Source organism: Oncorhynchus mykiss, chromosome 15 (genome assembly GCF_013265735.2).
Source record: "Oncorhynchus mykiss isolate Arlee chromosome 15, USDA_OmykA_1.1, whole genome shotgun sequence".
Classification (NCBI taxonomy): Eukaryota; Metazoa; Chordata; class Actinopteri; order Salmoniformes; family Salmonidae; genus Oncorhynchus; species Oncorhynchus mykiss.
This window is the reverse complement of record NC_048579.1, coordinates 45612308-45839892: the sequence shown is the minus strand read 5'-3', so window position 1 is coordinate 45839892 and position 227585 is coordinate 45612308. Positions and strand designations below refer to the sequence as shown.

At 43.3% G+C, this 227585-nt stretch overlaps 4 protein-coding genes and 1 long non-coding RNA gene across 17 annotated transcripts; 2 read left to right on the top strand and 3 right to left on the bottom strand.

Annotated features, from left to right (window-relative positions):
- Positions 1 to 8803: 8803 nt before the first annotated feature.
- On the bottom strand, positions 8804 to 49254 carry LOC110490152 (ubiquitin carboxyl-terminal hydrolase 15). Of its 6 annotated transcripts, none has more exons than XM_021563356.2 (22): positions 49126 to 49254; positions 48117 to 48247; positions 47387 to 47517; positions 45036 to 45162; positions 43203 to 43348; positions 33163 to 33236; positions 30192 to 30281; positions 21712 to 21853; positions 21041 to 21214; positions 20195 to 20353; positions 19019 to 19243; positions 18436 to 18519; positions 16944 to 17038; positions 16147 to 16335; positions 15003 to 15118; positions 14389 to 14697; positions 14106 to 14176; positions 12911 to 13026; positions 12517 to 12666; positions 11966 to 12069; positions 11652 to 11740; positions 8804 to 11542 (listed from the first exon to the last, which is right to left on the bottom strand). In XM_021563356.2, the coding sequence occupies exons 1-22, from the start codon at positions 49212 to 49214 to the stop codon at positions 11309 to 11311; spliced, it is 3045 nt and encodes a 1014-aa protein (XP_021419031.2). In that variant the 5' UTR covers positions 49215 to 49254; the 3' UTR covers positions 8804 to 11308. The 6 variants fall into 6 exon arrangements, with proteins under 6 accessions (XP_021419031.2, XP_021419032.2, XP_021419033.2 ...); XM_021563357.2 differs by having other exon boundaries at positions 33163 to 33224; XM_021563358.2 differs by lacking the exon at positions 30192 to 30281.
- Positions 49255 to 49538: 284 nt separating this feature from the next.
- Positions 49539 to 77117, bottom strand: LOC110490150 (sodium- and chloride-dependent GABA transporter 2). The gene is made up of 15 exons (XM_021563354.2): positions 76425 to 77117; positions 75513 to 75713; positions 71670 to 71804; positions 71271 to 71411; positions 71012 to 71099; positions 70644 to 70776; positions 68687 to 68821; positions 66919 to 67022; positions 66652 to 66776; positions 66413 to 66525; positions 65276 to 65413; positions 62516 to 62618; positions 60715 to 60815; positions 60337 to 60507; positions 49539 to 50364 (listed from the first exon to the last, which is right to left on the bottom strand). The coding sequence occupies exons 1-15, from the start codon at positions 76429 to 76431 to the stop codon at positions 50197 to 50199; spliced, it is 1863 nt and encodes a 620-aa protein (XP_021419029.2). The 5' UTR covers positions 76432 to 77117; the 3' UTR covers positions 49539 to 50196.
- A 381-nt stretch (positions 77118 to 77498) lies between these two features.
- Positions 77499 to 121451, bottom strand: LOC110490148 (lysine-specific demethylase 5A). 7 transcript variants are annotated; one of them, XM_036944442.1, is made up of 30 exons: positions 119885 to 121451; positions 118602 to 118679; positions 117877 to 117999; positions 117456 to 117626; positions 115270 to 115446; positions 113118 to 113196; positions 106100 to 106194; positions 105726 to 105893; positions 104550 to 104669; positions 104141 to 104299; positions 103696 to 103877; positions 96915 to 97077; positions 94460 to 94579; positions 93273 to 93467; positions 92820 to 93001; positions 91721 to 91845; positions 91419 to 91569; positions 90994 to 91114; positions 90649 to 90825; positions 90338 to 90516; positions 89854 to 90010; positions 87634 to 87813; positions 85734 to 86300; positions 85353 to 85511; positions 83460 to 83588; positions 83026 to 83170; positions 82341 to 82561; positions 80475 to 80930; positions 78632 to 79046; positions 77499 to 78601 (listed from the first exon to the last, which is right to left on the bottom strand). In XM_036944442.1, the coding sequence occupies exons 1-29, from the start codon at positions 120029 to 120031 to the stop codon at positions 78669 to 78671; spliced, it is 5304 nt and encodes a 1767-aa protein (XP_036800337.1). In that variant the 5' UTR covers positions 120032 to 121451; the 3' UTR covers positions 77499 to 78601; positions 78632 to 78668. The 7 variants fall into 7 exon arrangements, with proteins under 7 accessions (XP_036800337.1, XP_021419023.2, XP_021419027.2 ...); XM_021563348.2 differs by having other exon boundaries at positions 77499 to 79046; XM_021563352.2 differs by having other exon boundaries at positions 77499 to 79046; positions 89872 to 90010.
- A 1299-nt stretch (positions 121452 to 122750) lies between these two features.
- Positions 122751 to 123902, top strand: LOC110490151. The gene is made up of 2 exons (XR_002468667.2): positions 122751 to 123037; positions 123678 to 123902. It is a non-coding gene; the product is annotated as an uncharacterized LOC110490151 (long non-coding RNA).
- Positions 123903 to 170752: 46850 nt separating this feature from the next.
- On the top strand, positions 170753 to 183038 carry LOC110490145 (transcription intermediary factor 1-alpha). 2 transcript variants are annotated; one of them, XM_021563344.2, is made up of 17 exons: positions 170753 to 171568; positions 171771 to 171889; positions 173930 to 174077; positions 174260 to 174392; positions 176119 to 176235; positions 176371 to 176485; positions 176630 to 176776; positions 176950 to 177064; positions 177187 to 177635; positions 177890 to 178015; positions 178154 to 178277; positions 178369 to 178426; positions 178499 to 178628; positions 178735 to 179318; positions 179523 to 179730; positions 179910 to 180065; positions 180492 to 183038. In XM_021563344.2, the coding sequence occupies exons 1-17, from the start codon at positions 171271 to 171273 to the stop codon at positions 181086 to 181088; spliced, it is 3624 nt and encodes a 1207-aa protein (XP_021419019.2). In that variant the 5' UTR covers positions 170753 to 171270; the 3' UTR covers positions 181089 to 183038. The 2 variants fall into 2 exon arrangements, with proteins under 2 accessions (XP_021419019.2, XP_021419020.2); XM_021563345.2 differs by having other exon boundaries at positions 170754 to 171559.
- Positions 183039 to 227585: the final 44547 nt, after the last annotated feature.

Sequence of the window (227585 nt, the reverse complement as noted above, 5' to 3'; positions counted from 1 at the left end):
AATCGTTGCTCAATTGGTATCAAGGAACCTAATATGTGCCAGGAAAACATTCCACACACCAGTACATCACCAGCCTGTACCGGTTGACACCAGGCAGGATAGGTCCATAGACCCATTCTGCTTACGCCAACTCCTGACTCAACAGGAACTGGGATTCCTCGGACCAGAGGATGTTTTTTCACTCCTCAATTGTCCTGTGTTGGTGATCGCGTGCCCAGGGGAGCCGCCGCTTCCTGTTTTTAGCTGATAGGAGTGGAACATGGTGTAGTCATCTTCTGTAATAGCCTATCCTTGACGAGGATTGACGAGTTGTGCTTTCCGAGATGCCGTTCTGCACACTACTGTTGGACTGCGCTGTTATTTGTCTGTTTGTGGCCATCATGATAGCTTGTACGATTCTTGCCATTCTCCTTTGACCTCTCTCATCAACAAGCTGTTTTTGCCCACAGGAATGCTGCTGACTGGATATTTTTTTGTTTGCTGCAACATTCTCGGTAAACCCTAGACACTCGTTTGTGAAAAGCTCAGTAGGGCGTCCGTTTCTGTGATACTGGATCCGGTGCGCCTGGCACAGATGATCATACCATGCTCAAAGTTGCATAGGTCACTTGTTTTAGTCATTCTAATGTTAAATTGAACAGAAACTGAATGGCTCAATGCCTGTCTGCCTACTTTATATAGCAAGCCATGTGACTCAGTGTCTGTAGGAGCATTTTTTGTGAAACCATGTGCCATTGCTTTGTGTATCAGCAAATTTACTTGAGATAATCTCACCGCAACACTGCGTCCATGTTGCTTGACATACAGTTGAAGTCAGAAGTTTACATACACTTAGGTTGGAGTCATTAAAACTTGTTTTTCAACCACTCCACAAATTTCTTGTTAACAAACTATAGTTTTTGCAAGTCGATTAGGACATCTACTTTGTGCATGACAAGTCATTTTTCCAACAATTGTTTACAGAGATTACTTCACTTATAATTCACTGTATCACAATTCCAGTGGGTCAGACGTTTACATACACTAAGTTGACTGTGCCTTTAACCAGCTTGGAAAATTCCAGAAAATTATTTAATGGCTTTAGAAGCTTCTGCTAGGCTAATTGACATCATTTGAGTCAATTGGAGGTGTACTTGTGGATGTATTTCAAGGCCTACCTTCAAACTCAGTGCCTCTTTGCTTGACATCATGGGAAAATCAAAAGAAATCAGCAAAGACCGGCAAACATTTTTTTAAAGACCTCCACAAGTCTGGTTCATCCTTGGGAGCAATTTCCAAACACCTGAAGGTACCACGTTCATCTGTACAAACAATAGTACGCAAGTATAAACACCATGGGACCACGCAGCCGTCATACCGCTCAGGAAGAAAACGCGCTCTGTCTCCTAGAGATGAACGTACTTTGGTGCGAAAAGTCAATCCCAGAACAGCAAAGGATCCTGTGAAGATGCTGGAGGAAACAGGTACAAAAGTATCTACATCCACAGTAAAACGAGTCCTATATTGATTGACATAACCTGAAAGGCCGCTCAGCAAGGAAGAAGCCACTGCTCCAAAACCGCCATAAAAAAACCTGACTACGGTTTGCAACTACACATAGGGACAAAGATCATACTTTTTGGAGAAATGTCCTCTGGTCTGATGAAACAAAAATAGAACTGTTGAGCATCGTCATGTTTGGAGGAAAATGGGGGAGGCAAAGCAAGCCAAAAGAACACCATCCCAACTGTGAAGCACAGGGGTGGCAGCATCATGTTGTGGGGGTGCTTTGCTGCATGAAGGACTGGTGAACTTCACAAAATAGATGGCATCAATAAATGGCAACATCTCCAAACATCAGTCAGGAAGTTAAAGCTTGGTTGCAAATTGGTCTTTCAAATGGACAATGATCCCAAGCATACTTGGAAGGCTACCTGAAGCATTTGACCCAGGTTAAACAATTGAAAGGCAATGCTACCAAATACTAATTGAGTGTATGTAAACTTCTGAACCACTGGGAATGTGATGAAAGATTTAAAAGCTGAAATAAAGCCTTCTCTCTACTATTATTCTGACATTTCACATTCTTAAAATGAAGTGGTGATCCTAACTAAGCTAAAACAGGGAATTTTTACTAGGATTAAAAATCAGGAATTGTGAAAAATTGAGTTTAATGTAATTGGCTACGGTGTAAATAAACTTCCGACTTCAACTGTAGGCTTTTTTCAAGAACTGTCAATAAAGGTGAGCTCCCCACCCACTCAGCCTATTAGCTCCCTGCCCACTCAGTGTGTCTTTTCAGGCTTCCTGGCTGTTTGACTTGAGAGAAAAAGGAGTTACTCAGATATTGAGCATTGTTATTGTAGAAGAAAAAACACACACACATTATATATATATATATATATATATACACAGTGGGGCAAAAAAAATATTTAGTCAGCCACCAATTGTGCAAGTTCTCCCACTTAAAAAGATGAGGCCTGTAATTTTCATCATAGGTACACTTCAACTATGACAGACAAAATGAGAAAAAAAATCCAGAAAATCACATTGTAGGATTTTTTAAATGAATTTATTTGCAAATTATGGTGGAAAATAAGTATTTGGTCAATAACAAAAGTTTCTCAATACTTTGTCATTGCCAACAAAGTTTATATAACAGAGGTCAAACATTTTCTGTAAGTCTTCATAAGGTTTTCACACACTGTTGCTGGTACTTTGGCCCATTCCTCCATGCAGATCTCCTCTAGAGCAGTGATGTTTTGGGGCTGTTGCTGGGCAACACAGACTTTCAACTCCCTCCAAAGATTTTCTATGGGGTTGAGATGTGGAGACTGGCTAGGCCACTCCAGGACCTTGAAATGCTTCTTACGAAGCCACTCCTTCGTTGCCCGGGCGGTGTGTTTGGGATCATTGTCATGCTGAAAGTCCCAGCCACGTTTCATATTCAATGCCCTTGCTGATGGAAGGAGGTTTTCACTCAATCTCACGATACAAGGCCCCATTCATTCTTTCCTTTACACAGATCAGTCGTCCTGGTCCCTTTGCAGAAAAACAGCCCCAAAGCATGATGTTTCCATCCCCATGCTTCACAGTAGGTATGGTGTTCTTTGGATGCAACTCAGCATTCTTTGTCCTCCAAACACGCTCTCTAGCAAACTTCAGACGGGCCTGGACATGTACTGGCTTAAGCAGGGGGTAACGTCTGGCACTACAGGCTTTGAGTCCCTGACGGCGTAGTGTGTTACTGATGGTAGGCTTTGTTACTTTGGTCCCAGCTCTCTGCAGGTCATTCACTAGGTCCCCCAGTGTGGTTCTGGGATTTTTGCGATCATTTTGACCCCATGGGGTGAGATCTTGCGTGGAGCCCCAGATCGAGGGAGATTATCAGTGTTCTTGTATGTCTTCCATTTCCTAATAATTGCTCCCACAGTTGATTTCTTCAAACCAAGCTGCTTACCTATTGCAGATTCAGTCTTCCCAGCCTGGTGCAGGTCTACAATTGTGTTTCTGGTGTCCTTTGACAGCTCTTTGGTCTTGGCCATAGTGGAGTTTGGAGTGTGACTGTTTGAGGTTGTGGACAGGTGTCTTTTATACTGATAACAAGTTCAAACAGGTGCCATTAATACAGGTAACGAGTGGAGGACAGAGGAGCCTCTTAAAGAAGAAGTTACAGGTCTGTGAGAGCCAGAAATCTTGCTTGTTTGTAGGTGACCAAATACTTATTTTCCACCATAATTTGCAAATGAATTAATAAAAAAATTATACAATGTGATTTTCTGGATTTTTTTTCTAATTTTGTCTGTCATAGTTGAAGTGTCCCTATGATGAAAATTACAGGCATCTCTCAACTTTTTAAGTGGGAGAACTTGCACAATTGGTGGCTGACTAAATACTTTTTTTGCCCCACTGTATATAAACAATTACAATAAAAAAAAACATGATTTAAAATCCTGAACAATCATTCTGATTCCCATGTAAAATATCCTTTTGAGTGACTAAAACATGATCCACAATATATTTTTCTTTTTGTATGTTTTTGGGGGGTATTTCTAGGAATGGGGGTTTCAAAGAAAGTGATCACACTTGGAAAGTGTGGAAATTGGATATGCAGTATTGTATTTATTATCCCAAAGTGTCCAGAAAGACTGACTAACGTACTGTAATATTACTTAAGTTGTAACCTATTTATGGATTGTTCATACTTAACTATGTGGTATGAATTTATAGTTAATGTGCTTAACTACTAGATGAACGGGAAGAAAGAATGAAGACTGTGCCACCCACACCTGTGCATGGAGGCCAACTCAAGTTTTTGGTAGTTTGTAAGTAAAAAATATAATAGCTGTACTGGAATTAATACATTGCTGAAGGCTATTTGGACTATTTGATATGAAGCATTTGTTTGTTATGAATTTGTACAATTTCTAGAGTAGAACAATAGAGTCAAACAGAGGGTATGAAACGAAAAGTGCATTTTGACATTATTACTTTGTATCAGATATATGAATCTGCTACCAGGCTAGGTTAAATATGTTTTTTTATCCAACTCCTCTGTCAGTCTTTGTATGCCATAAACTGTTGCTTACATGGTAGTGGAGTTGGTTATAAAGCACAAACTGGGCTGGTACCAGGCCATATTTGCCTCTCCTCTTGCTGTATATTTTAGTAGCCTACCAGTTGCTGTTGTTTTGTTCCAAATCATCTCTCAAACCCACACTCATCCATGTGACTGACAATGAAAGGGACTAGAATTGAGGCCATTTCCCTGGTGATGAGAAGATTGAAGAATGTCTTTGTGTATTTCTCGGAACAAATTAAGGAGAGTGGTGAAACGCTACACATTTTGATGACAATTTGACTAATCTCATTTATTTGAACCTCCTACAACTTTATCTTGTAAACTAGAGGTCATTTCAGTCAAATAATATTTGTAAATGTTTATGGTATGTATTTATGTGCAATGACGACTTTGGGGAAATGTTTTACCTTGTGTTTTTTTTTTTTCAGAGAATAAAAACAATGAATTAAATGTATGTGAACACTTGAACCCAAAATATGTGTCTTGTATCTTGCATTATTAGAGGACTTCTATTGGGACCTGAGACTTAACAGCCCTGGCCAGAAATCAATAGTTCCAGAAAGCATTAAGTTTCAGTCCAAATCAATCAAGTGGCATTAAAATGGCACTGAGGCACAAAAACAAATCAATCTGAAGTGGCATTAAAATGGCACTGAGGCACAAAAACAAATCAATGCCATTGCTCTTTGTATTCCCACTTCTTCTTGAGGAGAGTAAAATCAACATACCAAGTCAATATTGCTCTAACAGGTAATTGTCAGAGGGGTTTGGACATGGAGGGGGTTCAGTCCTGATGATGATTGAATGTTGTGTGGCTTGTGAAAGTATTCACTCCCCTTCACATTTTCCCTATTTCGTTGCCTTACAACCTGGAATTAAAATAGATTTTTAGGGGGTTTGTATCATTTGATTTACACAACATGAAGCTTTGAAGCTGCAAAATAATTTTCTCTTGTGAAACAAACAAGACAAAAAAAATAAAAACTATTCACCCCCCCAAAGTCAATACTTTGTAGAGCCACCTTTTACAGCAATTACAGCTGCAAGTCTCTTGGGGTATGTCTCTAAAAGCTTGGCACATCTAGCCACTGGGATTTTTGCCCATTCTACAAGGCAAAACTGCTCCAGCTCCTGTGAGTTTTGTTGGGCAGCCCTCTCTTGGCAGGTTTGTTGTGGTGCCATAATCTTTGCATTTTTTAAGAATGGATTTAATGGTGCTCCGTGGAATGTTCAAAGTTTTGGATACTTCTTTTATAACCCAACCCTGATCTGTACTTCTCCACAACTTTGTCCTTACCTGTTTGGAGAGCTCCTTGGTCTTCATGGTGCTGCTTGCTTAGTGGTGATGCAGACTCTGGGGCCTTTCAGAACAGGTGTATATATACTGAGATCATGTGACACTTTGAATCCCCTAAATAGGATCTGGTGCAAGCAATTACATTCAGAAGTCACATAATTAGTTAGATTTCAGACAGGTGGACTTTATTTAAGGGGGTGAATACATATACAACACACCACTTTTCACCACATTATTTTTAAAGAATTTTTTGAAAATGTTTTTATTTTGTGTATGCCCATTACATGAAATCAAATAAAAATCCATTTAAATTACAGGTTGAAATACAACAAAATAAGAAAAACACCAAGGAGGATGAATCATTTTGCAAGTGATTGCTGCAGCAAAATGGTGAAAATTATTTTATGTCGGGTATATCACCTAAAACAGAAAGTTTGTTTTCTTCGTTATATGTATTACTTTAAATGCATTTAGATGCATCCAATTTGTTTTTTTCAAGACAGACTGGAGACCCCTACTTACTCTAATTGGAATATGAAAACACTGTGCACCTTGAAGTGTGTGTGTGTCTTACCTGTCCCCCCCCCCATTTTTGCCTTATAAGCATCAGTCATTTGGCATGGTTACATATCATACTATTTTGAGTGTCCCAGATTTACATTTGCTATGTTATGCCTACTCGGAGACCATGCTATGCACTGGCAGGATTGACTCTGTAATCTGTTTAAAAAAAAAGTTATTTGATATGTAGTAGGGCTAGTAGTAGTATTATTGCTATTTCATTAACTAAGAGCCCCTGGGTGAATGAGAAACTGCAAGTTCATATTTTTACTTTATATAGAATGGAACAAAAAAAACAAGTGCTCAAGCTGGTGGTGATGATGACAACTACATGACCAGAGGTATGTGGACTCCTGCTCGTCAAACATCTCATTCCAAAATCATGGCCATTAATATGGAGTTGGTCTCCCCTCTGCTGCTATAACAGACTCCACTCTTCTGGGAAGGGCATTGTCATGCTGAAACAGGAAAGAGCCTTCACCAAACTGTTACCACAAAATTGGAAGCACAGAATTGTCTATAATGTCATTGTTGCTGTAGCGTTAAGATTTCCCTTCACTGGAACTAAGAGGCCTGGCCCGAACCATGAAAAACAGCCCCAACCAAACTTTACAATTGGCACTTTGCATTTGGGGCAGGTAGCATTCTCCTGGCATCCCCCATAGCCAGATTTGTCTGTCGGACTGCCAGATGGTCCATAGTCCAAAGGCGGAGCGCTTTACACTACTCCAGCCAACACTTGGCATTGCGCATGGTGATCTTAGGTTTGTGTGTGGCTGCTCGGCCATGGAAACCCATTTCACGAAGCTCCCGATGAGCAGTTCTTATGCTGACATTGCTTCCAGAGGCAGTTTGGAACTCGGTAATGAGTGTTGCAACCGAGGACAGACAATTTGAAGGGGTGTCCACATACACTATATATACAAAAGTAACTATCTATAGGCTAACACTTCTGTCATTAATATGCCCAAAAAATGACACACATAGGCCTAATTGAATGGTAATTAAATTACAACAGCACAAATCCAGTTACTCAGAATGCCAAAAAAGTAGTTTGGATCGGTCTATCCAAACATGTTTTTGCTCTAGAAAAATAATAATCCAGGTTTCTTGATGTGCATATCACCAGCGCCGGCAAGGCAGTAGTTTGCGCAGTTATCTCCACAGCAGGCCATGTCACAACCCGACCAACGACACAAACTACTACCTCAGCCGGAGCACAGCGGAAAGGAACGAACCAGCGGTGTCATCCGTGTGTCTGCCTCCTGTCCAAACGGTTCAGAATGACCATATTAATGAACTGTTCCATGATGGCGCGGTCATATACAGTATCTGTATCGTTAAACACTTCCCATGCATAAAACGCAATTGAAACCCCACCCAAGTCCCCGTCTCCTGATTTCACTGCCCTTCCCCTAAAATGATTTGGCTGGACATTGCATCATGTCTCGGCCAAGTTCTCGTTTTAGACCTAGGCTACACAGTGGTCTCGAATGAAAGCTGTGACATTTTACAGACCGTAGGAATTAATACAGGGAGAATATTGAATACCACTATAGCCTAATACTTTACGACAAAGCTTTATCACAATCCAATAATTACGAACAGTTAAATGGCATACACACAACCTTATAATTGTGATTGGTTGATCCAGCCCAGCAACGCAATATTGTGTTGTGCGCACACCGTATAGTAGCAGACAGCCATTTCCCCATGTCCTTTGTCAAGAAAAAAAATAAAGGCAGAACAATTATCTGTGCAGTCGAGCTTTAAAGAAAAATGAACACGCGCGCGCAGCTCGGTCTTGCGCAAGTTGCAGCTCGGTCTTGCGCAAGTTGCCGCATACTCTGTCAGTGTTCTCCAGCTCCTTTCCGCGATCCGTGTGGAAAGGGAATGAGTAGTATGCGATCAACTGTGGATACAATTCGCGGGAAACTTCAGACTGGGCGTAAAGAACAGCACCATTCGTATTGGGTAATAGGAAAGGTAGTATTTCAATTCATGCGCAAAATGTTGGCCATTGCGATTTTGGGTGAAATTCTAAAATGCACCAGACCAATTCTGAAGAAGTCTCTAATGGATAAGCAAGTCAGTCAGACAAAATGGTCATCTATGTTTGTGCTGAGCTTCAACACCTCAGAACCTCGGACAAAATATGTTTTAGTATAGTATGAATAGGCCATAATAGCCAGTCATGGTCCAGCTTCAACCACAAGAGGGCCTCTATTTCCAATTTCTTGGTTGAGCCAGGAATGCTCCTGTGTTATACATTTACCTCCCGAGGGCACGAACACCCAATCCGAGTCATTATCAATCAAGTTAAATATATAGCCTACACAACCTTAAGGTTGGAAATTCTGAATAGTTTACAGAGAAAAAAAGAGTTCTAGGCTTTACACAACTTTATTGAAGTTTGTGTGTAAATATACATGCACATTTCAAATGTAAACCCAAGTGAACTCAAGCGCAGCCAAACCTGGAAACCCCCATGTCATGCAAAGGATGCCTGAATATATTCACCTTTACAAAAAAAATCTGAACAATAGCACATCCTGTCAAAAAGATCCAATCCCCCAGAAGAGAAAAGCACAGGTAAGAATTCTGTCTCTCCCAAATGGCACCCTATTCCCTATATAGGGCACTACTTTTGACGAGAGCTCTATGCAGTATACGGCGCCATTTCAGACAAAACCCTGAATTTGTGGTCTATGAACCCAAATCCCCATTACATCTTCGATCTTGCCAAGGTCTTTAAATATATTTTTTATTATTTTTTAAATGCTTCCATATAAATAAATAAATGTTATCAAATGTGCACTCACAGAGTGAACTCTTATGTACAGTACTATATATGCTATATGCAATCACCACATCTCACCCACTCATGCTGATCAGTAATTCACCCATCCCTCCCACTCTCTAGAGAGAAAGACCCTACTCCACACACCAACCACAATGAAGCATTATTTTCCCTTGGAAGAGAGGACACATACAGCAGTACCCAGGTATTTCTATCAAAGGTAATGAACCCCCTACTAGTTCCCCCCTCACATTTAACCAAAGCAAGACAAGAAGAGGCACAAAAAAAAAAAAAACTGGCATTACAAGTGGATCAGTTCAAGTCAGTCATTCAGCATACATTCCGGCTCTCGTGTTTGATTTTTAAAAATATTTTTAATTGGTTGATTTCCGGTAGCAGCGGTCGCTATTCATGGATGTTTCTATTGGGGACAGCAAAGACAGGGTGTGAGGGTGTGTACATAAGTGTTCCTGTGAGTGTAGGAATTAGTTTCAGCTCGTATCGGTGTCCTGTTTAAGTGTAGGTGCGCGTGCGTTTGTGTTTCGGGGCCATGCACAGACAACGTGACGTAATAATGTGCTAAAGGCTACAATCTGAGATTAAGAGTTAAGGCTGAGGTGATCCAACCAAGAGACAGAAATCTAATGTATCACCAATATTCATCATCTCAAAAAGCCTCTAGAAGGAGCAGGTAGTGGAGGAGAGGCTCAATAAGCCGTGTAAAGCTAGTAACGCAACATAAAGCCTAAGAGGTGGGTCCGTCCCAGAAAAGCCCTTACCTCCTAAGCAAACACGTCTCCTAATCACTTACGAAGATCTGAAAGAATTGGATGTAAGCAATATGGTAGCCAACTTGTCATGTGACAGGTAAGGTGAATTTTTCGCCCCATTTCTCACCCCCATCTGATGATTTCAGATCTACAAAAGTGTCTAGGGGTTTAAGGGTTGTTTCTGGACCTTGACCTTGGCTTCATGCGGCTTGGAGGATACTTACTGTAGTGACCAGCAGAAGAAAAAAAAATAACAGAACTTAATCACAAGGCTCATATTGTGTACATTAGTTGTGTGTCTAAAATGGAAGTTCACCACATGACTAGTTTGGCTGTTTTACATTATGAAATGTATTTTGCTCTTCTTCTTCCTCCTCACATACACAAAGCAGAGTAGGAGGGCTGATCTAGGATCAGGTCCCCCCTGTCCATATAACCTTATTCATTATGATCATAAAGGTTGAAAATGATCCTAGATCAGCACTCTTAATCTACACAGAGCAGTCACTATGTGTGGATGCGTGTTCTGTTGACCACAGTGTTTAAAGGCAGCGTTCAAAGCGTTTTAACTGAGAAGACCTTGGCTCAGAGTAATTTGTAAAACAATTGCAGTATGTGGCACTAATATTCAATTCATTATAAAAAAAAGGGAGTGCAGGTGACTGTGCAACAAAATAAAAGTGTAAGGACGAATCCCCAAAAAGGCTTCAGCGCATCATGAAAACTTAATAATAATAATAATTCAGTGTTCATTCAAAAAAAATATTTACAAGGCCTAGCTTAAAAATAATGGTATGCCAATGCATTGCTCTCTCAGAAATATAAAAACATAACAAAATTAAAGCAGGTGGGTGGGAGAGAGGGAGTATCGGTTCGAAGCGCCAAAGCAGTGACACCACTGCACTGTGACATTCTGTGTTTGATACTATGATGTACTGAACTCTGGCCTTCCTAACACTTCTAATGGATCCATTCGATTTCAGTATGATGTCCTTGTTCAGAATCAGAACAGAGCTTGACATCTTTTTCCTCCAGAGTGAATGATTCATGTAGAATGGACATGGAGGAGAATCACTGCGACCCGAATAAGACCGGTCGGACGGACCACAGACAACTATAGGCCCTGATTTCTTTAGTAATGTTGCTTCGGTGTTCCAGCACTAACAAACTTCTCAGTGGTTAGTTTCCCCTGGTAGCCCACTCATTGTAGGCCTGGATGGTGTCAGAGATCAGCCTCAGGCCTGGCACACTGCTCTGTGTCTGTCGATATGGCTTAGGATGGATATTATTGTCTCTCGCTCTGTCTCCGTTTCTCCAGCTCATTTGGTTTTCATGGTGACATTGTCGTTGACATCCTCTTCGTCGCTCTGAACTGAAGCAGAGGCTCCCTGGGATGAGGCGACGCTCTTCCTCTCCTCCTTCCCTTCTCTGTTCTCCTCCACCTCCTCCTCTCTCTCCTCCTCCTCCTCCTCCTCCTCTCGGTCCAGATTAAAGTAGCCTGTTCCCTTCACTGTGTCCTGGCGCTGGTAGAACAGCACGTACGCTGCTTTGGACTGAACACACACACACATATATATATATATATATATATGAAGTGCACATTCAATTCACACTGGGCAGTGCTGTGTATCTGACAAGATGTTAGAAGACTATGGAACTCACCACTATCTGATCTTCGTTGGCTGGAGAGACACTGCTGTCGTCAAAGTTGTACCACTTGTCATCATCCTTGTTCTTCGCATAAGCAGTATCTAAGTGTCCCAAAGATAAGATGAGAAGATGAGCATTTGTCTGCTAAAAGCAAGCATGGAATTAAGACTGTTGATTCAACTTCCTTGTTTGAATCAACTCGGATAAGACCATGGCTAGCAATGTCTGAATTTACCATTTTGAATACACGTTACGTTCAAATTCACATTACGCTTCTAGTGTTTATGACTAAATTGTCAAATAAAAATACTTAAATTCAGACTTACAGTGTCCTCCTCCCATGCCTCCATAGTGATTGGAGACCGCAATGAGATCGTAGCGACAGGGACCAGCATTAGGGTCGATCAGGAACTCTGACATTTCCATGTCACTGGAGAAAGAATCACACAAAGAACCATTCATGAGGGGGAGAATTCCTTGTTTTCTCTTCAAGAGATATTTAACATTTGTATAAGTGATTTAGGCAATGAGGCCCTTTAACCTTTAACTAGTTCCCCAGAGTCAGATGAACTTGTGGATAGCATTTTTTATGTCTGTGTCCTGTATGAAGGAAGTTAGAGGTAGTTTTGTGAGCCAATGCTAACTAGGGTCAGCACAATGACGAAGTGTATGGGCATGCAGGTCAGCAACTTCCTTCAAACTGCTCGCAGAGACATAAAAATTGTATCCACAAGTTCATCGGACACTGGGGAAGTAGATCAAAATCCAGAAGCATCCCTATAAGCCACAGGGAAACAGCTGAATGTTTTTAATTTACACAATTATACTTGTTCATAAACTTTGACAGAAAAGTATGTCCGTCTGGTCAAAACCGTACCTGAGTGGGAAGTCGACTAGTGAATCCAGCTTGTCCCTCATATATCTGCTGTAGGAGAAGCGTTTCAGATGGACCACCAGGACTGGAGGCAGAGACCACAGGTCTAGCTTCTTAGTGGCCTGCTGGTGCTCCTTGCAGTTTGGACAGTACCTGGGATAGATTAATTAATTATTATATTTTATGTGACAATTTTTTTTAAAAGCATATACTTTCTTAGTACCTGAGACAGCCAGGATAAATTACGCATCAGCCCAAATTACAGAAGATTTTAGTTCTGGGTTAATGGAGATTAATATCATGTTAAAACATGTTAATATTTATTTTGAGAGAACTATTCTTTTAAAAGTTCATTATTTTTCTTTATTAGCCTTGACAATATGAAGTTAAGTCTCACCATGGGTCCTCGGCTCCGAGCTTCTCTTTGGTGGTGAACAGCTCGATGCAGTCTTTCAGTTTGAAGAAGGCTTTCTTCTGAGGCTTATACTCCATGCTCTCATGCTTCTCAAAGTCCTGTTCACAGACAGTGAGATTTGTTATTACTTATTTAGTACAGTATTATTACCATCCAAGGCTTAAAGAGAGACATTCATTCTACAACAGTGTTTTCCAAGCCTCTCCTCAAATACCTCCAGCCATTCTAACTATTTGATCTACAAACTAGCACACAAGGTTTGGGAAACACTGTTTCAGTTTGAATGCATAAGGACAGACACAGTCTGGCGTGAATTGATATACTGTACACCCCTCTGTATTTATTTAGACAGAGACGCAAACATTTGTAAATTTGGCTCTATACTCCAGCATTTTTGATTTTAGATCAAATGTTTCATATCAGGCGACCCGCCCCCCCGCTAACCTCTCACCATTACCAATAACAGGGGTGGTTAATATTTTGGGGGGATAATGATCTTTGTGGCTCTGTAACTTTCTTACGTATCAATATTCATGATTATCCATAATCATGGTACCATTCACATTCATGTCTTTTAAAAATAAAAATACAGCCCCCATCCCCGCAGGCCGTCATTGTAAATAAGAATTTGCTCTTAACTGACTTGCCTAGTTAAATCAAGGTTAAAATAAAATAAAAATGTAAATGTAGAAGTGTTCAGAAACATTTATTCTTATTTACAATAAGTGACTCCAAAATGATAATACATTATTCACCATTCAGCTCCTACTGGGCAAAACACAACCAAAACAAACTGCAAATGCATCCAACAAGTTTGAAGAGTCACAAGCTTGATGTAGTCTAGGAATATGGGACCAAATATTAAACTTCTGACCACTTTAATCCACTATAAGTTAATTTGTCCAAATACTTATGGGAAAAAAAAGTATTCCAATGGGGGGACTAGATACACAGTGACTTCATTTCTAAATGGTAAAACATATGTATGAATATACACTCAAATAAAAAAAGGTGACATTCTGTACTGTCACCCCTTGTATGAAACATTTTATCTCAAATAAGAAAATGCTGGAGTATAGGGCCATATTTTCACATTTTATCTTCACTGTCCAAATAAATACAGAGGGTAGTGTAAGTAAAATGGTTTCTAGTGTTAGAGGAGAGTAGAAAGCCTTACCTCCGTGATACCCTCATCAAAGTGTTTTTTCTTGACCTCTGGTTCCCAGTCCAAAGAGAGATAGGACTGGTCTGTTACAGAGAGAGAGCAATATACCCTTAAATACTCATTGTAAAGGTGAGAATATAACAGCACAAGAAAGGTGGATTGGGCATTAAGAACTAGTAGAGGCACTGCTTTGTGCTTACAATAAGTATAATGTTACTAGAATGTTACCATGTTATTATCTTTATTGGAGGGTTTCAACTTCATCTGTGTACTATATGTAAAATGCCCATCTTACCACTGAGTCTGAGGTGTCCCTCGTCGAACCGGATGTGCCGCGGTTCCTCCTTGATTAAGCTGAAGTCAGTCTTGCCCATGTTGTTAAACTGGAATGTAAACAATCTCTTCTTCTCCCCCATCGTCATAGACGTTTGGTTCTGGTGACCTTTGGTCCCCGAGTTCTCTCCCCCTGGACCAACCCCATTCTCCAGCTCGTTGTCCCCACCACCCACAGAGTCCTCTGATTGGCTGTTGTCATTCTCAGAGGGCAGCTCCTGGTCCTGACTGGATTCGTCGTCTCCATCCTGCTCATCAGTCTCCATCTCGCCTGGAATGGAGTGGATCAGCTGATCAGATTTTGGAATAGCTTTATCGACAGGGGTGACATTTTTTATTTAACCTTTATTTAATGCTGAGACCATAGTCTCTTTCGCAGGCGAGCCCTGCATGAACACATCAATAAAACAATTACACGATACATTTCTATTTACACATCTATTTACACATCAATTACAAAATACATCAAAGGGAAAGACAGAACACAAATCATATGAAACAAACACATTGTTCAGGAAAAGTCCCAGGTGAGTGCATGTGTAAGTGTGTCTGTTTGAGCGTGTGTATATTACGTACTGGGAGAGCCCTCCTCCAGGACCCCATTGGTAGCATTGCCATTGACAATATGTTGTTTAGAAGAAGGGGTTGTCTCCTCAGTGTCGTCCTCCTCAACGACAGAACGCACAAACCGACTGCACCATACAACACAAAACACTAATATAAATCAGTTCCCATTCAAAACATACAGACATAGTCCAACAACATCTAACAGCTCAACATCATTTATATGCTCCCCCCGAAGAAAGAAACATCCACCCTCAGTGCTGTTAGTACTCAGTTCATCAGTGCTCGGGACATTGTGTCAAAGCCTTGTTTACACTAGTAACTAAAAAGGTTCCTTAGAAACAATGAAAAGAGCAATCAAATGTATTAATATATTCATTTTTACATCAACATCTTGTCACAATTAGGCTAAGTACTTAACAAGAGCGCAGAGCACAAGGGTAGTTAATGGCAGTTTCTGAGATGGTTACCTACCCACCAGAGGCGTAGCAATAGCATGTTGTAAAGCTTGCTGTAGTGCATGTATGTGATTTGTGGAATAAATTGTATTTTTTTCCTCAATCAACACAATACACCCCATAATGACAAAGCAAAAACTTAAATATCACATTTACATAAGTATTCAGACCCTTTACTCAGTACTTTGTTTTAGCACCTGCATTTGGGGAGTTTCTCCCATTATTCTCTGCAGATCCTCTCAAGCTCTGTCAGTTTGGACGGGGAGCGTCAGGATCGAGGGAAAGATGATGAAAAGAGCAAAGTACTTGATGAAAGCCTACTCCAGAGCACTCAGTACCTCAGACTGGGGTGAAGGATCACCTTCCAACAGGACAATGACTAAGCACACAGCCAAGACAACGCAGTAGTGGTTTCGGGACAAGTCTCTGAATGTCTTTGAGTGGCCCAGCCAGAGACCGGACTTGAACCTGATCGAACATCTCTGGAGAGACCTGAAAATAGCCGCGTAGCGACGCTCCCTGTTTGAGAGGATTGGTAGAGAAGAATCGGAGAAACGCCCCAAATACAGGTGTGCCAAGCTTGTACCGTCATACCCAAGAAGACCAGAGGCTGTAATCGCTGCTAAAGGTGTTTCAACAAAGTACTGAGTAAAGGTCTGAATACTGTTGTAGAACACGTGTGTGTGCGTGTGACCCACCAGAGGTGTAGCAGCAGCATGTTGTAGAGCTTGTCCTCGCTGAGTGTTCTGGGGACAGTGATGAGGAAGGGCTGGCCAAACAGAGGAGTGGAGGTGTGGTTGTACCCTGACTGCTTGTACTTTTCTCTAAGGTGGACTGGGATCACCACATGGTCTGTGTCCTCCAGCCGGTTCACTGCCACCTCAAAGCTGTACAACAAGGAGAGTTATTTTTCCCCCCATTAATTGAATCTTTATTTACTATGGCAAGTCAGTTAAGAGCCACCCTCTGCGGGCTTGGAAATAACCAGATGCATCCGGTTTTCAGGGGAAATGGAAAGAGCCTGTGACGTGACTACCGTTTTTAAATGTTAACAAGGCGACACTCCATCTTAACTCCTCCTCCATATTGACTGGATTGGTTGAACGGTGCACAAGAGAACCTGTGCAGATTTTTTTCTTTCTCGTCTGGACAAGGAAAGAAACCCCGCTCAGATGCATGCTACGTTAAGTTAGTTACTAAGATCAAATGCACTGCCACCTCAAAACTACAGAACTATAGGGTAGGGTGAATGTGTTGCAGATGTTTGCATCTTTGGTAAGTTAAGGGTCGTATTCATTCGGGCATACCGTAGCAAAACGTTTTGCATGGGAAAACAGTGTTTCCTATTGGACAGGTTCAGGTAGTCCCTTCTGGTTTCAGTCCATGCCCTTCTGTTTGGTGCCTAATGAATATGACCCAGATCTAACACTTGAGGGAGAGTAGACAGTGCTTCATCCAGCTGCCTTCATCAGAAAAGTCTGTATCTGACACTCACACATAGATGTCGTCCCTCTCCATGATGCTGCTGAGGTTCTCATTGGTGGCAAAGATACGATGGAACCGGTGGTTGTAGATATCTGTTACAATCATCTGAATTTGGAAAGAAAATAAAAACATCTTAAGTACACATAGTGCATTCGGAAAGTATTCAGACCCCTTGACTTTTTCCACATTTTGTTACGTTACTTATTCTAAAATTGATTAAATAGCTTTTTTTGCTGATCAATCTACACACAATACCCAATAATGACAAAGCAAAAACAGATTTAGATTTTTTGCAAATGTATAAATAAACCATTTAAATATTACATTTACATACGTTTTCAGACCCTTTACTCAGTACTTTGTTGAAGCACCTTTGGCAGCGATTACAGCCTCGAGTGTTCTTGGGTATGATGCTACAAGCTTGGCACACTTGTTTTTGGGGAGTTTCTCCAATTCTTCTCTGCAGATCCTCTCAAGCTCTGTCAGGTCGGATGGGGAGCGTCGCTGCACAGCTATTTTCAGGTCTCTCCAGAGATGTTTGATCGGGTTCAAGTCTGGGCTCTCGCTGGGTCACTCAAGGACATTGAGACTTGTCCCGAAGCCACTCATGTGTTGTCTTGGGTGTGTGCTTAGGTCGTTGTCCTGTTGGAAGGTGAATCTTTGCCCCAGTCTGAGATCCTGAGCGCTCTGGAGCAGGTTTTCATCAAGGATCTCTCTGTACATAGCCTCATTCCTGACTAGTCTCCCAGTCCCTGCAGCTGAAAAACATCCCCACAGCATGATGCTGCCACCACCATGCTTCACCATAGGGATGGTGCCAGGTTTCCTCCAGACGTGACGCTTGGCATACAGGCTAAATAGTTCAATCTTGGTTTCATCAGACCAGAGAATCTTGTTTGTCATGGTCTGAAAGTCCTTTAGGCGCCTTTTGGCCAACTCCAGGCGGGCTGTCATGTACCTTTTACTTTTACCGACCTCATGGCTTGGTTTTGGCTCTGACATGCACTGTCAACTGTGGGGCCTTTCCAAATCATGTCCAATCAATTGCATTTACCACAGGTGGACTCCAATCAAGTTGTAGAAACATCATAAGGTTGATAAATTGAATCAGTTCAATTTCGAGTCTCATAGCAAAGGGTCTGAATTCTTATTCAAATAAGATGTCTGTTTTTTATTTGTAATAAATTTGCTGAAATTTCCCCAAAACTGTGTTCACTGTCATTATGGGGTATTGTGTGTAGATTGATGAGGAAAAAAATAATTTGATCAATTTTAGAATAAAGGCTGTAATGTAATTAAATCTGGAAAACGTGAAGGGGTCTGAATACTTCCCGAATGCACTGTACACCATTCCAGAGCGTACATTTTAATGTAGCCTATATTTAACCAGGTATAAAACCCCTTGAGGTTAAAAAAACAATTTTTTGAGGGAGAACTGATTTAGTTAAGAGCAGGCAGGACAGAAGTTTGTGTGTGTGTGTGTGTGTGTGTGTGTATCTTACCTTCTCAGCAGGGACACCAGATAGAGTGGAGAGCGAAGTACAGAGGTCTGATATGTAGCCCACCTTGGGCACAGTCAGTTTATACTGAAACACAGAGAAAGACAAATGGCCATTAAGCCGGGGTCCTAAGATTAACTCATAACTTAATCCGCAAGAGCAGAATTTCCCAAACCCCATGAAGAATGAATAGCTGCAGATTCATTAAATATACACCAAGCCTTCAAAATGTATTGATAAAAAGGACCTCCCTCCAGTTTCCATCTGTCCCTATTCAGAGCATAAGCTGATTACAAATACTCAAATCCACTTCAGAGGATATCCATTAAAAAGCAGAGAATATTGTGGGTGACCACAATATGTGAAGGATGACTAATTTCTAGGTAGGCGGTAACAGCTCTGTACCTGTGTGGGTTTGGTCAGGGGTTCCAGACTGACATTAGTCATTTTCACATGGTACAAAACAGAAGCAAGCAGGCCAAAACGGGGAGGTGCTATCCAATAAGAAACATTTGTTTTTGTTTTCAGTTGTAAAAGCTTTTGCTACAGTGTGCACTAATGAATACAACCCAGATACTGTAGTTACCTGTGTGGGTCTGGCCAGGGGGTCCAGCCTGACCAGGTAGACCTCCAGAGTGCGCTCCTTTTTCATGGGCAGCGGCAGCGTCAGGTAGCAGAAGGGGTCAAAGGTGACGGAGACCTTGGCGCAGACAGGGCACACCAGGGTGGACTTGAAGAGGCCGTGGAAGATGTCCACGATGATGGAGTCGTTCCTCTTGATGTGGTTTTCCCACGCCTCCTCGGCCACCACCTACAGACACACAGAGGGGAGGGAAGATAGAGAGGAACCATTTTTGACAAAGGGTGAAATAGCAACAATGGAGTGTCTGGAGGAGGTATAGTACTATGATAGCGTTTATTCCCACTACTGGATTTGCTTTTCTCCTCAGCCACGACATACCGTTACACAGAGGGGAAGGGAAAGACTCAAACTATTTAGATATGCGGTGAAGGGTCACATGGAGTGTGTGGTGGTACAACTATTCCCAAAACTCCTTGGCAAACACCTACAGTCGTCACACAGAGGGGAGGGATATGGCTGAGATACCATTTTGACATAAGCCAAGAGAACACTATGGCGTGGTACACTGTTTTTAATAATTGTTTTACTCTAGATACATGCCTACAGTCTTACAGAAGGGAAGAAAAGCAATGCCATCAGAAACATAGCCGAGACAGACTATAAACTATAATAATGGTTGTTACAGCCATGTCTCAAGGCTATGAGACACCATTTCAACAGACTAAAATGACACAGTGGAGTGACTGGAGGTGTGAACACTGTTTGTTCCCACTGCGACTGGTTCTCCTTCAGAAACACATTGGCTACAGAGTCGATAATGAGGTTATAAGACTTGGCGCAAGATCTGGCATATTTCCTGCCATTCAATTGGTCATTAAAATTAATGATATACCCATTGATTCTTGAATATAAATGCCTCATTGGGCTGAAACACCAAACTCAAGATTGTGGCTTTAAAGATAAAGATTTCCATTTAAACAATCAACGCACAAAAACAACTGAATGAGTGTTGAGTGCCAGACAGAGCAAGACTACCTGGGACCACAGAGAACAATTTGCCCAGCTGTGTACTGTAGCTATGATGCAATGTATTTGTTGTGCATGGTCCCTGACAAATTGTAAAGCGAATGAAACTAAACTAATAAAATAAAGAGTGACAGCAAGCTATCAGTAACAGACCTTGTCAGGCCTGCCCTCAGCATCTTTGAGCAGGATGTAGGGTTTCTTCCTGATGCGGTTCAGGTCCTCGTGTAGACCATCCAACAGGAAGGCCAGCAGCTCATGAGAGTCCTGCTGCTGGTAGCCTGAGAACTGGGGGGCGAAGCGACCCACCTGGGTCTGGAGGGAGGGGAGAACATAGACACACACACACACACAGGTTCAGCAACAGATCTATAGGAAATTCCAAATTGACACCTCACCCCTAGGGATCTTGTGTAGATTGAATTGGTGGAAGCAACCAAAATAGCACAGATTCCACCAACCTGTAGCCTGTCAGTTAGCAAAGTAGGAATATTGCCATATTTCTTATATGTGTGATCCTTTCTGATCTACTCTAGAGCAGTGGTGTAATCGATGGTGAACGCACATAAACACCGCTTACGCACCTTTTCTATTTTGCGTGAATGTTTACCCACCCATTGCGGAAAACCAGATTGAAAGTATAGAGAGCGTTACTTTATTCACCACGAACGGAAATCAGTGTTTACTCACCCATTCTTTCTACCACTTGTGGGTCTAAGGGTCAATTTGGGATTGTGCACATCATAGCTGCATTTCAATCCAGAATCAAGGCAGAAGTGAGGGAACAACTTTCAGACCATGTGAATTTCAGAAGTTGGTATGGGTACAGTACAGGGTTGGAGTCAATTCCATTTAAATTCCAGTCAATTCAGAATGTAAACCAAATTCCAATTACACATTTTCCCAATTAAAAAGCATTGAAGATAATTGGAATTTCAGTGTACCTTCTGAAATGCCTGGAATGGAAATGGACTCGACAACAACCCTGGTGCCGTAAATTACCTTGAAAGGCCGTGGTGTGACGTAGCTGTACTTCCCAGACCACGACTGCTTGGTGATCTCAGCGTAGGCCTTGGCGATCTCCCCTTTCATTCCCAGGGGGTTGTCCTCGTTCAACTCATCGTTGTACTTGTCTTTCAGGAAATACTCGGTGAGAGGAGGTACATTACTTAAACACTGCAGAAAAATATAAAGTATATAAAAAACAATTAAAGGTGGGAAAAGAAGCAGTAAAATATGCAAGAGACAGGGAATAATGAGAAAATCCAACAGTCAAAGGAATCACCTAAACCATCAGTATATTTCAATGCCAAAGGTCAATCAATACCCGCAGCTGTTCCTGCCATGATACAATTAAAAGCAATGCATACACACCAGAGTTCAGAGTTAACAGTTTTATGTATGTTTTTATTTAACTGTTATTTAACCAGTCAAGTCAGTAAAATAAAACTCATTCTTATTTACAATGTTGGCCAACCAAAAGGTAAAAGACCTCCTGCAGGGGCAGGGGCTGCGATAAAAGGGACCAAATACAGATCACGACAAGAGAGACACCACAACACTACATAAGACAACAACATAGTATGGCAGCAACACATGACAACACAACATGATAGCAGCACAACACATGGCACAAACATTATTGGGCAAGTTGAGGGGTTAGGGTATGGTACCTGCAGTGCAGAGTTCATGAAGCAGGTGTTTCCCAGGTTGGAAAGACCACACAGGCCAGCCCGCTCACTCTGCCTGCCCTCGGAGCACTCATAGCTGTTATAAGGGTGGTAGGACGGAAGGCTGTAGCTGGAGTTTTTCACACTGAAGAGGTTACATAACATCAGTCAGGCATATATAGAGAACATGGACTTAGCCTATTTCATATGGCTGGATAAAATTACTGGACGTTAACAAACAAATGCAGGCATAAAGTAGTGGTGTAATAATGTGCTGTTTGAAAGACGTACCGTTCAATTTATTTTTGTTAAGTAATTGCCTTAATCTTGTTTGGACCCCAGAAAGAGTAATGGGGATCGTTAATAAATAAAGGCTAGTGCCCACACACAAACCTTAAACATTTCAATTCAAATCCCCCAAACACAATTTCTTCCCATAAGGTCTTTCTAAATTCTCATTCAGTGTGGGGAGAAAGGTACAAAGTAAGAAAACACAGTTGTACAATAAAAAACAAAAAGCTGAAACCAACATAAAAAAAAAATGAAAACAGCTACAGTATATAGCACAGCTCCCAGTAGGGTCGGGTGATATAATAGCATTGTCTATCGACAATTATTGACAGCCAACAGATGGTGACAACTTTGTGATGTGATAGATGAAAATAAAAAATAAAACATGCAACATAAATTAAGACGACTGGGCAGGGCTGTCAACTGGGGAGCCAAGCCCAGCCAATCAGAATGAGTTCTTCCCCACAAAAATATCTTTATTACAGACAGAAATACACCCAAGAACTCCCCCACCCCTCCTCAGACGATCCTGCAGGTGAAGAAGCTGGATGTGGAGGTCCTGGTCTGGCGTCGTTACACATGGTCTGCTGTTGTGAGGCCGGTTGGATGTTATGCCAAATTCTCTAAAACGACGTTAGAGGTGGCTTATGGTATAGAAATGAACACTCAATTCTCTGGGAACAGTTCTGGTGGACATTCCTGCCGTTAGCATGCCAAACACACACTCCTTCAAAACTTTAGACATGTGGCATTGTGTTGAGACAACTGCATATTTTAAAGTGGCCTTTTTATGTCCCCAGCACAAGGTGCACCTGTGTAATGATCATGCCGTTTAATTAGCTTCTTGATACGCCACACCTGTCAGGTGGATGGATTATCTTGTCAAAGGAGAAATGCTCAATGAACAGGGATGTAGACAATTTGTGCACAAAATTCTAAAATAAGATTTATGTACGTATGAAAGATTTCGGGGACATTATTTCAGCTCACAAAACATGGGACAAACACTTTACATGTTTACATTTTTTGTTCAGTGTGTGAGATACTGTTAGTCTTGTGGTGTGTGTGAAGGGACACCTACTCATCATACATCTAATTACAAAATCTTGGGCATTAATCTGGAGTTGGTCCCCCCTTTGCTGCTATAACAGCCTCCACTCTTCTGGGAAGGCTTACCACTAGATGTTGAAACATTGCTGCGGGGACTTGCTTCCATTCAGCCCACAGAGCATTAGTGAGGTTGGGCAGTAATGTCTGGCGATTAGGCCTGGCTCGAAGTAGGCGTTCCAATTAATCCCAAAGGTGTTCGGTGGGATTGAGGACAGGGCTCTGTGCAGGCCAGTCAAGTTCTTCCACACCGATCTCAACAAACCATTTCTGTATGGACCTCGCTTTATGAACGGGGCATTGTCATGCTGACAGAAAAGGGCCTTCCCGAAAACTGTTGCCACAAAGTTGGAAGCACATCATCTAGTACATCATTGTATGCTGTAGCAATAAGATCTCCCTTAATTGGAACTAAGGGACCTAGCTTGAACCATGAAAAACAGCCCCAGACAATTTTCCCTCCTCCACCAAACTTTACAGTTTGCACTATGCAGGCCTGCCCAATGTATAGTGCATAAAGACAATGCTATCGCCAAACCCAGATTCGTCCGCCGGACTGCCAGATAGTTTACCGTGATTCATCACTCCAGAGAACGTGTTTCCACTGCTCCAGATTCCAATGGCGGAGAGCTTTACACCACTCCAGCCGACGCTTGGCATTGCGCATGGTGATCTTAGGCTTGTGTGCGGGCGGGGCTGCTCGGCCATTTCATGAAGCTCCCGACGAACAGTTATTGTGCTGACATTGCTTCCAGAGGCAGTTTAGAACTCAGTAGTGAGTGTTGCAGCCGAGGACAGACGATGGTTACGTTCTTCGGCGGTCCCGTTCTGAGAGGCTGAGACGCTTTTGCTCCTAGACGTTTCCACTTCACAATGTCAGCACTTACAGTTGACCAGGGCAGCTCTTGCAGGGTAGACATTAGACAAACTGACTTCTTGGAAAGGTGACATCCATGACAGTGCCACATTGCAAGTCAAGGAGCTCTTCAGTAAGGCAATTCTACTGCCAGTGTTTCTCTATGGAGATTGCATGGCTGTGTGGTCATACATACATGGGATGTTTTTGACATTTTAAGGATAGAAAATGTAGTATATCTGAATAGTACATGTACAGCAATAGTTAGAGTATGGGGATCAACTAGAATAAAGTACATACACTATAAACACAAAAGTATGTGGACAACCCTTCAAATGACTATTTCAGCCACACCCGTTGCTGACAGGTGTATACAATTGAGCACACCGCCATGCAATCTCCATAGACAAACATTGGCAGTAGAATGGCCTTACTGAAGAGCTCAGTGACTTTCAATGTAGCACCTTCATCATAATCACCAAACAGTGCCCAACCTCAGTAATGCTGGTGGCTGAATGGAAGCAAGTCCCTACGTTCCAACATCTAGTGGAACGCATTCCCAAAAGAGTGGAGGCTGTTATAGCAGCAAAGGGGGAACCAACCCCATTTTAATGCCCATGATTTTGCAATGAGACGTTCCACAAGGTGTCCACAAACCTTTGGTCATGTAGTGTACATATGAAGTAGGTAAAACAGTATGTAAACATTATTAAGTGACCAGTGTTCCACGACTATGTACAGCACATAGGACAGCAACCTCTAAGGTGCATGGTAGAGTACCCAGGTGGTAGCAGCACAGTTGAAAAATATATGGCAGGTAGAAATCAAAACTGGATGGGTAAGAGATAGATTGAAAGGTCGAGGGTAGCTGGAGGGTGGGACTATAAGGAAAAGAGGGATAACTGAAGTAAAATGTACAGTGGACATAAACATTATTCACTGCATTTGGTAAGTATTCAGGCCTTAATTTTATCCACATTGTTACAGCCTTATTCTAAAATTGATTAAAATAGTTTCCCCCCCATCATCATCAAAGCACAACACCCCATAATGACAAAGTTCACACCAAAAAAAAACATTTTTGCGAATGTATCAAAACAGGAAAAAACTGAAATATCACATTTACATAAGTATTCAGACCCTTTACTAAGTACTTTATTGTAGCACCTTTGGCAGCAATTACAGCCTCAAGTCTTCCTGGGTATTACGCTACAAGCTTGGCACACCTGTTTTTGGGGAATTTCTCCTATTCTTCTCTGCAGATCCTCTCTGTAGATCCTCTCAAGCGCATTCAGGTTGGATGGGGAGCGTAGCTACACAAATATTTTGTGTCCAAGTTCTGGCTGGGCCACTCAAGGACATTCAGAGACTTGTCCCAAAGCCACTCCTGCGTTGTCTTAGCTGTACAGGATCTCTGTACTTTGCTCTGTTACTTTTATAAATGTAACCTTCATTTAATTAGACAAGTCAGCTGAACAAATTCTTACTTACAGGTTTGGCCGGTGTGGGCCGTAATTGTAAGTTACGGCGTACACCGGCCAAACCTGGACGACGCTGGGCCAATTGTGAGCCGCCCTATGGCAATCACAGACGGTTGTGATACAGCCTGGATCTTTCCCTCGATCCCAATTGCTCAATTTGGCCGGGCAGCCAGCTCTAGGAAGAGTTCTGGTGGTTCCAAACCTCTTCCATTTAAGAATGATGGAAGCCACTGTGTGTTTTAGTACCCTTCCCCAGATCTGTAAATCGACACAATCCTGTCCCTGAGCTCTGCGGACAATTCCTTCGACCTCAGGGCTTGGTTTTTGCCCTGACATGCACAGTCAACTGTGGGACCTTATAGACAGGTGTGTGCCTTTCCAAATCATGTCCAATCAATTGAATTTACCAGGGTTGGACTCCAATCAAGTTGTAAAAACATCTCAAAGATGATCAATGGAAACAGGATGCACCTGAGCTCAATTAAGTCTCTTAGCAAAGAGTCTGAGTACTTATTTACATAAGGTATCTTTATTTTTTATACATTTGCCAACATTTGTAAAAACCTGTTTTCGCTTTGTCATTATGGGTTATTGTGTGAAGATTGAAGCGATTAAAAAATGTTTAAATACATTTTACAATAAAATGGTGAAAATCAAGGGCACCAATTACTTTCGGAATTAACTGTATGCATGTATGTATTGGAAGTAGAAGTCTAAGTATTTTCCATTAGTCTACTCCAATTAGGGGAGGAGTGGTATGGTTAGTGAACCATAAGAAAAATATATTTAAATAAAATATGGGGGATTGGGAATTAGGCAAACAATTACATTAATATTGCAGACTGACATCTATCAAAGCTGATCAACACTATCATCTGCATCTACATAATTACTAATATATTTATATGTATTTATTTATATACAGTAGACTGTAAAAAAATTATATTTATGCAAGTCAAGGAACTCAGATTTGATCCCATATACCTTGTCATTGTGATAATTATGAAACCATCGGCAAGCATCAGTTCCCAACCCTATCGAGGACAGCTTATTCAACAGACAAGGCAGCACAATACTTTAAGGCATTTGCAATATAATTTACAATAAGCATGGTAGCCGTAGTGGTGCTGCTTAGTTCTGAATCCGTATTGATTAACATTAAGTACACCATTTACAGATAGAAAATAATGTAGCTGTTTGTGGTCCAATGATTCTAGTTTTTTTCGCAAGACAGGGGATCCTGGAAATGGGTTGATAATTATCGAGATCACTACTATCCCCACCCTTACGGAGTGATAGCACCAAAGCTGCTTTCCACACTTGGAATATTTCCTGATACTAATGTTATATTTAAAAAAGTGTGTGTTACTGTGCCAGCAATGAGAAGCGCTGCATGCTGAAGCAAAGACGGGTCCAAAATGTCAGCCTCTAATGACTTCTTAGTGTCAATAGCTAATAAATGGGCAATAATTGCTGTTTCTCTGAGTTACCGAAAAGAAAAACCGAGACTAACATTTCCCAAGTCACGTGAGGTTGACTGATTATCCATCGAGGCAACTGGAGGCTGTACGTGGGGACAAACAGTCAACTGACTGGCCAAAACCAGTATGGTGACCATTTCTTTAAATAGGAAACCAGCAGAGATAAAATGCTGATTAAAAGCATCATAAATCTTAGCAGTTTCCTACATTACTGAAAAAGTTTAGGCAGGGAAGTAGCAGAATTACCTGGCTTCAGTGAACTAACTGTTTTCCGGAATTTAGCGTGTTCACTAACAGTCTGCCATAAGCGCTTAGGAAGTAGTTTGATTTGGCCTGTAACCTAGCTCACTACGATAAGAGAGCTTGTTCATCAGACAGTCACTGCTCCCCAAAGATTTGCCATTGCCTGAACTTAGCCTCTGCCCAGGCTTTCAACATCTTTCGTCAAAATCTTTCGTCCATAGTTTCATTCGATTTCGTGCCACCACCCAACTTCTGTTTTAGCGGATGTTTAAAAATGCTTATTTGTTTATTTTACTTTTGGGGGGTGTGGCTAATGCGGGCGATACATTCATATATCAATGTTTTATGGATAATCATGATAGGACAAAGGTTGTTGTCGCCCAACCCTAGCGCCCAATAATTACTCTAAACCTGAGGACACAGTCATCACATCTTAAAGACAACACACTTTGCAAATAGCCTCAACCCTAAAGCCTTGAGGTACAGCAAAAGGCCTTGCAACAGCAATAACAGTCAGACCTCTGGGAGTGGGGCGACGCTGCGTCCCATTGATCAAGGGGTGGTGTAGCAGCACCACCAGTAATACCACCACCGGCCCCAGCAGTAGAAGTGTTAGCATTAGCAGCCTGTTCACAGCTCAGCACTCTCTCCACCACGACCCTGCTCCTGTCTAAATCTGTCAAGGCGTTCGTCCTCAGCTCTGTCCTCAGCTCTGTCCTCAGCTCTGTCCTCAGCTCTGTCCTCAGCTCTGTCCTCAGCTCTGTCCTCAGCTCTGTCCTCAGCTCTGTCCTCAGGCACCACCAGCAGCACAGGAGCATCTCATCTCAAACGCTTTAACCATCCGACACCGGCCTCACAAAATCCATCTCCATAATGCGGCCCTAGTCCGGGGCTTAGTTCGATCCAGTCCTAATCCGATCCCAAAGTCCAGTTGTAGCTCAGCTCACTCCTTGCCCAGGCCTTGGTCTCAGAGCTAAATCCCAGTTCAGTTCAGACATGCAGCAGAGAGGCACAGTAAAGCGAGGCCCGTCCCGAGCACAACACAGTCAAACACAGCTAACGAAAAAAAAACTCCCTCCTCCTCCGTCAGTGTTCAAGTTTTGCAGTGCCTCTACTCACTCGCTCTCCGAGCCCTGCTATGTGACGGTGTCAATCCCTGCCCTGCCCTCTAGCATGCCCCTGCCCTGACGTGTGCTCTGCCTTGCTGCTACCAAAGGATAGCCTATTTATAGCAGCAGCTAGCTAAGCTACAACGATGGTCAAGAATCCGCTTCAGGAAGTAGAGGTACACAGATGGAGAGAGAGAGCGAGGGGGGGGCGAGAGTGGTAAAGGGAGAGGGGAGACAAGATAGAGGTGGAGTACAGAGTGGTACAGGAGAAGGAGAGATGTAGGGTGAAAGAGAGGAAGGGGTACAGGAGAGAGAAAGATGGGTAAAGGAAAGAAAGGGGATGTTCCTATCAAGATAGAGGGATGAGAGAGCTCAAGAAAAGGGAGGGTAAATAGCAGGGGGGGGGGGGGGGCCTGACAGCAGAGAATTCCTGCTGAGGCTGAAGAATGCATTGTGGCCAAATACAGGTACTTTCTCTAGTAGCTAGCTAGCTTCTTTAATATGCAATTAGGTATTCATATAACTGGGTCTCCTTAAGAATCTACTGTAGCCTGAGTAGAGAGCATAGCTGGAGGAGGATGTGAGGAGAATAATTAAGTAGGCATCTGTGTCGCAACACACACAGAGAGCGAGAGAGAGCGAGAGAGAGCGAGCGAGCGAGAGCGAGGTGGAAAGGGGGAGAGTGCAGATGAAATGCATTCTGAAGGTCACACAGGGACTGCAGAACATGCAGCACAATAAGCTCAGAGAGAGGAAGAAGAGGGAATACATAGAAAATGCGAACGAAAGGACTCACACTGTACACAGGGAGTCTAGGGACAGTGGCTCAGAACATATGCATCTTGTCCCACCCTATCCACAATCAAACAGTCAAAGACAAAAGACGCATCCTAGCATACTTAATCCTGGTTTGAAACATCCCAGATTAAAATAGCACCCTATCCATTATTCAATCCCAGAGCGGACCAAGCTGGCGCTGTACAGTGAGGAGTGGGTTGACAGGAAGGGGATCTGCAGGGAGATCCTATTCCCACATCGCCACCATGGAGTCCACAGAAACAAGAACACAATATGGAAATAAATCTACCATTAGTGTGCAATGGTGAAAACAGTAACGTGCTCGAACCGTAAGTGTGCTACATACATACATACATATCTCAGTAGTGTGCCCGTATTTCTCAGATGACGGGTAAAATAAAAATGCACATAGCCTATTTCCACACACAAGCCTTCAGTGATTGAGTGACACTGATATTACACCCATTCCAGCATGCAATGGTTCACAACTACAGTGGAAAATAAAACATTCCTCTTACTATTAGGCTATTGTTCAACTACTGGACAGTGACAACACAATCCACACCCACAGCAGTGGTGTCCAACCAAGGTCTCAGAGTTTCTGGGTTGCATGAGGCTCACACGAGCTATTGATTCTCACTCGAAGCGCCCACACAAAATTACTCTTCTTCAATCAAGTTAGTTAAGATTGAAATGTCAATTAAGCCATAATTCTGTCAATAGATAATGACTTAATCTGAGATGACATTCAAATACAGTTTACTACGCAGAAGCTCTTTAGACCCATGATAGAATACACTGCTGTGAAAACAGATAAAAACCATAAACCAAGCAGGCAACTGCAAATCCCCACATAACCACCTCAAGCCTTAACCCAGAGCCATAGATGTACGGAGTCCACAAACTATCCTTCATATTGGCACCAAACATTCCATTAAATCAATAACATTCGAATTTGTACTCTTTGCCTAGATAGAACCTTTGGCACCTAGATCGCTGATGTTCAAAACTCGACATCTTCAGAGTTTGCTGAATTCCGTAGTGTCTCTCTATGGCTCTATGTGCCCCAGCCCAGTCAGTCAATTAGACAACCCTCTCTATGCTCAATAGTCCTTACTTCCTGCTGTTGAAGCTGCTGTTATGATTGTTTGTGAGAGATGAAGGGGAGATCTTTGGCAAAGCAGAAAGATTGGAAGTACCAGATGACCTTCAAAAGATAAAGAAAATCATGAGTTAGAGAGAAAGGATAAAGGCTCTCAAAGAAGAGGATTTTGAGAGATGGAGGGTTCATTCAAAAAGTATGGAAATAGGTTAAACCAGGGGTTTTCAAACTCGGGTCCAGGTACTGCAGGGCGTCTGCCATTTCTATCAATATCACAAGCTGCAACAGAATATCATCGTGGATACAATGCGTCCCTGCGTCCAGTATGTAGTTAGTTAAAGGTAGTTTCACGAGCTAATGCTAACTAGCGTTAGCCCAATGACTGGAAGTCTGCAGGAACAGTTAGCATGCTAACTGTTCCTCAAATTCTGGGTAAGTAGATAAAGGGCTTCATTGCCAAAATCTCCAACTATCCCTTTAAAATTGAGGAAATTATAGTAATTGGAGCTGATCACAGGGTTTGCTCTATATAGGAAATTCTTAGGCGGGCCATCCAAGCGGTAATTTTAGGGATGGAAAAAGTTGTCAACTTAAATTACCAAACCCAGATAAAAATCATGCATAAAAGATATTGAACTATGATTTAATAATACCAACTTTGAGAACTAACAAAGAAAGCTAGAGTCAGGGAGATCAAAAACCGGGCATTCAAAGCACATGCCCATTGATTTTGTTATGTTTGAGCAGAAGAACAATGCATTAGCCATTGGAAAATGCATAAAACTCCAAGAAATATGCTATAAAAAAGCTAAATTGTCTCTCAGCTCAATGCCAAACCATGTACACTGCTCAAAAGATAAAGGGAACACTAAAATAACATCCTAGATCTGACTGAATTAAATATTCTTATTAAATACTTCTTTCCTTACATAGTTGAATGTGCTGACAAAATTACAAAAATGATCAATGGAAATCAAATGTATCAACCCATGGAGGCCTGGATTTGGAGTCACTCAAAGTTAGTGGAAAACCACACTACAAGCTGATCCAACTTTGATGTAATGTTCTTAAAACAAGTCAAAATGAGGCTCAGTAGTGTGTGTGGCCTCCACGTGCCTGTATGACCTCCCTACAACGCCTGGGCATGCTCCTGATGAGGTGGCGGATGGTCTCCTGAGGGATCTCCTCCCAGACCTGGACTAAAGCATCTGCCAACTCCTGGACAGTCTGTGGTGCAACGTGGCGTTGGTGGATGGAGCGAGACATGATGTCCCAGATGTGCTCAATTTGATTCAGGTCTGGGGAATGGGCGTGCCAGTCCATAGCATCAATGCCTTCCTCTTGCAGGAACTGCTGACACTCCAGCCACATGAGGTCTAGCATTGTCTTGCATTAGGAGGAACCCAGGGCCAACCGCACCAGCATATGGTCTCACAAGGGGTCTGAGGATCTCATCTCGGTACCTAATGGCAGTCAGGCTACCTCTGGCGAGCACATGGAGGGCTGTGCGGCCCCCCAAAGAAATGCCACCACACACCATGACTGACCCACCGCCAAACCGGTCATGCTGGAGGATGTTGCAGGCAGCAGAACGTTCTCCACGGCGTCTCCAGACTCGGTCACGTCTGTTACATGTGCTCAGTGTGAACCTGCTCTCATCTGTGAAGAGCACAGGGCGCCAGTGGCGAATTTGCCACTCTTGGTGTTCTCTGGCAAATGCCAAACGTCCTGCACGGTGTGGACGTCGGGCCCTCATACCACCCTCATGGAGTCTGTTTCTGACCGTTTGAGCAGGCACATGCACATTTGTGGCCTGCTGGAGGTCATTTTGCAGGGCTCTGGCAGTGCTCCTCCTGCTCCTCCTTGCACAAAGGCGGAGGTAGCAGTCCTGCTGCTGGGTTGTTGCCCTCCTATGGCCTCCTCCACGTCTCCTGATGTACTGGCCTGTCTCCTGGTAGCGCCTCCATGCTCTGGACACTACGCTGACAGACACAGCAAACCTTCTTGCCACAGCTCGCATTGATGTTCCATCCTGGATGAGTTGCACTACCTGAGCCACTTGTGGGGGTTGTAGACTCCGTCTCATGCTACCACTAGAGTGAAAGCACCGGCAGCATTCAAAAGTGACCAAAACATCAGCCAGGAAGCATAGGAACTGAGAAGTGGTCTGTGGTCTCCACCTGCAGAACAACTCCTTTATTGGGGGTGTCTTGCTATTTGCCTATAATTTCCACCTGTTGTCTATTCCATTTGCACAACAGCATGTGAAATGTATTGTCAGTGTTGCTTCCTAAGTGGACAGTTTGATTTCACAGAAGTGTGATTGACTTGGAGTTACATTGTGTTGTTTAAGTGTTGCCTTTATTTTTTTTGAGCAGTGTAGAATTCCTGGAAATTTGATGAAAAACTGCTCAATTCTCTGTAGAATTGCTTTGAAACAGCAACACTTTCTCTATGCCGCCAAGACGCCTTTCTAGCTAATAGACTGTTAGAGCTAACCCTTCCAATGAACTGTGGAGAGGTCAAAATAATGAAACTGTTTACCAAATCTATTAATTTTAAAAAGTCTACCTGCCATTATCTTTCACCTGAGACAAGACATAACGTATTATGGGGGTCCCTATGTCGCCAGTTTGCCTGGGCGGGGTCCCTGGGCAAGAAAAAAGTTTGAAAACCCCTGAGTTAAACGATAAGAGATATGTCAGCAACTAAAGCCAAGCAAATAGGATAGAAGCAAATATATGACAGGGAGTTGAAATTCAAAGACGAAAGACTGTAGGAAAATAGCAGCAAAAATAATCATAAGGGTCTGCTGGGTTGAACATAAATGTATACATTGAATGAATAAAACAAACTTTGCAGAATAAACTAGCATAGAGAAAACTCAGCCTCAGAGGAACCAATGTCTTTCAATCCCCAGGCCAAGTGAGAGTATTTCCTAATTGGAAGTCAATGGAATGTCATGGACCCAGCCAAACACACTCACTTAGGTGCAGAGGAACCTCTAGGCCACGATCCATCCTCATTCTTCTGCTCTATTACCAGGACCTGCATGGATATCAGAAATAGAAACATAATACACATATAAATATATGGAAACATAATACATACATGTTAAACTTTCTTCGCCAGATTGGCCTACAATACCATAAATGTAGTACTATGGCACTCGTCTTGTAGTATTTCAAAATCTGTTTTACAATTGCATCTACTTACAGTAGCTATTTTACAAAATATTGCCATTTTACTTCCGATAAAGATCAAAGACCTGGGAGAATTTTTTTTTTTTTGTGTGAACTGTTGGAACCATAGAAATCATGATTTTATGTCAAGAAGCAAAGTGGAAAGCAACATTGCTCTTGTTTGGAACAATCTGTTGACTGCATTTGACCTAATAGAACAGCATGCAAACTTATTGTGAATCTACCAGCGAGGAGGAACTGTGCTGCTTGAGTGACAGGGGGCGAGGCTTGGTGTGTGTGGTAGAGGTCTTCACGAGTCCAAAAAGTTGGACGCATTACGAAAAATTAAAAAATAAATATATATTTATATTTTTAAATCAGCTCTATTGTCACACACTGAGGCTCTATGACTGTAGTCTATTGCCACTTTCATGACTTATGATTGGCCAACAACAAGCTACAAGCTCCACTCTCGTGAAACGCAAGTGCAGCAGCATAAATTATGAAATGTCTCTTGCTCTCCCTACTGCAGCATTCACATTCGGATCTGTACAGTCCCTTCAGACAAGGCGGTTAAAATTACACATGCCTGAGACCCGTGACACTTATCAGACCCGACCTAGACCCGTAACATTATCTAGCTTGGGTCCGGATACAGTCTCAGGTATTCGGGTACAGGTGGATCCGTGAAGATCTCTAGTGTGTGGGAAGTAGTCGGAAGGGTAGAGGGGGATAGAGACAGAGTACAATGTAAAAACAGACATAACGCAAGGCTGAGAGACATTTCAGAATATTGCATGCAATATGGATTTCTTGCGATTTCTATGTGAACTCGACTGGAAATGCAGAGCTGCTGCACAATCTGTTTAATGAATCTACTTGTACTTCTCAAATCAGTTTACTGCATCTAGTAAAAAGTTGTAATTTCCCAATCTCATAATACAGGGAAAAAGGGAGATGAATCATATCCCTAAGTATCCCTTTTTGCCTCTTAGTTGGCTTTGTCGTGGGCAGACTGAAAAGCCAAAGTGGGGGCCTGGGTAGTGTCCAAAATGGAACTTTATTCCATATTTAGTGCACTACGTTTGACCAGGCCCCAAAGGGCTCTGGTCAAATGTACTGCACTCAGGGCTCTAAAGTGTGACCATTTTGGTCAAATATGCTCTGAGATATTTTTCTATGAGACCCCCCAAAATAAAAATAAATACATTTAAAAGAACTGCTAGTGGTCACTCATATTGCGAGGGTCCGAAGCTCATTGGTTGAACTCAAATTGCTAGGGGGGCTGGCCCACATGGTGGAAAATGTAGGGGGGGGGAAATAAAAATGGCACAGCACAGAGTCCAGAGAAACAATTGCTTTCAAACTAGGAAATGGAAAACCTTAAATCGACATCCACGTCTCTGGTGCCCGAGGAACAGTGGGTTAACTGCCTTGCTCAGGGTCAGAACGACAGATTTTTTACCTTGTGGCTAATTGAGCAAAGACAGCAATTCTGCTGATAGATTATGCATATATGAACTGCACATTGACACAGTCGGCCCAAAGTGGGAGGTTTAAGAAAGCCTTAGTAGTCGCCAAAGTTCCGGAGCATGTCTAAATGTATCAGTGATATGTATTTCTTGCAACTTTCTCAAGACATAACTGCATGGGCCTACCACTTTGTGTTGCCAGTTAGCGATGCCGAAACAGTCATTTATAAAAGGCTTTCCCCATAAAACTTTCCAAATTAAATATTAAACTGCAAAGCATACCTGGCAAAATGATGATATCAATATGATTTGTATCTTTTGTCTCGTAAACTCTGCTATCGCCATAGAGAAACACCACCCGCCAAACACCAGTCTCTTGACATGCACAACTGAAATTAAAGGGCAACTACACACCAAAATGTTTTACTTTCTTTCCCAGACCTCAAAAGATGTGATTTAAGCATTGTTGTGGACAAACAAAATTGGATGTTCTATTAAGTGTGATTTTGAGAACAAAAACCTGAAAAAACTATCAAAGGGGAAAACAAGGCCGATAATAGTTTTTTGGTGCTATGCCAAATGTATTGGCTGGTAGATTTTCCCCAACTTTTTGTTTGTTTTTGGCAATATTCATAAACTGTTGTGGATCGTTCAAAATCCACTTACATTTGTTTACACCTTGTTCAGTCACGTTAGCTAGCAACCTTGTTATTTTACTAGTATATCTAAACACTTGGGGGCACAGAAAAAAAACAGGGAAAAGGATAGCTTCATTAGAAGATAAATCATACCAATTAATTAATGACTGATTTCATGCATGTCACCACTCAAACTTGAGGCTCTTAAAGAGACCGTTTAAAATGTGATGTAACTCATCTCAATAGGTCCTTCAAACTCAACCTCAATGCCAGTTTGACTGCAATTTTTCATTGTTCCTCTCTAATTAGGGACCGATTTAGATCTGGTCACCAGGTGGATGCAATTAATTATCAGGTAGAAAAGAAAACCATCAGGCTCCGTGCCTCGTAGGGTAAGAGTTTATACCCCGTCAATAGGTAGAGCTTTTACACAATGTAGAAACCTAATATTCAAAAATGACTAATTTCAATGGCAGGTTTTTGTATTAACATTCTAGTTTTTAAAAACCAATGTCTTTACATGGTTAAATATTAGTTAGAGCACAGCATGTGCTTCAGGTTGTCATGAATTTGGCCTGTTGGGGGAGGTTTATGACCCCCATAAATACCTTTCCCCTTTTCTCTCTCTCTCTACTCTAGAGTTGACTCTTGTAAAGCCTTTGTAACAGAGTCTGGTAACATCGAAAGGTGGGAAACGGAACCATATTTCGGTAATCCAACCAGTTGAAAATATGCGTTGGTACTTAAAGAACATGATCTCAGATCAGTTGTTGTCTGAGATATTACTACTAAGGATAGGATGACAAACTGTATCTTGGAAAGTCGACACATTCTAGTTATCAGATTCACATGGAATTGTTGTGCAATTTAAACGTATTTGTGAAAATATTAAATGTAATTTTAGCTTCTTAAATGAGAGAACAGTTTGCCATAGGGAAACCCTGCTCACTCAGAGACCCCGCCCAAGTGAACAGACTTTGGTTGTAAACTATTTAACGCGCCCTTCTTTCACCACTATATAAACCCGTTGATGAAAATTCAGCTTTCTGTACCGAGGACGACGGTCATACGTTAACCTTTTTGGGATAGGGGGCAGCATTTCACTTTTGGATGAATAGCGTGCCCAGAGTCAACTGCCTCCTACTCTGTCCCAGATGCTAATATATGCATATTAATTATTAGTATTGGATAGAAAACACTCTTTACTTTCTAAAACTGTTTGAATTATGTCTGTGAGTATAACAGAACTCCTATGGCAGGCAAAAACGTGAGAAGAAATCCAAACAGGAAGTGAGAAATCTGAGGTTGGTCGATTTTCAACCCAGTCCATATTGAATTCACAGTGAGATATGGATGAAGTGGCACTTCTTAGGGCTTCCACTAGATGTCAACCGTCTTTAAAAACTAGTTTGAGGATTCTACTATAAAGGAGGGGCTCATGAGAGCTCTGAGTCAGTGGTCTGGCAGGGTGTCTTAGGCTTGTGATGCGCGCTCCCGACAGAGTTTGCTCTCGTTCCAGTGCTTTTCTTCAGACAATGAAATTCTCCGGTTGGAACCTTATTGATGATTTATGTTAAAAACATCCTAAAGATTGATTCCATACATTGTTTGGTTTGTTTCTACGACCTGTAACGGAACTTTGAGTTTTTGTCTGGACGAAGTGCTCGCGCCTCATGAAGATGGTTTACTGGGCTTAACACGCCAACAACAAGTGGCTAAATGATGGACTTTATGGAACAAATCAGTAATTTATTGTCAAACTGGAATTCCTGGGAGTGCCTTCTGATGAAGATCAAAGGTAAGTGAATATTTAGTGTTTTCTAACTTCTGTTGACTCCAAAATGGCCAATATTTCTTTGGCTGTTTTGGGCTCTGAGCGCCGTTCTCAGATTATGATTTTTCCGTAAAGTTTTTTTGAAGTCTGACACAGCGGTTGCATTAAGGAGAAGTCCATCTTTAAATTCTGTGACTAACACTAGTATCTTTTATCAATGTTTAATGAGTATTTCTGCAAAATTACCAGATGTTTTGGAATCAAAACATTACTGCACGTAACGCGTCAATGTAAACCAAGATTTTTGGATATAAATATGCACATTATCGAACAAAACATACATGTATTGTGTAACATGATGTCCTATGAGTGCCATCTGATGAAGATCATCAAAGGTTAGTGATTAATTTTATCTATATTTCTGCTTTTTGTGACTCCTATCTTTGGCTGGAAGAATGCCTGTGTTTTTTTGACTTGGCTATGACCTAACAATCATTTGTGCTTTCGCTGTAAAGCATTTTTGAAATCAGACAATGGGTAGATTAACAAGATGTTTCTTTCATTTGCTGTATTGGACTTGTTAATGTGTGAAAGTTACATATTTCTAAAAAATGTTTTTGAATTTCGCGCGCTGCCTTTTCACCGGAATGTTGTCGAGGGGTTCTGCTAGCGGAACGCCTGCCCTAGAAAGGTTAAAAGGGCTCAGATAATAACATAACAAAATTAGCATCATGTTCAATGTGAAGGTGACGATCGACACGCTTAAAGGATGAATTTCAACTATACCAACCAGAATATAGCACAAGCTTAAAAGTATGGCAACTTGGTATGAACTTTGAACACTTCACTCCAGAAGTGATACCTCCTAGCCGTTGAGTTACCAGCAGTCGCTGTAAACGTGGGCTAGGAAAGGACGGACGGCGTATCCAGTCTAACACACACACGAAACTACAACGTATTCACTTTACCACCAGAGACATTCTTCAAAGGACAAGAGATCCCTGCTGGGCAACCCGGCCTTCCATCTACGACCAACCTAGTGAAGCGCAGCTCAGAGTAAATATTTATTGCATTTTCCAAATGGGTGGTTATTTAGAATGCATAAGATTATGTATTTACAATAGCATCCCGTTGTTACTCGGTCTTCCTACTCTTTCATTCAAAACCCAACCCCCTTTCTTTGTGTAACCAGCCGTCATATCTGTTCCGTCCGGTAGGGACGTTTTGCTTTATGACATAATTTGTAATCAATGTATGATCATTTAGATATTTAGTAAATCAATTAAGTCAAATTTTGTATTGCTGATTCAACTTGTTAGCCAGGGTTCGTGAAGATATCTGAAAGTTGTACATTTTTGGTTGAGACTGAATAAAGTGACGATTAAATATTGACTGCTACTGATGTAAAAGATTACTAGGTCTATATGAGTTTATTCGGAAGATAACAGCTCTATAAACATTATTTCGTGGTGCCCCGACTTTCTAGTTAATTACATTTACCTGATTAGCTTAATCAGGTAATATTAATTACAGATAAATTATTTTATAGAATAGCATGTCAAATCACTTAATCCGGCATAGCCAAAAACACAAGGTAATACATTTTATGTTTTACTCTTAACTTTAAGTTGGAGGCACTAGTACTACCAATGACATTTTAATTTAGAGTCCTGGGTGCACTATGTAGGGAACAGGGTGCCATTTGGGACACATTCCTGTATATCCTCTAGAGCAGTTGTTACCATCGAGTGGAATGTCCCTCCAGTGACCCATTGCCCAGTTGTCTAGATTAATCCCTGCTTGTAAATGGATGTTTAGGCCTAGGCTACTTCTGGTAAACTCCCCCAGGTGGGGGGGAAAGGACACTTGCAGCTTCGCTGTTCTTTGGAGCCAGACACTTAAGATGTGTATAATAAGACGTGTAGGCTATATGTACAGTTGAAGTCAGACGTTTACATACACTTAGGTTGGAGTCATTAAAACTCGTTCTTCAACCACTCCACAAATGTCTTGTTAACAAACTATAGTTTTGGCAAGTCGATTAGGACATCTACTTTGTGCATGACAAGTAGGTTTTCAAACAATTGTTTACAGACAGATTATTTCACTGTATCACAATTCCAGTGGGTCAGAAGTTTACATACACTAAGTTGACTGTGCCTTTAAACAGCTTGGAAAATGCCAGAAAATTATGTTATGCTTTAGAAGCTTCAGAAAGGCTAATTGACATAATTCGAGTCAATTGGAGGTATACCTGTGGATGTATATCAGGGCCTACCTTCAAACTCAGTGCCTCTTTGCTTGACATCTTGAGAAAATCAAGAGAAAAATCTGCCAAAACCTCCTTGGGAGCAATTTCCAAAAGCCTGAAGGTACCACGTTCCTCTGTACAAACAATAGTATGCCAGTATAAAGACCGTGGGACCACGCAGCCGTCATACCACTCAGGAAGGAGACGCGTTCTGTCTCCTAGAGATGAACATACTCTGGTGAACAACAGAACAGAACAACAGCAAAGGACCTTGTGATGATGCTGGAGGAAACAGGTACAAAAGTATCTATATCCACAGTAAAACGAGTCCTATATCGACATAATCTGAAAGGTCGCTCAGCAAGGAAGATGCCACTGCTTCAAAACCGCCATACAAAACCCAGACTACGGTTTGCAACTGCACATTGGGACAAAGATTGTACTTTTTGGAGAAATGTCCTCAGGTTTAAATAAAAATAAAACCTTTCCTTTGGAGGAAAAAGGGGGAAGCTTGCAAGCCGAAGAACACCATCCCAACCGTGAAGCACGGGGGTGGCAGCATCATGTTGTGGGGGTGCTTTGCTGCAGGAGGGACTGGTGCACTTCACAAAATAGATGGCATCATGAGAAATGAAAATTGTGGATATTTTGAAGCAACATCTCAAGACATCAATCAGCAAGGTAAAGCTTGGTCGCAAATGTGTCTTCCAAATGGACAATGAACCCAAGCATTCCACAAAGTTGTGACAAAATGGCTTGAGGACAACAAAGTCAAGGTATTGGAGTGGCCATCACAAAGCCCTGACCTCAATCCTATAGAAAACCTGTGGCCAGAACTGAAAAAGGCGTGTGCGAGCAAGGAGGCCAACAAACCGGACTCAGTTACACCAGCTCTGTCAGGAGGAATGGGCCAAAATTCACCCAACTTATTGTGGGAAGATTGTGGAAGGCTACCTGAAACATTTGACCCAAGTTAAATAATTTCAAGGCAATGTTACCAAATACTAATTGAGTGTATGTAAACTTCTGACCCACTGGGAATGTGATGAAAGAAATAAAAGCTGAAATAAATCACTCTCCACTATTATTCTGACATTTCACATTCTTAAAATAAAAGTGGTGATCCTAACTGACCTAAGACGGGGAATATTTACTAGGATTAAATGTCAGGAATTGTGAAAAACAGAGTTTAAATGTATTTGGCTAAGGTGTATGTAAACTTCAGGTACTTTATTATAATTACAGTGGATACTACACTGAACTAAAACAATAACGCATCATGTGAAGCATTGGTCCCATGTTTCATGAGCTGAAATAAAAGATCCCAGAAATGTTCCATACATACAAAAAGCGTATTTCTCCCAAATTTTGTGCACAAGTTTGTTTACATCCCTGTTAGTAAGCATTTATCCTTTGCCAAGATAATCCACCACCTGAGAGGTGTGACATATCAAGAAGCTAATTAAACAGCATTATCATTACACTGGTACACGGTGTTAAGATGTCAGCAATCCTCTTCGGTGACGTTTTACATACTTCTAATCAACTGTGCTATTTTGTTAGTTTTCTTGCGTTGTTTAACTTATTTTGTACATAATGTGGCTGCTACTGTCTCTTATGACCGAAAATACCTTCTTGACATCAGAACAGCGACTACTCACCCAAAAACTGGAAAAACTTTTCCTTTAATGTGTCTGACGAGAAGGATATACTGCTTTCCCGGGAACAAGCCCAAAACCCAGTCATTTGCGTGAAGCCGAAGAAAAAGGGGGCAGAGGTCGGGCTGCCTTATGAGAATTCGTTGGCGAGCAAGTAAACTCCCACTGCCATCCGTTCTTTTGGCTAACGTGCAATCATTGGAAAATAAAATGCATGACCTAGAATTAAGATTATCCTACCAACAGGACATTAAAAACTAATATCTTATGTTTCACCAAGGCGTGATTGAACGGCGACACGGATAATATAGAGCTGGTGGGATTTTCCATGATTCGGCAGAACAGAGAAGCTAAGTCTAATAAGACGAGGGGTGGGGGTGTGTGTCCATTTGTCAATAACAGCTAGTGAGCGATGTCTAATATAAAGTAGTCTCAAGGTATTGCTCACCTGAGGTAGAGTACCCTATGATAAGCTGTAGACAACACCATCTATCAAGAGAGATCTCAACTATATTATTCCTAGCCGTCTATTTACCACCATAAACCAATGGTTAAACTAAGACCGCACTCAACCAACTCTATAAGGCCATAAGCAAACAAGAAAATGCTCATCCAGACCACCTTTAATCCACACACAGATGCATACAAAGCACTCCACCATCCATTTGGCAAATCTGACCATAATACTATCCTTCTGATTTCTTCTTACAAGCAAAAACTAAAGCAGGAAGTACCAGTGACTCGCTCAATACGGAAGTGGTATCTATGCTACTGGACTGTTTTGCTCTCACAGACTGGAATATGTTCTGGGATTCATCCAATGGCATTGAGGACTATACCACCTCAGTCACCGGCTTCATCAATAAGTGCATCGAAGACGTTGTCCCCAGTGACTGTATGTACATATCCCAACCAGAAGCTATGGATTATAAGCAACAACTGCATAGAGCTAAAGGAGTAGGACACTAATCCAGACGCTTATATAGGCTGTCTCACTGTTGTGTCGTCAACAAATGTAATGGTGTTGGAGTCGTGCTTGGCCAGGCAGTCGTGGGTAAACAGGGAGTACAGGAAGGAACAAAGCACACATCCCTGAGGGACCCCGTGTTGAGGATCAGCGTGGCAGATGTGTTGTTGCCTACCCTTATCACCTGGGAGCAGCCTGTCAGGAAGTCTGGTATCCAGCTCCTTGATTTAGGCAGACCTATCCTTTAACTCGGTGAGGATGTTGCCTGTAATCCATGGCTTCTGGTTGCAATATGTACGCACGTCGGGACTAAGTTGATGCACTTATTGATGAAGCTGGTGACTGAGGTGGTATAGTCCTCAATGCCATTGGATGAATCCCGGAACATATTCCAGTCTGTGCTAGCAAAACAGTCGTGAAGTGTGGCATCCGTGTCATTTGACCACTTCCGTATTGAGCGAGTCACTGGTACTTCTTGCTTTAGTTTTTGCTTGCAAGCAGTTATGTCCTGCCAATGCATGGAAAACCCTGACAATTGTATATTATCTGCGTCATCGTTCAGCCACGTCTCAGTTAAACATAAGATATTCGTTTTTAAGGTCCTGTCGGTAGGATAGTCTCGAACGGAAGTTATCCAGTTTATTCTACAGTGATGGCATGTTGGCTAATAGAATGGATGGTAGAGCAGGTTACCTACTCACCAACAAAATTTTCACAAGGCACCCTGATCTCCTTCACCTGTATTTCCTTTTCTTCAGGTGAATGACAGGGATTTAGGCCTTGTCTGAGAGAAAAATGATATCATTAAAGAAAAAAAACAAAAACAAAATCGGTCATAAGAGACAGTAGCATCTACATTATGCGAACCCCCCCCCCCCCCCCCCACAAAATAGCACAATTGGTTCGGAGCCTGTAAAACGGCAGTCATCCCCTCCAGCGCCATTCCTAGTAACAAGAGCATAGAGAATTTCCTTGTCAGTTTGCATGGTGTGGAACAATCTAGATCCTATATAACTGGTGCGATGACAGGACAGGAAGTAGAGACAATGTATAAATAGCCTGATATCCAAGGGTTATTTCATACCTGTCCTTGGTAGAGTCCTGCGTCCTGTATGGTGCTGTCCGGTTTGTTCAGAGGCTCGAACGTGTTGCTCATGTACTTGTTCCACAACCTGGTCTCTCTCTCGTCTGGGATACTGAACAGTTTACGCATCTCCTTCTCAATGGTGTCTGCATGACAGGAGGTTATAGAACAAAGGTAACAAATAAGCAACATGCCATATACATTGAGTATACAAAACATGTAGGTGGCAAATTGAAAAAAATTACACACATGCACCTGCATACTTAGGGCAGAGAATAATTGGGTGTATAAATCTCTCATGCTCTGATAAATTGGCAGCAGATTAATTCATTACTTTATAGTAACACTCCCTGCCCATGTAATTGCTGATTACTTTTGTTTGCTTTAGGGAGCAGAGTTTTGGCAGTTATTTTAGGAGCGCATCATTTTGCAGTAGTCAAAAGCAAAGTCAGTGGCCTCCCGGGAGACTCTGGGTTCGCGCACAGGCTCTGTCGTAACCGGCCGCGACCGGGAGGTCCGTGGGGCGAAGCACAATTGGCCTAGCGTCGTCCGGGTTAGGGAGGGGGTTGGCCGGTAGGGATATCCTTGTCTCATCGTGCACCAGTGACTCCTGTGGCGGGCCGGGCGCAGTGCGCGCTAACCAAAGTTGCCAGATGCACGGTGTTTCCTCCGGACACATTGGTGCGGCTGGCTTCCGGGTTGGATGCGCGCTGTGTTAAGAAGCAGTGCAGCTTGGTTGGGTTGTGTATCGGAGGACGCATGACTTTCGACCTTCATCTCTCCCGAGCCCGTACAGGAGTTGTAGCGATGAGACAAGATAGTAGCTACTAAACAATTGGATACCACGAAATTGGGGAGAAAATGGGGTAAAATAAAAAATAGCAAAGTCAGTGTTCATAAGAGGTTGACAAACAAAACAGATAGTGAGTGACCTTCCCTTGTGATTTCACTGTTTAAATTGACCATTAAAAGGCTGGCAATGCACCTGATTTTCATAAACTTAAAAAGATGTTTGTAATATCAGTGAAATAACTAAGAGCAATGGTGAAACCAAAGTAAACAACCAACAAGTCAAATTAAGAACTACAGAACATGTCAGGATATAAATATAAAATCCTAATATCAGGAAGAAAATGAGTGGAATTGATCCACAAAGAGGAAAATGGAGTGCTTCTCTGCATTTTAAAACAAATATATTACTTATTAATTCTCTGTCAGGTAGAAGAGAAGTTCTCCTGTGCAATCACCGTGACTGGTGCTAATGGATGGGAATGATCGATTCATTCATTCTCTGGCCGAGAAAAGTGGACAGCTGCTACATTTGTCAGGTTAACTGTACAATGAAAATAATGGTCATACCAATGCTTACTAGGTTTACACCAATATAACGGTACTCTATAGCTCAGTTGGTAGAGTATGGCGCTTGGTAGAGCATGGGTTTGATTCCCAGGACTACTCATACGTACACGCATGACTATAAGTCACTGTAGATAAAAGTGTAGGCTAATACTTATAATACTATTATTATAAGCATTTCAGTGCTTGAGGCATCACTACAGTCCCTGGTTCGATTCCAGGCTGTATTACAACCGGCCGTGATTGGGAGTCCCATATGGCGGCGCACAATTGGCCCAGCGTCATCCGGGTTTGGCAGTCATTGTAAATAAGAATTTGTTCTTAACTGACTTGGCTTGTTAAATAAAAGGTAAAAATAAAAACGGGGTAGAAAACGTGTGGAAATAATCCATGAGGAAAAGAGACTAGAGTTTCTTCTAAATAAAGATACTATCTGCTACATTCAATCTGTTAGGGAGTATAACAGTGTCTGCCTACCTATCGTGTCCGCTTTGCTGAAGCGTCTGGTGACCACGTTGTCCATGTTGCGGTCTTCACACAGCTTCAGTTCTGTGAGGTACACCTCCACCTTGCAGTGCTTCACAAACATACCCTGTTCTACCACCTGTCGAAATATGTCAATAGAGTGTGTCTTACATCATGACAGATGGCAAAAGAAATCATATTTGTTAATGAGTTTGTTTTTCAAATTAAACACTTGAAAATGTTAAAGTTCTCTTACATGACAGATGGCATGAGAAGAAAATAGTTATCACTCGGTTACAATTTTGGCAATTAAACTCATTACATTGTGAATTTTGATCTAATCATTTGTTGTACATGATGGCATAAGAAGGAAACAAATATTTTTTGCTAATTAAACTCATCATGACATTGCTCCGATATGGGCAAGATTTGCATTGCTGATTGAGTACAAGTTGGAACTTGCTAAAACTCTGCAACATTGAACAGAGAAGCTATCACCAACTTCACCAAGGAAACAAAAAATAAAGAACACAGCATATGGCAGTAGAAACAAATTAAGAATTTGGCTACCCAGTTAATAGGATTATCTACACACTGAAAGCATTGTAAGTGTATAAACTATAGGCTACACTTTATAACTCCGTTGATAGGAGCGTATGACGGATAATCTTAATATAGCCCCAGAGCGTAGACATAGCTGAAGGGTCCATTCCTATTCATTTCACACAGCCCCTCCGCTGGTGGCAGGCCCCATACCGTAGGGTACAGACCCGCCCTAACCCCAGGCAATGAGATCAGCTGTAGGCATGGGTCAGATTCACCCACCAGACATCACCCACCGCCCTTCTTATAAAATGAATGCCCGGCAATGGCATGCTAACACAGAGATAAAAGGCAAGTTAAGTCTCACAGTAACAAACTGACAAAACAGCCAATTTCGAAAACAGCTATGCTAAGGACTAACCCCGATCCACCCCGCCCTCTCGCTTTCTGCTTAGGCTCTCTCCCTTGTTCGCTCTTCCTTCGCTCTTAAAAAGCCTCTGCCGCTCTCTCTGTTTGACCTCAGGCAGCATTCCGCTATTTGGAAAAACAAGGACACTCTAGAATCTCTCCCCAGGTGATAGGTTCTCTACGTTGAAGCTGAGTGGAACTGCAATAGGAGAACCCGGAAATTCAATTCCAACAGTCTAACACGGTAAAAGAACCCCCAAAAGTGAGAAAGAAAGAAAACCTCCTGCATGTTGTGTCTCGAAGCTCGCTCCATGTTGCGGTGTTTCAGTCATCCAGAGCACTCTCTGAAAATAGAAACGGCCAGGGCCACTCGATACCCCCCGCAACATACATGGCAAAAAGGGGAGGATCAATGGGGAGAGAAAAATAAAGCACTGCAGCAGCCATGATGCCATGACTGGCTAGATTTGAAAATGCAGAAAGCCATGTCTGGGCTCACGGAAGTACAGTAGGCCCAGGTGACAGTTAGCCCTTAGAAATAACCCTACGTTATCATAACCCCGTTGGTGTTTCCAGGAACACAATCCTTAGGTGAGTTACTGGCTTATACTGTAGTCAGTTGTCAGAGTTAAACCAAAAGCACACTGAATAAAAAAGCAACTAAATAATATCAATGTAGCCTACTTCCACTTTAGAAAATCTGATCTTCTGTGGACAACATTGAATCAGTAAGCATCTGTACTCGGGACCACTTTAGGTTTAAAAACAAATCAAGTCCTTATACAGAATGTTAGTTTCGGTCCATGTATTACAAATAATAGCTAGCATATTTGGAATACCGGTAGCTAAATTGTATCAAAAACAGCCCAGCTGCGTTTTTCTTGAAGAAGACGGTGAGAGGCTAAACATTGAGATAATATCGATCTAGAAATCAAAGTTAAGTCCCTCCCAGCTAGTAACTGAATCTCAAGCTTAAGTTATCTTGGTATCCTTTTTCACAATCATCCCAATCTGACCTGAAGTATATTGATCAATCCAACCCTATAGAACACATGCGAGGTTGACACAAATGGAAACTTCTCAATTACTCCTCACACCACAATAACCTCTTCGGCTACAAGTAGGTTATCGACAAACAGGCCAAACGGCGACCATTGAAATGTAATTGTGCACTGACCATATTATCTTATCTCATACTATTCACCACTTCACATAAAGTACCTGAGCCTTGTGCTGACTGAGCTTCTCATTCATCTGACTACCGCTGAGGCACTGGTGCTACGTACACTGTACCCAATCAGCTCTTATACCCATACAGTAGGTCTACATTACTTTGTTTATTTGACCACTTAAAAACAAATGATATTGGACCATACCAGCCATAATTAGCCACTAATGTCACTCATCCTTACCTTGCGTGAGATAGGCTCTTGTCCCTCCATCAGTGGATACCAGCTCACTAGCTTATTCCAGCCTTCTGTTGGGATCAGGATGTAGTCCAGCTCATCAATGAGGTGCTCCTTGATGGCCAGAACATCCCCATCTACTCGAGAGAGCGAGACAACCGGGTCATGTTCAGTAGGCAACAAAGAATAGAAAATGGACTGACACGGAAGGACTACCTGAACCTGGCCAATAACAAACATACATTTCTGTTTGTCATAATGAATATGACCCAGGTTGTGGCGAAAGAGGGATTATTAAAGGGAAACATTTTAGGACGATGTATGGCTAGGGTTATAATGGGGTTGTTCAATTGGGACAGCTTCAATGGTGGTAGCCTACTCATAATAGCAGTTTCTTATACAATAAAACAAAGCAACAGATAGCTTTCTATAGACAAGAGAAAGGCTACCGTTGAACATTTTCATTGATGTTTAGAGTATATTATAGACCTACTTTTTCTGTCATACTTAGCCTACAGAAATTGCATGTATAACAGCCTTTAGTTTGATATATTAGGTAAGATGCATCATGTTGATCACTCTAAACATCATGTACTGCGCAAAACAGTGGTTGGTTCATCTGGACACACTGGGGATGAGTAAAAAGAGCATGTTATGAAGTCACCTTTTCCACTAATCTCTCCAGAGATAGACAATAAATATTGCATCAAGGAGGTCTGAGTGTGGTGCATCTTACCACTTGTAAGGAGCCCCGAGTTGTCCACTGGTCCAGGGTAGACATTCTGGTCTCCCATCTGATATTTGTCCCAGCTGTCAAAGCCCACATATTTCTTCCACTGTTTGAACCAGTGGCTGTCCACTAGGTACCTATGTAGAAAGAGCACCGATGATTTAGATTTGAGATCACGCTAGATTAGATCTAATGAGTTTGGGGTAGCAGATGGTATCTGATTTTATTTATTTTTTTATTAAAAAATGTGTAGCTCCAAAGTACAGGCAGGGTACCCACTAACCAGCACAGCTGAGAGAAGGACCTCCAGTTACAAGTCTCAGTTTCTCATTCAGTTGATCTTTGTTAATTAGAGAGCACTCGAGACAATGGGGTCATTTCAGAATGACCAGCAGCTGATCTGTTTTTAGTTTAAAAAAATAACTTTCATTGACATTCATTTGGAGTAACGTTAAACAATGTAAAGAATGTTACAATTACCATGAAACGGATGCTTGCTAACAGTGTGAGCGAGACAAACGTTAGCTAGTTGGGACACTTGATTGTCACTAATGTTAATTATGTCAGCAGCTAACTGTTTGATACTGGCACGTTTGTGTGTGTTAGTTGGCAAGCCAAGTCATTTTGACAGTTGCTTTTCATGACTCCTCCCTGACTTGCCAGATGAGCTCACGTCACGGGCAAACCACTTGAAATCAAGCTAGCCAGCTTTGAATCGCAAGATCATGAAAAATCATTGGGAAAATAAATGTATTTTACTAGCTACGTTGGTAACATACCTATGTGTCTAGACATTCCCATGTTGGCAAATAACTTGGTCAATAGAAACTGTGGAATGTGGCGAAGCCGCTGGCTAGCTTTAGCTGACAGAAGCTGACAGCTAACGTTAACTGGCAAGGTAACTGTCAACACGGCCTGTCACACCCGCTCTCCGCTGCTTTAGCACTTTGACAGCCACGGTAAGGTCAGACAGCACCTTCCTAAGACCTTTAAAAAGTTACCAGCAAACTCTTACCAAGTATCTCCCTTTCGTAGCTGTGTTTTCAGCAGTGCTGCGACTTCTCCTCTCTGGGTATCCAGATCAGCCGCTCCTCCTTCCGCCATCTTTCCTTGGACATCACCCGCTGCATGATGGGATAGAGAAGCGTCTCACACGGGCGTAAAACAGCCCTTTTCAGCCAATCATCAACCCGAACTGGAACTGTGCCTAGTAGTCCGCGTGGATAGCGCTACTTCTAATGGTTCACAGCATGTGCCCTGAATATTGCTAGATCATTGTTGCTCTGATTTATAAAATATCTATACCTAGAATAGAACTTGGTCCAGGAAAAGACTTGAATAGACAAGAACAATACTGTGAAGTGATTTTAAAGCCTTCCCTAGTGAAGAGTGATCCCTCAAGGATCATAATAATAGCATAGAACATACTGATACTACACATTTTGTTTATTTAAAAACATACAGATTCATATTTATTTTGTACAGTCTTTTGTAGTCATGTTACACAGAAAATCAATTAAAATATTGTACACGTTTTCTATAAGCCCAACCGTTGTTAGCTCTTGTTAAATTGACAAAGATGACACAATACATCTTCGTTTAGCAATGATCCACATTCTAACAACATCAACGGTTATTCATCTCATTTGTAATGTACAGCTTCCTTTACTCTCCCACTGAGCACACAGTGGTTGAATCAATGTTGTTTCCACGTAACGTCATTGAAATTACGCTTAACCAACGCGGAAGATGTTGAATTGACATTGTGCCCTGTGAGATGATTCCTTTAATACATGGAATACAATACAGTAGGCCTAACAACAATCTATCACTTGGCAATAGACCAACAATAAAATACATGTGGAGATCAGAGTCCATTGAACAATGAGAAAGAAGCTTTTGTAATTGAACAGTTGACTTGTTCTATACCTGAAAGCATATTGGGTTGTGTAAAAGAGCAAAATTGTTCCTTTCTCTCATTACTTATCGGGCTGCCTGATACACTTTATCTTGAATTGGAATTTCAGTTCATTTCCCAAAATGACTAAACTGAATTTGTCACTCCAATGGTGTCACTGGGGTCTTATTAGCAGTTTGAGTCCTTCACCCCCACTGGGAGGTAGCCATCTTTGATTGGTACGCCTACTGGCTCCATGCCTTCCTCGCCCTTGGGGTCAAAGGTGGCCAGCATCCTCTCCTGTTCTCTCTTGGATTTGGGTAGGTCGTTAGAGGGCTGGAGGAGGATGTGAATGCGCTGCAGAGAAGATTTGAAATATTTATAAAGAATAATGGACTGAGTAGATTGAGATAATAATGTTAGTAATGCTGTGTATCAAAGAGGAATGAAACAATTGCCATAAAAACACTGGACTGAGAAACGTAAGGTTACTTGCTTAACCCTGATTCTCTGATAATATGGGTGAGACATCAACTGTGGGGTTCACCAGAGTAAGTACCTCGAAGGACCAATTATACACAAGTGTTGGACACAGACAGGTCACGTGGTGAATGAGGGCACTCCCCCTCCCCTCATACTAAAGAGTCACTCGCCTGCCCTCTGATCACTCTTGAACGAGACAAACTTCCTCACACGCTTGCGACTAGGGGAATGTGGAGAGATGTCGCACTCATAATATTAGAGAACCGGGGTTACACAAGTAACCTTAAGTTATCTTTTAATTATTTGTTTCGAAGTCTCACTGTGGGATACGGCCAACTCCCATATTGCACATGCTCTCTGAAGCCATGCAGTCTCAATATCAACCCTCAGAGGCCCGACACAGAGGACAGTATGCACCAATGAAGGCGCAGTGACATCTTGTCGGTAGAACCTGAAAAGTATGAGGGGATGCCCAACAAGCCACATCACAAATCTCCTGCAAGGAGATGCCCTTGAACCGTTCCCATGAGGTGGCCATACCTCTGGTGGAGTCAGCTCTTAGGCCCTCCAGAGGCTGTAACCCTTTGCTATTATAGTCCAACACAGCTCAGCATTCAACACCAGAGTGCACACAAAGCTCATTACTAAGCTAAGGACCCTGGGACTAAACACCTGCCTCTGCAACTGGATCTTGGACTTCCTGACGGGTGGCAAGGGTAGGCAACAACACATCTGCAACGCTGATCCTCAAACCGGTTACCCTCAGGGGTGCGTGCTTAGTCCCCTCCTGTACTCCCTGTTCACCCACGACTGTGTGGCCAAGCACGACTCCAACACCATCATTACGTTTGCTGATGACAATGTGGGTAGGCCTGATCACTGACAACAATGAGACAGCCTATAGGGAGGTCAGATACCTAATCAGTGTGGTGCCAGGCAAACAACCTCTCCCTCAATGTGAGCAAGACAAAGGAGATGATTGTGGACTACAGGAAAAGGAGGGCCGAACAGGCCCCCATTTACATCGACGGGGTTGAAGTGGAGCGGGTTGAGAGTCAAGTTCCTTGGTGTCCACATCCCCAACAAACTATCATGGTCCAAACACACCAAGGTAGTCATGAAGAGGGCACGATAACACCTTTTCCCCCTCAGAAGACAAACAATTTGGCATGGGTCCCCAGATCCTCAAAAAGTTCTACAGCTGCACTATCGAAAGCATCCTGACCGGTTGCATCACCACCTGGTATGGCAACTGCTCGGTATCTGACCGTAAGGCGCTACAGAGGGTAGTGTGAACGGCCCAATACATCACTGGGGCCAAGCTTCCTGCCATCCAGGACCTATAGAACAGCTGGTGTCAGAGGAACGCCCAAAAAATTGTCAAAGACTCCAGTCACCCAACTCATAGACTGTTCTCTTTGCTACCGCACGGCAAACGCTGCCAGAGCGCCAAGTCTAGGTCCAAAAGGCTACTTAACAGCTTCTACCCCCAAGCTATAAGACTGCTGAATCAAATGGCCACCCAGACTATTTAAATAGCTAGCACTATTTAATCTCCACGTTTTCCAACGGCTCAAAAGGCTGCTGTGAAACAGTCCCAAGCACAATAAACACATTACATGTCAGTGGTAAAGGCTTGGGAATTGTACGTAAGCAACAGGCGGTTCATTAGGGAAGGCTTTCTCATCTCTTAAGATCTTTCTAGCTGCTATCTGAGCCTGTCAAATAGGCTTCCACAAAAACACAGTGAAACAACATGACGGGATGTTTTCCCACTGTGTTTTTGTGGAAGCCTATTTGACAAGCCCAGATAGTAGCTAGAAAGAACTTCAGAGTTGAGAAAGCCTTCCCTCTGTCCAAAAGCTCCTGCAAGAAGCATAACACCTTGGATAGAGAGGATTGGTAAGGAATTATCTGTTTTTGGTCACACCACTTCTCAATAATCCACGACTTATTTCCATACAGTGAGAATGTGGAATCAATGACACGATGCAAGCCTGTCACATCCAGATTTAACTTCAGAGGGCCATGGATCCGGGAAATCTTTTGTTCGTTTGGGTCAGCAGATCCCTGCGTAACGAGAGTTGACAGGGCTCGTTGTATTGCCTAGCCATGGCGGGGCTACCTAGATGAGGGATAAGCCGCCTTCCCTCACTCTGGCCAAAGTGGGGAGTATGAAGCTGAGGGGAAAAAAAGCGTACGTGTGTTCTTGCAACACAAAGAGCTCTACGGACACTTGACCATATTTCGCTCAGATCTGTCTCACCACTTGAGGAAAGAGTCTCCAGTCCCTTAGATGGGGATTCCCTCTGAACAATAAATCCACTCATATGTTCAGTACACCCGAGACATGAGTCGTGCGTCGGGACAGTAGGTGTGCTCTGCTCCACAGAATAATCCAGACTAATAATCTGTGTAAACACATGGGGTGAGTGCCACCCGACTACAGTAGTATTGTCCGTTCTGGTCAAAACGTGACAATTTCAAAAGGGAGGGTAGAAAGTGCTTCAGTGAAAGAAACACTGTCAGCAGATAAATATAATTTCTGTGAGCAATTTGTTAAGTGGGGTCCTTAATATGTTTATTACATTTCCCTCGTGAACTGTACCCCAGCCCGTGAGTGATGTCACCATTTCCCTTGTTGCCACTACAGTTAGGGGAGTGCCAGGAACGAAGATCCTTCCAGTGACGGAGAGCCGAGAGATGTATGGAGCGATTTGAGGTGAAGCCATGTACACAGACGTTGGGCAAACACCCAGTGCTTGAAGTCTCTCATGCTAAGTAAGCCAAGAGGTACTACTGAGATGGTGGACGCTATCAACCCCAGCACTTGGAGGCACGTCTTGAAAGTGGCAGGGCGCCCCGCCGACTTCTGCTCTAGTTTGCGTGCCAAGTCACCAGTCAATACGGATTCTAAAATTCCATTGGAAATGGGTGGTCTCAGAGCGAACTGCAGTCTGTATCCCTTCATCACTGTAGACCGAATCCAGGGTTGGACTGCTCATGGGTGCCAGTTCCCTACTCCGCTGGCGAGTCCCCCACAGGTCGATAGACTCTTCCTCACCAGTGGTGCCGGTCAGGCATGCCCTCTGGTAGCGATGGAGAGTCATTTTCGCTCTATTTTCATGTCCTTGGCATGACACCTGGATACAGCAGAAACGTTTTCATAAAGAAAGGGCAGTGTTGACACACTGGAACAGTGTTTGGTGGTTACTGACAATCAGTTTTCCTGTCCCAGCTGCCTGAACTAGAGCCGAGGGGAGAGCCGTGGCATGGAAGGCATTCTGGGGTAGAGTGGATTCCCAACATCTTCCTTGAGAGCAAATGCATTAAACTGAGTCGCTGCACAAAGGGAAGGGTTTTTAGGAGTACAGATGTGCCTCTCCCCCGCTGTGCTCCTCCCAAGAGGCAGGCAGGCCAGAACAACACAGAGTGAACTGTTTGTCCCTCTCTGCCGCAGGGGGCATACCGCTAGGTTGGACACCCAGGAAGACCTCGCTGCGGCTTCAACGAAGGATTGCTTTCCCCACTATTGGTCCATTAGGAGGGGTAGGCCGGTAGCCACGATTCCCAGGTCTACGGGCAGAGAAGTTGAAGGCTTTGCCCTCGTCCTTTCGAAGTTCTGCTTCATGGACATGACAGCCGGCAAACAGTTCCTTCAGGTGCGTAAAGGAAACCTGCTTTCTCCCTGTGAGCCACAAATCTCTCTCACCTACCACTGTAAGGCTCATTGCACAGCTGAAGCATTGAATGGCACCCCTGAAGGCTTGAAGGTTGAGGTCTGTGACAACACAGATCTCATCCCACGGCTCTGGGTTAGGCTTGCCAATCGATATGAGATTGTGCATCTCCAACTCAATTGGCCTGGTAAAACAGTAGTAGGAACATAACATTTAACGCCCGTACAGAACGTGTTGAAGACAGACCTTTTTGTAAAATACACTCAAAGAAGCAATGTGAACATAGCTAGCATTCGCTACGTGGGCTAGTTGCCTAGCTAGTTAGCCAAAGGAAGCTAGCGCTATGTTGGTCATGCGACAAACAAAAGCATGGCTTTCGACAAATAAGCAATGTCTAGTCAACGCCGGCGAGAGAGCAAACTAGTAACCCTTCCATGTAGAAAAGCCTTGCGGCGAGCTAGACAATTTAGCTAAGCCTTGCAACTAAGCTAGCGAAGTCTCCACAGCTAGCTTTGTGACACTAGCAACAACTGGTGACGTAGGAAGAAAATCAGTGAAGCATAGTCTAACTTGTGAACAGGATAACAGATCAAGTCGGGCGAGTGGCTCCTCTGTCTTTGACAGAAGTGTATGATTGATCCATCGAGTTATTTAGGAGATTCTGGTGAATCCCAGTGAGATGTCGAAACAAATAATGGAAAGACAACTAATATTAATCATGTGTATTATATTAATGTCTAATTTACAAACAGTAGAATTTAGGCACATACAGAAACGCAACCAACCAAACACTAATAACAACAATGATTTCAGATTCAGGTGACAGAAAAAAATGCTTTTGGTATATAATGTTTCTCTGATGTTATTATATTGTGTTACATGTCATTCCCCTCCAATAAATCACAAAACCTACACCACACACACAGTACCAGAAAAGTTAGGACACACCTACTCATTCAAGGGTTTTGCTTTATTTCTACATTGTAGAATAATAGTGAAGACATCAAAACTATGAAATAACACATGGAATCATGTAGTAACCAAAAAGTGTTAAACGAATTAAAATATATTTTATATTCTTCAAAGTAGCCACCCTTCGCCTCGTTGACAGCTTTGCACACTTGGCATTCTCTCAACCAGCTTCATGAGGAATGCTTTTCCAACAGTCTTGAAAGAGTTACCACATATGCTGAGCACTTGTTGGCTGCTTTTCCTTCACTCTGCGGTCCAACTCATCCCAAACCATCTCAATTGGGTTGAGGTCGAGTGATTGTGGTGTCTAGGTCATCTGAGGAAGCACTCCATCACTCTCCCGCTTGGTCAAATAGCCTTTAATAGCCTTTAGCCCCTCCTGTCTCAGCCTCCAGTATTTATGCTGCAGTAGTTTGTGTGTCGGGGGGGCTAGGGTCAGTTTGTTATATCTGGAGTACTTCTCCTGTCCTATCCGGTGTCCTGTGTGAATTTAAGTACGCTCTCTCTAATTCTCTCTTTCTTACTCTCTCTCGGAGGACCTGAGCCCTAGGACCATGCCTCAGGACTACCTGACATGATGACTCCTTGCTGTCCCCAGTCCACCTGGCCATGCTGCTGCTACAGTTTCAACTGTTCTGCCTGTGATTATTATTATTTGACCATGCTGGTCATTTATGAACATTTGAACATCTTGGCCATGTTCTGTTATAATCTCCACCCGGCACAGCCAGAAGAGGACTGGCCACCCCACATAGCCTGGTTCCTCTTTAGGTTTCTTCCTAGGTTTTGGCCTTTCTAGGGAGTTTTTCCTAGCCACCGTGCTTCTACACCTGCATTGCTTGCTGTTTGGGGTTTTAGGCTGGGTTTTTGTACAGCACTTTGAGATATCAGCTGATGTACGAAGGGCTATATAAATACATTTGATTTGATTTACACAGCCTGGATGTGTGTTCGGTCATTGCCAGGTTGAAAAACAAATAAAATTCTCTCTAATTGCAAACCAGATGGGATGACGTATTTTTGCAGAATGCTGTGGTAGCCATGCTGGTTAAGTGTGCCTTGAATTCTAAATAAAATCACTGACAGTGTTACCAGAAATGCACCCTCACACCTCCTCCTCCATGCTTCACAGTAGGAACCACACATGTGAAGATCATCCATTCACCGACTCTGCGTCTCACAAAGACATAGCGGTTGGAACCAAAAATCGCAAATTTGGACTCCAGAACAAAGGACAGATTTTCACCAGTCTAATGTCCATTGCTCGTGTTTCTTGGCCCAAGCAAGTCTCTTCTCATTTGTGTCCTTTAGTAGTGGTTTCTTTGCAGCAATTTGACCACAAAGGCCTGATTCACACAGTCTCCTCTGAACAGTTGATGTTGAGATGTGTCTGTTACTTGAACTCTGTGAAGCATTTTATTTGGGCTACAATCTGAGGTGCAGTTAACTCTAATGAACTTATCCTCAATCTCCTGTATACCACACCTACCTTGTCACAACACAACTGATTGGCTCAAACACATTGAGGTAAGAAATTCCACAAATTAACTTTTGACAAGGCACACCTGTTAATTGAAATGCATTCCAGGTGACTACCTCATGAAGCTGGTTGAGAGAATGGCAAGAGTGTGCAAAGCTGTCATCAAGGCAAAGGGTGGTTACTTTGAAGAATCTCAAATATAAAATATATTTTGATTTGTTTAACACTTTTTTGGTTACTACATGAATCCATGTGTGTTATTTCATAGTTCTGATGTCTTCACTATTATTCTACAATGTAGAAAACACACACACGCAAAGGTATGTGGACACCACTTCAAATTAGTCGATTCTGCAATTTCAGCCACACCCGTTGCTGATAGGTGTATACAATCGAGCACACAGCCATGCAATCTCCATAGACAAACATTGCCAGTAGAATGGCAATACTGAAGAGCTCAGTGACTTTCAACGTGGCACCATCATATGATGCCACCTTTCCAACAAGTCAGTTTGAACTGCCCCAGTCAACTGTAAGTGCTGTTATTGTGAACGGCTTAGCCGCGAATTGTCAGGCAACACAAGCTCACAGAACGGGACCATTGAGTGCTGAAGCGCGTGGCGCGTAAAAATCGACTGTCCTCGGTAGCAACACTCACTACAGAGTTCTAAACTGCCTCTGGAAGCAACATCAGCACAACTGTTTGTCGGGAGCTTCATGAAATGGGTTTCTATGGCCGAGCAGCCACACATAAGCCTAAGATCTCCATGCGCAATTCCAAGAGTCAGCTGGAGGGGTGTAAAGCACCCTGCCATTGGACTCTGGAGCAGTGGAAGCGCGGTCTCTGGGAGTGATGTATCACGCTTCACCATCTGGCAGTCTGACGGACAAATCTGGGTTTGGTGGATGCCAGGAGGCTACCTGCCCGAATGCATAGTGCCAACTGTAAAGACCGCCATAAGGTGATGGCCTTCGTAAAGGTGAATATTCTACAGAGGTCGGACGAAGCAAATGGCTGAATGTTCCCCTATTTGGCGATTAGGGTAATGGACGAATGTGTCTACCACTGCAGACTCAGTCTTTTCTTTTGTAGATACTGTATAGCGTTGCCAGTGGTATCAGTTGATATTGTTATTATTAGGTAACGTAAGTGCCTTAGTTCTTGTGAGTCAATTCTCCTTTTGTTTTAAACTTTGTATTTCATTACCATGAAGCTGCCCATTTCTATTTATCGATGGTACCCGTATCCAGGGTAGATAAAGCACAGTTATATTATTAGGTTACATTCATTTCTTTAAAGATGGTGCAGCTAACTTAGTGGTATTGCTGCAAGATGTGATTTGGAAAATGTTTTATATAGTTTCTTTTAAAACAGCCTAGCTTTGGGTTTTAAAAGTGTTTATTATTTGTTTATTTATTATGCGCAACTTCACTATTTCAGCGGGGCTCTTTACACAATAGGGTTAGTGTTCCCCCACCACCACATGTGTGGATATTGAGAAATGTTTAATGGATCAGTTATGGTAATATCCTTTTCCCACCTGACTTTACATGGCTAGGCTTAAAATCATGAGACACACAGCTGGTTGCTCAATCCCTGTTGCTCACTGGAATGTTAAATCTGAAATCACCCAGTGAAACGTAAGAGTAGACATCGCCTTTCGAAAGGCACATCTCCGCACTTTTGACCACTCATTTCAAAAGGAGGGTGAATCGGTCAATCACATCATTCCAATTTTCATTCTAAAACTAGAGCAGCGACCATTTTAATTAGTAAAAACATACTGTTCGCAATGTCAAGTGTAGAGGCAGACTCAGCAGGCCGTTTCATTATTGTAGTAGGAAGACTGTATAATACACCTGTTATCTTGGCTAACATTTATGCACCAAACTGGGACATCAGTTAGTTCTTCAAATGTATTTACTCAATTACCAAATACAGACACAGAGCACCTAATACTAAGTGGTGATATGAATTGTGTACTTCTGCCAATCTGGATTGTAGCTCTCCTAAGGTATCATTTTCATCAAAGACAGTATCCACGATTCAGCTATTTCTTAAGACATATGGCATGTCTGATGCGTGACGTTGACACAATCCCACAGCTAGGGATTATTCTTCTTTCTTACCAGTTCATAAGACCTTATCACGTAAAAAGTAGTCTATACGAGCAGGTGTATATCATCTCAAATGAAGCTATTTCGAGCTTAATCAAACCCCTGGAATGTCTCCTCCAATAGTATGGGAATCAATGAAGGCTTATCTAAGGGGACAAATGATTTCCTACAGCACAAGATTAAAGTGCAATATTCAACACCTAGGGGATCTTACAAATAAAATCTTGGATTTGGGTATGGCATATTCACACTATTCATCCGCAGATTTACTAAAACAACATTTGACACTTCAGACAGTGCGCTCTTATTTCAACTCGACAAGCTGCAAATCTAATAAATGAATCTCTACACAAAAATTATGAACATGGAGAGAATTCAGGGAAAATTATATATATATATTTGTTTTTAAATGTGAATCATATTTTTATTTGGCGTACCCCTGACGGCATTGCACGTACCCCAGTTTTGGAATACCTGCTCCAGAGAATACATATCTATATGGAGAAGACATGCTGTAATTCAGTTTAAAATAGTTCAAATCGGGTGCATTCGTCAAAGGTAATACTATCCGAGATTAGACCAGAAATAGATTCCACTTGTGATCGATGTAAGCAGGCTCCTTCTACTTTATTACACGTTTTGGACATGCCCGAAATTGACAGATCTCTGGATATCAAATTTTGAGACATTTTCTAAGATACTGGAGAGACCTTTAGAACCATCTGCCTTTATTGCATTATTCAGAGTGGCACCACAGGAGGCCCCTCAACAGTTCTACGGGCAACATGCTGGCATGTACTACTCTTCTAGCTAGACGTCTCAAACTATTTAAGTGGAAGGATCGGTTTCCTCCTACTTTTAATTATTGGATAAAAGGTAGTTATGCAACATCTCAAGCTAGAGAAAATACGCTACTCTGTTAGGGAATCTGCAATAATAGTTTATAATATCTGGCAACCTTTCCTATCCTTTGTAGAAGACATGAACCCAGCTAATTTCAGAGCTCCATAAACCAACCCAAATTAGAATTTATCATTATTTTTACTCTTTTCAAATACAAAGATCTTATTTAACAATCTATTTCATTGGATTACTCATTGTATATCAAGCCTGCTTTAAGTCTAGTTTTGGGGTGGGGCTCTGTTAGAACATTGGAGGGGGGGGGGGGGTTGATTTGGTAGGGGACCCGTGTGAGTTCTGCACTCTAACTGTTCTGTACTATCTGTATAATCATAAAAAATGCCAAATAAAAAAAAAACTTTGTTGAGATCGGTGGAAGAAGCCCTGACCTCAACCACATCAGACACCTTTGGGATGAATTGGAATGCCAACTGCGAGCCAGGCCTAATCGCCCAAAATCAGTGCCCGACCTTAGTAAATGCTCTCTTGACTGAATGCAAGCAAGTCCCCGAAGCAAAGTTTCAACATCTAGTGGAAAGCCTTCCCAGAAGAGTAGAGGCTGTTATAGCATCAAAGGGGGAACCAACTCCATATTAATGTTCATGATTTTGGAATGAGATGTTCGACGAGCAGGTGTCCACATACTTTTGACCATGTAGTGTATGTTGTGTCAAGAGGAAAGGAACCTAAATTCACCTCTCTGAACGTTCCTTCTGTGGTGGAGAGTTTGTAGATCATCCAGAAAGGGATGCAGACCATGGAGGCAAGAGCCAGGAGCCAGCCTATCACATAGCCCCACCAGGGGTACACATACTCATTGTTGTACTTCAGAGGGGTGTACTTGATGAGGGAGAATGCAAAGGTTGCCTAGAGAAAAAAACAAGTATTTGATTTAGAAGTGGGCCTTGACAGATCCCATGATTTGGAAAAACACCAGTTACAGTTGTAAATGTTGACGGCCCCAGTCTAGGGCCCAGAGTTGTTCCTGGTCAGGAAAAAAATCCTTTCCCTAACCATAACTAATGACATTTTATACTGTATATGAGAGTTTACATGGGTTTGTAGGTTACTCACAACGCATGTGGCTGGGGTGACATACAGCCAGCAGTATTTAATGTAAGGTCCTGGACGGTAGCCAATCATGTCTTCGATGTTATCATAGAAGCGGTCGACACCTGGAACAACATACAGAGACAGGCTAACCATGCTGGGTTTGGTCAAAAGAGCTGTGGACACAAATGTCAACAATTGAGACTATGAAGCAGTCTCTGAACAGTACTATCAAAGGTGAGGAATATACAGTGCATTCGGAAAGTATTCAGACCCCTTGACTCACATTTTGTTACGTTACAGCCTTATTCTAAAATGTATTAAATCATTTTTTCCTCTCTCATCAATCCACACACACAATGACATAGCAAAAACGGGTTTTTCGAAAATGTTTGCTAATTTCTAAAAAAATAAATTAAAAAAGTACATCACATTTCCATAAGAATTCAGACCCTTTACTCAGTACTTTGTTGAAGCACCTTCGGCAGCAATTACAGCCGTGAGTCTTCTGGGTATGATGCTACAAGCTTCGCATACCTGTATTTGGGGAGTTTCTCCCATTCTTCCCTGCAGATCCTCTCAAGCAAGCTCTGTCAGGTTGGATAGGGAGCGTCACTGCACACATATTTTCAGGTCTCTCCAAAGATGTTCGATCTGGTTCATATCCTGGCTCTGACTGTGCCACTCAAGGACATTTAGAGACTTGTCCCGAAGCCACTCCTGCATTGTCTTAGCTGTGTGCTTAGGGTTGTTGTCCTGTTAGAAAGTGAACTTGCGCCCCAGTGAGGTCCTGAGCAATCTGGAGAAAGATTAGTAACGAAAACTGTCTGTACTTTGAGCCGTTCATCTTTCCTTGGATCCTGACTAGTCTTCCAGTCCCTGCAGCTGAAAAACATCCCCACAGCATGATGCTGCCACCACCATAGTTCACTGTAGGGATGGTGCCAAGTTTCTTCCAGATGCTACGCTTGGCATTCAGGCCAAAGAGTTCAATCTTGGTTTTGTCAGATTGGAGAATCTTGTTTCTCATGGTCCGAAAGTCCTTTAGGTGCCTTTTGGCAAACTCCAAGCAGGTTGTCATGCGCCTTTTATTGAGGAGTGGCTTCCGTCGGGCCACTCTACCATAAAGGCCTAATTAGTGGAGTACTGCAGAGATGGTTATCCTTCTGGAAGGTTCTCCCATCTCCACAGAGGAACTCTGGAGCACTGTCAGTGACCATTGGGTTCTTGGTCACCTCCCTTACCAAGGCCCTTCTCCCCTAATTGCTCAGTTTGGCCGGGCGGCCAGCTCTAGGAAGAGTCTTGATAGTTACAAACTTCCTCCAGTTAGGAATGATGGAGGCCACTGTTGTTGGGGACCTTCAATGCTGCAGAAATGTTTTAGTACCCTTCCCCAGATCTGGGCCTTGACACAATCTTGTCTCAGAACTCTACAGACAATTCCTTTGACCTCATGGCTTGGTTTTTGCTTTGACATGCACTGTCAACTGTTGGAGCTTATATAGACAGGTGTGTGCCTTTCCAAATCATGTCCAATGGAAACAGGATGCACCTGAGCTCTCATAGCAAAGGGTCTGAACACTTTTGTAAGTAAGATATTTTTTTTTTTTATAAATGAGCAAAAATGTCTCAAATCCTGTTTTGTCATTATGGGGTTTTGTGTGTAGATTCATGAAAAAATAACATTTAATCAATTTTAGAATAAGGGTGTAACATAAAAATGTGGAAAAAGTGAAGGGGTCTGAATGCTTTCCCGAATTTTGTGGGATTGAACAGTTCCATCAGATATTTTGTTGTGTTGTTGTAGAATTGTATTTTAACTTACCATAGACCCATGCGATGGAGACCGTCTCAAAGATGGCCATGAAGAGAAGACACATGCCACTAGCAGCATAGTAGTCCATCAGCTGGAATACATATAACCCACCCTGGAGACAAGAAAACAACTCAAAAACACTCGAGATCGGTGTGGAAGAACTTATCTGGCCTGCACAGACCCCTGACCTAAACCCCATCGAACACCTTCAGAATGAATTGGAACGCTGATGGCGAGACAGGCCTAATCGCCGTAGCAATGTTCCAACATCTATTGGAAAGCTTTCTGTTATAGCATCAAATGGGGACCAACTCCGTATTAGTACCCATGATTTTGGAATGAGATGTTTGACGAGCAGGAGTCCACATATATTTTTTATTAACCAGTTAGAGCTCTAGGGGCGCTATTTCATTTTTGGATAAAAAACGTTCCCGTTTTAAGCGCGATATTTTGTCACGAAAAGATGCTCGACTATGCATATTCAAAACACTCTGAAGTTTCAGAATCTGCAAAGATTTTGTCTGTAAGTGCCCCAGAACTCATTCTACAGGCGAAACCAAGATGATGCATCACCCAGGAATTAGCAGAATTTCTGAAGCTCTGTTTTCCATTCTCTCCTTATATGGCTGTGATTGCGCAACGAATGAGCCTACACTTTCTGTCGTTCGCCCAAGGTCTTAGCAGCATTGTGACGTATTTGTAGGCATATCATTGGAAGATTGACCATAAGAGACTACATTTTCCAAGTGTCCGCCTGGTGTCCTGCGTCGAATTCGGTGCGCAATTGCCAGCTGCTTCTACTTTACCATTTGATTCAGGGGAGAAAGCATGTGTCCAAGAACGATGTATCAATGAAGAGATATGTGAAAAACACCTTGATGATTGATTCTAAACAACGTTTGCCATGTTTTCAGTCGATATTATGGAGTTAATTTGGAAAAAAGTTCGCGTTTTGAGGACTGAATTTTCGGATTTTTTTTGGTAGCCAAATGTGATGTATAAAACGGAGCTATTTCTAATACACAAGGAATCTTTTTGGAAAAACTGAGCATCTGCTATCTAACTGAGAGTATCCTCATTGAAAACATCAGAAGTTCTTCAAAGGTAAATGATTTTATTTGAAGGCTTTTATGTTTTTGTTAATGTTGCGTGCTGGATGCTAACGCTAATGCTAACGCTAAATGCTAACGCGAAATGCTAACGCTAGCTAGCTACTTTTACACAAATGATTGTTTTCCTATGGTTGAGAAGCATATTTTGAAAATCTGAGATGACAGTGTTGTTTACAAAAGGCTAAGCTTGAGAGATGGCATATTTATTGCATTTCATTTGCGATTTTCATAAATAGTTAACGTTGTGTTATGCTAATGAGCTTGCTGATAGATTTACACAATCCTGGATACAGGGGTTTTTTCATAGCTAAACGTGACGCAGAAAACGGAGCGATTTGTCCTAAACAAATAATCTTTCAGGAAAAACTGAACATTTGCTATCTGAGAGTCTCCTCATTGAAAACATCTGAAGTTCTTCAAAGGTAAATGATTTTATTTGAATGCTTTTCTGTTTTTTTGTGTAAATGTTGCCAGCTGAATACTAATGCTAAATGCTACGTTAGCCATCAATACTGTTACACAAATGCTTGTTTTGCAATGGTTGAGAAGCATATTTTGAAAATCTGAGATGACAGTGTTGTTAACAAAAGGCTAAGCTTGAGAGCTAGCATATTTATTTCATTTCATTTGCGATTTTCATGAATAGTTAACGTTGCGTTATGGTAATGAGCTTGAGTCTGTATTCACGATCCCGGATCCGGGATGGGGAGATCAGAAAGGTTAAACCCCCCTTTTCACGACATCCAATTGGTAGTTACGATCTTGTCTCATCGCTGCAACTCCCCAACTGGCTCTGGAGAGGCGAAGGTCAAGTCATGCGACCTCTGAAACATGACCTGCTAAGCCTCGCTTTAATTTATTGTTTTTTATTTAACCGTTATTTAACTAGGCAAGTCAGTTAAGAACAAATTCTTATTTACAATTACAGCCTACCGGGGAGCAGTACCTTGTTCAGGGGCAGAACGACAGAATTTGACCTTGTCAGCTCGGGGATTCGAGCTGACAACCTTTCGGTTACTGGCCCAACGCTCAAACCGCGCTGCTTCATAACACCTGCTTGCTTAACCCGGAAGCCAGCCGCATCAATATGTCGGAGGAAACGCTCAACTGATGACCAAAGTCAACTTGCAGGTGCCCTGCTCGCCACAAGGAGTCACTGGAGCGCGAAGAGTGAAGGAAAGCCCCCTGGCCAAACCCTCCCCTAACTCAGACAACGCTGAGCCAATTATGCGCCGCCCTATGGGACTCCCGGTCACAGCCAGCTGTGACACAGCCTGGGATCAAACCTCCAGGCAGTAGTGACGCCTCAACACTGCGATACAGTGCCTTAGACCGCTGCGACACTCAGGAGACCCCTGGTCATGTAGTGTACAACTGTCCTGAACCACAGTGATGAGGCTGTTAATCACTCTAAAGTGGTTTCTGTCCGCAAAATGAAAATGTCCTAGGTAATAAAACAAATCAGAGTATATATTTGTTTTGAACGCAATCTCGACCAGCAACCTGGTAAGTTAGACTTGATGTCTGCCTGCATATTACAGCTAAAGAACACATTGAAATAGGCCTTGAGGGTTTATCCCCAACCCAGTCCCCAGGCAGGTGTCTCCCCCTAACTAACCCATGAGGGTTAATTCCAAATTCCAGATGTGATGCCTACCTCCATCAACATGATCAGGCCCATGAGGAAGGAGATGAAGGCCACTAAAGCCAGAAAGAGCTCCCTGCGGTTCTTACGACGAAACACCTCGGGATACATGTCCACCATGGCCGTTGTCAAGCTCTCTACACACACAAACTGGAGAGAAAGGGAGAGGTATTTTAACACATCTCAGTTCTAGGCATGTTTGGTAACAAATAGTAAGCATCTCTGATTTCATGTTAGGCTAGGTATGTTTGGTTACATAGATAAGGCTCTCCAGAGGGTAGTGAGGTCTGCACAACGCATCACCGGGGGCAAACTACCTGCCCTCCAGGACACCTACACCACCCGATGTCACAGGAAGGCCATAAAGATCATCAAGGACAACAACCACCCGAGCCACTGCCTGTTCACCCCGCTATCATCCAGAAGGCGAGGTCAGTACAGGTGCATCAAAGCTGGGACCGAGAGACTGAAAAACAGCTTCTATCTCAAGGCCATCAGACTGTTAAACAGTCACCACTAACATTGAGTGGCTGCTGCCAACACACTGACTCAACTCCAGCCACTTTAATAATGGGAATTAATGGGAAATTATGTAAAATATATCACTAGCCACTTTAAACTATGCTACCTAATATAATGTTTACATACCCTACATTATTCATCTCATTTGTATACGTATATACTGTACTCTATATCATCTACTGCATCTTTATGTAATACATGTATCACTAGCCACTTTAAACTATGCCACTTTGTTTACATACTCATCTCATATGTATATACTGTACTCGACACCATCTACTGTATCTTGCCTATGCCGCTCTGTACCATCACTCATTCATATATCTTTATGTACATATTCTTTATCCCCTTACACTTGTGTGTATAAGGTAGTAGTTTTGGAATTGTTAGTTAGATTACTTGTTGGTTATTACTGCATTGTCGGAACTAGAAGCACAAGCATTTCGCTACACTCGCATTAACATCTGCTAACCATGTGTATGTGACAAATAAAATTTGATTTGATTTAACAATGATCTTGAATCGCCTCAGTTCTCGTTGTACAGAAGTGGTCCGTTTTGTCCTTAACTGGGCCAATTTTCTTGACAGTACGTTCATAAACATTGTAAATGACTTCGGAGGCCTTACTTGACTGTCCAACCCTAGCAGGATGATCATGATAAAGAAGAAGACGGCCCATAGTGAAGAAAACGGCATCATGGCCACAGCACGGGGGTATGCAATGAAGGCCAGGCCAGGACCTAATGAAGAGAGAACAGGGAATCATATATAATAGCGAAATAACATTATACCTGCATTTGAACAAATTATTGAAATGATCTAAATTAACAACTAGGTCACATTAAAACACACACACACACACTCACCAGACTCTGCTACCTCTGAGATGGGGACATTCTGTTCATAAGCCATGAAACCCAGGATGGAGAAGATGGCAAAGCCTGCCACAAAGCTTGTCCCACTGTTTAGGAAGCACAGGGCCAGGCAGTCTCTGCAAAACAAGATCCCAAAGACATGAAGATTTAAGGGGAGTTTGTTTCCGTCTTATAAGGGAATAATAAAAACAGAACCAATAATTACCATAGTGTGTGTGTGTGTGTTTGGTAAGAGTGTTTAATGCATCTTTAGCGTACTTGTAGCAGTTGTTGTTGTACTTGTTGTAACTCCCCAATGCTATGAGGGAGCCTAGACACATTGCATAGGAGAAGAAGATCTGGGTGCCTGCATCCATCCATACCTGTTATACAGAGAGAGGTGAGGGCACAGAGGCCAGTCAAGCAACTACTGTAGGAGAAAAATGACTAATAAAGGCAAAGGTGTGTCATCTAGGGATGGTATTGGATCATACCTAAGATCATGAATAATGATGCCGTTTTAATAATGTTTACATATCTTAAATTACTCATATCACATCTATATACTGTATTTTATACCATCTACTGCACCTTGCCTATGCAGCTCCGCCATTGCTCATCCATATATTTATATGTACATATTCTCATTCATCCCTTTAGGTGTGTGTGCATTAGGTAGTTGTTGGGGAATTGTTAGATTACTTGTTAGATTTGTGTGTATTTGGTAGTTGTTGGGAATTGTTAGAATATTTGTTAGATATCACTGCCCTGTTGGAACTAGAAGCACAAGCACTTCGCTACACTAGCATTAACATCTGCGAACCAATAACATTTGATTTGAATAAAACAGTGCAAATACAAGCCTCCTTTTAAAAAGTAATGGAGAGTGACCCGTTTTTGTTTTGGCAGGTTTCCTGACTGTGGGCCACCATTTATTTATTTATTTATAAAAACATGTCCCAAAAGCATGATGCACATGGTATAAAAAAAAAAACGTCATTAGTTATGTGTGTTTTCAGAATGTGAGAGTTAAAGAGCAACCTCATGCGGAGCGCCACGTTGCGTGCTTGTTTCACCTTGCTCTTCCTCTTTGTCCCTAATGAGTTTACCTAATCATTAAGGACCACTGACACCGCAGAGGTGAATTGTCAACCAGTCAGTTAAACGTCTTGTGGTCTAAACATTGATTAACAAGCCCCACCTCTCAATCCACAACCAGAGACAGAAGATCTGAAAAGGTGAGAACGGGGCAGCAAAGGACCCTGGGATGATGACGCAATCAAAATATCTGCCCTGCTAGGGTGTAGGTGGGTGGATTTCGAGAAAGGGCAGGAGAAATCTGTGGTGTCAATGCCATGAATCCCACAGGCTCAAACTCCCTGCAGACAAACACAATAGGTTTTGGTACCGAGTTTGCCAAACTCTAAATCTATGGCATGAGCCATGCTGCGGCTGAGTCCCAATTCCCGAATTTCCCAGTCCACCATGTGGAGAAAAGCACTTTGATGATGCTGAACCTGAAAATACCGGGCTTTGGTCCAGACCAGGCTAAGCCAGTTGAGGGCTGAGCCCTGACACCCTGAGGGGGGGGGAGTCTAGCAGCTGGAGGGTCCTGGAGGTCAGTGTTCCCCTTCAGTGCAGTGTCCCTGCCCCTCCGTGCAACCCCACCACTCACAGCCTCCTACAGACTCTTTCATGGAGCACAGATGGACCGAGCAGAAAATAGCATTCCAGATAACCCTGGGATATTTACACTCACACCTGGAGGACCTTCACCCAAGGACCTTATTCCAAACTTCAAATTCCCTAGTCTGGAAAGACATAGGGTAATATTGAGATAACTATTATGGACAATTTCTTTGAAATCATACCAGTCTCCAACATACCTCATTATGTTGTGATAGTCACCTCATTGTAAAATACTGAGAGTAGACTGTTTGCTATTCTGAGTATAAAATGTCATTTCATACCATTGCTCCCACAACAATAAGCTACCTTCTACTATGTAACAGCAGGGGACAGGGGTTCTTATTGTTGTGGTACCTACCTGAGGGTCTGCTAGTCTTGACAGGTCAGGGTAAAGGTAGAACTTGATCCCTAGGTCCGCTCCAGGTAAAGTGACGCCACGAATCAGCAGAACTATTAGCATCAGGTAGGGGAAGGTAGCTGTGAAGTACACCACCTGTAGATTGGATGGAATCATATTGAAAAAGTCAGTGATCTAACCCATCAGGGTCATGATATGTTTTTGATTTTTTATTCAATGGAAGAAATAAACTAACAAGACCAGGTAGTCCCTCCCTGTTTCACTCTGCTTCCTCTGTGTAGCTCTTTACACTCGTACCCGTATACGAATTCAAAATGGAAGATTTGGACACTGATAAGCGCCTAAATTAGAACGCAGTGGCTGTACGGTAACATGCTATACATGACCTCAGAGCTCAAGGTTTCCGCTTTACAGATCAGTATTTGTTTTGACTGACAGCCGTTCTGAACTTGAACACCGCACGTGACAAGAAGTTGCCCCCCATCCCTCCTGCTAGTTGGGCAACCTTTGCAACATTTTTGTTTGTTTTGTTTGTTTGTCTGAATGAGGGAAATGCTGTAAATAAATAAGACAACGTATTTCGAAAGATGAGACGTTAAGGATTATAATGAATACAGCTTTGATGTCTTACAAGCAAGCCATACACCCATTAGTCCAAATGTGCACTTCACATTTCCATATCATAAAACCCATGTAATATACACTGTTAACGTTTATGATCACTATGCTCGATGTAGAGTTACAAGATGATATGGCGTCCTACCATTGGTTGCTCTGAACAGAATGCCTGTTTGTGGTATTGTGAACACGCATTTGAATGCACTTGTCACCCTATTCTATGCACACCAAAATTACAATCTGCTTCCTGGAATTGCCTTGTGAAAGCCTAACACTAAGATTGTATTTTACTGAACATGACCCTGATCTGTAACTTAGCTAGCCATGTTGGCAATAGAACACTCTTTAAAATGATGCCCACCTGACCAGATTGCGATTTATAATGGACCTTTTGTGGAATGCACAACCAACAGTAATTGTGTAAAGTGCAGGATGCAGGGATGTGTTCATTTTACATTACATTTTAGTCATCGAGTAGATGCTCTTATCCAGAGTAGTGGGTGCAAACATTTATATATTTGTTGGTAGTGGTCCCAGATTGGAATAGAACCTACAACCCTGGTGCCACAGGAGGCTGCTGAGGGTAGAGCACCTCATAATAATGTCCAGAACAGAGCAAATGGAATGGCAAACCATGCATTTCATATCATTCCACTGATTACGCTCCAGTCATTACCACGAGCCCGTCGTCCCCAATTAAGGTGCCACCAACCTCGTGCCATGCTCTACCAACTAAGCCACATGAGAGTTCAAAAAAAAAAGTTCCTCAAAGCCACAGTAAGGAGAGTACAAGAAAAAGCACCTTAGTGGAAAATGGTTCTTTGAGTCATAAAAGTGCATTGAAATGAGGTAGGAACTGTGCACACTTTGGAGAGTTGTTTGGCCACTTAGAAACTCCAGTTAGACCTTTCACTCAAAACCATTTTTGGGGGGGATGCACCTACCCACCAAATGTTCCATGAATATTCGTATCATGTTACTGAATGTATCCAGAGTTTTTTTCAAATTTCGTTATCAACAAATGTGGTGAAACATACATTTGCACCACAGTAAATGCACATAAAATGTCATGTTTAGATTCAACCTAGATTCAGATTAACTGTTTTGTCATCACCTTTAGTCTAATAATTTTCCCATAATCTCCAAATTGTTCCCGTTTGATTGCAACCACTGTTATGCATATAATTTAATAAAATAAATTTCCTCTGTAATAAACATTTCAATTGATCCCTATCCATATAGGCCAATTCCCACAAGTGTAAGGGGTTAATGCCTAATGCACAGGACTCTGGTGGAGTAAATAAATAAAGACAGGAAGAATTGAAAGAAACAAGTCCACCTTCCCAGTGGATTTGACCCCTTTCCAGATGCAGAAGTAACACATGACCCAGGCGATGGCCAGACAGAAGGCCAGGTCCCAGTTCAGAGAGCCCATGTGGTCGATGCCAGACGACAGCCTCAAGGCTCTTCGCCTGAATAAACACATAACACAGGTGGTCAGAACAAAATCACAATGGATGAAGTGCAATAACAATTCTAGTTTAGATATTCTGATTTTAAGTACCCTCAGCTACTCCAAATAAGGTTAAAATCTTAGACTTGAGGGTCCGGTTTCCAGGACACAGATTAAGCCTAGCCCTGGACAACAACAAAAATATTTGAATTGAGATGTGTTGAATAAGAAAGAGAGGTGCTGTGAATACTTACTCCCAGAATTCAATGACGGGGGATGTGGAGTTTTCGGGCAGGGTGTAGTTGACAGAATAGTTCCTCCTCTGAAACTCCACGCAATTTTCTTAGATAAAAATGTTCACATGTTGCATCATTACCACCATAAAATCACTGACAAGTGTTAAAAGCAGTAATATGGAATTCAATCATTTTTTATTTGTAATATCGCTCCATACAGCAAAGCCACTTAAAAAAAAAAAAAAAGCTGACATTTCCATTATTGTTGTCTCCTCACCTGTATTCCAGGTGTTGTTACAGGAGGACCAAGGGAGTTCCCAGGAGAAGGAGAAAGACAGGTAGAAGATTCCCCAAGCCAGAACCACAATGTAGTAGGAGTTCAGCAGAGCCACAATGATCTGGGTGCCGTAGCCAAGACCTGGATCAAAGACAGGGACAGACAGGGAGGAATGGATATAAAGTAAATAAAAAGTTCCACTTTGTAGTAAGTGTCACTCAAACCAGGAAAAAAAACATGGTAGTAACTATGTAATTACAATATAAGTACACATTGTTTATAACAGTGACACATGAAAAAGTGTAAAAAGCTCAGACACAAACCCTTATTGTATAGCATAACTTTGTTTACAGTATAATGCCTTAAAGGAAGATAGTCCCATAGGAAAGAGCAGGTTACCCTCAAAGAGTGGACTGATCTTCCTCCAGCAGGTGATGCCTCCCTCACTGGTGTACTGGCCCAGAGCAGTCTCCAGGAAGAACACAGGTATGCCACAGGTGAACAGGAAGATCAGGTAGGGGATGAGAAATGCACCTGGGGGATGGGAAATGGGGAATCATTCAAAAAATATACAGTGTACAAAACTCTTTCCATGACAGACTGACCAGGTGAATCCAGATGAAAGCTATGATCCCTTATTGATGTCACCTTGTTACGTCCATTTCAAAAGAGGGTGAATGGGCAAGACAAAAGATTAAAGTGCCTTTGAACGGGGTAAGGTCGTGAGTGCCAGGAGCACCGGTTTTTGTGTCCCAAGAACTGCAATGCTGCTGTTTTTTTTTAACGCTCAACAGTTTCCTGTGTGTATCAAGAATGGTCCACCACCCAAAGGACATCCAGCCAAAAGCAAGCCAATGGTCAAAAACTGGACATTGAGGAAAGAGGACAAAGGAAGCTGACACGAATTGTGCATAACAGACATGCTACAATTAGTAAACTGACAGTCAAGCACAACGTTGGTGCCCAAAGACCCATAAAGGAATGCACAACTTGTCGTTCCTTGATACAAATGGGGTATGGCAACTGACGACCTTACAGAGTCCCACTTCCTTCAGCCAAAAACAAGAAACTGCGGTTGCAGTGGACTAAGGAACAAAAACACTGGATACTGGATGATTGTAAAAAAAAATTGCCTGGTCTGCTTAATCCCAGTTCCTGCTGATGGGAGGACTAGGGTATGGAGAAAACCACAAGTACATGCATCCATCATGCCGCGTGTCAACACTTCAGGCTGGTGGTGATGGTGTGGGATGTGTTTTCATGGCACACATTGGGCCCCTTGATAAAATTCTTAACATTATTGCCAATCAGGTGCATCCCTTCATGGCAGCAGTGTATCCATTTGCAAATTCATTTTTTTCAGCAGGATAATGCCCCATGCCACAAGACTAGGATTGTCCAGGAATGGTTCCACAGACATGACAGTGAATTCCGCTTACTGCAGTGGCCTGCCCAGTCACCAGATCTCAATCCAATCTGTGGGATCAAATCAAACCTTATTTGTCACATGCGCCGAATACAACAGGTGTAGTAGACCTTACCGTGAAATGCTTACTTACAAGCCCTTAATAACCAACAATGCAGTTAAGAAAATAGAGTTAAGAAATATTTACTAAATAAAACTAAAGTCAAAAATAAAATGAAAAACAAGAAAATAGCCAGGCTATATTTTTATTTACTTAACTAGGCTAGAACAAATTCTTATTTACAATGACAGCCTACCCCGGCCAAACCCTCCCCTAACCCGGATGACGCTGGGACAATTGCGCCCTAGGGACTCCCGATCACTGCGGGTTGAGATACAGCCCGGGATCGAACCAGGGTCTGCACAGACGCGTCTAGCACTGCGATACAGTGCCTTGGACCGCTGCGCCACTCGGCAGCCCTATATACAGGGGGTACCGGTACAGAGTCAATGTGTGGGGGGTATAATTTGAGGTAATTTGTACATGTAGGTAGGGGTAAAGTGACAACGCATAGATAATAAAACAGCGAGTAGCTGCAGAGTAAAAACAAAGGTGGGGGGAGCCTTCGTCTGACACCACCTAGTATATAGGTCCTGGATGACAGGAAGCTTGGCACCAGTGATGGACTGGGCAGTACGCACTACCCTCTGTAGTGCCTTATGGTCAGATGTCGAGGTGATGCAACTGGTCAGGATGCTCTCGATGGTGCAGCTGTAGAACTTTGAGGATCTGGGGAACCATAAAATCTTTTGTCTCCTGAGGGGGAAAAGGCGTCGTTGTGCCCTATTCATAACTGTCTTGTTTGGAACATGATAGTTTGTTGGTGATGTGGACACCAAGGAACCGCTCCACTATGAAGCTGTCAACCCGCACCCCGTCGATGTTAATGGAGTCCCGTTCAGACAGCCTTCTCCTGTAGTCCATGATCAGCTCCTTGTCTTGCTCACGTTGAGGGAGAGGCTGTTACACTGCCAGCTCTCTGACTACCTCCCTATAGGCTGTCTCATCGTTGTCGGTGATCAGGACTACCACTGTTGTGTGGTAGGCAACCATAATGATGGTGTTGGAGTCGTGCTTGGCCAGGCAGTCATTGGTAAACAGGGAGTACAGGAAGGAACCAAGCACGCATCCCTGAGGGGCCCCCGTGTTGAGGATCAGTGTTGCTAATGTGTTGATGCCTACTCTTAACACCTGGGGGCGGCCCGTCAGGAAGTCCAGGATCCAGTTGCAGAGGGAGGTGTTTAGTCCCAGGTTCCTTAGCTTAGTGATGAGCTTTAAGGGCACTATGGTGTTAAACGCTGAGTTGTAGTCAATGAATAGCATTCTCATATAGGTGTTCCTTCTGTCCAGGTGGGAAAGGGCAGTGTGGAGTGCGATTGAGACTGCATCATCTGTGGATCTGTTGGTGCGGTATGCAAATTGTTGTGGGTCTAGTGTTTCTGGGATAATGGTGTTGTTGTGAGCCATGACCAGCCTTTCAAAGCAATTCATGGCTATATGTTTTTGCTAAGGGGCAGTAGTCATTTAGGCAGGTTACCTTCGTTTTCTTGGGCACAGGGACTACGGTGAACTGCTTTAAACATGTAGGTATTACATACTAGGTCAGTGAGAGGTTGAAAATGTCAGTGAAGACACATGCCAGTTGGTCCGCGCATGCTCTGGGTACACGTCCTGGTAATCAGTCTGGCCCCGCGGCCTTGTGAATGTTGACCTGTTTAAAGGTCTTGCTCACATCGGCTACGGAGAGCGTGATCACACAGACGTCCGGAACATCTTGTATGCTATAGTGTTGCTTGCCTCGAAGCGAGCATAAAAGGCTGAGATGGAACGAGCGAGTCGGAGTAAAGATACAGAACTGTGGAAAGCATTGGAATCAACATGGGAACGACTGACACCTCGTAGAGTCCATGCCCCGACGAATTGAGGCTGTTCTGCAGTCACAAGGGAGTGCATCCATTTTTTAAACTTTTTTTTATTTTTATAGCTCAGGTCATCCCGGGAATCGAAACCTCTATCCTGGCGTTACAAGTGCCATGCTCTACCAACTGAGATACAGAGGACCATGAGAGTCAGTGATAAGGTACGCCTAAGAAAGTCAGAATTACCTCATGTAGACACTATAATAAAGGTGTTTCATCCATAGGGTTTCACAGACATACATTCCAGTCTGTGAATAATCTCAATGTCAACAAATTTTATTTTCACGCAGAGTTTATGACGCAACGCAGTCTGTCGACTTTTGACGTCAGCCAATCTGAGGATGTTTAGAGTGCTTGGATGGATGGATTTCCGGAGCATGGCAAACGCTGCAGGGGCAACTGCTTGACCACAGGCTATTTAGGACGGAGGGGAAACAGCTGTGACATTCTATGACCCCTAACCTCTGATCGCATACACCCCACAGAGAGAAACATCTGATGTAGCACCTACATAAGCATTTCCCTAAACCCATGGCCTGATCTAAATAGGCCTGAGTCCCAATTAGACCCAACAATGTTTTTATAGCTAGGCCTCAGTGTATGTTATTAATAACAAACAAATGTTATTACATTAAAATAGTCATTTACAAATCGGTTGCTGGAGATACACGGTTGAAGCTCTGTGTTCCACTAGGACCTAAAATGAACAAGTCAAGAAAATAATTTGCAAACTATTATTTTCAATTAAGAACAAATCCTTATTTAAAATGACGACCTGTCAAACATTAATACATGCTCGTCTTTGACTCCAAATTAAACGTCTGTGACCTAGCCTGGGCTCATCCTTTAGAACTTACCTCCTCCGTTCTTGTAGCAGAGGTAAGGAAAGCGCCACATGTTCCCCAGGCCGATGATGGATCCCATCACAGACAGGATGAACTCCAGTTTGTTGCTCCATTGCCCCCTCTCCTGCATCTTCTCCTCTGACTGGGGCTGAGGGACAGGGACCAGGTCCTTCAACCTGCTGCTGTTCTTGCCATTTGAGAGGCCCGCTTGAACTATTTCAAGCAATAAAAACACAGAAAGAGTTTGGCTGTTTTTAAGACAAGTAGCTACATGTAGTGACGCACATACACGTCTATTTAATTAAATGTAAAGTCACATGTAAGTAGCCTAGGTACCTGTCCTGTTGAGTTATTATTCCACTCTATGTCAAGCCATGTTGGCCAAGGAGTGGAAAGTTAGCAAAACAGGTTCCAGATTTCAGGGTTAACATGTAAGTACATGTCAAGTACATTGATACTGCACACTCTCTTTTGTCTAATGACTCCTCAAATAATGTTTGTGGCTCTCTCAAACTGCCATCTGAAGAACTTAATGTACTCAACAACAAAAAAGGCAGAGCTTTACACAATCAAGTTCAGGCCGACCTTAAATTGATTAACATGTGGCATTGATCACCATGTCCCATTATGTCATGTACATACTGTACTGACATTGATCATGAATGGGTGGGAGCGGCAAAAGCCCTGAGACCGCATGCTTACAGAATTGATTAACTCTTTACAAATGTTTTACATTGAAAATCTAAAATCTGGGCAAACAGCCGAGGATGATTCCACACTAAACCTTAGATCTCACACTAAAATATGACCAGAGATGAAGTCATCTTACAACTTATTTGATACAAAATAAAAACGTAGAAAAAGACATAACGTCCCATGTTTTGCACCAATGTCTTAGAATTCAAATATTAGTCAAGTACGTACCATTCATTGTTATGGGGTGTCTCAAGTCTCAAGTTTGGCTCTCAGTCAGTGAATATTGATCTGTAGATATTCACATTTTAGTATTTAACATGAGGAGCAAATAGGGGGTGGGAGGTTGTAATCCTAAATTTAGGCTCAGCCTCCAATCTACTCTCTGCCCATATGACCCCTCCCCTCTTAGATACTCCCACTTATTGAGTCAGTTGATTCTAAAAACACTTAAAATAGTCATTCACAAGGCATACAGGACCATGTAACAAATGAATCAAAGATTAATTATACAATTTGTTTTGGTTAATGATCCAGTGTCCAACTGCAATCACCTACGTCCTGTCTCGTGATCAACGTTTGCCTCTCTGGTGAGCATGTCTCTTAAAGAGGTGAGTGGGTGAAAGCAGCGGAGGTCAGGACTGGATTTTACTTGGCTTTGCTTCCACTGGTTAGTGGGTTTCCCTAAATACAGTAGCTGAAGCAGATGTGTTCAGAATCACATTACATGCAATTAACGCACCTTTACTGCATTCCCCTGCACAGGTACACTAATGGAACACTAATGTGAATTTAAATCCTGCGATTAGATATTTGTACGATTAGACTTATCACCAAGCCAAACAATGAATTAAAGAGGGCAGACAAAAGAAAACGTAATGAGTTCATAGCATTGTTGCAAGAAAATTGATTTCATATTGGTGTACAACAGTCAACTGACTGCCAATATTAGATTTTTTTATTATTTTTAACTCTTAATGAACCTTTCCTTCTCCTTTGACAACTCCTACAGACTAAGACAGACAGGTTGATCTGGGATTGGGCGTGAGAAACATGGGAAGCCACATGCGGCCAGGGAGATTCTGCTAGATACTATGGATCTCTCGTCATGGGTTGAATACCAGAGGCTGTGTCCTGAATCCTTTGATCCCACGGCTCCAGAAACAGTCAGGCCTTCTGATGACCCACCCCAAACTACCTAAGACATTGGTATTGAACTTAAATGACATATTAAATCATCTCAAACAGGAAATTGTATATAATGGTATTGAAAAGAAAAAGAAAAAAAAAAATGCTGCTCCTTACTCATTTGACTAGGAATTGTTTATTAAAGGTGAGAAAACAAAAACAGCAACATCCAATCACTTAATTGCTTAAAACCTATATACACATTATAAATACGTATCACTACATACAACCATTGTTCCTAGTCCTACATGGAGCTGTTACTTATTGTTTGGGGCCAGGCAGAGAGGAGAGGATACTGAATGTGCATCCCAAATTTTTACATATACATTTTTGTCATTTAGCAGATGCTCTTATCCAGATCGACTTACAGGAGCAATTAGGGTTAAGTACCTTGCTCAAGTGCACATCAATTGATTTTTCAACTAGTCAGCTTGGGGGTTTTCGAACCAGAGACCTTCCGTTAACTGGCCCAACACTCTAAAAAGCTAGGCTACCTTCCAACTCAGTACAGTCATCATGAATATGTGGAGGTGTAACATTACAACCCAAATGGCACCCTATTCCCTTTATAGTGCACTACTTTTCACCAGAGCCCATGTAGTGCATAGGAAACAAGGTGTCATTTGGGACACAGATTTACAGATTCATGATGACTGTACTGAAGTTTCTGACTGTAGTAGGACAGGCAGATTGATAATTATCTGGAGCCAGAGGGGGTTAGAGAACGTTACAGACCTGAAACTGAAACTCAAGAAACAGACAAAACATACCGTGGTCATTCCGAGTCGTGCAGTAAAAACCGCTCTGATACTCTGTGCACACAGTGTTCCCTGGATTATAAGGCCTTCTTTAACAGTTCTGAATTAGAGCGAAACAAATCCTCATCAACAATTGGTTCCCATGACAAAAGAGAAGAGGGAGAGTGGAGGAAAAAAGGTAATCTGGAGTTTCAGTCTGTGATGCAGAAAATACCTCTCTCGCATCAAACAGGACCACAAGCTTTTAGCTTAAAGTCTAATTTCTTTGTAGTATTATTCTCATGGGAGTATCATGATCCAGTCTTGAGGATACCCCTTCATTTGAAGCTTCTTTACCACTAAGTCAAGATGAGCGAAATATGTTGGTAAGAACAGGTCTGGAACAGAACATGTCAGGGTCTTCCAGACTCAAATGGTCTGATGCGAGCTTACCGTGTGTGTGTGTGTGTGTGTGTGTGTGTGTGTGTGTGTGTGTGTGTGTGTGTGTGTGTGGTGGCCGACTAAATGTGGTCTCTGTCCTGGGTCTGCGCTAGCTGCTCTCATGAGTGTCCGGCTGCTGCTGTTGGGGGAGGGAGATAGAGGGAGACATCATTTGGGTCTGGGTGGGGGGCATCATTATGGAGTGGGAGGGGGGCATAATGATCTGGCTCAGCCCGCTGCAGACTGGCGCTTCCAGCACCACCGGCTCCTCACAAACACGCTCCACCTTTACCACTGCTGTCACCCCTCCTCCTCCTACGCCCATGCTTCTGCCCAAACTTCCAACTACGCCCCCACTCAAGATGGACGACTTGCGGGTGCAGTCGATGCAGATGTAGTCCTCCTCCTCGGCCATCTCGCAGGTCACACCCACACACACCTGGTGGAACCACTCGTCACAGCCGCCGTCGCACTGAACCCAGTCCACCTGGCAGAGGGAAGAGAGACAAACATACAGGCGATCACACAATCTGCTAAAAATCAGGATATAATATCATCAGCTAGTGCTCAGAAAAGGCCATTGCCCTTCAGATTCACAAGCATTACACTTGCAGAGTTTCTGCTTTTTAAAGGAATATAGCATTATGTACATGAAGTGTGTATAATAAGCATGATATTTATGTTGCATTTTATTATGGTGCATTTAAGCCTAATCCAATCCCCCTTAAAGTTCTGTAAAGCTGGAGGATATCACCATGCCTCTGATGTGTTCTGAGAGCACAGGACTAGGAGGGTGGTTAGGCTAGTCATTGACCTAGTGTCTAATTTACAGTCACTTCCAACAGCACATAGCTTGTCCTGTTAATACGTTATGTGTAACTCTCTTTAAGGTGTTCCAGTGCTGTTATCAGCTGTTGATATTCAATTGTTCCATGATACTCACTTCCAAAGATTTTTGCTTCAGTGTCAAATATTAACTCGGAATACTTAGCACTTCATCATAGTCAGCAAACAAAAATCCAAAGTGAGACATTCAGTTTTCGCTCTGAAGAGCTAATATCATTAAACCTCTTAAAGGAAAGTATTCAAACCTCCCACTACTGTTTGTAAAGGTGATTGTGACATACTAAGAGAGGAGATTGCTGTGGAACAGTTAAACATGAAAAACATCTTATTCGCATAAATGTCCAGTGATTTATTTGTAAAAACAGTTAGTGTGTCCCAAAATTATGGATGAATTGTAGAATGAAATGTTGATCTTAATTTAAGAAATTATATACAAACTAATTGAAAACATTATATTAATAAAAATGACAAAATGTCTAAGAATAGGAGCTACTCCTTAGTAAAGACTAAGATCTAGGTCCTAATTCCATTGACTGAATTTTACCGACGCATCTCTACTTGTACTTGGGTCAAAAACGGACTCGTGTTTTTGATAGGACACGCCCTCGCAGGCCACACACTGAACCCATCTCAGGCTCACTGACCTCTTTTGCACCCTGCTAAGCAATAAACCCTCACACCTATCAATCATCTATGGAAATCATGTCAGAACGAATGTCAGAGTCGCTACATCCTCTCTCAAATGAGCCCCTCTCCCCTGGTCCAAAAATGCTCCTTAGGCTATATTCAAGGTCTGACAACAACTGCAGAAGATGCACTGCCCTCTGCTGGCAAAAGTAAGGTCTCAGTCAGTCGGTCTGGATGGGACATTTGAATATCAGGGCAGAAGTCAATCCCTAGGCTGAAGTTGTACCCATAGACACAATAATAGCCACACCTAGGTGTTTTGACCATATTCCTTACACCCCTCCAGTTATTTTGAAATGTGCATCAAGTAGTGTATATTGGAGAACGGGGTTGATACACACACACACTATAGCTGTGTATATGCTTCTCGTGTAGCTCTCACCTTGTCCTTGCAGGGTCTCATACAGTTCTTGGATGCACAGACAGCGTTCTCATCATTGGAGTCCTCAGCTCCGGACCAGTCGTATTTTGACGGTATATCCAGGATCTTCTTCTCTTTCCTTTTCTCCAGTCCCTCCCTGACAGCCTCAGCCTTGATCACAGCTTTCTCCTTCCTCTTCCTCTCCTTCTCCTCTTTAGCCAGGCGCTTGGCCAGCTGTTTCAGTTCACGGTTCTTATCCGGGTTCAGCTTCAGCTTCTTCTTCTTGGGTTTCCCCAGCGGGTCTAAGAGGCTCCGTTTCGGATCCTTTGAGGACTTGGGGGACCGCATCATGTCTCCGACCCCAGAGACAGCTGCCATGAGAAGCTGGTGCTCCGCCCTCTCCAACTTCCTCTTCCTCTTCTTCTCAGAGTCCTTCATCTTGATCTTCACCGGCTTCTCAAACTGAGAATCCTCATGCTGGGAAGGGAAGACAGGAAAGAGGGATGGACAAAATTGCTCAATCAATAATCTCTACCGAAAGTGCTTTTAAGTCTATTAAGTAGACTTAATCAGGATCCAGGAAATAAGCCTTGATATCACCCATGTTCAGCTCAGATTCTAACATGTTTTTTCAGCCAGTGACTGTTGTCTTTACTGGTTCTCTCTTGGCCAGGTCTACCTTGACCTCAATGGCTCAACCTGGTTAAATAAAATAACATGCACTGAACAAAAATATAAAACACAACATGCAACAATTTCAAAGATTTTACTGAGTTACAGTTCATATAAGGAAATCAGTCAATTGAAATAAAATTCATTAGGCCCTAATCTATGGATTTCACATGCCTGGGAATACAGATATGCGTGTTGGTCACAGATACTTAAAACAATAGGTAGGGGGGTGGATTATAAAACCAGTCAGTATCTGGTGTGACCATTTGCCTCATTCAGCGTGACACATCTTCGCATAGTGTTGATCAGGCTGTTGATTGTGGCTTGTGGAATGTTGTCCCACTCCTCTGCAACAACTGTGCAAAGTTGCTGGACATTGTCAGGAACTGGAACACGCAGTTGTACGATCCAGAGCATTCCAAACATGCTCAATGGGTGACATGTCTGGTGAGTATGCAGGCCATGGAAAACAGACATTTTCAGCTTCTAGGATTTTTGTACAAATCCTTGTGACATTAGGTTTTGGTGGCGGATGAAAGGCACGACAATGGACTTTAAGGATCTCGTTATGGTATCTCTGTTCATTCAAATTGAGATTGATAAATGCAATTGCGTTTATTGTCCGTAGCTTATGCCTGCCTATAACATATCCCAATCGCCACCATGGGGCACTCTGTTCACAACGTTGACAAAAGCAAACCGCTCGCCCACACAACTTCATTCATGCTGTCTGCCATCTGCCCGGTACAGCTGAAACCGGGATTCACCAGTGAAGAGCACATTTCTCCAGCATGCCAGTGGCCATCGAAGGTGAGGATTTTCCCACTGAAGTCGGTTATGCCGCCAAACTGGAGTCAGGACGACAAGCACGAAGATGAGCTTCCCTGAGACCGTTTCTGACAGTTTGTGCAGAAATTATTCGGTTGTGGTAAAGAAATTAACATTCAATTCTCTGGCAACAGCTCTGGTGGACAGTCCTGCAGACAGCATGCCAATTGCACGCTCCCTCAAATGTTTAGACATCTGTGGCATTGTGTTATGTGACAAAACAATACATTATAGAGTGGCCTTTTGTCCCCAGCACTAGGTGCACCTGTGTAATGATCATGCTTTTTATATCAGCGTCTTGATATGTCACACCTGTCACTTCACATGTTGCGTTTATATTTTTGTTCTGTATAAAAATAAGTGTATAAACCAGTGCCTCTCTCCTACCTCCATGACCTGTAGGAACCTCTCCTCAGAGGGAGGGTGTGTGGCCTCCAGGATCCTCCAGATGTGCTGGGTCTCATCCAGGGACACCTCCAGCAGGTCCCCCACCATCATCAGCTCTTCCAGCTGGGCCTTGGCCGGGGAAGACAGATCCAGCACAGGGGGCTCGAGGGAGCGGGGCACCAGGGGCGTCTTCCTGGGCTGCTTCCTGGGGGTGCTCTGGTCTGGAGGGTAGAGGGTGAGAAGGAGTCATCAATCAACCAATGAAACACACATTTACCCATTCAATATCTACAACATTTACATGTATAGTTTAAGGTTAAGTACCTTGAGATTCTCATTTCTAAATAAAGGTCCCAAAGACAATACACATAAGGAAAGGAAACAATACTCCAGAACAAAATTAATGGATGACACATTTATAAGTCACTACTTTATTTTTGGGGCTCCCGAGTGGCACAGCGGTCTAAGGTACTGTATCTCAGTGCTAGAGGCAGCACTACAAACACTAGGGTTCGAATCCAGGCTGTATCACAACCCGGCTGTGAGTCCCATAGGGTGGCGCACAATTGGCCCAGCGTCGTCCGGGTTTGGCCGGTGTAGGCCGTCATTGTAAATAAGAATATGTTCTTTTAAAAAAAATAGGCAAGTCAGTTAAGTATGACAGATTTGCGTAGCCATGTCTTACTCTGAGGGCAGGACTTGGAGGCAGAGGAGTAGGCGTGTTCAGCACAGAAAGATGGGGTGGTGGGCCACATGTGACTGACTACTTCCTCCGACTTGACAGGGATCTCCTCATCACAAAACAGGTACGGCTTCACCTCACCTGGGTCCTGACACACACACACACACACACACACACACACACACACACACACGGAGCGTGAGAGCGCAAGAAAGTGGGGCAGGTGAAGACACAATGCTAGAAAAGCAAGGTTTGCTAAGTGCTGTGTCTTGCTTGAGATAAATTGAACAGTTATGTTTTACTAGCTTCGTTACCACTCTGTCTAAAACACTATAGAAAACTAGCAGCTATATAGTTGTATATGGTTTTATTTTAATTGATTCAACAGGTATTTTTTGATATTTAAAAAAAACTCTCCATAGGCCACACCACAGTACCTTCATGTCGTAGCCATATGTTTCCCTGATGTCCTCGTCTGAGTCGGTCTCCTCGTCATCGTAGTCGACAGACTGGCGTGGCGAAGCTGCCCTGCTGAACCCTGCCTGCTGGAATGTCTGGATGTGACCCTACGGAGAGCAGATCTCACAGTCATTCTGTTACTTCTCATCAGTAGTAATATCACTACTGTCATGAAGATGCCTGTATATGAACCCCCTATAAATACCTTTACCCCTTTTCGCTCCCCTCTGCAGAATGGAAAGCCCTTTTGTTACCATAGAGAAAGTATGGTAACATCAAAAGTTTGGGGAATGGAACAATAATTCCCTTTCTCAACCAGTTGAAAGTGTCCGTTGGTACTTAAAGAATATGATGTCAGATAAGTTGTTGTCTGGGACATTATTACTGATGATAGGATGACAAACTGTATCTTGGAAAGTCTACACATTCCAGTTATCAGATGCATATGGAATTGTGCAATTCAAACGTTTAAATATAAAACTATTTGTTAACTTCTAAATGAGAGAATTGTTTTCATAAGTAAACTTACGCTCCCTCAGTGGCCACGCCCAAGTGAACAGACATTGGTTGAGAACTATGAAACACCCTTCTCTCCCCCGATACAATAGTCCGTTGACGGATGTAAACCTCAGTTCCCGATGACGTGAGGACTGGTGTCCGTACGATTAAAAGGGCAAATTTGAACTACACCCTAACAAAATTAACATTTAGTTCCACAAATGTTAGGACTACTGTCCTAACGTTTAAAAGGGCGAATTTCAACGTGGAGGTGACGATCACCACGCTGGAATGGTGAATTTCGACTAGACCAGCCAAAATACAGCACAAGCTGAATATGGCAACTTGGTATATGAACTTTGAACTATTATTCACTAAAGAAGTGATACCTCCTAGACGTTGAATCTCCTAAGAACAACAGGGTACTTTAACGTATCCACTCTACAACACTACGACCAAAAAGATGCTTCAAAAAAGGACAATGGTGATCTCTGCTGGGAAAACCAGTCTTCAATCTTCGACCCATCTATCGAAGTGCAGCTCAAGACTAAATATATATCTTGATTTTCCTTTTCCGAAAGGGCGGTTATTAGAATGCATAATATTCTGTATTTACGGTAGCATAGCGTCTCAAGGTCCGATAGAGACCCAATCCCTTTGTCCCCCAGTCTTCCCGCTCATTCATTCAAACCCAACCCCCTTCCTTTGTGTAACCAGCCGTCACATCGGGTTAGCCCACTAGGGGCTTTTCATGATATGATTAGTACACACACATACACACACACACGTGATTATTTAGGTATTTAGTAAATAAATAAATTATGCCAATTTGTGTATTGCTGATTCAACTGGGGTTCATGCAGATAACCAAGTACTTACGACAATCAGAATGAGACCGATCGAGGTGACGATTAATAATTGACTGCTATTGATATAAAAGATCTTCAGATCTTTAAGAGAGTGGATTCAGGAGATAACAGCTCTATATAAATGAATGCTTCCGTGGTGCCCCAGGTTATTAATGGTTTAATTGTTGCATGGTTTAATTCAATCACGTAATAAATTAAACGTTAGGTAATCGATTTGATAACATATCATGTCATAATTTAATCATAGTCAGAGACACGACACTACCGTGGAACCAATCTTTCTGTTTTTCACTCTAATGCACTGAACAAACGAGGAAGAGAGGACATTAAAAAAAAACACTTCAGTCTGTTCATCTCTTGACGTACCTTATCCCAAAGCACCTTGTTTAGAGGAATGACTGACCATGAGATCCATATAGAGAGTTAACAGACAACTTTTTTTTACACTGGACGCCATGTTAGCGTCTCCAAACTCACTATACTTGGCTCTGAGTAATCTCTTACCTGCAGGTCAGGGTTTGCGGCAGCCTTCTGCAGCTCAGCGTTGATAATCTTTTCGGTCTTCTCCCGGGCAGCCTGTTCTACCATCCTCTGACTGAGCACCGACAGCTTGGCCAGGGCCGAGGACAGCTCGTCTGTAGCCAGGGCCTGCCTGGCGCGGTCCTGCAAGTAGAGAGGATTTAGATTAATCAATTCCTTTAATGAACAGAGATAAGAGTTGAAATAAACAACATTTAGTTTGATTCAGAATGTGTGGCTTTTCACCCTTTCACATATACTTCTTACTAAGTTTTGCAGGTAAAACTCCTACCAAACTTTGATTAAATCAACCCTAGCAACCATAAAATAATTGATTCTGAAAACAGGTGTTGAACTCATCCCTACCTGCCAGCCCATGGCCCTCTCCGTCAGGCACTGTAGGGCCTCTCCCTCAGGCAGACGCACCGGCAGCTTCTGGAGGGACACGAGTAGGGACAGGATGGTCTCCAGACGCGGGCGACGTGAGCGCTGGCACAATGGGCACAGGAACTTTGCCTCCTTGCTGTTGCTCTGCCAACCGGCTGTGCCCATGAGCTTCTTCTGAGAGCCCGTTTTCGGTAACGGCACGCAGGCTCCGTGGAACCAGTCCTTGCACAGTTCACACTGCAACATAAACCCGCTGGCGGTCTTACGACACAGACAGAACTTTACCTCCTCGATACGGTCAGACATGGCCATCTTAGCCAGGTTGGCAGCTCGGAGGGAGTGGATGGCCTCAACCTCTTTCTGCTCCTTGGATTTGAATGCCGCTACAACGGTGGCCGGGTCGCAGGCGTCTTCGTAACTCTCGTCCAGGTCACTGAGACCCTCCAGGTCGAGACCTCCTCTCTCCTTCTCAAGGAGCTCTTTCACTCGTTTGCGTTTGCCCTTGCTGTTGCCGTAGATACCAATATCCACACGTGGACTGAGGACCTAAGAGAGAACACACAAGAATAGAGATTAGCAAAGACGCTATCTAACTACCAGTCCTATGATAATATTGGTCCTATTCCCAACTACCTACAGTATAGACAGATGGAATTCACAACAATTTGCCAATGTTGATTCACTAACTTCTGCACCATTCTACATAGCTTAACCTTTTGCGTGTAGGGGGCAGTATCTTCGTTTTTTGGCTAAAAAGAACGTACCCATTTGAAACTGCCTATTTCTCAGCCCCAGAAACTAGAATATGCATATATTCAGATTAGGATAGAAAACACTAACGTTTCCAAAACTGTCAAAATATTGTCTGTGAGTATAACAGAATTGATATTGCAGGTGAAAACCTGAGGAAAATCCAATCAGAAGTGCCTCTTATTTTGAAACCTCTGTTCCTATGCATGCCTATGCTCCATTTAAAGGGATATCAACCAGATTAATTTTTCTACGGCTTCCCTAAGGTGTCAGTCTTTAGACATAGTTTCAGGCTTTTATTTTGAAAAATGAGAGAGAAAGATCACATTGCGTAAGTGGATAGGTGGGGGCTCTCAGAGTGAGTTTTGCGCAACAGAGTAAAGCGGCCATTGTTTCTCCCTGTCCTATTGAAAAACATACACTCCCAGTTGATATATTATCAAATATATATTTTAAAAACAACCTGAGGATTGATTATAAAAAACATTTGACATGTTTCTGTGGACATTATGGATATTATTTGGAATTTTCGTCTGCGTTGTCGTGGCTGCTCTTTACTGTGGATTTCTGAACATAACGCGACAAACCAACGGAGGTATTTTGGATATAAAAATAATCTTTATGGAACAAAAGGAACATTTGTGGATAACTGGGAGTTCCATGAGTGAAAACATCAGAAGATCAAAGGTACACGATTAACTTGATTGCTTTTCGTGCTAAGTGTACTTAATGTTTTGTCATGCGATCGATAAACTTACACAAACGCTTGGATTGCTTTCGCTGTAACGCATAATTTCAAAATCTGAGAGGACAGGTGGATTAACAAAAGGCAAAGCTGTGTTTTGCAATATTGCACTTGTGATTTCATGAATATCAATATTTTTTTGTAATATTATTTGACTGTTGCGCTATGCTATTCAGCGGTTGCTGATGACAATTATCCCGCTTAAGGGATGGGTAGCGTCAAGAAGTTAAGCAAAGATCTCATATTCCACTCTAGGGTCAGCATAGTCTGAAAAGGGCTGCTTGGTTGGGGGAAAAAAATATTTCAAACTACCATCTCAGCAACATACTTATCCATGCCTTCTCAGTGCATAGGTACAGCCCAACCCAGGGTATTATGACTTACCTGTAGCAGGGTGTAGGTGGAGTTCTTCTTGAGGAAGGTGCGTGCGGTCCTCTCCCTCCAAGCGCGGGCCGAGGCCACCTGGGATTCGACCTGGGGCAGGGGATCCAGCCGGACGGGGATGGAGCGACCCCTCGCCAGCAGGCTCTCCAGCTGCTCCAGGTACGCATAGTTACTGCCACTCTGGAGGGAGTGAAACGCACAGGGGAAACATAGGGGAAATTAATCATGTCAATAAAAAAATAAATTGATGCATCGCACAGTATCACCCTTCCCATTCATCATTCATGTTCTGATAAGATAAATTACAAACTTATCTGGTAACAACAACCATGTTTCCATCCAACTATTTATATGCAGTAAAGTTTGTCGGATAAAAAAAATCTAATAATCACGACAGGCCTGATGGAAACAGTATAAATCGCCAGTAAACTTTCCAAATTTCGACAGAAAAAAATACAGGGGATAATTGTTTTGTCGGTGAAATAGATAAATAGGACCAATGCAGTGGAAATGCTTGGATGCGGATTTGTTGATGGTGTTACCATCATGTTGCAGTAAATAATATGGTTGTGTAGTCCTCCCAGTATGTCTTGGAAAAGCATTCATACTGTACAGTTTATTAGGCTACAGACTACATAAGTTATGAACTTCACAGGGTGGTGAAAGTGCACAGTGATGAGGAGCTTGTTGCTTCTTCCCAATAAATATTGAGGGTCTTAATTTTATGCTGGGGACATGATGATCGGTGCTTGGCTGTCAAATAAAATGATCTTGCTCTTATCCATAATCTCATCATGAAGCCTACCCTCTGCTTTTTATATGCGAGCTGTTTACTAGAGCAGAAGTGCCAAGACCAGAATGGGCACATTTGTTGTTTATCGCAGACTTTGAGGCAAAACCATCGACAGAGTTAAAAAAACAGGATGGAAACACATACAGTGGGGCAAAAAGTATTTAGTCAGCCACCAATTGTGCAAGTTCTCCCACTTAAAAAGATGAGAGAGGCCTGTAATATTCATCATAGGTACACTTCAACTAATCACATTTTAGGATTTTGAATGAATTTAATTGCAAATTATGGTGGAAAATAAGTATTTGGTCAATAACAAAAGTTTCTCTATACTTTGTTATATACCCTTTGTTGCCAACTTCAGTGATTTTTGCAATTCGTTCCAGTCATTGGCAGCAGAGAACTGGAAGGAAAGGTTCACAAGGTTTTCACACTGTTGCTGGTATTTTGGCCCATTCCTCATGCAGATCTACTCTAGAGCAGTGAAAACCTTGTAAAGAAAACGTTTGACCTTTGGCCACCTTTCCTTCCAGTTCTCTGCTGCCAATGACTGGAATGAATTGCAAAAATCACAGAAGTTGGAGACTTCTATCTCCCTCACTAACTTTAAGCACCAGCTAGCTGTACACAGCCCATCTGTACATAGCCCATCCAACTACCTACCTCATCCCCATATTGTTTTTATTTACTTTTTTCTCTTTTGCACACCTCTCTTTTGTATCTCTACTTGCACATCATCATCTGCACATCTATCACTCCAGTGTTAATTTGCTAAATTGTAATTACTTTGCGACTACGACCTATTTATTGCCTAACCTCCTTACGCCATTTGCACACACTGTATAGACTTTTTCTATTGTGTTATTGACTGTACGTTGGTTTATTCCATGTGTAACTCTGTTGTTGTTTGTGTCGCACTACTTTGCTTTATCTTGGCCAGGTTGCAGTTGTAAATGAGAACTTGTTCTCAACTGGTCTACCTGGTTACATAAAGGTGAAATAAATAATAAAAAAATTACCCGGAGGAAACAACGTATAGCTGGCGACCAAACCCAGACGCTATAGCGCGATGGGACAAGGAAATCTCGGGCGGCCAAACCCTCCCCTAACGACGCTGGGCCAATTGTGCGCCACCTCATTGTTCTCCTGGTCACGGCCGGCAGTGACACAGCCTGGGATCGAACTCAGGGCTGAAGTGACACCTCAAGCACTGCAATGCAGTTCCTTAGACCGCTGCGCCACTCGCTTAAAAATCTTTCAACAAATTGATGAAAACCTAGCTAACGTAAGCTTTTAACAAATGAGCAAGCCGTTCCATTGCGTATAAACAGAGCAGAGCGCATCACATACAAATATTTAGTGATGCCTGCCTATACTGTAGCTACATCTGTATCACATCACAAATTGAATCTATACTCATCAGTAATTACCGTGTGACGCGACACTACCTGAATGGCATCCACCTTGGCACTCCACTCCTTGGCCTTGTGCAGAGCCTCTCGGAGGGCCAGGACATTGGGCAGGTAGGCCGGGATGTTCCTGGCCTCTATCACAATGTTCTCTAGGGTTAGCATGCTGTGCCGAGGCCTGGGGGAGGAGAGACAAGAAATAATGGATTTAGAAAAATTAATCTCACAGGCATCCTTTGATGCAATATGCTAAACAGGAATTGGGTCACATTCAGAATGGGTAAAATGTTTTGAAACTGAGTGAAACTACCTGAACTTGTCCAGTAAGACCAATTTGTTAAACATTTTTGCGAAGGTGTACACTATTGAACGCGACCCAAGCATATGACACCAAAGCTATAGGCAGGTGACTTAAGAACAGCATTATCATATTCGCATTTACCTGGCCTGTAAGGCAGATGAGAGAACTGTCCTATAGGTATGTAATGTGTATCTTCATCATTACCTGGCCTGTAGGCATGCGCGGGCCTTGTCCTCCCATCTCTCTGACACAGTGAGTATCTCCTGCAACTCAGTCATGGCCTTCTCCACAGCATGGTGTGGTGCCAGCCCCACCCCAGAGTCTATCAGCCGCTTCATCAGCTCCAGGGTCACCCGATGGGGCTCTGCCAGCATCACACGCACCTAATCATAACAAAACGTTTCAATTGAATATTATTCCACTCCCAGAAAACAATTTTAGACTGCTGAAGAAACCACACAAACAAACAAACTGAGGTAAAAAAACGAATGTACAATAATATCATCAGTCATCACCTCATCCAGCCAGCGGGCCTGCTGCAGCTCCTGTTTGAGCCTGGGCAGCTCAGGTAGTTCCACATCCAGACCTCCACCCAGGTCTAGCAGGGCCTGCAGCTTGGAGGAGTCAGGCAGCTCGTCAGCCAGGGCTAGCTGGGCTCTCTCATGGAAATCCTCCACGTTCTCTAGTAACTCCTGGGGGAGGGAGGGAGGGATATGGTGTTATATACTAACAATCAAAGAATACTGGTTTGGGGACAGGTCAACTTCAGTGATGTAATACAAATAGAGTAGGATGTCAGAGGAGGAGAATTCCCGTACATCTCTTAATAATGGCCAGTGACTATTATGTTTGGGACTTACTTTGACCTGTCGAGCCTGTCCAATGACACAGGGCAGTTTGAACAGCTGCTCTACAAAGACCTTCAGCTCCTCCACTGTCAGCTTGTTACGAGTCCTGCTGCTCTCTGGACGCTGCCTGGTACTGGAATACAGAGAGATATACTTTGAGTTGATTTATTACTCACAGGTAGGGGTATAAACGTTAAAATGGTGCTTGAGGTTATGTCCCGATGTGCGACCCTTCTCCCAAAGTGCGCACTAGCACACTCTCCCTCACAGATTCTTTGGTGTAAAAACAAAGGAGAATGCTTGCACCGATCCAATGTTTTTAATTCCATGGTGTGGAGTGTGCAAATACACAATTCAGAAGAAGAGAACAGGGACATAAACTTCAGTGTGACATAACAGCGGCGTGTGTGTGTGTGTGTATCTTGTACTCTAAGGACCTGTGTCTCTGCTTGCGGCTGAGCAGTAGCTGGGCCACAGAGGAGCAGGTTTCGGCCTCCTTCACCATTTCTCTCAGCCGACGGAACAGACTGTTCTCTGGGTACTTCCTGTCCTCTGCATCCTCCAGAAGAACCTTCAACTCTATCAGGTCTGACAAAGGGAGAGGGACAGAGACACAGACAGGAGAGCAAGAAATATAAGAATAGAGGAGAGAGCAACATGAGGCATGGGGAATCATAGTACAATTGTTCTAATATTGTGCAGAGTATTTCCGCCTTTACAATATAGATAGTCCACCTACCTTTCTTGTTCTTGTGGTCAGCAGCTAAGGCCTCAGTGACCCGCTTGGCCCAGGTGTCATAGGACTGGGCTCTGGACTTCACCCCATACAGCATGGAGGGAAACTCCTCCAGATCATAACGGTAGCTGGAATACAAAGAGACAGAGGAGCGTCAGCACCTATTTAATATTGATTGCGCTATGGGGTTAGTGACCCAGATTAAGCCTATTCATAAATTTAAAAAACTACTTTCAGTGGAGATGAGATTTATTCTGGGCCACAGTCCCCAAGTCCAGAACAGAATATGGGAGGCACACAGTACTACAGAGCCATGACTACATGGAACTCTATTCCACATCAAGTAACTGTAAATTTAGATAAAATTTAGATACAAAAAAACAGAAGAAAAAAAATGAAACAGCAGGGACTGTGAAGCAACACAAAATTGGCACAGACACACACAAACACGATAACATTCACATGGATTTAGTACTGTAGATATGTGGTAGTGGTGGAGTAGGGGCCTGAGGGCACACAGTGTGTTGTGAAATCTATGAAAATATTGTAGCGTTTTAAAATTGTATAAACTGCCTTCATTTTGCTGGACCCCAGGAAGAGTGTCTGCTGCTTTGGTAGGAACTAATGGGGATCCATAATAAATACAAATGCATCCAAGTCCTCACTGATGCATTGACAGGTAAAAACCACTGTCATTAATCAATGGGCTCTTATGGGGGCTTCTGAGCAGTACAGAGTTCATAACTACTTTACATCATTCATCCATTAATTCCGTGTCACCAGAGACACTTGTAACTCCTTAAATTAATGTATTCACTCACTCAAAAACCAACCCACTCACCCACCCAAAAACCAACCCTCTCTCCGTAATAGAGCTGGGATGATAAAAATTATCGACACCGACCATACCAATCACTTATCGTTCATTAAGATAAGTAGCCTATATGTAAAGTTTGAAATGAAATAAGTTTGTTGACATGGGTGATTCTTAATAGGACAATTGATAGCTACAACCATTAACCTAGTAGTAGTACAACAGATAATAAAAACTGGCGCACATTCTTATGAACTTATGTCCATATCACCCAGCTGTACTCCTTACCGTAGACACTTGTTTCCCAGGGGACAGTCACAGAGTTCCTTGGCGTGGTGCAGACAGACTAGACGCTCTGGGCTGCAGGGACACGTCAGAGCCGACAGGAAACATGTGGTCTTACACTTCTGACACTGACGCTCGTCATCAGGGACCAACTCAAACACCTCCTGCTCCGAGGACAGCACACCCTGCAGTCACGGAGGGAAATCGCAATCAGAAAACAATCCACTTTAACTAGAGTGGGAGGACGAATGTGAAATTACATAATTGATTCACTTTTGGAATGTTCATTTGAAATATATCTTTGGGATTGTGTGATGTCAACATTGTTGTATCATCATAATGTATTCAAGTAAACCCCGCTTGCATTACTTCACCCTCTCTGTCCATCCTGTAAAGTTTTCCTAAAATGGCAAAAAGTTGTTTATATAGAAATCCCCATTGGGCCCTGTCCCTCACCATCTCCTGCACGGACTTTCTGAGCCGTGTCTCTTCCTCCATCATCTCTCCCATCTCTCTGAAGACTGCAGCAGCCAGCTCCACATCCAGGCTCTCGGGGTCGGCAGCCATCTTGCACAGCAGCTCCTCGTGGGAGAAGACACAGTAGCGGTGGAGCCGCCGGTAGTGGGCCACACACTGACGACCCATCGGGAGCTGGGAGGGAACAGAGACACAAAGAGAGAGAAGAGAGAGAGACAGAATGTCAAAGTCTTTAATCGATTCCTTGGATCTTTTCTCCTAGCCTCCTCGAAATATCAAGGAGAAGCAAAGAGAACATTGGAGGGGGAATATCTAAGATGATAGTTTCACCAAGACAGCATTGCGGCCAGTAAAAAACGTATAAAATACTTGACTTAAAATAATTAAATTAAGCTCCCAACGTGGCTTGGGCAGTATACCGGGGTATTTGGATATAGCCACGTGATGGTTTTCCAATACCATCAATAGCATTGAAATAACTTTTTGGTTTTTGTTTGTTTTTTAATTGAAAATTTGAAGCTACTTAAATAAATACCTGCAGTCAACGTGCGCAATATGTTAGGAGATAAAGAAGATTGCGCTCTGCCATTTCACTAGTCACATAATTTCTCATTATGAAGCGTAACGGTAGTCCCCAGTCACGTTGTGTTTGTTTGCCTTGTGAGTCACTGTTGTGCAGCATGCACCAGGTGATCTAGTTAGAGCATAAAATTCATGGCTTAATGTTTGCCAGCTAGATATCATAACTAAGTTAACTGTCTAGAATATGCTAAAAGCTCTTGCAGTTGTGCATATGGTTTGCTAATTTAGTAGCTAGTTGGCTAAGTGGTTAGCTTCTTACAAAATCAAGCATTCACTTAGTAACAGCAGAGAATCCCCTCCTGGATCAAAAGCCTTGCTGTCTAAAACTAGTTTTATTGCGCTCGTTAGCATTCACTACGGGATTTTACATGTACTTGTTAGCATTGCTAACCTTCAGATTAAAGAGAATCAGTTGGGTTTGAAAACAGTCCTGGTATTACCGAATCTCCCAGTATGGCACAAGGTCGGTATGAAGGTATGATAATCTGGATACAGCCCAAACCAACTTCCAATTTCAAAATTCAAATTCAACATTCTGGTAATATTTGTTAAAACACAAACACTTGTTAAAACTTTAAACCCACCCAGTCTGCGGTACAGAAGTTGACAGCCTCAGCAAAGTTGTATCCCTGGTTGAAGCCACTGTGGTAGGCTCTGGGAAAAGTCACCACAAATTCCCCTGCACACTGGTTGGTCCGGAAAACCTGAGTGGTATAAACACACACCAGTAAGACACAATGCAGACTTGATCTCGTAAAAGCAGTGTTGGTAAAAGTACTCAATTGTCATATTTGAGTAAAAGTAAACATACAGTGGGGCAAAAAAGTATTTAGTCAGCCACCAATTGTGCAAGTTCTCCCACTTAAAAAGATGAGGCCTATAATTTTAATCATAGGTACACTTCAACTATGACAGACAAAATGAGAAAAATCCAAAAAATTACATTGTAGGATTTTTTTATGAATTTATTTGCAAATTATGGTGGAAAATAAATATTTGGTTGATAAAAGTTTCTCAATACTTTGTTATGTACCCTTCGTTGGCAATGACAGAGGTCAAACGTTTTCTGTAAGTTTTCACACACTGTTGCTGGTATATTGGCCCATTCCTCATGCAGATCTCCTCTAGAGCAGTGATGTTTTGGGGCTGTTGCTGGGCAACACAGACTTTCAACTCCCTCCAAAGATTTTCTATGGGGTTGAGATCTGGAGACTGGCTAGGCCACTCCAGGACCTTGAAATGCTTCTTACGAAGCCACTCCTTCGTTGCCCGGGCAGTATGTTTGGGATCATTATCATGCTGAAAGACCCAGCCACGTTTCATCTTCAATGCCCTTGCTGATGGAAGGAGGTTTTCACTCAAAATCTCACGATACATGGCCCCATTCATTCTTTCCTTTACACGGATCAGTCGTCCTGGTCCCTTTTCAGAAAAACAGCCCCAAAGCATGATGTTTCCACCCCCATGCTTCACAGTAGGTATGGTGTTCTTTGGATGAAACTCAGCATTCTTTGTCCTCCAAACACGACAAGTTTAATTTTTACCAAAAAGTTATATTTTGGTTTCATCTGACCATATGACATTCTCCCAATCTTCTTCTGGATCATCCAAATGCTCTCTAGCAAACTTCAGACGGGCCTGGACATGTACTGGCTTAAGCAGGGGGACACGTCTGGCACTGCAGGATTTGAGTCCCTGGCGGCGTAGTGTGTTACTGATGGTAGGCTTTGTTACTTTGGTCCCAGCTCTCTGCAGGTCATTCACTAGGTCCCCCAGTGTGGTTCTGGGATTTTTGCTCACCGTTCTTGTGACCATTTTGACCCCACAGGGTGAGATCTTGCGTGGAGCCCCAGATCGAGGGAGATTATCAGTGGTCTTGTATGTCTTCCATTTCCTAATAATTGCTCCCACAGTTGATTTCTTCAAACCAAGCTGCTTACCTATTGCAGATTCAGTCTTCCCAGCCTGGTGCAGGTCTACAATTTTGTTTCTGGTGTCCTTTGACAGCTCTTTGGTCTTGGCCATAGTGGAGTTTGGAGTGTGACTGACTGACAGGTTGTGGACAGGTGTCTTTTATACTGATAACAAGTTCAAACAGGTGCCATTAATACAGGTAACAAGTGGAGGACAGATGAGCCTCTTAAAGAAGAAGTTACAGGTCTGTGAGAGCCAGAAATCTTGCTTGTTTGTAGGTGACCAAATACTTATATTCCACCATAATTTGCAAATAAATTAATTACAAATCCTACAATGTGATTTTCTGGATTTTTTTTCTCATTTTGTCTGTCATAGTTCAAGTGTACCTATGATGAAAATTACAGGCCTCATCTTTTTAAGTGGGAGAACTTGCACAATTGGTGGCTGACTAAATACTTTTTTGCCCCACTGTAGCTAATAGAAAATGACTTGAGTAGAAGTATTTGGTTTTACATATACTCAAATATAAAAACTAAATGTAATTGAAAAATATACTTAAGTATCTAGAGTTAAAGTAAAAGTATAAATCATTTCAAATTTCTTATATTAAGCAAAACAGACGGCACAGTCCTTGTTTTTTTATTTTATTTATGGCTAGCCAGGGGTACACTACAAAACGCAGACATAATTTACAAAATTAAGCATTTGTGTTTAGTGAGTCTGCCAGATCAGAGGCAGTAGGGATGTTCGCTTGATAAGTGAGTGAGAACTGGACCATTTTCCTGTCCTGCTAAGCAAAAACGTAACAAGTACTTTTGGGTCAGGGAAAATGTACGGAGTAAAAAGTAAACCATTTTCAAAAGTAGTCCAAAATATGAAAAGTACAGATAGCCCAAAAAATGACTTAAGTAGCACTATGAAGTATTTTTACTTAAGTACCTCACAATACTGCGTAAAAAGGGGATAGGGGCAGTATGATTCAAGCATCCAGGATCAGATCCCCACCCCTGTCCATATAAACATATTCATTGAGATCCAACTGGCAAAACTGTTCCTAGATCAACACTCGTACTCTGAATCACTTGATACGTATGGCCACTGATGAAAACACACACTACATACAGGCACGCCGTGCTCCATGAGGACGTTGGGATTCATGATGGTGACAAGCTGGTGCAGCAGGTCAGGCTGAGAGTCAAACAGCTCTGGGGCCAGCTTCTTCATCACGGACTCCAGCTGCTCTGCCGCGTGGGCCGGGACACCATACCACGTCTTAGGCTCCCCCCTGGAGAGAGAGGCAGAGAGAAAGCATGAGAGGCAGAAAGAGCGCGAGAGGCAGAGAGCGAGAGGGGCAGAGAGCAAGACACAACAAATCAAGAATTGATTAATTTCTTCAGAAACACGTTGATCTGACAGTGATCTGACAATGGTGTCTGTGGTCTGACAGTGAATGCACTAATGGAGGAGGGGTCAATGTCAGTGATGGCAAAATCGACAACATTTGTCCCAAGAGCTGAGCAGTAAGTAAACCGACCTAGAGTCCCCTCTGATTCAACCATTAAGCATGTACAGGCCTAAGGCTCGACAGAGATGCACTAACATTCTAGAGCAATATTGCCATAATTGGGCCCTGGCAGTACATTTCCAAAAAATTAAAATCATTATTTTCTAAAACAAAAAAACAGATGTCAGAAACACAAATATAACTTCACCCTGAACACCACCATAATTGAACACACAAAAAATTACACCAACCTTGGACTGACCATATCTGCATCGTGAAACTTTAATATGGTCCGACCAATCTGATTCCACGCTCCAAGACTGCTTCCATCACGTGGACTGGGATATGTTTCGTACTGCGTCAGACAACAACATTGACGAATACGCTGATTCGGTGAGCGAGTTCATTAGAACGTGCGTTGAAGATGTCGTTCCCATAGCAACGATTAAAACATTCCCAAACCAGAAACCGTGGATTGATGGCAGCATTCGCGTGAAACTGAAAGCGCGAACCACTGCTTTTAATCAGGGCAAGGTGGCCAGAAACATGACCTAATACAAACAGTGTAGCTATTCCCTCCGCAAGGCAATCAAACAAGCTAAGCGTCAGTATAGAGACAAAGTAGAGTCGCAATTCAACGGCTCAGACACAAGAGGTATGTGGCAGGGTCTACAGTCAATCACGGATTACAAAAAGAAAACCATCCCAGTCACGGACCAGGATGCCTTGCTCCCAGGCAGACTAAATAACTTTTTTGCCCGCTTTGAGGACAATACAGTGCCACTGACACGGCCCGCAACCAAAACATGCGGACTCTCCTTCACTGCAGCCGAGGTGAGTAAAACATTTAAACGTGTTAACCCTCGCAAGGCTGCAGGCCCAGACGGCATCCCTAGCAGCGCCCTCAGAGCATGCGCAGACCAGCTGAATGGTGTGTTTACGGACATTTTCAATCGATCCCTATCCCAGTCTGCTGTTCCCACATGCTTCAAGAGGGCCACCATTGTTCCTGTTCCCAAGAAAGCTAAGGTAACTGAGCTAAACGACTACCACTTCCGTCATCATGAAGTGCTTTGAGAGACTAGTCAAGGACCATATCACCTCCACCCTACCTGACACCCTAGACCAACTCCAATTTGCTTACCGCCCAAATAGATCCACAGACGATGCAATCTCAACCACACTGCCCTAACCCATCTGGACAAGAGGAATACCATAGTACCCTCCAAACTCGTCATCAAGCTCGAGACCCTGGGTCTCGACCCCGCCCTGTGCAACTGGGTCCTCAACAGTGGGGCCCCACAAGGGTGCGTTCTGAGCCCTCTCCTGTACTCCCTGTTCACCCACGACTGCGTGGCCACGCACGCCTCCAACTCAATCATCAAGTTTGCGGACGACACTACAGTGGTAGGCTTGATTACCAACAACGACGAGACGGCCTACAGGGAGGAGGTGAGGGCCCTCGGAGTGTGGTGTCCGGAAAATAACCTCACACTCAACGTCAACAAAACTAAGGAGATGATTGTGGACTTCAGGAAACAGCAGAGGGAACACCCCCCTATCCACATCGATGGAACAGTAGTGGAGAGGGTAGTAAGTTAAGTTCCTCGGCGTACACATCACTGACAAACTGAATTGGTCCACCCACACAGACAGCATCGTGAAGAAGGCGCAGCAGCGCCTCTTCAACCTCAGGTGGCTGAAGAAATTCAGCTTGTCACCAAAAGCACTCACAAACTTCTACCGATGCACAATCGAGAGCATCCTGTCGGGCTGTATCACCGCCTTGTACGGCAACTGCTCCGTCCACAACCGTAAGGCTCTCCAGAGGGTAGTGAGGTCTGCACAACGCATCACCGGGGGCAAACTACCTGCCCTCCAGGACACCTACATCACCCGATGTCACAGGAAGGCCATAAAGATCATCAAGGACAACAACAACCACCCGAGCCACTGCCTGTTCACCCCGCTATCATCCAGAAGGCGAGGTCAGTACAGGTGCATCAAAGCTGGGACAGAGAGACTGAAAAACAGCTTCTATCTCAAGGCTTCAGACTGTTAAACAGCCACCACTAACATTGAGTGGCTGCTGCCAACACACTGACTCAACTCCAGCCACTTTAATAATGGGAATTGATGGGAATTGATGTAAAATATATCACTAGCCACTTTAAACAATGCTACTTAATATAATGTTTACATACCCTGCATTATTTCTCATATGTATACGTGTATACTGTACTCTATATCATCTACTGCATCTTTATGTAATTCATGTATCACTAGCCACTTTAAAAACTATGCCACTTTGTTTACATACTTCTCATATGTATATACTGTACTCGATACCATCTACTGCATCTTGCCTTATGCCGCTCTGTACCATCACTCATTCATATATCTTTATGTACATATTCTTTATCCCTTTACACTTGTGTGTATAAGGTAGTAGTTTTGGAATTGTTAGCTAGATTACTCGTTGGTTATTACTGCATTGTCAGAACTAGAAGCACAAGCATTTCGCTACACTCGCATTAACATCATGTATATGTGACAAATAAAAATTTGATTTGATATGGCAGCGAATGCACTCAAAGAAAAGGCATTGTATGCAATAAAAATGAAATTATTCAAAATCAATTAATTAATTAGAATTTGGCCATAAAATTTGACAGTGTAATCCAATCAATAGCTCTTTACGGAAGTAAAGTTTGGGGGCCACTCAAACTGGAATTTAAAATGTGGGACAAACATCCAATTGAAGCCCTACATGCAGAATTCTGTCAGAAAAATCTACAAGTCCCTAGAAATACACCAACTAATGTATGTAGGGCAGAATTGGGCCACCTTCCAGTAGTAATGAAAATACAGAAAAGAACATTACATTTTTGGCTACATCTAAATTCAAATCCGAATTCAAGTATGCAATTTTAAGCACTTAAAACCCAAGAGGTGAGCTCAGAAACGAGCCCTCTCAGTCAGCTGATGTTGGACCTAACCAACCAAGCTGACACCAGCAGTGCTTCAAAAGAAAGAATTCCAATAAACAAAATCATGGAACCAATCAAAGGACTCATATTTACAACAGTGGAAAAACGAAACAAAACCCAAAGCGTACTAAATTGCTATCTGACCCTAAACAGAGAATATGAATTGGCTGATTATCTCTACTCTGTCAGAGACACGAATCAGAGACAGACCCTTACCAAGTACAGGATGAGTGACCATCAATTGGCAGATATAAAAAGACATGGCTACCCAAAGAGGAGCGTGTATGTGATAACTGCATGACAGGGGAGGTAGAGACAGAGATGCACTTTCTCCTTTACTGTGATAAATATTCCTCACAAAGAGATTCATTATTCACAGAAATGGCGACATTTAATCCAAAATTTAACTTATTAAACCCAGAGGAAAAACTCAAAATACTCATGTGCGAAGGAGCAATGGCTTCTCTTGCATCCAAATATGCATTTGCTTGCCATAGCCTGAGGGACACTGAATAATAACATCTGCATAGTAAGCAGTAACTTACTTATTATTAGTATTATTGTTGTTTATCATTCCAAATAGTAGTGGTATGAGTGGTAGGGTGATGGTAATGATAGCAGTTTAGTGATGGTGGTGGTAGTAGTAGTAGTAGTAATGATGAAGATAGTTGTAGTACTGATGTAATGGTGAAGATGATAGTTATTTAGTTATAGTTTCATTTTCCATGTTTAGCTTTTCATATTTATTACATTTCTACTATATTGTTATTTTTGTATTTTATTTTGTATTATTATTTACTGTTTTATATTATTTGTTATTGTTTATAATTGTATTACAATGTATATTGTATAAGTTGTTGCTTTGGAAATAATGACAATGTTTTTCATGCCAATAAAGCACCTTGAATTTCAATGAGAGAGAGACAGAGACCGACAGAGAGACAGACCGAGAAAGACCGAGAAAGATTTTATTTTTATTGAATTACTGACCAGGAGCTCTAAGAAACTTCAGGCCCTCAAATTTAGAAAAGCATGCAGACCTGATGGCATCCTAAATGAGATGCTCAAACTCACTAGTGCAACATTTTAATTGGCTATATTAAAACCTCTTAGGGATAGGCGGGACGCAAATGTCTCAACTGGCCAATTGACAGGGAGAATGCAGAGCGCCAGATTCAAATAAAATGCTATAAAATTCAAACTTTCATTAAATCACACATGTAAAATACTCAATTAAAGCTACACTCGTTGTGAATCCAGCCAACATGTCAGATTTTAAAAATGCTTTTTGGCAAAAGCATAAGAAGCTATTATCTGATAGCCTGCACCATCTGCACCAGTAGTGAACAAAGGAGCTAGCATATTTCAACCCTGCAGGCGCTACACAAAACGCTGAAATAAAATATAAAACATGCATTACCTTTGACAAGCTTCTTTTGTTGGCACTCCAATATGTCCCATAAACATCACAATTGGTCATTTTATTTGAGTAATTCCGTCCATATATATCCAAAATGTCCATTTATAAAGCGCGTTTGATCCAGAAAAAAACTGCTTACAAAAAAATAATAATAATAATAATCTGAACAGTTAGTCCTCGGGGTTTTGCCCCGAGGAATCAAGGACTCATAACCCCAATCTTTAAGAACAGCACATGGCCTACAGCAGAGCCTGGATCTGCTAGAGCAGTACTGCCAGACCTTGGCCCTGGCAGTAAACTCCAAAAAGACAAAAATAATGATTTTCCAGAGAAGATCCAGAGCCAGTCCTCAATTGGTACAAAATATTTAAAGTACTGCACACACTACAAATACTTAGGTTTAAAAATAAGCTCAACTGGACATCTTAATGAGGCAGTGAATGAACTGAGAAAGCACAAAGGGAATTCTACGCCATTAAAAAGCCAATTCAAATTGAAATACCTATTAAAATTTTGCTAAAACTAATTGAATGTCATTGAACCAATTGCACTTTATGGCAGCAAGGTGTGGGGGTCCACTTGCAAAACACGATTTCATCAAATGGGACAAACACCCCATTGAAAACCTGCATGCAGAGTACTATAAGATTCTACTACATGTCCAGAGGAAAACTACAAACAATGCATGCAGGGCAGAATTAGGCCAATATCCACTAATAATAAAACTAAAAAAAGAGCAAATAAGTTTTGGAAACATCTACAATACAGTGACCCCCTCTCATATCACTACCAACCCTGCAATACCAAGAGCTGAGCAAAGAAAATAGTCCTCTCATCCAGCTGGTCCTGGGGCTGAGTTCACAAACCTGTTCTAATAACACACTGAGGCCTCAGTCCCCTCATCCAGCTGGTCCTGGGGCTGAGTTCACAAACCTGTTCTACTAACACACTGAGGCCTCAGTCCCCTCATCCAGCTGGTCCTGGGGCTGAGTTCACAAACCTGTTCTACTAACACACTGAGGCCTCAGTCCCCTCATCCAGCTGGTCCTGGGGCTGAGTTCACAAACCTGTTCTACTAACACACTGAGGCCTCAGTCCCCTCATCCAGCTGGTCCTGGGGCTGAGTTCACAAACCTGTTCTACTAACACACTGAGGCCTCAGGACCAGAACATCCAAACAATCAGAATAAACCAAATTATTACACAGTCAAAACAAAACTACATTGCTTATTGGGAAACACAAGCACAAAGCAAAATGCAGTGCTATCTGGCCCTAAATCGAAAGTACACTGTGGCTAACTATTTGACCATGGTTGCTGATCAAAACCTTAGAAAAACCTTGACAAAGTACAGACTCAGTGAGCACAGCCTTGTCATTGAGAAGGGTAGACACATGAAAACCTGGCTCCATGTAGAGGAAAGGCTGTGCAGCCACTGCACAACAGCAGAACCTGAGAAAGAGCTGCATTTCCTGACAAAATGTGAAAAATATAAAACAATTAGAGTGTCATTTCCCCAAATTTGAAACCCTTATTCAAGGTTTATTGTTATTGTTCAATGTATGTTTATTTTGACCCTTGGTTATTGTTGTTACTGTTGTCCCATTGACAATTTTGATTCTCATTTTTTTTCATATTGTAAATATCCAAAATAAGCATTTGCAATATTTACATTGTTACGTCATGCCAATAAATTACATTTTCAGACGAACAGACGGGCAGACAGACGGGCAGAGAGAGAGAGAGGGAGAGGGGCAGACAGGCACAGAAGACAGTCAGAAGAATGAAGATGGGAGTACAATTGTATCTACGACCCATTGCAACATTGTATATGGTTTACATTGTTTAGTACATGTGTTTGTCGGTCTCTTCCCACTGAGGACTGTGTTAAGAAATTTTATGTATGTCCTTTGGACTAAAATAAACAGTATTACTCAATATTTGGGCAAGCGGTCGATTTAGGACAAGGCATTTCTGTTTGTTACTTTACCAGTGCAGGAAGTTGATGGAGTAGCTCCAGTGGTCCTCGATGTGCCAGCAGAATGAGGAGAAGCACATGCCCACGTAGAGCCAGGGCACCTTCATGCCAGAGATATCCACGTTTATGTGGGTAAGGACCGACTGCTCCAAAACTGGCATGTTGTTCAGGTTCCAGCCTGAGTTGGCGTACTCCTACAGAAGAACAAGACAGAGGTGATGGAAGTTACTTACTGGTCAAAAGTAACTTAAAAGCCGTTAAGGGCGTGGATTTCATACCGTAGCTCTTTCTCAATCTTAGCACGATCCCTTGTGTCCTCTCTCTACTCCATAAAAGGCATTAGAGGACAAGGTCCGAATGTAGGAACAACGGATCTTCACCTCCAATGCGTTTTGAAAAGGCGGCGAAAGACTAACGAGAAAGAGCCTGGGTCCTTTGTCCAAGTTGGTGCAGTTACCTCTTGGTCTCCCAGCAGCCGTCTCTTGCCGTCCCTGACAGGGAAGCCACTGCCCACCTCCTTAGAGCTGATGTCAGCTCCATACTCCACAATGACATCCTCCTCGATGGAGCTCACCAGACGCCAGAACTCCTTCTCCACCAGCTCTGTCGGCACCATCTGGGGGTGCAGAGAAAGGAGAATACAAACACATGCATTGTTTACATGTGATTGGACATTAGTGGGAGAGAAAGGTTAGATGTTCAACTTCAAACATGAAGGATGAAAACATCACCCAAAGAAAGTGGGTCGACAGCATCTGACTTGATTTTGAGATACAGACCTAACCTGAACATATGTATTCCAAAAGCATAGATGTTTTTTGATTCTTGCCTATAACTCAAGGTGACCGTTTGATTTTGATACGTACGTGCACGGGCATGTTGAAGTAGTCTGACTTGAAGTGGTCAGCCATCTCTCCAAAGCTCTGGAGGGTGTACTCCCTCACGGCTTGCTCAAAGCCAAACGCCTCCCGCGGCTTACTGCACTCCTGTAGGGTGAAACGGGGTGAGACGGCCAGTGACAAAACATCATCCTATCCCTTAGTCCTCAACATGATATGTACAGAACCAGGCAAAAGTTTGGACACCTACTCATTCAAGGGTTTTTCTTTATTTTTACTATTTTTTACATTGTAGAATAATAGTGAATACATCAAAACTATGAAATAAAACATGGAATCAGGTAGTATCCAAAACAAATAAAAAGTGTTAAACAAATCAAAATATATTTTATATTTGAGATTCTGCACACTTTGCACACTCCTGGAATGCTTTTTCAACAGTCTTGAAGGAGTTCCGACATATGCTGAGCACTTGTTGGATGCTTTTCCTTCACTCTGTGGTTCAGCTCATCCCAAACCATCTCAATTGGGTTGAGGTCGGGTGAATGTGGAGGCCAGGTCATCTGATGCAGCACTCCATCACTCTCCCGCTTGGACAAATATTCCTTACACAGCCTGGAGGTGTTGGGGCATAGTACTGTTGAATAACAAATGACAGTCCCAATAAGCACAAACCAGATTGGATGGCGTATCGCTGCAGAATGCTGTGGTAGCCATGTTGGTTAAGTGTGCCTTGAATTCTAAATAAATCACAGACAGTGTCACCAGCAAAGCACTCCCACACCATCACACCTCCTCCTTCACGGTAAGAACCCCACATGCAGAGATCATCCGTTCACCTACTCTGAGTCTCACAAAGACATTTGTGAGACTTTGTGAGAATTTGACCATGAAGGCCTGATTAATGCAGTCTCCTCTGAACAGTTGATGTTGAGATATGTCTGTTACATGAACTCTGTGAAGCATTTATATGGGCTGCAGTCAGAGGTGCAGGTAACTCTATTGAACTTATCCTCTGCAGCAGAGGTAATTGTGAGTCTTCCATTGCCTGTCGCAATGTTTCCAAAAGGGACACAATAAAGACATAATTATAACTCAAACAACTTCTGCAAAAACCTTCCATCAAGTCAGCTGTCATGTATGTTTCTCAAGTGAGGAATCGGCTTCGGAGTGGGTAGTGGAAGAGTCACCAGAGCTCCATACCTCAGCGACACACTTGGGGCATCGCCAGTCCCCCTTGGGGACATCCTGTAGGGGCGGAATCAGACAGAAGGTGTGGTAGCTATCATCACAGCCGTCACACAGCAGGAGGCGATCCTCCTCGTCGCCTCGCCCACACATCAGGCACATGTACAGGTCAATCTGGGGGATCTAGAACAGGAAATACAGAACAATAATAATCAGTCAAATGATTACATTCAAAAAGTGGTCCATGCAACTAACTAGTGATTCATTTGTAAGTGAGTAGAACAGGACAATACAGACAGAAAAAAAGTGGAAATCAACTCACACTTACAAAATTTAGATTATAGAATAATAGACAGACACACATGAGGAAGTTAACTGGTGACACTCACAAAGTTGACCTCCAGGGTCTCCTTGCGTGGTCGCATCTTAATGGCAAAGGCCTGGGCCTTCAGGTGACGCTGCTTCTTATTCAACCCATCTTCTTCTCATGTAACACAAGAGAATAGAATTGTTCCAATAACGAGCTGAGGAAATTGACATTACACAACTTTTATCCCCCCCCCCCCCCCAAAAAAAAAAAGAGGAAAAAAACATTACACACTAATTATGCTCCAAAACATTTAATGGGTATAGCAACCAACGTTTCGGCACAAAGTGCCTTCTTCAGGGTTGCATGGTAAATGATTGAACCAGGTTATGTAGACAAACAGTGAAATTAGTGCAGCCAATGAACAGTGAAGGGAGTATCATAGTAATTGAGGTAATGAGGGATGAACAAATGGAACTGTTAAAAAAAACTAATATTTTACAGCATGCCAAGATATAAATAATTGCTCGATGTATTCATCATCTTATGTCAACATGACTAGATATAATAGAAAAATCTTGGTCCACCGAGAGTAGTCTGTTCTTTCAACCAATCCATTGGTAGACAAAACAGTGTATTTTTACGTGTATAGACACACCCTGTTTGAATGAAATGCACAGAGCTTCTCTGGTGCTTTAAGCACACTACTGAAATAACAAACGACTCAAGAGGGATCCCAATGGCCACGCTGCGTTAAAGAAAATTACTGTGAGTGCGCCTGTGTGACTGGCACACGTTCTCACTCCTCTCCAGCGAGCAGGCACTACAGCACAGCAAGTGTTCATCGTGCTGTCCGTGCTGAAGCTGCAACATAATTACAGCCATTTAATGTCTTACTTGTTCCTCTGACTGAATACTTCTGTTACCAAAATTGTTTAGGAAAACAATTCCCTCTCTATTCCATCAACCCCTGCTCTGTTTACGCAATGCATTGCATCCACATGGCCAATAGGCCTGACCTATAGACGATCATAATCACATCAACAAATTGGTTAAAAACTGACAGCAAAATGGATGTGGAGGACAAACTTGAAAACGGGGGAATGTTTACTGGTTGCTCAGGAGGGAAAGGGAAAGTCGAATCTGTGGAAGACATTTGACTTAGTTGTGGAAACTACTGGAGATCCAGACAAAAGGAGGGTATAGGAGCAAGCATTGCATGAGTAGTGTGTGTCAAACAGGTGCTGTTAGATTACAATATAAATTGTTCTGCCCGTTTGGAACACTGTAAACACTAAATTAAATCATACCCGAGACTGTTAAAACAATGTAATTCTTTTTTTTAAACTTGTATTACAGCATAGCAAAGGTTTACAACAGCTGAATTTGAGAAATTGCTTTACCAAACATATTGCAGTAGCTTGAGGCTAGGTGCTCACAGAAATCAGTAGGCTATTAAACAAGACACTCAAAACAGGCAACAGAAGCAGGATCTGTCTTATTTCTGTAGATATATATGGATGATTTTTTTTTAAACAAGGCACATTTAACAGTTATGCTATTGATTATAGGCCTAATTAAGTTGGAGTTTACTCTTGCCTCAATTTTCATAGTCAATTAGAGCAAAAATTGTTTCCTCGTCTCTTCACTCCGCTGCTGCCTCCACCTCTTAGTTCACAACACCAATATGCTGGTTAACTACGCTATTATGCACATAGCAACATATAGGGAAAGGTGCCAATTCAACGACGCACTGAAGATTGCTTCAGAACGACAGACAGAAAACTATCCAGCCCGGGAGAAAACACATTTATCATAGTCAAATAGTGTTCACAAATGTTGCACCATTATTCTTACATAACATAACCATTTACAATTTCAGAAGAATGTCAGAGTGATGGACTGCGGGATCCCTATGGCTTCTGCAATGGATTAGTCCACTGAGGCATGTGAATCAAACAGCTGTCTTGTGCACAATAAGAATACAAATCTAGTTTTAGAATACCTACTCATTTAAGGGTTTTCATTTTGATCATTTTCTACATTGTAGAATAATAGTGAAGACATAAAAAAACTATGAAATAAGATATGGAATCATGTAGTAACCAAACAAGGTGTTTAACAAATCAAAATATATTTAAGATGATTCAAATAGCCACCCTTTGCCTTCATGACAGCTTTGCACACTCTTGGCATTCTCTCAACCAGCTTCATGGATGAGGTCACCAGTGGTGTAAATTAGTTAAGTACTACTTTAAAGTATTTTTACTTGAGTATCTGTACTTTTTATATTTGACAACTTTTACTTCACTCCTAATTAAAATAATGTACGTTTTACTCCATACATTTACCCTGACACCCAAATACATACATATTACATGTTGAATGCCTAGCAGGACAGGAAAATGATCCAATTCATGCACTTATCAAGAGAACATTTAAGAATAATGGAGGCCACTTTTGGATCTTCAATGCTCCAGATCTGTGCCTCGACACAATCCTGTCTTGGAGCCCTACAGACAATTCCTTTGACCAGAAAAAGTTTAATTTTAAAGTACTACTAAGTAGTTTTTGGGGTATCTGTATTTTATACACTGCTCAAAAAAATAATGGGAACCCTAAAATAACACATCCTAGATCTGAATGAACGAAATATTTGTATTAAATACTTTTCTTTACATAGTTGAATGTGCTGACAACAAAATCACACAGAAATTATCAATGGAGGAAATCAAATGTTTCAACCCATGGAGGTTGATTTGGAGTCACACTCAAAGTTAAAGTGGAAAACCACACTACAGGCTGATCCAACTTTGATGTAATGTCCTTAAAACAAGTCAAAATGAGGCCTAGTAGTGTGTGGCCTCCACGTGCCTGTATGACCTCCCTACAACGCCTGGGCATGCTCCTGATGAGGTGGCGGATGGTCTCCTGAGGGATCTCCTCCCAGACCTGGACTAAAGCATCCGCCAACTCCTGGACAGTCTGTGGTGCAACGTGGCGTTGGTGGATGGAGCGAGACCTGATGTCCCAGATGTGCTCAATTGGATTCAGGTCTGGGGAACGGGCGAGCCAGTCCATAGCATCAATGCCTTGCTCTTGCAGGAACTGCTGACACACTCCAGCCACATGAGGTCTAGCATTGTCTTACATTAGGAGGAACCCAGGGCCAACCGCACCAGCATATGGTCTCACAAGGGGTCTGAGGATCTCATCTTGGTACCTAATGACAGTCAGGCTACCTCTGGCGAGCACATGGAGGGCTGTGTGGCCCCCCAAAGAAATGCCACCACACACCATGACTGACCCACCACCAAACTGGTCATGCTGGAGGATGTTTCAGGCAACAGAACGTTCTCCACAGCATCTCCAGACTCTGTCACTTCTGTCACGTGCTCAGTGTGAACCTGCTTTCATCTGTGAAGAGCACAGGGCGCCAATGGCGAATTTGCCAATCTTGGTGTTCTCTGGCAAATGCCTAACATCCTGCACGGTGTTGGGCTGTAAGCACAACCCCCACCTGTGGACGTCAGGCCCTCATACCACCCTCATGGAGTCTGTTTCTGATTGTTTGAGCAGACACATGCACATTTGTGGCCTGCTGAATGTCATTTTGCAGGGCTCTGGCAGTGCTCCTCCTGCTCCTCCTTGCACAAAGGCGGAGGTAGCAGTCCTGCTGCTGGGTTGTTGCCCTCCTACGGCCTCCTCCACGTCTCCTGATGTTCTGGCCTGTCTCCTGGTAGTGCCTCCATGCTCTGGACACTACGCTGACAGACACAGCAAACCTTCTTGCCACAGCTCGCATTGATGTGTCATCCTGGATGAGTTGCACTACCTGAGACACTTGTGTGGTTGTAGACTCCGTCTCATGCTACCACTAGAGTGAAAGACCGCCAGCATTCAAAAGTGACCAAAACATCAGCCAGGAAGCATAGCAACTGAGAAGTGGTCTGTTGTCTCCACCTGCAGAACCACTCCTTTATTGGGGGTGTCTTGCTAATTGCCTATAATTTCCACCTATTGTCTTTTCCATTTGCACAACAGCATGTGAAATTTATTGTCAATCAGTGTTGCTTCCTAAGTGGACAGTTTGATTTCACAGAAGTGTGATTTACTTGGAGTTACATTGTGTTGTTTAAGTGTTCCCTTTATTTTTTTGAGCAGTGTATTTTTGACTAGTTTTACTTTACTACATCCCAAAAGAAAATTTACTTTTTTACTTAGATTTTCCCTGACACCCAAAAGTACCCGTTACATTTGGAATGCTTAGCAGGACAGGAAAATGGTCCAAATCACGCACTTATCAAGAGAACCTCCCTGGTCATCCCTACTGCCTCTGATCTGTCAGACTCACTAAACACAAATGCTTCGTTTGTAAATTAGTGTTGGAGTGTGCTCCTGGTTATCCGTAAATTCAAACGAAAATAGTGCCGTCTGGTTTGCTTAATATAAAGAATTTGAAATGATTTATGCTTTTCATACTTAAGTATATTTTAGCAATTACATTTACTTTTGATACTTAAGTATACTTAAAAACATACACGTTTAAACTTTTACTCAAGTTGTATTTTACTTGATGACTTCCACTTTTACTTGAGTAATTTTTCTTTTAAAAAAGTTTTCCTTTTACTCAAGTATGCCAATTGGGTACTTTTTCCAATACTGCCTTTGACCTCATGATTGGTTTTTGCTCTGACATGCACCATCAACTGTGGGCCTTATACAGACCGGTGTGTGCCTTTCCAGCTATTGTCCAATCAATGAAATTTACCACAGGTGGACTCCAATCAAGTTGTAGAAACATCTCAAGGATGATAAATGGAAACAGGGGCTCAATGTCAAGTCTCATAGCAAAGGGTCTGAATACTTATGTAAATAACGTATGTTTTAAAAATTGTATAAATAAGCAAACATTTCTAAAAACCTGTTTTCGCATTGTCATTATGGGTATTATTTTTATAGTTCCTCAATATTTTATTCTTCGTATTTTTCATTTTATAATAAGGCTGAAACGTAACAAAATATGGAAAAAGTGAAGTGTCTGAATTAGAGGTCGACCGATTATGATTTTTCAACACCGATACCGATTATTGGAGGACCCCAAAAAAAAGCCGATACCGATTAATCGGCTGATTTCTTTTCAATATTTGTAATAATGACAATTACAACAACACTGAATGAACACTTATTTTAACTTAATATAATAAATACATCAATAAAATCAATTTAGCCTCAAATAAATAATGAAACATGTTCAATTTGGTTTAAATAATGCAAAAAAAAAAAAAGTGTTGGAGAAGAAAGTAAAAGTGTAATATGTGCTATGTAAGAAAGCTAACGTTTCAGTTCCTTGCTCAGAACATGAGAACATATGAAATTGAAAGCTGGTGGTTCCTTTTAACACGAGTCTTCAATATTCCCAGGTAAGAAGTTTTAGGTTGTAGTTATTATAGGAATTATAGGACTATCTCTCTATACCATTTGTATTTATATACCTTTGACTATTGGATGTTCTTAAAAGGCACTTTAGTATTGCCAGTGTAACAGTATAGCTTCCATCCCTCTCCTCGCCGCTACCTGGGCTCAAACCAGGAACACATCGACAACAGCCACCCTCGAAGCAACGTTACCCATACAGAGCAAGGGGAACAACTACTCCAAGTCTCAGAGCGAGTGACGTTTGAAACGCTATTAGCGCGCACTCCGCTAACTAGCTAGTCATTTCACATCGGTTACACCAGCCTAATCTCGGGAATAGATAGGCTTGAAGTCATAAACAGTGCAATACTTGAAGCATTGCGTGCTTACGAGCCTGCTGGTGCCTACCATCGCTCAGTCAGACTACTCTATCAAATCATAGACTTAATGATAATAATAACACACAGAAATACGAGCCTTAGGTCATTAATGTGGTCAAATCCGGAAACTATCATTTCGAAAACAAGACGTTTATTCTTTCAGTGAAATACGGAACCGTTCCATATTTTATCTAATGGATGGCATCCCTAAGTCTAAATACTGCTGTTACATTGCACAACCTTCAATGTTGTCATAATTACGTAAAATTCTGGCAAATTAGTTTGCAATGAGCCAGGCGGCCCAAACTGTTGCATATACCCTGACTCTGCATGCAATGAACGCAAGAGAAGTGACACAATTTCACCTGGTTAATATTGCCTGCTAACCTTTCTTTTAGCTAAATATGCAGGTTTAAAAATATATACCTCTGTGTATTGATTTTAAGAAAGGCGTTTATGTTTATAGTTAGGTACACGTTGGAGCAACGACAGACCTTTTTCGCGAATGCGCACCGCATCGATTATATGCAACGCAGGACACGCTAGATAAACTAGTAATATCATCAACCATCACCATCAACCATAAGTAGTGATTGATTGATTTTATAAGATAAGTTTAATGCTAGCTAACAACTTACCTTGGCTTCTTACTGCATTCGCGTAACAGGCAGGCTCCTCGTGGAGTGCAATGTAATCAGGTGGTTAGAGCGTTGGACTAGTTAACGGTAAGGTTGCAAGATTGAATCCCCTGAGCTGACAAGGTAAAAATCTGTCGTTCTGCCCCTGAACGAGGCAGTTAACCCACCGTTCCTAGGCCGTCATTGAAAATAAGAATGTGTTCTTAACTGACTTGCCTCGTTAAATAATGTTGTTAAAAAGATAAAAATAACAAAAAAACATTTTTTTTTAAATAGTCAAAATCGGCATCCAAAAATACCGATTTCCGATTGTTATGAAAACTTGATATCGGCCCTAATTAAAATCGGCCATTCCGATTAATCGGTCGACCTCTAGTCTGAATACTTTCCGAATGCACTGTATAGTGCCATTATATTTCCTACATACTTTATATCTGGTTTAAGTTTACTCTGAAAGTATTTTAACATTCCGAAAACGCATTTACAAATTATTCAAAAAATTATAAATAAATAATAATAAATAAAAAGTTTGGACTTAAGCGTCCCGAAAAAATGTTGAGGCGGGCTGCCCAACAGTTTCAAAAGTAGAAAAATCCCTGAACTTGTCGTTGCAGTATCTGCTCCGAGTAAGTGAAGTCAAATAAATACTAGCTAAGTTCCTTACCAGCTGGTACAATCTCTAACCCAACCATCTTGGGAACACTGCCAAAGATATGCAGGGTCTTGGGCTCTTTGATTTCCCGCTAGGAGAGGAGACAAAAACATAATACAACATCAAGGAACGTTCCTGGGACAAGTCCAAAATGTCACCCTTTCCCCTATATGCAGGCCCGGTCAAAAGTAGTGTAATATATAGGGAATAGGGTGCTATTTCAGATGCAGAGTCCTGGAGAGATGTCCAGGAAACAGTTTGTCATTCCAACAGGATCGACAAACATCAGCCACTGACCCCGTCGAGAGTTCCACTGACTGCAGCTGGGGAATCTAGGACATGAAGGGGCAGACGCTGGGTTGCTGTTCATTTAAAAGGTAGCCAACAATAGCAATGTGATATTGGGCTTGGATAATCAATGAATCCATGGCGATACCTCTGTAGGCTGTATATTGTATGTCATTTGGATGTCTTTATGCCAAAATACACAAACAAAACTGTATTTTATTTGTCACATGCGCCAACTACAACAGGTTACCTTAGTGAAATTCTTACTTACAAGCCCTTAACCAACAATGCTTTGAGAAGAAAATAAATGTAAACAAAATAGATAAGCAGAAAATAAAAAAGTAACAAATAATTAAAACAGCAGCAGTAATACAGTAAGTTAACTCTGGACTAACTCTAGCAGGGTCTCCGTTAACTGGTAGTATCCGGCTTCTGGCAGATAAAGGTTTTTTTAAATGCAGAAAAATAAAATTATTGGATAATAAGAAAAGAATCACATTGCGAAATAGTGCTTATCGGTCTATAGGTGAATTTGCATACTGTTATGGAATTAAATTGGCACGCGTACAGTATATTCGTTACGTATCTTATTCATCACACGCGTACAGATACAGAGCCTTTGAGCAGAAAATCTGTCAAGACAGCACAAGAGCTGCTGCTAAAGTAGCTCAAACAGCAAATGCATAGGCAACGGTAGACAGGTTTCATCAGCGCATCACACACACCACTTTGCAATGAACTTGAGACCGTATGCATTTTGAAAACATATACTTAATTGTTTGAAACCTGAACGTTTTAATACATGAGGCACGTCTTAACTTGCTTAAAAGTAGTCGAGCAAAAATCAGACCATATCCACAAAGGCAATTATTTTATATCACCTTTATTTCATTGTCCAGTAGCCAAAGGAACAATCATTTTAGATCTGTCCTCTTTCTACATTTCTAATGGATATTTTCATCTCTGTCACATGAAACCACTCGCATGTGCCCTTTTGACAGCCGTGTTCTCACCAATTGCATTATTTGTGCATAGACTGCTTCACATTGCTGCGCTTATGTGAAAAAAATAGTATGTAATGTGAAGAAATAGTTTATCAATAATAAGCTACATTTTCTAACCTGTTGCATCAGACTATTTGCTTTTTAAAGTTTTCTATGTAGCCTAGACCTACTGTCCCAAAGTCAGTTTGGATAGGCTATTTCTTTCGACAAGCTGACCAATAGAATAGGTAAACTTTTCTACTACGGGGATATCAGTTTGACATAGGCTAGTAATTTTGCTATTCGTTACGCGTCTTGTTGGCTAAGGAAACTCTGTACCGGTATGTCCTGTATATAGCCTCGCTACTGTTATTTTATGGTTGATCCTTAATTATTATTATTTCTTTTTATATATATTTTTTACTTCAGTTACTTTTGTAAATAGTTAAACACTTTTTTTGTAGAACTGCACTGTTGGTTAAGGGCTTGTCAGTAAGCATTTCACTACACCTGTTGTATTCGGCACTTGTGACAAATACAATTTACAAGCCCTTACAGTAACCACATGACCCCATGACACAGGGTGACGAGCAGATTTGCCAAGAGAGAGAGAGAGAGAGAGAAATCTCTTGATGTTATGGGCACTTTGCGCAGGGCTAAGGCTCTCTGGCTATTGAGAATGTAGCTAATGAGTCCAGAGCCAGCACACAGGCTGCAAAGGCCCTCTTGTTAATGAGAATGTATCTCTATCCAGCAATTGCATTTCCAGTACATTAAGTCCACAAACAAGTTAGGCAAAAAAACAGAAGAGTAAAAAGGCAGATATTTTTAGTAAATCACCATGTGAAATCAAAATGAAAGTGATAAAATAAAATATAGTCTCCGGTGATCACCTCATCACCGACCTCAGACTTCAGGCGGCGAGAGCGTCGCTCAGGGAGCGGGCAGTCCTTGTTCGGAGTCCCATCACTCAGGCTGTCCCTCTCTCTGTCCTCTTCATCCTCCTCTTCCCCCATGCCCTCGTCCTGCTCCTCTCCATCATCTCCCTCCTCGTACAGACGGTGGATACCCTGAGGGGGACAGAGAAGGTAGGGAGCAGAGGTAAAAGACCACAACAGAGGCAGGAGAACGCCTACAAACCCACTTCACAACAAGGTGGTGGTATGGTAGGTTTTACTGTTGCAGATGTAAGGTGTTGGTTTCTAGCTTCTTGGAGTGGTTGAATAGAGCAGGGAGTAGTAACATTTATACCATGGCATTGTTGAATACACATTTCTGATTGGCATTATAGAGCATGCATTATTTAAGTGATAATGCCCGATAAGCCAGTATTGGAGGATATATTGGAATGGGTGTTGTTAGGCCCAAGGGAAGACAAACCGTGCCAATATATCTTCCAAACACCGGCTTTAAGGGCATTATCACTTTTATACAACAGGTTACATATTCAAATAATGACTGACATATTTTCATTAAAAACATTATTTTGATTAATTTATTCATACTATTTAATCATTCTACAAGATAGTCTCGACATAAAATCTAGGGTTGCTACCCAAGCCGGCTGGTCATGCATTCTATTGGTTCAGTTGCTAGATACACGACCCAGTCGTTCAGTCTTTTTGTTCGTTCAAAACGTTCGATTGCATTACTGGCTGGCAAAGTTCTTATCCCGTGCTTGCTAACTTGCTAACTTAGTCACGTCAAACAATGAGGTGCGATTTCACCTGGCATATAAACTGTGCTCTCGTCAGCACACTGTTGAGCAAGCCAACATAATCACTTCAAACACTGAAGCTGTAAAGACTGCAAACTAGCTGCACTTTGTTTTGTTTTACCTTTTGTCAATTGACATTTCTTTGTATATATCCACAAAAATGATGCCAGCTGATTCATGATTTCAACTGAATGAGAAACGCTGCCTGCCTCTGTCTCGTCCTGACTCCCACACGTTCATTACTATGGGACAGTTGGAGATCCAATTTGAATATTGCAACAATATCACAAATGTCTGAGAGACAGACAGCAAAGTTTATACTAATCTTCGCTGTTGAAAACTAAATGTTAGTCTAAAAGAAATGTGAGAATATCTAGATGCTTGTTATAGTGGAGATCAAGTTTATAATTTGCCTGGCTGGGCTGATGAGAAAGTGGATTGCGCAGACAGACGGAACAGAGTAAATAGGCATTTTAACATAATAGATTAAGCTGGTGGAAACTTGTGGAATAGACACAGGCTGGAATGCGCATTTAACCAATCAGCAATAGGCTCACCCGTTGTATAATTCTCTATAACACATGGTATATCTGCACGGTAGCATTCAATGGCTATAATTCGTTCTATGTTTGAGCTTCTTTTGAAAGCAAAATTCTAATGAAAAACATTATTGAATTTGATTTTCATAATGGCAAGCTAGGACTGATGGTTTGGTTAGCTAAACTAGCAAGTCTGATTGGTTAGCAAAGGCAAGTACTGTAGCTATCTAGTAAACTTGCTAGCTATTCCAGTGGATGTTGGACACATTTCTAGCTACAAAGGTGTTAAATTATAGCCAAGGTATAAAAGGGATAATCAACTCGAGGCTCTGTGTTCTCTGGGAAAAAAATGCAACTCCGTAGAAGGTTAGTTCCATTCCACTAGCACGTTGTGGAAACCACCTTCCACATCGTTCATCCCTTACATGTTGTGATACAGAACCAGAAGAGGCGGGTGGGAGGAACTATAAGAGGACAGGCTCATTGTAATGGCTGGATTGAGTCTATCCCAGCCGTTACAATGAGCCTGTCCTCCTATAGCTCTTCCCACCAGCCTCCTCTGTTCAGAACACTGTTACAAATGTGGCTGTAGGATGACAAAGCACAAAGGGAAAGAACCACATGACAGGGTATTGACATGAGTTGTGAGTATGTAAACGTGTGAATACACAGCACAAACCTATGATGATCCACACCTAACACTTGCCGAAAGAAGGCTGAAGCAATTCACTACCGCTATTGACATAACAGAAACATTTCTCAGACTCCACAGACACCTAGCCTAAATGTTATTGTGTGCATGTGTCGGCCAATAAGTGCTTACAGTGAGCGTTGCTCCAGACTGGAAGAGCTCATAGGGGTAGAGGATCCTCTCAAAGTGGGACCGCAGCAGAGAGCCCATACCTTTCCCCGGGGGGAAACCCATCCTGCTGGCCACCTTGGACCATCTCTTCTCCTTACACACTGTTCCAAAGCCTCCCTCGGAGGAGACAATCTGAAATACAATGTTTTTTTAGTAAGATGGTTGTGGTTGACTCATACACAAAAAGCATATTTTCAGAAAACTAAGGAGACATTCAAATGTACACCAGCACTTAGCACCTCGTTGTTGTCCTAAAACAAAATCCAAAACAAACTACTTACTCCTCAGGTATAAATAAATTACAGTATACTTACAAACACCACCCTGCATGTTTATAAAAAACAATATACTGTTCAGGTTAATGGTCTGACTCCGGTCTTACCTTGCTGAGCTGGTACAGATCAAGGATCTTCCTCTCCACATGAGGGAAGCGCAGCCTGGACCCCTGCAGCTCCCAGAACTTGGCAATCTGATCCAGGAAGTTGAGCTTGACTCGAGTGAGGGCCTGAAAGCAATGGGAAAGGTAAGGGAAGGGTACACAAACACATGAAAGTCAATTCAAATGAAAAATCTGGCACACTCCACCATAAACAGGAGTATAAAGAGGTCTCTTTGGGTGCTGAATCCTAGGAGAAATCAAAGTAAAGACAAAGCCTACACATTCCAGTGAGTAATATCCTTTAAACTCTTAATGTAGGCTAAGCTACAACTTTTCTGACCATAAAAACCCTTAAAGCAGGCCTAGGCCTACCACCCATTCAGGCAGCGCTGTTAACTCAGTAATTGTATTCAAGAGTGCTGCCCCCAAAATGCGACGACAGCTACAGTCAATGCACATAAGGTCTGCACTGTCCAGCCACAACAACGTATAGGCTACCTCGTCACAAAAAAACACGAGTATTCATAGACCTCTACATCTTTATTAAAAGACATAATAACATATGGTTAAATACTGACAAAATCAGCTGAATTGACTACTTACTTAGGCAATAGCTCTATTTAGGCCTATACCTTATAATGACTACAAACAGGCCACCTAACTGTATTTCCAACATAGCCTTCACAGTGTTGTAACTAGGTTGTTGTAACTAGGTACAGTATACTTACCTCCAATTCATTGAGTCTCTGGACTCTGGGAGTGAAGCGGAAGTTGCGTATGTCGCAGGCGAAAGGGGGTGCCCAGTCCTAACAGACAAAAGATTACAATTGAAACCAAATTAACAACTTTGGTTCAGATTTTCATACAATGAAGTAATGAGGAAGTAAAAGCAACAATAAAAAAGAAGAAAACACTTGTCAACATAAACATTACATAACACTTCAAATCCCATTCACACATAAATATTGGGATGTGTGGATAGATTAGGAAAGAGTCGGCCCAGGAAATTACATGTTTTAAAAAAAAAAAACATATAAAAACGTTTCAAATCGATCCGACATTACTGGATATGACACAAATAATTTAAGTCCCTGTAGTCTAAATGCGTCAAAGCCTTATACCCAAAAGACAAATAATATTGGAGCACAGTGCATCAAAGAAAACCTCCCAGAAGCAACTCAAGTTTCAGTTGGTGCAAAATAGACCAAATATAAGAGGGTTAGCCTAATCACGCAAAATGTTCCATGTGGGAAATAAGAGTAAGAGAGAAAAATACAAAAAAGTGCAATATTAGACATACATTTGATTTGCACAAGGCCAAATATGAAAAAGACGAAAAGCAGAGCATTAAGGTTCTAATTCCACGTCCTGCTACTGTTAGCCTATCCCCCCCCCCAAAAAAAATAAAAAAAATAATATATATATATATATATATATATATATATATATATATATATATATATATATATATATATATATATATTACTCATTACAGCAAAATACATGGATATTGTTGATATGGTAGTCATGATGTAATAAAGACTTGAAAATATAGGGCATCAAATGAAAAGCAACTAGAAGTTCATTTCAAATTGTTAATAGTTCAAAAATGTATCTAGACATCATCTAATTCGTGTAACGTTACTTGATATTCCGAATGTAAGTTGCGATCAGTCCAGGAAACACCAAAAAAAGAAAACAAAGAGTCATAGACGAGAGTCTGGAATAGAGGCCGCTGTTTTAAAGACGACTTTACTCTAACTGTTTGGCAAAATATAAACATCCAAAATCATTGTTTAAATAAAATTATTAACAAACATGAAATTTGACTCACATTTGACCTCCACAAGTGAAACATTCAACGAGTAAAATGGCCTTACCCAACTAAAAATGTGCGTCGGGCTAGGCCGAAAATACCATAAGTAGATGACATGGGCACAAACCAACGCAGGCGTAAATCTTAAAATGGAAGCAATGTGTTATATTCCAAAAGCAGAAACAGTGAGGTTACCTCGGGCGGTCGAATTTTGCAGATGCCAGTTCTCTCTGCAATAGGTCGAATCTTGTTTATAAATCCTAGTGGATCCGAAAAATCTTCCCAACTCGGCTCAAAAACTGGGCACTCAGGAGGGGGTACGAATTCAGCAAAATCGGACATGATGAAATCACAACTGTTAAATTTTCTTTAAAAAGCCAATCGTACTTGTGTTAAAAATGTATTATGTTGACATCTGTGAGTGACATCAGTCCATGATTAGGCCATCTTTCAATTAGCACACATATTGTTGCTTCGGCAACTTCTCCTTCATGTTCATGATTGTTTTAGTATCAAGAAAAAATCATTTCAATGAAGACAATTTCTTGATATGCCAACAGCTGGGCGACATGACAATATTGTTGAGTTGACGTCTCAAAGACAAAACTGTAAAAATATCAAAAATAAAATGTCCATTCCTATTCCATTTTAAGGAAATTACTGGGCCAAGCCGGGCGGCGTCCACCCCCACCACTCCTGTGCAGCAACGTAAACTGCAGAACTGAGAACTACCTGGAGCGCAGGACAAGATCAGTCAAAGCGCCATCGCTCCCCTGGACATATGATCCCCCATCAACATAAAAACGGCCGGAAAAAAATTGCATTTATAACTATTCTAAGCTCCATATTCATCGAATAAACATTATCCACATTATTTGCGATTTCACTTTTGAATATCCATCGGTTGTGACATCTTCATGTGCCAGGATATTGTATTATTTCATCCAGATTTCGCAATATCATCCATTTAAAGTTGCGCCTCAGTGATTATCCAATCTAATTATGCCATTCTTGAGTCGTTTTCCAGCCTAAATGAGTGCGATCCTCTTTCATCCGGACGAGAAGCTGATGACCATCAACATTGAAACGAGGGCAGTTAGCTAGCAATTAGCGCACATTGTTGATCAAACCGTGTCCACTCCGACGTCCATTCATTTGAAGGAGAACGTTAACTTAGCTAGCTCGTCGCTACAACAGACAGGGGGATCCGTGCAGTTGAAGGGTCGACCTTCCCGATGCAGCAACAGACGTTATTTGCTCCACAATAAACCAGACAAGCTAATTGAAACCATTCTCATGCATACGGTTATCCTGCTTCGTGTCACTCGAGTACTTCTAGCTGCTGTTGTCATTAAAAACGACGATACTTCCTAGCTAATTTAGCCTAGCCACACGGTGCTGTGACTGCTTGCTAGTTGCTGGCGAAAAACTTCGCATGGTCTTTCTTTAGTTTGCTCGCACAGTTCTAGAACAATATACCTTTTTTCAGGATAAACATTTCGTCTAAAATTGTTCATTAGACGCCTATGTTGCTCAACACTTTGGACTTTCCAATATTGTATATATTGAGATTACTATCCACCTTTCTTTTGCTAGCAATGACCATATCACTACCATGTACCAATCCTCCACTTCCGCCTCCACATCCGCCTCAATAAAACTAGAACCATGGTTTTACTTAATTCCCTATACAAAATCATGTATCCAGATATGTGTACATCAACATTTATGGTAAATTTGTTGTAGTTTTGTAAGGTACTCCGTTCTTAACCAAGTGGGGAAAAAAACACCCTCACAAGTCGCGCTTTCACGACCACTCGGATTCGGGGGGGAAAAGAGGTCAAATCGTGACGTAAGGGATATTGAGTTCGGAGAATTCGGAGCTCGAGGATGATCCAAGTTTCCGACTTGGAATTTCGAGTTGGATGACCGTTCAAAACACATTTTCCAATTCGAAACACATTTTTCCGAATTGCAAGTTATATTGAACACACTGAGGTCAGATGTCGGAGATTCCCGAGTTCCCAGTTGAATGGAACGCTGCATGAGCTCCGACTTCTCTCCCATTATGGCCTCTACGTTTTTTTATGTAACTAGGCAAGTCAGTTAAGAACAAATTCTTATTTATTTATAAACCGGGACAACGCTGAGCCAATTGTGCGCCGCACTATGGGACTCCCAATCACAGCCAGTTGTGATACAGCCTGGATTCGAACCAAAGTGTTTGTAGTGACGCCTCTAGCACTGTATCAGGAAATGAAAGCAGTATCAGGAAATTATCTCCATAACAGATTTTTCGGCAGTTAAGTGTAACAACTAAACATTATTTATAAAAGCAATCTATTCATATATATTTTTTCACACTGTATTTTCTTGACAAGAATGATTGATAACTGTTCTTGTAGTTTATGGTTGACCAGCTGGTGGGCCTTTAGCCAATCGACGTTTCAACGAGTTCAAAGCATGTGTGAATGCATCCAAATTGCAACGAGTAATTACCACCTTCCCATGTGGTTATGCTGCGTTCATGTGCTCGTTGGAGTATTTGATTTCGATAATATGGCTTTGTTTCATTCATTTGCTTTTTGGTCTGACTAAACAAACTTGTTAGATGCATTTGCTGTTTGTTTTTCTTGTTTTTCAGTTTATGTTGTGCCCAATAGAAATTAATGATAAATAATGTATTTTAGGAAGGTAGAAAGAAAGTCATTTGAACCGGTGATTCATAACATTTGGTACATTTGGATCAGTTTAGGGTCCTGGGGACCGATGCACTCAAATCTTAAACATTTGAACCGGGGACCAATACCTATCATGAATCGTTACATCCCTAATGTTTCCTACTCTCCTTGTCTGTTCCAATCTCACTGTGTATTTGCTTCCTTTCAGGACTAGAAGACACTGGGTATCTCTCCTCTGATGGCTGCCATGAATGGTCACGTCCCTGCGGTCAAACTGCTGCTGGACATGGGCTCAGACATCAACACTCAGATCGAGACCAAACGTAACACAGCACAGACCCTGGCCTGCCAACGTGGAGCACTGCGTCAAGGTGAGAGCAGCCATCATCGGCTGAACCTGACATGTTATGTTATCTGGGCTAGAGTCAAAGACATTAGGAATGATGTTTGGTGTTAGACTGTTTGTTGCAGTATGTCACTGACCCATACGTTCTCTCTGATTGGTCAAACTCCTCTCATGGAGGCTGTGTCAGATGGCTATACTGAGATGGGGCATGTGCTACTGGACAAGAGCGCTTACGCCACCTGTCCAAACCTCCCAAGACACCGTGTGCACCATTGCTGCAGACAAGGGCCACTACAAGTTCTGTGAGCTCCTCATCAACACGTAATTACTGTTACAGTCTACCTTCAGTATGAGAGTGAGTGTCATTTCAGTCAGAATACCATTCCTCTCCAGTCTCATTGCTCAGACCTGCAACTCGTCTCTGAGTGAGTTATTACAGTGTTATATATAACCAGCAGTGTGTGTAGTTCGGCATTTGCTTCTCGCTAAAGTCCAAACTATTCACATTTCCTCTCTCCTTTAGTCTGGTCCATCTCAGAGCTGTGACCAATCAAATCAATTCAAATCAAAGTTTATTGTGCACCGAATACAACAGGTGTAGTAGACCTTATAGTGAAATGCTTACTTACAACCCTCATATCCCGGGCATAACATGTGACTTCAATCTGAGTGAATATGCATTCTGTTGTAGATGGTGCTCTGCTCCCTACCCTGTGATTTGTTGTATGAATTGCTGTGATTTGAGGCTGTAGTTTATGTTTTATTTTTATTGTATTTGTGTGTATAAGGGGACACTGCTGTTGTGGCTGTGTGGCTCAGGGCTATGTTCCCTACTCCCTACAAAGCATTTTGTTGTATAAATTGTAATAATATAATTTTTTTCTTGTTTTTCTTGTTTTGTTTTTTGGTATAAAATATAATTCTGAGCAATGACTAAATGTCTACTTGTTAATTGTTTCAGGTTGTTGTTTACAACTATCAGGTTGAAGGATAATATGAATTTGCATCAGGACACTTCTGAGGGGACTCTGGCGATACACCTGCAGGATCGATTCTGGGTAGTCCTTCAATATGACATCGTTGCTAGCTGGGTAAAATGTCAGAAGATCTTTTAGTTTTAGTTACAGCACAATTGCTTGTTACCGCCACCAACTTGTACGGGGTGTAATAAAAGCCATGGTTGATGCTTTTTGCCTACTGTAAACATTGCACTCAGAAATGAGGATATAAATAGTACCCCAAACTGATCCAAATGTAGCATGTGACGGTCAGAAAATCGATTCAAATGATACGAATCGCCACTTCACTAAATGTCTTTGTTCAAATTACTTTCTATCTACCTTCCTAAAATACATTATTTACCATTCATTTCTATTGGGCACAACATAATCTGAAATCAACCAAAACAAACAGCAAATGCATCCAACAAGCTTGTAGAGTCACAAGCTTGATGTAATCATTGAGTGCTAGGAATATGGGACCAAATACTAAGTGCTTGACTACTTTAAGACGCATAAGCGAATTTGTTCCAATACTTTTGATCCCCTAAAATGGGGGGACTATGTACAAAAGTGATGTAATTTCTATGGATTATTTGATATGGATTACAATACCATCCAATTAAAGCGGACAGTCTGCACTTTAACCTTATAGTCATTGTGCCATTTCAAATCCAAAGTGCTGGAGTACAGAGCCAACACAACAACAAAATTGTCACTGTCCCAACACTTTTGGAGCTCACTGTATGTTGACAGTCATTGATCTACAAGAACAACTCCTGGCAATATCAGTAGCTTTGTCAAACTGAGCGCTGTCTACAGCTTCGCATGTTGACCACGGAGAGGTAGGCCTATACCTGATCTGGCACATCTGTGCATCTCCTTCAGCATTGAAATGTTTGTAAAATGGTTTGCGCAGTATTATGCTTTATTAGTTGAGTGACAACCAATGTCATATTCTAGGTTATTTTTTTATCAAATGCGCTGTTCAAAGGGGTGTTTTACTGGAATAAAAGTAGCCTAAACTACCACTGGAGGCACAACTCTCAATCTGGCTATAGGTAGGCTACATTCTGATCAGGGTTTACATTAGATTTTATTTCAATTGTTCAGGTTCTCCGTCAGCAATAGTTTTGGTAGTTTTACTTGAAGCAATCAATATGCATGGTCATTTTCAGATATACAGGGTAAAGTTCAGAATTTCATGTGGACAAAAGAAGCTACCAAAAAAAGTGCATGATCGAAACGGGAGAAGAGTTGCTCAATCCAGAGTCTGTCAAAACTTCCAAACAGTCTAAACCATTCTATTATGAGACAGGGTAAAATCCAAAGTTGTGCTATATATTCGTTGGCTATGTTATAGTACATTTTTTAAGATACGTATTGATACATTACTAGCTCTAACACTTTTAATCAGCAATGGGCTGATAGTGGGGTGGTAGATTCCCAGTTTCCCTTATAGCTCAGCTGCCCACACACACACACACACACCAGCTCAGAGAGATCCAGCTCAGAGTCCCAGCTCATTTACAGCAGATTACTTTAGAATGGAAAATGAATGTGTTTAAGCAACAAATGTAAGTGCATCAAACCATGTCATATTGCATCGAACTGAATCGCATCATTCATTTCTCTAATCAAACCCGAATCGTTCCTGTATCGTATCAGAGCCCATGTATGTAGATATGTATCTGTCACGGCCGTCCTCCTCTTCATCTGAAGAGGAGAGGCGAGATGGATCTGAGGACCAATACGCGGCGTGGTAAGTGTCCATGGTCAATCTTTAATAAAGAAAGTAGTGAACACTGAAAACTATACAAAACCAGTAAACAAAATAACAACCGTGAAGCTAATCATATGGACTGTGCTGAAACAAGCCATCAACATAGACAATCACCCACTAACAAACAGTGCAACCCAGGCTACCTAAGTATGATTCTCAATCAGAGACAACTAATGACACCTGCCTCTGATTGAGAACCATACTAGGCCGAAAACATAGAAATGCCCCAAAACATAGAAAAACAACCATAGACTGCCCACCCAACTCACGCCCTGACCATACTAAATAAATACAAAACAACGGAAATAAAGGTCAGAACGTGACAGTATCAAATCTTCTTGAAAGGGAAAGATACACATCCCTATGAAACATAACATGTGGACAGGGGTGATTATACTGTACACACAGGAGTTGATTTCAGCACCAGCGTTTAGGAGGATGTTGATGCAGCCCCCTGAGTGGGCCAGGCTGAGAGGAGTGTAGTCTGAAACATTACTGTGCTCCTTATTAGCCCTGTGCAGCAGCAACAGCTTTGCCACCTGGAAGGAATGGACCACACGTTTAGTCAATCCACAAAACACCTTTGTTGAATTTCCACTTAGGACATTTGTATTTTGTATTCTTTCTGGGGTCCAGCAACATTAAGGCAGTTATATACAATTAAAAATATTACATGACATTACAATTCATGACACTTTTCACAACACATTAAGTATGAGCTCTCAGGCCACTACTCTACTACCACATATCTACAATACAAAATCCATGTGTACATGTGTATAAAGTGTGCGTGTTAGCATGTGTATGCGTATGTGTCTCTTCACAGTCCCCGCTGTTCCATAAAGAGTATTTTTCTGTTTTTTAAATCTGATTCTGCTGCTTGCATCAGTCATCTGATGTGGAATAGTGTTCCACGTAGCCGTGGCTCTATGTAGTACTGTGCGCCTCCCATAGTCTGTACTGGACTTGGGGAATGTGAAGAGACCTCTGGTGACATGTCTTTTATTTATTTGTTATATATATACAGTATATATATATATTTATTTATTTTTACCCCATTTTCTCCCCAATTTCGTGGTATTCAATTGGTAGTTACAGTCTTGTCTCATCGCTTCAACTCCTGTACGGACTCGGAAGAGGCAAACGTCGAGAGCCGTGCGTCCTCCGAAACACAACCCAATCAAGCCGCACTACTTCTTGACACAATACCCACTTAACCCGGATGTCACGTCTGCTCCTGCTCCTCCCCTCCGGCCTATGACGTCACCAGAGTACTAACCACCGGTCCTGGAATTCATCATAATGCACACTGGCACTCATCATAATGTGCACCTGTGAATCATTATTATTCACACCTGGACTCCATTACCTTCATCATTTCCTCCAAGACGGCTGTAGCCCATGTTCACTCACCTGTTGGTATTGTTCTTCTTTGTCAACACCATGATCAACTGGCTCAACTCAGAAGATGTTCTCTGCAGTCTACAAGATCTCAACAGAGGAGTATATTCTAGAGCCAGTCTACCCAACGAGTCAGCACACCAGCCCATTCAGCAACCCATTCAGGTCAGCGATGCCCGTCTATCCCTCCTGGAGAAATATAATGGGACACCATCCAAATGCCGTGGCTTCCTCATTCAGTGCTCCCTCTATTTTGCACATCAGATGGAAGCTCCCACCACCGAGAGGTCTAAGGTTGCCACGGTTATTTCTCTGTTGACTGGGCGGGTATTGGAATGGGCTCCGGCTGTCTGTGAGAGAGGAGAGGAGGAGCTCGAGTCTTACGAGGGGTTCATAGCTTTGTTTAAATCATCCTGCCGGCAGAGAGGGAGGTGAGCATCTGCTTCAGATCCAGCAGGGGAATCAGACGGCTGCTGAGTATGCGCTTACCTTCCGGACAGTAGCAGCTCCCAGTGGATGGAATGAGCTAGCGCTAAGCACATTCTTTAGAAGAGGTCTGCGCGAGGAGGTCCAGACAGAACTTGTCTGCCGAGATGACAACCTTACCCTGGACGCACTCATTGCTCCTCCGGGAGCATCGGCATCTCCATCACTTCTCTCCCTCCTTCGGCAAGTGTTCGGGATCAGAGCCTGAACCCATGGAGGTAGGGGTCACATGCCTTCCCGCGGCGGAATGACGCAGACGAATACAGCTGGGGCTCTGTCTGTACTGTGGCCAGGGAAGGCACAAGCACCAGCAGTGTCCGATACTTCAGAATCCGGGGTCCACTAGAGCAGAGGGACGGTCACATGATGTTACATCCACTGGACCAGAAGTGAGTATTCCATCTACTGCTCTTCCTGTTAGACTCTTTTTAGTACCCATCACTCTGGCTGACTGTCCCTCGTGTCCCGTATCTATAGCTTTAGTGGATTCCGGTGTTGCAGGGAACTTTACGGATCAGACCTTTGCCTCCTCTGTCAATATTACTATCTACCCATTTCCCTCTCCTTTTCCGGTTCAAGGTCTCGACTGTCGGCCTCTAGGATCCGGAACCATCACACACATCACCCAACTACTCACCTTCACCATGGAGCCCAATCACCAAGAAAACATCCCCTTTTTCATCACCAGTGCACCAGTTCACAAGATCATCCTCAGCCTACCTTGGCTTCAGCACCATAACCCTACCATCTCATGGTCGAGGATGTGAATCACTGACTGTTCACCTGAATGCCGGAAGACCTGCTTTCCTGTCCCCTGTGGTTCCATATGGGTTGAGAATCTTGTGGATGTCCTCCCGGGTGGCGCAGTGATTAAGGGCGCTGTACTGCAGCGCCAGCTGTGCCATCAGAGTCCCTGGGTTCGCGCCCAGGCTCTGTCGTAACCGGCCGCGACCGAGAGGTCCGTGGGGCGATGCACAATTGGCCTAGCGTCGTCCGGGTTAGGGAGGGATTGGTTGGTAGGGATCTCCTTGTCTCATCGCGCACCAGCGACTCCTGTGGCGGGCCGGGCGCAGTGCGCGCTAGCCAAGGTTGCCAGGTGCACGGTGTAGCCTCCGACACATTGGTGCGGCTGGCTTCCGGGTTGGATGCGCGCTGTGTTAAGAAGCAGTACGGCTGGTTGGGTTGTGTATCGGAGGACGCATGATATTCAGCCTTCGTCTCTCCCGAGCCCGTACGGGAGTTGTAGCAATGAGACAAGATAGTAGCTACTACAACAATTGGATACCACGAAATTTGGGAGAAAAAGGGGTAAAATTCAAAAAAAAAAAAAAAAAAAAAGAAGAGAATCCCTCAGAAGAGATGCCCTCCAGCCCAACATCTTGGAGGTATTCTCCAAGACCCGCGCTACCTGTCACCCTCCACATCGCCCCTGGGACTGTGCCATTGACCTGTTTTCCGGTGCTACACCTCCGTGCAAACACATCTACTCTCTGTCGGTGGCTGTGGCTGAGACACAGGCCATGGAGGACTACATTCACGAGGCGCTCCAACAGGGTTACCGCAGGTCCACGTCCCCTGCGTCGGCTGGTTTCTTCTTCGTGGCCAAGAAGAAGAGAGGATTACGCCCTTGTATTGATTACCGTGGACTAAATGACATCATGAAGTATCAGTACCCTCTCTCGCTGGTGCCGTCAACCATCGAACAGCACCGCAGGGGCCTGGTTCTTCACCAAACTGGACCTGCGGAGTGCCTACAATCTCATTCGCATTTGGGAGGGGGATGAGTGTAAGACGGCGTTCAGCGCGATGTCTGGTCACTACGAGTACTTGGTTATGCCCTTTGTCTTAGCCAATGCTCCGTCAGTGTTCCAGGCATTCGTCAACAAGGTGTACAGGGACATGCTCGGACGTCATGTGATTGTGTTCATCGATGACATCCTGATCTTCTCGAACAACCTGGGAAATCACATCACTCACGTTCAAGCAGTCCTGGAACGCCTCTTGGCTAACCACCTGTTCATCAAGGCGGAGAATTGCCAATTCCACCAGAGGGCTGTCTCCTTTTTGGGCTACCAAATCAGCCCCGCAGTGAGTAAGGATGGAGGACAAGAAGGTAGATGCTATCACGTTCCTCATAATGAGGAGACCAAGGTGATATGAATTACATTCCTCTTTAATAAAAGAGAACTGAACAAACTATACAAAACAACAAAACGACAGTGAAACAATATATAACGAGTGCTGACATGCACCCATAGACAATAACCCACAAAATACCCAAGGAATATGGCTACCTAAATATGGTCCCCAATCAGAGACAACGATAAACAACTGCGTCTGATTGAGAACCAATCTAAGCAACCATAGACAGATAAACCCCTAAACCAGGTAAAACCCATAAACATACAAAAACCCTAGACAGGACAAACACACATATACCCACCCTCGTCACACCCTGACCAGACCACAATAATACAGAAAACATAGATAACTAAGGTCAGGGCGTAACATTACACCCCCCCCCCCCCCCCCCCCCCCCCCAAAAGGTGCGGACTCCCTGCCGCAACCCTAAACATGTATGGGAGGGTCTGGGTGGGCATCTAACTTTCGTGGCGGCTCTGGTTCTGGACGCCGCCCCCCGTCTTTACATCCGTTTGCCAATAGTTGAGAAGAGCTTCTGTTGTTAGCCTAGTCCGAGATCTGTATGTCCACTTAAACACATCTGCTAATCATTGACCACAGGGTCAATATGAAGTTTTAAAAAAGATGATGGCGAGAGAGAATTCACCACCATAGTAGTGTTGATCTAGGATCAGGTCCACTCTATCCATATAATAGTATTCATTATGATCTTAACTTTTGCAAATTCTTAGTCTGGATTGTAATCTTGGTCAAAGTGGAACCTGTACATTAAATAAATATGAATTAGTATCAGGATAAGGAAATACCCAGATGCAGATCGTGTCGAAGTAACAATGTTTATTACAGCAACAGAGGCAAAGGTACAGGACGACAGGCAGGCTCAGGGTCAGATGCAGAGTGGTCAGGTGGGCGGGTTCAGGGTCAGGACTGGCAAGGGTCAAAAACCAGGAGGGCGAGAAAAAGAGAGACGAGGAAGAAACAGGATCTGACAGGACAAACGCTGGCAAGCTTGACAAACAAGACGAACTGGCAACAGACAAAGAGAAAACACAGGTGTAAGTACACAGGGGATAATGGGGAAGATGGGCGACACCTGGAGGGGAGTGGAGACAAGCACAAAGACAGGTGAAATAGATCAGGGCGTGACAGTTACCCCCCTCTAGGGGCACCACCTGGCGTCTTACCTAGGCGCATACCTGGTTGACCGGGGCGCCAGTGGTGGAAGTCGGCGATGAGGTCTGTAGCGGGGACCAGGATGTCTGGTACCCAACGTGTCATCTCCTCATTGGTTATACCCACCTGGGTGATTGAAAGACGAACCTTGTAGCCGGTTGTCGTGGTAATACTATGAAAGTTTAGATGCTGATCACCATATAAGTTCAAAGATAAAAAAGCCTGGAAGGAGGAGAGATGACTAGAAACGATTCGGTTGGCTGTTTTATGTGTGGATTAATTGTCAGAGTAGAGGTCCTTGTGCATTTCAGGTAAATAACAACTCAATGTTTAAATCCCAGGACAAATTAGTAAGCAAGTCTAAACTAACTAGCTAAATTGCCATTATTGTTTAATGCTTTTCGACATGTCCCCAAATTAATGTTATTGGTTCAGAGTTTGTTTTGATATTTTAACCTGCGTGTCATGATCGCGTTTGGTGTAGGGGGACAAAATACATTTATGCACGATAGTGCACGATGGAGCACGCCTGCAGCCGGTTTGGGTTCCGTGTAATGACCTTGGAGATGGGGAAAGGGACGATAAACCAGGGGGAAATATTTGCGAGACTTTACCCAGAGGAACAGATCCCAGGTGGAGAGCCATACCTTCTGCCCGAGATGATACCTGGGAACCGGGGTCCGATGACGATCGCTTGTCATTGATACCTGGAGGTGGTCTTGAGGAGGGCCGACCGGGCTCTCCTCCAGGTACGACGACAGCAGAGGACAAACATCTGGGCAGAAGGTATGCCGACCTCCTCTTCCTGCTCAGGTAAGAGTGGGGGCTGATACCCCAGGAAAACACTCAAAGGGAGATAGGCCCGTGGCAGAGCAGGGAAGAGTGTTGCGGCATATTCGACCCACACAAGCTACTGGCTCCAAGTGGTGGGTTTGGTGGAGACCAGGCAGCGCAGGGTGGTCTTGAGGTCCTGGTTGGCTCACTCCGACTGGCTGGCCGACAACCCAATGAGGGTGTAAAATGCCTTCCAGAACTGGGACGAGAACTGAGAGCCCCGGTCGGAGACCATGTCAATGGGCAGTCCATGGATCCGGAAGACGTGCTGTACCGTGAGCTGGGCTGTCTATTTGGCAGAGGGTATTTTGGGAGAGGAATGAAATGGGTGGCTTTGGAGAACAGATCCACCACAGTCAGGATGACGGTGTTGCCATCAGGCGGGGTAAGACCCGTGACAAAGTCCAGGGAGATGTGAGACCAGGGACAGTGGGGGACAGGCAGAGGTTGGTGCAGACCAGACAGAGCTTGCCGAGGAGTCTTGTTCTGTGCACAAACTCTGCAAGCGGTGATGAATGCGGACACGTCCGCGACCATGATAGGCCACCAAAAGCGCTGTCGCACGAAGGCCAGGGTCCGATGGGTGCCCGGGTGGCAGACCAGCCTGGAGGAGTGGTCCCACTCCAGGACCGCGGAGCGCACAGTGTCGGGAATGAAGGACCCCCCCAGAGTTTGGCTGGGAACGCTGCGCCTCACTGACCTGCTTTCCTATTCCCCAGCTGAGTGCCGTCGGCAGACATGAGGTGGGAAGGAGGGTTTCGGGTAGTTGTCATGGGGCTATAGTGGCGGGACAGTGCATCCGGCTTGACATTATTGGATCCCTGCCGGTTCGAGAGAGAGAAGTTGAACTGTGTGAACAGCAGGGCCCAACCTTGGGCGAGGTGAGTGCTGACAGGGGGTAATCCAGGGTGCTGTAAAACCGGATAAAGCGGCGATAGAAATTGGCGATCCCCATGAAACATTGCAGCGGCACCCTGGACGTAGGCTGAGCTATTCCATCACTGCTCTCACCTTCCCGGGATCCATCTGTCATGTATTGTCATGTTGTGTCTTTCTGTCCTTTCCTTTCACCCTGTCTCCCTCTGCTGGTCGTATTAGGTTACCTTTTCTCCCCCGCTTTCCCCCAGCTGTTCCTTGTCTCCTCTTGACTACCTCGTCACCCCTTCTCCCACCTGTTCCCTTTTTCCCTCTGATTAGTCCCCTATATCTCTCTCTGTTTTTGTTCCTGTCCTTGTCGGATTCTTGTTTGTTGTGTTTCATGCCTGAACCAGACTATCGTCATGTTTGCTGTAACCTTGTCCTGTCCTGTCGGAATCTGGCGGTCTATCTGAGCCTACCTATGTTTGGTTATTAAAGAAGCTCTGTTTAAGTTAATTCGCTTTTGGGTCCTCATTCACTCACCGTAACAGAAGAATCCGACCAAGAATGGACCCAGCGACTTCGGATCCTCTCCACTCAGCCGTCGAGATCCAGGGAGCGATGCTAGGCAGACACGAGCAGGAATTGTCTGCTGCTCGACATGCCGTTGAGACCCTGGCCACCCAAGTCTCCAACCTCACAGAACAGGTTCACCATCTCCGCCTCGATCCACCGGCCACTTCCAGGGCTTTCGAATCTCCGGAGCCCAGAATCAATAACCCGCCGTGTTACTCTGGGGAGCCCACTGAATGCCGCTCGTTCCTCACCCAGTGTGATATTGTGTTTTCTCTCCAGCCCAACACTTACTCCAGGAGCACTGCTCGTGTCGCCTACGTCATATCTCTCCTTATTGGACGGGCTCGTGAGTGGGGCACGGCAATCTGGGAGGCAAGGGCTGAGTGTACTAACCAGTATCAGGACTTTAAGGAGGAGATGATACGGGTTTTTGATCGATCTGTTTTTGGGGAGGAGGCTTCCAGGGTCCTGTCTTCCCTATGTCAAGGTAATCGATCCATAACAGATTACTCTATTGAGTTTCGCACTCTTGCTGCCTCCAGTGGCTGGAACGAGCCGGCTTTGCTCGCTCGTTTTCTGGAGGGTCTCCGCGCAGAGGTAAAGGATGAGATTCTCTCCCGGGAGGTCCCTTCCAGCGTGGATTCCCTGATTGAACTCGCTATTCGCATTGAGCGACGGGTTGATCTTCGTCACCGAGCTCGTGGAAAGGAGCTCGCGTTCTCCGTTGCCCCCCTCTCCGCATCACTACCATCTTCCTCTGCCGGCTCGGGAGCTGAGCCTATGCAGCTGGGAGGTATCCGCATCTCGACTAAGGAGAGGGAACGGAGAATCACCAACCGCCTCTGTCTCTATTGCGGTTCTGCTGGTCATTTTGTCACTTCATGTCCAGTAAAAGCCAGAGCTCATCAGTAAGCGGAGGGCTACTGGTGAGCGCTACTACTCCTGTCTCTCCTTCAAGATCCTGCACTACCTTGTCGGTCCATCTACGCTGGACCGGTTCGTCAGCTTCCTGCAGTGCCTTAATAGACTCTGGGGCGGAGGGCTGTTTTATGGACGAGACCTGGGCTCGGGAACATGACATTCCTCTCAGACAGTTAAGGGAGTCCACGGCCTTGTTCGCCCTGGATGGTAGTCCTCTCCCCAGGATTCAGCGTGAGACGCTACCTTTAACCCTCACTGTTTCTGGTAATCATAGCGAAACCATTTCTTTTTTGATTTTTCGTTCACCTTTTACACCTGTTGTTTTGGGCCATCCCTGGCTAGTTTGTCATAATCCTTCCATTAATTGGTCTAGTAATTCTATCCTCTCCTGGAACGTCTCTTGTCATGTGAAATGTTTAATGTCTGCTATCCCTCCTGTTTCCTCTGTCTCTTCTTCACAGGAGGAGCCTGGTGATTTGACAGGGGTGCCGGAGGAATATCACGATCTGCGCACGGTGTTCAGTCGGTCCAGGGCCACCTCTCTTCCTCCACACCGGTCGTATGATTGTAGTATTGATCTCCTTCCGGGAACCACTCCCCCCCGGGGTAGACTATACTCTCTGTCGGCTCCCGAACGTAAGGCTCTCGAGGATTATTTGTCTGTAGCTCTTGACGCCGGTACCATAGTCCCCTCCTCCTCTCCCGCCGGAGCGGGGTTTTTTTTTGTCAAGAAGAAGGACGGGTCTCTGCGCCCCTGCATAGATTATCGAGGGCTGAATGACATAACAGTTAAGAATCGTTATCCGCTTCCTCTTATGTCTTCAGCCTTCGAGATCCTGCAGGGAGCCAGGTTTTTCACTAAGTTGGACCTTCGTAACGCTTACCATCTCGTGCGCATCAGGGAGGGGGACGAGTGGAAGACGGCGTTTAACACTCCGTTAGGGCACTTTGAATACCGGGTTCTTCCTTTCGGCCTCGCTAATGCTCCAGCTGTCTTTCAGGCATTAGTCAATGATGTCCTGAGAGACATGCTGAACATCTTTGTTTTCGTTTACCTTGACGATATCCTGATTTTTTTCACCGTCACTCCAGATTCATGTTCAGCACGTTCGACGTGTCCTCCAGCGCCTTTTAGAGAATTGTCTTTTTGTGAAGGCTGAGAAGTGCACTTTTCATGCCTCCTCCGTCACATTTCTCGGTTCTGTTATTTCCGCTGAAGGCATTAAGATGGATCCCGCTAAGGTCCAAGCTGTCATTGATTGGCCCGCCCCTAAGTCACGCGTCGAGCTGCAGCGCTTTCTCGGCTTCGCGAACTTCTATCGTCGTTTCATCCGTAATTTCGGTCAGGTGGCAGCTCCTCTCACAGCCCTTACTTCTGTCAAGACGTGCTTTAAGTGGTCCGTTTCCGCCCAGGGAGCTTTTGATCTCCTCAAGAATCGTTTTACATCCGCTCCTATCCTTGTTACACCTGACGTCTCTAGACAGTTCGTTGTCGAGGTTGACGCGTCAGAGGTGGGCGTGGGAGCCATTCTTTCTCAGCGCTCCCTCTCTGACGACAAGGTCCACCCATGCGCGTATTTTTCTCATCGCCTGTCGCCGTCGGAACGTAACTATGATGTGGGAAACCGCGAACTGCTCGCCATCCGGTTAGCCCTAGGCGAATGGCGACAGTGGTTGGAGGGGGCGACCGTTCCTTTTGTCGTTTGGACTGACCATAGGAACCTTGAGTACATCCGTTCTGCCAAACGACTTAATGCGCGTCAGGCGCGTTGGGCGCTGTTTTTCGCTCGTTTCGAGTTCGTGATTTCTTATCGTCCGGGCTCTAAGAACACCAAGCCTGATGCTTTATCTCGTCTCTTCAGTTCTTCAGTAGCCTCCACTGACCCCGAGGGGATTCTCCCTGAGGGGCGTGTTGTCGGGTTGACTGTCTGGGGAATTGAGAGGCAGGTAAAGCAAGCGCTCACTCACACTCCGTCGCCGCGCGCTTGTCCTAGGAACCTTCTTTTCGTTCCCGTTCCTACTCGTCTGGCCGTTCTTCAGTGGGCTCACTCTGCCAAGTTAGCCGGCCACCCTGGCGTTCGGGGTACGCTTGCTTCCATTCGCCAGCGTTTTTGGTGGCCCACCCGGGAGCATGACACGCGTCGTTTCGTGGCTGCTTGTTCGGTCTGCGTGCAGACTAAGTCCGGTAACTCCCCTCCTGCCGGCCGTCTCAGGCCGCTTCCCATTCCCTCTCGACCGTGGTCTCACATCGCCTTAGATTTTGTCACCGGACTGCCTTCGTCAGCGGGGAAGACTGTTATTCTTACGGTTGTCGATAGGTTCTCTAAGGCGGCTCATTTCATTCCCCTTGCTAAGCTTCCTTCTGCTAAAGAGACGGCACAAATCATCATCGAGAATGTTTTCAGAATTCATGGCCTTCCGTCAGACGTCGTTTCGGACAGAGGTCCGCAATTCACGTCTCAATTTTGGAGGGAGTTTTGCCGTTTGATTGGGGCTTCCGTCAGTCTCTCTTCCGGCTTTCACCCCCAGTCTAACGGTCAAGCAGAACGGGCCAATCAGACTATTGGTCGCATCTTACGCAGTCTTTCTTTTCGCAACCCTGCGTCTTGGTCAGAACAGCTCCCCTGGGCAGAATACGCCCACAACTCGCTTCCTTCGTCTGCGACCGGGCTATCTCCTTTTCAGAGTAGCCTCGGGTACCAGCCTCCGCTGTTCTCATCTCAGTTCGCCGAGTCCAGCGTCCCCTCCGCTCAGGCTTTTGTCCAACGTTGCGAGCGCACCTGGAAGAGGGTCAGGTCTGCACTTTGCCGTTATAGGACGCAGACTGTGAGGGCTGCTAATAAGCGTAGAACTAAGAGTCCTAGATATTGTCGCGGTCAGAGAGTTTGGCTCTCCACTCAGAACCTTCCCCTTAAGACGGCTTCTCGCAAGTTGACCCCGCGGTTCATTGGTCCGTTCCGTATTTCTCGGGTCATTAATCCTGTCGCAGTTCGACTTCTTCTTCCGCGATACCTTCGTCGCGTCCACCCGGTCTTCCATGTCTCCTGTATTAAGCCCGTTCTTCGCGCCCCCGCTCGTCTTCCCCCCCCCCCCCCCCCCATCCTTGTCGAGGGCGCACCCATCTACAGGGTCCGCAGGATTTTGGACATGCGTCCTCGGGGCCGTGGTCACCAGTACCTCGTTGATTGGGAGGGGTACGATCCTGAGGAGAGGAGTTGGGTTCCCTCTCGGGACGTGCTGGACCGTGCGCTGATCGAGGATTTCCTCCGTTGCCGCCAGGTTTCCTCCTCGAGTGCGCCAGGAGGCGCTCGGTGAGTGGGGGGGTACTGTCATGTATTGTCATGTTGTGTCTTTCTGTCCTGTCCTTTCACCCTGTCTCCCTCTGCTGGTCGTATTAGGTTACCTTTTCTCCCCCGCTTTCCCCCAGCTGTTCCTTGTCTCCTCTTGACTACCTCGTCACCCCTTCTCCCACCTGTTCCCTTTTTCCCTCTGATTAGTCCCCTATATCTCTCTCTGTTTTTGTTCCTGTCCTTGTCGGATTCTTGTTTGTTGTGTTTCATGCCTGAACCAGACTATCGTCATGTTTGCTGTAACCTTGTCCTGTCCTGTCGGAATCTGCCGGTCTATCTGAGCCTACCTATGTTTGGTTATTAAAGAAGCTCTGTTTAAGTTAATTCGCTTTTGGGTCCTCATTCACTCACCGTAACACCATCTGGAAACTCCCAGCAGAGATGATGTAACCCAGAAAGGGGATGGTGGAGTGATGGAACTCGTACTTCTCCGCCTTCACAAACAGCTGATTCTCCAGAAGGCTTTGAAGGACCTACCGGACATGGAGCATGTGTTCTTGAGGGGAGCGGGAGAAGACGAGGATGTAATCAATGTTGACAAAGATGAACCGGTAAAACATGTCGTGGAGAACATCATTCACCAGAGCCTGGAACACAGCAGGGGCGTTGGTGATGCCAAATGTGATGACCAGATATTCGTATTGACCACTGGCCGCGTTGAAGGCCGTCTTCCACTTGTCCCCCTCTCGTATCCGCACCAGGTGGTAGGCGTTCCATTGATCCAGCTTGGAAAACACAGTGGCCCGCTGGTGTGGCTCGAAGACTAACTGGCAACAGACAAACAGAAAACACAGGTATAAGTACACAGGGGATGATGGGGAAGATGGACAACACCTGGAGGGGCGTGGAGACAAGCACAAAGAGAGGTGAAACAGATCAGGGCATGACAATTAGGCTGGTACTGTAAATCCATATGTTCATGTATTAGCTACAGTAGCTAGCACTGTACTAGTACCTAATATGGGATACCTACTTGTATCAGCTGTTATAGATGAACTTCATGACGATGAGCTCCTACTTATGCTCTAGTAAAGTTGCCCTCCAGTGGCCACCACCACTCCTCCCAGCCACGTCTGGAACTCCCAGACAGACAGACACACCAACAGTCTGAGAGCTGGCAAAATAGACAAATGCTCAACAAATGCTGCTATTCATAGGTTGCACTGCTGTCACTGGGTCTTTTCATGCCATTGTTATGAACGTTCTCAAGCCGCCCTCTGCCGGCGGAACCCTACTGGTGCAAAAAAGTTGTGATAGACGGAGGTTAGTGACGGTTTTGTCTAAATTGCACTACAGTGACATGGACATACAGTGCATTCAGAAAGTATTCAGACCCCTTGACTTTTGCCACATTTTGTTACATTACAGCCTTATTCTAAAATGTATTAGATATTTATTTGTCCTCATCAATCTACACACAATACTCCACAATGGTGAAGCAAAAACAGTTTTTCTAAATGTTTGCAAATGTATTAAAAATAAAAAACTGATACCTTATTTACATAAGTATTCAGACCCTTTGCTATGAGACTTGAAATTGAGCTCAAGTACATCCTGTTTCCATTGATCATCCTTGAGATGTTTCAACAACTTGATTGGAGACCACCTGTGGCTAATTCAATTGATTGGAAAGGCTTGATTCAACCTGTCTATATAAGGTCCCACAGTTGACAGTGCAGTCAGAGCAGAAAACAAGCCATGAGGTTGAAGGAATTGTCTGTAGAGCTCTGAGACAGGATTGTGTCGAGGCACAGATCTGGGGAAGGGTACCAAAAAATGTCTGAAGCATTGAAGGTCTGCAAGAACACAGTGGCCTCCATCATTCTTAAATGGAAGAAGTTTGGAACCACCACGACTCTTCCTGGAGCTAGCTGCTTGGCTAAACTGAGCAATCGGGAGAGAAGGTACTTGGTCAGGAAGGTGACCAAGAACCCGATGGTCACTCTGACAGGGCTCCAGAGTTCCTCTGTGAAGATGGGAGAACATTCCAGAAGGACAAACATCTCTGCAAAACGCCACCAATCAGGCCTTTATGGTAGAGGGGCCAGATGAAAACCACTCCTCTGTAAAAAGCACAACAGCCCGCTTGGAGTTTGCAAAAAGGCATCTAAAGGACTCTCAGATCAGGAGAAACAAGATTATCTGGTCTGGTGAAAACAAGATTGAACTCTTTGTCCTGAATGCTAAGCGTCATGTATGGAGGAAACCTGGCACCATCCCTATGGTGAAGCATGGTGGTGGAAGCATCATGCTGTGGGGATGTTTCTCCGTTTCGGGGACTGGGATGCTAGTCAGGATAGAGGGAAAGATGAACGGAGCAAAGTACAGAGAGATCCTTGATGAAAACCTGCTCCAGAGCACTGAGGACCTCAGACTGGGGTGACAGTTAACCTTTCAGCAGGACAACGACCCTAAGCACACAGCCAAGACAGTGCAGGAATGGCTACGGAACAAGTCTCTGAATTAAAGTAAAGGGTCTGAATACTTATGTAAATGTGATATTTCAGGTTTTTTTTCTATACATTTGCAAAAGTGTATAAAAAATTGTTTTTGCTTTGTCATTATGTTAAATAAAGGTGAAATAAAATTATGGGGTATTGTGTGTAGATAGGTGAGAGAAAAAAACAATTGAATCAATTTTAGAATAAGGCTGTAACGTAACAAAATGTGGAACAAGTCAAGGGGTCTGAATTCTTTACGAATTCACTGTATGATGGTATTGCTAAAGTAGGAAAATGTTTAGTAGGAAACAACTTTGTTATCATTATCATGTAGTCGCTAGCTACTATATAGCTCTCGAAAACCCTAGGCGGCATACTGCCTTCTCCCTATAGCTCGAACAGCTTGTTTTAGTCAAGGCGCCAGGGTTCCGGTCTAGAATAACGGTTCCGATAGCTCCTACAGTTTTGCTTCATTACTACAATTTAACAGACGACCGCCCCAGAAAGACATTTTCCATACACGGCCACATAGAGAAGTCAGATTTGAAAATTACTGATAGCTAGTCTATTTGAAATTATGTTAATTTCTTACATTCACCGTTTCATGTTTATTCAAATACTTTTCATTCAAATCCGTATGGTTTGGTTTCAATACTTAAATACCAATTGGTAGGTCCAGATAGTCACAAAAATAGATGGGTGTTGGTTAAATTGTGATTCTAATAAATGCAGCGGGAGTTTCTTTTTTTCTGTGAGCGGTAGGAAAGGACATGGAGCACCGCTCCATGATCGATGAGCAGAATTTCCAACCCAAACTAATTTATTTATATTCCCCTTTTTTGTAAAATCCAATTGGTAGTTACAGTATTGTCCCATCACTGCAACTCCCATACGGACTCGGGAGAGGCGGAGGTCACGAGCCTTGCATCCTCCGAAACACAACCCTGCCACACAGATTCTTGACACTTAACCCGGAAGCCAGCCGCACCAATGTGTCAGAGGAAACACTGTACAACTGGTGACCGAAGTCAGTGAGCATGCGCCCAGCCCGCCACACAGAGTCGCTAGAGCGGGATGGGACAAGGACATTCCGTCCGGCCAAATCCTCCCCTAACCCGGATGATGCTGGGCCAATTGTACGTCGCCTCATGGGTCTCCCGGTTGTGGTCATTTGCGACACAGCCTGGTATCGAACCTGGGCCTGTAGTTACGCCTCTAACACTGCAATGCAGTATCTTAAACCGCTGAGCAGGCCCCTGCTCACATACTCAGATTAGGACACGCAGGTTGAAATATCAAAACGAACTCTGAACCAACTATATTAATTTGGTCGAAACACATGAAACATTCATGGACATTTAGCTAGCTAGCTTGTTGTTGCTAGCTAATTTGTCCTGGGATATAAACATTGGGTAGTTATTTTACTTGAAATGCACAAGGCCCTTTTTATCTGGATCTTTGTAGAATTTTGACACATTTTTAGTCTAGTAATCTCTCTTCTGTGGACTTTATATGACGGTTGGCAACCAACTTTACGGTGCATTACCACCACCAACTGGACTGGAGTGTGGACCTCAGTTCATCTTTCAGTCACCCACGTGGGTATATGCTCCTTAAAACCAATGAGGAGATGGGTCAAGTGTTAAAAAATAGAACCAAGTTATATTTTAGCGCCTGGCTAGCAGATGTTTGTTGACTCGCGCAAGCAGTTTGGATGAAATTATTGAATAATATGAATGTTATTGTGGTTAAAAGCGTTGGGTCAGTAACTGAAAGATCGCAGGTTCAAATCCTTAAGCCAACTATGTGAGCAAGGCACTTAACCCTAATTGCTCCTCTAAGTCGCTCTGGATAACAGCGTCTGCTAAAAAGTCCATTTGTTTTGCATCGCATGTGCACGCGACCACCCGGGCGGTGTTATCATCATGTGAGTGTTTGTACACATGTGATGTTGGTCAATATCTTCTTTAAGTAAATCAATCAAACCTTTATTAATGCAATTGCAGACAGAAGTTGACAACGGAAACACAGCACGTATGTTTCAGAGTAAGTTCTGCAAAATAAAAAAGGTCAAAGTTGCTTTAATATACTTGCAGTCAACCCCTGGTGATGTAACTACCTATGTCAACACCTTCTACTCATGAGACCAAGCCCATGCATATACAGTTATACAAAGTTGCAGGAGAAAACAATAGTCCAGTGTTTTCTAAGGACTCAGCAGTAATTTTACATTCCCGTGTGGCTTACAGTGGTGTGTCTGACTTGTCTCTTATCTATTTACTCCCGTGCAGGGGTCTGTGTCAATGTATCTCTTTTAGTCTTGTGGCGCTTTTTCTCACAGACACCCAATTTTGACTACAATGGCTCACACATCTGCTCAGACCATTTCTTATAAGAGGCAGAGACTAGAAAAGAACTGTGGAATACTATTAAACCTTATAATGCATATATTGCTAATATGTTGTCCAGGACCCTATAAATGTATTGTGGGAGGGTCTTATAGCCCTTCCCTTTCTATTAATACAACATAAGCATAATCAATTATTATAATATATCAATCATTTGGAGGACCATTTGTGATGTTTCTGGAACATTTTGGAGTGCCAACAGAAGATCTTCAAAGGTAAGGCATGAATAATATTGTTATTTCTGAGTTTTGTGTCGCACTTGGCTGGTTGAAATCTGATTTTCATGTGTTTGTATGCGGGGTGCTGTCCTCAGATAATCACATGGTCTGCTTTCGCCGTAAAAGCATTTTTGAAATCTGACACTGCGACTTGGTTAAGAAGTTAAGCTTTATTTTGATGTATTCTACATGTATGTTTTGTGAATTTTTATTATGAGTATTTCTGTTTTTGAATTTGGCGCACTGCAATTTCACTGGATGTTGTCAAATCAATCCTGTTACCGGGATCTGCGAGGGAAGGGATCACTAAGAAGATAACAAACCCCTCACAGAAAGTTGACAATAGTGTCTGAAATGACAACACTATCTCTGCAACTAACACCCTTATGCAAAAATTCTGTCCCAAATACATGCCCCATATTTACTTAGCCTCTGGTTACAAATACATTTGCACAAAAATCATTCCATCTATTCCCATAACCCACTTATTGTCACGCCCTGGCCATAGAGAGGCTTTTATTCTCTATTTTGGGTAGGCCAGGGCGTGACTAGGGTGGGCATTCTAGTTTCTTTAATTCCATGTTTTCTGTTTCTATGTTTTGACCGGGTATGGTTCTCAATCAGGGATAGCTGTCTATCGTTGTCTCTGATTGGGAATCATACTTAAGCAGCCTGTTTTTCCACCTTAGTTGTGGGTAGTTGTCTGTGTTAGTGGCCTGTATAGCCCCAGTGTAACGGCTGTTGGAAGGAGAGGACCAAGGTGCAGCGTGGTACATGTTCATGCTTTTATTAGAACTGAACACTGAAATAACAAAGAGAATGAACGAAAACCGAAACAGTCCTGTCAGGTGCAGAGAAAGACACAAAACAGAAAACAACTACCCAAAAGACACAGGTGGGGAAAGGCTACTTAAGTATGGTTCTCAATCAGAGACAACGATAGACAGCTGCCTCTGATTGAGAACCACACCCGGCCAAACACACAAAAATAGAAAACATAGAACACAAAAACATAGAATGCCCACCCCAACTCACGCCCTGACCAAACCAAAATAGAGACATGAAAAGGATCTCTAAGGTCAGGGCGTGACACCTAGTCAGCTTCACGGTCGTGTTTGGTGTTTCTTTTTGTTGGCGACATTCTTAATAAAGGATAATGTACGCTCACCATGCTGCACCTTGGTCCGGTCATTTTCAAGACAATGTTTGTGAGTCAAGTCAATTGTACTGTATCATCCAGAAAGCCATATGTGTTGATGCACTTTAACATTAGAATTCTGATAACATGGTAAAACAAAACCCCTACTAACAATAGTCCTCATCATGGTTATACAACCCAAATTTAGAATGACAGTCCTTAGTGCTCCACGTTGAGTCTATCACTCAAATTCAAGACCCTCAACTTAGCACACACCGACAAGGTTAGAATGTGGACCATAAAACGGGACCATAAATTACCCGTATTAACTTTATAACATTATTGCCCCAGTTTGTCCCTGTTTTACGGTCTCGAGAGGCATGGCAATGACAGATCGGTATCTCAATGCATTTGAATCCAAATTACAATAAGCTTCCGAGTGTGTAAACCATGTCGCACTCCTGAGAGAAGTTGATAGCTTCGACTGGATGCTATGTACGTACTGGTTGCTGGCTCGGACTCCGGTCTCACGGTAGGAGTGGTGAAGGATAAGTTCGTAGTGAACACCATTTCTTCAGCAGGTTGGGGGCGTGAAGTTCACACTGTTATCGTCAATTTATTCCTTCCATGCATCAAGACACCATCTTCAGTCACTATCATCATAACTTTGAAAGAGGACAGACCAAAACAACAGTTTAACATCTTATGGTATAGGGGATGCTTGCGTCCCACTTGGGCAAAAGCCAGGGAAAATGCAGCGCGGCAAATTCAAATAAAATGATATAAAAGTCAAACTTTCATTAAATCACGCATGTCAGATATTAAATTAAAGCTACACTCGTTGTGAATCCAGCCAACATGTCAGATTTTAAAAAGGCTTTTTGGCGAAAGCATAAGAAGCTATTATCTGATGATAGCACAACAGTAAACAAAGAGGGCAGCATATTTCAACCCTGCAGGTGCTACACAAAACGCATAAATAAAATATAAAACATGCCTTACCTTTGACAAGCTTCTTTTGTTGGCACTCCAATATGTCCCATAAACATCACCATTGGTCCTTTTGTTCGATTTAATTCCGTCCATATATATCCAAAATGTCCATTTATTTGGCGCGTTTGATCCAGAAAAAAACAGCTTCCAAATTGCGCAACGTCAAAACAAAATATTTCAAAAGATGCCTGTAAACTTTGCCAAAACATTTCAAACTACTTTTGTAATACAACTTTAGGTATTTTTAAACGTTAATAATCTATCAAATTGAAGACGGGTTTATCTTTGTTAAATACAGGAAGACAACAAACCAAGCTACTTTTCAAGTCTTGCGCAACTCTCAACAGTGTTACGCAGTTCCTAGATGGCTGTACTTCTTCATTGCACAAAGGAATAACCTCAACCAAATTCCAAAGACTGGTGCCATCCAGTGGAAGCGGTAGGAACTGAAAACAAGTTCCTGAGAAATATTGTTTCCCAATGAACAGACAGAGACCTAAAAAAAAAAATCTGAACGGTTAGTTCCCGGGTTTTGCCTGCTACATAAGTTATGTTATTCTCACAGACATGATTCAACCAGTTTTAGAAACTTCAGAATGTTTTATATCCAAATCTACTATCTTATATTCTTGGCATGAGTAGCAGGAAGTTGAAATTGGGCACACTATTTATCCAAAAGTGAAAATGTTGCCCCCTATACCTTAAGAAGTTAAGACATTCCTGATTCTGGAAATTCAGACCAACTTTTCACCATATAAAAAATTATTACATTCCCAATTTTCTTAATATCAACATTTCTAAGACAAATGTCAAAGACCTTAACAACACACCTATTGAAACCATTTTTCAAACTTTCTTAAACTCCCTTATCATAATGGCAACCTCCCCGCCAAGTTACCCCTTAGGGAGAAATTCCAACCGTACAGCAGACCCAATCTGGTGAGATTTGTATCAAAACAAGACAAACAACAAACAAAACAACAACAGGAATGCACTTCTTTATATAAACTAGAGGTGGGAAAAACATTTCTTCCTTTTATAGGCAGACAAATTTGCATATTAACCAAAGGCCCCAGGGGACCTGTAATTCAAAAACAACAACACTGCCTGTTAAATCAAAAATAAACAAATTAAAATAAAAAATAAAATTAGAATTACAACTCTTTATAACTCCATAAGGAAATAATTGTATCCCGTAAGGTAATGGTAAAATAGACCAGAGACAGTTGTCCCTCATTCAGGGCAGCGCTCTCTCTCTCCTTCTCGTGCTCCAAATCACACATAGGACTATTGCTAAATTATAAACTTCTTCCTAATTATTACTGTCTACATAGCCAATTTAAATCTCACCCAATGTCTTCAGTCTTTCTTGTGAGGCCTCACCTGGAAGTCAGAACAGACGTCATTCAACCCCATGAAGTGTTTTCATTCCCTTTTCTGTCCATTTACCTCAGAAACCATTTTAAAAACATTTCAAACATTTACCTCATTCTGCATACCCAGTTTACAACTTAATTCAAAAAGACCCCACACAATAAATCAAACATGGTATTAACACCACTGGTGGGCCAGGCCTTACTTATTTGGGAGCTCCCCTTACGGCCGAATCCGAATACTTTATAAAATGCCAGAATTTTACCAACTACTCTCCCAAGGCAACAGCCATGGGAAACTTTTCAAAGGGAGAGAAAATAAAAATGTTGTTCATTTTCATTTTGCCAAATCTTAATCAGTCCAAACAATTCAAATTCAAATTCTTAATTTCCCATTAACTTCCCATTTCCTTTGTTACCTTCACTAGTCTACATCTCTGTTATCTTTAACTCAGAGGCCCTCTCAATCACCATCAGTACATTTCCCTTCCACTCTAACACTTGTTTCCCTCTACAATCTCTACTATACTCTACCTTTGACTTTCTGTCTAGCGGTACTTCACCAGGTGAACAAAAAGTTTTAAATTACAGTCAAAACAAACATGTTAAGACCTGTTCACAGGAAGGCCACTGTCCTCCCTCCACTCATTAATTGTTATTTATTTTTTATTGAATATCCGAAACATACAATATTCTTGCAGTGAAGCCGCTCAACAACTACATCATACCAGTCATCCAACAGACTCCCATTCAGAGCGACACACAGAAGCATCCAGGGTCAATGCCCTGCTCAAGGGCACGTTGACAGATCTCCCACCAGGCCAAAAAACATGAACCCGAACCATTCAACCATTCGAGACCCCTCCCACAGTCCCCCCCCCCCCACCCCCCACCCAAGAATAAAAATTAAAAATACAATTAATTCCATTCCCCACCTCCAAGAACCAACAACCAAGAGAATGAACTAAAGAGACAAAAGAAAAAGACAGAAGAGAACAGCAAACAACATAGAATGATGGTCAACCTTTTACCTTTGACCATCATTCTATCTCCGCACAGCTACTCCACTCCCAATTGTCTCCAATTCCACATCCCAACCCTCAGCTTCCCTCAGCCCATCCCATCAGACACCCACTTCGGGTTTCAACGCAACACATATGCTTTGATGTTTAACGTGCAATTTCAATCTATCTAATCGAATGGGATCCACAGATTGCGTGTTGAAGATGAATACTTTTACTAAGAGTATTAGTATGTTAGTAATTGACAGACCTGGTCTCTCCAGATCTCCTAACAGTACTATTTCTAGGGTCAATTTTAGATCAATGCTATTCATTTTCAGCCATTCCTGAACCTGAGACCAGAAACAGGCTACTCGAGCGCAATACTAAAATAAATGGTCTATTGATTCTGTATCCTCACAACAAAATCTGCAGATCTTTGATGATTTTATGCCCCAAAAATGCAACATTTTGTTGGTGGCAAGAATTCTTTATAATAATTTTAGCTGAAAAGCATGAAGTCTTGAATCTTGCGTTGTTTTATATATCAACTCATACACCCTGTACCATGGAATCGGTACATCAAACATCTCTTCCCAACTATTTTGCAATCTGTATGGCACAGTTGTCAACATCCTGGTCCTCAAATGAAACTGGTATACTTTCCTATTTATGCAATTTTTATTCCTCCGGCAGTTTTGATCCCTTACATCGGGAAGACAGACCAGTTCCCTACCTCCTCCCGCTGCCTCCTGCCTCCTCCATTTTTGGGCTAATGCTGTAATCAATTGGTTGTACTCTTGGATTGAGCAGACCTTCCTGTACAATTCTGATAACTCCATGAAGGACATAACTCTACCATTCCAATTTACAATATAATTTAAGAACAAAATATCCTTTTCAAACATCTTTCCCATAAATACAGGTGTCACTACTTTTGCCGAAGTCGGTCCCTCTCCTTGTTCGGGTGGCGTTCGACGGTCTACGTCACCAGTCTTCTAGCCATCACTGATCCACTTTTCATTTTCCATTTGTTTTGTCTTGGTTTTCTACACACCTGGTTTTCATTTCCCAATTACATGTTCATGTATTTAACACTATGTTTCCCCCATGTTTTTGTGTATGATTGTTTCTACGTTCACTCTGTAATTTATGGCTGGTTTTTGACGGGTGCTGTTCTTCACCCGTCTGTAATTTCACTATCGTTATTTGTATTGGTCAAGTGTATTGTTACCTTGTGTCTTCTTTCTGAGTAAAGTACGTGGCTCACTCATTCTGCTCTCCTGCGCCTGACTTCATGCACCAGCTACACCCACCTTTTGACAACAGGTATTTTATCAACCAGCCCATTTGAGTTCAGCCATAATATTTGTTGTAATATTTGTTCTATCTTTTCAGGGGGATGAAATTGAAATTGTAGCCAGTTCTGCAATGCTTGTTTGAAAAAGAGAGATACTTTGAAAAAAAAGTATAATTTTCAATTAATCGAAAATGAGACATGGCAATCTGCACAAAGACAAAAACTAATTAATAGTTTGTTTTAATCCATCCCAATGTTTATGTACCCTTTATTTAGCATGTACTACCCTTAGATACGGCAACATTTATCTCACCACTGAGTCTAACAATTTAGTCCCGTATATGACTGGTCTCTCTTTTCCCCATGATTTTCCATAACCACTGCACTGCATTGCAATTCATGTTTATGAACACACATTTTAAAAGGTCATTTTAGGTTTGGCAACCCCAATGCTGGAGTCTGATACATTTGCTTTTTCAAAACTCTACAAACAATTACTCACAATATTAACTCCACTCTAATTACTTGTGAATCCTCCCTTTCGTCAATTCTATAAATCTATTTCAGAATAAGACAACAAAAAATGTATCATGAAATTAAAACCCTCAGGGTTTCCTGAGTCTGCGAGGAGTGATTGGTCGTACCAAAGAACGCATTATTCCAACTCGATCATGTGTAATGTGGTTTGTGACTTCCAAAATCGAAACCCCCAAATATGTTCTCTTGTTTCGCTGGTTGTACTTTCCCATATGATGCTTTGTGACCCTGCTCTATCAAATAGTTTACTAATGTGGTGATGTCTGGCATATGAGTTTTTTGTCTTTTTACGCCAATAACAAATTCACATACTGTATCAACACAGAACTCTCAAATGTACACCCTTTAGCGATTGTTTAAATGCGGCGTGATACTCACATACCCAAGCTGTGTTCGAATACCCGTACTAATATACTGTACAGTACACTACATACTAAATTATTAAATACTTCACACTATATACTATTAGTTCATTTTAGTATACTGTAAATAAACAGTAACTTTTAAGTTGAGTGTTGCTATGCAGCCTCTTGCTAGCCTGTTACCATAACAAATGACTAGTTTAGACATTTTAAGACTTCAGGTGTTTGGAAATTCAGACTTTTCAGAGCGCACACTGCCTGCTCTGACCAAGGAGCAGGATTGATCCTTGAGTGCTGACCTCACAACGGCAGTTGCTTTTTCCCAAGCTAACTGGCTAAAGTTGGATAGCTTGCTAGCTACTTCCAGACACAAATAAGAGAACACCTCACTCTGACCATTTTACACAGCCAAGAAGAGTTGGTTAGGCTTTTTTCATGTTATCCAAAGCGTTGGTCACTAACTGTGCTGCTGAGAACAATTTAATTACATTATTTTCCCTGATGTTTACTGATACCGGCCATATTCAACCGGTGTTGAGCATTAGTAAATTCAACAGTTATTCTGCGCTCTGGCACATTCAAATGAGAGTGCTCATTGACAAAATCTTTAAATGTCAACTGTCTCTATGTCGCGTCAGTCCATCTGTGGGTTGTAAAGGGTTGGTTTCAGTTGAAGGTCCGGTTTTCCAACCTCCCCCCACTGCCCTCTGTTTGCTAGGTTCGTTTCGACATGTTCGACATGTGAAATGTCCCTTCTTTCCTCAGTTGTAACAAGCAAAGTTCCTATCCTGTAGTGGTTGTCGCCCAGCCAGTCCGCCAGCACTGGCACCCCCTCCCCTTCCTCCACCCATTCCTCTTCCCTTCTGTCCATTGTTTGGCGGAGCTCCCTGAGCCTGCCACTGCTGGCCCATCCTTGATAAAAAGTCAGAGTTCATGTGGGCGGTGTACGGAATGGATTTTCACTCCTTATGGGCCGCCTCCTAGGGGTCTGCTGGTCAGTATCAGTTCTTGTTGGGGCTAGAGCTGCGGTGGGGGAGACTGCTGAACGAGCTGCTGTCGGACAACCACGGCTGGTTCTAGTGCAGTGGATAAAGGGTATAATAGGGGGTGATCATCATCATCCATGTGTCATGACTCTCTCCTTGCTGAAGGCCTTGGATCAGCTTGGCAAATGGCTGACAGAAAAGAGGCGGGATTTGGAGAGGAGAGGGGGGATTTGGGCCGGTTTTGACACCTTAACACACGGTCATAAAGACCCGCAAAAGGGTCTTTCCTTCCCTGTAGTATTGGGAAAGAAATGTGCTTAGTGTAGAGAGAGACTCTTGCCTCCAAAACCTTTTTCTCCAAAAACATGAACATGGGAACAATATTTATAAGATGTGTTAAGAATGGTCCGTGGGGATCTAAAGAATAATCCTGTTACATTGCTTTTCATTTTGTGTTGTCATTAAAAACTCTATAACAAAAATTCTGTAACTTAGGAAGGAAACACATTCTAGCTGTAAAGTTTCCATCCAATAGGATGTTAATACAATATGAAGAATAATGAAACTCTTTTTGAAACGATAGAATTGTGATTTTACTCTTCTAATGAGAGAATGGTTTTTCATGTCCGTTTTTCATGTTCATGTCCGTTTCATGACCAGAGTGCTTAAAAGGACTCACTAAGAATTAACATACCAGACCAGAAAGCGTGAAGCGGTGGCTACATGTTGAAATGGATAGAATCTCTGAAACTACCAACACGAAGTGAGAAGATAATCTACACTACGAGACCAGTCTGCAGCTGTGCATGTAAAAGTGGTCCTAGAACTTTGACTAAAGACATGAGGTAGAAAGGAGAATCCCATCTCAGACAACCGTTGGTGCATCTGAAGTATCTATTTAAACAAACACTTAGCTATTGGAGAAGCTCTACAACTAAGAAGGACATTGTGACCTCTTGTGGACAACCAGAGCCTTACATCGAGCCACTCCCTATAGACAGATCAATTGGTTTCAACAGAGAGATGACAAAGAAAGACATCTAAATATATACATTGCATTTCTTATCTGAATGAGTGCTGGTTCATGTGCAAAGTATTACTATTCTTTTGAGCGTAGGTTCCAAATGTGTCCAAGTGTTGCCTCTCTTTGTCTCTCCCTCTCTTTACCTACCCCTCCCTCTCCATGTGTAACAAGCCGTCATATCTTGTCAGTCCACTAGGGACTTTTATCTTGTGTAAGTGTGTTTTCTGTGTTATTATTTAGTTAGTTAGTAAATAAATAATTCAATCAATTTCTTTAGTACTGAATAATCAGGAAGGCTGGGGTTCTTCCGGATCCAATGATTATGCGATTTTCAGAATCAAATCAAATTCAAGTAAAGGTATTGGAGTGGCCATCACAAAGCCCTGACCTCAATAGAAAATGTGTAGGCAGAACTGAAAATTGCATTTAAATTGTTTAACTTGGGTCAAGCATTTCGGGTAGCCTTTCACAAGCTTCCCACAATAAGTTGGGTGAATTTTGGCCCATTTCTCCTGACAGAGCTGGTGTAACTGAGTCAGGGTTGTAAGGCCTTCTTGCTCGCACACGCTTTTTCAGTTCTGCCCACAAATTTTCTATGGGATTGAGGTCAAGGCTTTGTGATGGACACTCCAATACCTTGACTTTGTTGTCCTTAAGCCATTTTGCCACAACTTTGCCACAACTTTGGATGTATGCTTGGGTTCATTGTCCATTTGGAAGACACATTTGCGACCAAGCTTTAACTGATGTCTTGAGATGTTGCTTCAATATATCCACATCATTTTCATTCCTCATGATGCCATCTATTTTGTGAAGTGCACCAGTCCCTCCTGCAGCAAAGCACCCCCACAACATGATGCTGCCACCCCCGTGCTTCATGGTTGGGATGGTGTTCTTCGGCTTGCAAGCCTCCCCCTTTTTCCTCCAAACATAATGATAGTCATTATGGCCAAACATATCTATTTTTGTTTCATGAGACCAGAGGACATTTCTCCAAAAAGTACAATCTTTGTCCCCATGTGCAGTTGCAAACTGTAGTCTGGCTTTTTATGGCGGATTTGGAGCAGGGGCTTCTTCCTTGCTGAGCGGCCTTTCAGCTTATGTCGATATAGGACTCGTTTTACTGTGGATCTTGATACTTTTGATCCTGTTTCCTCCACAAGGTCCTTTGCTGTTGTTCTGGGATTGATTTGCACTTTTCGCACCAAAGTACGTTCATCTCTAGGAGACAGAACGTGTCTCCTTCCTGAGCGGTATGACGGCTGGGTGGTCGAATGGTGTTTATACTTGCGTACTATTATTTGTACAGATGAACATGGTACTTTCAGACGTTTGGAAATTGCTCCCAAGGATGAACCAGACTTGTGGAGGTCTACAATTTTTTTCTGAGGTCTTGGCTGATGTATTTTTATTTTCTTATGACTTCAAGCAAAGAGGTACTGTGTTTGAAGGTAGGCCTTGAAATACATCCACAGGTACACCTCCAATTGACTCAAATGATGTCAATTAGCCTATCAGAAGCTTCTAAAGCCATGACACCCTTTTCTGGAATTTTCAAAGCTGTTTAAAGGCACATTCAATTTAGTGTGTGTAAGCTTCTGACCCACTGGAATTGGGATACAGTGGATGATAAGTGAAATAATCTGTCTGTAAACAATTGTTGGAAAAATTACTTGTGTCGTGCATTAAGTAGATGTTCTAACCGACTTGCCAAAACGATAGTTTGTTAACAAAGAATTTGTGGAGTGGTTGAAAAATGAGTTTTAATGACTCCAACCTAAGTGTATGTAAACTTCCGACTTCAATTGTATAATTCATACACTGCTGTTCAAACGTTTGGGGTCACTTAGAAATGTCCTTGTTTTTGAAAGAAAAGCACATTTTTTTGTCCATTAAAATAACATGAAATTGATCATAAATACAGTGTAGACTTGTTAATGTTGTAAATGACTATTGTATCTGGAAGCGGCTGATTTTTAATGGAATATCTACATAGCCGTAGAGGCCCATTATCAGCAACCATCACTCCTGTGTTGCAATGGCACGTTGTGTTTGCTAATCCAAGTTTATCATTTTAAAAGGCTAATTGATCAACAGAAAACCATTTTGCAATTATGTTAGCACAGCTGAATACTGTTGTCCTGATTCAAGAAGCAATTAAACAGGCCTTCTTTAGACTAGTTGAGTATCTGGAGCATCAGCATTTGTGGGTTTGATTACAGGCTCAAAATGGCCAGAAACAAAGACATCAAAGACCTTTCTTCTGAAACTCATCAGTCTATTCTTGTTCTGAGAAATGAAGGCCATTCCATGTGAGATATTGACAAAAACTGAAGATCTGGTACAACGCTGTGTACTACTCCCTTCACAGAACAGCGTAAACTGGCTCTAACCAGAGTAGAAAGAGGAGTGGGAGGCCCCGGTGCACAACTGAGCAAGAGGACAAGTACATTAGAGTGCCTAGTTTGAGAAACAGACGCCTCACTAGTCCTCAACTTAAATTGTACCCGCAAAACTCCAGTCTCAAAGTCAACATTCTTTTGCCTCAACGTCTGTGTTCTTTTGCCCATCTTAATCTTTTCTTTTTATTGGTGAGTCTGAGATATGTATTTTTCTTTGTAACTCTGCCTAGACGGCCATATATCTGATGCTGTCTGGTCAAAAAGAGTATGACATTGTTGCCGCCCGTAGCATTGAGTGCAAGGGAAGCCAGCGAGCATTTGGCCACACTTGATTACAAAAGATCATACAAAAATTGATGATCAGCATTGAGCTAAACTGAGTGAGCTCAACTGTGAATGGTCCTGGTGCATCAAAAGTGTCCAAGGAAGCCAGTATATATTTTACTTCACATCAATCACATCAAAAGCAGAACAACATTTACAGAAAAAATGTAATTGTTGCATCTCATTGTGTCGTTGTCCTCCGGTGGCTAGTTAGCTAGCTAAAATCATCCTTTTCCTAAATTAGCCATGGATGGAGATAGCGATTTGGACTTGTGGTTTTACTTAATTCTCCATAATAGCCAATGATTATATGGTCGATTCTGAGCCAACCATAAATTCATACATTGTGCCCTGGCCTGAGAGGATGGAAGTTCAATATGTAGCTAGATGTAGAAGGCTAATATTAACTAACTGACCTTGTACATCTTTGCCCATGAAAGGAAGTTAGGCTAGCGAGCAAGCATTTTAGTCAAGTAGCCTATAACAACAAAAACGAAAAGCGTGTCCTGTATGACAGCCATAGACCGTTTCATCAACATGAAAGAAAGGAGGATGTCATTAGCGTTTCTTTACAAGTGGGTGTTTTTCTACTTTCACGGACGCACACACACACACACATACAAACAAACAAAGAAATCGGTACCAATACCATCCTTCCCCTATGTATCTTAAATTGTTTTTGATTTCTTTTAGTTGTCACTGTATTAAACTAAGCATACGTGATTTGATGAAGTTGAAATGGTGCTGGAATAGTGGAGGCATCTCCTGTTTTCTTTTCGACTTGCAGTAACTCTCCAGTTCTTATTATACCTCAGTGGTTGTAGTCCTTAAAAAACGGAAATGAGTTACATCTGGTTCGTTCTGCCATAGCCAGGGCTATCTGGGATCCTTGGGATGTCCCCACCCTAAACCTTAACCCATACCTAACCTTTCCTAATCCTAACCTTAACCATTTTACATTAGAACTTCCATGGGGTATGGATGTCCCAAGGATCCCAGATAGCACAGACCGTTCAGACATTCCTATGGGTGAAATGAATTGGGAAAGAATGGGGTTTTGGGTAAACGCTGAAAATAATGTCCAAGGTTAACACAGGCTTTGGATATCTTATACGTTTTATTCTATGTGATAATGTCAGTCAATTAACATGACACTTTTGAATTATTATTGTGAAGCATTTGTGTGCTTTGTGCTTGTTTTGTTTCATAAATCCTTCAACATTCACAAAAAGTGACATTAGCTGATGGAGATTATCCAGTGTTGGGGAGTAATAAATTACATGTAGGGTGAATTCAGAAAAAAGTGGGAGATAATATAAACTGGGACAGCTTAATCCTGGCATGTTTTTTTTTCTTAGTCTGACAAGTGAAAATCAAAACTATTGTTACAAACCACATTATAAAAATCACATCGCTTCCTTGGTGTGACATCATCGAGGTGGGCAAAGCAAGATTCAAACAGGAAGATCACCCAACGAAGCACATGGTAAGATTAGTGACAGTTTTTTTTTCTGTTTTGATATTGTTATAAAACTGTCATATATAATAATACACTGTGCCAAATTGTGATGTACGTAAATGCACATAATATGTACTGGTGCATTCAAATAAATACAAAAGTTGACAATATTATGTCGCAATTCAGTAATTGTTGTTGTTCTGCTTTACCAACCATAGCTAGCTAAAGTAGGACAGCATGGAGTAGCTAAAGTGGGACAGTCTTATAGGCTTTTCCAATAGAGGAACGAGATCCAGTTTACATTAGCAATCCCCTGTACTTAGGTTAGTCAGGGCTTAGACCAAGATGTACTCTTAAGGAGCCTACCATTACTCCTTAAGGTCCAGGATCTCATGTTAGGTAGACTGGCTCTGACAGCCAAAACAACCAAATACTCCATCCCCTTTGCTGCTACAACAGCCTCGACTCTTCTGAGAAGGCTTTCCACTCGATGTTGGAACATTGCTGCGGGGACTTGCTTCCATTCAGCCACGAGCATTAGTGAGATCAGGCACTTATGTTGGTCGATTAGGCCTGGCTCGATGGGGTTCTTCCACACCGATTTTGACCAACCGTTTTGTATGGACTTCACTTTGTGCACAAGGGCATTTCCATGCTGAAACAGGAAAGGGCCTTCCCCAAACTGTTGCCACAAAGTTGGAAGCACAGAACTGACTAGAATGTCATTGTTTTTGTCATCTTCCATTGTCATTGGGGTGGCAGGCAGCCTAGTGGTTAGAGCATTGGGCCAGTAACCGAAATGTTGGTGGATTGAATCACCAAGCGGCCAAGGTCAAAATCTGTCATTCTGCCCCTGAACAAGGCAGTTAATCCACTGTCCCTAGGCCATCACTGTAAATACGAATTTGTTCTTAACTGACTTGCCTAGTTAAGTAAAGGCAAAATCAAATAATTGTATGCTGTAAGGTTAAGATTTCCCTTCACAGAACTAAGGGGTCTAGCCCGAAGCAAGAAAAACAGCCCCAAACCATTATTCCTCATTTACCAAACCTTACGGTTGGCACTACGCATTCGTGCAGGTAGCTTTCTCCTGGCATCCGCCAAACCCAGATTCGTCCGTCGGACTGCCAGATGGTGAAGAGTGATTCATCACTCCAGAGAACACGTTTACACTGCTCCGGAGTCCAATGGCAGCGAGCTTTACACCACTCCAGCTGACAGTTGGCATTGAGCATGGTGATCTTAGGTTTGTGTGCAGCTGCCTGCCATGGAAACCCATTTCACGAAGCTCTCGGCGTACAGTTACTGTGCTGACATTGCTTCCAGAGGCAGTTTTGAACTCGGTAGTGAGTGTTGCAACCGAGACGTTTCCACTTCACAATAACAGCACTTACAGTTGACCGGGACAGCTCTAACAGGGCAGAAATTTGACGGACTGACTTGTTGGAAAGGTGGCATCCTATTGCCAATGTTTGTCGATGGAGATTGCATGGCTGTGTGCTCGATTTTATACACCTGTTAGCCACGGGTGTGGCTGAAATTGCCAAATCCACTAACTTTAAGGGGTGTCCACATACTTTTGTAAATAGAGTGTATCATGTGTATCAATATGTTGGAATGATGTCGAAAGAGGTTACAGAAGACAGAAATGCACAGTGTCTCACTTTTTCTGAATTCACCCAGTTAAACTAGTAATTAAACTTCATGTTGCAGTAGCTTGGTGGTAGTGTTTTCAGTACTTCATTTGTTTTTTGCCATGTAGCGGTGCTAATTCCTGGAACTACACACTACTTTTTTGCAAAAAGAAAAGGAAATATGGTTGTAGGGGAGGATTTCATTTATTTTTCAGCATCAGACCTGCCTAGTTCTCACTTGAAACAGTTTTGGGGATACAATGCCTTCAGAAAGGATTCACAATACTTTGACTTTTTCCACATTGGAAAAAGTCAACTAAATGTTGTTCAAATGGATGTAATTATTTTTTGTCAAAGATCCACACAGGATACTCTGTCAAAGTGGAAGAAAAATGTTAACATTTGTAAAATAAAATATTAAAAATGAAACACTAATATATCTTGATTAGATAGGACCTCAAACCACTGAGTCAATACATTTTAGAATCCCCTATGGCAGCGATTACAGCTGTGAGTCTTTCTGGGTACGTTTCTAAGAGCTTTCCACACCTAGATTGTGCAACATTTTCCCATTATTATTTTCAAAATTCTTCAAGCTCTGTCAAATTGTTTGTTGATCATTGCAAGACAACCATTTTCAGGTTTTGCCATAGATTTTCAAGAAAATTTAAGTCAAAAATGGCCACTCACGGCCACTCACTGTCTTCTTGGTAAGCAACTCCAGTGTAGGTTATTCTCCTGCTGAAAGGTGAATTCATCTCCTACTGTCTGTTGGAAAGCGGACTGAACCATGTTTCCCTCTAGGATTTTGCCTGTGCTTAGCTCGATTCCGTTTCTTTTTATCCTGAAAACCCTCCCGTCCTTAACGATTACAAGCATACCCACAACATGATGTAGCCACCATTATGCTTGAACATATGAAGATTGGTACTCAGTAATATGTTGTATTGGATTTGCGCCAAACATAACACTTTATATTCAGGACAAATAGTTAATTTGTTTTGCCACATATTTTGCAGTATTACTTTAGTGCCTTTTTGCAAACAAGATACATTTTTTGGAATATGTTTATTTTGTACAGGCTTCCTTCTTTTCATCTGTCAATTAGGTTAGTATTGTGGAGTAACTACAATGTTGTTGATCTATCCTCAGTTTTCTCCTACCACAGCCATTAAACTCTAACTGTATTAAAGTAACCATCAGCCTCATGATGAAATCCATGAGTGGTTTCCTTCTTCTCCAGAAACTGAGCTAGGAAGGACACATGTATCTTTGTAGTGAATGAGTATATTGATACACTATCCAAAGTGTAATTAATCATTTCACCATGCTCAAACGGATATTCAATGTTTGCTTTTTTTTTACCCATCTAACAATAGGTGCCCTTCTTTGCAAAGCATTGGAAAACCTCCCTGGTCTTTGGTTGAATCTGTGTTTGAAATTCACTGCTCAACTGATTAACCTTATAGATACAGTGGGGCAATAAAAGTATTTAGTCAGCCACCAATTGTGCAAGTTCTCCCACTTAAAAAGATGAGAGAGGCCTGTAATTTTCATCATAGGTACACTCCAACTATGACAGACAAAATGAGAAAAAAAATCCAGAAAATCACTTGTAGGATTTTTAATGAATTTATTTGCAAATTATGGTGGAAAATAAGTATTTGGTCAATAACAAAAGTTTATCTCAATACTTTGTTATATACCCTTTATTGGCAATGACAGAGGTCAAACGTTTTCTGTAAATCTTCACGTGGTTTTCACACACTGTTGCTGGTGTTTCCTACTCTCATTGTCTGTTCCAATCTCACTGTGTATTTGCTTCCTTTCAGGACTAGAAGACACTGGTATCTCTCCTCTGATGGCTGCCATAAATGGTCACGTCCCTGCGGTCAAGCTGCTGCTGGACATGGGCTCAGACATCAACACTCAGATCGAGACCAAACGTAACACAGCACAGACCCTGGCCTGCCAACGTGGAGCACTGCGTCAAGGTGAGAGCAGCCATCATCGGCTGAACCTGACATGTTATGTTATCTGGGCTAGAGTCAAAGACATTAGGAATGATGTTTGGTGTTAGACTGTTTGTTGCAGTATGTCACTGACCCATACGTTCTCTCTGATTGGTCAAACTCTTCTCGTGGAGGCTGTGTCAGATGGCTATGCTGAGATGGGGCATGTGCTGCTGGACAAGAGCGCTTACGCCACCTGTCCAAACCTCCCAAGACACCGTGTGCACCATTGCTGCAGACAAGGGCCACTACAAGTTCTGTGAGCTCCTCATCAACACGTAATTACTGTTACAGTCTACCTTCAGTATGAGAGTGAGTGTCATTTCAGTCAGAATACCATTCCTCTCCAGTCTCATTGCTCAGACCTGCAACTCATCTCTGAGTTCACTTGTGAAGTTACAGAAAACGTTTGACCTCTGTCATTGCCAACAAAGGTATATAACAAAGTATTGAGATAAACTTTTGTTAATGACCAAATACTCATTTTCCACCATATTTTGCTAATAAATTAATTAAAAATCCTATAATGTGATTTTCTGGATTTTTTTTCTTCAAATTTTGTCTGTCATAGTTGAAGTGTACCTATGATGAAAATTACAGGCCTCTCTCATCTTTTTAATTGGGAGAACTTGCAGTTGGTGGCTGACTAAATACTTGGAAATTCGTGTTTGCGCACGACATGAAGAAATTACACACCTGCTAAAATCGGTTTCCTATTGAACATACTTCTTTCCGTAAGAAATATTATAGTTTGATTACATTTTAGGGTATCTGAGGAGTAAATAGAAACATATTTTGACTTGTTGAAACAAAGTTTTGGGGTCGATTTTTGGATTCCTTTCTCTGCAAATTTAACGAGTGGATTACTCAAATCGATGGCGCCAACTAAACTGACTTTTTGGGATATAAAGAAGGATTTATCTAACGAAACAACCCTACATGTTATAGCTGGGACCCTTTGGATGACAAATCAGAGGAAGATTTTCAAAAAGTAAGTGAATATTTCATCGTTATTTGTGAATGTATGAAACCTGTGCCGGTGGGAAAATATTTTGATGTGGGGACACTGTCCTCAAACAATCGCATGGCATGTTTTCGCTCTAATAGCTTCTGTAAATCGGACAGTGCAGTTAGATTAACAAGATTTTAAGCTTTCAGCCGATATAAGACACTCATATGTACATAAATGTTTAAAATCCATAATATGTATGATTATTTATGTGAATTGTGCGCCCTCCAGTTTCACCAGAAGTTGTTCAGCTAGCAGGACCCCTAGACCTAAGAAGTTAAAGAACACCATCTGTTTTCTGTTAGACAGGTAACTCTTTATCCACAATACAGCAGGGGGTGTAAAGCCATAACACATACGTTTTTCCAGCAGCAGACTATGATCAATAATGTCAAAAGCCGCACTGAAGTCTAACAAAACAGTCCCCACAATTTCTTTATCATCAATTTCTCTCAGCCAATCATCAGTCATTTGTGTAAGTGCTGTGCTTTTTGAATGTCCTTCCCTATAAGCATGCTGAAAGTTTGTTGTCAATTTGTTTACTGTAAAATAGCTTTGTATCTGGTCAACCAGCTTCACCTGGAATGCTTATTCCAAAAGTTTAATAAGGGTAAACAGGTTGATTGGTCGGCTATTTGAGCCAATTAAGGGGGCTTTACTTTCTTGGGTAGCGGAATTAATTTTGCTGCCCTCCAAGCCTGGGGGCACACACATTCTAGTAGGCTTAAACTGAAAATATGGCAAATATGAGTGGCAATAAGGTTTGCTATTGTCCTTAGTAATTTTACATCCCAGTTGTCAAACCCTGGTGTCTTGTCATTGTTGATAGACACCAATACTTTTCTCACCTCTTCCACACTCACTTTACAGAATGCAAAATTACAATGCTTGTCTTTCATAAATTGGTCAGATATACTTGAATGTGTAGTGTCAGTGTTTGTTGCTGGCATTCCTAAATCATCCATCATTGAGTTTGCAGATGATACAACAGTGATCACCGACAACGATGAGACAGCCAACAGGGAGGAGGTCAGAGACCTGGCCTGTGGTGCCAGAATAACAACCTATCCCTCAATGTAATCAAGAAAAAGGAGATGATTGTGGACTACAGGAAAAGGAGGACCGAGCAAGCCCCTATTCTCATCAATGGGGCTGTAGTGGAGCAGGTTGAGAGCTTCAAGTTCCATGGTGTCCACATCACCAACAAACTAGAATGGTCCAAGCACACCAAGACATTCGTGAAGAGGGCACGACAAAACCTATTCCGCGTCAGGAGACTGAAAAGATTTGGCATGGGTCCACAGATCCTCAAAAGGTTCTACAGCTGCAACATCGAGAGCATCCTGACTGGTTGCATCACTGCCTGGTATGGCAACTGCTCGGCCTCCGACTGCAAGGCAATACAGAGGGCAGTGGGTACGGCACAGTACATAACTAGGGCTAAGCTGCCTGCAATCCAGGACCTCTGTACCAGGTGGTGTCCGAGGAAGGCCCTAAAAATTGTCAAAGACCCCAGCCACCCCAGTCATAGACTGTTCTCTCTGCTAATGCATGGCAAGCGGTAACAGATCGCCAAATCTAAGACCAAAAGGCTTCTCAGCAGCTTTTACCCCCAAGCCAGAAGACTTATTCAAATGGCAATCCAGACTATTTGCATTGTGTCCCGCAATTTCGACGTGGTCTGTATCTGGATCTACCATCCTACCTGATAGTACGAACTGGCCATGACTGACCCAGCAGACCCAGGCCAGCTACACAATGCCATCTCCTCCCAAGGAGCCTCCATTGGTGGTCCAAACACTCCATTGGTAGTCGAAACGAGAGGGTCCAAACGTTGGCGGAGCGCCTTGACCGGGCGTTAGACATGCTGCAGGAGCAATTCCGCGGATTGGCTTGGGGGAAGCCTGCCACGGTGGTAACCCCACTGCCCCTCAGTAACTTGGCGATTAGCAGCGCCGCCCCACCAGCCACTCCTCCTTTCCTTGAGCCCCGGTTACCTCCTCCGAAGCACTTTAATGGAGAGCCTTGCACCTGTCGGGCGTTTTTAGCTCAATGTGCCCTCATTTTCGAGATTCAGCCCTCCGCCTTCCCCCCAGATCGCTCCAGAATAGCCTACCTCATCACGCTGATGTCTGGAAGGGCTCTCGCCTGGGCTACCGCCATATGGGAACAGCAGCCAACCATATGCTTGGGTTTGTGGGAGAGGTGAGGAAGGTTTTTGATGCCCTGCTCTCCGTGAGAGAAGCTGCCCGGAAGCTAATCCAGCCCCGGCAGGACGCCTCTCACAGTGGACGACTATGGAGTGGATTTCCGCACGTTGACAGCGGAGAGTGCGTGGAACCCTGAAGCATTCCTCGACATGTTGCTGCACGGCGTCTCGAAGGAGGTTAAGGACGAGCTTGCGGCTCGGGAGTTGCCCATGGATCTTTACTCCCTCATCGCTTTTACCAACCGCATCGATGGGCGATTGTGGGAATGACGGATGGAGAGGGAACTCGACAATACTCGCACGTCCAGGGATCCCACCTCGCCTCCGAGCCTTCCCGGAAGTTCCCGACGGTCCCATGGCCGAGAGCACCCGAGGTTTCCTGACCTTCCTCGAGAGACACAGAAGAGGGCCGAGGCACTGTTTCCCGAGCCCATGCAACTAGGCAGAGCTGGGCTGTCGCCAGCGGAACGGCAACACAGGATCAGCACAAGGAGCTGTCTGTATTGCGGTACTTCTGGTCATTTTGTGTCCTCATGCCCGGTTAAGAATTAAGCTCACTAGGGCGTGAGTACTCTGGTGGGCCATATGGAGAAAATTTCTGCTTCCCTTAATCGCACCCATTTTCATGTCATTTTGCTGTGGGGGAACCAGTCCAAATCTCTCCGGGTCCTCATTGACTATGGGGCCGATGAGAGCTTTTTGGATGCCACACTGGCTTCCGAGCTGAACATCCCCACTCAGCCCGTCTCCATTCCCATGGATGTTAGAGCGCTGGACGGGTCACCCGTAACACCACTTCATCAACCTACATGTGTCAGGGAATCACAACGAGACCATTCAGTTCCTGCTCATCAAGTCCCCCCAGATTCCCGTGGTGTTGGGATTTGCTTGGCTCCAGCAACACAATCCACTCATAAACTGGTCTACAGGGGCTATCATGAGCTGGAGTCCATTCTGTCACGGCCATTGTCTGATGTCGGCTCAACCTGCCCTGGGACGTCCTCCTGGGTCCTCAGAGGTGGCTCCGGACCTCTCCGACCATTCCCGCGGAGTACCAGGACATCCAGGAGATGTTCAGCAAGGCCCGGCCACTTCCCTTCCGCTGCACCGCCCCTATGACTGCGGGATTGACCTTCTCCCACGCCGCTCCTGGGACATCTGTACTCGTAGTCAGGACCAGAGACCAAGGCTATGGAGAACTACGTTGGGGACTCCCTAGCTACAAGATTTATCCGTCCCTCCTCCTCTACCGCTGGCGCAGGGTTCTTCTTCGTGGAGAAGAAGGACAAGACCCCGCGCCCGTGCATTGACTACTGTGGATTCAATGACATCACTGTGAAGAACCGTTATAAGCTACCACTCATTTCCTCGGCCATCGAGTCGCTCCAGGGGGCCACGATCTTCTCCAAGCTGGATCTACGAAAACGCCTACCACCTGGTGTGGATATGAGGGTGATGAGTGGAAGACCCCCTTCAACATGGCCAGCAGTCACTATGAATATCTGTTCATGCCTTTTGACCTCACCAACGCCCCTGCCTTGTGGGTCTGGTGATTGACGTTCTCTGCAACATGCTGAACCAGTTTGTTTTTGTCTACCATGATGACATCCTCGTCTTCTCCCGCTCCCCCCAAGAACATGTGCTCCATGTCCGGCAGGTTCTCCAGCGCCTTCTGGAGAACCAGTTGTTCATTAAGGCGGAAAAGTGCGAGGTCCATCACTCCACCATTTCCTTTCCTGGGCTACATCATCTCTGCTGGGAGTATCCAGATGGATCCTGAGAAGGTGAAAGTGGTGGTGGATTGGCCTCAGACTACGTCCAGGGTGCAGCTGCAATGCTTCCTGGGGTTCTCCAACTTTTATTGCCGCTTTATCCTGGGTTACAGCACCCTGGCCTCCCCCCTGTCTACCCTCACCTCAACCCAAGTTCTGTTCACGTGGTCCATGGCCGCTGACTGGGTGTTCTGGGACCTTAAACATCACTTCACCACGGCGCCAATCCTGGTTCATCCGGACCCATCTCGTCAGTTTGTGGTGGAGGCCGATGCTTCGGATGTCGGAGTGGGGGCTATCCTGTCCCAACGTTCTGCCCTGTACCTTAAGCTGCATGCCTGTGCCTTCTTCTCCCACTGCCTCAACGCCACGGAGAGAAATTACGATATGAGGAATCGGGAGCATCTCAAAGTGAAGATGGCATTGGAGGCACTGGCTCGAAGGGGCGAAACATCCGTTCATTGTGTGGACCGACCACAAAAGCCTGGAGAATCTCTGCACTGCCAAGCACCTCAACTCCAGGCAGGCTAGATTGGCCCTGCTGTTTACCCGGTTCATATTTTCTCTCTCCTACCGGCCGGGGTCCAAGAACGTCAAGCCGGATGCCATGTCTCGCCGCTATAACGCCGCGGCTACCACCCTGGAGCCCGAGACCATCCTTCCCACCTCCGCTGTCTGATCCGTGGGCCTGGAGTGGGCCCATTCCTCCAGGCTTGCCTGCCACCCGGGCTCCCGGCGGACCCTGGCCTTCGTACAACAACACTTTTGCTGGCTTACCAAGGTTCCGGATGTCGCCGCCTTTGTCACCACCTGCACAGTCTGTGCACGGAACAAGACCGCTGATTGATTGATAACCTGAAGCAGGTTGCAGGCACTAGTTACAGTTTGAAGCTTTCTCTTGAGCGGGCAGCCTGATGAAAGCAAATCAATATTTTAAATCACCCAGAAAGTAAACCTCCCTAGTGACATCACATACATTATCAAGCATTTCACACATATTATCCAGATACTGACGGTTAGCACTTGGTGGTCTATAGCAGCTTCCCACCAAAATGGGCTTTAGGTGAGGCAGATGAACCTGCAGCCAATTTACTTCAACAGTATTTAACATGAGATCCTCCCTAATCTTTATAGGAATGTGGTTCTGAAAATATAAAGCAACACCACCGTTGGCATTTCAATATTTTCTGTAAATACCTTGTATTGCTACCACTGTATCATCAAAGGTATTATCTAAGTGAGTTTCAGAGATGGTCAGAATATGAATGTCATCGGTTACTAGCAAATTATTGTTTTGTTTTTTTACATTTATAATGATTATTTTCATTTCTTAATTAACTTGTTAGGACTAGAGTCCTTTTTCAAAAAGAATTTCCGCCTGACTGACGTGCCCAAAGTAAGCTGCCTGTTACTTAGGCCCAGAAGCCAGGATATGCATATAATTGGTACCATTGGATAGAAAATACTCAGTTTCTAGAAATGTTTAAATAATGTATAAGACTATAACATAATTGATATGGTAGGAGAAAATCAGAAGAAATGAAAGCTATGGGTCCTTTGCAATTCCAGCTCCCAGATAGCAATTCCTATGGCTTCCACTAGATGTCAACAGTCTTTGTTCAAGGTTTCAGGCTTGTTTCTTCCAAAACGAGGAAGAATTTTGAGTTTTGGTACAGGAAGTCACAGTTGGAAATCAGTCTGTGGGTTTGCGACGAAGAGGATGCGCACTTGCTAATTTTACTTTTCTATTTAACATACTTCTTTCCGTATGAAATATTATAGTTTAATTATATTTTAGGGTACCTGAGGATTAGATAGAAACGTATTTTGACTTGTTTTAACAAAATTTTGCGGTAGCTTTTTGGATTCCTTTGTCTGCATGAAGAACGGGTGGACTACGGAAATCGATGGCGCCAACTAAACAGACTTTTTGGGATGTAAAGAAGGGTTTTATCTAACAAAATGACCATGCATGTTGTAGCTGGGACCCTTGTGTCACATTCGTCGTAATGAGGAGACCAAGGCGCAGCGTGATTGGAATACATTCTTCTTTAATGAAAGAGAACACTGAACAAACTATACAAAACAACAAAACGAATGTGAAGCTATACACAACTAGTGCTGACACACATAGGCAATAACCCACAAAACCAAAATGGAAAATGGCAACCTAAAAGGGATCCCCAATCAGAGACAACGATAAACAGCTGTCTCTGATTGGGAACCAATTCAGGCCACCATAGACCTACATATACCGAGACATACCAAAACCCATAGAATTACAAAAAACCCTAGACAAGACAAAAACACACATGCCACCCTCGTCACAACCTGACCTAACCAAAATAATAAAGAAAACAAAGATAACTAAGGTCAGGCAGTGACACCTTGGGATTGCAACCAGAAGAAGTAAGGGATTATTTAATCGCAATTTGTGATTTTATGAAGCCTGTGCTGGTTGAAAAATATGTTGATGTGGAGCGCCATCCTCAAATAATCACATGGTATGCTTTCGCTGTAAAGCCTATTGTAAATTGGACAATGTAGTTAAATTAACAAGAATTTAAGCTTTTAACCGATATAAGATACTTGAATGTTCATAAATGTTTAATATTCCGATTATTTATTTGAATTGCACGCCCTCCAATTTCTCCGGATGTTGTCGACAGGTGTCCTGCTGACGGGACGCCTAGCTTAAGCTACATATGTTAACGTGGGCTATTTTGAGCACTTTTCTTCTGGGATGCTTCCTTGTTTTCATTGATTTACTCTGAAGCTTACCAGCAGTAGATGTGCTCATGTTCTTTATGCTAGTGCAGTGTGAGCTGCACACAGTGGACTTCCTCCCAGGGCACATCGGCTCAGTGCTAACCGTATAAATCGGGTTTGTAGGTACATGATTACTGCATACAATATCTGTAAGATCAGCTGCATTCAGAGCAGTTAGAGGGACACAAATTATGTTACTTATATTGTGTCTACTGACACTCCTGGTGAAATGTACATTTGCAGAAGCATTATGACTATGCTGCGTCATAATGGTAGGGATTAGCTTGGCTTGGGTCATTGATAAGTCATTGTCTCAACGCAGCCTTTTAATGCTGTTAAAGGATCTTGGAACCCAAATGATTTGGGTGGATCCCATCCTCCTTATAAAACGTGTTTTGTTTCCAAAATGTATTGAAATTATTAACAAAAGTTACACCCATTGAGCTGCAAAATTCACGTAGTCAATTGTGAAGAGAAATAATCCTGCTAAAGCGTTCAATGCCACGAATCAGAGTGGGCACAGGGCCAGATATGATGGGTCTTTTGTTAGTGTTTAGCAGAGAATCTATCAGCTCTTTAAAATCCAGTTTCAACTGTTCAGAGCTACCCTTCATAATGTCATTAAAACCCACATGGACTACGATAAAATTGTTTTCATGTCCTGTCGTAGTACATTCGAAGGCAGCTTAGTAATGTAATTTACTCTCTCTCCTGGATATGACATTGTTTCTGCACCAGGAATGGTCACATTTTCTTACCATGGAGTTGCCCAAAATCATGGCTGACGAGAAGGACGAGAAAATCCGTCCACTCCCACGCTTCACAGGATTCAGGCCTCTGACAGATGGAAAAGCCCCGCTCAATCCAGAGCAAGGATGGAAGGTTTCTGACGTCGACTTCAAAATCGTAGTAGTAGGCACTGCGACCGAAGACACAGGCACCCCCAGCAACGAAGGCGCAGGAAGATCAGGCTCCAGGATGGCGAAACTATTCATTGTTTGTATCCCCTCCGGGGCTCTCGTTGGGAGTGTAGACTGCTTTGCGGGAAGTTGCTTCCCCTTGTAACATGTGACCATCGTTGATTGCCTTTTTCCTCATGGTGTGCTCCTTCGACTCTGCTATCAGATGGGGTTAGCTCCAGGCAACACCGGCCAGTTGGTGTTGTGGTTTCTTTGCGGCAATTCGACCATGAAGGCCTGATTCACGCAGTCTCCTCTGAACAGTTGATGTTGAGATGTGTCTGTTACTTGAACTCTGTGAAGCATTTATTTGGGCTGCAAGCTTGCAGTTAACTTTAATGAACTTATCCTCTTCAGCGGAGGTAACTCTGGATCTTCCTTTCCTGTGGCGGTCCTCATGAGATCCAGTTTCATCATAGCGCTTGATGGTTTTTGTGACTTCTCTTGAAGAAACGTTCAAAGTTCTTGAAATGTTCTGTGTTGACTGACCTTCATGTCTTAAAGTAATGATGGACTGTTGTTTCTCTTTGCTTATTTGAGCTGTTCTTGCCGTAATACTGACTTGGTCTTTTTCCAAATAGGGCTATCTTAACCTATGAACCTATGACCCTACCTTGTCACAACACAGCTCAAGGCACACCTGTTAATTGAAATGCATTCCAGGTGACTACTTCATGAAGCTGGTTGAGAGAATGCCAAGTGTGTGCAAAGCTGCAAAGGGTGGCTACTTAGAAGAATCTTAAATATAAAATATATTTGGATTTGTTTAACACTTTTTTGGTTACTACATGATTCCATGTGTTATTTCATAGTGTTGATGTCTTCACTATTATTCTACAATGTAGAAAATAGTCAAAATAAAGAAAAACCCTTGAATGAGTAGGTGTGTCAAGTTTTGACTGGTACTGTATATTCTATAACATTTGATATTTAGATATGATAATGTTTCACCAAGTAGTTTGGATGTAGTGAACTACTTTTTCAAAGTAACTTTGAGGATGTAGATGTAGTGTAGCTTATCTTCTCCCAGTGTGAAGTAATTGGTAGTTTGGTAATAGACATTTTCAGAGTAGCTTCCCCAACACTGAGATTATATATTTTTTTTTCTACGAGATAATTTCTTAAACCTGTGTTTATCACAGACCTTGTTTTTGCCGTATATCCAAAAACCCTCAAAAAATGTAGTTAATTTCCCCATAGGCTTTGACCATGGCTGAGTTAGTGACTACAAAAATGCGTCATTACTATTCTGCCCTACAAAAGCTAAACGCAGTAACTACACTTTTGGTCAAAATGGAGTGAAGACTGAAATCAGGCTTTGTAGTATCTGTTTTATCTTGTGACAAAGTGTCCTGGTTCAATTATTTGCCCAGCGTCGTCCGGGATTGGCTGGGGTAGGCCGTCATTGTAAAATAAGAATTTGTTTTTAACTGCCTTGCCTAGTTAAATAAATAAATACAAATGTAAAAAGTTTTGTTTCAGATAAAATTCAGTTTGAAATTCGCAGTGACTACAAAATGTAAGTAAAAACCCAAGGCAAACAGCAGCAAGTGAAGTTACTGCACTAGTTCCAAACTGTTTTGACTGCAGTTACCCACTCTGCCATACAAAGGCATAGAGCAGTAACTACACAAACAGTGAAACTGAGAAAAATGTGAGTGAGTTCAAGTTTATTTGCTGTCCAGTCAATATGTTGTAAGTAGATAAATGATAATGCACAGATTTATTATCTGATTATGAAGTAATTTTTTTATGCATATCAACCATGAACTATGACCATACAAAGTCAAACATAAAAACAGATAGAATGTTGGATAAACATAATAATATTAATAAGAAGAAGAAGAAGAATTGTAAAAGCACTTTTCTTTATACAAGAATAATCTCAAAGTGCATAAAATAAAAAGTTAAAATAGTTTTGAATAGTTCCACTGGTATGCCATCCAGCCCTGGAGGTTTCCCAGCCTTAAAGGCTTTAATTGCATCAAGAAGTTCCTCCTCTGTAATTTGGATTTCACATGAGTCTTTCTGTACAGCTGTTAATTTTACATTATTATTATGAAAAAGATCCATACAATTAGTTTCAGTTAGTCAAGATGGAGGAGACTGAAACGAAGACATATTCTTAAAGTACTTTACTTCCTCTTTCAAAATATCATTTGGTGAATAATGCGTGACTCCATCATTTGTAACAAGTTTAAATTGAAAAAAATTGGTAGCATTTCTGTATTGAAGATTGAAAAAGAATTTAGTGCATTTTTCCCCATATTCCATCCAGTTCGCTTTATTTTTATAATATATTACACTGGATCTTTCACAGAAATAAGTTCCTATATTTATTTTTGTTTTCTCCTCTAACTTATTATGTGCCTCTATGTTACAGTTTTTATTGCTATCTAACTGTACTGTTAGTCCTTCAATTTCCTTTGTTAATATGGACTCTTTCGATCTAAATTGCTTTTGTTTTATAGATGAGTACTGGATTGCATAGCCTCTAAAGACACATTTAAAAGTGTCCCATACAATAATGGGATCTGCTGTACCTATGTTATGTCTGAAAAAGTCTGTTATAAATCCTCCTGTCCTAATTCTAAACATTTTATAATCTAGTAGGCTTTGATTAAATTTCCAATATCCTCGCCCATGTGGAAATTCTGTAAGAGTATATATGCCAATTATGTGATGATCCGACCGCATTCTGTCCCCTATCAACACTTTTGTAACTTTTGCCTTCACAAACAATTGAATCTGATCAGCCTGTCAGGAATGGAGATCAACCACCCTGTATATTTAAATATTATCCATAAAACAAGAAGTGTCCCTTAGAATTATATACATATTAGTTATGCATTATGTTAGCATGAAATCTACTAGCAACTCTCTAGACTTCCGAAGATAATGGATAGGCTATCCTCGTTTTACCTTTGGTCCCTGCCCATCAACTCCTCTCCAGGCTACTGGGCTTTGCTGGCAGGGACTCAGGGAGGGATTAATAAATTGACAATGAATGAGGAATCATCTAAGTAAATATGACTGTGAGAAAAGAAATGCATATGCATATGCATGTTTTATTTTTTTTTTACTTGGTATATTGTTCTTTGCTCATGTTGATTTCCTTGAACAATTAAAAAACGCCTTTCGAATTTAACAAGCTATTTTGTCCTGCACTGGTCGCTGTACCATAGAAAGTCGAAGTGCATGCTGGGGACTGCGTGAGTTTTTTTTTTTTCGGGCGGAGATAATGTTGTTTGCACAAATGGTAGCAAGCAATTTCCATTGATAGAAGTTTGTATTGCACGTTTATTGTACACAATTACTATTATGTGTCCTCTACTATTGTTCAGTTTCATTTACACTAGGCAGCTATTTAATAATTAAGTTGCGTCATCCTTCGTAGTAGCAAATGTGTCATCTAGCTAACGTTAGCCAGCTAGCTTCCCAACCGCAGAGTTAAACCTTTGAAATTAATGTTTTTATACTAACGTTGGCTAAACCTTCCATTACTGGGGGTCATTTCGGAAGGTAGTATTATGTATGAACCATGAACTTTGCTCGTACAAGACATATGCCCAACTGATTTCGACGTTAACAGACTGTAGAGAGACTAGCTAACATTAGCTAGTATCCGCTAGCTAGCTAACAGTGATTGGTTTCCAAGCACCCAAGTCCATCTTGAATAGGCACACATCTATAACAGAGACAATGGATGAGAGCCCAGAAGCTGCTGTGGACAACGATGACCTTGTTATTATTGTGGAAAACGAGGCAGAGAGCTTGCCAGCTGAAGAGGAGAGGGCGAAACAGCTAGGGGGTAACCTCGGTCTCATGGACACTTGCCCTGTCTGCAAGTTGAATTTCCATAACAGAGAGCCGAAACTTCTGCCATGCCTCCACTCTTTCTGCAATAAGTGTCTTCCACCTCCTTCAAGGAACTTAGTCAACACTGAACAACGGCGCGACCCGCAACTTCAAGCGGACAGCTCGAAACCACGTGAGATCCGTCAGTTTGTTTATCGGAAAGTTGATTACTGTAGTCCGACTACTAGTCACTGAAGTGCAGGATAATCATTGCAACTTTTCATTAAAACGCAGATTTATTTTGTAACTTGGCCTTACTGGATTTTCAAAATCGTCTGTCAGATTGGTTGTAATATTAATAGATGCCTTACTCATTTCTGTGTATGTTATTCCACTGGTTCCAGTCAATGTGATCCGCTGCCCAGTGTGTCGACAAGAGTGCTGGGAGGTGGAGGTGCTCGATAACTTCTTTGTGAAGGACTCTGTGGAGGTTCCCAGCAGCACAGTGGAGAAGACCAGTCAGGTGCGTTAATATTGGTTACCAGGAAGGGTCACAAATGGTACGCTTTTTTTCAGATGGTGAATCCTTGTCTGGTAAGGTCAGGTAGTAAGTGCTTACTGACCAAGACCCAGGACACTTACAGTGCCTTTAGAAAGTATTGATACCCCTTAACTTATTCCACATTTTGTCGTGTTAAAACTTTAATTCAAAATGGATTTAACATATTTTTTCTCACCCATCTTCCCACATTACCCCATAATGACAAAGTAAAAACATTTAAATTAAATACAGAACTTTCTCATTTACATAAGTATTCACACCCTTGAGGCAATACTTTGTAGAAACAGCGATTACAGTTGTGAGTCTTTCTGAGTATGACTTGAAGAGCTTTCCACACCTGGATTGTGCAACATTCGCCCATTATCCCTTTCAAAATTCTTCAAGCTCTGTCAAATTGGTTGTTGATCATTGCAAGACAACCATTTTCAGGTCTTGCCATAGATTTTCTAGCGGATTTAAGTCAAAACTTGAACTCGCACTCAAGAACATTCACTGTCTTATTGGTATGAAACTCCTGTGTAGATTTGGCCTTGTGTTTGAGGTTGTCCTGCTGAAATGTGAATTCATCTCCCAGTGTCTGTTGGAAAACAGACGTAAGCAGGTTTTCCTTTAATATTTTGCCTGTACTTAGCTCAGTTTATTTTTTTGTCCTGGAAAAACTTCCCAGTCCTTAACAATAACAATCATACCCATATCATGGTGAAGCCACCACTATGCTTGAAAATATGGAGAATGGTACTCGTAATGTGTTGTTTTGAATTTGCCTCAAATATAAAACTTTAAATTCAGGGCAAAATGTTAATTGATTTGCCACATTTTTTGCAGTATTACTTTAGTGCCGCCTTGCAAACAGGATGCATATTTTGGAATATTTTTGTTCTCTACAGGTTTCCTTTTCACTCTGTCAATTAGGTTAGTTTTGTGGAGTAACTACGATGTTGTTCCATCCTCAGTTTACCCCTTTCACAGCCATTAAACTCTAACTGTTAGTCACTTTCGGCCTCATGGTGAAATCCCTGAGAGGTTTCTTTCCTCTCCGGCAACTGTGTTAGGAAAGATGCATGTATCTTTGTAGTGACGGTGTGTATTGATAGACGATCAAAAGTGTAAATATTAACTTCACCGTGATCAAAGGGATATTCAATGTCTGCTTTTTAATTTTGACCCATCTACTAATAGAGGTGCCCTACTTTGCGAGGCATTGGAAAACCTCCCTGGTCTTTTGTGATTTTATCTGTGTTTGAAATTCACTGCCCAACTGCCAGCAGCATACCACCCTGCATACCACTGCTGGCTCTTCTGAAGCTAAGCAGGGTTGGTCCTGGTCAGTCCCTGGATAGGAGACCAGATGCTGCTGGAAATGGTGTTGGAGGGCCAGTAGGAGGCACTCTTTCCGCTGGTCTAAAAAATATGCCAATGCCCCAGGGCAGTGATTGGGGACACTGCCCTGTGTAGGGTGCTGTCTTTCGGATGGGACGTTAAACGGGTGTCCTGACTCTCTGAGGTCATTAAAGACCATCACGGTCACCTAATAATCCCCAGTTTACGATTGGCTCATTCACCCCCCTCCTCTCCCTTGTAACTATTCCCCAGGTTGTTGCTGTAAATGAGAATGTGTTCTCAGTCAACTTGCCTGGTAAAATAACGGATAAATAAAAAATAAAATAAAAAAAACTGACGGATCTTACAGATAATTGTGGGGTACAGAGATGAGGAATTCGTTCAAAAATCATGTCAAACGGTGAGTCCATACAACTTATGTTATTTGTTAATCAAATTTTTACTCCTGAACTTATTTAGGCCGAGTGACAACAAATCTCTATTTAATTAAATTCAGTCTGTAACACAACAAAATGTGGAATAAGTCAAGGAGTGTGAATACTTTCTGAGGGCACTGTATACCATGTGTCACCACTGAAGCATTGCCTTGCATGGGACTAAAATCATGGATTCACGTAAAGGCAAGTTCTGTCTCATATGTTCTACCTTCCCTATTTCCAGGTGTGTATGAGTTGTGATGACAACACAGAGGCCACGGGGTTCTGTGTGGAGTGTGTGGAGTTCCTGTGTGTGACATGTATTGAGGCCCACCAGCGAGTCAAGTTCACCAGGGATCATACCATACGGCAGAAGGAAGAGATGTCCCCAGGTAGCCTACTCTATGAAAATATGTGGCTTTCTGAATTGTATACTGTAAGAAAATAGAATGCCAAGGAAGGTGGTAGGTAGGAGCTGCACAACTAAATCCTATGAAACCGAATGACAAATATGAGGATGGGTAAATGCGTAGTGATTTATTTTCTTCTAGGCTAAATTATTGTCTTATTCCAGAGGCTGTTGGTGCATCTACACAGAAGCCAGTGTTTTGTGACATCCACAAGCAGGAGCCCCTCAAGCTGTTCTGTGAGACCTGCGACCGTCTCACATGCCGAGACTGTCAGCTGCTCAAGCACAAAGACCACAAGTATGACCACCTTTTACTCACCTTTTATTTATTTTGGAGTGGCGCAGCGGTCTAAGGCACTGCATCACAGTGCTAGAGGCGACTTTTGTTGTGCTTAGCTACCATAAAGGGATACTTTGGGATTTTGACAGTGAGGCTTCCCCAGAGTCAGATGAACTAGTGGATACCATTCTTATGTCTCTGTGTCCAGTATGAAGGAAGTTTGTTTCGCAAGCCAATGCTAACTTGTGTTAGCTCAATGACAAAGTCTATGGGCATTTGCTAGCATGCTGTATCTGCTAGCACTAAGTAAGTCACTCTGGATAAGCACGTCTGCTAAATTACTTAAATGTAACAAGAGACCTACCTATCAGAGGCCTGAGTTGAAACCTACAACAGTCAATAGTCAATATTATGCTCAAACTGGTTGTATATTTTATAAGTATTTTTGTACCTGTGCTTCATGTGTTGGTATTAATCCTCTGTGTAAAGGCAATTTTCAGGTGAACAAAAAGGAGAGCAGTCGTTGATAATATCAATAAAAATAATAATCTGGTTTATTACAGGAATTCAGAGAGATCACCTTCAGGGAGGACCTCTAATTATATATTAATCACACAGCACCGAAGGTTCTGTAAACACAGCCCAAGAGGCTTGTAGGAAGTCACATCAGCTGCTACAGAATCTGTGTCACAGAAAATTTACATTATCAGTGTGCCCTAGACTCAGTCAAACTTGAACCATAACATTCAGCACTGGCAGACATTTGATACTGACAGATAAACAGGTCATAGGTCGGAACATAAACTTATATTCATCAAAAATATAAGTGCAACATGTAAAGTGTTGGGTGCTGGTCCCATGTTTCATGAGCTGAAATAAAAGATACCATGAATTTTCCATATGCACAAAAAGCTTATTTCTCTCAAATTGTGTGCACATTTGTTTACATCCCTGTTAGTGAGCATTTCTTCTTTGCGAAGATAATCCATCCACCTGACAAGTGTGGTGTATCAAGAAGTTGATTAAAAAGCATGATCATTACACAGGTGCACCTTGTGCTGGAGACAATAAAAGGCCACTCTAAAATGTGCAGTTTTGTCTCACAACACAATGTTACAGATGTCTCAAGTTTTGAGGGAGCATGCAATTAGCGTGCTGACTGCAGGAATGTCTACCAGAGTTGTTGCCAGAGAATTGAATGTTAATTTCTCTACCATAAGCCACCGCCAACGTCGTTTAGAGAATTTGGAAGTATGACAAACCTGCCTCACAATTGCAGACCATGTGTAACCACCAGGACCTCCATATTCAGCTTCCTGAAACGGAGTAGTATTTCTGTCTGTAATAAATCTCTTGTGGGTGGTTGTGCCTGGCTCCCCAGTGGGTGGGCCTGGCTCCCCAGTGGGTGGGCCTGGCTCCCAAGTGCCCACCCATGGCTGAACCACCTGCTCAGTCATGTGAAATCCAAAGATTAGGGCCTAATCATTTATTTTAATTGACTAATTTCCTTATGAGCTGTAACGCAGTAAAATTGTTATAGCAGATAGTCTATAATTAACAGGCGCAAAATGACTTAAATATGGTACTTAAACATACGTGATTACCTCCCATTTCCCTTCCCCAAGGGAACGCATCTCCCTGCACATAGTCATGTTTTTTACATATCAATCCATATCACCAGTAAACCAAATACAGGAAAATAATTACTCAATTTCCCATTACTCTGCATACCTTGTCTCTCCAGCTACCAGTTCCTTGAGGATGCCTACAGAAACCACAGGCAACACCTGGAAAACATGACACATCAGCTACAGGAGAAGAGGAAAGCCATAGAAGAAGTGTCCAATTGCATCAACAATGGGTAACTTATTACATACACTAAACGTGCAAACATGTACATAACATTTTATGTTATGTACATAGACAAGTTCAATAGCATGATTGACTACAGGCAAACTCATAATTTCCTTTTCTACTTCTATCTTTATTCTTTCAGACTCCAGCAAGTCGATGAAAACCGCAAATCTGTCACCAATGAGATAAAGAAATCAATTTGCAACTTGATCATGGAGATCAACAGAAAGGGAAAAATCTTGGTCAATCAACTTGAAGTATGCTTGTTAAATAGGACATGAGCAATCATGTTGTCATTTCACCACCACATTAAATAATGTACACTTCTGCTAACATGGCTCTAATTACCTATGTGAGCATATTTGTAAGTAGCTTTGTGCTAATCATGGTGGTTGTTTCAGACACTGACTAAGGACCATGAGGTCGGACTGAAGAAACAACAAGAAGATGTCAGCCACCTGACCAGACATCTAGATCACGTCATCAACTTCACCAAGTGGGCCACAGCCAGTCACAGTGGCACAGCTCTGCTGTACTGCAAGAGACTGGTAGGAACCATAACTTTAACTGGGGAGTTGGACTTATTTTGGCCTACCTTTTAAACCCACGAGGGAAAATGTTGACCTAAATTGTTCAGACAGCTCTGTGTGGAAATACACATTTTAAACTGAATTTGTGATGTTCAAAAGCATTTGAGTGATTCAGAAACCTTTTCTTTCAGATTCTTTGCCAAATCCATTACCTAATGAGGGCCAACTGTAACGCATCCATCGTCCCTCAGAGCTCAGTCCGCTTCCAGTGTCGCTCCGGTTTCTGGGCCTCAAATGTCGACCTTGGTAAGAACGCTAAAACTTCAGTTCTGACCGATACTGTAGGCCGAATACAAAATAATCCTCATGATGTTAAATGCAGACCTTGTTGAACTAATGTTTGTTCATGTTTCTGTGCATTTCCTAAGGGTCTTTGGCAGTAGAGAGAATCCCTGGTCGTCAGCCCAGTTCCATGCAGCAGGGCTTCCCTCCTGGCCACCCCAGCCAGCCTGGCCCCGGCCCTAGAGGAGAGGGCCCTCCCGGGGCCTTCCCTCCAGGCTCCACCGCCCACCAGCGTGGGAGCACCCTGGCCCAGCTCCAGCTGCAGGTAGAGAAGCTTGCTCAGCACCCCAACAGGGCTGGACAGCCCCCTCCCAATCATTGGTCTTGGTACCAGCAGGGTCTGAAGCTCCCGGGGCCAGGTCCAGGGGGCCCACCTCCACAGAGGCCCCACCAGGGGGGTTCTCCATCACAGGGTCCCCCCAACATGGTCCAGATCCAGCAGCCAGGCCGGAGTTACGGACCCCCCGGCCCCCAAACCCATCCCAACCCCAGGAGCCCCACCTCTATGCTGCAAAACGCAGGCTTCCCTCCTCAGGTATGTGTGTGATTATTTTTTGTTTTTTTTCTAATCCCTTTTTGAAGTTGTAGATTTGCTGTTATCTGACACGGAGTCACTGAGAACATGCTATTTCAGTTATGATAAAATGGAGACAAGCTGATGCAAAGGAACCAATTATGATTTCTGTTTACTGAGTTGTGTTATTGTCTTTAAATGAATTTTTTTTTTTAGTAATTGCAAAACTTGTGAAAAATGCTTGCCTCTGTTGTTTGTGCCATATCTCATTATAGTCTCTAAGGGATCTCATCCACAACTCCAGCTTCCCTCCCAAACCAATGGATGTGCTACAGGGTACCTCCCGCTACTCTCATGCACCTAACACAGGACCCATCAGCACTCAAGCCTCTATACACCAGGTATATGCGGTTTCCTATAAACTGAAGCTGAAACTCATTATTTAATGTATTTACATGTATTTTATGTCTCTGGTTGTGTATTTACCACACAAACAAACAAACAAACGAGAAATAGTGTAACTCTTTTGTTGTTCTCAGCGTAACATGATGGAAGCCGCACAACTGAGGAGGAGTGACCCCAGTGGATCTTCATCATTATCCATGCCCAACCCCAGAGCTAGTTATGCTCCGAGCCTAGCCACTGCCTTCCCAGACAGACATGGTAGGCATCTCACCCTCAAATATAATTAAATCAGCTATTCATGCCCAATCATACATTTCTCAATTTAACCCATTTCTCTTTCTCCCCTCAGCACAAGGAAGACAGAATTCCCCCATGTCCAAATCTTCCTCCTCTGAAGCCAACATAGGGTAGGTGAACCCCTGTATGAACCGTGTGGTTGATGTGTTCCTGGTTGTAATATCTGTGGTTCTGTGTTGAAGGTCTGCTTCCTGGAAGCGTACAGAGCCTCATGCTTCGGCTCCCCCATCAGCTAAGCGGAGGCGAAGGTCGTCCCCCGGACCAATCATCGTCATCAAGGACGAACCAGAGGACGATGACGAAGTCAGCTTTGTAAGTATGACTGCATGTGTGCTTTTGAAATATGTATATGTATATTCTATTCTATACAATCATATATGAACGATAGAATCTCCCTAGTGTCTCTTCTATCTTCCAGGTGCAGTCTAGTGTTGGAGCCTCAGCCAGCCTGCCAGACAGCAGTACAGGCATCCAGCCCAAGCCCCAGCAGCAGTCTCTCCCAGCACCCATGTTGGAGCCCCAGCTAGAGCCCCAGCCAGAGCCCCAGCTAGAGCCAGAGGCCTGGCCAGAGCCCCAGCTAGAGCCAGAGGCCTGGCCAGAGCCCCAGCTAGAGCCAGAGCCCCAGCTAGAGTCAGAGGCCCGGCCAGAGCCCCAGCTAGAGTCAGAGCCCCAGCTAGAGCCAGAGGCCCGGCCAGAGCCCCAGCTAGAGCCAGAGGCCCGGCCAGAGCCAGAGGCCCTGCCTCAGCCCCAGCTAGAGCCAGAGGCCCGGCCAGAGCCCCAGCTAGAGCCAGAGGCCCGGCCAGAGACCCAGCCAGAGACCCAGGTAGAGCTAGAGGCTGATCCCCAACCAGACCGAGAAAAGGCCCCAGGTGTCCCTGAAGACGACCCGAATGAAGACTGGTGCGCCGTGTGTCAGAATGGGGGAGAACTGCTCTGCTGTGACAGATGTCCCAAAGTCTTCCATCTGAACTGTCATATACCTTCACTTAGAGAGTCTCCCAGGTAATTAACAACTACATTTCTATGCACCACTCACAGCTGCACAGTCCTGCCTGCTCTGCCTGTTAAATGTAATACAGCTGTCTCTGAAGGGTGATAAGTGTGCAGTACCTTGTAATATAAACTGGGAATTGTTTACCCCCAAAGTGAGACAAGAGGCTGCAATATTTTGAATTCACTAACCCCCCTGTGTGTGTCTGTTTCCAGTGGTGAGTGGTTCTGTTCGTTCTGTCGTGACCTGGCCAGTCCTGAGATGGAGTATAACCCAGATAGCCAGGGAGAATCACCAGCCATGAAGGAAGAGCCAGGATCAGAGAGATTCCCTCCAGTTGATAAGAGGAAATGTGAGAGACTGTTGCTCTGCATCTACTGCAACGAGTTCAGTACAGATTTCCAGGAGCCTGCCTCACCTTTGGTAAGACTGCAACTACCCTATAGAACATTTTTGCTCTATAATTTTAATTCAATCAATACGAAACGACTTTGTCTATCGAGTCAGAAAATGGTCTTAACTCCCAATCCCCAAACACTACACCATTCATTTAGGATAATTTATAACAGTTAAGTAATGATGCTTCCCCCATCTATGTCCAGTCAATCCCAGAGTACAAGGAGCTGATTGAGACTCCAATGGACCTGTCTATAGTGAAGAGCAGGCTGGAGTCTAAGGAGAGCCCACGTTACTGCAGTGCTGAGGAGTTTGTCAAGGATGTCAGGCTCATATTCAGGAACTGTGCAAAGTATTACCAGGTACAGCAAGACTACACAACACACAATATGATGCACTTGGGTTCGATTATGGTGCTTGCTTACAACGCTAGGATTCACATTTTGTTTTTGTATTGGACCACAAAACTGAAAATGCCCTGGTTTCCCAGACCCAGGTTAAGCCTATTTAGAATGGACTAAAAGTATGCTCAAAGTCCAGTAGAAGGCTTATTTCAGAAACCAGCCCTAAAATGTGTTAACAAAATTGAGAGGCACACCACTTGTTTAATTAGAGATATAAGTAGCATACATTGATGTGCTTGTTTTCCTGTTTTATTCCCTATGACAGTGCTGTCTGTGCTTTCGCTTCTGCTTTGCTTGCTCTTTGAGCTCGGGTAGTCGTAAAGTACTTTGTGACGACAACTGATGTAAAAGGGGCTTTATAAAATACATTTGTTTGATTGACAGGCAGACACTGAGGTGGGAGGTGCAGGACTGAGCCTGGAGGAGTACTTTGAAGAGCAGCTCAAGCTCCTCTACCAAGACAGGAGCTTCTCTGGGGGCAGAGAGGAGGGAATGATACCCCCTGTGGAGGATGAGATGGAAGAAGGGATGGAAGATGACGGTATGGCTCCTAACGAAGGGGATATGCCCCCGGTCGAGGACGATCTAACACCTGTTGAAGAAGGGATGCCTTCTATGGAGAAAGAAGGAACGGAAGAGGCTCCTGTGGAAGGAGGGATGGAGGAAGAAGGGATACCTCCTATAGAAGAGAGCATGGAAGAGGAAGGGGAAGAGACTTCTCCAGTGAAAGGAGACTCACCACCTTCTGATGCTACAGAACCAGTAGATCCATCAACAAGGGGTGCATCATCACCCAACCTTCCCAGCAAGGATGCTACTCAACCCCTCTCAGATACCCGAGACAACCTTCCCTGCGAGGAGGCCCCCCAACCCCTCTCGGAAACCCCAGACAACCCTCCTGACACCAGCCCTGCTGCAGGTTTAGCCATAGAAAATGAGGGGACGACTGAAGAAATGCGAGACGAAGCAGAAGAGGAATGATTCTTGTTCTTCCACTGTAAATTGGCCGGACAATAAAGCTTTTAGAATTATCTATTGGTTCTGTTGTCTGAAAATACAGGGTGACCTCTTTGCTGCGTCATACACTTTTTGATATGATTTTCAATAATAAATAAAGAAACCGAGAAACCTGGGACGTTTAACAGGGTACAGAGATGGACAATGAATGCACAAATGTTTGTCTTGTTACAAAGCAATGTAGCTACATGTATGAGCTGATAATGCACAGACTGTTCGGTCTGCTGGGATTGAGAAGTTACAATCATGCTGTAACTGATGAACTTGCTACAATAACAATCATAACACACAAATAATGTCCATTATTATTGGTAAGTTGTCTGCAATTTTCCATGTTGGCTTTTGTAAAGATGAATGCCATATAATACTGTATATTTAAAATCATGTACGTGATATTATTTATCCAACTCTAAAGAAAAATAACTGTAAAGACAGAACTCCATGAAAACCATAGCCCTACATCACGTCTTAACTCAAAGTTTTTGATAAAGGTCAATCATTTAAAAAACTTTTATGTATAGTTGTGTTATAATTTAGTTCAATTCCAGGCTACTCTTGTACAGAACATTGTTAAGGAGGTATTCTGAAAGGTGGACTCAGTGATATAACAGATGCAAAAGGCAAACAGCATAGTGGGTCAATTTCAGCGACATCTAAGAGCGTGCGGCTCAACTTCTCCGCTGTTTTGATGCCCTGGCTACGGTGAAGTGAACTGTGTACATGAGCAGATACTGTGTGAGAGCGAAGTCTTGCATCCGCTCATCTCAGTATCTGCTGTGCTGCTGGTGGCAATGTCATTTTTCTGAGTCTACCTTTAAGACTGTCTAGATTACTGGGATGTAAAATGAAAGTGCAGTGTTCTCGAATGGTGCTGCTTGATTTTTGGCATGTAAAGAGAACCAAACTGTAGCGCTCACTTTTCCTTTTTGCATGTTTTCTTGTTGCCTGGCTACCCAGACTTGGTCTGGCCAAACGTTAAGGCCACGGACGTTATTTCTTCTCCACTATCAGTCTGGATCTGATTACCCCCCCAACCCTTCACCGAATGCAAACGCATTCGGGGCCGTCTGATTGGTCCAGAAACCGATGGTTTGGGCCAGAGTCAGAACACACGTGGATAAAGCATCCAGTTAGAAAATGTGTAATTGACTTTGATACTCTTGATTGGTTAGAGATGATCCAATCGATGAAGACTTTGTTTTGTACAACGGCCCCTCATGCCACCACAAGACTTCAATAGATGCCGTAAAGAGGTCACTGGAAAGCAGACTTTGGGGGATAGAAGAAGGTTGCCAGATTGGTGCACAGTCAACAAATCTGATCTAACAAAGTGCATATTCGTCAAATCCGTCATGATTGATGTATTGTAACAGGCCCACTGGTTACTAAAGTCTGATTTGGATTTATTTGGCTGCATAACATTTAGAAGTAGTCCCTTTTCGGTTTAGAAGTGACTGCTAAATGCTAACTCCTGTTGGTATAGCTGGTAGCATACAATAAAACTTGAATTAAACGCTGTCTCAAATATCCGCCTGTCCCTTTTAATAGCCAGGCAATGGCACACATTTCAGCAAATAAACGGCCCTTTCAAAGAAACGTAGGGTCTAAATGAATTGTTTACAGAGGTTTCATCAATGACCAAAAACAGCCAACAACTTCCGGAGTACAGACCCCCAAAAATCGCCCGATCGCCTTCTATTGGCGAAATTAAGGACTGACGAAAATGCACTGTCAAGGAGAATAATGATTCTGTCCAAAAGTTTTTTAAATATTTTTTTTAACAGAGGCATACTAAGAGAAAAGAAACTTGACACAATGTGTACATGATAACACAGTGTAGGAAATGAAGAAATGTATTAAAATGCTGGAAGTGAATGCTGGAATTAAACAATTAAATATGCAAATGAGCAAAAACTGTGTGGATTAAGGAAAATAGATGCCTGGCTCACATTGAAGCCTGTCTTAAGTAGATGCCTGTTGTGTTCAGTGATCTAAGCAAATTAACACTGGGCTATTAATTGTGGTAGCTAGCATAGAGAAATCAGTGGTGTTAGTCAGTGTTTTTATTTTTTTATTTAACCTTTATTTAACCAGGTAGGCCAGTTGAGAACACGTTCTCATTTACAACTGCGACCTGCCCAAGATAAAGCAAAGCAGTGCGACACAAACAACAACACAGAGTTACACATGGAATAAAAAAACACACAGTCAATAACACAATAGAAAAGATCAATATACAGTGTGTGCAAATGGCGTAAGGAGGTAAGGCAATAAATAGGCCATGGTAGCGAAGTAATTACAATTTAGCAAATTAACACTGGAGTGATGGATGTGCAGACGATGATGTGCAAGTAGAGATACTGGTGTGCAAAATATTTAAAAAACAATATGGGGATGAGGTAGGTAGTTGGATAGGCTATTTACAGATGGACTGTGTACAGCTGCAGCGATCGGTAAGCTGCTCAGATGCTTAAAGTTAGTGAGGGAGATATAAGTCTCCAACAGTGATTTTTGCTTTTCGTTCCAGTCATTGGCAGTAGAGAACTGGAAGGAAAGGCGGCCAAAGCAGGTGTTGGCTTTGGTATATATACTTGCTGATATACCTGCTGGAGTGCGTGATACGGGTGGGTGCTGCTATGGTGACCAGTGAGCTGAGATAATGCGGGGCTTTACCTAGCAAAGACTTATAGATGACCTGGAGCCAGTGGACTTCGCCTTGGAGTTCCAGACCTTGGCTGCTGGTGCGGGGTGGAATGACAGGGCTCTGATGGACCACTACCGATGCAGCCTCCGGGAGGACGTCCGCAGGGAGCTAGCTTGTCGGGACACCACACTCTCCCTCGACGAGCTTATAGACATGTCAATCCGACTGGACAACCTGCTAGCTGCCCGCGGGCGTTCAGAGGGGGTCCTGTCAATTCCACCTCCCAGCCCTCCGGCTCCAACTCCGATGGAGTTGGGAGGAGCTGCACCTAGAGGGACCAGAGGAGGTGGCACCTACTGCGGCCGGAGAGGACACACTTCGCACTGGTGCTGGAGGAGTCCGTCTGGGAGTTGATATGGCAGGCGGAACACTTCTCGGCCACCCCAGGTGAGTAGGCACCAAACTCACCCAGAGCTCCTTGTTGGTCACATGTTTTTATTTTATTTTTTTCCCTGTGTTTTTTCCCTCTCTCCAGCATAAGGCGCTCGTCGATTCAGGCGCAGCTGAGAGTTTTATGGATCGAGGACTCGCCCGTAAGTTGGGTATTCCGTTGGTGCAGATAGACCCACCTTTCCCCGTGCACTCCTTAGGTAGCCGACTGTTAGGGTCAGGGCTGGTCAGGGAGGCCACGATTCCGCTGGACATGGTAACGCAGGGGGATCATAGGGAGCGAATCAGTTTCTACCTTATTGATTCACCTGCGTTTCCAGTGGTGTTGGGGATTTCCTGGCTGGCTATTCACAATCCCCTCATTTCCTGGAGACAGGGCTCTTCAGGGGTGGTCAGAGGAGTGTTCAGGTAGGTGTTTAGGAGTTTCCATCGGTGCCACGTCGGTGGAGAGTCCAGACCAGGTTTCCACTGTACGCATTCCCCCAGAATATGCAGATTTGGCTATCGCTTTTTGTAAAAAGAAGGCGACCAAATTACCACCCCATCGACGGGGGGATTGCGTGATAAACCTCCAGGAGAACGCTGCACTTCCCAGGAGTCACGTGTACCCATTGTCACAGGAGGAGACGTTGGCTATGGAGACATATGTCACGGAATCTCTGAGACAGGGGTACATTCGGCCCTCCATGTCACCCGTCTCCTCGAGTTTCTTTTTTGTGAAGAAAAGGGAGGGAGGACTGCGTCCGTGCATTGATCATCGAGGATCAAAATTCGATCACAGTGGGATTTAGTTATCCGCTACCTCTCATCGATATGGTGGTGGAATCATTCCACGGAGCGCGGTTTTCACAAAACTGGACCTCAGGAGCGCGTATAATCTGGTGCGTGTTCGGGAGGGAGACAAGTGGAAAACAGCGTTTAGTACCACATCAGGCCACTATGAGTACCTCGTCATGCCGTATGGGTTAAAGAATGCTCCAGCCGTCTTTCAATCCTTTGTAGATGAGATTCTCAGGGACTTGCACGGGCAGGGTGTGGTGGTATACATTGATGACATCTTGATCTATTCTGCCACACGCGTCTCGCATGTCTCCCTAGTACGCAAGGTACTTGGGTGACTGCTGGAGCATGACCTATTCGTCAAGGCTGAGAAATGTGTATTCTCCAAACGAGCCGTTTCCTTCCTGGGTTATCGCATTTCCACCTCGGGGGTGGTGATGGAGTGTGACCGCGTTAACGCTGTGCGTAATTGGCCGACTCCGACCACGCTAAAGGAGGTGCAGCGGTTTTTAGGGTTTGCCAATTACTACCGGAGGTTTATCCGGGATTTTGGCCAATTGGCGGCACCTATTACCTCACTGCTGAAGGGGGGGCCGGTGCGTCTACGGTGGTCGGCCGAGGCAGATGGAGCTTTCAACCAGTTGAAGGCGCTGTTTACTGACTCGCCCGTGTTGGCGCATCCGGACCCTTCGTTAGCATTCATAGTGGAGGTGGAAGCGTCCGAGGCTGGGGTTGGAGCCGTGCTGTCACAGCGCTCGGGTACGCCACCGAAGTGCTTTCTTTTCTAAGAAGGTGGGTCCGGCGGAGCGGAACTATGATGTGGGGGACCGGGAGTTGCTGGCTGTGGTAAAAGCCCTGAAGGTGTGGAGACACTGACTTGAGGGGGCTAAGCACCCTTTTCTCATCTGGACTGACCACCGCAATCTGGAGTATATCCGGGCAGCGAGGAGACTGAATCCGCGTCAGGCTAGGTGGGCCATGTTCTTTACACGATTTAGATTTACGATCTCTTATAGACCAGGTTCCCTTAACACTAAGGCCGACGCGCTGTCCCGTCTCTATGACACTGAGGACCGGTCCATCGATCCTACCCCCATCCTTCCAGCCTCTAGGCTGGTGGCTCCGGTGGTATGGGAGGTAGACGTGGACATTGAGCGGGCGTTGCGGTTGGAACCTGCACCTTCACAGTTTCCGACCGGTCTCAGGTACGTGCCGCGGTGTCCATGATCAATTGATTCGGTGGGCTCACACACTACCATCCGGGGATTGCGAGGACAGTGCGGGGTCTTAGGGGGAAATACTGGTGGTCCACCTTAGCCAAGGACGTGAGTCTCTATGTCTCCTCCTGTTCGGTGTACGCCCAGAGTAAGGCTGCTAGGCACCTGTCTAGAGGGAAGTTACAGCCCCTCCCGGTTCCACAACGGCCCTGGTCTCATCTATCGGTGGACTTTCTTACTGATCTTCCCCCATCTCAGGGGAACACTACCATTCTGGTCGTTGTGGATCGGTTCTCTAAGTCCTGCCGTCTCCTTCCATTGCCTGGTCTCCCTACGGCCCTACAGACTGCGGAGGCTCTAATTACCCACGTCTTCCGGCACTACGAGGTGCCGGAGGACATCGTATCTGATCGAGGTCCCCAGTTCACGTCCCGGGTTTGGAGGGCGTTTATGGAGCGACTGGGGGTCTCGGTCAGCCTGACCTCTGGTTATCACCCCGAGAGTAATGGGCAGGTGGAGAGAGTGAACCAGGAAGTGGGTAGGTTTCTGAGGTCGTATTGCCAAGACCGGCCAGGAGAATGGGCGAGGTACGTCCCATGGGCGGAGTTGGCCCAGAACTCACTCCGTCACTCTTCCACGAACATGTCGCCATTCCAATGCATGCTGGGCTACCAGCCGGTCCTGGCTCCATGGCATCAGAGTCAGACCGAAGCTCCTTCAGTGGAGGAGTGGGTACAGCGCTCTAGGAAGACCTGGCGGGCAGTCCAGGGCTCTCTCAAGCAGGCCGGTGGACGGCAGAAGAAGAGCGCTGACCGCCACCGCAGTGAGGCCCCTGTGTTCGCACCAGGGGACAGGATCTGGCTCTCGACCCGAAACCTGCCCCTCCGCCTGCCCTGCCGGAAGCTGGGGCCGCAGTGTGTGGGGCCATTTAAAGTCCTGAGGAGGATAAACGAGGTGTGTTAAAGATTGCAACTTCCCTCTTACTATCGCATTAACCCCTCGTTTCATGTGTCTCTCCTCAGGCCGGTGGTAGCTGGTCCCCAACAAGAAGGTGAGGTGCTGGAGGTCCCTCCGCCCCCTCTGGACATCGAGGGGTCCCCGGTATACACAGTACGAGCTATTCTGGACTCGAGACGCCGGGTGAGGGGCCTGCAGTACCTCGTGGACTGGGAGGGGTACGGTCCGGGGGAGAGGTGCTGGGTACCGGTGGGGGACATTTTGGATCCTTCCCTCTTGAGGGACTTCCACCGCCTCCACCCGGATCGCCCTGTGCCTCGCCCTCCGGGGTCGCCCTCGAGGCCAGGGTGGGGGGGGGGGGGGGGGGGGGGGGGGGGTACTGTCATGAATCCCGCCGAAGAGGGTGCCTCTTCCTGTTCGGGTGGCGGTCGTCGTCGCCGGCCTACTAGCTGCCACCAATCCCCTTTTCTGTTTCATTTAGTTGTGTCTGATTAGTTGCACCCGTTTTGTGTTTAGGTTTTGATTGTGGGCTATTTAAACCCAGTAGGCCCGCCGGCTTTTGTGCGGGCTTGTTTTTCTGTTTATGGTGTGTGATTATTTTATGGTATTTATTTTTCCGGTCAGTTTCGTCCTGTTGTTTGGACTGGGTCTTTACGCGCCCTTGTGTGTGTGGCGTGACCGTCTCTCTGTTTTTTGGGGGGAAAATAAAAATCCACATCTTGTGAACTACCCTGCTCTCTGCGCCTGACTTCTCCACCCACTACTCATCGAAACCGTGACAGGTTACACCTTTTGAATTATGAAATGGACCTAGATTATTTTGTATATGTAGAAAAGTATGTTCAGGTATGCCTTGTATATAGTCTACATTTGCTGACTAGGCTTAGCTATATAATTAATTGCTGTTTATTTACCTCCCCTCCACCTCATTTGTCAAAACCTTTCTCACCATGTTCTCACCCCACATAAACTTGGCCAGAGCACCCAGAGTACCATTGGCCCACGTTGAAGGACTGCTGTCAGGATGGGAGGGGCCAAGCTCTGGGTGAACAAGACTGTACAGTCCTCCCTCTAATCGCTGCCTCTCACATCTGCAGGTAGGTAAAAGTAACACCTTGTTTTCAGGAGGACAGTATGTATGTGCCTGCAACCTGTGTGACCCAGTTTATCAGAGGCCCTTGTTGGTAGGGAAGTACATGAAGAAATCTAGGACAGTCCAGGAATGGTTAGATAATTAGATGTTATAGTGCTAATACTTTATTGGGCATTGTTACTGCATTCATAATGGGATGCACAGAGGCGTAGTTGTATGCCTGTTGAGAGATGATGGCGTCATTAAAATAACTCAACCCCAACCACTCCCCCTGCCAACCCCCATCACTCTTCCTCTATTACCTCCCACTACCACCCACTCCCCTACAACCCCCCACAACCCTCAACCCAGTTGGGCAGATTGCCACATAGGCCCCATGTACAGGACCTAATTGTAGCCATGGAGCCCTCCTAAGGGACCACCGGGCTGCTGGGTGCCTGTAAAAAGCTCTGTGGTAGGAGGTGAAAATTGCAGTGGGGAAGACACCTAGAGCACACATGGTACGGCCTTTTTCTGACTGAAGACAGTATCCTTTCCTCTCCTCACACCACCTGAATTGTTCTGCTCTTCACTTTTCTGTGGTCTAACAGGATAGCTCAGGAGCAGTGTTGTTCGGCTGTAGTAGGGGACAAATTGTGTACCAGCGGCATCAACCTGGCCAAAGAACAGGGGGCCTGTGTGGTACCTTTTACCCATGGGGACCCCTGTGAAACAAAGACTACCAAGGTGTGTGACTGTGTATTGGAACTCTCTCTCAATCACCTTCCTCCTTGTTTACTTACTGTAGCACCTCTTCCTCTACAACATATACCAATACAGCTTTTTCTTCCATCCTCACTCACTTGTCTCTGAGTCTACCCTTTTAATGAGCGACTGAACGCATCGATTTCCCATGTTTTCCTGTTGCTCGTGATTTCAATCTTGGGGGTGTGGTTCGATGTGGTAGCTACTTATGTTTGTTCCCCATGAAACACCATAGGAACAAAACCAGTATCACATCCTCAAAATAGTCCGAATGAATCTAAGATTAAACAAGAACTCAATAATAAATGTTGACGTTTTTTTTGCCGAGGAGGCTTTAGTTGCACAATTTTAGCTTAGGTGTTTGGTGCAGTATTTCTCCAAAATAAATGTGTGACCTCTTGCATTATGTTAACAAAGTCCGATCTGCTGCGCTGCTGGGCAGGTCTGTCTCACTGTCTGTGTGTTCTGTGGTACAATCTGATAGAGCGCAATCACCGCAGCTGTTTATCCTGTGTTAGTGGGCAAGTGGGCTGTTTTTCCTGTATTAGTGGGCATTGTCGAAATCAAACCTAACCCTCAAGTAAGTCCTGACAAACTCTTGTACTCAAATCTCACAAAACTCAGTTTTGGAAGATACTACTTTATGACTAAAATTAACCTACTTGCACCTTTTAGTCAATTTTGTGACTGGAATAAATGTTTCTGACTGATGTCGATGTCACTTGTAGTTTTCAACAATAGAAGTTGGTTCTCGAGTTCAGATGTCAAGTGCCGTTTTCAATGATTGAAATAGGTTGTCAAATTCAGTTATGCTTTAATGCATACGTGTCTACTGTACATGTACTGGCATTTTGAGATACATACTGTGTAAGTAACATTTTAGATACATGCCCTTTCTCTTCCCCATCTCCCAGATGTGTTGTGACTGCTGTCTGCTGGGCCTGATGTCTGCTAGCATGGGTAATGGCTGTGAGCTGGCCCCAGACCTGGGAAAGCAGTGTCAGCACAACAAGCCTGCTGCTGGGGCTCAAGGTAACCTAGTGGTACAGCAGTGCTTACCAAATGGTGCTCCAGAACCCAAAGTGTCTCAGTCCTAAATGGTAGGCCAGAATGACCCATGTGGCTGTCTCCAAATGGTGTCCTAGACAAAAAAACGTTTTGTGAACCATTAGTCTAACAGACTAGTGCGAACAATATTTGGTTCTAGGTTCTGAGATTGGCTGCTATAGGTTCGTTCACCTCAGTTTATCTAAAAAAATATAGCCTATTAGCTATACAATTGTACTGTTATTCCCCTGATAGGGAAGAAATATGAGAAACGATTCACACTGACACGTAGCATAAGCGACTGTTCAGTCAGTTGTAATGATGAATTGCATAAAATCATCAACTCATTACATAGATCTCTTTTCTCAAATTATGTAACGTTCACATTTCTATTTCTAGTTATGACTAATCAAGCTCCGCACAAACACGCATCAATGGAGCACACAGTTGATCATATTATCACATTTGCGTTAATTATTTGAATATTACTTACGATTCTGCATACTTATCAGTGATGGTAAAAAAAAAAGGTGGGTAAACTATAAACTTCAGCGGGTGATTGACATAAGACGAACAACAAAGGTATTGTTTGCATTTTGTTGTATTTTAATATAGGCCTATAGGGAAGACAGGCCATGTGTGGATGTTCATATTGAAACATATCTTATTGTTGTAAAGTTTCAAACTCGTTTGATAAGATTGGTTCAAGAGAGTGGTGAATGTGCCCCATGCACTGCAGCCCACAGAGCTTGGACCCCAGGTTCATATCCTCACCTCCTGAGGATGCCCTTGTTAGATACTGATATCCCCCCATACCAGCCTAGGAAACAGAAAGTCCTCACAATCTCTATATGTCAGGTATAGTACTTAGAGAGTATCTAGCTGTTCACATTCAGGTATCTCAGTCAGTGCAGGAGGGATTTTCAGAATTGGAGAGTACATATAGAACATGTGACTCATCATAGGCTAGAATACAGTCAAGCAATGAGACATGCACATTAGTGGTTAGCTGTTTATTTACCCACACCTGTCCGCAATTGCTAATAACCCATCTGCAACCCCCGACTAAAAATCTGAGGCCTGGGGTGCAATATTGCTTTGTTGCCTGATTTAGATGTTTTTCTACGTATAATTTTCTACATTTTGGTAGGCTATTTCTTTGTCAACTTGTCTATAATTCTAACGGCAGATTTCCTCCTCTTCGTCTGAAGAGGAGGTGTAGCAGGGATCGGACCAAAATGCAGCGTGGTAAGTGTCCATATCGTTTATTATAAAACATAAACTGAACACTAAGAAATACAAAACAATAAATATGACCGAAAACCAAACCGAAACATTCCCGTGTGGTGACAGACACGGAAACAAACACTCACAAACCAACAGTGAAACCCAGGCTACCTAAGTATGATTCTCAATCAGAGACAACTAACGACACCTGCCTCTGATTGAGAACCATACTAGGCCGAAACAGAAACCTAAACATAGAAACACAAAACATAGACTGCCCACCCCAACTCACGCCCTGACCATACTAAATAAAGACAAAACAAAGGAAAATAAAGGTCAGAACGTGACAATAATAAGATGCATTCAACTTCTCTTCTGCCATTATACGTTGCCATAGAAGACTATATAAACCATTGCTCACGAGAGATAATGTCATAGACCAATAGAATGTTTCGAATCTAGTTGACATTGGTAAAGTTTCTCTGTTTCTTTCGCAGAGCAAAGACATTCAGGAACCTGGCAAGAAAAAGTAATAACAAAAAATGGCTGTTAAAAATGTCCTAAAATCAGTTTTACCAGTTGTAATGAAATAGAAAGCTGTGAAAACTACTCAACATGTTTCTGATAGGATTTCCGTTCGAATTGGATGCATATTTTATGTGGTTTAAATACTATCAGCTTTTATGATGCTGATAAAGATACCTTCTGTAGAGGTGCTAACTGTGCATTCACATTCTCTCAAGATGTTGAAATAAATTAATCATATTTCTTCACCCAAAAGTTTGCCTACGTTCGAGCTGCCCTTTCAAGCTACTTTTGTACACTATATATACAAAAGTATGTGGACACCACTTCAAATTAGCAGATTCGGCTATTTCAACCACACCCGATACTGACAGGTGTATAAAATTGAGCACACAGCCATGCAATCCCCATAGACAAACATTGGCAGTAGAATGGCCTTACTCAAGAGCTCAGTGACTTTCAACATGGCACCGTCATAGGATACCACCTTTCCAACACGTCAGTTCGAGCTCCCCCCGGGCAACTGTAAGTGCTGTTTTCGTGAAGTGGGAATGTCTAGGAGCAACAACGGCTCAGCCGCGAAGTGGTAGGTCACACAAGCTCACAGAACGGGACTACAGAGTGCTGAAGTGTGTCGTGACGTGACTATTAATCTGATGACTGTTATTTATCAAATAAACTAACTATGTTTAATTGTTACTCAATTAAATTAATAATATAACAATTAACTCATTAGGAATTTGGGGAACCACGGGAAAAGTTGTTTAACGAGGTACCATCTCCTGAATTAAACTCTAAAGATATATAGATATCTCGTACATCAATAACAGTCACTTATTAATCATAACCTCTGAACGTTGTAGACCTCTTGAATCCACAAGAACCCCAGCCTTTCTGATTATTCAGTGCTACACAAATTGATTTAATTGTTTATTTACTAACTAACTAACTAAATAATAACACAGAATACACATACACACTTACATGAGACAAAAGTCCCTAGTGGACTGGCAAGATATGCCTGCTTGTTACACATGGATCGGGAGGGGTGGAGAACTTCCGCGACGCATATAAGGCCCTCCCTGCCCTCCTTTTGGAAAAGCTGACCATGACTCCATTTTGTTGCTCCCTGCCTATAGACAGAGACTAAAACAGGAAGCTCCCGCGCTCAGGTCTGTTCAACGCTGGTCCGACCAATCTGATTCCATGCTTCAAGATTGCTTCGATCACGTGGATTGGGATATGTTCCGCATTGTGTCAAACAACAACATTGATGAATATGCTGATTCGGTGAGCGAGTTTATTAGCAAGTGCATCGGCGATGTCGTACCCACAGCAACTGTTAAAACATTCCCAAACCAGAAACTGTGGATTGATGGCAGCATTCGTGTGAAACTGAAGGCGCGAACCACTGCTTTTAACCAGGACAAGGTGACCGGAAACATGACCGAAAACAAACAGTGTAGCTATTCCCTCCTCAAGGCAATCAAACAAGCTAAGCGTCAGTATAGAGACAAAGTAGAGTCACAATTCAATGGCTCAGACACAAGGTATGTGGCAGGGTTTACAGTCAATCACGGACTACAAAAAGAAAACCAGCCCCGTTGTGGACCAGGATGTCTTGCTCCCAGACAGACTAAACAACTTCTTTGCTCACGTTGAGGACAATACAGTGCCACTGACACGGCCCGCTACCAAAACCTGCAGACTCTCCTTCACTGCAGCCGACGTGAGTAAAACATTTAAACGTGCTAACCCTCGCAAGGCTGCAGGCCCAGACGGCACCCCCAGCCGCGTCCTCAGAGCATGCACAGACCAGCTGGCTGGTGTGTTTACGGACATATTCAATCAATCCTTATCCCAGTCTGCTGTTCCCACATGCTTCAAGAGGGCCACCATTGTTCCTGTTCCCAAGAAAGCTAAGGTAACTGAGCTAAATGACTACTGCACCGTAGCACTCACTTCAATCATCATGAAGTGCTTTGGGAGACTAGTCAAGGACCATATCACCTCCACCCTACCTGACACCCTAGACCCACTCCAATTTGCTCACCGCCCCAATAGGTCCACAGACGACGCAACCACACTGCACACTGCCCTAACCCATCTGGACAAGAGGAATACCTACGTGAGAATGCTGTTCATCGACTACAGCTCAGCATTTAACACCATAGTACCCTCCAAACTCAGCATCAAGCTCTCGACCCCGCCCTGTGCGACTGGACTTCCTGACGAGCCGCCCCCAGGTGATGAGGGTAGGTAACAACATCTCCACCCCGCTGATCCTCAACACTGGGGACCCACAAGGGTGCGTTCTGAGCCCTCTCCTGTACTCCCTGTTCACCCATGACTGCGTGGCCATGCACGCCTTCAACTCAATCATCAAGTTTGCAGATGCAGTGGTAGGCTTGATTACCAACAACAACGAGACGGCCTACAAGGAGGAGGTGAGGGCCCTCGGAGTGTGGTGTCCGGAAAATAACCTCACACTCAACGTCAACAAAACAAAGGAGATAATCAGAGAGAGCACCCCTCTATCCACATTGACGGGACAGTAGTGGAGAGGGTAGTAAGTTTTAAATTCCTCGGCGTACACATCACTGACAAACTGAATTGGTCCACCCACACAGACAGCGTGTTGAAGAACGCGCAGCAGCACCTCTTCAACCTCAGGATGCTGAAGAAATTCAGCTTGTCACCAAAATCACTCACAAACTTTTACAGGTGCACAATCGAGAGCATCCTGTCGGGCTGTATCACCGCCTGGTACGGCAACTGCTCCGCCCACAACCGTAAGGCTCTCCAGAGGGTAGTGAGGTCTGCACAACGCATCACCGGGGGCAAACTACCTGCCCTCCAGGACACCTACACCACCCGATGTCACAGGAAGGCCATAAAGATCATCAAGGACAACAACCACCCGAGCCACTACCTGTTCACCCTGCTATCATCCAGAAGGCGAGGTCAGTACAGGTGCATCAAAGCAGGGACCGAGAGACTGAAAAACAGCTTTTATCTCAAGGCCATCAGACTGTTAAACAGCCACTACTAATATTGAGTGGCTGCTACCAACATACTGACTCAACTTTAGCCACTTTAATATTGGAAAAATGTATGTAAAAAATGTATCACTAGACACTTTAAACAATGCCACTTAATATAATGTTTACATACCTTACATTACTCATCTCATATGTATATGTATATACTGTACTCTATATAATCTACTGCATCTTTATGTAATACATGTATCACTAGCCACTTTAAACTATGCCACTTAATATAATGTTTACATACCCTACATTACTCATCTCATAAGTATATACAGTACTCTATACCATCTACTGCATCTTGCCATCTTTATGTAATACATGTATCACTAGCCACTTTAAACAATGCCACTTTTATATGTTTACATACCCTACATTACTCATCTCATATGTATATACTGTACTCAATACCATCTACTGCATCTTCTCTATGCCGTTCTGTACCATCACTCATTCATATATCGTTATGTACATATTTTTCATCCCTTTACACTTGTGTGTATATGGTAGTTGTTGTGAAATTGTTAGGTTAGATTACTCGTTGGTTATTACTGCATTGTCGGAACTAGAAGCACAAGCTTTTCGCTACACTCGCATTAACATCTGCTAACCATGTGTATGTGACAAATAACATTTGATTTGATTCTGACCTCATTAGGGGCATGGTTTAGTTAATGTGCAAATGACATGAAAAAACATTATCTTGTTAGAAGACTAAAATCAGTGAGGTGTCTGTGTCCCAAAAGCATTTGATGATTGGCGTGTAGGCTACAGTTATAGGCCCTAAATATTAGGCATACACACTAATGCCAGATTACCTAAAATAATGAAGGAAAAACCTCATTGTATCCTATAGATATAAATTGCACAATAATGATAAATGTATGGATTTTTTAAGGTATTGTTCAACCCGCCTGCCACTCACCGCCCTTCATCCACACAATATGATATGAGTCAACCCACACATCACTAATCCACATGTACCAGGACAACTTTGACACTTATGTCAATACATAGCAGTCAGTGGGGAAAATATGAGTGACAACCAATTGAAGCTTATGCCAATACATTCCAGTCAATGGGAAAATATGAAAAGATGAGACTCACAAATAGACAGACATTGCTCTCTCTTTCCTCTAATTCACCCTTCTCCCCATCTCTCTTCTCTCTCCCACCTCCTTCTCCATGCCCCCCTCTTTCTCTCAACCTCATATTTATCCCCCTTTCTCTTCTCTTCTCTCTCCCTCCCCCTTCTTTTACCACGTCAAACCTCTCCCCCTCTCTCCACCCTCTCTTCTGCCTCTCTCTCTTTCTTTGTCTCCCTCTATCTCCCTTCTTTCCTCTCTCTCCCCATTCCTACTTCCCCCTCTCCCTTTCTCTATCCCCTTTCCTCACTCTCCCCCTTCTCTCTCTCCCTCTTCTCTCACTTCCTCCTCCCAGACAGAGAGGCGGAAAGACAGACACACAGACAGGTAGGCAGACAGACAAGACACACAGACAGAAACACAGGAAGACAGGCAGACAGACAGACAGATAGACCGGCAGGCAGACAGACATGCATACTCTCTCCCCTCCCTCCTCTCTCTTCCCCCTCCCTCCTTCACCCTCTCCCTTTCTCTCTCCCCCTCCCTCCCTCTTCCCCTTCTCTCTCCCTCTTCTCGCTCTCCTCCCTCCACTATCTCTCCCTCATTCTTTCTCTCCCTCCCCCTCTTCCTATCTCTCTCTCCCTCCAACCTCCACAGACAGGATATTCACTCATAAATATGTGTCAAGGACATTGACGCATAAGTCAATGCATTGCATTCAAGGCAAAAAAAGTTGGTGATACAGCTGCAATGGGTAAATTGGTGAAAAACTCAGGCAAAGACAGGCAAACAGACAGGCAAGCAGGAAAACAGAGAGACAGATGCAGACAGACAGACGCAGGCAGGTAGGCAGACAGAAAGACAGACAGACAGACAAACACAGACAATCCATCTAAAAAAAAAGACCAATACCCTCTTCAGAATTCATTTTAACAAGCCTTTAAGCTTCTAGAACTGCAAGATTATTGTGTCCAATGGAGATCAAAAAATACTTTGGGTCGATTGACTTCAAATTTCGGGTCATGACGGTCCCCGGTCACAAATATGTAAAATCTGGGAAGGATCAATCTTTTTAACCTTTTGAAACCACCCATATGACCCTCAATTATGTTACTTCCTGTAATCACAGGAAGCTGTACTTCAATGTACTGCCTCTAGGGGACACTATTTAACAATGCACTTTACGTAAATAATTGATCGTTCTACAAAGGATGGAATACAATGTTTTTGTGTAATTGCAGGGAGAGAATGAAGCACCATGTTGAGGACGAATTAAGCCATTTCCTGTTGCCACAGTAAGCATGGTTATGTGAGGGCTATAGGCAATGCTTTTTTCTATGGAAGAAAGGCCTTGTTCTCTGTGGGGCCAAGTTTTCTCAGTGAAGAGTTAATTTCACATGGTGAGATGTTGGCTTGCGTTCATCAAGAGTGTCTATTGAACAATCCCATACCTGAATTTTGTTTCTAGCCTTAACCGTTCTGCTGATGTCAGGCAAAAGCACACTAACTTTAGGTCAGGCTTCAAGTGAGGCAATGTTTAGTTTAGTTTATTAGGATGCCCATTAGCTACTGCAACATGCAGCAGCTACTCTTTCTGGGGTCCACATAAAATGTACAAATACATGACCAAGTACAGAACAGTTATAGACAAGGACATTAAATAAATAAAATAACATTCAAATAGTTCTGACCAAGTGAATCTAGGTGAAAGCTATTGATAGGTTTGGTTTTAGAGCTCTAACTATTATTAATCATTAGTTATAAAAGAGACACGTGAGGGTTGCCATAATGAAGCTTGGGAGGGGCTGAGTGCAGGGGAAACGATCACGTGGCAGTACTGATAAGGGCAGAAACCGTTTAAGGCCCATATCACTCAGCTCCCTGCCTAGCAATAACGATGCAATGTTTGGCGATAACGAGGAGACTCCCATCCAAAGTGGGGTATGTATACTACCACGGGTGGAACCATGACTTTGTCTCATGCGGCTGTATTGACCCTCTGGGAAGAATAAACTTGGTTTAAGCTTTCCTAGTGTCCGTCGAGTTCTTACTCGAATAATAGAACCTAAGACTGATCCCTTATTGAAGTCACTTGTTAAATCCACCTCAATAGTGTAGATGAAGGGGAGGGTACACATTAAAGAAGGAAGCCTTGAGACAATTGAGACAGATTGTGTGTGTGTGCCATTCAGAGAGTGAATGGGCAAGACAAAATATCTAAGTGCCTTTGAACAGGGGTATGGTAGTGTGTGCCAGGCGCACCGGTTTGTGTCAAGAACTGCAGCGCTGCTGGGTTTTTCACACTCAGTTTCCCGTGTGTATCAAGAAAACCACCCAAAGGACATCCAGTCAACTTGACACCACTGTGGGAAGTATTGGAGCCAGCATCCCTGTGGAACGCTTTCAACACTTAGTGAAGTCCATGTCCAGATGAATTGAGGCTCTTCTGAGGGCAAAAGGGTGGGGGGTGCAACTCAATATTGGGAATGTGTTTCTAATCTTTGGTATACTCAGTGTATATTGGAAAGTCACCAAGAGTTACAATTTACAGACAATTCATACAGTGCCTCGAAAAGTATTCAGACTTGTGTTAGGTCACAGCCTTATTCTAAAATGTAATAAATTGTTTTTTTCCCCTTCATCAATATACACACATAATACCCCCATAATGACAAAGCAAAAACAGGTTTTTAGAAGTGTTTGCTATCTTGGGTATGACGCTACAAGCTTAGCACACCTGTATTTGGGAAGTTTCTCCCATTCTTATCTGCAGATCCTCTCAAGCTCTGTCAGGTTGGATGAGGAGCAGCAATTTTTAGGTCTCTCCAGAGATGTTAGATTGGGGTCTGGCTGGGCCACTCAAGGACATTCAGAGACTTGTACCGAAGCCACTCCTGCATTGTCTTGGCTGTGAACTTAGGTTCATTGTCCTGTTGGAAAATGAACCTTCGCCCCAGTCTGAGGTCCTGAGCGCTCTGGAGCATGCTTTTCTCAAGGATCTCTCTGTACTTTTCTCCGTTCATCTTTCCCTCAATCCTAACTAGTCTCCCAGTCCCTGCTTCTGAAAAACATCCTGACAGCATGATGCTGCCACCACCATGCTTCACTGTAGGGATGGTGCCAGGTTTCCTCCAGACGCGAAGCTTGGCATTCAGGCCAAAGAGTTCAATCTTGGTTTCATCAGACTAGAGCATCTTGTTTCTCATGGTCGGAGAGTGTTTTGGTGCCTTTTGGCAAACTCCAAGCGGGCTGTCATGTGCCTTTTACTGAGGAGTGGCTTCTGTCTGGCACTCTACCATAAAGGCCTGATTGGTGGGGTGCTGCAGAGATGGTTGTCCTTCTGGAAGCTTCTCCCATCCCCACAGATGAACTCTGAAGCTCTGTCAGAGTGCCCATCGGGTTCTCGGTCATCTCCCTGACCAAGGCCTTTCCCCCATGATTGCTGTTCAATTTGGCCCAGGCAGCCAGCTCTAGGAAGAGTCTTGGTGGTTCCAAACATCTTCCATTTAAGAATGATGGAGGCCACTGTGTTCTTGGGGACCTTCAATGCTGCAGAAATGTGTTGGTACCCTTCCCCAGATCTGTGCCTCGACATACTCTTGTCTCGGAGCTCTACAGAGAATTCCTTCGACCTTATGGCTTGGTTTTTTGCTCTGACATGCACTGTCAACTGTGGGACCTTATATGTGCCTTTCCAAATATTTTCCAATCAATTGAATTTATCACAGGTGGACTCCAATCATGTTATAGAAACTTCTCAAGGATGATCAATGGAAATAGGATGCACGTGAGCTCAATTTCGAGTCTCGTAGCAAAGGGTACTTATGTAAATCAAGTATTTATGTTTTTTAAATGTGTAAACACTTTTAAAAACCTGTTTTCGCTTTGTCATTATGGGGTATTGTGTGTAGATTGCTGAGGATTAACTTTTTTATTTAATCCATTTTAGAATAAAGGTAAATATAACATAACAAAATGTGGAAAAAGTCCATGGGTCTGAATAGTTTCCGAAGGCACTGTGTATACATTTTTATATTCTTACTGTATATACAGTTAGATTATATCTTCAGAAGCAGGAGAGGCACTGTGATACAATATGTTTTTTTTATCTGTTTTTTAAAACCAGATTTTTGCCTGTGTAACCTCTGGTGGCAGAGCATTCCATGATGACATTGCTCTATTCATAACTGAACGACGCATTAAATCTGTTTTTGGTTTGGGTACAGTGAAGAAGCCCATAGTGGCATGTCTTATTGGGTATGTACGTCTTTTTTTAGTGTATGTAAATAGATGATACAAGTGTTTAGGCATTTTCAACACATAAATGTTTCTTATAAAGTCTAGACGAGAAGTAGTCAATTTCTCGTCAACCGTCATGAAATAGATTACCCTTATGCAAACCCTGAACCAGATTAATGGCCACATCCCTACTCAATCCTGATCCTAGCCTCAACCCTAACCCTTACCCTTTGCTTCATCTCTACATCTTGGCTCAACCCTAGCCATAACCCGGACTACTTGTTCACTAACCCTAGACATAACACTAATTATCAATTAATTAATTCACCTCACCTCCCAACTACATTGCAGAAAGGCCTCACTTGAAGCCTGACCTAGAGTTAAATGGGCTTTTGAGCGACATCAGCAGAACGGTTGAGGCTAGAAACAAAATGCAGGTATGGGATTGTTCAACAGACGCTCCCGATGAACACAAGCCTACGCCTGACTATGTAAAATTTACTTTTTACAGCGAAAACTTGGTCCCGTCGAGAACAAGGCCTTTCTTCGATTGAAAAGCATTACCTTCTAGCTAACCGTCCTTCCACACAACTCATTGTGACCTTACAGGGATGCCCTGTGTTGAGGTTCAGCTTCCTGTTGCAACAGGAAATGGCTTAATTCATCCTTAACATGGTACTTCATTCTCTCCCCGCAGTTACACAAAAACACTGTCTTTCATCCTCTATAGAACAGTCAATTATTTACGTAAAGACAGTGCATTGTTAAAGAATGTCCCCAAGAGGCAGTACATTGAAGTACAGTGTCCTGCGATTACAGGAAGTGTAATAGATGTAATTTAATACAGATGCATTTAGATGTGCATGACTGTGTATGTGCAGTATTGTGTGTGAAACACACTGCTAACATTTTTAGTTCTCTCTCTGGTCAGATATGAATGAGTGTGTGGCCGGATCCCACAGCTGTGCTGTGACAGAGAGCTTCTGTTCAGATATGAATGAGTGTGTGGCTGGATCCCACAGCTGTGCTCTGACAGAGAGCTTCTGTTCAGATATGAATGAGTGTGTGGCTGGATCCCACAGTAGTGCTGTGACAGAGAGCTTCTGTTCAGATATGAATGAGTGTGTGGCCGGATCCCACAGCTGTGCAGTGACAGAGAGCTGCTTCAATGTAAAGTGAGGGTTCAGATGCCTGTCCTTCGAGTGTCCACCCAACTTCCGTTGGGCAGCAGAGGGGTGAGAACTAGAACTAAACATTAAATAGTGTTTACTTTCCTTTACTGTCTGGCCTGCTGTGTCTGTGTGAAATGAGTCATTTCTGTTTTACATGCTCTTTCTCTGATCAATTATCGTTGCTCTTTTATAACTCATCCTTTTCTTAAGATGTGGCTGGCATCTGAGATGCTGTATCACACTGCAGGTTTGTATATGGGCTGCAGCTGATGGTGGCAATCTTTGGTGACAATTTTGTCTGACCAGAAGTGTCACTTTGCACCTTGTGACAGTCACACAACTCTTCTTTATAATTTCACAATTTCTGACTCTTTTTCCCTTGTGCCTCGTACCCCTTTTAATTTTTCCTTCTCCTTGCAGCCATTGTGAACGCGTAGCCTGCGAGTACATACGGGACCCCTCGTGTTTATCCCTCCCCTTAAAATCTCTTTCGACAACATCACTTTCCCCACCAACATCTCTGTGCCGGCTGATGTCTTCCGCATGGGGCCCTCCAACTCAGTCCCAGGGGACGACATCCAGCTAGACATCGTCGCCGGAGACCAAGGCGGCTTCTTTAGTGCCCAGAGACTGGCCCTCAGCGGAGGGATCTCACTGCAATGCATCGTGACAGAACCCCAGGATTTCTTGCCTACAGTGGAGATGAGGCTCATACATTACGGGACTGTTCATTTCTATATGGCTAAGATTGCGGTGTATATCACCTACGAGCAGCCCATCCCACCAAGGCTACCATTCTAAATACCATTATTTAACCCTGCTGTCATAAAATAGCTGATCTCATATTTGATCATAGTGATTAAGAATCATCTTATTTATTTAGTAGCATTCCTGAACCTTCTGTGTTCTGGGGAAGTTACATGGTGATATTCAAGTGTTGTGGCAATGTATGTTGTGATGTGTAATGTTCACTAGGTGGGGATCATAGGCAGTATAATAATCTAATCTCACCAATCTACCTCATGATTTGCATGGCAGCTTTGCTTTGGATTTTGAGCTTTTGTTGCATTTTATTGAATTTTTTTGCAATTAAAATGAATTTGTCACACAGCGATTTTTTTTCTTCCCCTTTCTAATTTCCCTTCTACCCCCTAACCAGATACTAATACAACAGGTATTGCTCTCACTAACAATGGCTGCTGCAGCAATATCCATTCATACTATTCTATCCTGTCCTGTGGCGATTATTAACGACGGTTGGGGAATTCATATTTCCCAGTGCCATACCTACCTCTGCCAAACTGCCTTAACAGAGAATCAAGGATGTCCCACTTTAGTGGAGCAATAAAAAATAAAGCATGGCAATTATTTATGGTTACTCGGTCCCTGGCGGGAGCTCAATTAGTGGTCTCCTCGCGTTACAGCCAAAAAGATGGATGATGCTCTTAGTGTTAGTGTTGGTTGGTTATCAATGAGTACTGCTGGTAAATTATACCAAAACGCAAGGAGCTGTGATCGACTTAAGCCAGACAACTTTTACTTTCCAGTGATCAGGTTTTCTTTTACAGTTTAGTCTGGATTGTGGACTACTATTCCCCTTGGATTTGTGGTTTGGCATCCGTTGAATATAGAAGCTGTTTTGAAATGTATGGATGGATATTTCCTATTGACAGTCTATGGAATATTTAAGACATTTGGGATTCCAATTCCGGTCTCTCTTGCTTTTGATGTATTAACTACCAGCTATGGCTCACTTCTGATCTGTCTAATTATCTTCCCATCCAGTCACCTTAGTTTACATTTTGTGTCTGAATTGCTGTGGGGAGCTATAGCTACTACAGTTACCCTCTGTGGCAATGCCCTCACATCAGAAACCACACAATCATTTTGTGGCTTTGGCCCACAGACCTGAAGACACATGGACCCACCTGCCAGCAGTGCTAGAGCCTAATTACAAGCCACCTTCCCCTTTGGAGGCTTGACTTCCACGAAGAGGCTTATTTTTTCACCTCAGGAGACCCTCGATGGGTCCAATGCCTTGTTTGGCCTCTCCTCTTAAAACTTCTTCAGGCTAGGGTCCTTTTTTCTCAATTGCCGCCTGACGCGTCCAAAGTAAACTGCCTTATGCTTAGGCCCTGAAGCCAGGATATGCATATAATTGGTACCATTGGAAAAAATACACTTTGATAAAGTTTGTAGAAATGCTAGAATAATGTAGGAGACTATAACACAATAGATATGGTAGAAGAAAATCCAAAGAAAAACCAAACTGAATTATTTTTTTTGAGAGCCCATGCTCTTACATTGGAAAGTATAGGGAAATAATTAAATCTAGCTCCCATTATGTAATTCCTATGGCTTCCACTGGGTGTCAACACTCAAGGTTTCAGGCTTGTTTCTTCCAAAACGAGTAAGAATAATGAGTTTTACTACAGGGACACAGACTTGGACATTTGTGTATGTGTGCGATAAAGAGGACATGCACATGCTAATATCGTTTTTCTATTGAACATACTTCTTTCCGTATGAAATATTCTAGTTTAATTATATTTTAGGGTGTCTGAGGATTGGATATAAACATATTTTGAATTGTTAAAACAATGTTTAGGGGTAGATTTTCTGATTCCTATCTTGGCATGTTGAACGAGTGGATTAATTAAGTCGATGGTGCCAACTAAACAGACTTTTTGGGATATAAAGAAGGATTTGATATAACAAAACAACACTACATGTTATATCTGGGACCCTTTGGATGACAAATCAGAGGAAGATTTTCAAAAATAAGTGAATATTTAATCACTATTTGTGAATTTATGAAACCTGTGCCGGTGGAAAAATATTTTGATGTGGGGTGCCGTCCTCAAACAATCGCATGGCCTGCTTTTGCTGTAAAGCCAACTGTAAATCGGACAGTGCAGTTAGATTAACAAGAATTCAAGCTTTCAACCGATATAAGACACTTGTATGTACCTAAATGTTTAATATCCATAATGTTTATGATTACTTATTTGAATTGCGCTCCCTCCAGCTTCACCTTTATTAAGCATTGATTCATTAATATACCATTGAAAATATCTATGGATCTATTCAGGTGTTGTCAGAGTTTTGTGTGAAATGCTCTGGATTTTAGAAGTGCTTATCCATTCATCACCATTGCATTGAATGAGGGATCCTTGTGAATTTGTTTATTTTTCTGTAAGTGTTATTGGCACTTCTACACTGATTTGTATTGTTACTATATTTCAGTTTGCATAATGTAATTGTGCACTTGTATAGAACATGTCTCTCAATTCAATTAAAATGGCTGTATTGGAAACATTTGTAGTTTGCCCCGGTGATGCGTTGTGCAGACTGCACCACCATCTGGAGAGCCTTGCTGTCATGTATTGTCATGTTGTGTCTTTCTGTCCTGTCCTTTCACCCTGTCTCCCTCTGCTGGTCGTATTAGGTTACCTTTTCTCCCCCGCTTTCCCCCAGCTGTTCCTTGTCTCCTCTTGACTACCTCGTCACCCCTTCTCCCACCTGTTCCCCTTTTCCCTCTGATTAGTCCCCTATATCTCTCTCTGTTTTTGTTCCTGTCCTTGTCGGATTCTTGTTTGTTGTGTTTCATGCCTGAACCAGACTATCGTCCTGTTTGCTGTAACCTTGTCCTGTCCTGTCGGAATCTGCCGGTCTATCTGAGCCTACCTACGTTTGGTTATTAAAGAAGCTCTGTTTAAGTTAGTTCGCTTTTGGGTCCTCATTCACGCACCGTAACAGAAGAATCCGACCAAGAATGGACCCAGCGACTTCGGATCCTCTCCACTCAGCCGTTGAGATCCAGGGAGCGATGCTAGGCAGACACGAGCAGGAATTGTCTGCTGCTCGACATGCCGTTGAGACCCTGGCCACCCAAGTCTCCAACCTCACAGAACAGGTTCACCATCTCCGCCTCGATCCACCGGCCACTTCCAGGGCTTTCGAATCTCCGGAGCCCAGAATCAATAACCCGCCGTGTTACTCTGGGGAGCCCACTGAATGCCGCTCGTTCCTCACCCAGTGTGATATTGTGTTTTCTCTCCAGCCCAACACTTACGCCAGGAGCACTGCTCGTGTCGCCTACGTCATATCTCTCCTTACTGGACGGGCTCGTGAGTGGGGCACGGCAATCTGGGAGGCAAGGGCTGAGTGTACTAACCAGTATCAGGACTTTAAGGAGGAGATGATACGGGTTTTTGATCGATCTGTTTTTGGGGAGGAGGCTTCCAGGGCCCTGTCTTCCCTATGTCAAGGCAATCGATCCATAACAGACTACTCTATTGAGTTTCGCACTCTTGCTGCCTCCAGTGGCTGGAACGAGCCGGCTTTGCTCGCTCGTCTTCTGGAGGGTCTCCGCGCAGAGGTAAAGGATGAGATTCTCTCCCGGGAGGTTCCTTCCAGCGTGGATTCCTTGATTGAACTCGCTATTCGCATTGAGCGACGGGTTGATCTTCGTCACCGAGCTCATGGAAAGGAGCTCGCGTTCTCCGTTGCCCCCCTCTCCGCATCACTACCATCTTCCTCTGCCGGCTCGGGAGCTGAGCCTATGCAGCTGGGAGGTATCCGCGTCTCGACTAAGGAGAGGGAACGGAGAATCACCAACCGCCTCTGTCTCTATTGCGGTTCTGCTGGTCATTTTGTCACTTCATGTCCAGTAAAAGCCAGAGCTCATCAGTAAGCGGAGGGCTACTGGTGAGCGCTACTACTCCTGTCTCTCCTTCAAGATCCTGCACTACCTTGTCGGTCCATCTACGCTGGACCGGTTCGTCAGCTTCCTGCAGTGCCTTAATAGACTCTGGGGCGGAGAGCTGTTTTATGGACGAGACCTGGGCTCGGGAACATGACATTCCTCTCAGACAGTTAAGGGAGTCCACGGCCTTGTTCGCCCTGGAAGTCATGGTAGTCCTCTCCCCAGGATTCAGCGTGAGACGCTACCTTTAACCCTCACTGTTTCTGGTAATCATAGCGAAACCATTTCTTTTTTGATTTTTCGTTCACCTTTTACACCTGTTGTTTTGGGCCATCCCTGGCTAGTTTGTCATAATCCTTCCATGAATTGGTCTAGTAATTCTATCCTCTCCTGGAACGTCTCTTGTCATGTGAAATGTTTAATGTCTGCTATCCCTCCTGTTTCCTCTGTCTCTTCTTCACAGGAGGAGCCTGGTGATTTGACAGGGGTGCCGGAGGAATATCACGATCTGCGCACGGTGTTCAGTCGGTCCAGGGCCACCTCTCTTCCTCCACACCGGTCGTATGATTGTAGTATTGATCTCCTTCCGGGAACCACTCCCCCCCGGGGTAGACTATACTCTCTGTCGGCTCCCGAACGTAAGGCTCTCGAGGATTATTTGTCTGTAGCTCTTGACGCCGGTACCATAGTCCCCTCCTCCTCTCCCGCCGGAGCGGGGTTTTTTTTTGTCAAGAAGAAGGACGGGTCTCTGCGCCCCTGCATAGATTATCGAGGGCTGAATGACATAACAGTTAAGAATCGTTATCCGCTTCCTCTTATGTCTTCAGCCTTCGAGATCCTGCAGGGAGCCAGGTTTTTCACTAAGTTGGACCTTCGTAACGCTTACCATCTCGTGCGCATCAGGGAGGGGGACGAGTGGAAGACGGCGTTTAACACTCCGTTAGGGCACTTTGAATACCGGGTTCTCCCTTTCGGCCTCGCTAACGCTCCAGCTGTCTTTCAGGCATTAGTCAATGATGTCCTGAGAGACATGCTGAACATCTTTGTTTTCGTTTACCTTGACGATATCCTGATTTTTTCACCGTCACTCCAGATTCATCTTCAGCACGTTCGACGTGTCCTCCAGCGCCTTTTAGAGAATTGTCTTTTTGTGAAGGCTGAGAAGTGCACTTTTCATGCCTCCTCCGTCACATTTCTCGGTTCTGTTATTTCCGCTGAAGGCATTAAGATGGATCCCGCTAAGGTCCAAGCTGTCATTGATTGGCCCGCCCCTCAGTCACGCGTCGAGCTGCAGCGCTTTCTCGGCTTCGCGAACTTCTATCGTCGTTTCATCCGTAATTTCGGTCAGGTGGCAGCTCCTCTCACAGCCCTTACTTCTGTCAAGACGTGCTTTAAGTGGTCCGTTTCCGCCCAGGGAGCTTTTGATCTCCTCAAGAATCGTTTTACATCCGCTCCTATCCTTGTTACACCTGACGTCTCTAGACAGTTCGTTGTCGAGGTTGACGCGTCAGAGGTGGGCGTGGGAGCCATTCTTTCTCAGCGCTCCCTCTCTGACGACAAGGTCCACCCATGCGCGTATTTTTCTCATCGCCTGTCGCCGTCGGAACGTAACTATGATGTGGGAAACCGCGAACTGCTCGCCATCCGGTTAGCCCTAGGCGAATGGCGACAGTGGTTGGAGGGGGCGACCGTTCCTTTTGTCGTTTGGACTGACCATAGGAACCTTGAGTACATCCGTTCTGCCAAACGACTTAATGCGCGTCAGGCGCGTTGGGCGCTGTTTTTCGCTCGTTTCGAGTTCGTGATTTCTTATCGTCCGGGCTCTAAGAACACCAAGCCTGATGCTTTATCTCGTCTCTTCAGTTCTTCAGTAGCCTCCACTGACCCCGAGGGGATTCTCCCTGAGGGGCGTGTTGTCGGGTTGACTGTCTGGGGAATTGAGAGGCAGGTAAAGCAAGCGCTCACTCACACTCCGTCGCCGCGCGCTTGTCCTAGGAACCTTCTTTTCGTTCCCGTTCCTACTCGTCTGGCCGTTCTTCAGTGGGCTCACTCTGCCAAGTTAGCCGGTCACCCTGGCGTTCGGGGTACGCTTGCTTCCATTCGCCAGCGTTTTTGGTGGCCCACCCGGGAGCATGACACGCGTCGTTTCGTGGCTGCTTGTTCGGTCTGCGCGCAGACTAAGTCCGGTAACTCCCCTCCTGCCGGCCGTCTCAGGCCGCTTCCCATTCCCTCTCGACCGTGGTCTCACATCGCCTTAGATTTTGTCACCGGACTGCCTTCGTCAGCGGGGAAGACTGTTATTCTTACGGTTGTCGATAGGTTCTCTAAGGCGGCCCATTTCATTCCCCTTGCTAAGCTTCCTTCTGCTAAAGAGACGGCACAAATCATCATCGAGAATGTTTTCAGAATTCATGGCCTTCCGTCAGACGTCGTTTCGGACAGAGGTCCGCAATTCACGTCTCAATTTTGGAGGGAGTTTTGCCGTTTGATTGGGGCTTCCGTCAGTCTCTCTTCCGGCTTTCACCCCCAGTCTAACGGTCAAGCAGAACGGGCCAATCAGACTATTGGTCGCATCTTACGCAGTCTTTCTTTTCGCAACCCTGCGTCTTGGTCAGAACAGCTCCCCTGGGCAGAATACGCCCACAACTCGCTTCCTTCGTCTGCGACCGGGCTATCTCCTTTTCAGAGTAGCCTCGGGTACCAGCCTCCGCTGTTCTCATCTCAGTTCGCCGAGTCCAGCGTCCCCTCCGCTCAGGCTTTTGTCCAACGTTGCGAGCGCACCTGGAAGAGGGTCAGGTCTGCACTTTGCCGTTATAGGACGCAGACTGTGAGGGCTGCTAATAAGCGTAGAACCAAGAGTCCTAGATATTGTCGCGGTCAGAGAGTTTGGCTCTCCACTCAGAACCTTCCCCTTAAGACGGCTTCTCGCAAGTTGACCCCGCGGTTCATTGGTCCGTTCCGTATTTCTCGGGTCATTAATCCTGTCGCAGTTCGACTTCTCCTTCCGCGATACCTTCGTCGCGTCCACCCGGTCTTCCATGTCTCCTGTATTAAGCCCGTTCTTCGCGCCCCCGCTCGTCTTCCCCCCCCCCCCCCCATCCTTGTCGAGGGCGCACCCATCTACAGGGTCCGCAGGATTTTGGACATGCGTCCTCGGGGCCGTGGTCACCAGTACCTCGTTGATTGGGAGGGGTACGGTCCTGAGGAGAGGAGTTGGGTTCCCTCTCGGGACGTGCTGGACCGTGCGCTGATCGAGGATTTCCTCCGTTGCCGCCAGGTTTCCTCCTCGAGTGTGCCAGGAGGCGCTCGGTGAGTGGGGGGGTACTGTCATGTATTGTCATGTTGTGTCTTTCTGTCCTGTCCTTTCACCCTGTCTCCCTCTGCTGGTCGTATTAGGTTACCTTTTCTCCCCCGCTTTCCCCCAGCTGTTCCTTGTCTCCTCTTGACTACCTCGTCACCCCTTCTCCCACCTGTTCCCCTTTTCCCTCTGATTAGTCCCCTATATCTCTCTCTGTTTTTGTTCCTGTCCTTGTCGGATTCTTGTTTGTTGTGTTTCATGCCTGAACCAGACTATCGTCCTGTTTGCTGTAACCTTGTCCTGTCCTGTCGGAATCTGCCGGTCTATCTGAGCCTACCTACGTTTGGTTATTAAAGAAGCTCTGTTTAAGTTAGTTCGCTTTTGGGTCCTCATTCACGCACCGTAACACTTGCGGTTGAGGGCGGTGCTGTTGCCGTACCAGGCTGTGATAAAGCCCGACAGGATGCTCTCGATTGTGCATCTGTAAAAGTTTGTCAGGATTTTGGGTGACAGGCCAAATTTCTTCAGCCTCCTGTCTGTGTCGGCGGACCATTTCAGGTTGTCTGCAATATGTACGCCCAGGAACTTAACTTTCCACCTCCTCCACTGCTGTCCCTTCGATGTGGATAGAGGGGTGCTCTTTCTCCTGTTTCCTGAAGTCCACGATCATCTCCTTTTGTTGACATTTAGAGGTTGTTTTCGTGACACCACACTCCGAGTGTCCTCCCCTCCTCCCTGTAGGTTATCTCATCGTTGTTGGTAATCAAGTCCACTACTGTTGTGTCGTCTGTAAACTTGATGATTTGGGTTGGAGGTGTGCGTGCCCATGCAGTCATGGGTGAACAGGAAGTACAGGAGGGGGCTGAGCACACACCCTTGTGGGGCCCCAGTGTTGAGGATCAGCAAAGAGGATGTGTTGTTTCCTACGTTTCCTTCCTCCTGCATGTTCTCGGCCCAGTACCACCAGTGCCAGCACCACGCATCAGGCCTACAGTGCGCCTCGCCTGTCCAGCGCTGCCTGAGCCTTCCTCCTCTCCAGCGCTGCCGGAGTCTCCCGCCTATCTAGCGTTGCCAGAGCCTTCCGTCTCTACAGCGCTGCCGGAGTCTCCAGTCTGCATAGAGCTGCCAGTCTGCATGGAGCTGCCAGTCTGCATGGAGCTGCCAGTCTGCAAGGAGCTGCCAGTCTGCAAGGAGCTGCCAGTCTGCAAGGAGCTGCCAGTCTGCAAGGGGCCGCCAGAGCTGCCAGTCTGCAGGATGCCGCCAGAGCTGCCAGTCTGCAGGATGCCGCCAGAGCTGCCAGTCTGCAAGGAGCCGCCAGAGCTGCCAGTCTGTATGGAGCAGCCAGAGCCGCCAGTCTGCATGGAGCAGCCAGGGCCGCCAGTCTGCATGGAGCAGCCAGGGCCGCCAGTCAGCATGGAGCAGCCAGAGCCACCAGTCAACATGGAGCAGCCAGAGCCGCCAGTCAGCATGGAGCAGCCAGAGCAGCCAGTCAGCATGGAGCAGCCAGAGCTGTCAGTCAGCATGGAGCAGCCAGAGATGTCAGTCAGCATGGAGCAGCCAGAGCTGCCAATCAGCATGGAGCAGCCAGGGCCGCCAGTCAGCATGGAGCAGCCAGTCAGCATGGAGCAGTCAGAGCAGCCAGTCAGCCAGACTCTTCCAGATCTGCCAGTCAGCCAGACTCTTCCAGGTCAGCCAGGATCTGCCGGATCCAACTACCTGCCTGAGCTTCCTCTCAGTGCTGAGCTTCCTCTCAGTGCCGAGCTTCCTCTCAGTGCCGGGTTTCCTCTCAGTGCCGGGTTTCCTCTCAGTCCCGAATTTCCCCTCAGTCCCGAGCTTCCCCTCAGTCCCGAGCTTCCCCTCAGTCCCGAGCTTCCCCTCAGTCCCGAGCTTCCCCTCAGTCCCGAGCTGCCCCTCAGTCCCGAGCTGCCCCTCAGTCCCGAGCTGCCCCTCAGTCCCGAGCTGCCCCTCAGTCCAGTGGGATTCTGGGTGAGGACTACTAGGCCATGGTCGGCGGTGAGGGTGGACTATCCTAGGATGTGAGGAGGAGGGACTAAGACATTGATAGAGTGGGGTCCACGTCCCGCGCCGGAGCCGCCACCATGGACAGATGCCCACCCGGACCCTCCCTATTGTTTTGATGTGCGTCCCGGAGTCCGCACCTTAGGGGGGGGAGGGGGGGGGGGTTCTGTCACGCCCTGGTCGAAGTATTTTGTGTGTATCTTCATTTATTTGGTCAGGCCGTTGTGTTGTATTGGGATTGTAGCTTAGTGGGGGGTTCTAGTTAAGTCTATGGCTGTCTGAAGTGGTTCTCAATCAGAGGCAGGTGTTTATCGTTGTCTCTGATTGGGAACCATATTTAGGCAGCCATATTCTTTGAGTGTTTCGTGGGTCACTGTCCTTAGTGTCCTCTGTGTTAGTTTGCACCAGTTTAGGCTGTTTCGGTTTTCACATTACGTTTATTGTTTTTGTATTGATTCGTGTTTACGTTGTTTTATTAAACATGGATCGCAATAGCCACGCTGCATTTTGGTCCGACTCTCCTTCTACTGAAGAAAGACGATACAGTATGTGAATTGACGCGCTCTACTCTCACATGCCAATTTTGATGCCATTGTCACTCTGTGTGATTTGAGCTGTAGATGCTGTTTAACACTCACAGCCCATCTGTTTTTCTCTCATTCACGCCTGTGCATTCTAATTTGTTTTATTTGGACTTTACTTGTTTTTTCCTTTGACATGATGTGCAAATTATTTTCATCTTTATGTTTTGATTCAGGGCTGGGTTTTATGTAAATATTACCACCCACCAGCATGGCAATATTTGCTAATCTGAACCACCTGCTGCAAAGTTCTATTTGCGAGTCCTCTGAGAGCCAAATAGCTTTTCTCTGAAGCCCTCACTTGGGTTTCTGCTAGATAAAACACCCACAAAGTCAAAATTGTCTATTGTACATATTCATGAAAATAAAATTAGGTTTTGGCCTTACATTAAGGTTAGGGTTAGTCTAAGGATAGCAGTGTGGTTAAGGTGAGAGTAGGTTTAAAATCTGATTTTTAGAATCAGACGGGTTTATGACAGCTGTGTTAAATAGTGATTACCCTACACTTTGCCACCTTGCCATGCAGCAAATAAAAATAGGTGGCGCAAACTGCCTTTGTATGTCCCCCCCCTTTTTTTTTTTTTTTACCATTGATAACTTGTTAAATTTCGCTTATTTTTGATCTAGTCTGTTTACAAAACTTTTTTTTAAATGGTCAAATTTCGTGATATTGATAGCATTTTAGAACACAGCTCTACCCATCGCACCAAGATGAATGGCTTTGACCAGTGTTTTAGACACATTCATTTTGCGTGTGCAGGGTTTGGTCATTTTCAACCCTTCCATTGTTCCTAAAGATAAAATGTGTAACAAGTCACAAAATAAGTTGCATGGTCTGACTCTGTGCAATAATAGTGTTTAACATGTTTTTTGATTAACTCGTCTCTGTACTCCCTCGGTCGAGCAGTGAATTTCAAACACAGATTCAACCACAAAGACCAGGGATGTTTTCCAATGCCTCGCAAAGGGATATTAATGGTAGATGGGTAAAAAATAAAAAGCAGACACTGAATATCCCTTTGAGCGTAGCGAAGTTATTACTTATACTTTGGATGGTGTATCAGGACACCCAGTCACTACAAAGATACAGGCATCCTTCCTAACTCCATTGCCGCTCAGGGATTTCACCATAAGGCCAATGGTGACTTTAAAACAGAGTTAAACAGCTGTGATAGGAGAAAACGGAAGATGGATCGTCAACATTGTAGTTACTCCACAATACTAACCTAATTGACAGAGTGAAAAGAAGGAAGCCTGTACAGAATAATATTTCAAAACATGCATCCTGCTTGCAACAAAGCACTTAAGTAATAACAAAAAAAATGTGGCAAAGCAATTCACTTTTTGTCCTGAATTCAAAGTGTTACAGTATGCTTGGGGCAAATCCAATTCAACAAATTACGGAGTACCCCTCTCCATATTTCCAAGCGTAGTGGTGGCTGCTTCATGTTATGGGTATGCTTGTAACCGTTAAGGACTATGGGGTTTTTCTGGGTAAAATAAATCCTAGAGGAAAACCTGGTTGTCTGCTTTCCACTAGACACTGGGAGATGAATTCACCTTTCAGCAGGACAATAACCTAAAACACAAGACCAAATCTACTCTGGAGTTGCTTACCAATAAGAAAGTGAATGTTCCTAAGTGGCCGTATTATAGTTTTGACTTAAATCTACTTGAAAATCTATAACAAGACCTGAAAATGGTTGTCTAGCAATGATCAACAACCAATTTGACAGAACTTGAAGAATTTTGAAAAGAATAATGGACAAATGTTGCACAATCCAAGTGTGGCAAGCTCTCTGCCAAAGGTTTATTGACTCAAGGGTGTGAATACTTATTTAAATGAGATGTCTGTGTTTAATTTTCAATAAATTGCCAGACATTTCTAAAAACATGTTATGGGGTATTGTGCTAAGATGGGTGAGGGGGGGTAAACATTTGAATAAATCTTGAATTCAGGCTGTAACACAACAAAATGTCTAATAAGTCCAGGGGTATGAATACTTTTTGAAGGCACTGGAGCTAGCTAGCTTGCTGAAATTATAACAGGGAGAACAAAATATAGCTATTTGATCATGTCCGTGTGCATGTCCAAATATTAACGATGTCTGGAATTTGACATGGTTTCACTGGAATTATCAAACGGCAAAAGTCAGGCAAACTTCAACCCTCAACGTGTCAACAGTTTTGTATAGGCACAGTTTAGCTGAGACTCCTCTCTTTACAGGTAGGCTGGTAGTCTCTTTTTCAGAAATAATGATTTTAACTTACACTATGCTCGTCTTAACTGAAATGGTGCTCACAACTTTTATTAGCTGGCTAAAGTTAGCCTGCTAGTTAACTCTGTCAGTTAGTGCCCTATTTGTAATTTCTCTGCTATACGTGGAAATCACCACAACGTTCCCACCCCCCAATTCCTGAATATGTATTAGCAAGCCTGTAAGCCTGCAAAATAACCATAGGACAACCACGCTCTCACCAAGCTCTAAGAAACATATAATTCTCAGGACATTGTGCTAACTGGGTTATTAGCTGAATGTAGTTGGTGAACCATATCATTTCTTTAAGGGGTTTTGAAAGCATAATCTGCATACCTCTTATTCTACCTTTGAACAACGCCGATTGTCTTCCTGAGTACCATCAACACCTGCCAACCCAGCTTCCTTCTCAACATCTGCTGATGTCTTCTTTGACATCCTGGCCGGTGACAACCAGTTCTCTTTCGATGTTGTAAAGCTCTCTCAAAATGACATGTTATAGGTGAGTGGAGAGGAAGTCAAGTGCTACGGAGTCATTCAAAACAGAGAGAGAATGAAGAAGAACATGTGAAGAACAAGTTCAGTGAGTAAGAATACTCTTCTGCTAGTTTCAGCCCTAATTTATCTTTGGCAATATCCAAGCAAGCTGGAATATAACCAGGGTTCCACTGAGAGAAATAGACTGGACAGGAACATAAACACAGGGAATGTCTGCTCCCTTACAATCACATATTCATTTAAACAAGCCTCCCCAAATTCCTCTGGATTTCAGATAGGCTAATACTTTGTTTTGTGTCCCTCCTGGTTGCATCAGAAGCCAGAGGTGTTTTTTAATTTTTTTTATCTTAAGGGATAATACAAGAAGACAAAACCCAGATATGAGGAGATTCAGACAAAATACAAATTACAGTATTCCAATGGGCCCCTTTTGCATGTTTAAGTTGAAAGTCCCTATACTTCTGACCAACTATCAATAGACCATTAGTAACATGTTAACTGTATATTCTATTGATAGTGTATTGAGCAGTACTGTACATGAGTATAGGGGCTCTCAAAATAATGTTACCTAAATGTGTAACCAGAGTTATTTTCCTATCCAGGTTAAAGTTTCTGCCCATCACTGGCCCTCTGAATGTCATCCTGGAGTTGGCAATGAACTACGTTGAGACGTTATCTCTCACTGGAACATTGTTCTCATCCACATCTTCATCTCAGAGTTTTGATAAATGAGAAACAAACAGTAAATGATCAATGCACATGTGCCACTGTGATGAAATGTTAACCTGTGGAATTGCATAATGTTATAACTATGACTTCTGTAGATTTGTGTAAAATCCCAGAATGTGAGAAATTCATTTTGAACACCATAATGATAAAAAAATGAAGGTATGAATATTGTTGTTGACACATAGAATGCATGGTTTACCTACTTTGATCCATACCATCTTACTGTGGAATAGAAACTGTATTTACTGTAAACGTTTGTTTTTTTCATAATTGGGTTATAACATATTGCTATACATTTATTGTATCTGTGTACTTTGACAGTGGGTGAATTGGCCAGAAACTACAAGGCAGCTACATACATTTTCCAACACTTTGCATTAGAGGTTTTCAAACTGACTAACTCAGAAAGTTGGATGTCCTCTTTTCACTGGTGCTAGAAACCTACACTTCCAAAAGTACATTTTTACACATATTTATTACTTTCAAAAAGGACAATTAACAAAAACATTTTCCACACATACAACCCCCCCTAACCCAAAAAAGACAAAAACAGAACAGTCACAGATTACGCTTCGACTGTAGCCAATATTCAGCAAAAAAAATAGAGAATATACAGATTTACAGTTCCAATGCTTTTACAAGATCACCGGTTTGCAATTCCAATCTTTCTGCTTCTTAAAACACCAGTGAATATCATGCTATAGGGTTTGGTTACTGTTAGAACACCATCTATTAGCTCATCAAAAAGAAAGGAGGACCAAGGCACTCTTCATATAATGCCTTTATTTGTAAACATGCCATACAAACAAAGGCATTTCAATTAATTATATGAAGAGTTACTTGGTCCTCCTTCCTTTTTGATGACCAATTTACCCCTGTTACCAAAGAGCACCTTCTGTCTACCAAAATCTACTTTTGTGTACCTTAGCAGCACTTTAGATTTTTTTTTTACTATATTAGCTGCTCAGGACTTGGGCTAATAGTCTTATACCGTGTCCATCCCATAATTAACTGACTTTTACCAGTGCTTCTCTACCCAAGGCTAGAGTCAACACAGAATAACCACAGACTGGAAAGTCTGCAGATGTCTGAGAGAAGTGGGATCAGACTTCTTATGTCAGGCAAATTGGAGTTACCTTCCAGATAGCACAATCGGTTACTTGGAAGTAATACATGTCCTGAAAGATGGAAGGCAGGCAGGAAAAGACGAGATCAGGTGGGACAATTCTAGACAATGAGAGGGCAAATACTCCTGTAGGCACAACTCCGATATAAATGTTTTTTTTTTCAATGTGGCCAAAATGCTTAAAATCGGTCATCACTAGTTACCACAGCCACAAAGTCAGAATTCCAAAACGGCTATAGGCTATCAATGAATGAAAACAAAATTAGCTTTGATTTAATTTAAGGTTAGGATTAGGCATAAGGTTAGCAGTGTGGTTAAGGTTGGGTATAAAGTCAGATTTATAGTTTAGCCATAATTATTATTTTGTGGCTGTGGTAACTAGTGATTTACACTGAGAGGACAAAACATTAAGAACACCTTCCTAATGTTGAGTTGCACCCCCTTTGCCCTCAGAACAGCCTCAAATAATTGGGGCACGGACTCTACAAGGTGTCGAAAGCGTTCCACAGGAATGCTGGCCTATGTTGACTCAAATGCTTCCCACAGTTGTGTCAATTTGACTGAATGTCATTTAGGTGGGGGACAATTACTGATACATACGGGAAACTGCTGAGTGTGAAAAACCCAGCAGCATTGCCGCGCCTGGGACCTTCTCCCATACCGTGTTCAAAGGCATTTAAACCTTTTGTCTTGTACCCACTGTGACTATTTAAATCTACCCTAACCAGAAACCGTGGATAGATGGCAGCATTCGTACAAAACTGAACGCACGAACCACCGCATTTTGACAGAGAATTTTTATTTATTTTTTATTTCACCTTTATTTAACAAGGTAGGCTAGTTGAGAACAAGTTCTCATTTACAACTGCGACCTGGCCAAGATAAAGCACAGCAGTTCGTCACACAACAACACAGAGTTGCACATGGAATAAACAAACATACAGTCAATAATACAGTTGAAAAAATAAAAATATATATACAGTGATTGCAAATGAGGTAAGATAAGGGAGGTAAGGCAATAAATAGACCATGGTGGCAAAATAATTACAATATAGCAATTAGATACTGGAATGGTAGATGTGCAGAAGATGAATGTACAAGTAGAGATACTGGGGTGTACAGGAACAAGATAAATAAATAAATACAGTATGGGGATGAGGTAGTTGGATGATGGGCTGTTTACAGATGGGCTATGTACAGGTGCAGTGATCTGTGAGCTGCTCTGACAGCTGGTGTTTAAAGCTAGTGAGGGAGATATGGGTCTCCAGCTTCAGTGATTTTTGCAGTTCGTTCCAGTCATTGGCAGCAGAGAACTGGAAGGAAACGCAGCCAAAGGAGGAATTGGCTTTGGGGGTGACCAGTGAGATATACCTGCTGGAGCGCATGCTACGGGTGGGTGCTGCTATGGTGACCAGTGAGCTGAAATAAGGCGGTTATTTACCTAGCAGAGACTTGTAGATGACCTGGAGCCAGTGGGTTTGGCGACAAGTATGAAGCGAAGCCCAGAATATGGCAGACTACAAACAGAGTAGTCATTCCCTCCACAAGGCAATCAAACAGGCAAAACGTCAATATCGAGACAAAGTGGTGTCGCAGTTCCATGGCTCAGACACGAGACGTACTGTATGTGACAGGGTCTACAGACAATCATGGACTACAAAAGGAAAACCAGCCACAGATGACAAGCTAAACACGTTCTTTGCCAGCTTTGAGGATAACATGGTAGCTGGCCACGTCGGTTGCACTAAGGACTTTGGGTTCTCCTTCTCCGTGGCCGACGTGAGTAAGACATTTAAAAGTGTTAACCTTCGCAAGGCTGCCGGCCCAGACAGCATCCCAAGCCGCGTCCTCAGAGCACACGCAGACCAGCTGGCTGGTGTGTTTATGGAGATATTCAATCTCTCTCTATCTCAGTCTGCAGTCCCCACATGCTTCAAGATGGCCATCATTGTTCCTGTACCCAAGAATGCAAAGATAACTGAACTAAATGACTGTTGCCCCGTAGCACTCACTTATGTCATCATGAAGTGCTTTGAGAGACTAGTCAAGGATCATATCATCTCCACCTTACCTGTCACCCTAGACACACTTCAATTTGCTTACCGCCCCAATAAGTCCACAGACGATGCAATCGCCATCACACTGCACACTGCCCTATCCCATCTGGACAAGAGGAATACCTACTGTATGTCAGAATTATGTTCATTTACTATAGCTCAGCATTCAACACCATAGTACCTTCCAAGCTCATCATTAAGATGGAGGCCCTGGGTCTAGACCCCGCCCTGTGCAATTGGGTCCTGGACTTCCTGATGGACCGCCCCAGATGGTGAAGGTAGGAAACAACATTTCCACTTCGCTGATCCTCAACACTGGGGCCCCACAAGGGTGCGTGCTGCATCGCCATTCACGCCTCAAACTCAATCATCAAGTTTGCAGATGACACAACAGTAGTGATAACCAACAAAAACGAGACAGCATACAACACCATAGTACCTTCCAAGCTCATTATTAAGATCAAGGCCCTGGGTCTAGACCCCGCCCTGTGCAATTGGTGAGGTGAGGGCTCTGGGAGTGTGGTGTCAGGAAAAACAACCTCTCACTCAACGTCAACAAAACAAAGCGTACATATCACTGACAAACTGAAATGGTCCATCCACACAGACAGTGTGGTGAAGAAGGCGCAATAGCGCCTCTTCAACCTCAGGAGGCTGAAGAAATTTGGCTTGTCACCTAAAACCCTCACAAACCTTTACAGATGCACAATCGAGAGCATCCTGTCGGGCTGTATCACAGCCTGGTACAGCAACTGCACCACCCACAACCGCAGGGCTCTCAAGAGGGTGTTGCGGTCTGCACAACGCATCACCGGGGGCAAACCACCTTCCCTCCAGGACTCCTACAGCACCCGATGTCACAGGGAGGTCAAAAAGATCCTCAAGGACAAAAACCACCTGAGCCACTGCCTGTTCACCCCGCATTCATCCAGAAGGCGAGGTCAGTACAGGTGCATCAAAGCTGGGACCGAGAGACTGAAAAACAGCTTCTCAAGGCCATCAGACTGTTATATAGCTATCACTAGCGCAGAGGCTGCTGCCTACATTCAGACATGAAATCATTGTCCACTTTAATAAATAGAGCACTAGTCACTTTAATAATGTCACTTTAATAATGTTTACATATCTTGCATTACTCATCTCATATGTACGCTACCGTTCAAAAGCTTGGGGTCACTTAGAAATGTCCTTGTTTTTGAAAGAAAAGCACATCAAATTGATCAGAAATACAGTGTAGGCATTGTTAGTGTTGTAAATGACTGTTGTAGCTGGAAACGGCAGATTTTTAATGGAATATCTACGTAGGCGTACAGAGGCCCATTATCAGCAACCATCACTCCTGTGTTCCAATGGCAAGCTAATCCAAGTTTATCATTTTAAATGGCTAATTTATCATTAGAATACCCTTTTGCAATTATGTTAGCAGTGCTGAAAACTGTGGTGCTGATTAAAGAAGCAATAAAACTGTCCTTCTTTAGACTAGTTGAGTATCTGCACCACCCTCTGGAGTGCCCTGCGGTTGTGGGTGGTGCAGTTGCCGTACCAGGCGGAGATACAAAAGTTTGTGAATTTTAGGTGACAAGACAAATTTCTTCAGCCTCCTGAGGTTGAAGAGGCGTTGTTGCGCCTTCTTCATCCCACTGTCTGGGTGGGTGGACCATTTCAGTTTGTCCGTGATGTGTACACCGAGGAACTTAAAACTTTCCACCTTCTCCATTGTTGTCCCAGTGATGTGGATAGGGGGGTGCTCCCTCTGCTGTTTCCATCTCCTTTGTTTTGTTGACGTTGAGTGAGAGGTTGTTTTTTTGACACCACACTCCGAGTGCCCTCACCTCCTCCCTGTAGGCTGTTTCGTCGTTGTTGGTAATCACGCCCACTACTGTTGTGTCGTCTGCAAACTTGATGATTTGAGTTGGAGGTGTGCGTTGACACGCAGTCATGGGTGAACAGGGAGTACAGGAGGGGGCTGAGCACACACCCTTGTGGGGCCCCAGTGTTGAGGATCAGGGAAGTGAGGTATTTGTTGTGAAATTGTTAGATATTACTTGTTAGATAGTGCTGCACTGTCGGAAATAGAAGCACAAGCATTTCACTACACTCACAATAACATCTGCTAAACACGTGTATGTGACCAATACAATTTGATTTGATTTCATTCCCCCCTGAATGGCACACATATACAATCCATGTCTCAAGGCTTTAAAATCCTTCTTTAACCTGTCACCTCCCCAACATCTACAACTGATTGAAATGGATTTAACAGGTGACATCAATAAGGAATCATACAGTATCTTTCACCTGGATTCACCTGGTCAGTCTATGTCATGGAAAGATCAGGAGTTCCTAATGTTTTGTACCCTCAGTGTCTATTGGTGCATTCGTAACAACCTAACCTAACGTAGCAGGCATACAAAGACGCCTGAGCGGAGTTCCAACATTTGTGTAGGCTATTAAATGCCTGATTTCTCTGTCGTACTACATAACTCATATGGTGTATACCTCCACTCAGGTGCATCCAATTTAATTTGATCATCCTTGAGATGTCACCACAACTAGATTGGAGTCCACCTGTGGCCAATTCGATTTAGAAAGAAACACACCTGTCTATATAAGGTCCCACAGTTGATAGTGCATGTTAGAGCAGATACTATACCAGGAAGTCCAAGGAACGGTCCATAGAGCTCTGAGATCGAATTGTGATGAGGCATATATCTGGGGAAGGGTATAAAACAATTTCTAGAGTGTTGAAAGTTTCCATAGGCACAGTGGTCTCCTTCACTGGAAAATTGAGAACATATGGAAGTACCCAGACTCTGTCTAGAGCTGGCTGTCCGACCAAACTGAGCAACCGGGCAAGGAGGACCTTGATCAGGGAGATGACCAAGAACCCAATGACCACTCTGACAGAATTACAGAGTTCCTTGGCAGAGATGGGCAAACTTGCCAGAAGGACAACAGACTTGACAGCACTTCACCAATCTGGGCATTATGGGACAGTTTCTCAGAAGCCACTCCTGAGAAAAAAGCACATGACAGCACGCCTGGAGTTTGCAAAAAGGCACATGAAAGAATCTGAGATCATCAGGCAAAAGATGATGTGGTATGATGAGACAAAAATTTAACTTTTTGGCCTGAATGAAATGCGCTGTCTGGAGAAAACAAGGCACAGCTCATCACCCATCTAACACCATCGCTACCGTAAACCGTTGTTGTGGCATCTTCATGCTATGGGCATACTTTTCAGCGGAAGGAACAATGAATGGAGCCAACTACAGGCAAATCCTAGATGAGAACCTTCCCCACCGTTCTCCACAGGATATCAAGTATCCCAGGCTAAATAGGTCATGTCTCCACTATATCCCACTCCCACTATAGAGGAAAAAGAGCATTACGGGTTGAAAGAGGCAGAAGAGGAACGTTTCACCAATCCAGACATAGTAGTCCCAGACTGGATCATAGATCCTGGAAACTATAGAAAGGTGTGCCCGGTTCGTACTCATGCAGTTGCGATGACTTAGTATACCAGGCAGAGACGCCCAGAAGGAGGGAACCCCATACTGCCAGATGGCCAAACTACACACAAATCCAAAATCAACACCAACACCAGCCGCTGAGTATTGGTCAAATAAGTAGCATAATAAAGGGTGCCTGACCCGGTTAAAGAGTGTCAGGAATTGATCCGTTTCCTGAGGGGACAGGGACACATTTTTGAATTCCACGCTGGTGGTTATGATCATGTTTTCCCATCCCCATTGCCAAGAGCGATGTTGGCACAATTAGTTGGAAACTATCGTACTCCCGCCTGGTCGTCCACCCGTGAGGCATGCGATCCAGCAACCTAGCAGGTTCAAATTGAACTATTTGTGACAGCTATTAGAAATAGCATTAACATTAACAACATTTGTAGATGTACTCTGCATCGAGAGGACTGGGTATGTGAGTACATTAATAGAATTTGTAAGTCTGCTTGGTTGGCAGGTTTGAAACCTGTTATCAAAATGGCTACTGCAGGGTTAGTGGACCAACATTCTCACTAGGATGAGACAGTAAAAGGAGACTTTGAGAGTGGACTCTAATTCCACTCACTTCGCAGCCGTGCATGTGGTTAATAAAGCCACAGTGAAAGTCACTAACAGTGGTTTTAACGGCCAAGGTAAGACAAAGAAACAGGGAGGAAAGGGCAGTGACTCTATCCCAAGGTGCAGAGTATCAGAGCCCTGTTTTAGGTGTGGGGCCAATGGTCATTGGAAGAGTGAGTATAGCGGGGCAAAGGAGCTTAAAATAAGCTACATTTATGACAGGAAAAAATATTACATTAAGCAGGGTAACAGGCATAATCGATAGCGATACAACTGCTTCCCATGTCTCTGACTATAGGATCACTAGGGGGGAGGTTAACCTCATGAGACACTTTGTTCTGTCTTATTCTGAAACAGATTTATAGAATTTCTGAAATAGATGTGTAGAATTTATAGAGGAGGGGGTCACGAAAATACACCGGTCATGACTTTTTGTCAGAAGTTAACTATCGGTCTCATGGTAATTGACCATTAATTAACATAAATACATTTAGCATCTTCTGGCTTCCACACATATCCTACAAGCCACTGATGCAGACCTTTGGAACATCTACATTTTAAAAAGTCTATTAAATCCATGTAATATTGCCTACACCTTCACAATAAATTCATTTATTTTAGAAAGGTCTAAAGGAGCATGATATGAAGAAAATGTAGTGTTTTTCAGAAGAACAGAATAGCATACTCTGAGTTGTCCTTATGTTAGGTCCTGATATGGCAATGCCAAATGGCTGTGGGCTACGCTAGTTCATTTAGCAGACAAGATTTGCTTACAATTCTGAGGCATTATTTTATAGTATGAAGAATACAATTGAACAAAGCTGAATAAAATGGAGAGGATATTTTCTCCAAATGATTTGAGGGAGTACGCACATACGGCTATTCCGTGTTGAGCGGTTAACAAAGAAATAGACACTCCTATATGGTTCATTTAGAGTTATTAATGTAACTTTAGTTATTCTACAAACGTTGGGCTATATCTTTTGATTTTTAATACATTGTAAGGCTGCATGATGCGACTAATGATGATTTGAAAAAAGTTGCTTGAAAGGCATGAGCTCTGATTAGTTTTTTTTGCACAGGCTGTACACACAACATCAGTCACTCATTCACAATTTGACAAATACTTGATAATGCTTAGAATTTCACGCCGGCATCCCCTTTGTGTGGCCATAATGCACCCTAAACAAATCCATGCCTTTTGCGGCCAGTGGCCATCGTGTGCTTCTCCCTAAGTGCTGCGTGCTCCAGCACATTATCACAGGCTACAAGTGAAGACAGACACATCAGGGACCCAACTGCTCGTGTCCTTATCTAATTTCGAGGTGCATATTGAAGATATTGGAAGAACTGTCCACATTTACTTTTCATCAGCCAACAATATGAGAAGGCCTAACGAACAGCAAGAGCACTAACGAACAGTCAATCTACTATAACCCATAGTACAAATGTCGACCTATTCTATGCTGTGCAATAAATAAGTATTCCAAACATAGTCTGGGGCAGTTGTGGGATGTGATAGATCACAAATTAATACAACCACTAGCATCAAAAAAACTTTTTAGCGCAATGTGGCTGATGCAACAGATCAGAACGTTTAGCTTAAAATGTTGATGGCAGCCCTCATGAGAGCCAGTTTCATCATAGCGCTTGATGGTTTTTGCGACTGCACTTGAAGAAACTTTCAAAGTGTTTGAAATTGTCTGCATTGTCTGACCTTCATGTCTTAAAGTAATGATGGACTGTCGTTTGTCTTTGCTTATCTGAGCTGTTCTTGCCACAGTATGGACCGACTTCTGTATACCAACCCTACCTTGTCACAACACAACTGATTAGCTCAAACGCATTAAGAAGGATAGAAATTCCACAAATTACCTTTTTCAAGGCACACCTGTTAATTGAAATGACAAGAGTGTGCAAGGTTATCTTCAAGGCAAAGGGTTCACTTTTTTGGTTGCTACATGATTTCATATGTGTTATTTAATGTCTGCACTATTATTTTACAATGTACAAATATAGTAAAAATAAAGAAAAACCCTTGAATGAGTAGGTGTGTCCAAACTTTGACTGGTACTGTGCGTATTCAGACCCTTTACTCAGTATTCTGTTGAAGCACCTTTGGCAGCGATTACATCCTCAATTTTTCTGAGTATGATGCTACAAGCTTAACACATCTGTATTTGTGGAGTTTCTCCCATTCTTCTCTACAGATCCTCTCAAGCTCTGTCAGGTTGGTTGGGGAGTGTCGCTGCACAGCTATTTTCAGGTCTCTCCAGTGATGTTCGATTGGGTTCAAGTCCGGGCTCTGGCTGGGCCACTCAAATACATTAAGAGACTATTTCCCGAAGACACTCCTGCATTATACTGGCTGTGTGCTTAGGATCGTTGTCCTGTTAGGTAAACCTTCGCCCCAGTCTGAGGTCCTGAGTGCTCTTTTTACTTTTTCATCAAGGATCTCTCTGTACTGTGAGCCGTTCATCTTTCCCTCTATCTTGACCAGTCTCCCAGTCCCTGCCACTGACAAACATCCCCACAGCTTGATGTTACCACAACCATGCTTCACAGTAGGGAGGGTGCAAGGTTTCCTCCAGATGTGAAGCTTGGCACAGAGTTCAGTCTTGGTTTCATCAGACCAGATAATCATGTTTCTCATGACCAAACTGAGCAATCGGGGGAGAAGGGTCTTGGTCAAGGGGGTGACCAAGAACCCGATGGTCACTCTGACAGAGTTCTTCTGTGGAGATGGGAGAACCTTTCATATTGACAACCATCTCTGCAGCACTCCACCGATCAGGTCACTAATCTGGATATGCTGGATTTGCGCTCGAATGCTGATGACTGGTCATTGGTCAACAATCAAGATGCACAGCTTTTTGGTTCTGACGCACTAATGAGAATTTAACGATGACTTGCGGGCAGTGGGTTCAGAACAACAAAGTCAAAAAATATATACAAAAAACATTTGTGGGGAAATTATACTACCAACAAAAAGGAAGCTTTGAAGACTGGAAGGGCAAATGGGCATGTGCTCTGCACAGGTAGAGCCCTCCTGTGCACATGCCTGGACCACACTAAATAGCTTTTAGGCGCACTTGACATTGCACACTCACCGGAGAATCAGAGTTGAGGGGCGGCATCGGGTACACATCAATATATAGCCTAATAAGCAACTAATTCTCAAACAATGAGAAATATTGACATTTCATCAATTACAAATTACATTGCCCTCCCCTGGACTCGATTTAAAAAAAGACTAAACCCACCCCCTAACTGAAATTGAAAAAGCATGACCCTCCCCCATTTTCCTCCAGGTCATTCAATACATTTCTAACCATCCTTTAAAAGGGACAGGTGGCTATTTGAGACTCGGCATTTAAGGTACTCCGGTCTGAACACACATCAATAAAATCATACAAAATACTACAGAAGAGAGCATACTTTAGCCACAGAGGATCAACAGCTTCAAAAAAATTATTGTGGATTGTTTTATCACAAGCACTTACAGTCGGGAAGGCCGCAATTTGGGCAGCACACGTGCCAAATATAGAACAGCTTGATGCGTTGTGACTATAGACATACTGTAGTGGTGGCAGCCTATTACAGGATCTGAAGATGTGGTTTTTTGGAAGCGTAGCCTTGGGTTAGCTCTGTTGTAGACCCGTGGGAGAAAGTGCCATGCCAATTCATCTCTAATGTTGTACTCTTAACTACTGTACAGGATCAGTGTCCTGAAATCATGACAGTTGCTGTTTAATATGCAATATGTGACTAGAATGGTGTTGTAAACAACAGCCAACAACTTGGGACATAGACATGTTTTATATTGTCAGAAAACTTAAATGATTGTTATCTAACTGCAGGTTCCAATTTACATGAGTTATTACAGTGAAGGGCCATCATTACGCACCAATGAGACAAGCGGTGTTCACTTGATTGACAGTGTCTTGGTCCAATGACCACCTATCGTTTTGAAACCTGAAGAGGGAGCAGGAAGGTTACTCCTCCTCATACACCTGGACCATCAGACAAGGCAATGGTTTCCTTACTCGAGGGGCAAGGTCAGAATGGGACTCCCACATGGCCACCAGGGCGTCGTCGCCGCTAGCACCCGTCTCGAGGTCAGGTAGCAACCCACTACAGCAATCAGAACGCCGCTGCTGAAGACTCCCGTCCAGGTTTAATGACATTGTGTTGCATTTCGTGGTTGTCAGGGACGACAGCCCCCTTGGATGGGGGCAATGTAGCAGCGGCAATGTAGCAGGGGCAATGTAGCAGAGGTGTGGCTTGTTGGAGGCGTGGCCTTGGGTTAGCTCTGTTGGACACCCATGGAAGAACGTGTCCTGCCAGTTTGTGTTATGTTGTACTGTGCACTAATTTAAGCTTGTACACTGCCAGTTCTGTAGTCTTAATGAGACTGATGTATGTGCATGTGATATCAAAGAGCCTACTAGAGTACCATTGTTAAGACAGACACTATTTACTTCTGCTATGAATCATACACATTGGTGTGCTGGGGTGGCTGCAGCACCCTCTAAATAAATGTTAGTAAGTTTACTGAAATTAAATGTCAATTTTGCCAAAGATAACAGTATATTACTCCTGCCTGAACCAACATAAATAAAATCATTGAAAATACTACACAAAAGAGCATCATTTAGCCACAGAGGAACAATAGCTTCTAAAAAATTGCTGTGGTTTTATCACAAGTACTAAAAGACGATTCACGGTCAATCTGGCGTCTATATTGGTTGTACAGCATTTACTGCGATGCGGTCTCTGCAGAAGTCAGGGCATTCATACTTTTTGCGCTTTGCAGAGCAGAGCTGTTGTGAATAAGTTTGTCAAGGAAGTGAGTTTGTGTTTATACAAAACGTACCG

Coding starts and splice junctions, on each gene's coding strand:
- LOC110490150 (XM_021563354.2), bottom strand. Junction 71,100..71,270: donor TAACAACACCTGGAATACAG/GTGAGGAGACAA, acceptor TTTTTATCTAAG/AAAATTGCGTGGAGTTTCAG. Junction 66,777..66,918: donor TACAACAACAACTGCTACAA/GTACGCTAAAGA, acceptor CTTGTTTTGCAG/AGACTGCCTGGCCCTGTGCT.
- LOC110490152 (XM_021563356.2), bottom strand. CDS start 49,214: ATGGCGGAAGGAGGAGCGGCTGATCTGGATACCCAGAGAGGAGAAGTC. Junction 30,282..33,162: donor AGAGGTTCCTCTGCACCTAA/GTGAGTGTGTTT, acceptor TATCTTTTGAAG/GTCATCTGGTACTTCCAATC. Junction 14,698..15,002: donor CCTGGAGGAGGGCTCTCCCA/GTACGTAATATA, acceptor ACTCCATTCCAG/GCGAGATGGAGACTGATGAG.
- LOC110490145 (XM_021563344.2), top strand. CDS start 171,271: ATGGATGAGAGCCCAGAAGCTGCTGTGGACAACGATGACCTTGTTATT. Junction 176,236..176,370: donor TCCAATTGCATCAACAATGG/GTAACTTATTAC, acceptor TTATTCTTTCAG/ACTCCAGCAAGTCGATGAAA. Junction 178,016..178,153: donor CTCAAGCCTCTATACACCAG/GTATATGCGGTT, acceptor TGTTGTTCTCAG/CGTAACATGATGGAAGCCGC.
- LOC110490148 (XM_021563348.2), bottom strand. CDS start 120,031: ATGTCCGATTTTGCTGAATTCGTACCCCCTCCTGAGTGCCCAGTTTTT. Junction 104,300..104,549: donor ACTTCAACATGCCCGTGCAC/GTACGTATCAAA, acceptor CTGCACCCCCAG/ATGGTGCCGACAGAGCTGGT. Junction 91,570..91,720: donor TGACCACAAGAACAAGAAAG/GTAGGTGGACTA, acceptor TCCCTTTGTCAG/ACCTGATAGAGTTGAAGGTT.